The 243,793-nt window shown below is 46.0% G+C and overlaps 9 protein-coding genes and 1 long non-coding RNA gene across 12 annotated transcripts; 5 read left to right on the top strand and 5 right to left on the bottom strand.

Moving 5' to 3' along the window:
• The first annotated feature begins 1,742 nt into the window (after nucleotides 1–1,742).
• LOC142585460 (caveolin-3-like) lies at nucleotides 1,743–22,491 on the top strand. The gene is made up of 2 exons (XM_075696235.1): nucleotides 1,743–2,110; nucleotides 17,167–22,491. The coding sequence occupies exons 1-2, from the start codon at nucleotides 1,925–1,927 to the stop codon at nucleotides 17,530–17,532; spliced, it is 552 nt and encodes a 183-aa protein (XP_075552350.1). The 5' UTR covers nucleotides 1,743–1,924; the 3' UTR covers nucleotides 17,533–22,491.
• A 9,951-nt stretch (nucleotides 22,492–32,442) lies between these two features.
• Nucleotides 32,443–35,619, bottom strand: LOC142586320 (uncharacterized). The gene is made up of 5 exons (XM_075697566.1): nucleotides 35,559–35,619; nucleotides 34,893–34,978; nucleotides 33,927–33,971; nucleotides 33,568–33,621; nucleotides 32,443–32,759 (listed from the first exon to the last, which is right to left on the bottom strand). Exons 1-5 carry the CDS (start codon nucleotides 35,617–35,619, stop codon nucleotides 32,451–32,453), a joined length of 555 nt encoding a protein of 184 aa, XP_075553681.1. The 3' UTR covers nucleotides 32,443–32,450.
• A 7,764-nt stretch (nucleotides 35,620–43,383) lies between these two features.
• LOC142584399 (uncharacterized) lies at nucleotides 43,384–47,081 on the bottom strand. The gene is made up of 3 exons (XM_075694543.1): nucleotides 47,013–47,081; nucleotides 44,563–46,597; nucleotides 43,384–43,522 (listed from the first exon to the last, which is right to left on the bottom strand). Coding segments are annotated over exons 1-3 (2,046 nt in total). The 5' UTR covers nucleotides 47,022–47,081; the 3' UTR covers nucleotides 43,384–43,520.
• Nucleotides 47,082–65,020: 17,939 nt separating this feature from the next.
• LOC142584398 (uncharacterized) lies at nucleotides 65,021–75,297 on the top strand. The gene is made up of 3 exons (XM_075694542.1): nucleotides 65,021–65,388; nucleotides 67,964–68,122; nucleotides 74,265–75,297. The coding sequence occupies exons 1-3, from the start codon at nucleotides 65,107–65,109 to the stop codon at nucleotides 74,583–74,585; spliced, it is 762 nt and encodes a 253-aa protein (XP_075550657.1). The 5' UTR covers nucleotides 65,021–65,106; the 3' UTR covers nucleotides 74,586–75,297.
• A 2,427-nt stretch (nucleotides 75,298–77,724) lies between these two features.
• Nucleotides 77,725–132,766, top strand: LOC142585458 (uncharacterized). Of its 3 annotated transcripts, XM_075696232.1 has the most exons (18): nucleotides 77,725–77,906; nucleotides 78,944–79,073; nucleotides 81,047–81,196; nucleotides 82,858–83,161; nucleotides 84,297–84,336; nucleotides 84,413–84,532; nucleotides 85,107–85,223; nucleotides 86,160–86,243; nucleotides 87,125–87,229; nucleotides 90,284–90,461; nucleotides 106,688–106,752; nucleotides 107,656–107,719; nucleotides 107,805–107,960; nucleotides 112,675–112,955; nucleotides 117,829–117,906; nucleotides 119,215–119,356; nucleotides 126,626–126,727; nucleotides 130,625–132,766. In XM_075696232.1, exons 1-18 carry the CDS (start codon nucleotides 77,728–77,730, stop codon nucleotides 130,721–130,723), a joined length of 2,394 nt encoding a protein of 797 aa, XP_075552347.1. In that variant the 5' UTR covers nucleotides 77,725–77,727; the 3' UTR covers nucleotides 130,724–132,766. The 3 variants fall into 3 exon arrangements, with proteins under 3 accessions (XP_075552347.1, XP_075552349.1, XP_075552348.1); XM_075696234.1 differs by lacking the exon at nucleotides 85,107–85,223; XM_075696233.1 differs by lacking the exon at nucleotides 87,125–87,229.
• Nucleotides 132,767–139,767: 7,001 nt separating this feature from the next.
• LOC142585453 (FAST kinase domain-containing protein 5, mitochondrial-like) lies at nucleotides 139,768–142,100 on the bottom strand. Its single transcript, XM_075696227.1, has one exon. The coding sequence runs from the start codon at nucleotides 141,920–141,922 to the stop codon at nucleotides 140,033–140,035; it is 1,890 nt and encodes a 629-aa protein (XP_075552342.1). The 5' UTR covers nucleotides 141,923–142,100; the 3' UTR covers nucleotides 139,768–140,032.
• Nucleotides 142,101–163,111: 21,011 nt separating this feature from the next.
• On the top strand, nucleotides 163,112–165,446 carry SerRS-m (Seryl-tRNA synthetase, mitochondrial). Its single transcript, XM_075696228.1, has 2 exons — nucleotides 163,112–164,056; nucleotides 164,441–165,446. The coding sequence occupies exons 1-2, from the start codon at nucleotides 163,280–163,282 to the stop codon at nucleotides 164,960–164,962; spliced, it is 1,299 nt and encodes a 432-aa protein (XP_075552343.1). The 5' UTR covers nucleotides 163,112–163,279; the 3' UTR covers nucleotides 164,963–165,446.
• A 7,081-nt stretch (nucleotides 165,447–172,527) lies between these two features.
• LOC142585456 (pre-mRNA-splicing factor ISY1 homolog) lies at nucleotides 172,528–182,222 on the bottom strand. Its single transcript, XM_075696231.1, has 9 exons — nucleotides 182,053–182,222; nucleotides 181,912–181,934; nucleotides 181,653–181,819; nucleotides 177,382–177,494; nucleotides 176,584–176,645; nucleotides 175,614–175,669; nucleotides 175,136–175,383; nucleotides 173,577–173,669; nucleotides 172,528–172,713 (listed from the first exon to the last, which is right to left on the bottom strand). The coding sequence occupies exons 1-9, from the start codon at nucleotides 182,053–182,055 to the stop codon at nucleotides 172,603–172,605; spliced, it is 876 nt and encodes a 291-aa protein (XP_075552346.1). The 5' UTR covers nucleotides 182,056–182,222; the 3' UTR covers nucleotides 172,528–172,602.
• LOC142585457 (uncharacterized) lies at nucleotides 179,613–181,138 on the bottom strand. The gene is made up of 2 exons (XR_012829093.1): nucleotides 180,943–181,138; nucleotides 179,613–179,740 (listed from the first exon to the last, which is right to left on the bottom strand). It is a non-coding gene; the product is annotated as an uncharacterized LOC142585457 (long non-coding RNA).
• Nucleotides 182,223–182,433: 211 nt separating the features above from the next.
• Nucleotides 182,434–204,411, top strand: LOC142585455 (protein arginine N-methyltransferase 6-like). Its single transcript, XM_075696230.1, has 13 exons — nucleotides 182,434–182,733; nucleotides 182,819–182,866; nucleotides 182,941–183,074; nucleotides 183,142–183,183; nucleotides 183,262–183,362; nucleotides 184,813–184,860; nucleotides 186,200–186,268; nucleotides 191,404–191,477; nucleotides 194,421–194,503; nucleotides 194,625–194,734; nucleotides 197,669–197,778; nucleotides 201,044–201,151; nucleotides 204,164–204,411. The coding sequence occupies exons 1-13, from the start codon at nucleotides 182,663–182,665 to the stop codon at nucleotides 204,246–204,248; spliced, it is 1,083 nt and encodes a 360-aa protein (XP_075552345.1). The 5' UTR covers nucleotides 182,434–182,662; the 3' UTR covers nucleotides 204,249–204,411.
• The last annotated feature ends 39,382 nt before the right edge of the window (nucleotides 204,412–243,793 follow it).

Below are 243,793 nucleotides of genomic sequence, written 5' to 3'. Positions count from 1 at the left end.
ATGGCGATGCTAATATTTTTAGACGTATATCCCAGAAAAGGGTTCTAAATTTTCCACTTCGCAGTCAATGCAAAAATGACACGGAATGCAGAAAGCGCAATAGACCATGCATACAAAGAAGCGAAGCAACGACGAGAGCCATGATCTCCCTGTTTCCATGACAGCAGATTGTGACACGCCTCCCTAATTCACGGGGTAGGTCACCCAAAAACCTTTGCCTATAAAAGGTCCGTCACTTCGCTACGAGGAGTGGTATTTCCGAACGAAAATATAAATTTATAACACTGATGACAGCGGCGCTGATTGCTGATTTACGACAAGCGTACCTCAGTTTTGCCTTCTTCTAATTTCATGTCGCGCGAGAGAAGATGAATAACGAAAAATAAAGAAAGCGTTCACCGGCGCCCCACCACTCGTTCTCAGCGGCACCTTCCCCCACCACCTCCTCTGTTTGCGGAATGAATTTTGATGAGTCTCATCTTTCTCCCGTTTTCGGCCAATTATTGGCAAAGAGAAACGACAAAAAGCCCCGCTGTTCCTAACGTGCGAAGCAAAAGAGCGGAAGGCCTCGTTTCTTTTTTTGCAAGCGAACCGCCGTTATAGTTTTCTTTCCGAATGCGTTTCGGCGCCGAGCCCGCGAACCATCCATAAACCCGTGAGGGCAGGTAGTAAGTCGCCAAAAAAGCACGTATCTAACAAGCAACGAAAATAACCCTGTCGGGGCAGGGACAGTGAAACCTAAAGGCAAGAATAAAACATAAAAACAAGTGAAACAACCTATCAAACGAGCTGGACCCCGGGTGACCCCTTCCTCAATATATACTCTACCCGTGTGCGTATGAAAAATGATAAAGGGGGAAAAGGTTTAGCAAATGGCTGCTGTGGCGGCGGTGGCGGCTGCGTCGCCGTTGCGACCAGGTCACCGGCTTGTTTCAGTTTCAATCGAGGTTAGAACCCGGGCCCGGTGCGCGAGCCCGAACCCCGCGCTGTGGCGGCAGCTCAGTTGCTCTGCGCTCGGGTGCGGGGGCGGCTAGGCTAGGCAAGCCGGATGTGGCGAGCGGGAAGACGGGTGGGTCCGGCAGAAAGAAACCTGACAACCAGCGACGACGACGGCGGCTTGCGCGCCTAGCCGCCCGGTCACGATTGTAGCCGGCGACATTCGTCGGCGAGGAGGAATTGAGTGAGCAGAGGAGGGCCGGAGATAAGCGTCGCTTTCCCCCAGGAGACACCCGGTGTGCCAGCGAGACGACCGTCCGGTCAGCGAAAACGCCGGTCTAGGGGAAGCGGTGGGGAAGAAAGGAGGAGTCAACGCGAGCAGAAGCGAGAGAAAGGGAGTGTGTGTGTGTCTGTGAAACAGGAGGGAAGCGCCGGAAAGGGGCTTCCCCACGGTCGCCCTCAGCCGTCGCCCGCCGCTCTCCGTCGTCGCCGCCGTCGTCTTGCTCCCCCAGCTCCACCTGCGCCTTGCCCCACGTGGTCGTGCGTGCGTGTGTGCGTCGGCAGTCTTGGAGGTTGGAGCGCGTGCGTGATCCCTAATCGGCCGCGGTGGGGGACATGAATAAAGGAAGAAGAGGCGGCTGAAAGGAAGACGAAAAGCAAGGAGGGGGGAAGTAAGGGCGGGGTGACTGACGGCGAACGAGGGGCGTCGGCCCACGACGGGCCCGCGCTGGCGGCGGCGTCGCGTCGTCAGGACGCGCGGGCCACGGCGGCCGCGGCGGCGGCAGTGTTGGCCGTGGCACCGGCGGCCGAAGCCAGAGCGCGCCACTCGGTCTCCGGGCCTCCGACGGGAGTGGGAGCTCCGGCCGCGGCTCGCTCCAACAAGAAGCGGCTCTCGGCGGCGGTGCACGCGACCGCGCTCCCGCTCGACGCCGGCTTTGTCGGGGCTGCGGTGGGCAAGAAGCGCACGGCCTCGGTGCGTCCCGAGGTGATGCTGGGCAGCGCGGCCACCCTGGTGGGCACGGGACCAGCGCCGCCTTCTTCCAACGCCGGCGGAGGAGGCGTGATGGTGGTGGACGCTGCGGGCGCCAGGCGCGCCGGCGCAGGCGGGCCCTCGACGACGATGATGCGGGGAGGTAGCGAGAGGGACCCGAACGTACTCAGCGAGTACCTACAGGTGAGCGGTGGATGTTGGCGGGTGCGCCGTCCTCCCGCTATTGCAACGTCAGCGGTGCTAAGAACTGTCTCACTCTTAGCTATCTTATAAGGTAGGATGAACGGTTTCCACGCAAGCGTCGTCTGCGTTCTTTGTCAGCAGCCAAATTATCAGTAAGAAACTTTAGGTAAGTGTTCCGCTGGTAAGTGTTGCTGGGATTAATGCTCGACGTAACAAATTTAGCATTACAACAGGGAGTTGGTGACGTCCGTATCGAAGCTGGTTGCAAGCTGCGATACCACGTTCCTACCGAAGCGCGTGCATGTGAGCGTAGGTGTATGATGTACAAAGTCACACCGTTAGCCGTTGGCATAAAGAAGATGTTGGTAGAACGAGAGCGCGAAAAAAAAAACTTAAAACTTGCAGATATCTGTGACATACAGAATCAGTGCCCAGGTACCAGCAAAGCTGAGGGTAAGAGTGGGAGGTCAAAGCACCCAGCTCAGTACAAGCTTTTCCGCGGCAACGAGGCATTTCCAGTTATTGTGAGATAATTCCCCAACATTCCCGTGCCACTTCTAAGCATTTCAGCCAGTGTGCCCGACCAGAGTTGTTGAACCAGCCCCGGTGAAAAACTCTTTATCAAAAGATTGACTGCTATAGATTTCTTTTCAGCACACTGACTCAAGTTACTCATACTCGACCAGAGCTCGGCGTTTATTGAACGAGATTATGGCTTTACGCATTCTTGTGCTCGGGTACGTTTTAAGCTGTACACTTTTTAGCCACTTCATATATTGTGCTTTTACTCGTTTGCCAGTAGGTCTACCTTCTTTGATGAATAGCTTTAGTCATCCGTAGTGCTTAAAGGGACACTAAAGTGAAAAATGATTTCTTCTGCGTCAGCAAATTACCTTTCTACAACACCAAAAACACCACTCTTACAACGATAAGACGTTTGGTAAGCCAGAAAAAGCGCAATAACGACACACGGGTGGTGACGCCAACTTAAATTCCCGCACCTGGTGGCTGTGACGTCATGGATTTTGATGGCATCTTCTAGGGCTTACTAATTATATATAGTGGTACAGATTGATTACAATGTGTTCTAAAGGAACCAAATATTCAACTTGGCAAATTTCGGGAACCTTTACTCAGCCAACGTGGCCCAAATGCGAAAACATACTTTGGAATCCCTGACGTCACGCTGACGTATCGGCGCGAAATTCAAATACTGGTACTTGGGCCTTCATTTTCTCATATAATAATCAAACTATCTTTTTTAAATGACTGCCTGCAGGGTCCTGAAACAATTCTTCATTAGTGTAAACTGTTTTATTGTTTCGCTTTAGTGTCCCTTTAAGCGCTCACAGGCCGAAGGGGAAGCGTGTGTTGTCTCTGCGTGCACTAGACTTTCACGTCTTTTCACATGTGAAATCGAGTAGCGATGAGGAAGCTTGCCCGATTTCACAATCTCGCACCACCCCACATGGTGCACAGGGCAGGTAACCCGGGTTGCATAAGAGTTACGAAAGGGGTGGCCAAGAGAAGGGAAGCTTAGCTGGGGACGGCGGACAACTTTCTGTGGCTATGAAGGGAAAGCTACGGAAGCGTGGCTGCTGCACATGTGTTACCACGCCAAGTAGTCCGACAGCATTGACAGTGCTTTTGTTTGCTCCGAACAGACGTTTCATGATGTTTGCTCCCACGTTTCATGACGGTTTCGCGTTTGCCCAGACGCGGAAAGGAAAAGCCGCAAAATAAGTAAATTTTTACACTCGCTGGTGTGTTCTGTCTTATTTACCTGCTGCTAATAAGGCGCTTATGTTTTCTGTTCCTCAGTCTAAGCTGAAATGGATTAAAACGCGGGACTCTTTTTCAGAAGCCCTGTCACTTGTGCTCGCTTGGCCTCTGTAGCTTTCCCTTAGTAGCCAGAGAAAGTTGTCCGCGAGTATAAACTGTCCGATGAAACTACGGGACATCGGTAATTGACAAGAGTGGGGTAATTGGAGATCGCTGGAAAGGGCCTCTGTCCTGCAGTGGACATAAATATGATAATAATAATGATGATGATAATCTACATGCCTCTTTTACAGCCTTGTGCTTTCTTTTCGGATTTTCTGGCAAATGTACTAAAAGTTCTTGTTCTTCTCTCAGTTATAGCTGAGTAGACTGCAATTGACGAAGCGCACCATCTGATTTATTTTTCAATTATCGACGTTTACCTAACTCGATTCTGCTTCGTTCCAGCGCTAGTCAAACAATGCGTTATAAGTATCCTTGATGTACAAATCGTTCATGTCAAGCTTATTACTCCTGCCAGCACTTATTCCTAAGTAGCTTACACACATAAGGCGCCTTCGTCTTGGATGCATGTTCCCGCCCGCAAATTCAAAGTAAGAGCCTTAGCCTCAGTCAACCATACCTTGCACTTAATTTTATTGTTTTCTGTTTAGCACGTTCTTCTTTAAAAACATCCATAATTATGTCGACATTCTGTAAGACCAGTTATATACACAAACTAGATCACAGAATAGACTTTGGACCAGACTTTGGACTAGACTAGATAAGATATCTCAGCGGATTTTTCACTTCACAACAATTTGCAGCAAATGTGCAGCGAGACCACGTTCCTCTTGCTGATGTGCGCAGGTAGTATTTTAATTGACATACACATTTTTTACTGACTCACCAGCCAGGTTCGCTCACTCGCCGTAGCGTCGCTATAGCAGGACACGGTGGCCACATTACAAAACACGCGTGTACTTACATTTAGGTGCACATTCAAGAACCGCAAGTGGTCAAAATTAATCCGAAATCTACCCGCCGCGATTGCTCAGTGGCTATGGTGTTGGGCTGCTGAGCACGAGGTCGCGGAATCGAATCCCAGCCACGGCGGCCGCATTTCGACGGGGGCGAAATGCGAAAACACCCGTGTACTTAGATTTAGGTGCACGTTAAAGAATCCCAAGCGGTCGAAATTTCCGGTATCCTCCACTACGGCGTGCGTCATAATCAGGAAGTGGTTTTGGGCACGTAAAGCCCCATAATTTTTAATCCGAAATCTCTCTCTACGGCGTGCCTCATATCACAATCAGATCATGTTTTGGGGATGATAGGCCTTTTACAGAAGCAAAGGTTCTGGGAGCCTGGTGTCACAGCTCTCCAGCCCAGAGAAACAGTCGAGCTCTGCTTTAGCTGAAAGCGGCATACTTGAGATAGGCTGTACCTGGATTAGAACATCCGAAAGTCTGATCAAGACCCGTGTCTTCTCTCTCTCTCTTTCTTTCACTCCCCAATCCCTATCACCTGAAAGGTAGCAAAGTGGACAAAGTCTGTTAACCTCACTTCCTTATTTCCTTCCCTCTCTCTCCCTCTCTCTCTCTGGAACCTAAAAGCCCATATTTAATATGTTTTTTTTTATTTAGTTAACCTTCGCCGAGGGTCAAATTTAGAGTTCTTCGCGGAAGGGGCCCTACACAATTGTGCAACTTCACTTTATAAAAGTCAGAAGCGAGCGTGTCACTGCTACTACCGCGAGAAGCCAGCACAGACTAGTTATTTCCAAATCACAAATACTTGCAACAAATAATACGTTTGTCGATATCTGTCGTTTGGCCACGATCCCCCCTCCCATTACCATAGTTACCTTTCACGTGTGCATTCAGAAAAAAAAAAAAGAAAACGTCCGCCCTTGCTTCCACCTCGTCCGCCCATTGTTGTTTATACAGCCTCTGCATGAAGGTCATCGAAACAAACCGGGCGAACGCACTTTGATGCAACAATATGTTTTGTCTCTCACCAAACAACTCGGCCGCCTCCCGCAGCGAAGTGCACTAACCGCTCTGGGCTTCGCGAACCACACGTGGCGAAGGTCGCTACGCTCGCTCACGATAGAGCAAGAGGGGGGACGACTGCGGTGTAAGGCTTTCCCTGTAATGGGATTGGCCGGTCACGTGCCACGCGCCATTTTGTGGAACGCCCGCGTACACGCCGTGGAAGCGCACCGCGTGTCCCACGCCGCCAGCCACGTCTCGGCACACACAAACACGCGCATTGACAAATCGACCAGCGTCCACCTGGCGAGCCCGAATGCGCATGCGCCGTCTTCGCCTATTCTTGTTGCCGACCATGCTTTCTCCACACGATCAACCTACTTCTACCTTGTTTATTGTTTAGTGTTTGTTTTTTGTGCGTGTCTGTGGGAGAACTTCGTGCCAACAATGCGCAGGCCGAAGCACACAATAGGTGTCCTCTTCGTTCTATCTTTCTCTCGCCCTTTTGAATATACCGGTGTTTACGCTGTGTCATGTCATTTGGGTCTTTCCTAAAGTTTTCCCGATCATCCTCTTTTATTTTATTTTATTCGCGTGTCCCCTCCTCGGAGTACGCAGGTACGTGACAGGAAAAAAAAAGAAAGCAATAAAAAAAACGAATCGCCTTCGTGGCCTTCAGCAACAGGCTGGTTTCTTCGGATTGGCCCGCTCCTATAGCAGTCGATAACGGAAGAAGGTCCAATGCACTATAAGCCCACTATGGGTCATTTGCCGATCGTTCAGAGTTGTAGACGCCTGCCTGGTCACTCGTTTTCGATACCGGCGGACTGCTGCGCATATACGAGTAAATCCGTGGCCGGTTCGAACCGCTCGAAGGGTCATCGAGGTGAAATGCTAAACCCGTACAGCTCGCAGACATTCTACCCTTGCTGTTCCTTGACGATAATTCACAATATGAGTTGTAGCTAATAAATGCCAAGTATATTGCGCGCATAAAGTTTTCCTATTCATTGCAACAAACTCATTTATTGCAATGTACTAATGTCTGTTGCTAATCTTAGATCCGTCTGGCACATGTCAGACAAGAGCAGCAGTTTGTTATTTAATGGCTGTGGAAAAACACGACGAGGTGCTGTTGGCGTCCCTTAAACAAACACTCCCTTAATATACGTCTCAGAAGAAATACGGAAGGAAATAACCATTACATTAAAGGAAATTTGCAATAAGCACCAAAGAAATGAGTTTAGAATGTAGAGTTCTTGAGGTAAGGAATATTGATATGTGACGGTCTCTTTGCAAGCGGAATTAAATATTAGGTAGATCAGATTCGTTGAGAAAAATCAGGTCAAGAAACGGTCGTTTGCATATATGTTCAGTAGCGGATGATATGTCAGACAATACTTATAAGCGCTTCTAATTCTACGTTCCGCTTCCTGCCCAGCTATACAATGTTTTTTTTTTTTTTAGATCCAACAAATTTGGAAAAAAATGCCTGTGGCAGGTAACACAATCCTAACCCTGGATTTAAATTACTCAATGAGGCGATGGTGTTAATTATTAAATGAACCATTTTGATTTCTGGTCGAAGTGATCGCTGTCCCATCGAGTAATTTAGATCAAGCGTTAGAATTGTGCTATCTTCCACAGATATGTTTTTTTTTATTTAGTGCAGCTAAAGAAAACATCCGATATACACTCAAGCAGTTAATGACGGCTGGGCAAATGTCCGTTGCTACTGAGGAATATACCTCGACTTTAGTCCGCATGGGGTTTTTTAAATAGTTGGTTTTATGTGTAAGAAGAGAAAGAAATAAACGACGAATAAGGAAACACGCGACAGCATGCGAATGTTTTATATGTCTCGTTGAATTGAATTCTGGGATTTTACGTGCCAAAACCACGGTTTCATGATGAGGCACGCCGTAATCGGTGACTCCGAATTAATTTTGACCCCCACGAGATCTTCAACGTGTCCCCACTTCGCGGTACAGAAGCGTTCTTACATTTCACCCCCAACCGAAGTGCGGCCGCGGTGGCCGGGATTCGGTCCCCTGACCTCGTGCTTAGTAGCGCAACACCACAGCCGCTATTTGACAGCGGCGGGTTTATGTATCTCGTTGTCTGGTCACTTTGCTCGTTCTCGAACTTTTCCGCTGCATTTCAAGAAGTGACGAGACAGTGCGCAAGTATACAACTCCCATTTGTTTTCTACGTAGGCAACGCCGCAGCTGACGACCGCGCCGCAAGTTCTTCCCACAAACTCCACCCTATATGCACCTTCCATTAATAGCTGCCCCGGGGTTCGGGCGTCCGGCCGCTTAATTGAACGCTTGCGACGCGGGTCAGAAAAGAGCGAAGGGAGAAGACGCGGTGGGCTGGGCGGAAGCTAATTGGCTTCATTGCAATCCGCTAACGATCGTGCCGGGCTTTGAAAAGAACCGGTGCCTGGTGCCGCTTTTCACCTGCGCTTCGTCGCAGATCGGGTTCAACGCGCACTGCGGAGGGCATCGAACGCGTGCAATTGTGTGAGCGCGTTGCTGGTTGGACAGCTCTCGAAGTTAGACCGCGGCCAACTATATCCGCACTTGCCGCTATCTGCTGCAGAGCAAGTTCGGGCAACCTAATCTTGATCGAGCAACACTTGACGAGATTTCGTTTCCTAAAGGTCGCGTTTCAACTCGACGTGTGATTCACAGACTTGGGCTGGAATTCTTGACAACCACGGGACTGGATTCTCGTCTGTAAGGCTCGCATACTTGGCCCGAGATATGTTGTTGTGTGCCTCCCTCTTTTCTTGTTTTATCTCCTTCCTCTTTTTTCTACCCTTCATTTTGCTTTTCTCTTCAAGCGGTAGGGTGTAGGGATTTTCTACCTCTAGGTAGAAAATCGATAGCTCGTTTCTCTTCCTCTCTTTGTGGTGTTTATATACGTTTACATGGACAACAACAACAACAACAACAACAACAATAATAATAATAATAACGACGACGACGACAACGACAACAAATCTTTCTATAACTCACGCAGAATGCGATTCCTTAGCGTTATTCTTCCTTTAAATTATTACAGTTGCTCGCCATAAACATTGTGCCCAATGGTTTTCCTTTTTTCATTTTTGCCCCACTTTTTTCGCACTTTATATGTCTGGAATTATTATTTCACATTGGATCCACTACTAGCCTTCAACCATTCTGCGCGAATACCTAAGCTGTCACAACGAGTGAACGCAATGTGTTAAACACTATATGCGAAACCTTATTTAACAATTATTTTCAAATAGAGACGAACTATGGATCCTTCTGTTGTCTCCGCTTGACGAGCCAGTGGTATCCACCCTACCCTTCCTACTTCACATAACCCCAGTTACCTCTCAATTCGCTGCAGAGACTGGCTCGATTCCGTCCGTCGCGCCCAACAACCCCACCGCGAATTCAGCCATGATGAAGGGAATCCTTTTCGGCGGCTCTCTTTCACGGTTCCCGCCTGTACTGAAATTCGAAACGCCGCTGTTGCAATTAGGTCTGGAACAACGAGTCGTTCAGCAAATAACTGCCGATTCCACGCTTCTGTGGGCACAAAGACGGCGTGTGCACCGGACGCATAGGTAGATTATTTGTTTTTGTAGTTTGTTTTTTCTTTCATTTTATTTTTACAGCCGCGCTACGTTCTCCCGAATGAGACCTTTTAACGGGATTCTTTTCTCATCGGGCCACTGAACGCATGGAGCCCCGCCCCCTTAGGTGAGATTGAGTACTGAGCGCCCGCTATAGCGATTTCAAAACACGTGCGTCAACTTTGTTACACCCCAATGCTTTCATACGACCTGAAGGGAACGCTGACTGTTTTCCCCTAATTTTACTTTGTCTCCATTTTCCGGTTACTTGATCTTCTTCTTGTTATGTGAACATTGCCCTGTTACATTACCACGTTCCTAACACTAACTTCGCTCATACGTTCAAGACACTGCTTTTCCGCTACGCACGCGACTACAGTAAAGCACTGATGATGTAATTCGAGTGTTTAGGTTCTTTGGGACAACTACACTTGGAAGATAACACCAGTGTTACGCACAGCAGTGTGAAAATTACGAAAGGAGAAAGCTTCAGCTCACGTCCTGTACTCAGATTAACGTTGTTGTCTGAAGTGGCCGTCAGAGCCAACTCGATGCCGTGTAGAGGTTCATAAGGGCACAATGCGTATGGTGACGTGTATGTCGACGTATGTGATGTGTAGCAAAACGAGATAGGACACGTCTTTATTACGTATTTGCACGCTCGCTTAAATATGTATCCTGTAAGATTTCCGGCATACCATCACTGCAGTATAAAGTGAGTCTAGTGATAAGCATGCGCGCACTTTAGGTGGGACGCCAAGAAGTAATATGTGCACGCTTTGTAGACCCCTACAGGCTCAAGATACGGCGGGGGGTAGATGGGTACAACGCGCTGCGCTAAATCTTCCCGATAAGACATAAATTATGACACAGCTCTCTCGCTGCGCCCACGTAATTAAGGACGAACCTGACGCCTACCTACTGCCAGTGCCAGCGTTAGCCTGAGACGGCCAGCCGTATACTAAAAGGCAAAACAACGAGAAAGATATAAAAAATTGCGTAAATTAAACACCACTGTCACATGCCCCCAGGCTAAAGCAAAAAAAAAAACAAGAAAAAAAATACAGAAACTAACCTATGGCGTGATAAAGGCTGTACAGCAAAGGTAGCACAGGCTATTTCTTTTTTCTGCATATTTGTATGTACCTGCATATTGTATTTGTATATTTGTACGGTTCAAGATTTTCTCTGTTACTTTCTTCCGGTGATTCTACGCTATATTTCGTGCACGAGGCCACGCAACCACAATGCCGCGCGCCGTTTCCAAAAAGCGACAACTCTCCGAATAATGACGCTGTCGTTCTCGGAGCGCCCGTACCGTTCCATCGATCGCCGCGACGAGCGCTTTCCTGCGCTGTTCGTATAGCTGTTGGCACTCGCGGTTTCCGCTGTTTGAGTGGAACACCCGCGGCTTTCTGACCCGTAACCAACCGCCCGCGGGGAGCCTTGTACCTCGTTTGAGAGAGAGTAGCTAGAGGAGAGAAAGAGAACGGGTGTTTAGACGATTGGAGGTGGGACCGTGAGAAGGGGAGAGGCACTATTAGACCCCGCATACGTGAAAGGCCAGCAGCGTGTTTTTGCTCGCTTTACCCGAGTATAAAAAGTCCCAGCGAGCGCATGATTTCGCAGCTCGCGTGACCCACTTTATAGCAATGTTTGTGATATCTTTTTTTTTTTTTTTTTTTTGCGGTGTCACGCTCAGCGAATGGGCTATAGCCCGTCCTCGGCTCATAATCTTTGGTGGTGTTGCGGAGGTGTGTGTAGCCATCGCTGGGGCGGAAGCTCACGTAGTCGCCTGCGTAGCGCGTATCGGCGATAGTGTAGGACAGAATCCAAAAAAAAAAAAAAAACTCACCATTATTTGAGTGATTCTTCTGTTTCTTTAGATTTGTTGTTTCAATTCTGGTTTCATTTGTTTCGGTACAGTCTTGGGGTGATTCTTGGAGGCTTTGTTTTCGTCATGCGCGGTCGAATCAATAAGCCGTGTGGTAAGAGCACGTAGGAGGTGATATTTCACCCACGAACAGATTACGACTCGCAGGAAGAGGCGGAATACCGCAGTCTGCGTGTAAGTCAACAAAATAGAACAGTGCGTAAATAAAGCGCCAATATTAGATGCAACCGCCGAAGTGTGACCAAGCGTGTGCTCATGTGTTCGCCAGTGCGACCGCAGCCGCCATCGGCTACTATATCTCGTTCATGCGAAAAATGGAATACGCGCAGTCACGGAAGAACAGTGTGATCATAGGGCGTACAAGAAAGAGAGAGAGAGACCAACTACAGATAGCTTTCTGACTTTGCTGCAGCCCTTATAAAGGGGCACTACATAGGTGTTTCTTTGGAATATTTGCATGCCAGCCTCAAGGAAGTGTTTGTTGACGGAAGCGTGTCGGCGTTACTCACCACAAATTGGCCCAGCGTACTTTTGTTTTTGTTTTGTTTCTGTCTTCTGTGGGCGAGGTTGTGCAAGACTGTGCCGGAGCGGCGAGAACAACAAAGTTATGCGAGAAGTGCAGAAGGGAAAGAGAGAAATATTGAGCGAGGGAGACATCTGGAAAGCTTGACGTGAGGGAAAATAAAGGGAGAGAGAGCGTCAGATGATGATGATTGTGATGATTAACGACAGCGAGCTGTGTACATATGCTACAAAGGTCTGAAAACGCTTTAGATAGCCTGACTCACACCTGCTTGTTGCCGGCTACGATCGTTTCTTGCTTCCTGGCGAAATGGTTGTTAGCTGACCCAACAAAGGGGACATAGCTCGAGAATGACAGAGGAACAGATACACGGATACATCGCGAAAAAGCATGTCACTGTAAACATCGATAACGAATGGGCGGCGCACACTGTCGCTACCGCCACCGTTTCGCTAGCAGGAGCAAGATAAGACCTCCATTCAAAAAACTCTGACCATGAATACACAAATAAGGGCAATGATTACCGAGGTATCGATGAAATCACGGGCTACCTGGGATGTGAGTTTAATATTAATGTTGTCAGTTTTCTGCGAGCATATGCTGTCAGCCTTTAGGTAATGTATTCATATGTATTTCTGTTAATAAACATCATACACATATATAGGGGAATTGCAATGCCTACTTTAGGTATGCGTTAAGGTTGTTTAACCACGGCAAACTAGACCACAAAAGAAGCGAAGGAAATAATTGAAGTGATTATGCAAGATTTCATTTATTAAATCAGCGAGGCCGTGGAAAAGTAGTGTAGACGTATATAAAGCAACCACACGAGAACGGAGTATATGGAGCTAGAGTTAAAAGGAAGAAATTATTATTTCCCGTAATCTAACGAAAGTGTGTCGATTTTCCCCTTTTTTTTTTAGCAGCCTGTTAAATGTAACGAGTAATTCTCCCCTATGCCTCCCTCCGCTGTCTTCGTTGTCTGTTTGCTTCACATTGTCGCAACTAACGAGAATGCTGAGCCCTTCAAATCTCTTCGCTAATTAGCAAAATACAGGTCGTGCTACGTTGCACTCCATATTATTTCGTAATAAATAATTTAATAACTTAATGGACTCCATATAGCAGACAACCCGCCGTGGTTGCTCAGTGGCTATGGTGTTGGGCTGCTGAGCACGAGATCGCGGGATCGAATCTCGGCCATGGCGGCCGCATTTCGATGGGGGCGAAATGCGAAAACACCCGTGTGCTTAGATTTAGGTGCACGTTAAAGAACCCCAGGTGGTCAAAATTTCCGGAGTCCTCCACTACGGCGTGCCTCATAATCAGAAAGTGGTTTTGGCACGTAAAACCCCAAATATTATTATATTATATAGCAGACACGCCCATTTCGCTCCCTCGAGGCTTCGGCACTCTTGAGGATTCAGGTTGGTCGTATTCACTCTGCATGAAGCCTTGACGAAGGCGGTTTAGTAATTGTCTGGCTTCTGTCTCGGGGAAAAAGCAAAAAGCTGTCAGCCTTATGTTGTTTATTTTTGTATTAGTGTGCCCTATATTAGGAGGATCCCGAGATTGGACGAAGGGTGGATTCCGTAGCGTAGTGTCTTACTCAGCTCGTGCTCTTTTGTCTTTGCATGGGACTTAGCTTGAACAAAGTGCAAGCCAACTGTCACTGAGGTCTTAGAACACGAGTCCAAGTGAGCCGTTCGTTACCAAAATGAGATCTTTCCTCAGTCACCGAAAATTGATGCAACATTTCTGCTTTGTGCAGTACGTTGTTTCCGTCTGACGTGTTTTCCCTAAAGTTCTCCGTGTTCTGGGTTAAATATTCCCTCAAAAATTGAAAATAACAGGGTGTCTCTTGCTGATTGTCTTTAGTTCGCTCGCTGCCCCTATCGCTCGTCTGACGTAGCGTGATGCGCCCACGCTCCTATGTGATTCATGGTTAAATACGCTGATGGTTCGAACAGTCAGGTCAGAAATTAATTTGTGCTATTACACTAATTGCATCAAAAAAAGAACCGTTTGGGAAAGTAAGGGTCACTGCTAAGCGAAAGTGACTTTTGTTAAGTGCAGCCACTTAGGAACCGTCTAAGACGTTCGCGCGCATCGCTCCCTACTAAGCGAAAATCTGCTTTCCGATACCCACTATAGGCACCACGCAATATTTGTGCGCAATTAATAAGCAATCGTTCTTGATTTTATTATTTAACGAATCCTTATATCGTGGGAATGAGCCACCCATGGCCTTGTTGGAGAGTGCAAGATAAGCCAAGGAATTAAAGGAAGACTTCAAAATGCGTTTCATTGCTGCAGTCCAAGATGTATACCGACATATGCTTTCCTCGCCGCCAGTTTGAGTCTTACGTAGGGCTGTCCCACTGAGGTCTTCAGTTGCCAAAATTTTACGTAGGAACCACTGTATGAATTACGCAGCGTTGAGCCTACTGTCGGTCACCTCAGAGCCATTACGCCACTCATGGCGTCACATCCGGTCCTGTTAGACAGGCCTTTGACAAAAAGACACCACACGAAGCGATGACTTGCTCTTTCGGTGAATCTTCTGCGAGCTGATACTCTTGCACCAATAATGCCACATATATATTCGCATTTCGTACCGCGAAGAGGTTGCCTTAGGCACGACTATTCAGCCCAGATATTCCGGCTCTTTGATTCGTGAAGCAAGCCTATGCGGTTTCGTTACGACGTCAGTACTTCTTTTTTTTTTTTTTGTCATCACAGCCCTTCTTTTGTAATATATGCAAATTGAAAATTATTCTTTGATGTTGCGTGTCGATTTTGGTCAACATTCTGACGACTCATCCCTTCTGATCTGTAGGCAACTTTTTTTTCCATTGCTTTCGTGTCGCAAACCCTTGTACGCTGCTTCCGCTGATGCAAGGCGACAACGCCCTTTTCCGGATTGTGCTGTGTCTTGGCGTTCGCAATCACCGTGCATAGTCGGTCGTCTTTCACAAGTCTTCCCGCGATACGTGATTCCGCCAGCGCCATTTCGCAGGGTTATTACCGGAATAAGTAATAAGATTGAGAGTAAGTCACCGCGTATATAGTCGAGGCTATTCAAAGAATGTCAGCAGTGGAATGCACACAGCCCCCCCCACTTCGCACGTTTCCATAAATCTTTCAAGACCAGACCCAGCAGAAAGAACAAGCTGCAAAGTAAGGATGCTCCAAATGTTATTCACGGCAATGTTATACGTATGCACGGTGTCGCGAGAGCTTCGTGCCAAGACGGCATTTGAAATGGAATCGTCTCGTGAATCTTTTCTAACATTCGAGTCACGATTTCTTCGTCCTGCAGCTGCGCTCGTCGTCTACAGCCGTGCCGTCAATAAACGGTCGCAATAAAGCACTTCGTATCAGATTGTGCCGAGTATTTTCTTTAATGAATAATGTAGGCCAACCTTGTGAATATTTAATCTGGCGGGGGACTGGAGGCGCCAGTTGTTTCCGTGAAAGCGTATAGCATAATGCAGAACACACCCAGCGATATGCACTGTTGTTCTAGTTTCAATGTTCCAGGGCGTCTATAATGACAGATTTTTACGTCTTCATATCTTGTTATCACATCACCATCGGAAAGTATGAATACAAGATTCACTGGCAGGCATACTAGCCGCCTTAAACTTCTAACTTTGTTGTTTGCTACTTTTTTCGCAACGTCCTTCCAAAAGTCTCTGCTTGGTAATGATGACTGGATCTATTTTATCTTTTAGTTTTTCATTTGAAGTTCATGTGGAATACCGATAAAGTATGAAGAACACGCCTGTTCATTGCCAATCCGTTACAGATACACGGAAATATAAAGGATGCCATATTTAGCTGCCTTTTCTTTTCTGCGTGTGTGAGTTTGTGCGTGCGTGCGTGCGTGTTTGTGTGTGTGTGTGTGTGTGTGTGTGTGTGTGTGTGTGTGTGTGTGTGTGTGTGTGTGTGTGTGTGTGTGTGTGCGTGTGCGTGTGCGTGTGCGTGTGTGTGTGTGTGTGTGTGTGTGTTACACAGACTGTTTCACGGTTAGGGCTCTTGTAATTCAATTTAGTTTAAGTTGTAATGCAATAATTCGGATGCGCTCTTGAAACACGGACAACACTCGAGTTCAGAAATTTTCGCTGTGTATTTCCATTCTCAGAAACCTAACATTCAAAAACGCATTACATTCAAACCCGCATTTTGTCGCTATCTGGCAAGACCATTCATGTTAGTTTAAAGAAATGGATACTGGAATAAAACAATATACGAACGAACTATTCACTCAAAAGACTCTGTCAAGTAAAGTAGCAGGGTCCAAAGGGCATAGAATATGTCGTATATGAGTTAATTTGTCTGATTCATCACGGTGATATTATCATCGTCTTAGTAGCAATGACCCGTTCATAATTGTCTCCTGAATTATCTTTTAAACCTGTTGCACTATTACGTTTGTGTGTAAAGTTTCAATATCAGTGCGCAAACATCACCTGGTCTCGCGCCAATGTCTTGCAACATTAAGTAAAATCACTTACGTCATCGATAACACAGGCTTCATTCAGAGTAAGTTATTCAAGAAAATTGGCCTGCCAGGGGCTGTTTTCTAGTAGCGCTTCGACTGCTAACTGATGCCGCTGTGCGGCAGAGCAAAATGCTGTCAACCGTTCATTCACTCGCGCACTGAGGGTATTGGGGTATTGTTGTCGTTCCTCCACGCAAGTGGAGGGTGGGGGGTTTGCAGAAATTGATGCTAATACCTTTGCTACAGCTATATCTTCTTTCTTTACCTTCCGCTCGTTTCTCCTTCTTCTGCTATACATTAGATAGAATATGAGTGTTGTTGTTGTTGTTGTTGTTGTTGTTGTTGTTGTTGTTGTTGTTGTTGTTGTTGTTGTTGTTGTTGTTGTTGTTGTTGTTGTTGTTGTTGTTGTTGTTGTTGTTGTTGTTGTTGTTGTTGTTGTTGTTGTTGTTGTTGTTGTTGTTGTTTGTCTGAGTGGTCGTGGATTGGCCATGATTCGTGTGGTTAAATTAAGCGGATAAACACAATGGAAATAATAATACGGATGTTGGAACTAGAAAATTACACTTCTTTTAAATTAAATTCTTAACCTTTAGTGAACCATGATGTTGATCGTGATCATGAAGCGACCGCTACGCTTCGACAACGAATCATACCTGGTTGGTCAAATCTGTCAGCGTGCATTCTCAAGCCTTCCACGAGTGGAAGAGCGATGTGACGGGCGATTTCCTCACGCGTGTCTGCACGTGTGTGGCCGCCACGCGCAGGTGGAGTTCGACGACGTGTTCGCCGAGCCCGAGGGCACGTACTCGCTGAACGGCGTCTGGAAGGCGGCCACGCTCACCTTCACGCACACCAAGAACATCTGCTACCGGGCGCTGAGCCTCCTGTGCGCCGTGCCGCTGGCGCTGATCGTGGGCATCAGCTTCGCGTGCCTGTCCTTCCAGCACATCTGGTGCATCGGGCCGGCCATCCGCCACTGCCGCGTCAACTGCCACGTGGTTCGCCAGTACATGCGCATCATCCTCGAGTCGTGCTGCGCGCCGTGCTTCTACGAGATGGGCCTGGTGCTGAGCAGGATCCGTGTGCACCACGTCCAGAACGGGGACAGGCACCACATGGAGCCCATCTAGTCTGGCGCAGGGCGGACGCCGGTCGCGGCGCGCTGGGCAGGGCGACGATTATAGGGAGTTTTGGCGCAGCGTTTGTACGGTCTTACCGTTACCGGTACCGGCGGCGGCGACTTTGCATCCACATCGAGAGAGAGGGGAAAACAACTTTATTAAAGTGAAAACAGATATCACGGAGGGATGGGGGTCAGGCGGTACCTGGCCGCCGCCACCTCCTCGGCTCGCTGAGTGGCCCGGAGTGGCACATTGGCATGGGCTAGAGTCCCAGAGCATGCACATGCGCGCAGTTTACCGGGCATAGTCGTGGCAGTCGACGTCGGTGATGGTAACAATAATACGGTAATGCTATGGTTAATAAAACTGTTTGATGACACGCTAACGTACCGTCAGCATAATTTTAAACACGAATAGTAACGAACGCCTCTTACGCATAATTACATGGAAGTGCGACGCCTAATCACTCTGTAACCGGTTTCTATGCATGAAGAAGTCCAAACTGTACGTTTTCGAGTTTGAATTAAGCCACTGATACAAATGGTAGGTGAGATTTCAAACAGAATAATGCACTGGAGTAGTTTCGGAATTGTTCGCGTTTGTACTTATGCTTGTACTAAAGCCCCGGTTGAACGTGACAGGGACCAGCGAATTGGTTATCTGTCAAAGATTGCTTCTCGAGTACTATCCGGAGGTGTATCACGGGCACCGCATCCCGGGCATTGGGTGCACGCTAAAAAAAACCCAGGTGGTCTAAATTCATCTGGAGTCCGCCACTACGGCGCGCGCCTCATAATCAAATCGGGATTCGGGCACGTAAAACCTCACAATCAAATTTTAATTTTACGCGCACCACGTGACGTCATGAGCGTCGTGACTTATTTACAGCTTTCCTAACACAGTTGGAGACAAGTGGATCAGTATAAATGGCAGAATTTTCCCGTGCTGGCTGTACAAAATTGTAGCGGCCGCGATAACGTCAATACATACTCCTTCTAAACTCGGCTGTTACGTGTTAACGTCGAAACGACAAGTTTTTTTTTTTCATCTTTAATACGCGTCGCACACGAACGTAGCGAGGTAGACGGCGAGCAAAGCTCGCGCCGGTCCCATGTCCCCCACTCTCCACGAGACATTGTCAAACCGTTTCTCGTCCCATTACCATGCTACAGAAAACGAGGTTCGTTGTACTCCCTCCGCGTTCGATTAGAGGAAAAGTTTTTGGCTGCGCCTCTAACATTGCGGCACGTTCCCCAGCTTGACTTAACAACGCTGAAAGTCTACTCGATTGTAAGCCACTTGACTGCAGTTTCAGCTTTTCAATGCTAATTGACTGTACCTCGCCCTGTTAAATGACGCTACATTTATCATCAAAAAGAGCGTCGACTGTCCGGTGCTGCGCGCGACCAGCATGTCTCGTACCTACCATGTGTGTTCTGCTTCAGCGTAGGTGAAGCTAAGGGCATGGCGTTGCGATTACCGCCATAGTGTATTAGCCTTCGGACTCGAGTGTTCTCTTGCATTGCCTAAGCACATGCCCATGACATGCCTTTAGATTTGGATATAGTCAACCTGCTTGACTAGCAGAAAACAAAAGACGCCGGCTTTCTTTCTTTCTTTCTTTCTTTCTTTCTTTCTTTCTTTCTTTCTTTCTTTCTTTTTCTTTCTTTCTACAATGTTTTATGAATTGAGAGAAGGTCTTTATAATTGCTAAAGCAATGCTGTCATTCCTCACAAACAGATAAGTTAACTGAATTCAACGACAAGACCGTTCGCTGAGTGATTGGTTGTGGGCAAAACATTTGGAAATAACTTAGCGGTGAAGCCCGCTTACGTAAGTGCATCAGGTAAATGGATTGCCGCATTTTATAGTCTAGGAATGTCAGCGCTTCCCACGAATGTAGCAGGAAGATGCATCTGAAGTCGGCGCATATATGGAGTCTGAATAAGTTCCACTATAAGAAATGAACACCTTTGAACCGCCTTGGAAGCCAAACAACACATGTAATTCACACATTTAGTATCCGTTTTTAAAAGCCGTTGAAAATGAAATAAATTGCAGATAACCACGATTTTATGCAGCTAGGAAGACCGAGTGCAAATCAGTTAAAACTAAAGCTCTATCAACCGTGTTTTCAACTTTAAAATACGCATGGCGTCAGACCAGCATTCTTTATGTGCCCTAAAACAGTCCTCATTGAATACCTAGAGAAATATCTTAGCCGAAAAGTCCTGATGGTTAGATTGTAAGCTTAATATACCCAAGCCTTCAGTTTCACCTACGAAGAAGCAGAACCTAGCTATCGTATCGTCACCTTGTTGAATGTCGTCATTCAGCTCGACTTATCGTATTTACACATCTACTCAAGTAACCGGTGCATGTGTCACACTTGTTTTATACACAGGGACCAAGCACGTCAATCAACATTTCATATCTTCTTTTCAGCGCCTGAGAGCAGCGCCACCGATGTAATGTCCTTTCTTCGCTGCTGTGACTGTAACAAAAGGCGACGTCTATCCGAACTTTTCCTTGTGAAACTGTGGTTCGGATTCTCTCACAAAAGTTTTTTTCTGAGCGACGAAGTCACGCCTGTAGTCATTGCCCCAGTGATGTCATCGGAGTTTGCTTGAAGTTAGCAGTATTAGTATTTCCGTGGGTGACACGATGTTATCAATAAGTTGCAAAAGCAAGAATTCATCTTAAAGCCCACAATTACGCCTTTTCACTTCGATGGAGGATTCTTAAATGACATAGTGTTTTATATGTATTATACTTACACTGTAAGGCCTGTTATCTGAAAGAATAAATATATGCACTCTTGGTTAGCTAAACATATCGTGTTCTCCACAACTAATTACATGTTCGGCCGCATAATGCATCTTGAATACAATGTTTAATTTATTCTCTTTTTTTCTGTCATGCAAGCCATTTTGTGCATTTTAGATATACAAAGATATGTAATAAATGAAAGAGAACATGCACTATTACTGCCTACGCTCTCTTAAAGAGAATCATTTTTATTCTTGTGAAAGCAATCACGAGAAATGAGATGATGCGCAACCCTTTTTGGATAACGTGCACAGAATAGGCGCCATTGGCTATAATAGCCGTATGACGCTACAAAGTATATTGAACGGCGGTAAAATTCCATCCACGTGGTTTCCACACTTATCTCTCTCTGTCTCTCGCTCCTCTCCTATCTTTTTCTGCCCTTATCTTAATGTGAGAGATTACTCAATTCGATTGCGCGAAGGATAATTTACCGCACACTTTCGTCAGAAATCAGCTCCTATTTTGCTATCCGTCGCCTTTAAACTAAGCCAAATGGCTGTATTGTCTTCGCTTACAGATGTGTTTTATATTCAAGTGCTAGCATATTCCTTTGCTTCATTTCTTACCTCCTTCGTCTCTCGACGTACATGTGATGAGCAACTTGAACTTAGTGCCGCAACCGAACAGTTGCTGTTTAGACGAGTTTCAGAAGACAATCTTTTCAGAGTTCGTACATTCGAGGAAGCGCAGTCTGAAGTATTTAATTTTGTTAAGACAGCCGTTAGTTATCAAGGTTCTGTAAAAGAAAGATAAAGACATGCCAATATCCTTGCGCCTTAACGCTGTTTCTGCTTCACCTTTAATTATTCTCTCAAATGAGCTGTGCTTCACTATTTCGTGCCTTGAGACTGCATGCCTTCACTAACAAGGCGCTGAATGAAGTTAGTATTACGGAAAGTTGATCAAGGACGCAGCAGTCGTATGATACGATGCGGCGCGCGATCTGACTTTATCCCTGTAGCACCAACAACCGCATCCAGTGAGTTCCCGTCCCATTACGGCAGGTTCCTACAGGGTTGAACCTGCTCCAAAAAGTTATTACGGGTTTCAACGTTCGGGGCAGCCATTCTTAAAATTGCGTTGATAATGCGCCTCCTAAGACATTTCTTTTCTTCTAGCACTATTGAACGGCACTGCACACACAAAAATGTACGCAGTTAAGTAAAAGCCCAAAGCTAAATATTTACAGCAGAAGTGGGTATGCAACTTGCATTTCTTTTTCGGGTAGATGCAATGTTCTGACTGCGTACCACTATAGGGATTTTTTTATTTTTTGTTGTTGTTTTTCTGAAAGATTTGGCTTTACCCACAAAGGCGCCTTGTTTGGTGCATCTAGTCATTTTGAGTGTCTTCAATGGCGTGCGGAGTGTATCACTCTCAAGCATGTATGTGACACCGTGTCGTTTTACTCTTCAGAAATGTATAACCATTCCTTTGCAATGTGGCAACCTCCGGCTCCTCTAATTAATTACTCAGGATAGCGGGCAATTCCTGCTTGGAACGACAGCTTAGAGCCTCTTATATGCTTTGTGGAAATCGCCGTGCCCCTGCGATGCAGAACGTACGTACCGAAAACATTTTGAAAAGCATTTTGCGATGGCTACAAGTGTACATTTACGTGGATTTCGGTTCGTGTGAGTAAGTGCTTATAATGGTACTTAAGGCAGGCGTCAGATTTGCTGCCATAACATAATTTTGTCTTTCTTTTTTTATTTTGCCCAGTAAAACTGAAATCAATTTTTTTTTATTCGACTGATAAGTGTAATCTTACTTCAAAAACAGTTTTCAGTGTTTCTCACCATAATATTATCGCATACAGTGGTCACATTTGTTATAGTAGTGCAAAGAAAATGAATATTTGGTACAACCAACCAAAAAAACATTTACGTTTTTAACCTTTGTTATTAGTGTACACCGAAGCGTCAGCAATGTTTACTGCTATGGCCTTACAAACATGTGTCCTAGATGAGCCCTGTGAGCGGCACTGAAAATTTCGATGCATACACACATATTGAAAAGGATTTGTGTGGTACGTGAAAGCTGTACAGAGCTGTGACGCTGTTTTCTTCATATTTCATACTGCTGCAATGTCCCGTGTCGCCACGATTTGTACTGCAATAAAGATGAACGTTATATCTGAACAGAATGCCGCCTGCATGAGGCACGTTTCATATTGTTGTTATTATCACGAGAATCAAGCGTCTTCGACGTTTTCATCGATCGTTCAGCAAGTTGACAAAGCACTGATAACCAAAAAGTGGTAAGTGTACCGAGCGCTTTAACCATATTGCGAAGAAAAAAAAAATTAAACTGGGGGTTCTTTTTCTACTGCTTCATCGTCATCGTTGCCTTCTTTCTGTCCTTTTTTTTTTCTGTAGCATACAGATGAAACTCAGGTTGTCTTTCTGCGGCCAATTATCCCATCCATCCGTCTTACCATCAGTTATCCTTCGACATTAATTAACCAAACTTTTTTTTGTCACCCACCTATTTACAGTAGACTCTACAAAGGGGAACCTTCTCCTCGAGAAGCAGATTTCGCAGAACCAAAACAAGTTCAGCCAGGGCAGTGCATTTATCACAATTATTAGTTTATTTTCTTCTCGCCATTCGCAATTCATTCTCACGCCGCCACTAAAAGTGCGTTACTGTCAAATCTCGGCGACAGATAATAAGTATAGCAGAAGGAATAGAGTCGGGGGGGGGGGGGGGGGGGGTCAGTGGCACACGTGGCACATGCTGCAAACGGCACGCGAGGCGCGTTTGCTATTTCAGACCTTGACGAATCCCGCCATGTTGTCAAGTTCCGCTGTGGCTTAGCTTCGAGCCGACTAGGCGTGGCGTAACCGCTCTTCGCGCTAATCATAAATTACAAGATGGGCAAATAGTGTAAGTAGGGCAAACGGCAGCAGGAGGCAGCAGCGATCCACAACATCAGTTCAAGAAAAGCTGCCACAGTGGATTCAACGTGCAATTTCGCAGAAATTTGGATGTTGGATGAAGTTTCACGCTAGGATAACTTATCACCGCACAATGGTTGTAGTTTTGGTCTCCCCGCGGTGTTAAAAAAAAGACCTGTTTCAAGAACAATTTATTTGGTCTGCGACTTACTACTGTGTTACTATTAAATGTGCGAAGATACATTCCAACGCTCTTGTTTTCTCCTGCTGCATTGTTTTTTCTTCGTTTTTCTTTGTTTCTCTTCCTTCGTTTTTTCCCCTACTTTCCTGCCTATATTTTTCGCCATCTTCTGCTTCTAGAGGTGGCGTTCAAGACATGGCGGCGATGCCGCGTTTTCAGCACCTGCATTACTTAAAAGCCTGCCCACTAAAAAAAAGCTTTTTTACACCCTTTCAGTAGCACATTGTTCCCAGGCAACAATTGTCATTCTTGTTGCGTATGCACTTCTTTAACTCTGCACAGCCAACGCTGTTCTGTCAGGAAGACTATGCCACAGTGATGCGACCGCGCCGTTCGTCTCCCAGAAGTACCATGATCGCAGCACTAAGTGCGTACAATATAGATGTCGAGTATTGTATGGGGCAAGATACGCCCCAAAGGGGGCAAAATGGCTACACCAAGTGAATTTTTGTCGTCGGCGTCGCCGTGAGATTCCGTATATATTTAGGTATAGGTATGGTTTATACCAGGCCTTGCTATGTGACATGCGGTATATGCGGGTTACATTGGCGCACTATCTCTAACACTAAAGTTGCTCATGTACCAGGTCTTACATTCTTGACAAGATTATTCCTCAGAATTTTGAGCACGGCAGCCCACAAACGGCATGAAACAAAACTCCGACAGCGCATGCCTGTTGACTTAATTCTTCTGAGACTTAAATATTAAAAGTGCGAAACAATAACACAGCTCTAACCTGAAAGTGACGTAATTTTATCGGCGCGGCTGGCACTATCTCCGGCATCGCCTCAGGAAAGAGGTTTGAAACATACCCGACACTGAAAAAGTTGTGGTAAAGTCGCTGAGACAGACGTTGGTTTTAACTAATAAACGTAAATGAAATTGGCTGATGGTAGGATTCAAACAGAGGACCCCTTGCACAGCAGCTCGTTTTTTTCTCAGCCAGCTTATGTTTACTTCCATTCGTGCTGTCACTACAGCTGCGAGTCTTACATTTCGTGTAATATTCTAACATGTTGCTATCATCGCTTCGCCCTTATGAAGAAACTGTGATATTTTTTTAAAACATGGCCATTGAGATAAATTTTCAATGTTGTCACAAGAGAGAGCTGTCGCTGATGGCTGCGATGCGGACACCACTGGTTCTCTTCTATATGTTATGCACTTTTTTTTGCCATCAAGCCATTATGATAATGTTGACGGTTGCTGCGCAAACTCATGAAAACGGAGACATCAAGGGCTGAAGCAACCCTAAACAGTTATCTTTGCAAAACAGCGCGTAAGTCGAAAGTGTTCTTACGGAGGTTGTCCATAGGAACAGCCTGTACTTTTTTTCTCTGGGAAGGATCAAAAGTACGATTGAATGCAATTAGGCAACGTTTCAGTTTATTGATCAATGGCTCTGATGACGGTTACAAAGTTTTTGGAAGCATTTGAAAACGCAAGAATGAAGTATCTTTGAGGTGTTATCCCTTCACACAGTTTTTTTTTATTTCGTTATTCTTTCTATTTCATTCACACTGTACTACTCATAAGCCCTTGGACTGAACAGAATTACAGCACTAACGCGAGCCACGACTTACTTGCCTAAAAGCAAAGCAATACAAAGTTGGCTCGTCAAGAACTACTCTAACAGATATTTCTAAAATGCACTGCCATTTAAGGTGTTTTAACGAATTGATGAGATTGATCACGAAACTTTCGCAAGCTAGAATACAGAGTAGTAACAACAAAAGGTAACGTAAGTCAGGAGCTCGCAGGAAGAGGAATGCGCTTGAAGTGTTGAACAGTGGGAAAACAGACAGCCTCGGATCTGAAGCCATTGTCTTCGTCGAAGACAAGTTTCCTTGTCAAGACGCTGGCTGTGATCTGAGGCCGCCTTCGGTTCACCACTATTTCTTTAACGTGCATTAACACGATTAATACAAAACTTGTCGAGAGAGTCCGTAAACGTATGAACTCAGTATATAAGCTATGTGTCGCATAGCACCAATTACATGAGGCCTTCCGCCAAACCTAACACCTGTGATGCCAACGTTCCCAGTATTAGAAGAGACCCTAGTATTACACTACAGCACACCACTACACTTGTTCAGATGCTTTCAAAATACAGCGCATGCACATCTTTCGGTTCTCATTCACTATCCTGCAGAAGACGAACGGGCTAGCAATACCTGCAAACTTGCAGAGATGTGCAGCGCTTGCGCACGGGGGAAGTAGGAAATAGAAGTGGTGAAATAGTGGTGGCTTAAAGTAATGGGGTCACAGACTTTCCACCGGTCTAGTGGCCGGCCACGAGGGAGCCATGACACGCAGCGAACGAAGATGTATCTGTAATTATCATGCACTGACACACACAAAGGCAGCAAAGGCCAGGCGAAGCTCAGAAACCGCTCAACATTGGGTTTTCTTTTCTTTCCGAAAGTTCCCCAAGCGCTTCGGTTTATTGCCCCCCAGCATGGCCGAGCATTATCTCCGCAATTTCATTTACTGCAGGTACGCCCTATACGTGCTACGAGCTCGTTAGTTCCACCGCTTCGCCCGCTCGGCTACGGCTTCCCTCTGTTTCGCCCGTGGCTTTCAATCATAGGGCATGTGGGGCACCTGCAAACGGAGTGAGGACGTCATAAAAGCCCCTAGTTGGGAACCGTGCTGCGATGCTGACTTGCTTGAGCGTAGCCTGGTGGGGTTCACTGAAAGAGAGCTGCGCGTGTGTGTGCGGTGAGTCAGAGAGAGGTCTAATCAGATTCTGGAAAGGAAAGGCGAATGAGGGCTTAAAACGTCCTTCAAGATGAGCTGAATACCCTTCTTGAGATCTCTGTGAGATTGGTCGTCTGTTGAACATCCCAGGCCAATGACCACTGCACCCATCAAACAATAATTTCCCTTGGAACTTTCGCGACTACTTTTTGGTAATATGCTAGACGATCTTTCAGGTTGTTTTTAACCGTTTGTGCAAAATAACGACTACGTGTTTTGTTTTTCTCTTTTTTCAAGTACTAAGGCTATATGAACGAAGGTGATTGGCGAGTTCTGTCAACTTTTGTAAATAGCGTCTTGGCTAGGAAATTGTTAATTCTAGTCCGTGTTGCGGTAGCTGTAAATTACACGCCTGCGCCCCCTCTCTTCTCGCCTGCGATCCTGTCTTTTTTGTCTCATGTTTCTCACAATGTGGATTATGTTTCCTTCCGTCGAGTAACAGTGGCTATTGGCATTAGCTTGTTTGCCCGTCTAAAAATCTATTGAAAGTACATAAACTTCTAAGTCACAAAAAGAATTTAGCGAACACACTTGGCATCAAGGACGAGTGCACGTATTACCAATCCAATCCAAATGTGCACTCAGACATCAAGACGCTCTATCTTCGATGTTTGTCCACGACTAAAATCTTGCGGTCTGCCTCACCATTGAGAGGTACTCAAAAAGCATGCTACTCGGTCACTTATTGGCTACAAAAGAACGAGAAAAAAAAACTTAAAACACGATAAACATGAACGAGGTTCCTCTTTTTACAGCTTCACGGATCGTACGAGATGGGGTTCGTCGAGTATAAATTCAGACCTTGAACACTTATGTACATTAGCTCGTTTAAGAGCGAATGCACTGAACTACGAGCGAAAATTAATTCTTAATGATTATATCTGTCAGATGGCCTTGACTGGGCACGATGGTAAATCCAGTTCGGAAAAGGCGGCAATGACGCACATCCAGACATAGCAACACAGTGCGGCGGTTTATTCTGGGATGTCCACGCTCAAAGACAGACCAGCGAAACGAGAAATAGGATGGCATGTCGCTTGATTCATACGAATTATAAAAAGAAGAGGCTACAGCTGATGGCTTTTTGCAAGCTTCGCTTTGCTTGCGCGCTTCTACCACCGTGGCTTCTGCGCTCTATCGCAAAACATGAACCGTGCATTGTCGTAGAAGCTTTGCCGGGCGTCAGTGATCCAGGGTTCGTTGTCACAGAAATATTCATACAAGATGGAGGTTAGTCATCGCAAAAATAGTTCTGCCAGTCTTAAGATCTTGTCTAGGAATGTTATAGACGGCGTTCTTGTATCGATTATATTTATGCTCAGTCGACATGTATACCGTCTACATACAGCAGTTACACAAAGCCTAGGGCCACAGGCGCGCATATTGTTTTTAGACAGTCTATAAACGCGTAGTCTTACAGATCCTATTAAATTACGAGCTTTTCTACGAACATTCTACAAGTTAATAACATACGTAGAAATCATTTACGTCCACTCTATTAAGTTTCACAGATAACCATGTGTACTGTTTGTGCCGATTTGTATAAATTGTTGAAATATGGATGCTAGGCAACAACGTGATAGTTAAGTCACGTGTTGACTGGCACTAGCTGGTTAGGTGTCGGACAGATAGCAGCGCTTAAATTGTATTCTTACTCTTCCGTGTCTTTTGGGCGGTTTTTAGTATGGAACATTATGACACCTTGATCACATAGGTTTGATGTCTCTGTGAATGCGGCTTCTGATTGGTTGTCTCCAGCTGAAACATCATCAACGCTGCAAGACGCATTAGACTCAACACGGGAACAGCCAGAAAGGCTGTCACGTGGCCTTTATTCACTGATTAGGCGCGCTTTCTCTGGCTTCTACCAGTTCCTACGTCTCTCTGCCACAGCGGCCGGCAGAAAAAGCGATAAAACAAGCCGCTTCGGACAGAATATTCTCGCTAATCTCCTTTGCCGCCCCGAAGAAACAGTTGTTCGGATATTCGCGTCACGTCCCAGCTGAGATGCGGCACGTGCAGGAGTGCAGCTTCCAACGTTTTGTGGGCCGCCGGGCACGCACCTTCAGCGCGACGGAGGACAGGCAGCCGGCACTCCTTTGCATCACCGTTTTATCGACTAGCACCAAATGCGGCCACGTGTCGCACATCTTTGCTTCTTGGCATGCATGTCTTGTCGTTTCTTATTCTGTCACCGAGGCAACGTTGCGGCTTTTCGGCCCATTCTAAACGGCTGGAACCAAGACCTGTTTACTTGTGTAAGGTCTGAGCAAAGGCGTAGCTTTTCGAGTGAACACGTAAATTGACTGCGAAGGTGAAACACCAAGTAACTCGACGTATTGACGGTTTTTCGTTCATCGATCTCAGCCTTAGTGTCATGACTAAGATGGCGTGCTGAAAAAGAAGACAAATGTTGTTGGGCGCGAGAATAAACACAACTATAGAATGTGTGGTCCCGGACAAAGACCCACATTGATTTAGCCAACATAAAGGCTCCAGGTCGATTCATAGCTGCTGCAAAACTTAGATGCCGATTTTAATATCGCTTGGCCAGCATTTCTATGAGCACACCTTAACTGTGCAGAAATCTCTTCAACTTGCTTGGAACCAAAGAGACTCTACCATTTGACTCTATTTTTATAGCGTCCTTTTTTGTAACTCCTGTAGTTGACAAAAACGACGCTACAAAGCAATCACAAAGAGAAGCCTCTTTAAACAAGCCCAAAAGTGTACCTTCATCGTCAAACCTCCATAAAGGTGCTGTTCAATGTATATATCACGTCACACACACTGGTATAATTATTTAGCTGTTACAAAGTTATTAGTTCCCATTGGTTGCTCGAGTGAAATGGTATGTAGCTAAACAATTAATAAACCCTACATTTCTTGTGATTTATGATCTGGCTTTGTTGAAAGGTTCAAGATAATTGCAAAAAATTATCAATTTGGTCTGTACTTTGTGTCTCTCTCTACGTGTTGAAACATACCGCTGGAAAAGTGCGTCCTTTGAACTCAAACCAACTGGCCCAGCTTGTTAACCTACAATGAGTTTGCAAACATTAATGCGAGGTTGCACGAATCGCATAATAATAGAGAAAATTGCAGCTTCACCAACAATTTCGCCAACCGCAAGGCCAATGTCTATTTTTTTTTTCGCCTGGGTTGCAACGCGGCATAACTAACGAAGAGCTGCTTTGGTACTTCTGCCCCCTTCTCCTCACAACCCGTACTCTTGTGCAGATTAAATCGTTGTGCCCAAGCCTTGGTTTCCAACTTGGCACACGTACGTTATGTCCACTTTCGTAAGCTTTGGGCTTTGTGGTAAACAGATGTAACTGCCAAAACTTTCGTGCATTTCCAAGCCTATCCTCGCAACCTGCACACAGTTCGAATCGTTTTAATTATTAGTCCTTGAACAAAGAAGCGAAAGCTCAATCTCATTTCTGTTACCCTGTTGGCATGGCTGCCATTCGCAGAGTACTTCCGGTTATTGCGTTGAGTATTCATAGTTCCATTAGGTTAAAAAGCATGTTAAGAAGCGGCGTTAGACGGATATGGTACTAATTTCGCATATACGCGTAAATCTGCTCCTCCCAGCGAAACTAGAAGTCGTCCATATCTATCTTATCTCCTAGAGGTAAATGAAGAAAAAAAGAATTTCTTGTGTACGTGTACGTACGTTGAGGGAATGTCGCAAAAGAAGAAACATTCTTGCCACTGAAAAAAAATACAAACGAGCAGCACTGCCCCTCGCGAGCAGCCTTCAGTGATAATTGACCCTAATCACGAACACCCCGCTTGCACGTGTTCAGCATTGTTTGCATAGTGCGTACTACTGTCTCCCAGAGTCCTTTTATTAATGGCACACCTGTACACGCCAGGAAACAGGCGACGAAACCGACCCGAGGACGAGTCCGGCCTAACCCCCATTCTCGCCTGAGTAATGCGCCCAGCTTGGTAAGAGAACGAAACAATAAAGTAGGCTTAATGACATGCTCACTATGCACAGTGTACACCCACACTGCTCCAGTGTAGGTGGGACGGGACGAGGAGGAAGGAGAGGAAGGAGAGGAGGGGAAGGCGTACGCCTGCCCACGGACACCTTGCAGACTAATGCCTCGCCGCGTCATCCTCAATCACGCCGACTGTGGAGCCGGGGTTGCGCAGGAAAAACAAAAGAGAGAGAGAGAGAGAGAGAGAGAGAGAGAGAAGAAGAAGACGTATCTATCAGGCAGAATACTGCCGGACATCGTGAATCCAAGCTGGGCGGGGTGGTCGGTTCTGAGCGGACGCCGTCTCTCTGAACGATATTAATGCACCGCTGTCTGCATCCCGCGAGCAGGAAATTCGTTTCCGCCGTAGAAATGCCCCGCGGCCTAGTGCAGCTGGCTCGTCCTTGTGCGCCAGAAAAAAGTGACGTGAACAAAAGAATCCCGACCGAGAAAGAAGTTTTTGTCACTTTTTTTATAGAGTTTAGTGAGGTCGCGCGAATGTTCGTTTTGTCATACGACCCGCTTTCGGGCGCGTGCCGGTGCATACCTCTCGCTGCTGCGAAAGGAAAGAATGGCTACAGCCAATTTGGTGTCGAGTGTCGCGGCCCTGCCCTGCTTGTGGAACGTGTACGGAAAACGAGCGTTTTAGTGACATTCCAGAGAGATTCGCAACGATATGCCTCCCTGATGTAGCCTTTAGGTCCGTGTGACAAAAACATTTTTTTTTTTCAGTGAAGATTCCGCTTAACTTGAGAGAAATGTATATTTGCACATTTTACCATAAATCAGTACTTCCCTCGGGTAATCACTTAGTATGATGAGACTCCTGTGAATGCTTGCTTGAAGACGGAACTATTGGACTGTTCCATTTGCTTGCGACCCGCCGCGGTTGCTCAGTGGCTACCCATGGTGTTAGGCTGCTGAGCACGAGGTCGCGGGATCGAATCCCGGCCACGGCGGCCGCATTTCGATGGGGGCGAAATGCGAAAACACCCATGTACTTAGATTTAGGTGCACGTTAAAGAACCCCAGGTGGTCGAAATTTCCGGAGTCCTCCACTACGGCGTGGCTCATAACCAGAAAGTGGTTTTGGCACGTAAAACCCCATAATTTATATATACATTTCCTTGCGCACTTGGTTCGCAAGGTCAGGTTATTAGTTAGGGCAGCGCAACCAGGTGGTCCTTTTTTTGTTCATTAAAGATTGTGCTAAACGATTCGACAACAAAATGAAGAAACTACAGTGAAATGACGACAGAACAGCGTCATAACATCGTGCAAAAGCAGTAAAAATAAACTGTTCCCTTTGAACACTGAGCAATAATTTTGCATTCAAATAAACTAATTTCGAATGTATTAATTTTGACGACACCTTTAAATGTGCGCAATCCCATCTGAGTTAACGAAGTTGTTCTGTGTCTGAAGCTCAGCCAGAAGTCCCGGTGAGTGTCAGATGTTAAGCACATAATCCAAGCTGTTTTGTAAGTTCATTGCAGCACTGCATGTAAACAGTTGTTGGTGGAGCAGTTCCCCTACCACCCTAGTATCCGACGAAATTACATGCGCCCATATCGGGAACTCCCAGAAGGTAAAGCATTGAACCACCGCTTACGCGAGTCAAGGGTACTTTCATCGCGACTAATCAAGTAGCTACCAAACTGTTGCGTACGGCCTCCGCTACGCGTGCCTAGAGCGAGCGGACTGTGTGCAGCATGCAGGTGCCTTCGTGCAATCTGCTGGATGTCGCCGGGTCGAGACAACTTCCCTCTGAAAGGGCGGTCTCCTCTGCACTCTGTGCAGAGGAGACCGCACTTGCTGTGAGCGAGAGGTCCCCTCGAAGCCATATGGTCGATGCTTTTGCTTGGAAACATGAAGACTGCTGAGGCTCGCATCGCTTACAGCAGTTCGAAAAGAGATCCGCGATAGGCATCGGTAGTGTGTCAAGCACAAGCAGCAGCCACAAGCCCCTGTCTTAACGGAAGCTCAAAGGAAACTTTCTCGAACCAAGGGCACACTCAGCTGGACGACAAAAATATTGGTATCCAGCACACCTCTCCTGTTCTCCAGGAAATTCTGCTGGAGGGTGTACAGTACCAGTAAAACTAGCCGAAAAGTAAATGAAAATGCTATTATATTCACTTCGTACTTTTTACACAGTTCTCGGCAGTGCTGTGCCAAAAAAATCGACCCCTTTTTCCTAACTAGGCAACGGTAAATGTAGTCTTGCCGCGTAGCTTCTTTTCCTTCGTTTCCTCGACGGCCTTCGACTCAGGTGCGGCGTTTGCCTGCCCGTGCCGATCCGCCTTTTCGTCGCGTCCATCCGACGCCGCGCTGTTTTCCAACGCCGAGCGGGTCGATTCCAACAGGGTCGACTCGAGAGCCGGTGTTCTAGCCGTCTGAACCGGAAGCGCAACCAGCATCCTGGCCTCTTTCTGTGCGTCGTCCGGACGAACATAGACCAGAGGAAAGTCGGTTTCCGCGGCACGTCGTCTCTCCTTTTCCTTCACCCTCTGTGGAACAAACAGCAACAATATGCGAATTAAGTACTATTTGTCAGAAGCACCTGGTGTATACGTTGCGGCCAATCGCAGTATCGACAGCCATTACTCGACCGTGGCCACGTGATCGGCCAAATTGCAACAGGGGCTGCATTGGGGTCCGTTCGGTCTTTTCATTATCATAACGTAGGTTGACGATGATGATGATTAGGACCGCCATCCTCAAATACATTGATCATGACGATGACTGTGATGATGATAATACCCAAATACTCCCTAAGCAGCACCTGTTGCAAAGTGGCAGACCACGTGGCCGCGGTCCAGTCACAATCATATCATAACCATCACAGTCATCATCAGGGTCATCCTATTTGATGATTACCATGAGAAACAACTAAGTTAATTGTTAAAGATCAAAGCAGTTGAAAGTTTGACCCGGATACCACGAAGAAAGCAAGCACAACACAGCACCGACTGTCAAGTTGGCTTACCGTAGCCAGTGCGTGGATCGTACGCACATGGCCGTGCGATCAATGGAAGTGGGCGAACAAGCTCACTTGCAGCTGCTCCGAAAGTTCGCTCACGATAACGCGCGTGACAGGAACAGGTCCTCACAAGATCATCTTAGTGAAGTTCCGAATTCTCCTGTTCACCTATTCAAAAGCGCCACACTAAAGGCGTCCGAAACTATAGCTGTCTTGCAAGGTGACTGTTTGCTAAAGTAAAGGTTCCGGTAAGAATAAAAAGAAATGGAGGAGAAGCCTCAAGTCATACATAGCAAGAAAATGTGAACCGAGCAATGTACGGCCCTCTTGCTTACGATTTCTTCCGTCTTCGAATTAGCGTAGTACAGTACGTTGATTGCAAGGGGTGTCTGCAGCACAAGAAAAGAAAGCAAACAATTATTACGGAGTTTTTTTAGAGTTTTGACAGACCTCAAACATATTTTCTGCATAAACCGTTCCTCACGTCAGGAACATCTGCATTACATGTTTAGTAGGTAACAACATAGCTCCCACACTGGGCAATACCAGATTCATTTATTACTCTTCAGACTGTTGAGGGACTCTGGTAGTAATTAACTACACACGCAGTACTGGCTGCTCGCACACAGAAGCCTTGACTTGTAGCATTTTACTCTACCAGAAAGACCCTTCATTGCACCAAAAACTCACTCACAGAAATCAGAAGCTTCGCGAGCCATATTAGCCTGGGAATCTTTATCTGTAAAGAAAAGAAGGCCTTGTAAGTGGAGCAGAAGTGAAGTGCATTTATTCAGTCATAAACGTAATTGACGTATTTTTACTGCTTGTAGAAGGCGCAAAGTCAGGCATGAATATTTGCAATGTATACATCACGGCCTAGGTTGCATGTACATTAGCCTTTATAACTTTTCAACGATGTCACTCAATGACAAGAACATTCACCTTAAAGTATTGTTAGCCTTGTTAAAGTAAGCCCTCATTGGTGTCTCTTAAACTATTATGATTATTAATAATAATAATATTACTATCATGGGCACAATGCATCAGCGAATGCTATTTTCAAGCAAGATGGCCTTTTTATTCCTAAAATAACTGAAAACATAAGAAAGAAAGAGGGAAAGATGCGCAGAAAAAGAAGACGACCAGAGACTCCTTCGTGATAATCATTTTCCTTTTCTTTTTAGCTTACTCACTTCAAGGACGACAGTATAGACAAAATCCATTCAAAAGAACTTTCTTATGCCGTACAATTGTGCGTTATACTCCTTCAACAGATGAAAAAATTAGCGTTACTTGCCGATTTCGGTAAGAAGGGTGGTACGAACACAAACGCCAGCCCAAATATGGCTTCCATGGCGTTCGATGTGGCCAGGAGGACAGCACCGCTGCTCATGCTTCTCGGCACGTTCTGTGACGAGTAGTAGTGACCCATGACAGAGCAATTGTGTTAATACAAGCGCGGAGCTCGAACAAGAGCGGCTTGAACACAACCACTGTTTGAATGAGTAGCTATGTTGCTTGAACAACGTGTGTATGCTGCCATTCTGTTGCTTACAAGTGCTAGCTATGGCGATGCTAAGCTACATAACAAAGGATGCAGAAAAATATTGTCTGTACGTTGAGGCGTTGCAAAAGCCGCATAGTGATCAATGCAACTCACATGGTACACAGCGCGGAACACCTTGAGGGTGGCGGCAACATTGACTGCTTGAATGGAAAGGCCTATTACTGTTATGCCCCACAAGACTGCGAGAAGAGAAAAAGAGCAAATTTCGGGCACGTTTAAAACGAAGAATTTTTTTTTTCAGTGCGTCTAAAAACGGGTTGGCTACTTACAGCCATTGAAATGTTCTGCTCGGCGGAGGTTCCCTGAGTAGAAAGTGCTTAATTCAATGGCGGCCTAGAGTGAAACGTGTCCAGGTACCAGCTAATTGTAGCACATGACCGTGTTGTTGCCATTAAGGAAGCGCTAAAATGTGTCGAAAGATTTAAAATTCTCAAAGAGATATCGACTGAAGAAACTTAGTACGTGGTAGAAACGCTATCAGCCCCTGTATTCGATCTTTTGACTTACCCAAAATCAAAACGAAATAGTCTTCCTTTTCTGTAATATTTCAGACACATTATGTCAGTGTTTCAGCGCGAATGTTTCAGCGGCTCGTGCAAGAAATAAATAACGGGCTCCGTGGTGTAATGCTGAACAAGCGCTATGCCCTAATTTCCACATTTCTACATATTTTAGGGGTACTCATTTTCCTTCATTGGTAAAAAGATCATTAAAGAGTCAATCTAAAGTCTATTAGAGAACTCACTTTCAATAGCTCACCTATCTTTTCGGGCTCCAAAGCGAGGGTGAACACGAATCCCATGATGACGCCGATCACCATCCAGTGATAAAACTGCAAAATCGACACAATGCAAGGAACCGAGAAGAAAGCGGCGATCTTGCCAAAGATTAGACTAGTCATAAGACCGCGCAGCTATCACGACATTTATCCACAACATGCTCGAGTCTAGAACTGGAGTACCCTCCCGTAGCGCAAACAATGGAATGGCAATGCTTGAAATTTTTTACAGATAACCCGAGTTGTGACATGACATCAATAGAGATGATTACTATATCTGGCACGTGAGGCTAGAAGCTTAGCAGGTCAGTCCGTGTCCAGCACGTATCCAGCAGGAGGGTTTGCTTAGTTTCACACAGTGCGATTTACTATGCAGGTCTGGACGAGGAAAAACTGTCCTAAAGGCGCGCTGGCTACTTTTTATCTCCGTATTCCAGTAACTCTCTGCAACTAGCCAGCCTTGACGAAAACCAGATCTCTGTATTGCGTGGTGACTGCACCATAGCGGCACAGAATCACCTTGGCCCGAGTCCATCGGAGGTCTTACCAAGCACAGCGTGATGGTGGTTAGAACAGGATTACAGCCGTCGCTCTGCTCCATAGACGCATGCCCGTAGACGCATGCCCCGACGAACGGCTGAATTGTTGAGGTCGTTCTCGTTGCAGTTGTCGCGGCCTTAACAACAACACTTCGTGGACCTTTCAGCTGAAACTTCTTCCTCTTCTTCACCCACCATGCATCGTGCTGAGGCGTAGATGAAGCAGGAATATTGTCCGCGAAAGCACGTATGCTGCTCTTCTGAAACTAGGGTTGTTTACGTTTGGCAAACGTTTCACAGATGTTTAGAAAACATTGGATAAGAATAGCGATTTGGGCGAGCTGGTCTAAGTTCATCGCTTGTTTTGAGCTACGTGTTACCAGGAGCAAGTGAAGTCCGAAACGAAAAATCCAAATGAAAGTAACAACGTAGGTTAATGTGTTTGAAGTTGAAGAGAGGCTCGAGAGGTTGATTACAACTTCTGGCATGTGTTTCATCGTTCTTTGCTGCAGAAAATGAACTGCACACTTACATGAAATTCATGCATAAACTTCTTTCACTTCTTGCCCGTGTTTAGAATGTTACGTTACATTTCAATTTGTCCTCTATATTACATTAGCGCGTCATTATCGAGGCTTTTAGAGCTTTCCGCTTCTATTACGGCGTTCTGCTACATTGAGGCCAGTGAACACAGACTGTAGCTGCCGTCAAAATTTTGTTGTGAAGTGAACCAGGTCATCTCAACATGCAAGCTGTTTCAAAACAGTGTAGGCATAATGTCTATGAATACACACTTGATTCCATTCGAATAGGTTGCTAGAAGTAATTTTATGTGCAAAGCATGAACATTAGCCAACAAATATACGGTACTAATAAACTTAATCAATTCATTGTCTAGTCCTTAACTGTCACTAGTGTAGTGCTAATTCAACCTAATATTCGGGTAATAATAAGCTCAATCAATAAATTGTCTAGTCCTTAATTGTCACTAGTGCAACGCTCATTTTCGGAAGCCCACCAGTGCCTTACTTTCTTTCTCACTGCCAACATCAAGATAGATAAAAGATTCCTTTCTTTATATTTAATTTTCATTGCTACATCTGTGGCATATGGTGCTATTCTGCGGACAGTCTTTCCTTCGTCGCGTGCGGCTTGCATCAGCTATGAAGATGTACGTGCGATGAATGAATTACTGCGACGGCGTTTGAGCCAGAAGCTGCCGCCCCCACTTTCCAAGCCAGCCAATGCGTCGATTTCGAGATCTCACTCACAAAGCGCGTACCGGCCAGACCTTGGCAGGAAAGAGCGTGTCCGCCGCATTTCCATACAATTGAAGCTTTCCTATACGCTAAGTTTTTCCAGCCAAAAGCATATTCCCCACATTAGCAACGTTTTGTAGCCTGTCCACGGATGGCATTACAGTTGAGATAGCAGTAATAATGTGGATCACGTAAGTAGGGACAAAGAAAACGTCTGCTCAAGAAAACGTTGGTATGCACGTTGGAAAACTTGGGTGACATTGATTTTTGCGAAGTAGAAAAGAAAATAGACAATATAGGCTGGCGCATTCATAGAATAAAAGATTCCCATAGCAGGTTTTTGGTCACGGACATTACGACTCGGCTTCATTATTCATTTATTTTTTGTTTGTTTGCCTTGGAATCTGTTGATGCTGTATAAACACCACTAGATTCTCCAATGGCTACGAGCTGGTGGCCACCGTCTACAATTGATAATACCTACTCGGTTGCTGCGACACGTTCTTGGTGACTTCGAGAACCTTATGTACCACGTCCGTTCACGCACGAAATCCAAATGTTCTTGGACGGATGTGTTCATAATGGCTGTTTAAGCCAGACTCGTCGCAATTGTGCTAGACAAGCTATCACCATGTACATTACGTCTTCATTCCCGCAAGTATGCCAAAGAGCCAGCCCAATCACAATGAAACAGTTATTCAAGCAAGTCCAGTGGCAGAAATTCTGGGAAACCAAGTGGCGATTCCCGCAGCCCGCGAGATGGAAAGGAGATTGCAAACTCCGCCTTCTGTGGCTCAAAATAGGGGCAACAAATTGGTCTGCCTTTAAAGAAAAAAATAAAAACATTATGATAAGCGCCCTGCTCTACGTAACGAACACAGGCACTGACATCGCCCCTCCGAGTTTTCCTTTTTCGCCAAATCCATGCGAAATTTCAGCTATCGGATCCTATGGAAATCAACAAATTTCATACGGGAAACTTCAAGTTGCCAATGAAGTAAAACGTTCGATTTGTAATGAATTTATTTGAAATGTAGAAGCTGTACATAGTGCGACAACTGCTACATTCTACAACGCTGTTCAACTTCTACGACGTGGTTGTCCGCATAACAGTGTGGACAATAACGTTGGCAGAAGTAGAAAAAAAGCGTTAACGAACTTGTACACCACGAACTAACCTAAACACTGATTTACATAAGCATCTGTGAACTAATTTTACAAATACTGGTCAAAATTTACAAACGCGTCCACCCAAACGCCATAAGGACGCCAGTGAGCTTTAACCAGCATTGATGTCACGTCGCAGCATTTGCATACATGCTGCTAACACCTGACTTTCAGTTTTTATTCGTTTATTTTTGTCTGATATAGGTATAAGCTGCTTCAAACATACACTGGCATACTTTCTCTCCTAAATTGTATGTAAGCAGGAAATAAATTACTTCGTATGCACACTAACTTATATCTATAGACATCACGACAGGTCCTTTAACATAGGACGCTGCAGTATTCAACAAGTCTTCGCGGATCTCGTGAAGCGTCGACGCAAGTAACCACTCGCTTAACAAAGAGCCTCCACTAATTAACCTCCGACGATTTTGAAAGGTGTAACAGTCGACGTACCATGTCTACACTCTCAGACGATAGTCAATTAGCATATATGCATAGACAGCAATGCCGTCTTTCCTCCGGAACCTGTAAAATTGTAGCCGGGGCATCCGGACTTCTCTGGCCATGCGTATTCTAAAGCAACGGTTCATTATGCGCTAAGCGCCACCGTTGTTGCGTCACCGAGAGGTCTTCGGGACGACCTCTTCTGCCACAGCTCTGTTCCGCTTGCGAACGTGCTCGGCTTCCATTTTTTTTTCCAGGCTCCTATACTGCGCGCGTTTCCTGATTTGCCAAGAGGAATACCCGCGGGTTTGTCCGCGAACCGTCGCTGCATAGGCATGTCTACCGTGTCGTGCTCCTGATAATGATTTGCCTGGCGCTCTCGTTCGCCAGAGCGTTCGGAAGGTAGTTTGTCCTGAATACCATAAAGAAAGCGCCAGCTAAAATATCCACTGCTCCGTATCCGGCATTAGTGGATACTTATGAGATTCGCCGCCGCAAAATTTCAACTATTCGCCAAGGCGGCGTTAGTCACTAGACCGTGTCTATGGCGGAATCCGCAGTTTCCGGTAAGGTCCGGCTTCATCGCTGCAGTGTTGTTTCTGACTTAACTACGCTTGCACTGCACAGCCAGCGAAGGAAACGAAAATATGAATATTAACATAACTGTAAAAAGTAAGAAGACAGTATGAATTAAATAGCAGCCTCGAATAGATAATATTCCACTTGAGAATGAGACGTGCAAGTGAAGTTGGGCAGAACATATTAATGCGGACAGCAGCAGGAGACAGAAACAAGTCTGGCTTACGATGTTTAACGCTTTTTTTCTTTCTCAACTCTGCAAGTTCGATGTTAGCGAGCCTTTTATGAAAGCTTGATTATGCCCGTTCTGTGTGAAATGATATAACGGCAGCCTACCTATGCCGGTAAGTTCTAGCGTTCCACGAAAAGGCATAGCAGTAAAAAAAAAAACAGAAGGCATTGGTTTGATTCTGCGGTACTGGAGCTGTGCAAATTTAATATAGAATCCAAAAGTAGTCCATCGTGTTTTTCACTACAATAGTTAGCATAACCTGAAATAAAACGAAATAAATTGCTCCCAACCACCACCCAGCCGCTGACTGCTAATGAGCTTTACAGATTTAGCTTGACATAGTTGTTTCGCCAGGTACTTCACCTTTTCCACCAAAACTTCTTATCCTTTCTTTTCGAAACATGATTAGCTGGGCCTCCGCGACGTTCACATGAGTCGTATCTGCATCGTGTTCCACACCTCGACATTCGTGCCCCCCCCCCCCACCACCAGCTCGCGGCCTCTCTAACTTTCGCAACTCATACTAGACAGCAATCCTCTGCAGGTCATGTTAGTCAAAATAAACTATGGCCAAGTGTAAAGAAAATGGGGATGCGTCCTTCCCTTAGGCCTGTACGACCAGGTTATAGAACAAGCCTTTACATTCCCGACAGGCGGTTGGTGCCGCAGGATCAAGCGGTCAATTATTTATACAACGCAGAAACATAACGCACGCCTATTTTTTTCCCCTCCTAGCCTCTTTCCGCGGATTCTGTGAAAAGTGGGATCACTCAGGGACGTGACCGACGGGGTCAATTGTGGTAGTTACTGAGTTTGAGAAGCTGGATAATCTGTGCAAGTTATCGAATCCATGACCTCGTTACTTCGCGCCCTTGAATTTCATTCGCCTTTACATCATTAATTACGCGTACAGTATCAGAACCGGGTGCTTCAGTGAATTTAAACTGGCAAATTAGTATTTCTGCAATGTCGCCGAACAATCGCGTTATGATGCACAATGGTGCGCAAGAAAGGAGTATTTTGCAACCCTTCGTGATGCTTCAAAGGTCTCCTTTGCCCTTTCTGTGCCTGCGCTTGCTGACGTGATTTATTTCACGGTGTACATTACCCGTGGACGTTCGCTCTAATGATGCAGCCACCGAGTATGCTATTTTTATATGTTCTTTCTTGTGCTCTCTTGCAAGACCCCCCCCCCCCCCCTTTACTTCTTTCACATTTACTTCTGTGGTTTTTTTTTTACTTTGCTCTTCTCTGGGTTTGGAGTGCGTCATCGTTTCTTTCCTGGATCTATTTGTGAATATTTTCTTATACGGAAGACTTACTTCAATCACCAAGAGCAGGCCTATCATGATTGAAAAGACTATGGGGACGACGAGGTTCATACCTGGCGTGGCCTGTTCGTTCTGGACAGTTTTACATGCATATGCGCTTGTAAATTTACATGTATACAGGGTGCCCCAACTGTCATGCACCAAGATTTAAGAATGTGCTCGCGCCACATAGCTGGACACAACCAAGGTAACGCTGTTTGCCGTGCTTGGGAGTACTCAGATTATTATTTGCGTTCCGCCTAATTACAGAATTTCTCCTAATTAGCTAATCAACTTGACAAATATTATAATTAGATTAAAAGCGTCAGTGAGAAAATTGTCGAGCTTCATGAGAAACTCCTGATACAGCTATCTGTTTCTAAATGCGTGCTACATAAACGTGTTTTTCTGAGCATGCAAGAAGCACGCGAATGCCCTCAAAATTGCCGCGCGACTGGCCTCTCGAGCCACTTTGGCGAGGTTTATTGGACTCGTCAAACGGCAGCCAGAAACACAGTGGCAGCAACAGAGATAGCTCAGCTAGATAGGCAAACTGGCCGCGCGACAAGTGATGTAACTTTTTAGTGCCGTTCTACATTACAGAAACAAGCGTTCCTGCGAGCAAATGGCTCGCCACTTCTTCTTGGAACTTTGCACACTTATACGAGACACATCATACGCTTAACATCAATCATTAGATCGTTTTCTACTTCATAAGTATTAACCTGAGAGCGTTAATTGGAAGCGATCACGCGTTTAACTCCACCTGTACACCTGCGCGACACGACAAGGTCGACTCGCGGTCCGCGTAAGTGGTGAGGAAGACGCACGAGCGCCACTAGTAAGTTTCGCAGTGACGGGAAACTCCTCACTGCCGAAAAAAAAAATAGAATGTTCGCCTCTAACTCAGCTACTCATGAATTCGTCTTGCAATTCTGCAACGCCGCGCACGTCTGCTGTTTTTTTTTTCCTTCGTTTGTGTGAGCTACATTAACTACCATGTCATGCTCGTGTTACGTGTCTTGCGCTTATTTCTTTTTTCCTGCGCGGTGGACGTAAACGCCTTTGGAAGGTGAATATAATGCTCGCGAACACTTTCGTACGAGCTTCATGTTGACTGTACGGGCCCAGCAAAGTATGTCCTGTTTTTTTTTTTAAGTTTTGATTTTTGAGGACGTTATCTCTACAGCCATCGTACCATTGCTCGTAAACATGGTAAATTAAGAGCGCGAGATGCCTCAGTCCGGTATCAACATTTCGACAAGTGAGCTCGTCTTTACCGAAAGCGCCAACGGCATTGGATGAAAACGGGTCTTCAAGTGAAAACACTGGCACATGATTAGGGCGCTCTCTTCCAGTGTCCCATATTATACCGTGTTGTATTACTTTCAAAACTTCTCGCGTTGGGACTTGAATTCATACCGTTGCCATTAGGGCTAGTGAAAAGAGACCAAGTTCCCTCAATGCTACCAAGCTGGGCGAAAAAGCGTCCGGACATGTACAATCTGCCCCGCGACAAAAGAACCAGTTGCTCTCATCGCATGAGCGTACTAGCTGACAATGTATATGGGAAGGTACGATAGGCGATCGCCGTAGGCAGCTCAGCCAATTCAGGATTCTAGGTTCAGGAGCACGCCGCGAGCGCAGGGAGAACGCGCAAGTATTAGTTAGCACGCCTTGCTACGAGTACGGGGATTTAAAAGCTTTTCTTTTCCGTACACTACAGGCAGCAGTCGCTTGCTTAAAGGCCTCTCTTTTTTTATCTACGTTTTGTGTTTTAGATGTCCACTTATGAGTATGAGAGACTCCACGTCGCTGAATCATGATGTTTCGGAGCTTTTTGAAGAAGCCCAGGTGGTCCAAATTGCCATGTATTCATGACAATTTTGATTACTTGGGCTTCTTCAACAAGCTCTGAAATACCAGCACGAAGACGCTTCTGTATTACGTCGTGCGCCTGAACGATGCCCCCGTAACCCTGAATCGAACCCAGCGGAGAAATGCCGTAGCAACTTACTTATAGCGCCAACTGAAAGGCATCATTAGAAAACAAACATGAGTCGCAGCTCCGGATTGTTTATTTTTAGTGCCAGATTGAAGAGTGCTGAGAGAACCGTGTTTTCAGGACCTGAGCCGACCGAAATGACTTATCTTTGGGCAACAAGCAACAGGGGATAATGAAAGTGGCACCAATCTTGCAGGGTTCCGTAATAAACCACTCGGGGAAATAATTAACCATTGACACGTTAGTGAAAAGAGTTTATTGGCCGCCATCAGTAGCACGCGTCGATCTTTTCGGTAGATTTTGGTTCACAACCGGCAGTAGTTGAGCTTCTTCGGCGGATTTGTCTATTGGACGGTGAGATGCAGGGTGATGTGGATGACTTTGATGATAGATGTCATATTTGGTTCCTGGAAAAAAAAATAAAGGAGGAAAAGGGGTGGGAGGTCAGCAAGGTATTTTATGGTGTATAGATGAGAAACACGGAAATGCGCAGTAGCAGTCAATGTGCAATTCAACGTTAGTTTACATTATTTGTTTACGAGACTTAGTACGACAATAAAGCAAGCCGTAAGTTATTAAGATGCTTCTTGTAAGATACCTGAACCTTGGTTAGGGAGAGAAACCTTTTCTTCCTTTCAGGACGTGCATTTCTTAACTACGGTGGACTCGTCCCAGTCATAACAACAACAGAGACCACAGTATAGCAATAACATACAGACACATATACTCTTTAGCGATATCATTGCGATAGTAACGATACAAAATGTTAAGGCACGTTCGCGCCATCGGCGCCGCCGCCGTAGTGCTGTAACGGTACCAACGGCGCAAGCACGGCCTGTGCGTGGCGTTTAGGAGGTTTCCGGACGAGGAAGGCTTTACTTTTTTTCTTAACCTTCTTGTTCCAGACACGTGAAAGATCCGCAGTGCGTTTGGCTGCAAAGTAGACGAACCGTCACACTCTGCTCATTTGGCTCTTGAACACCGGGCAGGGCAGGGGAACGTGTTTTTCAAGGTCTCTTTCTCTCTCACTCACTAATTACCAATCGGCTCTGCAGTGGAATCAGGGCAGGCTTATACTTTCCGATTCTAGCATGAGCGCTGTGTGCACAAACACAAAAGCTTTTGCTGAACGGTTGTGCTCATAATACACAATGGTGCACACAGTGATCTGAGCGGGATGGACAGTAACTTCACGCTGCGAACCCCGACGGTGTTCGTTCGGTCGAGTGCTGCTACGAGCCGGCATTCGCCTCCGTGTTGGGGCTTCGATAACTGCAACGCTAAGCCTTGCTACCGCATTCAACGCTCCGCCATTTCGGCGAAACTACCAAATCTACAACGAAGTATACACCTATTTCTTCCTGAGCAACTTTCGAGCGATATTCATCGGTACCTTGACAGTCGAAAAACGACAAAGAAATCGGTGTATAGCCCTTTCATGACTTACATTTCTTCTTTCGGCGGAGGTAGAGTGCGTTGTAGTTTATGGGACCAAGGCCATAGGCGTAGTTGAGCCCATAGTGCGGGAACGCGTGGCTAAGTTCAGCACCGAAGGGTGCCACGCCGTAACCGAGGTCTTGCACGCCGTAACCGTAGGCAGGAACGAAGTCAAAGGCCGGCCCGAGGCCATACCCTGCTGCGAAGGGGTACCCCTGGACGCCCGTCACCGTCGGGTCCGCACCATACGTCGTGGCTGCCGCAGGAGCTGCATGGACAGCCGTGGGCACGGTGACTCCAGTGTCGGCGCCATGAACAGCGGTCAGGGCTGGAAGAACGTGATGGGTCCCGACACTTGTGACTCCAGCTGGCGAAGACGACGCGACTGGCGCGCCATGGACGCTTGTCAGAGCTGGACCAGCCTCGTGGACGGCGCTGTCTGTGGTCGCCACGGCTGGTGACGCCGCGTGCAGGCTAGGCCCTGCGGAGCCAGTCTCGTGAACGGTGGTCACGCCCGGAGTGGCCGAGTGAAAGGTGGCAAAAGAAGGTGTCGATTCGTGAACACCCACGGCTGGCCCCGCTGAGTGCAAAGTGACCGCTCCAGGGGCGGCTTCGTGAACAGATGTAACGCCTGGTGCGGACGAATGAACCGCGCCAACGGCTGGAGATGTCTGATACGAGTCTACTTTTGTCATTTGAGACGCCGCGGGAGCCGTAAAAGGCGAATGCTGGTAAAAGGCGAATGCTGGAAAGGGGTTCACAGCTGGTGTCTGGTGAACATTCGAGACAGCATGGTCGGCCGCCTGGTAAGTGGTGGCCGCAGCTGGACCCGTGTGAACGGAACCCACTTCAGGAGTGGCCTGGTACGTGGCTGAGGCAGTGCCCATGGTTGGAGTGGAGTGCACAGTCGCAATGCCCGGAGTGGAGTGAACTGTGGCAACGCCTGGACCTGTTTGGTAAGTTTGGTAAGTTGTTGATGGGGTGGCGACAGCAGGCATAGCGTGACCACCTGCGACACTTGCAGCGGCGTCGTGGAACACGGTTGAAGCAATGGGAGAACTCGGGTAGCTGCCGACCGTTGTGACATTGGTAACGGATGGCGTGTTCTGAACAGGCGTCATGGCGGAGCCAGCCTGGTAAGCGTTCGCACCCTGGGTTGCGGGGTAAGCAGGGAACACCGGGGCCGTTGGGTATGCAGAGGGCCTACCAAAGCCAGGCACATAGCCAAAGTAAGGTGAGGGCTGGTAGTAGCCCGAGTCAACCGGAGCAGGTTGGTACGCGCTCTGCCCATACGGCACCTGGTAGGTCATCTTCGAATCCGGTGCTGCACCACCATTGGCAAATGGGAAGGGTTGGTAGTACGGACCGTAAGCAAACTGTGGGTTGTAGTAGGCTGGGTAGGCGGAGCCATCTTGGTACGCAGTCACCGTCGGTGCAGGATAGGTCGAAGTAGTGTCGTCCTTAGAAACACCGGCTGGAGAGCTGTGCACCGTCGTCACCGCTGGCGCGCCGGGGACTGTGGTCGTGGATGTAGGCGAAGCGGGAACGGTGCCCACAGCCGACGCACCTTCAACTGGAGTGTGCAGTGTCCCGATGGCTGGCGTCGCTACAGCTGGAGCAGCGTGCACGTTAGTGACGGCTGCGGAGGGCTCGTGAACAGAGCTCACAGCACCCGGTACGCCGGAGATAGAAGTGTGCACGGCATTGACCACCGGAGCAGCGTAAATGGCGTGTGCCGCCGCTGAGTCGTGGATGGAAGTCACACCTGGATAACCGTGAACCGCTGTCGTGGTCGAGTCCCCGTGGAAAGCCCCGACTGCTGGCACCGCCGGGACAGAACCCACTGTAGCCGAACCCGTTGTAACGGCGTGCACGTCAGCGTGTACATCGCTGTGCTCGCTGGTCAGAGCAGCGTGGTCGGTGGCCCCAGCAGCCGTCGTGCCAGCGTGGGATACGCCGACCGGGGCAGCTGCTTCGGTGACGGTAGTGTGGTAATCCCCGCACAGGACGCTGGATGCCAGCGACAGCAGGAACAGGGCTGATATCTGCATATAAGTAGAAGACACACCCACGTGAAACAAAAAATTATGTTCTGCAGTCGTACTTTGCACGTCACGCAGCCTAAGATGTCCACATTTCATCCCCCTAGGATCTACTAAAAATTTCACTTTTTTTTCTCGTTTGTTACTGTTCCTTTTCTTCCGCAGCTAATATTTCTCAGGCCGTCTAGATTTGTCGGCGTTTCCCGTTTCTCCCTATTGAAATGTGAGCTATTCGTATCATGTTCCCAACCTGAAGTGCAAGCAATGCTCTTGTAACGTGGCAAACTACAGTCACGGCGACCAGCGGTGCGAAAATACACTCGGCGCTGTCTGTTTAATGTATTTTCTTGTAACCGTTTCGCCGTAACTCAACGTCAATTCCTCCCAAAGGCAACCTCGCGCGAGATTCCGTACTCACTCCAATCATTTTGAGCACCTCTGCGCCAGCCTACCGAGGGTACCAGACTGGCTACGTGGCCGACGCTGGTTAGACCCTTATATAGTCTTCGAGCGAGAGGGGTCCGATACCCTATAGGCGGTTTCCAGTGCCTATCATTCCTGATCGCTCAGTCGGACTCTTCTCTCTCACTCTTTTACATCGCGCAGATTCTTTCTTTCTTCCGCTCGTCGAAGCTTCTCTCACAAATGATCACAAAAAAAGAAAAAAGAAAAAAGAAAGGTCTGCACTTGCGCCTCCCTAACCTTGCCTCTGAAGGCCGAGGGCAGAGCTTGTTCGCTGAGGATACGGTTTCTTACGGCGAAAAAAAAAAAAAGAACAAAGCACATGGCGTCGCCATCTGGCTACAGTGCCCTGATATCAGAAATTCAGCGCCGTACACGAGTTTAAAGTGATTTCTTCACTCTGTTCTTTTCTATTCCATTCTTTTTCACTTTCTTCGCGGCGTCTTCCCGAGCTTTACATTACCGCGCTTCCTCTCTCTCTCTTTCTCTCTTTCGCGTTCTTCCCTGCCTGCTTGCTCTGCGGCCTGTTGCGTCTTCCTATTCACGTTCCTCACTCGTTGACGATGCACAGCACGTCCATCCCGTCTTATGCGATCGACGAGTTCGCCTGATAGGGGAGGAGGAAAAGCGGCCGCGATTGCGGTTCTATATGAGGAGACTCCTATCCCCTCTCTCTCTCTCTCTCGTCGCAGGACTTGACCGGCGCCGGCAAAAGTGCCGCGTCGCATTGGGCGCGTCTGTTTTGCGGTCCTTAACTGCCATATCTCACCTACCCCCTGCCTGCCCGCTTTAATCGCCTCGGCGTCATCGTCGAAATCCAAACACGAAACCGGTGACAATCTTGTACCCGGTGCCGCTTGACCTTCAAAATATTTTCGCTATATATATATATAAAAAAAAGAAGAAGGCGACCAGACCTTCAGTTCGGGCGCACTGCAAGCTGCATGACAGGACTATACAGCGAGTTGTTTTGAGCACATTCCTTCGAATAAGTGGCGTGTTGTACACACTGTCATTGCCACATGCTCATTTCGAAGGCGTGGCCTTTGCGGCGTTCCTGTCCACACTGTGCGATGAGGCGAATTGAAACTTGTTGATAACTGACTGCACGGCGTGCGTCATTTGTGGTAAACGTCGAGCTATGTTTTGTGCGCGGCACTATACGAGCAACCTTGAAGCGCACAGGAGCTTGTGTCCTCCGTGATCTACTTGCAAACATCGTTACGCATTCCAGCGGTGACGCGACTTTAGGCAGGAAGGCGAAAATATTCCAGCGGCAGGCAACGCGCAGTGCTCGTGGCATACGCAATCAGGATGGCTGAGACATCGAGTGCCCCTATTTATAGCGCGCCTGAACACTGCAGCTGTGCATATTAACCACATCACCCCAGATTTTGTCATTTCGACTCAGAGCTATAGAATCTGCGCAAGTTTCTAGTTATACGCAGCAACGTCGTTAACAAAGGTAGATGTTGAAGACGATAAATTATTTCTTTCAAGAAATTAGGAACTTTCTTCGGAACAGATGTAATTAGCAAAATTAGTTCGTTGTTGAGCAGTGTTATATGTCTGCTTGTCCAAAAGAACGAGACAGCTGGCTCAGCTTTGACTTACTTTGCAGCTTACAAACTGCACGTTCAGCGCTAATCAACTTTGTCAATGCGATCACATCGGTGGCATTCATGATGTGAATGCGTCCAATAGCTACCCGCCGCGGTCGATCATGGGCTGATCCTTTCCGCTGCTGAGCAGAAAAGAGGTCGTAGGTTCGATGCCCGGCAGTGACAGCCACATTCCGACGCAGCGGGATGCGAAAAGGCTCGCGTGCTCATATTTAGATGCGCATTGAAAAACCCCATGTGTTCTAAATAAATCAAGTAGCCCCTCCCAATCCCCTCCCTCCCCTGTGATGGCATCTCTTGTACCCGTGCGTTGCAGTGGTACGTCAAGCCACATAATTTGATTCGAATTTGTCCGATGTGCGTGAGCTGATTCACTCAGAAGTATGTTATATGCTGATCCTATAATGTTCTAGTTTTTCCGATATGCCCGAAACACTACACACGGATGCCCGTGTGTAGAGGCCCCTTGCCTCCCGTAGAACATATGAAGGCGACACGCCAAGATTAGCTTACATGTCGCGTCATGCGTAAACATATATGTCCCGTTGTAATGATGGTGAAGAATCAGAAACACTGCCGAGAGTTAGGTATCTAACTATCTAGTTGATGGATGAATTTGTGGCCAGAAGAGCAAGCAACGACGTCAGCACGACGTCAGCAGCGATCACGGCCGTTCGTCGTCGAGTGTAATCTCACGGGTCAAGGCCATCCGCTATTCACACATGTATCGCCACACAGTCCAGAGTAATCGCTGGTTGCTCGCGTACATCCGACAATTTACAAAACCAAACACGACGCGCGCCTCTGATTACACATATCTTCGTCGCTATAAAAGTGGCCACAACGTTGTTATTATTGTTCTTAATCGTGTAAACATATAAATGTAGTATATGCACACCACAAAAAAGAAAGGGAAGTGGCCTAGCTATCGCCTGCTTATAGAGACACTACGTCCACTCTCTTGAAGAGGAGAGAAAAAAGTTTAAGAAAGTGAAGAAAACAGGGACAAAGAAAGGAAAAGAAAGGAAGAGGCAGCCACACTGCGGCACAGCGCATCCCGTGAACGCAGAATACACGACCACTGCAGAAGAGAATCTAGTCACGTGGTTGACAAGAACTCCAGCAGAGACAGCTTTGTGATCTTAATGCTGAATTGAAGCACGACCGTCCTGAAACAAGCAGTCATTAAGTGCAGTTCGAGCAAGATTAAGTTGCAGGAACTTCCTAGCAGCACAAAGGAACAAATTACTACAGTTCATTCAACAATTTACAAGAGCAATCGCGGCGCGCGCCTCTTAATACACATGTCTGCTTCTGCCGACTTCGACCAGACCTCAACAACGTTGAGTAAATTTCGAATACAGCAGGAGCGTCTCACATCGAGCGTTAATTTGATAACAGTGATAATTCGATAAAAACGAGCCCCGGCAAAAAGTAAAACGATGACACGTGGCAATGTGTTCGCAATCGTCTCCTCTTGCTATACTGAACCAGGTGGCGCAAACCAACGTCAGGTGCCGAGTCTGCCAACCCCTTCGTTGTCTTGAAGACCTTCAAAATAATTTGTCTCGGGCACAACATAGGTTGACGCTGCGACCAGCTCTCTGGTCATGTCAGCAAGGGTATTCGCATGTGTTGTCTGGTACGTACTGTATAGAATCGTTGCATTTCTATGACTTTTCTTTTCTTTTTGCTCTTGATGCGGGCAAGGTGTTCTAAATTACAGTATATATATTTATGTGGCAAGTCTATGAAATTTTACCGCGTTAAACATATAAAAAAAATAGAAATCTTCTGCCTATACTCAGAAAAACTACAGATGTCGCGTCAGGACAGCCCAACCATGATCTCGTAACTTTATGCAAAAACGCCACATGTATTCATCTAATATAGTGTCATAGTACTGAAGAACTATACTAGTACTCATGAAACTTTTGAAATGCAAAGTCATCTTGCGGCTCAGTCGCAAAGCAGTTAGCACAAGAGCTAACTTCCAGTGCAAAGTGGGGCACGTGGAAAATTGCATTGGAATATGCAATGGATACATTTCACTGATTTGTCTAATCATTTGGTGAGGCGTAAATATAGCTCTTTCAGGCACAAATATCTGAATTTTTTTTGGATATCCGGCTTCTAATTTTATTATACAATGATTACCCACCCTGAGGCTTCCCGCATGACGTCAACTTCAAGTGAACCCATTCCCCTAACTTTATCACGCTCAGCCGTTTCTATCCACAACAGTACACATCCACCAGCGCCTTCGATAGCAACCTCACCACCCCCTACCACATCTCCTGAGCAGGTTCCAATCCTCCCACCAATTCTCCTAACCTCCTCACCCATTTATTTCTCCAGGGAAGCTGCGCTGTTCTACTCGCACCTCGAAACACAACGTTGATTAATCCTGCGAGCTCAAGACATCGCAGGGCTAAGTCCTGGTGCAAGGACTACTCTCACAGAGAACTTCCACGTGACCTCATTTTTATAAACGTTCCTCTCTCTCTCTCTCTTTCTTTCTTTCTTTCTCTCTACCGCTTTCTCATTAATAGCTATTACCCTATTCCCCAGTGCGGAATAGTTAACAGGACAGTTAGTTTGGTTAGCATTCCTGATTTCCATGTCTTATTTTCTCTCTTTCTCTCTCTTTCTTTCTCTCTCTCTCTTTCTACAACAAAAATTAAATGTGAAGTGTACATTCCTCCATAAACGCTCAGCCCGGCGTTGCGGAGACTCCGAGCATACGTGATTTGGGCAAGATCAAAATTTCGTAGACTGTTGCCACAGAATCAAAGTATATAAATGTGATCCGCATCACCGCGAACTCTAGTTTTAAAGTGCTTTCATAATGCACTCGCTGGATCCGTATTTACGTATCCGACGCTCAAGATATGATGTTTGCCAGCCTCTTTGCGACAACTTTGTCTCGAGCGTCGCCTAATGCCTTTGTGAATCCGGTCCCCACGCTAAAGCCAAGACGTGTCATCCGCACAGCTGTCGCCCCCTTGACCCATTTGCAGCCACCGCCTACACGCGTCGTCACTTTCCCTCCCGTTATTGGCCATTTCTATTCAAGAGCTTCCCCCGGCGCATCAGCCCTGATACCTCGTTCTCAGAAAATGGCATTCCTGGCTGGCCTCAAAAGGTCTTGCATTCGCTCTTTACGTTACGATACGGCGATGCGTTCCAGGATTCTCTGGCACCGTTGTGAAAAACGTCTCCAACTATTCTTTTGTCTCTCTCTCTCTCTCTCTCTACCACTTTCTCATTAATAGATCTTACCCTATTCACCAGTGCGGAATAGTTAACAGGACAGTTAGTTTGGTTAGCATTCCTGATTTCCATGTCTTATTTTCTCTCTTTCTCTCTCTTTCTTTCTCTCTCTTTCTACAACAAAAATTAAATGTGAAGGGTAGATTCCTCTATAAACGCTCAGCCCGGCGTTGCGGAGACTCCGAGCATACGTGATTTGGGCAAGATCAAAATTTCGTAGACTGTTGCCACAGATTCAAAGTATATAAATGTGATCCGCATCACCGCGAACTCTTGTTTTAAACTGCTTTCATAATGCACTCGCTGGATCCGTATTCACGTATCCGACGCTCAAGATATGACGTTTGGCAACCTCTTTGCGACATCTTTGTCTCGAGTGTCGCCTAATGCCTTTGTGAATCCGGTCCCCACACTAAAGCCAAGACGTGTCATCCGCACAGCTGTCGCCTCCTTGACCCATTTGCCGCCACCGCCAACACGCGTCGTCACTTTCCCTCCCGTTATGGGCCATTTCTATTCAAGAGATTCCCCCGGCGCATCAGCCCTGATACCTCGTTCTCAGAAAATGGCATTCCTGGCTGGCGTCAAAACGTACTGCATTCGCTCGTTACGTTACGATACGGCGATGCATCCCAGGATTCTCTGGCACCGTTGTGAAAAAAGTCTCCAACTATTATTTTCTCTCTCTCTCTCTCTCTCTCTCTCTCTCTCTCTCTCTTTCTTCTTCTTCTTCTTCTTCTTCTTCTTCTTCTTTCTTTTAGCTGCCTTGATTTCACGATCTTCGATGCCAAGCTATAATCGGGACAGAAATTCCTCAATCAATAATTCAGCCATTCAATCATTCACTGGGAGCTCAATGGAGCTTTATTTTGTGGTAACTTGCAGCGCTGTTTAAATGAAGTCGAACCTTGAAATGCTTTCATTGCTGCCGTCGCTTTTGAGTCACATCCACAGAGAATTTCATTCAGCCCTGTCTGCAGCGTGTGTGTCGTGCAGCATGCCAATAGACGCATTATACGCGCATTATTAACGCTTCGTGTGTGAGGCAAGCCTTGCTGGAAACAACACACAGGTACTTCTTGCAAGTGAGTGAAAATCGAGGCGGAGATGCCGCAGTACTGAAGTTCCACGCGATTCCGTTGTGTTGGTAAAATATACCCTTCAATTTTACAGCAGCCATCACTCTATATGGTGATATTCTGTCGAAAAATTTAAAAAAAAAGATGATGATGGCGCTTGCTTGGTTAAGACTTTTCTAATCAGTGAGCCTTTTTGCAGTGATTCATAATTATTGCGAGTGTCGGCACTATCGTGTATACGCCATCTGCTGCTACAGGCTGCATTTCTAATGTTGCCGATGTTTGTACAAACATATAGCTTTTTCTTCTTCTTTTTTCTTTCTCTCTCCATGTTTTGCACCTCAAATTTTCACGGCTTTCTTGGAGCATTAGGTAGGAAATACAGAAAGGAGTAATTTTTTTAGCGCCAGATAGGATTTAAAGTTTCCTTCGGCACACGATGATAAAGAGGGTAAATTTGCACAAAGCGTGTATGCAGATTTTCAAAGCAAACGCCACTTGTTTCCCCATGCCGCTGCTTATGTTAGAAAGATGAGAACATGAAACGATGTATAGGACATGCCAGAGCTAATAGCTAATAAATAAAAGCACGTGCAAAAGGCACGAAAACATACTGCGACAAACATGCACTTACCAAGATTCCAAACCGTAGTGCTGCAATAATGAAACGTAGAGAGCCACAGAAAACTAACAATGAGCACACATGGCACACCATTATGGCGTCCTAATGCATAACATAGGCGCCAACTGCGGAGGGGCTCGGGTGCCTGAGGAGGGCTCGGGTGCTCGGGTGCATGGGTTAGTTGATAATTCATGACTGTCTTTAGCAGCGAACTTGAAAAAAAGAAAATGCGCACAAAAGAATGAGGGCACACAAGAAATGCTGAACGTTTTCTGCGCTTTATTTACTTGTGTGTCCATGTTTTTTTTCAATTTTGCTGCTTATAACTAAGTTACCATTCGAGGAAATGTTAGCAGCTGTGCACAAGAACATATTAAACTGTCTTGGGTATTTAAAGGCTAAACGACAATTACTGAAAATCCGCTTTTCACCTGTGCATAAGTGTTATTTAACCGTTCATGACGTTTTCCCCCTACCCCGAAAAAAAAAATACCGAATGGGGTATCAGTTCTACATTTACACAAAAAGGGGATCTTGTATACACGACCCCCATTCTGTGCATACCGAAAGCTTCACAAGCGCATTTAACGGGTCACCCAGGAATTTTGCCGATTCCCCTGGGAGAACTCAGCGCGCCATAGACTTGGCAGTTGGCATTTTTAGGGAATAAGGGCCATATTACGCGTGATGCGTGGGCAAAGTTTCGAGAGCGTCAGTTAATTACAGCCTTTGCAAAAAAAAGCTCCTTAAGCAACTCCTTAGCCAACGTTCGTGAGTAGTGTAATGTGTGTTCATAAATTACTGCCGATGTAATTCATCGAGTGCTCGAATGGGTTAGATAGGTCATGCAGTTGTTAATCTTTGAGTTTTCCAATGTCTAGAGAAGACCCCATGTCACACCATATTCACACTTGCTGAAAATTGGGGGCATGTTACGCACAATGCGTGGATAAACGTTAACGCTTCTGGAATAATTAGGAGCTTTGCAAATAGGTACTTAACCATTGTTTAATCGCTTTTGTCAAGCGTTATGTGAAACGCCTGCAATGTCCTCGAGCAACAAAACTGGTCCCTTAAGCAGGATTTACCCAGAAATCGACCGACAGTGTCCGGATTGTGAGCAGGAGGTTAGCACTCTATCTCATATGCTCTGGCAGTGTCCTGCGTTACGGGATACGTCGTTCACCAGCGAACGGGACTGGGACGAGGCCACATCTAGTACGGAACTCAAGCTCTAGTCCATGACCGTCCAGAGGGCCCGTGAAAGAGCGGAGAGGCTTGGCCTCCCGATTCCGACATGGGAGCAGCCAGCGGCGAGCCGGGGGCCCCAACGGGTCTCTGCTGGCTAGTCCCTCAGGACCTCAATAAAAGTTCATTGTCTGTCTGTCTGTCGTCGATATAGTTGAAAAGCTGGGGGTGGTGTCTGGACAAAGTTCGAAGTGTGTCATTCAGTTACAGCATAGAATTTAGCCCTCATTCTCAGGGCCACCGAAATCAAATTCTGTTGGATGAGGGAACCATTATGGCTTTAAGGTTTTAAAGAAATGTGGCTGAAGTACAGCCTTCGTTAAAAATTATTTCAGTGAAAGTGAGGACTGCTGGCCGAGTTGATGCGGTAACATGATGAAACAGCTCTAAGAACGAACGCAAAGAGAAGAAACAAATTTATTCGAGTGCTCGAAAGCTTTATATGCGGGCTACAGTGCAAACATTCGAGTCATATGCAAGCAAATGTTTTAAAGTGTGCTTGATAATTACAATCCACCGAAATTCGTCATGCAACTGCTTTAAAGAATAAACATATTCGCTGGAAATCGGTCTGTTGTTCTGCAAGGTCACGGAAGTCTTCTGTCGGTTTTCGACTTTTGAAAGGACCCGCAGACATCAGTAATTCCTACGGTGGTGTCATATTCAACGACATGCGAAACAGGCGTAAATGATACGTGTCTGAACATTGTCGATATTTTTTTGAGCAGGCAACGCTTAAGGCTCATAAAGCAACCGTTTATTTATTTACATTTATCGGAGACGAAAACATCCTCGCTTACATACCGAGGTATATGTGCAGTTCTGCGAATGCTGCTCGACACTGCAGGCATTGCACTCGGCGCTATCAGCCATTCCAATCAGAAATGCATAATCATTGGTGAATGCGACGCCCAAACGTAAGCGGCACAGCACTGTTTCCTCATTTCGCGGAAGACCTGGTAAGAGCCGCAGTTGCATAGAGGGATCGAGGGAATACAAGCGATGTTGAGTGAATTCAGGTGTGTGCCACTTCTCCAATGTCAAAGAGTCCGCTAGCTTGCCTAAGTGTTGGGCTGCGTCGGTCCGCGATAAAGGTATAGAAGCAAGGGTTACTCCTTCGTGGGCTTTCCTAGCAGCTTCGTCAGCAAGGTCGTTGCCGGAGATACCGCAATGACCAGGCAGCCACTGAAACACGACGTCGTGTCCTTTCGCGATCATGTGATGGTGCGTTTCTCGTATCGCCGACACGAGTTGTTCACATGACCCGCGACGAAGAGATGCCAGAAGACATTGTAAGGCCGCCTTCGAATCGCAGAATATAGCCCACCGATTAGCCGGTTGGTTATTAATATAATCAACGGAACCTCGGAGGGCAACAAGCTCCGAACCGGTCGATGTTGTCAAGTGAGAAATCTTGTATTGGATGCTTAGTGATCGTGATGGTGTAACCACTGCGCTGGTGGAGCTGGTCTGAGTGGAAGAGCCATCCGTATATATGTGGACTCGATCAAAGTAGAAAGTGTGCAAACAATCCAGACCTACTTGCTTCAAGGCCAAGGTAGGCAGGTCGGTCTTCTTTCTTATCCCTGGAACCGTAAGACGCACTTGAGATTGTTTTAAACACCACAAAGCTGAGGTTGAGCGTGCTGAGGGCGTGAAACCCGATGGTAAGAAGGCACGATGGATGCTGACCTTGTTGGAGATGGACGCCTCTGGTCGTCGTTCTGGCAGGCACGCAAGAGAGCTTGACTGCATCCGTGAAACATGACGAACATGGGCTCTAAGCGTTTCGGTGCTAATGTAAGTCGTGATCGGAGGGTCTTGAGCCATTATAATGGTTCCAGCTGTTGAGGCGCTGCGCGGAAGGCCATAGAACACCTACTGTGCTACTGCCCATCTTTTCAAAATGAAAGGCAAGACCTCTGCACAGCTCTCAATCAGCTAGATGGAAAGCCGTTCACCTTGAACAAGATCTTGGGACCATGTCCTCGCATATCGCAGCTACAAAAGGCCACAAAAGCGCTGCTGCGGCATTTGAAAGCGACCGGATTGAGTCAGCGTCTGTGATCCGGACTGAGTGACCGACTGATATCTCCAGTGGAATTTCTCTTTTAATCTTTCCGTCCGCCTTTCCCTTTCCCCAGTGTAGGGTAGCCATCCGGGCTCAGTCCTGGTTAACCTCCCTACCTTTCATTTATCATTTTCGCTCTCTCTCTCTCTCTCTCTCTGCGAATGCTGCTTGTTTTATGGTGCTTGGACATTACCTGCGCGAAAAATTCCACTCATCAAGCACGTAATTGACTAAAGTTCCTTAATTAGGCTTGTAAGCAATGATTTCGGTGGCACGGGGTAAGGCAAAGTTCAATCCGCCCAGTACGCAAGGCATACCGAATGGTAAAAAATCTCGGGCCTTGCACCGCTTTCAGAAATACGCCCTGAAAGTATACAACATGTTGTATTAGGGTTCTATTTAACACTTATCGTGACTACACTTTTCAACAGTCCAGCTCAGTGTTAAGTATTAAAGCAGCTAGAAACACATCTACAGTTCTGACAGTAACAAGCAATAAACTAGTTGTCTTCAAACGACACCTGCTCCGCAATACAGACTTCACTACACAGCATATTTCAAACAATTATGTCATTTAAGATGTAGCGTTTTATCGTTTTATAAATTCATATGTCTTGCACTGCAATCGACACAACAGATTATAATCGCGATTAAGTATTTGACAAAGGGTCAGCATAAACAAAACATATATATTTATAGAATGCTTTTCTAGATAGTTACATAGAAGCGGACATACGTGCAAAAACGTCTGACAATATAGGGCTTTCTTATAGGACGTCAGAAAATAAAGATGTACGAATGTCCTCATATATATATATATATATATATATATATATATATATATATATATATATATATATATATATATATATATATATATAGAGAGAGAGAGAGAGAGAGAGAGAGAGAGAGAGAGAAAAGGGAAGCGCAATCACATCACAGTAATTATCACATCACGGTACTTCGCAAGGCTACAAATCTTCGTTCAGCTTGTTACTCTCCGCCATTTTATTTGTCGTTGCCCTACACGTCCTCAGCACACAACTGGCAGTATATGCACTGATTGATTGATTGATTGATTGATTGATTGATTGATTGATTGATTGATTGATTGATTGATTGATTGATTGATTGATTGATTGATTGATTGATTGATTGATTGATTGATTGAAGAAAGGCAGGCAGACTGAATAACTGACTGATTGTCTGAGTGAGTGATTTCAATGTCCCAATAATGCAGGGGCTGTGAGAGACGCCTAGTGGAGGGCTCCACATTAATTTGGCCACTTAAGGCTTTCAATTCACCGGAATGCGGATTCCGCCGCCGGGAACCGAACGCACCCTCTCTATGTGAGCAACAGAACGCCATAGCAATTTTGCCAGCCAGCGGGTACAGCTCAGACGCTATAAACGCGCTGTTTCAATTCATTATTAATCGCAATCTTCCAGCTCTTTGTATGGACCACATTTTCCCTCAATTGTCACAGTGTCTAACATCTGACTGACTGTATAGCTGTATTTGGGCATATACATACACGTGTGTGTATGTGCGTATGTCTTATTACGTTAATATTGCGGCCACCCTTCGGGAGTGCAACTGAGAAGTAAGCGAATCCGGTACACTCTGAAAACGTCCGATGATTTCTCGTTACCAATTCCTAAGCAATAAATCAGCCTCTGCGAGCAAGAGCGGCGCTGTCGTACCGATGCATTGAAGGGAATAAGAAAAAGAAGGAAAGCCCCGTTTCTGGTATCAGGAACTGCACGTTTCCTTGTTACACATACGCCACGAATTCGAATATGTTTCTTTCTCCCTGTTTAGTCCATGCGGCACGTCGTCCGCTTCTCGTTAACTCGGTAGGAAAGAAATTTATCGCTGAGGCAGTTTGGCAGTTTTATATGCCACTTGCACCGTGGTAGCGATTACACTGTACGATACCGGATCCGACTCCCAAGCGGTATTTTCTTTTTCCTGAAAAAAAAAAATACGTTCAAGGCGGGTCACCTCTGTTGGAAGCGTCTTCTCATTCTTTTCAAGCAGGTTGATCATTTTACTATTCTTTACGCTTGCCTCCTCTGCTCCTGTTCTTGACAAATTTTACCTTCCTGTGCTCAGAATTTCGAAACAATAACTCAATCTAGTGTGGGCAGCCCTTTGCGCCAAAGGTAAAAAAAATTATGACAGTATTCGCCTGCTGGAAATCGTATACGCCGGATGTTTTCTTTATGTGTTGCTGTTTTTTTTGTAGGCTTTGGAGAACGTTTAGAACTCGTCTGTGGCAGATAGCGCGACGCACGGCATATTACTTGTCCATCGCTTTTATACAGGAGAAATACGCCCAACATTAACACGCACAACGTTGATTGTGGCATGGCCTTTGGAAGCTGGAATCACCCGTAGCGCACATCACAATGCGGAATTAGTTTTAATAATCATAAGCTGCCAATTAGATTCATTTATAATTGCGAAATAAGAACTAATCAGCGTTCGAAGCACGTCCACTTAGTGAAATTCTGAGACTATAGCACAATTCGCTAATGTATTGGCTGGCACACCGCGCCGCATGACATACAGTGGCGTTCCACGTTGTCTCTACCCGCTTTCTGTCAGGAAGGCCTTTCCGCTATACCTAAAAAATAAAAATTCACGCAGATACTCCTCTGGGAGTTGTCTAAGTATGCGTACGCACTGCGTCACTTGGTCATCTCCACGCAGCCCGGTGTGACTGTACAATGTTATGAAACTTGAAACGACCAGTACAAGCCCTTATCAACCTTCATCGGTCGTTATCGACCTTATCGAACATGATCCGACGCTTATCAACTCTTATCGGTCCTTATCTACCTGAATATCCAGCGAAGCTGTTACAAAACCATCGCTACATTTTCTGAGGAAGGTATGCAATGCTTTATTGACGGTTCCGATGTTTGTTTTGAGCTTGTTCTTTATTGAACCGTATGCTGTTCTGCGTATTGTATGGGCGAGTTCAATGAATGTATGCACTGTTCGCTTCATTTTTGTGAGAGCTTGTACCATCTGCCTAACGAGTGTATGAGCTACTGCTTACGGAGATATGAGCTATTGTTTAGTGTAGTATGAGCCATTGCAATCGTCTTAAAGTGCCGCACGCGCAGGATTCTCCTTGGGTAGGCATGGAAATTCTTACGCATTAAAAAAAATAAAAAGAACGATATAACCATTAGCTGGGCGTTTTCGTAATCCATACTTGAAACTTCAACGCGAGAACTACGCCGGACGAAAAGAAGACAAGAGAGCAAAGCACTCATGTTGATAAGTCGACGCAATGTTGAGTTGATGGTTCAGTGCTTTGTCCCTCTTATCTTCTTGGCGTTCAGTGCAGCCCTCGCGCTGACGTTTAAAAAATAAAAGAAACAACAAAATACACGCAACTGGTTAATTTCGCATGCCTCAAAACGGAGTGATAGTTGGGGCTTATATGCACAAATTTTGCCAGAATTGTGCAGACCTCACCAGGGTAAAGTCTATGCCGTTCAAAGCTGTGCGAAAATGCTCCATAGCGCCTTCTTTATGTTGAATACTTTAATTATAGAAGGCTGCGCATGCATTCCATGTTATACAAGCACCTCCCCTTTCTAATTCGTCGCTCGCAGCTGTACGCCAATGCCACTATCCCGTTCTCTCCATCAGTACGTGCACGATTTAGTTGGTAGATGTGTAGTTTTTCTATTTTATTTTTGCTACCCTGTAGACCAACCGTGTCACAGAGGGAAGTGGGTAAGAAAATGATAAAGAAAAATAACAAACATATGAATGTGTAATTTGAAGCCTGGGGTAACGTCTACCATGGCCGTGCAAACCTGTGCGTAGTCTTCAATCGCAACAACACGTCCCGGGAATGTGATTTTATTCTTATGTATTCACGGAAATGAAACTCAGCGCAGAGACACTACAGAATTTTACCTTTGTGACGATGATCAATGGCAGTGCGAAATGTTTGTTGGGGTGGATCGTAGAATTTGGTCGACACGAAAAGGAATTGTCGTAGTATATATCGTGGAACAGAAAATGTCGAAGCACCTGTACGAGTGGCGCAAAGCGGCAGCAATTGTAGAACTGTTTTCGCCGACGTCTCACTGGCTGTACTGCAGCAATTATACGGAGTGAAAGAGTCATAGAGAGGAAAGGCAGTGAGGTTAGCAATATACAAGTTTCTGGTCTTCTACCCTGCACTGTGGTGGAGAGAATATGGGCTGGAAAGAAGGAACGGCATTTGTGAAACATTTCACCGAAAGAGATTGAAGAGCGCATTACAGCAGCAATGCACGCAACAACACGCATCATCCAAACATCAAATTCAAGAACATCAGTTTACGTTATATATGAAAAGCTGCGGGCCGTCCGACGTCGCGCCGAGAGGAAATACAGGCGAACTAAATTGATATCAGACTTGAGGACGTCACGCCGTGTGCAAAAGAAAATTCAAAGATACTTAGACAAGCTCGACAGACAACGTTGGAGGTCATTTTGCACCAGCCTGGACCCAAGAAAACCGTTGTCCACAATATGGCATGTTGTACGAGCACTACCATCTTCTCCACAACAGTTACGTCCCTTCCGAGCTTTGGCTATCATCCAGACGCGCAGTGAGAAGGAAATCGCGGAAGATTTCTGCATACAACTCTCCGGATCTACAACATCGGTAGCTTCAGTGCTCAGGTGTGCTCCCCCAACAATGTACGATCGTCTCGACCTCCCATTCACGCTGCAAGAGCTACGTGCAGCGATTTCCACTTCAAGACACTCAAATGCGCCTGGTCCTGATGGCATTACCTATTCTACCTTGTGCCATCTGGGCCCTCGAGCGACTGAAGAGCTTCTGGCTTTATACAATCTCTCTTGGTCCTCGGGAACTGTGCCTGCACACTGGAAGGCAAGCAAAATCGTGGCATTATTGAAACCAGGCAAGACACCCCACGCTATGCTTTCCTACAGACCTGTGGCGCTTGCCAGTTGCATAGGTAAAACCATGGAACGCATGGTTTTGACGCGCATGGAGTGGTTTTTGGAGAAGCGTAATATATATCCAGACGCAATGACAGGTTTCCGAAAGGGTAGGTCGTCAATCGACAGCGTCATTGACTTAGTAACAACTGTTGAACATCAGAAACGACGCCGTCGATTAACGGCTGCTGTCTTTCTAGATATCAAGGGTGCTTTTGACAACGTTCTACATGATGCAATTTTAAATGCCCTAGAAGAATGTGGCGTCGGGGGACGTATGCATCAGTGGATAGCCAGCTATCTTCAAGAGAGAACGATATTCATGACGACTCCAGACGGTGAAACAAAGAACCACCCCGTCAATCGTGGAGTGCCTCAAGGAGGTGTATTGAGCCCAACCTTATTTAATAATAATAATATTTGGGGTTTTACGTGCCAAAACCACTTTCTGATTATGAGGCACGCCGTAGTGGAGGACTCCGGAAATTTTGACCACCTGGGGTTCTTTAACGTGCACCTAAATCTAAGCACACGGGTGTTTTCGCATTTCGCCCCCATCGAAATGCGACCGCCGTGGCCGGGATTTGATCCCGCGACCTCGTGCTCAGCAGCCCAACACCATAGTCACTGAGCAACCACGGCAGGTCCCAACCTTATTTAATATCGTTCTCATTGGACTGGTCAAAGAACACGCAGGCACAGTCTCGGTCTGTGTGTACGCAGACGACATCTGTATATGGACCACGAGCTTAACGCGCTTGCAAGTGCAAACTAAGCTGCAGCGCGCGGTGTCAAAACGTCGACATACCTAAAGAGTCACGGACTGCAGCTCTCGCCAGAAAAAAGTGTAACCATGGCATTTACACGCAAGTCAGTGGCCTGCTACCCCGTTATGATTGATGGGAAGATTATACCTTCAGTAATCCACTACAAGTTTCTCGGAGTCATCATCGACCATGACTTATCTTGGTCGAAGCACCTCTCTGGATTAAGAAAAAGCTGGACAGCTTTACTCAGATCATTCGACGTATGTCTCGAAAATCATGGGGGCCATCCAAATCATCTCTTCTGCAGCTCTACCAGGCACTTTTTATTGGCTACTTCCGCTACGGCGCGCCTGTACTTTCTCGGTTTAGTACAACTGCTGTACGCACACTTGAAAGTGCTCAGGCTCGCGCAGTGAGGATTTGCCTAGGACTACCACGATGTGCGTCAACTTGGGGCATTATTGCAGAGGCACGCGCGTTCCTAGCTCGAGTTTATCTGCAACATGAGCCGTTGCGAGTGCATCTAAGGCTACTGACTAGACACAGGAATCATCCACTCACGAACGTCACAAGCGTGCGGCCTGTGTCCGCCTACTCAGAAGCCGTGTTGTCGCAGCAAGATTTATTGCCGTCGGACTTCGAATCATATGACATACCCGAAGTTCCACTCTGGACGATGCCAAAGCCAACGGTGAGACTCTCAATCCCTGGAATAACGAAGAAGTCGAAAATGCCGCTTGCTGGCCTCAAGCATTTCGCGCTATCATACATTGCTTACATGTATGGATATTGCGGACATGTTTTTACAGACGGTTCTGTGACACAGACCTCTTCCGCTGCGACCTACACGGTACCAGGAATGGGGATCGCACAACGGTTCAAGATAGGACACAGGAGGTCGTCTACAGCAGCTGAGTTGACCGGAGTTCGAGAAGCAGTTCGCTGCATACTGCAACAGAGTCTCGAGAAGTGGACAGTGTTCTCTGACTGAAAACCAGCACTGCAACTCATCAGCAATTATACGAATGACAGAACCACATACAGTCCTCCGGTTTATGACATCATGTCTCTGCTTGCTGAGCCGTCTCATTCCGGGCATACCATCATGCTGCAGTGGATTCCTGGCCATTGCGGAATAGCTGGAAACGAACAGGCAGACGCGGAAGCAAGAAAGGCGCACACTGACGGAACCATTATAAAAATTCATTTTCCCGGTATAACATTAACGCCTTGCTCCACACCTTCATTAAAACTTCTACGGCGCGACATTGGGACAACCCCGAACATCGACAAGAGCGCCTCCATAGACTTGACGCTGGATTATAATTCCGGCTTCCACTTCGGTTGCGGAGAAGCCAGGAAACACTCATTCATCGGTAGCGGCTGGGTGTGACATACACCCATCGATACCTTCACAAGATTGGACAAGCACGGGACCCTGAATGTAGCGTCTGTCACACTCTCGAGACAATAGCTCACGTATTTTGCGTGTGCCCTTAATATGCGGCCGAACGAAGAACACTCAAATCTACTGTTGACTGCTTGGACTCCCGCACCTTTTCAGAAGAAAAGCTTTTGGGCGCGTGGAGGAGTGTTGACTGTGCCCAACGTGCTATAAGATCACTTTTGAACTTTTTAAGTGAGACTGGTTTAGACGATCGCCTCTAGAAGCTGTGAGACGTGCAGTCAGTGCGAAATGTGTTTGCGCAATAACCTTTTGTGACAAGATTACTTTTTGTATGGACAAGATTACTCTTACGTGTATGCGTCTTCAGTGCGCACCCGCATATTGGACAAGGTGTATATAGTATCTCATTGTACCATAACATAATAACCCGCCACCCACCTTTCCCTGTATTTCCCGCTTCCCCTTTCCCCAGTGAGGAGTAGCAGGCTAGAGACACGCTCTCCAAGCCGACCTCTCCTCCTTTCTCCTCATTAAAATCTACTCCTCCTCTTGTGAAAAATTTACATTCTGCGTAAGGGTGCCGAAGTTGTTGTTGCTGCCTCAAAACATGGCTCGTACCCACGAGGGTGATTGGCCACATGGATCTGACTGAAAAGTACACCCAACGAAATACTATATGGGGATAGAGGCAAATATTCAAAACGAAGCATTATGCAACTAAATGACAAGGCAAATTTTGTGAGGGCCCATACGTAAGCTTAGGAAAAAGATAAATATAAAGTAAAGCGCCCCGCGGTCGGCACCCTGGCCGCGTAGTATCTGCAATGTTGGCGAAAGAAGACGAAGTCGCGAGAAGTCGCGAGAAGGCGCAGCGCGTGCCACCACGAGCCTTTCGAATCTTAAGGGCGTGAGACCAGCACCTTTCGAATCGTCGCCATCGCGCTAAGGAGCAGACAGCAGGAGACAGACCGCTGCGATGGGCCAAGTCATGGGCGTCGAGGCGGAGCAGAGCAGGATGGAGGCCGCCAGACTGGTGGGACGGGCGCAGCGTGGAGGTCTCGAGTCCGAGGAAGCGGCCACGCTGGCCGCCACCGACGACGGACAGACGGCCGAGACGTCCGCGCTGGCCGTCTGCTCGCCGGACAAGGGCTGTCCCGCCCAAGTGGACGGCAGGGGATGCGGCGACGACGACGAAGACTACGACGACGGAGACCGGAGCCCCTTCGATGACGTCGACCTGCGCGACAGCAGTCCCGAGGTATCGTGCAGGATGCGATGTTGGTTGCACAGAGTTTCGTACAAAAATTTACTAGAGGTAACTGTGGCGCTAGTGATCTACGGCAACTGCAAGTATAGGCTGGTTCGGCCAGCATGTAAATGAGTGATAGGTGATGTAGGAACGATGACTTGGCTGTACGTGGATTTGCCTCAACTTCGACCTTCTTGCTTCAAACAACATTAGCTGTTTGCAAATCGATCATTTTCAACAAAATATTTCGGCGTAAATGTAACAATTTGCAATTATGCAGATGTCTCTAGCCTATGCGTGTTTAGAAAAACTTATGCAAAATTTATAAATACAGAGAATAATAAATAACTCCACAAGAACATCTGAAGTTTCAAGTCAACGGTTAGACAAATTCAGGTACTACTCACCATGGTAGCTGAGCGATTCACTGTGTCAGGGTTCCCTCTAATTATTTTCCTCAGGGTTTCCTTTAATCTTTAAGAACACTCTAATAAACTATTCCTCTAGGAATATCTATGATTGACAGTTCCAGCGTAAGCAAACACACACACCACACTCTTTTCTGTGGAGCGCTTCATCAGTGCACTCTAACGCAAAGTATTATAAGTGGTTTATCACCGCAATAGCTTCTAGCGGTACATCGTCAGTTATCGACGTGTCTGACGCTGGTACCATCATCATTATCATCATCATATTCATAATCATGTGTTCTTGGCATAACTAACCAGAAAATTTCATTCGTCCCAACCTACGATTCAATTCCGACTCTGAAATGTGATTTGTCGTGCGGTCTTTGACGACGTGCCGTGGTTATTATCATTGTAACGTGCCGCCACCATTATTGTCGATGTCGTACAATTGTCGTCAATGCCATCGTTTCGTTAGGCCAACTATCGCAATTTTGCGTAGCACTGGATGATTTCTTTTGAGTGGGCATACGCAATTAGCCTGACTAGACTCAATGAATGAATGAATGAATGAATGAATGAATGAATGGCTGTTTTAGTTTTACCAATAGCTATACAAGATGATAAACCAAGGACAGCGGGAAAAAGCCAAATATACTACAGCTTGACCACCTCTCAGACTGGGAGGAAGTACTTATGAACAGCGGAAGCAAGGGACGTTGACGGAACGTAATACCCATCTGAATACCTTGCAACGCAGTACTACAGCACTCTGCACAACACTTCGTCACACCAAATCCGTGCTGTGCCGCCAAGGTTAGGACTCGCGTTGAGCAAAATCAATAACTAGACCCAGCTAGGCCTTCTAGATAAGAAAGGAGGTATCGCCCAAAGTGTGTCATTAATCCTTCCGTGACTACGCCCCATTCTCATTCCCAACTCGCTCTGGAAGACATCCTCTTTGAACGACTTCAACTAAAGGCTGACTCGTCTTCCAACCTTCTTGCCTTTTTTTTTTTTCGTTTTCCGACTCCTCTGTGCGTGACAACTGGGAATCCGACGCAGTTTGCGCTCTCATTGCGAATTCCAGCGGTCGAAATGAAGCAAGATTTTTTTTTTCGGCTCCATAGACGAGAAAATACATTTTTTATAGGACTGGCACAAAATCGCGTTTTTTGCTGGCCCATTACACCTTTCACTTCAAACTACGGGAGGAACATGGGATATTTACGCCTAATCGATCTAAACACACGCACCTTCTGACAACCGAAACAAAAAAAAAGGAAATAATAACTACCCTAAATCGACCGGCGGAATCGACAGAATCGACTATCCTTATTGTCATCGCCATCACACAGTTTGATGAATTGTGGGAAACTGTGCATTTTTCTCATGGCCGCCAGTGAGGTCATAGACCATTTGGGGTCAGAGTAAATCATTTGACCACTTTGTGCGTAACCAAACTGCGTATGAGCGAATTTGAAGACTACAAATTATTCACAGACCTCAAGTAGCTTACTTTTTCTTCATACATAGCAGTCCTTTTGACCATCCTGAAAGTGTGTGATCTGTCTTATTCCGTAAGCCTTCAGGCTGGTCGTTCACGAAACATGTATACAGAATAATAGACAAGACGTGCAAAGCCATGAATCTACAGCCAGTCTATTGGAATTCTACAGAATTTAGTAAAACATTTAAACTTTCTACGAATGGTGAAATGGCGGCGCGTTTTACCCGCCACGTTCGAGTTGTTGTTCGGAAGGCCCCAGTGAAATCACTGCTGAAATTCTGTGTGGAACGCTACTGCTGTGAACATTTCAACTGCGCTAATATAAATTGACCAGAGGGTCTGCGCGCACAAGTTCGCCAGAGAGCGATTCACGAAAACCGCATAAACTGTAAGCAGGTGAGTTCATCGTTATGCGAAGCGAGGTGAGCGAATGGGCGCGCGAAGTAAGCAGTGCTCAGGATCGGACACAAGCCAAGTGTCAGAGCTTTGTTTGTGCGAACATATGTCTTGTCCTACGTGCTGCAATTTCGTGTTTCCTGAGCACTTCGCCTTAAACCCAATTATCCGGCTGGCGTAGCAAGGATTCGACATCGACTACCTCGATAAGTTTCGCTAACTCTTCATTTGCCAAGCTCACACTGACGGTTCTCTCATCGGCGAGCCGCAGGATCTGGAGGCACACGTTCGAGCCCTGCGGTCCAGCTACGACAGTCCGCGGTTCTGTTCTAGCTGGGAAGCCAGCAGGAGCCCATTGGCCTCTCCCGTGCTGCCACGGAAGAAGCCTCGCATTGTCCTGGTGGCCACGCACTCGAACAGCAGTCTACAGGCAAGACAGCAGTTGTCCCTGCCTTTCTTAGCACCGCTCTATAGCGAGGCAGCGCCTCAGCCGCGTAGCTTCAATGACGTTCACACGTGGGCTATAAACACGCGTGAATGTCTCACAGTGGCCCAGATGCCACTGTCCCGTGATGACGACAGTCGTCCACGGGGCACTTCACCTCGACTTCGGATAATGCAGCGCCTCGATAGTACCCCCTCTCTCCGGAACTGCTATCGGTGCGCTCTATTCGGATATTTTATGGCAACGCCGCGCTTCGACAGAAATAGCAACTGCGCTTGCCTTGACAGCACTCCTAGGCGATTACTAACTGCCAGAACTTCGTTGTTACGTGCATTCCGTGCCTAAGTTTGTAAGATTCGTCGTAGTATTCACCGTGCAGCGTTAGGCGCGTCACCGAGGAGCAAAAGTAGTGTCTTTTTTCAGCCGAAGGGTGGTTCTGCATGTTCTCCACTAGGAGGTGGAAGCTTGCACGCAAGCTCGCATGAAGACCCTCTACTCGGAGGAACCGAGGGAGAGATTTGTATCGAAGTCTGCTTTTGAAATGGGACTTAGAAGTCAATCTGTTCCCGACACTCACACAATTCCCTTACACGGAGACCTTGGCCCCGCTTCAATGCTTAACACATTTCTTTGCAGCTAAGGCCTAAAATTCTCATTTACCTATAATTGCAAAGGCCTGTCGGTTTCAATATCAACCACTTGCTTTATTCAAAAAGTCATGTGATCTTGTGAATTTGTTGCGGTTGTTCACAGCCCCTGGAAGCAGTCCGTCGCTTTAGTAACGGCAACGAAATTAAAACAGCTCCATTCTCTCGAGCTTACCAGATCGCGCAATGGGGAAGAACGGCGGCGACAGCGAAAGGGGAAGGAAGCATGCCCTTTCGTCCAGATTTTCTCTTTACCAGGACGCCCCCTGCCCAGCATCCCCTCCCTCCCTTTCTCTGCTCTGTCCCCGGTCAAGTACATGCGCAATCCTCTCCCCCTTTCTCGAAAAAGATTTCCTGGCTACGCCACTCATGGAAGATAAAAAAAAACTTCTTAGGAACCTATAGTTCTACATTACCACATTCCGAAGATGTTCCGGTTTGTTGTAGAGATTTAATTTTACAGCGAAGCTGATAAGAGATGTTCCGGCCGCAACCATTTGCGTGTGGCAGTTCGAATAGAGAACATTTGTTGGCTTTCCTTTCTTTACTTTTTTTTATTTCTTATTAGTAAACCGTAATCGTTGTCTCTCGCGTCGCATTATACCGGCGCCGAACTCTGGCAAGTGACAGCAGGCGTTACAGTCGTCAGTGTACTCCGGCGCCAGAAATAAATGCGACACACATCGTGTCGATGGACTTTTCTCTCTCACTTGCTCTTCCTCTCCTTGAGTTTTCCAAGCAACTATGCGCCACAAGCAGGGAGAGTGTGCCGAACGGCTGCCGAATGGGTCTACACCGTGTCGCCACATGAGCTCCATGTCGGAAACCACAACCACGTATAGTTTATTTCCCACATACTTCTGTCGCAGCGTCGCCCTGCGTCGGCGGGTACAATTTTAAGCTATGCACTAAGCAAGTGTGATTATGTCAGGTGAATGCCCCACGATGACTGCGTTTTAGCGCATAGTCACTTAGCCTGTATAGTATCGGCTGGAATTGCGGAAAGTTGCGCAGGATTGCATAAGGTTACAGCGCAGTCAGTGTGCCGCTTAATGTGGACGCTTGGACGCCATGCAAGCGTCGTCGCGTCGAAAATACGTCGTAAATGCATTGTGTAAATCAGCCATTTAAGGCTGAAACAGAACATGAAAAAAAAATTCAGGTACGATTTCGGAGTGTTCCGGCCATGGTTTCTTTACTGTTTGCGCCCGCACATTGCACAAGATCTGGCTTCCTTAGTCAATCAGCAGCTCAACCCAGAAATCCGGCATTGACTGGTGTTTTTTGCGCACCCTTTTTGTAATGTGGCCTCATGGGACGAGTTATTGTGATTAGCCGGGACACGGGTGGCTGCAGTCAGTCGCCTGGTGTTCTTTAAGAGCGTTTCGGCTTTAACTCAACCTTCACACAGTGGGTACAACTTGGGCTTAATTATTACAGATGGCGCAAAAAATTTTGGAGGGCGCTTAAGCTTCGCCTTTAAGAGCGGAACGCGACAGCATTCAAAGATCCCTGACTGCTTCTCACGCTTCCTGGCAACCGCAGCTTAACGTTTTTCTCGAAACGCTGACGGCGAACGATATATGCACGAAAGCGAGCTTTGTGGCTGTAGTTTTCTTTTTTGTGGTATTGCTAGGAACTGAGTGGGTCGCGCAGCTCCTATAAGACAGACATCAAACGGCAGCTCGGAAACGCTGTCGCGTTAAAAGGGGTTTGTGTTTGAGTTTTCGTGTAACGAAATTGTTTCTTTTTTCGTATATTCAAACTACAATCTGACGCTACCACGTCTGTAGGTTGTGTGTAAGTCGTACTTTGCGAATTTTCTGACGCATTTTACTTTGAGAAATTCGCTTAGTTCAGTAACTCCTATGCGCCGCGCGGAAGGCCTGCGTGAATCCGAATGCGTGGTTCGAGATTATTTTCTCGGCTGGGCACGTCACCGCCAGCACCGGATTTAATGCGACACGGGACCCTTAATGATATCGCGTTAAAATGTTTTCCTTTGTGGCGCTCCAGAAGTGGGCGAGAAGTAAGGCTGTTCGTAAACATGGGAACTGTTTGTGACAAGGGTCTCCACCCTGATCAACACGTCACTACTGGAACAAGCTGGAATGAGGTCCGTGTAACTGCACGTTGCAAGAAAATATATTTTTCTTACACAGTGCCTGGAAGTAAGATGCACCCTAGTCATGGGTAATCTTCAAAAGGGTGCAGGTTGTCAAATTTCTGTGCTGTAACTTCCAAAAGAAGCTACTTAGTAGTCGGTTTGACCTTCTTTCCTCTTTAGTGTACTTTACAGGTTGCATTATCTTTCTAGTCTGTCAAAGTCTGAATGAGTCTACAGCTCTCCGAAGCTTTTAATAATATCATTGGAGCATCGAACGCCACGTTGGTCAGCGCCGTGTCAGGAAAGTAGCGAATTTAGCGCGTGCGCGCCTAGCATCCTCTTGCGCGAGCACCATCGCATACGTTCGCGAGATTTCGCGTGACTAGCCGCATTCGCACAGGAGTGACAGCATCCTTGGTACAGCGCCAGGCAGACTGCTTTAGCACGGCGCCAGGCAGAGGAGGAGAGAGAAAACAAGGGTAGGAAAGGCAGGGAGGTCAACCAGAACAGCATCCGGTTTGCTACCCTACACTGGGGGTGGGGGAAAGGGGAATATAAAGAGGAAGAAAGGGAGAGAGTAAGCACTGAGTACGTGTGGGAGGGACACCATACACAAGGACACTATAAACGGTCTCTTAAGCCCGTGCACTTCAAGTACTGCACTAGTGCACGAATCGCTTTTCGAGCCAGTGACGGGTGTGTGCACGGTCCGAGTATCTTCAACTCGGTGAACGGTCTCGAGTCCAGTCGGCGTAAAGTTGCCCGCAGAGAGAGGCGTTGGACATCGTAGCGAGGGCAGGTACACAATAGGTGCTCTAACGCCAGGCAGACTGCTTTAGCACGGCGCCAGGAACGCAGTCATCCGTAGGTAGCTACGCGTCCGGTAACCGTAACGTGAAATTTCGCGAAAGTATCTTCGAAGGTCATTGTCCACGAACGCCACCGCAGTGGCCGTTTTTTTTTTTTTTTTTGCAGTGAAACTACAGCGAATTCTCACTTTGGTTAAATTGGTAATAAATGACGAAAATCATCATCATCATAACCATCATCATCACATGTTTAAGTCCAGATCACGATGAAGCAACCTTCCAGCGATCTACAGTATTCGACAGTATCTGTATTGCACCTCTGTCAGAATGCGGCCGCCTGAACCTACAAAGCAAACTCCTGACCTGGTGTGGAGCATCATCGTGTTTTCTCAGCTAAAGAGAAGGCAAGAAGAAGCGATGAACGCTGATACGATGTCAATGTGACAGGCAGCGAAACTTGCAGGTGTGGATGTTACGTAGTGAAATTTTCCGTCGTAATTAGGATGTGTCTGTAGCCGTGGCTTCTTTCGGCCTTTCTTTTTTGGTGCTGCTTTCATAGCTCTCCGTGCCCTGGACAGTGATCCTATGCGAAGGGAGCGCGCGTTTCGTCGTCGCTTAGCCGTTGACGGCATCGTCGACCAGCACCTTAGACGGTATACCGGCTGCCGAAGGAGCTGATATTGAGCCTATGCGCGTCATTAGAACCGTAGCTGCAACCATGTGCAACGCGATCGCATAGCATACCGATAAACGACCGGGTGCTGGGCCCTTTGCGTTGAGACCGTACGAGCTATATATTATGAAGCTTTTCTTTTAATGCATTTCCGTACTTAATGTCGAAATAAATGCATTTTGTAGCTTTGTAATATGGTGGTGGAGGTGGTGCCGATGTCTACAGACGGGGTTAGCCTGGCAGACCTGGCGTGCGATTGCTCCGATTGAGCGTCTCTTTCTGCGCCAAATATGTCACCGTGTGACCATCAGTCGTGTCTCTCGCACAAATATGAGAAGAATGTGTAGTTGTACTTTCACTGCAGTTGTTCGGACGGCGGTGCGCTGAACGGGCGAACGCGGTTGTGCCAGTCGGCGTTGTAGCAGACGCCCGGAAAAGGAAGCTGTCGAATATAGGGGTGCGCAGTGATCTACCGTAAGAATGTAGCCTCAGCTATCGAATGATGTGCGTTAATGCTATCAGTTGACCGCACTTCTTTCATTTCCTGTTGTTTAATCCGAGCTTTGCTTCCTCCTTGCTCTCATACGACGCCATAAGTTAAATGCGCTGCCACTTTGGTTGCACCTTTATCTCAGCGTAAGGACTTTCTGGCAAAGAAATTGCGTACCAACAGCGCAGCTTAGTTAATTCCGCCCCTGATTGTTAGCAAACTAAGTACTAGCACGTTGCCTCCGAGATTTTTCAGTGCAATGCGAGCAGCCGCAGGTGACGCGTATCGCGGAGGCCGTACCGAGGAGTTGTAGTCATTCCTTCTTCGTCGTTACATTATCGTAGTGCCATCGGGGTCCTTACATAGCTGTAACTCAGTCGTAGCAATACTGGTGCCGTCACCTGATTGTCGGTATACCCTCGTCGTCACTACGACGTCGTAATTCCTTTGTCTTCAAGCATGGCATCCGCGTGCTCGAGTAGCCCACTGGATATGGCGCTGCACTGTGGAGCTCGAGGTCGCCGGGTCGAACCCGTCCGCGGCGGCCGCATTTCGATGGAGGTGACATGCAAGAACGCTCGTGTAGGTGCACGTTAAAGAAACCCCTGGTGGTCAAAACTGATCCGGAGTCCCCCACTACGGCGTATGTGAACCGTATGTGAAGTACCCGCCGTGGTGGCATAGTGCTATGGCGTTGCGCTGGTAAGCCCGAGTGCTCGGGATCCAATCCAGGCCGAGGCGGCCCCATTTCGAGGGGGTCGAAATACAAAAGATGCGCGTGTACCGCACATTGGGTGCACGTGAAAGAATCCAATGTGGTCAAAATTAATCTCGAACCCCCGCTACGGCTAGCCTCGTATTCATATCATGGTTTTCACAAGTAAAATCCAATAATTTAATTTTTACGTGAAGTAATAAACTTTTAATGCGAATAGCATTCTTGGCATTTGCAGCCTAACTTTCTTTCCGCCTATCTAGCCATCCAACCAGAAATGCGGGCTGATCCTGAATGTATTACGGTACAAAAATGTGGACCGATCTCTAAAGCATAGTGCACTCTAAAATGTGGGCCGTTGTTCACATGGGTGTGTGCCGCTGCGTATGTGCCGCTCTTCAAAGAACCTCTTTGGCGCCAGCTTGGGTCATTGTGGATGGTCACCTTGGTTTGTGCGAGCTTCATGGCAGCGCCGCCAGAAGGCGCAGCGTTTCTAGAAGGAAGCGCGAGAGACATATCCTGCTGCGGGTGCACACACCTTATGCATGACGCGTTCCTGCTATTCGCATACTAGGATAGTCATGGTAGGTTAATAGATTAATTCTACCCTTTCTTTGTCGAAAGCAGTCACTGTCAGCAAAGCTCAGGGCAGGGGTCGTCTAAAGAGCTTCGCTTGGAAAGCGCAGGACAGCGGCGGCTCCAGCGCTGTGCGCGGACTCCACCAAACGGCGTGGCGGCAGCAAGCGTTGTGGACGTCGCTGACCGTGACGGCCATCGTCACCATGGTGGTTGGCGCCGCCGTCGCGCTAGCCATAACCACGGCGAGGAGCAACCGACGCTCGCTGGCGCTGATGCGCGCGCTGCGCCACTGGTACGCCGCCGAGGACAACGGCACCCAGTCGCCTCTCGAGCACGGGCGCATCCCTCCGCCAGCGGCGACGGGCGTCCCGACGCTGTTCACCGACACCGGCAACGACACGCTCCATTTCAGGCTGTTGTTTCGGTAGAGAGTGCTGGCGTGCGCCTTCCTCGACCCACTCGCGCTAGAGGAAGGCATGCGGCGCATCGATGAACCCTGCGCTATCTTGTGTATAACGCGAATTACGGCCGCAAGGTCAGTGATAGTTTTGTTTGTCGAAAGAAAATTGGAAAGCCTTTGGCTATAGATGAATAATGCCTCCTGTCTGCTGTTTTGTCGAAGATATTTATATATAATATTGCAGCGGGGGGGGCATCATCCTAGCCGCCATATTGGAGGACCAGCTTGGTCCGTGGCGCCTAACGCGGTGGTTCTGACGTGGTTCTGGCACGGAAGCCAGCAGTCATCTATATTTGGCAAAAAAAGAAGCACGTGATGTATCAAACTATGGGCTATCTCATGTGCTACACGAAGTCCTCGCGCATGGCGCCGTGATAGCTGGCCTTATGAGAAGACGGCCTATAATTATAAATTAATACTTCTGTAGTATACCCTCTGTATGCAAACCGGAAACACTTGAACGACGTTTTACTTGCTTGCCTACAATATCCTCCACCAAGGCGGAGGTTTCTCGAAGTCCTTATAAGCACGCTTGGCATCAGCACGAATGTTCCCGTCTCGCTTTTCTTCGGAGCTTCCACGTTGGGTTACAGCCACCGGCACGCACAATGCTATATACGTGAAATATTTCGTTCTTGACTTGCGTAACCCGCATTCCCAACAAAGTAATTGTACTTTATTTTGCTATCTTTGATTCACTCCAATAAGATATCTAAATATTGTGTGACAGTTAACATGTATTTTACCAATACATGCATCAGTTTTTTTTACACTGTAAACCTCTTTCTACACGCATTTTGCGCAAACCACGATTTTTGAGCGCACCCTCGTGTTGGGTATGTGCCACTTGTGCAGACGACACAATTCGCCTTCTCAAGGGCTACTGTATTTGAACCGATATATATATCGAGGCAACGGCATCCTGGACTAGGGAAGCCGACCACGTCGGACGATTCAGTATATATATATATATATATATATATATATATATATATATACTGAATCGTCCGACGTGGTCGGCTTCCCTAGTCCAGCATGCCGTTGCCTCGAGTCGAGAGATATAAACATATAGGTTTCAGACGCCACCTGTCCGGGGCTCTCTGTCCCCCAACGGCATTCGTATTCAGATCATGGTTTCCCATAATCCCAGAATTTAATTCAATTAGAACGCATGAGCCTGATTGTCTAATAATACAGGCTTGCGGAGGGGAAGAGGGCTGTGGCGCGGCTTCAGAGCCCCAAACCCAAGGTGGGGACGAGCCAAGAATCGAACGTTAAGATGTACGCTAGAAAACAAATAGTGTCGGTACAGGACAGAATTGGCGTTAAAATAACAAATGCGTAAACTACAGTCGTCGTTCCTTTTTTTTTACTTTTTTACTTTGCCGTGATTTATTCCTGCTTCTTCGCATAACCTCTTATAATTTCCGTAACACGGATAGTATACGTACAGCTGCACGCGTACTTAGATTTAGGTACACTATAAATAAACATAGGTGATCGTAATAAATCCGGAGCCCCTATGATACGGCGTGTCTCATAGCCTTAGACTTGAGATGAGTTGATGTCGTACTGTGTGCGACGTGTGTGTGATGTGTGCTGTCACTTGGGGCATTTATTATTATTATTATTATTATTATTATTATTATTATTATTATTATTATTATTATTATTATTATTATTATTATTATTATTATTATTATTATTATTATTATTATTATTATTATTATTATTATTATTAGAGTTTATTGGCGCAAGGGGCAGAAGTGGTCTAAGAGCGCCAACGCTATGATAATGGACTGACATTGGTAAATTTAAAATGATGACCGAGACGTGGATGAAACGTGGCTGCATAGAGGCCTAAAATATTCTTTGGAAAGTGCCTAAATATATTCGTAATAAAACTAGACAATGATGCATGACGTACGCTATGCGGAAACGATGTAGTACGAAGAGGTGATCTACTAAAATATGTCGCTACAAGTATAACTACCGTCTCACTAAAAGACCCTTAAGCACAAGGGCCCGGAGGCATGTGCCATACAGTTCGCTAACTCGCAGCATCAGCCTCGAGTGAGAAGATGTGCTACGAATATCGTGGGCTTATAAAATCGACACCCTGTAAAAAATTTTTACGCTGATTTGTGATCAAAAATCGGTTCTGCTCTCAAGAAGCAATACGGAATGAAGGGGAACGCGACATCGGTATGCTAGAGGAAAGTGCTTCTTTCGTTTAGCTTCTGCTTGCCGACATTCCACCAAGACGTGGAGGATGATCAGCCTCTAACCACACCTACAAGAGAGAGGAGGTTGACTGCCATTAAGGAGGTAAGAATGGGTACCGCATGCGTGTCCTATTCTCGGTCGACAGAACATGACATCATTGTTTGATTCTAGGAAATGCAAAAGACGGGGATTTCTCAATTTTTTCGAAAAGCTTACACAGGCAGCTTGTAAGCGCTATCGGCCGGTAGGTTGTTACCAAGGATGGGTCTTTACCTTGTTTCAAGACTGCGACAATGATATCTTCTTTCCATGGTGCTGGAAGGTGTCCGGCTGCCCAAATGTTATTAAAAATTCGAGCAATGTAATTTGTGTGTCCGTGTGCACGTTCTTGTTGAGATGCATAGATAGTACCCAAACATGAGTAAAGGTCATTAACTACTAGATTATTATGTTTCCATAAAGACACTAAATCTCTTGCTACGCTTACATAGTCTGAGAATATAACAGCTTCTTGTAGTTTTAATGTCTTTATCTGTTTTACAGCAGAGAGTAATGCATAAGATTCTGCAGTAGAGATGCTCGTTTCCGCGCGCAAAATATTGCGTTCCGAGAATGATGAGGAGGAGGACGACGACGACGACGGCGACGACGACGAACGCTATCTAACTTTATGAATCAATTATTTATTTCAGTAAGAAACGGACACTGTAATGGACAAACAAAGTCATTTATCAAGCTTTATGAGCTCTGCACAAGGAATGCCCGAACTAGATTTCGAGTGGACTGATTTTCCTTTAAGCCTCTGCAGAACTGCTACGTCAGCAGACAAAGAAGAAGAAGAAGAAGAGTGGCCCGCCTCCCGTTCTTTGTTGTAGGCGCGTGCCATGCTTCGAGCGCTCATCATCATCGAGTCGCGTTCCATTCTGTCTCGAGCTGCGAGCAGGACAAGAATTCGGAGCCCTTTTACCGTCCAACCTGCTCAGCATTGCGGGCCAGTGTCGAAGCTCGCTTTGACTGCTTGTATTCGTGGACGCATCGAGTTTATCGACGTCGTCGTTGAACGGTGAGTTTGTGCGAGAACTGAAAGCGGTATAGACAAGAAGTAACAGGTATGCGACTTCTTGTACGTGTCAGGTATGTGCTGTAGGTATGTGTCACAGGTCTTGTCTCTGCTGAAAGCGGAGACAAGGGGCCGTGCAACAGCTTACTTGGGTCAAAGTAGGTTAGGCTAGGATAAGATAGTTAGGCTAGATAAGATAGAAACAGAATTCTAAACCAACCGTCGGACCAACTTGGGTCACTCCGTATGTGTCAATGGGTATGTGAACTTCTTCCACGCCACTTGCGTCACTGGTATAACTGCCTCTGGATAGGTTAGGCCAGCTTAAGGTTAGGTTAGGTTAGATCTGGTTAAGTTAGGTTAAGTGTTCTCCGTTGGTATTGATGCGATTAGCAGTCTTTGGGAATTTCACGCACCCTTCAGGGGACCGACCGTCTCTAGTAGTTTTACCGCCAACTTTTTTGCCTGGGTAGTCCATGTTCGAATGGGTACAGGAGTAAGGAAGGAAGCAGGAATAGACGGAAAGACAGGGGCGATAGCCAGTTCTCAGACCGGCTGGCTACCCTGTGCCGGGGAAAGCGGGTAAATGAATAAAAAAGAATAGAAAATAGATGTTACAAAATAAAGAAAATAAGAACGAAAAAGAAAAGAAAAAGGAGAATACGACACTGCTTAAAGTCTGTCTCTAAGGCCAGTTCTCAACAAGAAGCGCAACAACGCTTTCAAAGCCTTCTGTGCTACGGATGGTCTAGGCACAGAAGGCAGCGTCAGGATGCTGTGCTGAGGAAACAGAATTCTAAACCAACCGTCGGACCAACTTGGGTCACTCCGTATGTGTCAATGGGTATGTGAACTTCATCCACGCCACTTGCGTCACTGGTATACCTGCCTCTGGATATGTGCCGTTCTTCTTTCGCGGCTATAGTTTGCGTTTAAGTAAGCTTAAGCTGGTCTAGTTAGCCTACTTTCGCTGCAACACAAAAGCGCCAGTAGGGAACGGCGGGAGCCTACTGTAACCCGCACCCAACTTACCGCCACAGCGAGACAATGGGGGAGGCGCTGGATCCGTACTACGTCCGCTGGTTCAAGCGGTCCACCTACATTCTGCGGATGCTGGTGGGCTATTCGGCGCCCCTCTTTTGCGTGCCGCTCATCGAAGTCGACAACAAGGTGAGGAGGACTATGCAACTTGTTTCGTTCGGTGGTAGTCGCATCGCTGCACGAAGTGTTTCACGGCAGGGCGCTAAAGCAGTGAGAAGAGCGGAAGCCCGTTTATCTCCTTCAAGCGCCAATACTGTTAAGGTAGCATTTTGTTTCCGCACATTTTTATTTTTTCTTCTTTAGGATGATCAACAGCGTATGTAGCCGTAGAACAGATTAAGAATTTTCAATTCGTCATTAAGTTCTGTAAAGCTTACACGGTAAAACTCTTGACAGGAACGTCAAACGTGAGAATATCAACTGTTTCATGTCGATGGCATTCTTTAAAAGCACCTATCCAGCCACTTGAAACTATGTGCTCAACGTCGAAAATCCAAGGACACCTAAGCGCTTCCTATGAGTTGGGAATGCGAGAGCGTTAATGTCCAATTGAACCTCACTGAGCATTGAGACGCTTGGCGCATTTTGATTTGGCCTTACTGAGGCGCATTTAGAACGCGTGCGAGAGCTTGCACGTACAAGCAAGGCGCGGATAACGCAGGCTTCAGAGAGCTAGGGTGACGTGGCGTTGCGGTGATGCCCTCTCCCTTCACGCAACACCTGGCGCGCGCTATACGGCAGCAGCAGAGCAGCCTTTCGCCCGCTCTGCTCCGTCGAGTTCTCATTGGCTGCAACGCCACGTGACGTGGCGTTGCAGCCAATGAGAACTTAGGTGCCGCTTCTCTGCTCCAGACGACAGACGCCGGCTTTTTCGCACAATGGGCCGTTTGACGCTTTCGCATCAATATTGTTGCTAATAATGAAAGAAGAGAACCCGCTACACGACGGCATACTCGGCATACCAAGCGCGAACACCCAGCCGTGCCACTCATTTTGCTAAAACATTTTAAACATACTACTCGTACTTGCCGCTCGGGTCAAATTGTGGTTTAAAATGGGCGCGGCACGTTTTAAATGTCAGTCTTTCCGCCAGTGCTATTATTTCTGATGCACCATTTTGCCGTAACAAAATTGTGCGCGCAGCGCCAGAAGGGTTTATATACAGATCACGAGAGCCAAGATGAGCATGCCGTTCGTACATGTATGCAAGAACGATTCGTGAGAACGTGCACCGACCGATCTTTACAGAAGCGAAGGCGGTGGCCGGTGGCAGGCGATCGCGCGTGGCACGTACTGCTAGGGAATCCTCTCCCTGGATTGAGGCTGCCGCCAATGCTGCGCTCCACTCTGCTTCAATCGCGGTCGACAGATCGCAAACGATAACAGACGAGACGTCGATTGTCAAATTACTCTGCGGTCGCCGCTCGAGCTTTCGTTTTCTCCGCTGCACGTTTAGGGGGCTTTGTTTACTTTGTCATTTTAACGTATTGTACCGGCTAACTGTGGGCTCAGAGTTTGCAGTGTCTAGCGGCACGAGTTCTAGAACTCTTGCAAAAAAAAAAAAATGTGACATGTCAAACAGCTATCGTATTGTCTCCCTTGGTTTTTAATTTTTACATAAATGCCCTATTACAGGCAAAGACAAGAGCATTGCCCCTTCTAAATTATTTCACATTCACTTATGCAAAACGTGTTCTAAGAAATGTGAGGGAGTGGCAAGGGAAAAGAAATACGTCGAGGGGGGCGGGTTGACACGCCGAGCAGCGCAGCGGCTGCCGGGGGCGCCGAGTGACGTCACGGCCTGCGTATACGGGTTCGAAAATTGATCAACGCACAGCACTAATTCCTTAGTGCATGGATCACTCCTGAAGACTATAGACTGATCCTTATGGGAAAGCTTCGATGTGAGCCATGCAATATATGGCCTCCTGGAAATGGCTCCGCGCTTCGCCCTATCGGATGCCATGCGTGCAAGCAGGTGATTGCGGCTTGCAAGCGCTATTAAGTTATGTGTTTCAAGTTAACCGATATGGTCAGGCCGTTGCACTCTCCTCGTTCGCTTTCTTTTTCGATGTGGCGCTTTCCTTGGGTGTTCTCTGCAGAGTCTGCGCTGCCTGTACGTGCTGATAGTGACGTACGAGCAGCTGTTGTTCGGCACCGTGCACCCAGGCGTCGCCAGCTTCCTACCGTTCGTGTATCTACCGCTGCTCGAGATAGACACCATGTCTGAAGTCTGCAACAATTATTTCACGGTACGCTCTCAGCGACTTGAAGTGTCTCACTTACACTGGCTATTCGATCGTTAGCCGCACACAGTAAGATAACTTGCAACCCATAAAAGTGAAAAGTGGTGTAAATATCTCTATATAACTCGCACAAAAATTGTGTAAGGGTGGGAGTTACAGACAGGTTTACGTTTTTTACGCCGAATTGCAGCGAAGCCGTTAAGGGCTAGTTCCCCCAGGATCGTGTCCGTGCGTAGACACAAAACGGTCATCAGGATTTTTTAAAACTTATTTATGGGTTTTTCGTGCCAAAACCACTTTCTGGTTAAAAATTTAATTATGGGGTTTTACGTGCCAAAAGCACTTTCTGATTATGAGGCACGCCGTAGTGGAGGACTCCGGAAATTTCTACCACCTGGGGTTCTTTAACGTGCACCTAAATCTAAGTACACGGGTGTTTTCGCATTTCGCCACCATCGAAATGCGGCCGCCGTGGCCGGGATTCGATCCCGCGACCTCGTGCTCAGCAGCCCAACACCATGTAGCCACTGAGCAACCACGGCGGGTACCACTTTCTGGCTATGAGGCACGCCATAGTGGGGGACTCCGGAGATTTGGACCACCTGGGTTTCTTTAACGTGCACCTCATCTAAGTACACGGGTGTTTTCGCATTTCGTCATCATCTGGAATGGCTCCAACGCCGTCTCCTTCCACAGCTGGCTCGTTCGCGCCCCTCGGCGCTACCGCGCGAACGCGCTGCCACTGCTCCCGCGTTTGTCGTCGTAATTAATTAGTTAATTAACAAACACAAAGACGTAAGCAATTTCACAACGAATTACAGAGAATATGTTAAGGACCAGTTCCCCCTGTATCGTGTCCTTGTGTAGACATAAAACTCCCCATCTCCCCATACGTGGGCCGATCCCGAAGATAGTGCAATGCTAGGCCAACCCGTGGTGGAGGTGGAGCAGGCGTTAAGCACTGCCATAGGTGGGCCAATCCCGAAGATATTGCAATGCCGCGCCAACCCGCGCCGGAGGCGCAGTTCGCCATTAAGGGGCCCACATACACAGCTTCGCTGGTCATGCTCCTTCACAGAGTGGAAGGGCACTGAGTTTTTTGTTGTTTTCTTTTTGTTTTCACTTTTAAGGATGTAAATTACTGTACAGTGCACTTGCCTGAAGACACACAAAACTGGTGGCATGGTTGCTAACTTTAGTTTGGTGTCCCTTACGCTTAACGTGAACCCTTCCTTTTTCATTCCTTTCTTTTTTTGGCACTAACTCGCCGTGACGTCACCAATCATGAGCGCGTCTGCTCGGGCCCAGATATAAGTTTTTATCGCTAATTACAAGCTACATTACGCTCTAGAAGAGCCCAAGACCGAACTTCACAAGTTTCAAAAGAATTTACTTAGCCAGAACAGCCAAAATACTAACAAAAAAGGTATCAATTGAAATACGTGACGTCACATATTGACGTACAAGCACGAAAGTTACGGCGGAAACTTTCAAAATATGGAATTTTTACCTTCATTTTATGTTCCAGTACTCGACCTATGACGACGAAATTAACGAAATTATAGTTTTGTAAGTAATTTATTAATCGAAACTGATGAAGTGCTTTTCTCTTGTGTCCGTGTAACCCTGCGCTTTTTTTTTTTTTTTTTTGCCGTCCCCGTTTACAGGAGCTCTTCTTCACGTGCTTTGGTCAGCTGGCGTACACCGCTGCCATGACGACGAGCGGCCTCTGTCACCGGCTCGCGCTCTGGTCGCTGCGACACATGGCGTACGGCATCGAGCTCGGGATATTCACCCTGATGGCCGTCTCCATGGCCATCTCCTTCTGGGTGGACAACGCGATCGCCACGCTGACCACAGTGTCCGTGGTCAATGAGACGTTCGGCATCATACAGCGGAACACCTACATCCGCATGACGCAGGACGCTTCCTTCAGGGAGCTGAACATGAGCTCCAGCAATAGCGGAGAAGGTTATAGTTGTTTTCCATTTCGAAAGCTCGAGGCGAGCCTTTCCGAAGTGTGCCCGTTCCTCGGTGAATCCTAGTATTATGTAGGAAGTTGTGGGCGTGGTGTTGGCGACAAAATCTTGTTCTTTAAAACATCCCTTGGCTGTGGTCACGGAGTAAGACATTTAGGAGGTGAAACTCCCGTCAGCGCAAGCGAGCGCGGGCGACCAGATAAGGTCACAACTGTTGTATGCGCCGACGGGGCCGTATACAGTGGCGGCGCCATGCGGCGCGTCGTAGAAGCAGCAGCGAAAAAAAAATGCAGCGCCCGGGCAGACGGCTCCGGCGCGTTTTCAACGTCGGTAATTTATTTCCAGGCCGCCAGGCGCCGCCAGCACGATAACGGCTCCGCGGGCTTGTGACCTTTTTCTGGTCGCCGCAAACAGCGGAGTTTCCACTCCTAAATGTTTCTTGCTCCGTGGCTGTGGTCAAGTGAACGAAAGAGCAGTCGTACTGGATGACTCGTTAAATGCAAATTTCACAACAAGGAGTCTGCGCAATATGAAAGAGAACACTTCATTTGCATTCAAGACCGTAAGCTGGATTTGTTTTTCACACCGAAATAAAGAAAACACAAAGAGTTGGTGTTAGACTACTGCAGCAGCGCCAGATAAAAGGAGGGGTGTGTAATGAGGTACGAAGGCAGGGAGTCCATGGCCGGATCCGGGAAGGCTGCCACCGCAAATACCCGACGAGGCAGTTCAATGGCGAGGAAGGCTCCTCGCCCTCATCTACCACTTATTCTTACATGCCAAGAACTCGATGCCCCCTAACAGACTTCGCCCAACGTTACACATGGCCCTGACAGCAATATAGCAGAAGAATCTTGGAATAGGCTGGTTGGTTCATGGTAAAACGAAAATTTTCGCCACGAACGAGACAAGGATGAAATATGGACACATGAAAAACAGGACCAGCGCTCACTTTCAACTTGGAAGTCTGTGCTGGTCCTGTTTTTCATATGTCGCTGTTTCGTCCTTGTCTTGTTCTCGATGCAAAAATTTTTCGTTTAGCAATACAGTGCTATTCCCAAGTGGGACAGTATAGTGCTCGCTCATTAACACGAAAGAACTACATCTTTCGATCTCTTCCTTTGCAGACAACATCCCTATTACAGAAGAGTTGGCTGACGAATTCACGTAAGTGAGGAACGGATCAGATCGCTTTCTCTCCGTTTATTTTTATTTATGCTTTTCTGTACGGCTATTCACGCAGGAAGTTGGACCGTATGCGGCAAACCAGCTTGATTGGAGTCGGATTTTGCGCCACGCTAGGCGGCATGGGATTACTGTCGGGTCACGTGATCAACTATTACCTCCTCGGCTACATCAGAGAGTTGAGTAACGTGCACGCCGTGAACAATGGTCGCACGGCCATGCGGCGCGTCCTTCACAAATGTTTATTGAGGCAATATATGCAATACGTTTGCGTTAGACGTTTTTTAAATATACGTTTACAGATGTAGGCTAGTGAAACGTGCAGAGTTATGGCCTTACGTCTCCTTATGGTCTCCAGGCAACGACAAATAACATTACTTTGGTTCTGTCCGGCTACGTGGCATTTGCATATATTTAAAGGCTGGCTCAAATTACGTGGGACACGTCCCAGAGTACAAGAGTACAAGGAGGCAATAAGGTCTGCAAGAAGACTACGAGGCTATCCATACGCTATCTAAATTCATCTTTGCGAGGAGCTACTAAGGCTATTTTTTACTCATTTTCTGATTTGTGCAGCGCTCACCAAGATCCTGGAACAACAGAAACCGAAGTGCACAGGATATGTGCTGTCCTGTGCAACTTTTCAGTTGTACCGTATTTTTTGTGGGCTCTGCACAAATCACAATCACAAGGTGAATACGTACCAATTTGCATAGTTTATCCTAATGCTATTTCTTGCGCGGCGCTCACAGGGAATACGGCCCGTTGGTCATCACTCCGCTGTCTTGGTGTGTTTTCCACCTTCCACTGTGCTTCATGCTACTCGTAGCCACGTGGGCTGTGCTTCACTACCTCGCGCTGGGCAACTCGTGAGTCTGGAATTCGGCGTCGTCTCACAGACATCGCGCCTGTATATATCTGGTGTCTCGGAGAAGTGCTAAGCGATTGTTAAAAAGTCGCAGTTTCGCCCGAAAGGCGACGTATCGATTGTTATAGCAAGTTATTGGAGAGCTATACGAAGTAAGGATGGTAGCTTTATCGGCCGTATAAACTCGTAAACATCCGCCCACGAACTGAATTAACAAGCGTCACTTCACGCACGCGCAGGCAAACAAAAACGCGTCTCATTCGACGACCGCGGACGCTTGCTGTCAAAACACTGGCGTGAGGAAGAACGGCAGCAGCAGCGAGCGAATGTACCTTCGCGCTGCCTCTCGTTTCAACGCAAACTAAACGGCGAGAACACAGCGCACACAAAGCTATCAGCCCTCTGCGCACCTAGACTCTGTACTCATAGCAGATCGCTTTCAAGATAGGGCCCGCGCGACCGCGCTAAGCCTGCGCCGTACGCATCCGTCGCCTGAGCAGCTGCTGTGTGTGGCACGTCTTACGACTGTTGATGAGATAGCAATATATTAAGACAGAACTTGTATAGTCAGAAGCTTCTAGCAAATGTGTAAGAAAGTTACTCCGGTTTTATTTTTCCAATAGCCACTTCATCGTCAACATAATAATTATAACAATCATTGCTGTCGTCTTGACAGTATAGTACAGCAAACTCTGTGATATGTCACAAATATATTCGGCCATTTTCTACTGCACTATTGCAGTTCGAGGATAGAGAAGCTTTTTTGGGATTGTTTTTTTTTTCAAACAGTTCGCGAAAGATAAGAGTGTCTGAAGAACAGTGTATACCTACGCACGGAAGCCCACACTGCTGACAACTGTGCAGCAAGGCTTTCGTTGGCGTATCGATTTTCTTTTACGTATAGCCTTTGTTTCTCTCTCTCTCGTCTTAATGACAGGGTGGCATCGAGATACCGAGAGCATATCGACGAAGACTTACAGAAGGCCATCGACGAGCAAGTCGAAGCCCTAGGCCCGCTGAAGTGAGTGCAAGGACTGACACAAATGCAAAAGACAGAACCACCGATGCAGTGGCGTGACAAACATTTCCTGCAAGCGTGAAACGCTGGACGATGTAACTCCTTCTGTAAAGGTTAAGAATGGAAAAAAATTTTTTAGCGTAAGCGTGTGAATCGATGACGTAAATGGAAATCGAGTGCGTGAGTTCACTTGCCACGCGCGGCTGCAAAGGAAAGAAAGAAAGGAAGAAAGGAAGAACTTAGCGTTCCGTGGAGTTCTGTTTCACGCGAAACAATAATCATGCGCTCGTGTTTCTCCAGTGCACCACCACGTCAATTTGATCTTGGTTAGTGGTGACCCATTTGACCCTTTCTTTACATGTTCATGTGACAAAGAGAAAATGTGTACTCAAAGGTTGCACAATACGGAGTTAATGGATAATCTGTTGCGAAAATGCAGAGTCGCTTTAAGTATAGTGTACGGCACACATTGCTGGGTGTAACTATGTTGATTACAATTAACTGTAGTAATCACTACATACTGTTAAATTGTTGGTTAAAATTCCCGGCCGTGGCGACAGCAATCGGTCATGTCGCGCTGATACCGCGCCCCTACGAGATGCCTGCCTCGTGGACCGAAAGTTTAACCCCAACCCTTTGTTTATTCAGTGTGCATGGTTAAAGCCCTTGACTAAGCGTCTATATATGGCATGCCTCGAGGCGCGCTCTGGCACTAGACGCTTGTAGATTCTACAAGAGTGTCAGATTTCGGGAACCGAAGCTACGAAATGGCCCCGTTTAGTTACTACGCGAGGTCGCGCATAGATCTGCGTTCCTATTTTATTTTTCTACTGTGACTCTGTCCCTCTGATGCAAAGGCGGTCTGCTTCACTCTCTCGCGGCAGGCTTCACGAGAGCGGCGTGCTCTTGAACTACGTCCTGCTGAACGTCCTTCTCTTCCTGGGCAGCAGGTTCACGCACGAGCTCAGCAAGCGTTCCGGCATCTGGGTGTAAGTCCAGAAATTCTGAGAGCGTGTACCGACCTTAGATTCTGTCCTATTGCTGATGCGCAGAAACCAGATGCTACCTTCAAGGAGTTTACTGGCAAGACATTCTCAACTTGTCATTTCGTTGCGTTAACTGAAGGTCCAAACTCAGTAAATGTATACCTGCCGTGGTATACAGCTTAGTGGCTTCTGGCCTTGCGCTGTTGAGCTTGAACTGATGTGCCCGATCCCAGCCACGTGGTGGCCGCATGTCGTTTGGCACGTAGAACCACAGAATTTCAAGCCCTCTAGAAGAGCTCCGTAAATAATTACTTGAATGCATGTTTCTGTAAGATATTTCCGTTTCGCTACCCAATCGGGCTAGGTGCGTCATGACGTCATGACACGTTGGGTTCGCCCCGTTACTGCAGTCGTTGCGGCCTGTCACACCGAGAGCGAAGACAGAAGACGTGATGAGCAACTTTATCATGGCTAAAATTATTGTTGCATGACGTCAGCAAACATCGCGCTCTGTCATGACGCTCTGTTATCAAGTATACGACGCCAAGTCCGGTATCTTGAGACGAACTTGAATGCTTAACTATTTTAATTAAGAGTGTTTCCCAACATTTCATACTCACCGTGTCGTCCTTTTCACGTGCGTGAATTAAGCGTACGGTAGAGCTCTTGTAACTTAGAAAACTTGTGTCAGGAGCGCATTGATTCTAGATTGCAAGTCAATGTGGTTACGTACGCGTGGAGTGCAAGTCGGCCTGTTCAGGTGGATTACCTGCAAATGTGAGCGGTATCTTGCGCGAATTATTGCAGTATCCATCTTGATTATGAGAGTGATTTACCAATTGACTTTCTAAGTGTTCACTTTAGGACGCACGTTCCAATTGCCAAAGCTGAAGGAGAACATTAGTATTTGAATTAGTAAAGGCGAGGCGCAGAAGACCAGGACTCAAGGAGAAGAACACAAACGACAGGACCGGCGTTTGTGTTCTTGTTGAGTGGCGCCGGTCCTGTCGTTTGTATTCTTCTTCTTGAGTCCTGCATCTTCTACGCTTTGCCTTTACCAATTCAAGCATGAACCAACTAGCCCAAGCAAGAGTTTTACTTGAACATTAGTATAAAGTCACGTCTGCTCAGCAGTAATCTCAAGACAAGCGCCAAATGCGAGATGCGCGTCTCCGAAATCTGCAAAAATGTGCACTGGTGTTGCAGTTAAGACCATCCTGAGGACATGACGCACACTTTTGGGAAACTGTTAGCTGGACAGCCAATGTATTTCGCAGCGCACTTTAAGGACAAATGCATCGGAAGTAACGCTAGACTTACACTTTCTCCTTAACAAACGTGATATTATTACCGCCTGGCTTCAAATTCGCTGGTACAACATGTGACCCCGAAGCGAATAATAAAAAATAAATTTAAGCCTAATAGTGAACCAGTACTCACGTACGGGGCAGAAACCTGGAGGCTTACGAAAAGGGTTCTACTTAAATTGAGGACGACGCAACGAGCTATGGAAAGAAGAAAGATGGGTGTAACGTTAAGGGATAAGAAAAGAGCAGATTGGGTGAGGGAACAAACGCGAGTTAATGACATCTTAGTTGAAATCAAGAAAAATAAATGGGCATGGGCAGGACATGTAATGAGGAGGGAAGATAACCGATGGTCATTAAGAGTTATGGACTGGATTCCAAGGGAAGGGAAGCATAGCAGGGGGCGGCAGAAAGTTAGGTGGGTGGATGAGATTAAGAAGTTTGCAAGGACGACATGGCCACAATTTGTACATGACCGGAGTAGTTGGAGAAGTATGGGAGAGGCCTTTGCCCTGCAGTGGGCTTAACCAGGATGATGATGATGATGATGATGATGATGATGATGATGATGATGATGATGATGATTTCACATTCTCATTTGGCTACCTAAACGTCGCAATTCTTGGCACAAGTAGCGTCTGCCGCTATGCACGTGAACAGCATAACAGCCTTATTTGTCAAAAACTAGTTCTATGTTTTATCTATACAAGTTAAAAAAGATTATAAAAAGATAAAAAAGAAGCAAAAAATATGAAGCAGGTAGTAGAGCTAAAATATACCGTTTACCATTATCGGCGTACAATGGGATGATTTGTTGACCCACATGGTCTTGGAGGTGGTACCGTGGCGCTGCGCAGCTATTCAACGTTGTGGTGTCTGCGCCACATTTCGGGCGCACGATAATGGCAACGTATTTCTTTCCTGCTTCGGTAACAAAAAACGTGTATTTGTGCGAGCTCTTCGCGATGCCGCCTCTCGTATTTGGAACGAGAAATTCTGCACGGAAGCCTGCTCTATATGCTCACTATCTATAAGTTAACTGTTGCCAAACAAGAAATGTCACTGGAGCCTGGACGTTTCGACCAGGGGACTTGCCTTGGACTTGTTAGTCACATCAAGCGTCCATCTTCCTGTGAACTTCTTTCTTGCTTGAGCGTCTGAAACTATACATGCTTCTAGCACAGTGCAAAGTTTTGTTGCAGTTGTCTTTTAATGTTACAGAAGCGAGCTAGCAATGGCGTCGCCAGGAGGGGGAGGGGGGAGCACACTGGGCACGTACCTTTCCCTCCTCCCCCCAAAAAAAAATGTTTCTGTGTACGAGGCCTGCCCACTTCCCCCACCCCGAGTTCCCGGTCGGTCAAGAGGGTGCCCCCTCGAAAAAAAAAAAAATCCTGGCTACGCCACTTGTGCGTAATCAAGTACCAAATACAAAACGCTAAATGGCATCAGCTTATATGTTCCATTACCAGGACGGCGATAAGCAATGGCGGACGCCGGAAACAATGAGTGACGGAATGTGCAATTGGTTTAGGACGACAAGTGTGTTCATGCGTAACGCAGCCAATCGCCGCCCATCACACGCCCAGCGAAATCTGAAACGATTACCGATATTTGTCATCACCCGTATTTACCTGTGTAATAACCGCCCATCGTGCAATACGCCGTAATGGGGTCTTTAACGTAGTAACGTGACGGGAAGTGAATCGTTCGCTCTTTCGCTTACTCTCCTGGGCCGAACTCCCGCTCGCAGCTCGCACAGCGCCCTGTGGGTGGGCTTCACCATCGTGCTATTCGTGTTTCCGGCCGAGTCGATGACGCAATGCGACCGCGGTCGCCGGTTGCTCACGTGGACCGAGCTGAACAACAGCATGCCCTGGTATACCCTGCTGCTCGCCAACACTTGCGTGCTGCTCAGCACCTACTTCCGAGTGAGTCTGCCGTGCGCATGCGCGAGCGCATCACGAAATGAAAACAACACGTGCTTTGACGTTGTCAAATGTTTAACTTTCTATCGAAAATTGTTTCCCGTGAGCAATAGCTCAGGGGCCGTGGAACGAACCGCAACTGCAGCAAAAATTTTATGCCTCACAAAAAGCCCAGTTCAGAACCAGCTTTAGTCGAGTCCCGTTGATTCGATCCTTGAGCGACCGCGAGATTTGGTCGAATTATCCGAAAGGTCGAATTAAAGAATGACAGAAAAATAAACGAATTAAAATCTATTATTTTGTTGCTTGAAGCAGTCTGTAATGTATTATTGCTTCTTCTTGAAGCGCTACTCAACCAGCAAATCAGCACACGGCAAAGAGCGCCGACAAATTTAAACTATGCCTCAGCGTGTCGTTGTCGATGAGTGGCCCACAAACCTCAACACTGTTCTCGGCTGTGACAAAAATCTTTACTAAGACGAATGCATTGGCGTTATCTGCTGCATTTCACGTATTTTCAAGGTTTTGGTGGAAAAGTGGAGTGTCAGTATAAGTGTCGAATAAACCGAAGTGCCATGCGCTCGCATTCAAACTAAACGAGTTTTCCTTCCATAGCAATGTACGGGACTTTTCAGCCCATTCGAGTTAAGCGAAAAGTCGTATTAACTGAGATCGAACTAACGAAAGCCGACTATATAGTGTACAGTCATATTGTGTTTGCCTTAGTGTAATTTCTTACGTTTATAATGCTAGTGGATGCGTCACGAAAAGCTCGCAAAGAGGGAATTTTGACAGCGATAAAAAAAACCGATGGCATTACTACACGCTGAAGGTGACGTGCACACATCGTCTGCTTAGAAGCTACTTAAGTTATACTCATAACAAAGTTAGCCTTGCATCTCTGACAAAATTGCTACAATAACTCTAATTTATAATTTAATTTATAATTTAATTTAATTTATAGTATAATTTAAGTGACTTCTAAGCAGACAATGTGTGCTCGTCACCTTCAGCGTGGAGTAATGCCATTCGTTTATAACCAATTTAGCCCAAGTGAACTTTCTTGCTGTATGGTTTCGTTTTCGGGTTCTGTATATTTTTCGAATGCGGGGAGTAAAAAATCAGACATTATTATTGATGAGAAAGACCCGTGATGACTCAGGATTTGTGTTGACTAGTATGGCCCAAAGCCCAGTATTTTTCTGGTAACTTTCATAAACGATTAACAGAGAGATTAACAGGTCTCCTTTTGAAAACACTTTTTGTCTAAAGAAGCTAAATCCCTCATTAGAACATATACTGGCTGAAAGAGCTGCTCGCATATCATGTGACAAACTTATTTATGGAAATATTCGTTGGCAGGCATTTTTAGCACTTTCAAAAGAAACCACGTAAGCAAAAACAAACAAAGTCGCGCTTGGCGATCCCTTGTTTAATTCGTTCTCCGAACTTTTTTTTCTAACAAGGGGGAAAGAAGTATGATTGTTAGTGAACACGGGCATGCTTCACAAGAGGTGTAATGTTTGTAATTTATGAATCTTTCATATCGTCGTTTTCATTATAATTTCTGTGTCCATCCTAGATCTGACAGGACTTCGGATGTACCTAGTTAGTCGGGAAAATGTCCTCTCAACATCGCAACTACCTTTCTCGATACGATGCCAATGCTGCGTTCGCTAGGTTGGAGTATAGGGATGGTGGCGCCTTGCCAATATAAGCCAGCACATGGGTACTGTTCTCGAAACATGAAAACGAATGCTTGTCCGGTCCATTTCACATTTCGTGCCAGCGCTACAAATATTCCGATGCACTTGCGTACGCACAAATTCAACTACGACCATATATGTTCACTAATGAAATCAAGATCATATTTTGCCGAAGACTTGTTATTACCTTAGCTTTATTTCATCCATAGAAACATTACTTAGTATTTTTTCTTTAGGAAATGAACATGTTACTGTCATTCGTCGCCGACTCAGCGTGCATTTACAAAACCAAACAAATCAAACTGGAACGATGTTGCTTGTTTTGTTTAAACTTCTTGCTTTGTCTAAGCGACTTTTCTACATATGCCGAACTTGTTCAGCTATTATCTCAAGTTTTGTTTAACTTAGCAGCTTACCCGCGAATCCACTGCCTCCATGTTACACTCTGTTTGTACCTAATTCCAATTTTCTGCTGCCTAAATTTTGTTTCTCTAAAGAAAAAATAACGTCTTCATTTACTGCTGTAAAATTGTCCGACAATCTGCTTTATTTTCTCAGACCTTCCTTTCTGCATTTAAACTTGGGCCTACGCGTACCTGTACGACTATACTTCTATACACTACTTCGTCTCTTTATTATATGTAGTTAGGGCATTGACTCTTATTCTCTCGATAGTGTTCTCGTTTCGTTTCTTTTTTTACTTACAAAATTCTTTTAGCTTGCTCGCTTTATTCTCTTTCATGTGTTTGCCTATTCTGGTCATTAGCTGAGTGTCCCGTTGTAGTCTCGTCTGCATATATGATCGATATGCAATCCTCTCACTGTTTGAAAGGGTAGTAAACTAACGAAGTTTGTTGTGCTCGGATTGCTGCACGCAGACGACCGGCCTGCAGCAGCTGATGAGGGACGAAGTGTACGAGCGATCGCTGCCCCAGCCACTCTACGTGCAGATAATTATTTCCGTCGTCACGTCGGTCATGTAGTTCTTTTAGCTTGCTCGCTTTATTCTCTTTCATGTGTTTGCCTATTCTTGTCATTAGCTGAGTGTCCCGTTGTAGTCTCGTCTGCATATATGATCGATATGCAATCCTCTCACTGTTTGAAAGGGTAGTAAACTAACGAAGTTTGTTGTGCTCGGATTGCTGCACGCAGACGACCGGCCTGCAGCAGCTGATGAGGGACGAAGTGTACGAGCGATCGCTGCCCCAGCCACTCTACGTGCAGATAATTATTTCCGTCGTCACGTCGGTCATGTAGTTCTTTTAGCTTGCTCGCTTTATTCTCTTTCATGTGTTTGCCTATTCTTGTCATTAGCTGAGTGTCCCGTTGTAGTCTCGTCTGTATATATGATCGATATGCAATCCTCTCACTGTTTGAAAGGGTAGTAAACTAACGAAGTTTGTTGTGCTCGGGTTGCTGCACGCAGACGACCGGCCTGCAGCAGCTGATGAGGGACGAAGTGTACGAGCGATCGCTGCCCCAGCCGCTCTACGTGCAGATAATTATTTCCGTCGTCACGTCGGTCATGTGCGAGCTTTGCCAGAACACGGTGGTGGTCGCCATCTTCGCACCGTACGTTACTCACCTGGCAAGTACATCGATTGTAGCTCTCACACGTGACTGAGTGCGTCAGCAATGACGTCACAAACACACGCGCGCAGTTTTAAAGGGATTCAAAACACGCGCGGCTAGTCAATCCAGAACATTGTACGGATAGGGCGAACTTCGATTTAACGAAACCCGATTCTGTGAAAGTTTCGATTTAACGAAGTGCCTCTGATTTCACGCCACATACTCGTTCCATATTCCTCTCGCATTTAAATTACCTGCCTGACAATGTGCTGTCATTTTAAATCCGTATTTACGCCGATGACTCCGTTATCTATCACGCTATTACCAGTCATGAAGGTCACGATGTCGTTCTGAATAGAGCATTTTCCAACTTTTGTCCTTGGTGCAACAAGTGGCAGAGGGATATTTATTTTCGCAAAACTGCCTCTATGTCCTTCTCGACACGTACTACACGTGTGCATTTCTTGTTGTTTCGATGGCTTTCCTCTGGCAAATTATCTCGATATAAGTACCTTATCATTCTCTTCACAGACATTGTTATTTATTGTTCTTATTCTTTGCTTTACTCTGGAAAATGTATCTCAATATAAGTACCCTGGAATTCTCTTCACACACAGTTTAATATGGTCCAAACATATTGACAACCTACTCTAAAGATCTAACACGTCTAGGTTACCTAAAGCTTTCACTGCGCTCAGCCCCTAAAGAAACAAAATTGCTCACTTATAAAACTGTAGTGCAGTCCATCTTGGAATACGGCTGTGCCATTTGGAGCCTATGTTTGAAATCCGACACAAAAAACGATCTGTCCCCAAAAAAGCTATTCGATTTATTTACCAGCGTTAGAACAAGGACTTCTCTCCCTCTTCTAATCTTCCCTCTTATAACTCGTCTTGCCTAACAGAGCAGTGCCACGTAGAAAGCCTTCAACTGTTTGCACCACTGTTAACTCTGGACGTTTCTCATCATTGGAGTGCATTAAGCTTCCTAAAGCATCTACTACCAAGAATTTTCACCGTCTATATATTACACCTTTATATGTCAGGACTGACAAACTCAAATATAGTTTTTTTCCCCCGATTCATCGAAATGCGAAACCAGCTAGCCCCTAACATTCGAAATTTGCTATTTGACACGTTCGTTGTGGCAATCACTGGTTGCATGCCTTATGATTCTAAGGACTATGTATTGTATAATATGTGTGTGTGTGTGTGTGTGTGTGTGTGTGTGTGTGTGTGTGTGTGTGTGTGTGTGTGTGTGTGTGTGTGTGTGTGTGTGTGTGTGTGTGTGTGTGTGTGTGTGTGTGTGTGTGTGTGTGTGTGTGTGTGTGTGTGTGTGTGTGTGTGTGTGTGTGTGTGTGTGTGTGTGTGTGTGTGTGTGTGTGTGTGTGTGTGTGTGTGTGTGTGTGTGTGTGTGTGTGTGTGTGTGTGTGTGTGTGTGTGTGTGTGTGTGTGTATGTATGTATGTATGTATGTATGTATGTATGTATGTATGTATGTATGTATGTATGTATTAAGGCCATATGTTTTATATTAATTGCACTTGTGTTTTGCTTTGTGCTAGGTACCTCTGATTTTCTTGTACCTGACTCTTGCAATTACTACCCTTAGGGTTGTAGTATTTGTAAATAAATAAATAAATAAAAATTCATAAATAAGCAAAGTAAGTAATAAATAAATAACAGAGCACAATGCATCGAAAGCCTAAAAGCGACGCAGTGATTAACTCAACAACTCGCCCAATTTGGCAAAGTTCTAGGGGCAGTTACGGTTATTATGAGTCAGGCCACAAGTAAACTGGGTTTTTTTCTTTTTTTTTCGAAATGCCTTAGCGTTTATTCACGTATTGCTACAGTAAACACATTACTATACCGGTTTAGGCGAGCCGATTTTCTTTTACGAAGCTGTCCGTCGCGGGGCCTCTTAGTTGTAAGCTCAGCGTCTGCTCTAACTTGGGAAATTCGCTGGTCAGAACGAGAACACTGAAGCGTGACGTCTTCAATTATTTAAGAACTTAGCGGGCGCGCCACGATGAAATTTAAAGAAGCCTGCAAATTGAGGCAAAAGTAACTTTGCACAAGGAGCAATATGCAGCTCGAGTAACCGGAAAGAGAGAGAAAGGAAGAAGTAAGGCAGGTGTTCGGCGGAACGACCTCTTGTCTATTTGCTTGTCTTGTGAACGACCTCTTATATATATATATATATATATATATATATATATATATATATATATATAGAGAGAGAGAGAGAGAGAGAGAGAGAGAGAATTTTATCATGTCTCCCGAGCACACAAAGTGATCGAAGTAAATAACTAAATTAGCTTGGTAATCTTTTCCCATCAATTTCGGCAAAATCACAACATAATATAGCCAGTCCTATAATACAGAGCTGTCTTGTTATGAAGGATTATTTCCCTTTGTTTGACACCTTCCACCCCCACAACCTATCTTTTCTGTATCGAATGTGCAAGCTCAACCGTGAGCCTACCAGCGATTTTGTCATATTCGTCGCCAAACGAAATACAATGGCATTTTTCATAGTTCAGCATGAAGGATGCTTACAGAAAAGAGAGACAGAGTGTGAGAACACAAATGTGTATCCCTACAAATTTACCTAGAAGTATCTCAAAACAGTGGGTGCATGTCAGTTGAAAGGCAGTTATTGATTGATTTAGTAGACTACACAGTAAATATTAGTAACTTGTTGGTGCGCTTGGAATTTTGTTGCATATGTATATTTAGCGTGGTGGGGTCATCGCATATCCTTGAACAACGAAACACTCTGCGTGGCCTCCGATATTGATTGAGCCGAGCGGCCTCTACCCTCCTCTGCCACGCCGACTGATCTCGAAGTCTACGTTTCTCTACGACGACAGCGCCCCCGTCCGACAGCCTTCTATTTTACCATAGACTGCCTTACGTCAAAAATAAATCTTTTGCTTGCGTGAGATGCCGGAGGCCGTGAATTTGTTGGTATCCACGTTTGTTTTGAATTACTTCAGAAACGCAGAAAGGGGTGGGGAATTGGGAAATTTTCGAGGCGGGGGAGGGGGGCGGGGGGTGCTCGCGTACCTGCCAGTGTGTCCCATTAAAAAGCGTTCTTTTTTTTTATTTCTTGCTGCGAAAGGCTGACATTATGCAGGTGCATCCAATGTACTTCATCCTCGCTGTTTACCACGCCGGAACGTTGTCGATTATGTACCCACGTTCCTGCGTCTGCAACGAAATCGTCTTCGCAGAGAAGTTTATCAAGACAACCGACATGGTGCGTATTGCTTTCAGTGCCTTCACTGTTTTTCATTATATTCTACCTTATTTGCTACAGCTGTTATTTTTTGTTTTACTTGCAGGCCGTTCCCGGACTGATCATCAAACTAATGGGGATAGTCTTGAGCCTCATATCCATCAACACGTCAGGCTACTACCTATTCAACATGGCTGCACCACCATTGCGTTTGCCTCATGACCACTTAAACGCTACAAGCTCAAGAATGTTTTAACCATCGTGCATACATGAATGCATCCTTGCGAAGAGAATTTTAAGGCTTATTATTATTTGGAACTAATTTGACATTCTGTGGTGTGCTAGCAACGTTGTGTGACTACTTGCGCCACCTGCCAACTAGGATTTGATGCATTTATTTGGTGTTATTGCAAACTCTTGTTAATGAACGAATCGTCGGAGGACGCTACTGACATCTGACTTTGGGGCAAGGCGTAGTCTGCGTTGCAACTTTTTCGGCTTATTTTGTTTTGTGGGCCCGCAGACGCCTCATTTGTTTAACTGTTTTAACGATAAAAGCCTTTTTATGGCCTCAGCATTGTTCGCATGCACAAGATGCAACGCAAGGCACCCGTTCGAAGAACTTTCTCAAGGGCAACAGCTTTGTAAAGTAGGTGAACAGTGCTCAAGTTTCTTGTTCATTGCTTTATGCAGATTCGCTGCGTACAGTATGAGCAGTTATCGCTATTGATAGTAAGTTTTAATTGCGAAAGTAATCGCAGTACATAGCTCTTGGTTGACTGATATTTCAACATTAGGCTTAGTGCTGCTGCGTTTGATTGAAGCAACCGGAAGAAGCTTGTTTTATAATACCATGACTTAAGCAAATGTGCATTACCTTGCTGTATACGCTGTACCAGCGAACTTCGAGTTATGTCATCAAATCGAAAGCAATAGATTCCAGTCAATGCTTGATGTTTGGTCGCTGATTTGCGCAATAACCGTGCTATGTAGCTGATCACCGTTGTAGTGCTATGCTGTACGCTACATTTTGAATTTGTCGTGTGCGCAAGTATGGAAATAGCGTGATTCGCACGCACATCTGGCAAGTTTAAATGCGTAGTAAATAATCTTCAATGCTAATAGGTGACATAACGGACTCCAGAACAATGTTCAGAAGCTCGTTTGACGTCAGGGTGAGTCATAATGGCCGCTATCTCTCTACACTGCAATTTAGCAAGCCTCGAGATACATACGAGTGCAAATGACAAGAGCCAGCTTGTAGCTACTAATCGGAAAGTAGGTGGGATAGCAAGCACATGGAAATCCTCGGCTGGCATGGGGAGCGCCAGAAGTTGATCATGTCAGAAATCGCATAATATTCGGTTTGCTTTCCCGACACACCTGGTCTACGTGCGAAGGGATTTTAATTGCGTAGTAAGGATTGACGTTGTTATCGCGAGACAGTGGAGCAAGTGTTGGTTGAAATCAAATTTTAACTCGCAGCTGGAACTAAAAAATATCTTGTGCACTAAAAGGTCTATGTGGAAGTGATTGGTTTATGCAATGTTAAACGAGAATTATGCGAGAGTTTTGTGAAAATCGCACTGTTTTTACCTCTGACTGAATACATATGTTGAGCCTTGCCGTGGAAGTTTGATACTGAATCTTGGCGGTTTCACTTCAACTGTTTCAGGTGGGCCTTAATTCTTTAGTGCTCCATGTCACAGAAATTGTCTTCGTTGTTTGTTAGTCGCTGTTTGGCATATTGTGCCAATGAAAAATGCCACCACTGCTACATAAATCGGCTTGTGAAACTGCTTCACACTCTCCTCACACATTGAATCACCTCAGTCCTATACTATGTTCACACATGGCAGGGAACACTATAACAGAGACACTTTTGTCATTGCTCATATTTGAGGCCAAGTAGTGAGTCACATAAACATATAGGGTATGTAATACCCCTGCCACACGGGCACAGAAAATGACATTAACTGGCTAATGGCTTAAACTTTAATGTCATTCGCGGGGTGCCACAGGGACATGCTTAATGGCATTAAAGCTTAATGCCATTCGCGACGTAGTGTGTTCTCGTAACTCACTTTGCCGTCAAATGTGTACTCTCATTCCCAATGTCTGCACATTCTGACGTGACTAAACAAACTATTAGTGAAGAATAATTAATATATTCTTCACTTAATTTAAAAAATAGCTCTTTCTCGCGGCGTAGTGCGTTCTTACAATTATTACAACTCACTTGACCGTCGAATGCGTACTCACGTTTATAATTTCCCCACCATGGCCGTAGTGACCATATTCTCACGATATTAAACAAAGTTGTAGATAAAACAACTAATATATTCTTCACTTTTAAGGAGCTTTTTATTTTCGTGGTGATCAGCAGGCGATCTTGCCGCTACTCACTGCTAGAGCACTAATCGTGAGCGCATTAGCCTGGAGAAGCTGTTTGATTGCACGGCGGTGGCTCCTTGCCTTGTTGGCCTCATACTATAGCCTTCAAATTTCTCGACGATGCTTGACTCAAAGAAGCACATACGCCAGAACAAACTGGAGCACATGGTCATATTCTTTAGGATCGCTGCTTGAAAGCTTTGAAGCTGTGAGTGCTATTTTTCCCATTTAAATGCTTTGGCTACGCTATGGATTGGCCGTCGAGCTAGCTTTGGGTTCAAACAGTTTACGGCTGGGTGCAATAATGACATTCCTGAAGTAAACTACATACAAAATGCCAATTAATGTTTCTCATGCCATTTCTTAAACATCTGCTCCCTAGATAACTGTTTCTTATTGTATTACGATTGGCAAACAAACTTAACAGTTTTCACTGCAGCTATCGCCATTTCAACGCTTAAAGTCATTAAGTATGCACATGTAGCAGCGATCAAAATATAATGCCATTAACTTCGGCCTTGTGGCACGGGTAAAACATTAGGCCTTTTAACTTTATGTTGCAAAATATGACGTAATTATTACACGGAAAGCATTGCAGATTTTAAGCCGGTTGGGATCAAATGAGTGTAGTGACACATTCCTGCGACTAAGAGTCGCAGCACATGCCTTGGCTTGTACCCGAAACATTTTGCATTACACATAACAAACATGATTGGGTAATACATGGTTTGTTATGTCCTAAAGTTGTAGTTGTCATCTCTGAAGTAATTATTCCATGGAAAGCATTACAAACAAAGAACTCCACTGCAGAACATGCGCATTGAGACTTCTACGACAGCACTACTTGCATAGGTTCCACAGAGTTGCCTGCTAAGTGTGTGCAGCAGAGTGTGATAAAACTTTAAAAACGTGATAGGTCAGAAATGTGGCCTCACTTACTGACTATTGACACTACGTGCAACTCGTCTCCACTATGTCATTGCTATTTTACATTGTGTTAGGCTCTGGCAGTTGGAATGTGCTGCCCCTAAAGCCAGTGAAACATGAAAATGCTTGAAATCAAACGTACAGTGCTTTATAGAATCTCATGTTGCTACTGTCATGGGCTGCATGTTCGTTTTTGGTCACATGTTTCGTTTCTCAACTTTGGAAATTGAGGCCAAGTTGCAGGAACCCGCTGATCGGGGTTTTGTTCATGTGGTTTGTCATGCATTCTCATATTTATGGGACGTTCTAGTGGTGCCATTTTATAGTACAGCCTGTCAATGTAGCATTTAAATATCAAATGTGGTCACCATGGACTTTCTAACCATGTTACCTAGAGAGAAATATGGCACCACCTTTGGTCCAACTTTCCTAACATTGCTGTGCCAACATAGGGAAGTCAGTATGTTGGTTTGCAAGGCTTGTTTTGAACGTGACTTGACTTAAAACAGTCATTTGCACAGAAGTCTTTGCTTCTCCGTAATACATCTCTTGGTATTGTTTACTTGCATTTAATATAAGCTTATGGAAAAAGAGAGAGAGAGATGGTTGAAATTGACGCAGTCGAGTGCAGACTTGGTGTTTCATCTTCGAAATTTAGCAGCCAGTAGTATTGTTTGCGTTACCTCTAATTGCACAACTTAACGAACTCTCGCAGCATAATAAAAGAAAATGTTTTTAGAGTAACTAAAGAAAAAATCATTTTACATGCTGTTCGTAAAAATGTTTTCATTCTATCATGGCTCTCCAAGAAAGATGCCTATCTGAAGCCACCTCGTTTGGACGTTCCCACATGAACAGCAGTACCAGCTTTCCCACTAAGAAGTTGTAAAATCTCTGGGGGCCATGTTACAGCTCTTCTTCCTTTGCGGATGTCTTCTAAACACCTGTGCTTGGCATTATTCCATGCATTGAGGAGCCATAACTGGATGCATCTTCAGGAAAGTCAATATATTTGCAGAAACAATGAAAAGTCTGCCAGACTTTGCTTGCCCTGGCCTGCAATGCAAAGCCTCTTTTACACTGAGGACATAGTGGGCTAACTAAAATGTCATCAAGATTTATCTTAGTTTGAGTCCTGTTCTGTGATTGTCCTGAAATTCGTTGTATTGCCTCCCTTCCACCCTTTTTGCTTTTTCTTTTCTTTTTTTCCCCCCAAAGCTACTCATCTCGAGGTTGCTGGTCCAATCCGAGCCTCGGTGGCCACATTCTGATGGGAGTGGAAGGCAAAATTTCTTGTGTGCTATACAAAAGTGCACATTAATGAACCCCAGGTGGCCAAAATTAATCTGGAACTCCCCACTATGGTGTGCCTCATAATTGGAACCTGATTTTGGCATGTAAAACCAGACTTTTTTTTTTCTAAGTTACCTCTTCTCAGCTCTGTGTTGTTCAAATCTATGCAGCTATATATATGTTGTTAACTGACTTGGTAGCCACCTTGTCCAGTGGGTTCCACTTTCCAATACATGAAATGAAGGCTGACTATACCTAATTGCTTTTGTGTCACTGGTTTGCAGCATCATGATCGACCATATTATTCTCACTTTCACTTGCTGACATTGGTTTTACAATGCACCGCTTTGTAACTATATCTTGAATGCAGATTGGTAAAGGATAACAAGGTCTGTTCAGGATGCCTGAGCTGTTTGTAATCAACATTATGCTATTGTATGACATGCAACCTTTGTTTGTTTACTAATTTGTGCAACAGCTGTGATAAGTCCAATGCTATAAGGCATGACACTTCTCAAGATCAGGAGATAAGGGGCTGCGTCCTGAAGCAAGCATTTTTGGGATTATTATTTCATGTGTGCATCAATAGACAGGCCTTGTGGAAAATTTAGTACATGACGAATGCCACCAATCATATCCATAGGGATAGTTCTCTGTGTACTAATTGATGTGAACGGTTAGGAGCATAAAGCTTTATATTTCTTTCCTGTTATAAACTGGCTTAACCACAAAGGATAAGATTGAAGGTTTCGAGGTTGAGGAGTGCTGCAGAGGCAGGGTTTGAAAAAAAATTCCTGCAACAAATGAATGTTTTTAATTTGTTATGATCGAAGTGTCACATTGTGTCTCCGCAAGTGTTATGGCAAATATGTCATGTGATATTCTTGCTTGTGTTTCTACTAGTACATGTACTTACACTAAAACACTAATGGGTTACGAGTTATTCATTTCATGCTTTCAAGGTAGTGGGTATTGGGTCCTTTGTAACACATGAAGAGGACTGCCAAGGGAAATTGCCACTGCGATGTGGGCTTTTTAGAATACCATCTTGGAGTACCAGTGTAATTCAAACAAGACGAGAGACCAGCACAGGTCATAGGAACACACCAGCACGGCTCCTAACGTTCGATAATAATGTTGTTTCTGCCATTCTTGATTTGTGGGACAGCCTTTGTATAAATTTTTACCCTGATTGTGCACGGTTGACGTATAGCTCCGCTTGTTTTCTGCGCGGTTCACATGGAGCACTATTGCACAAGCCCATTGCTTTTCACTCAGCCGGCACAAAAATTGACCTAACGTGATCTTAACATGCTTGCCGTACACTTGCTAAAAATGCTCAATTGAGCTAGCAATGTTTGTGGAAGAGTTTGTCTGCATTTCATGTACACTATACACCTAGTTTGATTTTACCATCAGGATCGAGTGGAATTCTAATGTGAGGGGCACACTTAGGACAATGCTGTGAGTGAACTATAGTAAGCACATGTTACCTAATATCTTGTTAGTCAAAATAAAGTGGTGAGTACGTAAATTAAGTGTAAGCATTTACCCCCATATTCAGAAATGCAGCTTAAGTCGAAGCCCATGGTTGACTTGATTTAGACGACGCCTGACATTAGCCTCCCCAAAGACGCTCACTGCGTTTCCTTCGACATATTCACGATAGGCGTCACTTAGATCAAGTCAAGCATGGGCTTCAACTTAAGCTGCGTTTCTGAATACAGGGGTTAGTTTCTGAAACTTCACACTTCTTATTATTTTTGGGACAATACTTCTGTGTCACAAAGCCAGCATAATACTTTTCAGAAGTATAGATTTGCATTGGAACAGTTCCCATGGCAACTGTTGCCACAATATTTGGCTTTTTTTAGGGCAGGGCTACTGTTGGGTTACATGAACTTTTTTGTTTTCATGGTAAGGAGTGTTCTTGGTGTAAAAGAGCCATATACAGTCAAGGAGTGCCTTACAATGGCTAGATGATATGGTAGGTTTTAGTAAAATAAAATGTGTTAAAACATCTAGTAAGTCTTAATGGCTAGTGTTTATCTTCTGTGCTGTTTGTTACTTGTCTCATGATGATCAGGATTTGTCCAAAACCTTTTGCCAACCCTACCTAGACCAATTGCTATGTGGCATAGAATTTCTTCCTTGCAACTATGCAACTGTAACTTATGCCAAATAAATTAAGGCGCCATTTAAAAATTAGTGGGAGTGAAGCATAAATACTTCATGTGTTGTATGTGTGGGTTTCGAGAGAGTAATGGAACCTTAAATGGGTCACTGCAATCCTTTCAACATAGTAAAAAGACATTTGGGATTGAAGTCAATGTTGCCATGAACGTGCAAGCCAGATGGGCATAGCAGGGAGCCCACATTCTAGCATAAAATTACACTTTTAACAGTGTGTTTATGATCCACTCTGCTCGGACTGAGTGGAGTGTCAGAGATTCCCCACGGCCACTTGAGCATGTGAAGTGGGAGCGAAGCATAACTGCCCTGCTGAAATTGTAAACTTAGACCTGAATTTTGAGGGCCCTTCTGATATCCCCAGATTATCTTTTTGAGAAAATGGTGAAGCAGCAGTTGTTGAGGCTTTCAGCACTGTTAGTCACATGGCTATCTTGAATGGTGACCATTCGAGGGCTGTTTATAAGGTTTCTATTGTCAGTACCATAATTTGGAAACCTAAGTTATTTGCCATGAGTTGCAGTTGCATAGTTGCAAGGAAGCAATTTTATGCCACATAGTAATTGGTCTGGACGGGGTTGGCAAAAGGCTCATATGTGAAACACCATGTGAGGAACAAAGCAACTATGTCTCAAGTATTGGAAGATTTACCAGGTTTCTCTTGGCTACAGCTGTCTGAACCCTGGGAAAGCAAGTTCATATACATTAAAAGTTGACAGGACAGAGGATTTCCAAAAAAAACTTAATTTCCACAAACCTTGAAAACAAACTTGTACTCAGTTTTGTTTGGCAGTGTCCTATAAACTTTTGATGCTGACTGTAAATGTATCCCTGCGCACATATATTTGTATGCTCATTTTAGTAAATGCATTTGACCTGTGCTATGGTATGTCCTATTGTATGTGTTGTAGATGTAGTTGCATCTACCGTCCCTGTTACTTGTGTGTTGCCATATGTGCCTGTCTGTTTACTTATGTGCCATATGTAAGGCGACTATTACCTCAAATTGGTCAGAGAAAAAACATTTGTAGGTAGAGTTTCAATTTCTGCCAGCATTGTGGATGGTCTACCTTCACGGCTATGAAGACATCTTCGAGACTGAGTATTGTCTCTTGCAACTTTGTGCCACTTTGCGTCGACGAAAAGTTGTTTATGAAATGTATTACTGCACATTTTAACTGCTTGCATTTGTTAACCTAAGGAAAATACAGTGTGACCTACTATGACTGCAACAGAGCATGACTATGCTTTCTTGTGTGCAGACAGTTTCTGCCGTGCTTGCAGGCCAACGTCTTGTTTTGACAGGAAAATACCCTGCATTGTTTTTGACTTTAACATTATCTTGGCACAGCTGTCTTCTTTACCATCAATAGTGATTATTAGAACACATCCATGATTGTCGTGGTGCTCTCTGTTCCTGTCTCACAGCCTGTACAGCAGCCCACCATGAAAGAGTGCCTCCACACTAGAGAGCTCAGTGCCTCTCGGCAAAGGTAAGGCAATGCCCAAGTTCTGTCCATTGGCTTTTTGTCTTGAGGCCCAGTGGCCTGCGGCTGGATCGCATTGTGTGTTGTTTTGAGTCTCTCAAAGCGTTGCGGCTGCAAGTGGGTCTGACCCTGCGCAAGTGTTGCTTGGTCAACTATAATGGCAGTGAATAACCACTAACCGTGAAATCTTTCTTGTGGTTGTAAGCATGCAGTAAAAAGGAGGTAGTGGCACTTCCTCTTTTTTTTTTTTTTTCTGAGGTGTGCATCCTCATGAATTTTAAAATCCTCACCTTTTTTCCCCTCCATACAATTACAAGTAATCTTTGTTCACACTGATGCTGTTTAATGTTCACAATGTTTTTTTTTTTACTTCCAATGAACTTTTGCAATGTTTTCCAGGGCGAATGCTTATTTTGTAATTGTAGTAGTGAACATTGTGATAGCATTTCAACATAAGCAAACGTATCAGTTTCACCTTGCTGATTCTTCAATACAGCCATTTAATAAGCCAGACAAGGGGAATGGGGGCATCCTGCAGAGTAAAATAAATGTAGCAGCAGCAACTTTCGGAAAGAAAAGAAAATAGTTAAAAACAACACACAAAGCTGTCCAGTTTGCATTACTTTATAAGAATAAAAAGAAAAGGTTAACAAAATATGGGCACTGAATTTTCTGAGCTGAAGGTGTGTGGAGGCACTGCTCGTTGTGGGAACATCTCAGGTCTGTGTGTATCACAATTTGCTCTCCACGTCAGTTGCATCTGGACCAAGATGAATAAACGCAGCTGCTGCAATCGTCGTACATTTCACTGCCGAAACCTAACACTTGTTGCAATGCTGCAACAAATCTATCAGGATCGCACTCGATTTAGCAAGTACCTGAAAGCTGACTGTAAGACTGTACAGCGAATTTTGAGATTTGCAAAACATAAAATCCATCGTCCTAACTAAAAGTGTATGATGAGCCAGCCTTCCATCATTTGTTCAAAAGCACTGGTGGAGACCCATCCCCCTTTGCTGAAGCTGACGCACGCGAGAAGTGAAATACCTGGCGGTTGAGAGAGTGACATTTAGACTGCTGTCACTGGCATTCCATAAAAACAGGTTGGGTGCATCGACCTCTTCTCATCGGCTAGGTTGCTTCCTTTTGTTGCGAGGTTTCACTGTGGCCTGTGGTCAAAGTTGAAGGTGCAGACTTTCTTTTTTCCCCTCAGAGCGCACTTTTGCACTCTTGTTGTGTATCACAGTCCTCATTTCTGCTACTTTTTCCACTAAAAGATAATTGTACTTGTTCCTCACTCTGAGCTGTGCCTCCACATTATTCTAGCATCATTGTTACAGTCTTGCGTTGGCGCCAGCCAAGTCGTATGTTTCTGATGTCTACTTACCCTTTTTGTTTTCACTTGTCTTTTTTAACAGGATTGCCGAGGTGCTTTTCCCATCGTCAAGTGCACCTACTGCCGAACAGAATTCCAACAAGAAAGGTCGGTATTTCTATACGTTCTTCCGCAACATTATCCTCTTCATTTTCAAACACTGTAATCAGCCATAAAATGTTAACATGCGTAGCATTTTAATAGCAGCTGCAGGGGCTTCCACCTGTGTTCCAAGATTCTACTTATTAAGTAGATGTGTGACCTGGTTTTATTGCTATATTTAAGACAAACTGCAACAAAATTTCACTTTAGCTAAATTTGTTGTACAGTGCAACCTCGTTAAACTGTAGTTGACTGGAGCTCGGAAAAAGTACATACTAAACGGTAGAACTGCTTAACTGAAATAGCATGAGATCGCCCACTTACCTGTCAAAAACGGAACTTGGAGAGAGTGCGATTAAAGGGGAAATAAACATTCAGTATTTATTCACTTCACACGAAGAAAGTGTTATTTTCATTTGATGCCGCGGCGATCTAGCAGCAATGACAGTGGCCTCAAACTTACTGAAGCTGCGAGCCAGCTTTTCAGCCAGCCCCCTCTTGGCAAACACTTGCATGGCAGATTCCTCATTGGTGTTACCTATTCTCCGTGCACATGCTCGTCTGTACTTACCTTATCTTAAACTAGGCTTTTTACGTGGTCCAACATTTTGATGCAGTTGGCCTTCAAAGGAAACACCTGTCTAGTACTATTTTGGCATTGATTACAGCTGAGATAGGGCACAAAGGCCTAAAAAAATTTTTTTTTTTTTTGTGCAGCCTTAATAGCGCATAATGTCAGCCACTTTTTGCTCGTAAAGCTTTTAAAATATGCGGCAGCCATGTTGCCTTAATTACCAGTCATGTTTTACATGACATTGTTTTACACAACACTGTACAGTGGGCTGTTCTTGAGTCACTGGCAAGGTTTCCTAAACCTATTCATTATTTTTTTTTTTTCCCATTTTGAAGTGGGAAACTCGGAACAGTGGTCATCTGCAAGAAGTGTGAGCAGAATGTGAAAGCCTATGGAAAGGTAAGGGTATCTGCCACCTGAGGGTGACGGTGCATGTGTCCGTTGTGCTGAATCAGTGTTTCTCTTTCTCTCTATTCAAAATCAGCCGACGGCATGCGAATACTGCAACATCATAGCTGCTTTCATCGGTAGCAAATGCCAGCGATGTACCAACTCAGAGAAAAGATACGGACCTCCTGTGAGCTGCGAGCAATGCAAGCAACGCTGCGCTTTCGACCGTAAGGATGATAGTCGCCGAAAGGTGCGTATTATATTGAGTTTGCACGACACAGGAGGTGCTCAGAGCAAGGGAGAATGCAACTTGTCGCCTGCAAACAAGATATCACTGGAGTGCAGCTTGCAATGTACCTTAAAAGGTCTCTGAAACGGTTTGGACAAATTTCGTAGATGGGTACGGTACAGTTACGATAAAACATTCGCACCACACTTTAAGTGAAGTGTCTCTTATTAAGAAAGCTACGCACAACAAGTTACTTGCCTCCCTAGTCATGCATTTTCTCAACTCGTTCACCAAGTGGTCTGGGCTAAGCTCCGCCTTCACTGCCTCTGCGTCATGATATGACGACGTGTCTACTTCAGCCTCTCTGCTAGCAGCCTGGCTGTCGGTTGCCAGCAAAAGCTGTCCAAGTAGCATGTGCTACAGGTGTTCTGTCGCTATGCCACGGGTGCCTAGTATTCACATGCCCACAGGGCTAGCTGGGCATTTTAAAATGACAGATGGGCAGATTCGAACTCAATCCCCTCAATACTACCGGATTTATTTTAATCTAAGCCGATAGTTTTTTTTTTTTTCAAATAATCATACACCAAACTGTAGGATCAGCTTTGATTCGAGAATTAAAAAAGAAAAGCTCCCCACTCCCCACTTTTTAATTGAAATTGATAAATATTGTGCATAGCTAATGCCATCTAGAAGTCAGCATCACAGCCGCTACTAGCCATGCCATTAGCCAACTGAAGTACACGAGTGATGTCGCCATTTTGACCCGTGTCAGTATGAGCGTACAGCAAGGCGTTATTGTGATGGCACCAAACAGTCACTATGCCACTATGCTACCGTTTTCAAATGAAAAGTTGTGTTAGCCGCATAGGCATTATCAAACGTTCAAGCCAGGCAGGACTTCGGCATCGATGAGAAAAATGTCTGTCCTTGGAGGGGCCTATGGGAGACGCTTTATGCGTGCGCCAGCCGCAACAAGGAAACGACAGCGACAAGGAAGGTAGCAAACGTGGAATAAACTCAGCATGTTCATATTCAATAAAGGCTGTTTTCGTTTTGTGAACGTCATCCTCGCTTAACTGTGTAGCCTACATTCAAGGGTTTTTTATTTATTTATTTATTTATTTATTTTCTTAGTTTCGGGGGTCGGCTTAGAATCCAGGCCGGCCTAGATTCAAGTAAATACAGTACTACCGCTGTATTGAAGGAGCTTTAGCGTAGACGTACTTGAGCCTTTGAGCATCCTGATAGGCTCGCACGGTCCAGCCACCTGGTGGCGCAGATCTTACTAAACCAAACACGGCTGATTTTCCTGGCACCAGATGTAAAACGTTTTAAACATTTAAAAAGAGAATGTGTTCAAGGTTATGCTACTGCTGAAAATTTACACCAGCAGCAAATTAGAATACACTTCGTTACTGCTAACTGTGATTGGTTGAGCTCTCTGCTACCAGGTGGCTGCACCATGCAGGACATTCATGTTGGCACCTCCGCTCATCCCGTAAAATGCTCAGTCCACTTGTGCTTGCGTTTACCTGAATATTGGACATGTTAAACTCTATTGTGGTAGTACAGTGAAAACCTCGTTAAACTGTAGTTGGCCGGAGCTCGAAAAAAGTATATATTAAACAGTAGTACTGTTTAACCGAAATAGCATGAGCTCGCCAACTTACCTGTCAAAAACGGAACTCGGAGAGAGTGCGATGAAAGAGGAAAAAACATGCAGTATTTATTAACTTCGCGCAACAAAAGTGTTATTTTCGTTTGATGCTGCGGTGGCCTAGCACGACGACAGCGGCCTCAAGTTTACTGAAGCTGGGTGCCAGTTTTTCAGCCAGCCCCCTCTTGACAAACACTCGCATGGCAAATTCCTCATTGGCATTACGTTTTCTCCGTGCATGCACGCAGTAGTGCTGCAGAAGTCCCGGGGCACCTTTTTCATTGCCAGGTGCTGGAGTTTGGAATAGAGTTACGTTATCGCGCCACTGTTCTTGTCGCGACGATTGCATTCATGAGGCTGATGTAACATGCAGCTTCTGCCACTATCGGGCCTGAATCGCCTGTGCTGTCACTTTCCGTGTCGTCCTCATCACTGTCGCTAGTCGACACTTCCGCAACAGCAGAGCCAACGACAGCAAAAAGTCGAACCTCATAGCCGACATCTCTTCGCGGTCGCAACAGCGCTGCTGAGCAACTTCTTCGCATTCCAAATGCCACACACCGTAGTCAACATCAGATCCCTGTCGCGTGCCAGCGCCGACTTCTTCGTGTCACGTTCAATAGCACGGACAATGTCTAACTTTTCTTCTATGCTGAGCACCTGGCCTCTTTTTTTTCCGAGCTTCAGCATGGCGCGAGTCCTCGCTTGCACGACGCAAGCTACGTTTTAGCCGATATTTACGCAATAAGCTGGTACGGTTTAACGAGGTTTTACTGTAATCCTCCGGCTTGAAGTGACGGCTGCAAATGCGTCAATGTTAGTGCCGATCGGATATCGACGCTACGTTTGCAGCCCACAACGCAATGAAAGATGAACCGTAGTGCTCACAAAAAAAAAAAAAGAAGAGAGAGAGAAGGTTCGAGTCCACTGATCATACAGCTCGTGTCAACATGGAGGATGTTGTAACACAAGCAGGCGACACTTGCTGTGTGCCGGAAGTGCCTCAGTATTGTGATAAATTGGCAGTTTGTTTTCTGTTTCTGTTACCTTTTTTATAGAAACAAATTAACCATTAATACAACTATTATGAAGAACATTTGTTCACCATAAAGTTGGAAAAGTTATCAATGATGTGCCCTCGGTAGCCAGTTCGATAGCTCGCCCTACTGACGTCTGATGGACAACACGCATCAGTAGGGGTGGCATAGCTGAAAACTCGGGGGAGCGGCACTGCTGCAGTCAGTAGCGATGTACATTTTTAAAACCTTATAATAAATTTCACGCTCAGGGTGTCTGCCAACCGGGAAAACTGAGAATTCTCAGGGAATTTGAATAGTCTGGAAATACTCAGGGAAAACTCTGAGGATTTATGCTTCTGTCAGGAAAAATTGGCTGTAATATTATTGAAAGGGAACGAAAGTCACGTCAATGCTGGCTCCAATAACAGAGGAATCGCAGCGAATCGTCATTGACGCCGTGTCATCAGCTTGAGCAGTTGCCAGAGTGCAGTTAACAAGCGGTTTTCCAGATGCGTGATTTTTCGGACATGCCCGATAATTCACACGGCTTTGCAGCACCACCATGTACCCCGTAGGGCCAATGTATAAGAATGTCTGAAATTTAGGATGCAAGAACACTTCTCCATCCGATATTTCGGACTTTTTTTCCCTGACTGCAGGTCTGAAATGGCATTAGTCAAAGCCACTGCCACGGCCATTTTGATTATCTCGCCACCTCAAACTGGTGCTTTTGCATGCAGATCCGCTGTCAGCCGTAGCCACCACCATGGCAACGCTAGGCCTAGCTGCTTCTATGTTTGCTACTAAGCTTCTTGCCATTCTCGAATAGAATACAAGTTCAATAGCGATGACATTTCGAACATTCACACACCCCAAGCGCCAAATAGCCTAGCCTTTCCACCTAACAGTCAATTCCCCTTGTCAAAAAAATAGCTTCAGTCTCTTGAGAAGTCTATTGTTGAACCGCTGTTAGATCACTTCAAATCTTAATGTTCCCGTGAACCTGTGTCTTGCTTGGCGTGCTCTTTGTATCACTACAACCCAGAGTCGAGGGCAGCAAACAATGGAAAAGCAATGTATAGACATTTCTTACGTATAAACAATTTTGCATGTGCCTTCGCACTAGTGGGGGTGTGGCCTTCAGGAAACCTAGTCTCATGCCCGTTTAATCGGTTATGCTGAGTAAGAGCATGTTTTCAAGTTAGCTCATCATTGGAGACACCCCGTTTTTAAATAAAAGAAACTATTTATCATGCCTCAAGCACAGATACTTCCAGTTTTCCGTGTGTTTTAGGGCAAATTTGATTTTTATATTTGTGATTACCAGCAGAGCAAAACTGTAAATCTGCAGGATTCAGTTCTTCCACACAACTGCGGCTTGCCATTGTCTTTCTTGTCCGCTTTATTTCTGTTTTTGGACAACTGGAAGCTTGCCGAGGTCCCCATTTACAAACTTCGAAATGATCTGTATTTGAGGTCAGATTTGGTTGGCACGAGGCAAACATAATGCGAGATTTTTGGGGAGCATATTTATTTCACACTGATTATTTGTGGTGAACAATGAGAATCGTAAGGAAGCAACTAACAAGATGTTCTAGACCATTGTCCATAAAGGAGTATTATATAGATTGCAAATGACTTGTGCAAAGGTAGAATGCTATAATTCCATTTAGCATTGGGTCGCTGCGTTTTTGCTTCTGTGCATTTAGTTTTCACCTGCTCAATGTGCACCTGCCAATGCAAAAATGCTTGTGTACTGCGTATTGGGCCACATGCTAAGAAACCCCAGTTAATCGAACTTAATCCAGAGTTCCCAGCTACGGCGTACCTCGTAATGTGATCATGGTTTTAGCACCAAAAACCCCACAACTTATTTGTTTTTTCTCACTTGGTAAGCAAGTGTTCTTTCTCATGTGATGAAAGTAACCAGCTGGAAGTAGGTGCAGTCCTCGTTTCTAGTGTTTGTCCTCATTCATGCTATAAATTTATGGTGATTGACTGACTGGCCCAAATGTATACCCTTAGCAGAGTTGATTGTGAATGGGCCTGTGTGCAGGTTGAAGGCAAGCTGCTCTGTTGGCTGTGCACGTTGTCATACAAGAGGGCCGTGGCCAAGACCAAACACAATGACCCCATGCGGCATACGGCACTGGGCAAGGCCACCTTGACATCGCACCACAGCCACCACCACCATGGCCATCACCACCACGGCCACCATCACCACCGGTCGTCGTCAGGCTCTGCTGCTGGAGGTACGAACACGGCTTCCTCCGCAGGACAGAACCATCACCACCACCGGAAGCACTCCCATTCTTCATCATCACTCTCGAACCACAAGTGAGTGGGAACAGCATTTTGTGGTACTAGAAGCTAGTTACCGTCAAAGGACTATACCATATATACGTGCGTAATGAACATGCTTTTTTTTTTCCCCAGTATACCGAAGCAAAGTTAGGGGGTGTGTTCGTTATGTGGGGTATATTTCATGGAGACATTTTCAAAACTGCACAAACTGAAAAGGAAGATGCTAATGATTTAGAACATGCATAAGATAACTTATCCTTGCAGTAAAAATATTGTATTTACTCGAATCTAACCCGCAGTTTTTTTTCCAATAACAGGGGTCCAAAAATTGTGTGCTTGTTAAAATCTAGTACGACCATAAATCTGCGTTACCATATCGCCATCGGCACTTCAAAATGGCCACCTTCACATGACTGACACAAAGCATCATAATCTGGCATTTGCTGCAATGTTGGAAATATAGGGTTGAGCATGGAGAGAAACGAATTCTGGTGTCGCCGCAGCATCTGGACTGACATTAAGAACAAAACGATCCAAAGCTGTTTCCCTCCTGCCGGTTTCCGCAGTCAGTGCAATGAGTGCAATGCACATTCAGTGCAGGAATGCAATGAAGCCATCGCTGGTTTCCCTGTAGTTTGGAGCAAGTTGTCAGCATTTCCAGAAGCCACTGATGGGTCAATGTTCAACGAGCTTGTGTCTGCGGAAGAAGGTGCTGTGAACACGCAAGGGCTTGAGAATGAGAACTTCATCATTGGCGTCATGAATCAGCACACGAGTGAAAGGAACAGTGAGAACAACTCTTTAATCTTATGCGCGCCTGCTCAAGGTGATGTGTGAGCTTGCTCTGTGCCGGCGCTTCTGTGCAAACATGGATAGCTGGGGCCTCAGCTGCTTCGAGTCATTGGACAACACGGAAAATACAGGATGCGCGCCCACGCTCAGTCACTGCAGCTGGAATAGAAGGGGAGATTTGCATTAACCTGCCCCCTCCTAGTGCGTGCACATCACCCTGCTCCCCCACGTGCCCACGTGAGGGGACTGCATGCACCCTTCCCACCTTCCTTCCTTGCGATCGCAGGAAGACAGCGCCGCATCAAGCCACTATCCTCCTTGGGCTACCCTCTCAAGCTTTCACTCACACCTACTGCATACACGTACTGCATACAGCAGTTCAGGGATATAAGTGCTGTGCCAATTGCGCCATATTGCGCCAAAACCATTGAGCTGTGCCAACCTGTGTCAAAAAACTAATTTTGAATGAAGTTGCCAAATTTAGCAGGATGTGCCTGTTCAGTGGCAACCACACAGCTCATAGACATGCATTGGATAGCGCTTAGCCCTGTAATCCAGGCCTAAACAATCCGTTTCGTCGTTGGTATCTTTGGAGTGGGCATGTTTGGTGGCACGACTGTAACTAGGCCATGAGAAAATGAATACCGTTTTGTGCTAAACAATGCATTACGAATGTTTTGCAAAAGTATTACGATCTTGGGTGTATGCGGACCAGCTATAGATGATTTGAACCGGCGCTCATTTCATAGTGCAATCGGCAAGGAAAGCCTTGCTGAATGAATAGGGTCATACAGTCTGCTTAGCGTGTAGCTCATCAGGTTCGTTTTACAATTTAGTACTTGATTTCCGCTTTATTGGTACATCTGCGTTGATTAATGGACGAACGCCATGCATGTGACGTGCTAAATCTATTTCTCACATGCACCACATTTGTTTACCGGAATGATAGTGCGGCACACCAACAAATGACCTGCTCGCTTTCATGAAACTATTTGGTCACAAATATCCAATGGCATCCGCAATCATCACTCAAATTTATATTCAGGCTACGCTATTTTCTGCTCGGCCACACCAGACAAAATCAGGCTCTTGCCACCGCAGAACGCAAGCCAAGGATTTAAGGTTTCATATTTAGTCAACCTTAGCGGCCAGATTGATGTTGTAATTGGACATTCAGAGAAACCACAAGCCCCTGAAATTGTGTTTGCGGCAACAATGTTTACGACTCGACTTGCGCAGATTGAGTCCAAAAATTTTAATGAACCATCTTTCAGCGTACGAAATATTTCAGCGTAAGATTAAGCCCGAATAATCAAGCTTAATCAAAATATTAGTCCACGACGCAGACTGGAAAGCAGTGAACATTTTTGGCACTTTGTTGTTTTCAAAAGTATTTGGAGCTTTTTCTCAGCAAGCGATGTGAAATACTGGCAAACGTGCAATGACCAATACATCACTTTACACTTGTTTTCCAGTATTCTGCAATCTTGATTGAATGTCGGTGAGAAGGGGCCATGAACCACTTTCTATCGAATTGGAGAAAGGGTCGCAAAAAGTACTTCAATGCATTCAGCAAAAGCGGAGTTATTGGCAATCAAACACGACCTCTACTGTTCTCCCGTTCCTCCTTCAATGTCTTGCACTGCGAAGGCCATGGCGCAGTGGGACGAGCCCACGCTTCCTAAATGTCAACGTGCCATGCAGTTCAAGTTTCATTTTGGATGTTAGACGCCACAACTTCGTCCTGAGCGAGCCACGCTGCGCTTAGCCAGTGGACTCGTGGCAGCGGCCACAGTATCTACGCCACTTAGCTGACCGCAGCTTGATATTGCCTATCGGCCAATAGCAGCTATATTTCATTCGTATTGTCTTTAACGAAGCTGCTCCAAAACGCATGTCCAGTGCACCAAAACTGACAATTTGGACTCCAGACCTTCTCCAAAGTGCAAGATTTGCTGCTGCTAGAGTTGTTCCAAAGCTTCCTTGGCCGCTTACAGCCCTGCACTTGGTCTTCATGCGGAAAATCATGGCAGCGAAGGTGCAGGAAATTTGCCTGGGGTGTCCATATAATTGCTGTCATAATACAACGCTTGTGTGCTGTGCACTGGGTGCACGATGAAGAACCCCAGGTGGTCAAAATTACCATAATTATTAGAGTCTAGGCCGATAGTTCTTTTTTTTTTTCATGTAATCATATGCCAAACTCTAGGGTTGTCTTAGATTCAAGGATTTTAAAAAACGTACCAGGTTGTAATTTAATATGGTAAATATGGTGCATAGCTAGCGTCATCAAGAAAAGTAGGTATTGCAGTCACTATTAGCCACGCCAGTAGCCAACTGAAGTACACGAGCGACATTGCTATTTTGACCTGCATTGTATCGGCATGCGCCGGGGCGTTATCGTAATGACACGAAGCAGGCGATGCCACTATAGTGCCACTTTCAGATGAAAAGTTGTGCTAGCCGCAGAGGCATCGTCAAACGTTCAAGCCAGGCAGGACTTCAGCATCGATGAGAAAAACATCCATCTTTGGAACATACAATGGGAGACGCTTTTTGCGTGTGCCGCAACGAGGAGATGACAGTGATAAGAAAAATAAGCGCACGATAACAGAGAGAAGCCGTTCACCGAGATCACGCCATGTTTCGATGCGTACGAGTTGTGCCGCACTTACTGTGCATGCATGGGCGTGTGGATGCGAGCTTGCGCGCGTCCGCAAGCGTGCGTGCGGTCTGGGCTATAGCGACGAGGCTAGCGCCGATAACGTAGAGTGAGCTCAGCATATTCATATTAAATGAATGCCATTTTCATTTTGTGAACGCTGTCCTCACTTTTTTGTTTGGCCTGCATACGAGGTGAGTTTTTAAAATTTTTTCTGCCTTCAGACATTCGGGGGTCAGCTTAGAATTGGCGCCGGTCTAGATTCGAGTAAATATGGTAATCCAAAGTCCCACAGTGCGCCGTGCCTCACAATCAAATTGTGGTTTTCGCACGGAAAGCCACAGAACCTAATCTTCAATTGTCAATGACTTAAAGGGGCCCAGAGCCACCCCTCAGGCTTGGCGAAATAACCGTCTGCGTGTAGCATACACTGCTGTGAACATCTCAGCCAAGTTTTGCTGTCGTACTTGGTGTGTGGAGCCCACAAGCGGAGTGCAAGGTCGTCTTTCTCTCAAACACTCGCAGCAGAAACCTGCTCCCTATTCTCTTTTGGACGCTTTATTTTGTAGTAAATTCCCTTACACGGCTGCTATTGGTAGCAGTGGTCTACTACGTAGCATAGATACCACAGCCGCCGCGGGGTGCCGCCACGATTCCACTTGCTAAGTGCACTGCTGCTCGCTGAGGACCACATTTGGCTTGGGTTAGCGCCTCGTAGGCACCAAAATCTGAAGTCGTATCGTTGATTGATGTTTAATGGCGCAAGGGCCAGGTATGGCCACAGAGCGCCATGTCCTTGGTGGTGAGTTCACAGTGTAATTATGAGTTCTATGAAATTGGTGTGACGTGGCTGTAAAGGGGCCTTAAAAATAGTAGCTCTAATGTGCGTAAAATCTGTATAGTAAGATTATGGCGATGACGTATGACGTGTGCTATGAACATTAAGATGCATTTAAGAAAAATAATACGATGTGTAAAAATATATCAGGTTATAAAATATGCTAGAGCACTACTGCCTCCTTAGAGCCCTTGAAAGTAGTATCGTCTACATTAGCATCCAAAATTACATTTGAACCGCGCGGCACGGCACGGTGACATATACAAGGTGCAGCGTTGTGAGCATGCCCCACTCCGCCGTAGCCTTTGCAGTGCAAGGCATTGAAGAATGAACGGGAGCACAGCGGCGACCGTGTTTGATTGCCAATGACTCCACTTCTGCGAACGCATTGAAGTGCTTGTGGCTAAGTATTTCTGAAATAGCCTATTTTCACTTCAAATGCCTTTCTCCACTTCGATAGAAAGTCGTTCGGGCCCCTTTAAGGGTTTTGTGACTGGTCTTTTATTGTCTTTACACATGGTTGGGATTTCTGTGCACGAAATACTGTGAAATATTGATGTAGACATACAGACTTGCGCTGTTCTTCATTTCGTCTTTTCTGTTTGATGTTGCAGAGTTGGCAGTGACCACGGTAGTGTCAAAAGGCCACGGCTGGACCCAGCTAAGTTGGCCAATGGAAGTACCCCTCTAAGGTGAGTTATGAGATAATACAGCACTTCACCCCTATCCTTTTGTGGCGGACATTTATAATACGAGGAAGTGTCATGTATCCGCTGCACTAAGTGTAACCTGCTGTATGAACCAAAATATAGTTCCGAGATTTTTAATTACGATGAGAGCTTTGAACGGCGCAATCTAAGTCTGCGTATGTTGAGTGCATCGACAAGTGCGCATAGAAAAAAAAAGAAGAAAAGGCAGAAAATTGCCAATGCAAAGTTGCATGGGAAGTATGGGACAAGACAGTGTTGACATGTGTCAGCTTGTGAAGATGTGTGCTGAAAAATGGGCATAAATGAAAAGATGTGCATGACAAAATCTGCTTTGAAATTTGCTCATGGCGCACCCTTAAAAATTTTGGTGTACCTTTAAGGTATAATTTTGCTGCCAAACAGTAGCTGTCATCAACCTTGTGCATGTTTTTTTTTTTTTTTGCAATGTCACTTATCTATTCGAACACCATGCCCGTCCTGGCGTCCTGTAGCGCTCTTGACAAGAAAGGACCATGTGCACAGTGTTGTTAAAAAAAAATAGAGTGATATGGATTGTTAAAACATATGGTCCCATGTCTATTTAAAGTAAGCTTACTTGCCCTGGCAGCACATTTTGATGTACTGTATTTGCTCGAATCTAATGCACATTTTTTTTTTTCCTACGGGTCCTAAAGTTGCGTGCACGTTAGAATCGAGTACGACGGTAAATCTGCGTGACCATATCGCCATTGGCATCTCAATATGGCCTACTCACACGTGCTTCGAGTCTAGCTGCCGTAGCTTCTTCCACGTGCTTAGGTTAATGCACCATTCTTCTTCCTAGCCTTCCCGTTTTGTGCATTTACTCTGTCAGCATGGAAGTGCCAGCTGCAAAGACATGCCGAGTTCATCGCAATGCCGCAATTAAAAAAAAGTGATCACGTGTTGGATGGAAATCTAGTCGCATCACGGGCATTCCGAGTTCCCAAAACTTGCATGCGGGACTGGTGCAAACAGAAGCTTTCTACTCTGGCAGCTGCTACGTACAGTGCGGCCGCGCGGCCCCTATCTTGAAAGCCATGTGTGATGGAGACGGGCTACGCATCTAGGTGCACTGCACCGTGATCTCATCGCGGTACTGTAAAGTACTTTCTTTTCTTTCTTTTAGGTCACGGCAAGCAGGTATGTGTTAGAATCGAGTAAATATGGTATCTTGTGTCCAGAGTGGTTTTTTAAAATGGGATGTACTTGTTTGATGCACCATTTTCAGATTGTTTGATGCACCATTTTCTCGTTGCATGTCAACAACAGGAGCACGCCAGAGACTAGTGGTTTGTTGGACCCGAACAGCAGCGATCACGTAGTGGTGTTGACACAATTGCGTGAGCAGGTCTCCTCCCTGCAGAAGCAGCTGAGCCTCAAGGACCAGCAGCTGCTTGCCAAGGACAAGCAGGTCAGACACCGTTTCCTTCTGTTTCCATCATCATTACCGCACTCCTCCCCCACCCCACCCCTCTTGTTGGTATCGGTGAGCTTAAGCGTAGCGAATAAAAGTTCTTTCACACAGAAATGCTTCTAAAAAATCCAGAACATAAATTTTCAGTGCAAAGGACCTGGGTGTTGGGCTGCTGAGCACGAGGTCGCGGGATCGAATCCCGGCCACGGCGGCCGCATTTCGATGGGGGCGAAATGCGAAAACACCCGTGTGCTTAGATTTAGGTGCACGTTAAAGAACCACAGGTGGTCAAAATTTCCGGAGTCCTCCACTACGGCGTGCCTCATAATCAGAAAGTGGATTTGGCACGTAAAACCCCAAATATTATTATTATTAAAGGACCTGCGCAATATTTCAGCAAACATCAAGTTTCTTGATATACAGTAGAACCTAGTTCATATCTTTTGAAAAAAAAAAGTGAGAAAAAACATAACATCCGAAGTAAAAAGAAAATTAAACAGACTCGACTCTTGTTGGCATCTAGGTAATGCGAAACGTCGCACGAATCATTGCAGCATGAAACGCCGACGCGCATAGACTTGGTGGTGCTCCAGCGGCCCGAGAGGTGTTTTGTTGTTTTCGTATTGCGTCGTGTTGTAAGAGAGCGATGGGAAACCAGAACGAAATCGAGCTGGTTGGTGATGCCGGATGCTGCCAAAGCGAAACACCAGGTATGGCTACATCGCGCCGCCTACAGCAGGGAATGGTGGCATGTTTGGATTGTCGCCTACTGAAAGCGTGCAGTACACTACCAATGGCACTGCACACCACCATGTGCTGCCAAACAGATCGGTGAAGTTGCAGTACAGTTGAACGCTTTTCTAACGATACCAGTTTTAACAATATATCAGTTATAACAAGCTGCTGCACTGTCAACTTTGGTGTGTTTTCCATGATGAAATAACCCGCTTACTACAATGCCCCGATGCCGCATTATCGGTTACAGCGATGAAGTCTGGCTGCTCGGTGACCAAAACGAAAGGTAGTGAAATGTGAAATTCTTCAAGAGAAAAAATGAAAACGAGAAACGAGCCGTTCAACGATGGCCCCAATAGCCGCTGTGCACTCACTTTCCAGCCTTCTCCGCGTGCCTCTTTCTCATCGCCCTTCCATCCCTTTGAATACAAATGGGCTTTGCCCATAGCTCTATGCCACGCCACCCTCTGAAGCACGAATGAACTGCGCCAACTGCGCTGCCCCCAGATTGCTCTCTGGCTCTTCATTCAGCACAGTTCCATAGAATAAAGAATCTGCTTTGGCAGTTCTGCAAACAGCGTAGCTCGCGTTCGTCTTTGTTGGTTGTGCGGAAATCGTTCCTGGTTACGTGTTTTCTCAGCCTCGTTTGGCTCGCCACCGAAACGGAAGATGGCCGAACCAGCCCCTGATCATCGGCAGTGCACAACGTTGCCGGTGAAAAGAAAGGACACGGCTATAAATTTTGAAACTAAGTGCTTCTAACTGATGAGGCAATCGTCGCGAATGTGCTTGCATCGGATAGCGGCAGCGATGACACGGTAGGGCAGGCTGCCTCAATGTTGTCCTCACTGGAGGCCCTGCAGATGATTCAGTTCCTCCGGTGCTTCGTTTTCGTGAGGCACCTACCGCCACGCTATGTGGAGCACCTGGATGCCTTGGAGAAGAATGTCTGCAAGTTTCGCGTAAAGCATACAATGCTGACGGAGATAGGGTTTTCTTGTGCAAGCCACTGAGAAGTACGTGGCGAGATGCTGGTGGTGATCTCGCCTCTGTGTTTGTTCTGGACTTCTCAAGCTGTCAGGTTGCCGCGGCAACTATCTCGCATTTTTTTAAAAGGGCTCATTTGGGGCCACCCTAGCGATGCCTCTGCGGAGTTCGCATATCACTTGCAACCCGTGAACCCTCTTTGCAGTTCCTTTAGCAGTGCCATTCTTTAACACCAACAGCCGCGGCTTGTTGCATGTGATTGGAGGAGCACCCAGGAAGCAGTTAAACGAGTGAACACAATCGGCAGCCGGATGGAGGAAGGTGGTGGAGAGGGGCACTGGCCACCCTGCCATTATAGTTTTCTGACAACAGCTTTACCATCCCCCTATTTTGATTTTTTCATGCAACCCAGTTATAACTGTTCTCGATTATAAAAATGGAATTTTCGCAGCACTTTAATACTGTTTTAAGTGGGTTCGACTGTGTTAGTTTTCCGTGCTCTCTGATTAGATACTGTCACCAGATATTGCTACCAGCGTTGTTCATGCTGTACACTTCACCAGTAACACAGCAAACCACAAACGACAAGAAGATTGCGGACATACTAAAACATCGCTAAAATACTCTATTGCTGGGATCATACTATGAGTGGACGACTGCACAACGAAGTGCAGTTGAACATCGCGATAGCGAAATCGGCGAGGAACGTGAAAAAAATTTGCTTTTGCGAGAACTTCGTTGTTGCGAAATGAGACTGCACACATAGCTAATGCGTTGCGGAACGAAGCTTTACTATCAGAATTCCATTAGCCTACCTTGGCAAGCTTTGCCGCATTGCCAACGACCGCATTGCCAACAGTACATAGTGCGGTGCATGCGTCGATCATCAGTGGCAGCACTGCTGTGGGGCGGTATTCTCAGTCAATTTCTTTTGGAGATACAATCACTATTGCGAGATTTTGCGTAACTCGGCACGGGACGCAGTGCAATAGTGCTCCACGCAAGCAGTAGCATTTCTCCAGCGCACGCTCTCGCCCATAGACGCTGATGCGTCCGGTGCCGAACACGAAAGTGATAGTGTTTCGTATACCCGAAGGCAATCTAGATTAATCTAGATCTAGAGATTAACGCCCCCTTAGTGCAAATCTACGTCCGGTGCCGAATCCACACAGGGTGCCTGTCTGATGGCTCTGAAACGGCGCTCTTGAAGCAAGGGATGTATATTTCCGGATCGCTTAATCACGGCCACATTCCACATCGATGGGACGGGGGTTTCCTTGTCTTTCATGCATTCTGCTCACCGAGGCGCACACTAAGCACTGCGCTAGATGTGCAAAAGCTGTTGTCACATGTCGGTAGCAACATGCGGGCGACTTCGAAAGGGCGATCATCAAACAAGATGGCCACACTGACGTGTTTCCGGTGCAAGCGATCGCTCCCGGCACTTGGTTGTTTTTATAAGCAGGAGTGGCGGTACCCACGGAACTGTAATGTGGGTGTCATTTACGAAATTGTAGTGCAAAGCAATCGCATTTGAGCATATCTTGGAGCGTGCTAGCCTTGCGCAGGTAGGTAATATGCTGGGTTACATTCTGGCAAATTTAATTGATGCAGGATTGTAGTACAGTGACATTTCGTTGTCGAGAGGTACGGAATGCATTGAATCCTATAGGCGTTCACCGAGGATATGAAAATATTTCATTGTCGCGAGAATTTCATTGTCACGAGGTTTTGTTATTGCAGGCTTCGACTGTATTACAGTGGTGTAGCAATGCACAGGTTTCCCATCAAACTAGCTCACAAAACAGGAGAGCTCAGATGGCATAGTAGATGGCGCGCTAGCATGCGTCACAGGTCTGAGCACTCATGAGATCGTCACCGTTTACGAGCATGCATCCGGCGTCGCTGAGCACAAAGTACTCCTCGAAATCACAATCGTGACTGGTCATGAGATGTGAGCTTATAACTGAACAATCATTGTGTGCTGGAGCAAACGAGTTTCTTTATCATGATTACCAGATCAATAGTAACTAATTAAGCGGAAGAAATAGAGCACATAGAATTTTGTGTCAGTATTGTTTTAAAACCCATACAAGGAGCTTCAGTGCAATGCTTTACAGTGAAATCTTTGTAATTGTGATTTCACGGGACCAGAAAAAATGGCTGAATTAACCAAATGTCAAATTATAGAGGGTATCAAGAAAAAAGTTAATAAATACTTGATATGCCAATCTGCCTTTACTTACTGAAGAAATTCGTACCTCTCGCTTTTATTTCACACAACATCAGCGCAGAAGCAGCAATTCCTTTCATCTCGTGACTGATTAGCACTTGCGGAGGTGAGAACCTTGCGAATTCCTTCACAGTGCAGCCAGTTTCACCGTGGCAAAAGACCAAGGTCTGCATCTGAGCGGACTTGCTTTCTGCTGCGTGGACAACCCGGTTATTCTTTCGGCCAGTAGGCTGGTCAGCAACTGATTGTCTGTCAATCACGCTGTAGCCGTGGCTTTAAATGCCAGCACGTGGGCCACGGTAGAATCATCCTTGAGAGCTTCAGCCGCGTTTATGGTGTTGCACGATGTGTTGGAATGATGCAAAATGGAACCACTGCGGTCGTTATCAGTACAGTCATGGGTTTTGCATGGTTGCCATCATGAATGGCAACCATGCAGTTTTGAAGGCACGCAGCCAACCGTGCACTGAGCCAGACAAAACAGCTGTTTGCCGCAATCGTGCTGTTGTCAACACGATCGATCGATGATGGCGGCTATGCAGTTCTGAAGGCATGTGTGGCCATCGTGGTGCTATGTGGGGCGTGAGTGCAAAAACACACAAATAGACAAGACGCGTTAGGCGTTTCTGCAGTTTCTGTACAATTTCCCACTGATGACTCTCGGGATGCGGACTCTGCCGCTTTGTTTAAATTGGCTACTAGTGCCACTTTTGCTCTTTTGCGCCACAAATTGGCGATGCTTTGTGTTGTTCATATTGACGGGTGGGCAGCCAAATACGTCTTGACAAGAGTTTGATCAACATTTAATAATGCTTATGCTTGCCTAGACAAAAGGAAAAGTCTGTATTCTCCGAATTAACAAGGGTTGAATTAACTCTTTCAGGGTCAATGACTTAAAATATACGGTGCCGCGAACGAGTCCAAAATGTTTGATGCCATATATTTGCGGCATCGTCTGTACGTTTAGAAAGCTCGCCAAATTCCTAACTTTTTCTTTCCTGGCATGTGCTGCTACCGCGTGGGAATTTTTCTCACACCTCCCTCTTTTGCTTTTCGTTGCGTGGTTTGTTTTAGATCTAGTTCGTTTGATCCGGCGCATATATACAGTCGCCGACCGATTTTCCGGACTCCGAAAATTCGGACATGCCCGATTATTCGGTCAGCTTCGCGGCACCGCCATTCTCCCCGTAGACTATAATGTATAACAACTGCCGAAAGTTCGGACACCTTGCAACCTCTCGTCTGATTTTTCGGACACTCCTTGAGCCAACTCGATCGAGGGCATCATGCACCGGCCCTGACCGGCGCATAGTTAGACTTACTGAACGCCATTTTTGTTTTGAACGGAGCCTCCTTGCTGCCCCACGAAGTGGCACTACTGGAAATCCCCGCTCATCATCATTGTTTCTGCCTGGTTTGATAGAGTGGCCGTACAGCAGTTCTGGTTTCAGCTTGGCAAGCCATGTCAAGACAATCCAGCAGCTGATTTGTTTGTTTCGCGCACGACGCTGCGAGCAGGCCACGTTTTTCGTTTGTGCGACTGGTGTCGGCACGGTGGTGTTTGCTTTGTGGGCTGTGTCGAGGTTTCAGTGAACCAACGCGGCGTACGGAAACATCGCATCAAGTGTCTAATGGCGCCGACAGTGCCCGCGCAGACTGCGCTGGGAAATTCCGGCAAGTGGGTGCCGGGAGGCCTAGGATTTGTCGCCTTCCGATGTGCTCCCTACTGACGCGGAAAATGTTCTGCCGAGACCTGCGCAGTGGTTGCATTGCGATTCGGGACACCGTCTCATTTGACAGTTTCACAGGTGCTGACATTGCTGTACTGACATGCACAGAACTCGACGACGGCGAGATCATTCGTCAGGTTTCTGCTGCACCGCCGGACGATGACTCCGAGTCGGAAGATGACGCACCGTGTGCTACGCTGCCGTCGCATGCGGAGCGTGCACAAGCAGTGACTGTACTTTCAGCCGCCTATAGTGACCGTACGACCCTCTCCGAGATTCAGGCTTATCTGATTGCGCGTAAACGGAACAACGTGCAACTGCGCACTCACGATTTCTTCAAGCCTACTGCCGAGCCCGAATAAGTGCGTGGAAATAAAGGATTTAATTTTTTTTCTTAATCTGCTTTTTCGGACACCTGTTTATTCGGACATTTCCGCAGTCCCCGTCAGGTCCGAATAAACGGTCGGCGACTGTATAGGTACTATAGCTCGCGCATTGGCACATGGGCGAGCGGGCGGCGGTTAGTTTTTGTTTTGTTCCACAGGCGATTTCGGCTTCTTGCGCTCGCAAAACTCATGGCTATCTCGTTACTAATCACTCATAGGGCGACCACTTGTTACTCACTCATTTATTGCTCACGGGAGTGCGCATACGAAGGATGCCGCCGTGCATGCATTTCCTTTTCTTCTTTTGGAGACTCACAAAATCTAATTGCCTCTGGTTGGCGGTAAGATGAAGATTACTGGAAGTTTGTCACACATTTCACTTTTCTGATGTGCACACAACCATAGTTTTCTTGAGTGCGCTCACCTACGCAGTTCGATTACATTATTTATTTATTTATTTACAAATACTGCAGCCCGGAAGGGCTTTTGCAGGACTGGGTGAATACAAGATGTGAGAAAGAAAATCACCATACAAAAGAAGCATATGTGAGTAACATGACTAAGGGGAGCACTCAATGGCACCCCCAAATTCTCTATGTGGTAAACAACGGATGGAACCAGGGGGGTCATTCCAGAGTTCAATTTTCCGAGGAAAAAAACTATTTAAAAGTGTTGGTACGAGCAAAAAAGACTGATAAGTTTAAGTCATTGCTGTTTCTCGTGATTAGGGGCTTTGCACGGGTCAGATGTGTGTTAGGGGAAGCATAATGTGGAGAGTAAAATAGAGTGTAGAAGTTTCAGACGAAAATATTAGTGTAGGAACAGGAACATTTGACACTTGCAAAATATTCTCGTGTGCGCATTTTCTAAGCCTTCAACGATGTGTATAAGGACGCATCAAATTTTTCATTCTTATAAGTTTATTCTGTTTTTTATTGTTGTTATTCATGAATAAACTACATATATACTAACGCAAAATATCTTTTTCTCACTTTACGATCGCCCTAGAAAAGTTATGGTAAATTTTTTTCAAACAGGTCCCTTTGACGAATTTAAATCTGCAATTTAAAAAAATCCACCCTGAAAGGGTTAATGAAGTCATACTGTTCCTTGCTTATACTTTCAATGCTTCAGTGCTTGGATGAAGCTGCCTAATCTTCTTTTGGGCCAAACACTTCCCTTTTCTTGGTTTCAGATTGCAGAGCTCAAGGCTCACATGTCTTCGGATGAACGCAATCATCGATCAAAGCTGCAGGCAGAGCAGAAGAAGCACTCGGAAGTGGTCCAAGACCTCACGGTGGGAACTCTTTGTTGGCGTGTTTTGCTTTTTACGACTTTCCTAGTCGAGCAGCTTGCAACTGTAAATAAAGTGCCATTACCAATCTCGATCTAAGCATGACATGTGGTCTATTCATTGGCACAAAAAAGAAAAATAAGCTGTTATGCACCTTATTTGTCTTCCTGGGAGCATTTGCACCTTTTGATGATAAAAAAATCTGTTCTCTGGAATGCATTTTCTGGTGCTTCAAGGTTTAGATTGATGAAGGCTTACCATAAGGCATTCTAGAGTTGAGTGCTTTCGGTTTTTATTTTTTCAAACTTTGTCCTTGCCGTTTTCAGTTTGTTCCCACCTAAAAATTCTTCCCCCCACCTCTCAGTGAATATACATATTTTTTTTTAGTTTCACAGGTTCCTTTCTATAAATAATTTCTCACATTGAGCTTACCGGTGTTTGTTTCCTTGGTGAACATTTGATAACTAACTGCTGTTGCTAAAACGTGTTGTATGATTGCACATCCTGCTGTTCAACATCATAGTTGCATGCAGTATGCAGAATCAAAAAACATTTTACAAGGACTCCCCAGATAAGTACCTGCTTCCTGCTTTTCATTTTCGTCGTAGTGACAGGCAAAACAGATGTGAATAAGAAAAGAATAGAGATTGCTTGGGCGGCAGGTGATTTTGAGCTCTCCAGGCTCCCTGCATAGGAGCACTGGTAGATTTGCAGCTGTTATCTGAATTCGGATTTTTTTTTAATCCTTTCTTTTTCTCTTTTTTTTACCAGTTTAAATGGAACATGCTGAACCCGTGGCATAATTTTTTATATGTTACATTAAGGCGTGTGTTGTGAATTGAAGGTTGTACTCTTCCTTTATAACCTTGTACACCTTGACTTTTTTGCAAGGGTGAAAGGTACTTCAAGGGGCCATAAGGGACACCAAAGAGAAAAATAATTTCAGTTTATTAATAAGCTTTTGTTCTACAATACCTAGAAAGCCAATCTTGCCTTAAGAAGAGGCTTTGTAAGCTGAAAACTACACTAAAATGCAAGACTTCATAATGCTTCCTTCTTATACAATACCAAGAAAGCCACTCTTCAGGGTGTCTACCAAAGGGGAACACCTGGAAAACCGGGAATTCTCAGGGAAAACTCAGGGACTTTGTGCTTCTATCAGAGAAAATTAGCTGTAACTTTATTGAAAGGGAACGAAAGTTGTGTTAATGCTAGCTTCAGTAACAGAGGAATCGCAACTAATCGTCATTGGCGCCGTGTCATCAGCACGATGTATTGCCAGAGAAGTTAACGACCAATTTTCCAGACGCCCGATTTTTCGGACATGCCCGATAATTCGCGCGGCATCGCGGCACCACCACGTACTCCATATATTCAATGTATATTGCCCTGACTGCAGGTCTCAAATGGCATTAATCAAAGCTGGTGCCACCGCTGCCATTTTGATTATCTCGCCGCTTCGAACCGGCACTCTCGCACGCAGATCCGCTGACAGTCGTAGCCACCACCGCGGCAACGTTAGGCCTAGCTGCTTCTACGTTCGCTATTAAGCTTCTTGCCGTGCGGTGCCGTGTTTTTCATTGAAAGAATTCGCCGCTGTCAGCAATGGCACCGACTTCGGCTTTAGAATCCTCGCGACTGGCTTCGAAGCTCGCAGAGCACAGCGCGTTGCGTAATGCCAGTCTCCGAAAGTTAGCTTCGCCTCAGTAAAAAGTGTTAGGCGGCGAAGCATAACAAGCGTGGAAGGGGCAATTGTCACGGGACACAGTATATATTCCTTAATTATATAACTATACACGCGTGCACCCCCGTCTCCTGTCACAGCACGAGCACTGATATGCCTAATAAGTGTACTGGCAGGCCTTCAGAGCTTTTTTGGACGTGCCTGTGGCAATTTTTTCCCTTAAAGGCAGTTAAAGACATGCATTCCTTTTTTCGGACTGCCCGATTTTTCGGACGTTATTGCAGCCCATAGGGAGTCCGAAAATGGGACGTTGACTGTACAACAGCCCAAGAGGATGCTTCACATCATCCGTGGGGTGAAAGCGTGGCAGAAGCAGGATGAAAACAGAAAGGACCGACACACTGAGGAATTAACGGGAAAGAAAGCGTGCCGCCGCCTCTTTGAAGGAGCTTGAGCTCAAAAAACAAGGTGTTGGCGGACACTGAGATGCAGGTGTCCCTCATCCAAACCAAAGTAAACTCTTTAAAGCAGTGAAATCCAACATTGAGATGTTGTATACGGGCTGAGAGTATGTCAGGACAGTTGAGGTTGACTTCCCAGCTGCTGAGAGAAAATCTTAGTTGTGACAAAGTTCAGGCTTCATACCGATGAGCTTGCCATCAGTTGATAGAAATAGCTCATATTCAAAAATATTTACTTATGTATGCATCTCCTTTTCATTCGTATTTGAAAATGTTCGACTTAATTTGGAATGGGTTTTACCATTTTTTAGCTGTGCATTTTACTAACACCTTCCTTCTGTTTTCTTTTTTAAGTAAAATAGATATTACCCCTTGCTATTCAAACTGAATTAAGTCATTTTTTGTTTAAACATGCTTACTAGAAAGTGACAGCATCGGGCAACATGCTGTCAGCCTGTCTTGACATAAAACATAGTTCTGGCTCATTCAGGGAATTTTGCAAAGGTGCTCAGGGAAAACCTGGCAAACTCAGGGAATTTGGAAATGTCAACTTGGTAGACACCCTGCTCTTACCTTAAGAAGAGGCTTTATAAGCTGAAAACTGAACTTAAATGCGAGACTGTTCATGACGCTGCCTTCTAGCTCCTGCCCCGGCTAGCCCTGATGTCAGAGATTTTATCAGTGCTCGGGCCTAGTTAAAATTTTACTGGTAAATATGGATTGAATTCTGTTCTAAAAGCACCAAAACTAAAATTAGTGAGCTTAAAGAGCCTATTTCAAGCTGCAATCATGCAAAAACAAGAAAGTGAATTCGTGACGTCACAATAACGTACTCCTGTGGCACCGACGTGAAATTTTGACCTTCACTTTCTATTCTAGTAATGAACTGTAATAATGTAATGTAATACTGGGAGCTGGTTTCACAAGTTTCAGTTTAACAGTTGCACTCTCCCATGCTTTAATGGAAGCAGGGCCTTTTAGGGCAAAGTGGTTTTGAACTGAACTCTGTTTGCAGTTATTTCCACGCACTGCAGAGTTAAAGTGGCGGCAAGTGACAGTCAGATTTTGTATTGCATGCTTGCAAGTAAAACTTGCCTGTGTGTTTGAGTGAGAACTAACATGTTTTTATAGCCGGCAAGTCTATAGCCAATCGTCTGCCATTGTGGGTTAATTAGTGCATACCTGATCCACGTTCCCTGCCAACTACATAATAACAAGGTTTTACTGTACTTAGTTTCCTACGAAAAATTACTAGAGGGCTAGTGTCTATGGAAGTTGCAAGTATGATGGTTCAACCAGCAGTGGAATGATGATGTACATGGATCTGCGTAAACATTGTCCTCCTGGCATTGAATGGCCATGTGACTTCATAAATTGGTTATTCTTTACAAATTATCCTGTTATAAATGCAACAATTCACAGTGACTATGCATGCGCACTTATTGCCTTCATGTGTTGAAAAATGATGTCTTTGGAAATGTAGAAAGATAAAATGCAATGAGTGGTGCCAAAAACATCTGAAGCCACAAGCGCTAAGAGCGCTAAACTCTAAGATTAAACAAACCCATGTACTAACAATCATTCCCATGGTAGCTGCACAATTGCAGCGCCAGAGTCGTCCCCTCTAGTAATTTTGATAGGAAACTCTAACGTACAGAGTGCTTGCACATCTAGCAGTAGTGGAGTAGTTCAAACACATTTCAACCCCTTTTTGCTGGCGATGCTCAAGTGTCAGTTTGTGTACACTTATTTCAGAACAAGCTGCTGACACTGCAGAAACAGATTGCAGCCAAGGCCAAGAGCAATCGAAAGAACACAATGGCGACAGACAGCCCGTCTTCCCTGATCACATGACGGAAGTCTCCCACATTTTGTCTCCCACTTTCTTTTCCCAGCTTAACTGGAAAAAGTGGGTCATTATTCAATTTCTTCACCATCGCTCATCTTTGCCATTTTATTTTCCTTCCCCCCTCCCCTCCCCCCAGCCCTTTAAAAGCAGGCAATATCATCTCATCTCTGTTTCTTCCTTTGTTTTTTTTTTTAATTTTTAAGATTTGTAGCAGTTGTGCGGGATTTTGTTATGAATGATGTGCAACCCACATTTAGTTAGGTGCTGGTTCTCGAGTCATGTCCCAAGGTGATTGAAATGGCAGTGGAGTACTTTGATGTTTCACAGCCCAGCTCATGGAGCAAAAGTCTTCAGCTGCAGAATCTCGGCACTAGCTTTTACAATCGTGGGCCAGTTGCTTCCAGTCTTGTCCGGTGCGAGAACAGGTGGTCTTTTCTTTATTACCCCTCCCCCCCCCCCCCCCATGTGTACATCTGCTTATTTCCTGTAGACATGGTAAATGCATGCAGACTAGGCAAGTAGTCACATGTACACGTCCAAGGTCGCCACCGGCCATGCATGACACATTTGGCATGTGCTACATCACTTTGTGAATGCGTTTGCCACCAAAGGCACAAATTAACTATCAAAAAGTATTCTATTGCCTCGCAATAACGTGCATGCCTGCACGTTTAGTGCGGACCGAAGGGCAACCTAATGAAATTCACATGGTGGCTCCACAGATCTAGCGTACGTACTGTTGCATTCTTATCTGCGGCCGAGACTTATAAGTGACACTGATGATCCATGACAGATGGACACTCTTAAATTTTGCGTAGATGGTGAACAGTAAAAAGATACACTAATAATGGTTGCTGCTGCATTTTTCTATGTAGTTGGGAATAGTTGTGCCTGGTTTATTAGTGTGGTGAGTGACAACTGCACTGGATGATGGTGACTTGTAGGGTTGCTGTTGTTTCAGTCTTGGATCGTCTTGCATTTCTTGCCTAAGTAGTGAATGGGAGATGCCCTGTACTGGTCTTGTGGTAGAATGTTTTCAGTGGTTCTGGTCTGTAATTACATTTTCCGCTGAGGTTTTCGGTGGCAGTTAGGCCTGGACACTTGATTTCGGGCCACCACTAAATTAAGAACGTGCAAGTTATGTACTGCTTTTTATCCATTTATTCTGGAAGGGAGGGGGCCAAGAAAGTTTGTGTGTGTTAAGGAGAGTATAGTACGTACTCCATTGCCATATTGAGATGCTATCGTTTGGGTTTTCATGGTGGCAAGTCAACGTGTGGTGATTTCTTTAGCGCAATTCAGCGCCATACTGCCACAATACTGGCAAGCTGTAGGTTTTTAGTCGCTCGTGTGGAGCCCTCAGGCCCACTTCATCTTGCTGTTGTTTTAGTGGAAAGTCCACGTTTACACACACAGACAAGAATCAGTTTGCATGAAATGATAATTTCGTAATGTGTTTTTCTCTCAGAAGCATTGAGATCTCTATTGAGAGAACCCAGAGTTCGCCTGGTGATTTTAGTTTTTTTTACAAAGTCTCTTTTTTTAAGTGTGTACTGTCAGCCTACAGGCTTACTTGTAGAAGACGTGTCAAAATCATTTCCATTCTTGTATCGTATATCTTGTGGAACCTCTTTGTTAAAATGTGTTTTGCTTGAAGCAGGCTGGTGGGAGTGGAATTGAGTGATTTGGAAATGTCGTGGTATTAGTACTTTTCAGTAGGCACAGTGGAGTACCCAAGTGTTTCTCTCAAAGAGCACTGTTGCGACGCCTTGGTGATGCCACAAATATTGACAAGAGCTTTTGTGACAGTGCTGGTTGAAGCAATTCTGAGTAATCCTGTATGCCTGCTGAAGAAAAAAATGCCACTGGAAAGGCATAAGAATTGGTTTGTGCAAGCATTACGTGTGTCAGCATGTGCCATGGATTGTGCTACTTGGTTGTGTCGTGCAACTGTGAGTGGAAGTCTGCTTCAGCAGTCATTTTGCAAAGTTTGTTTGCAACATTGTACATTCTAAAAATGGTAAAAACAATAAATTTATTCAGCAAGACTGGCTTGTGTGCTCTTTCGTGGAAGCATGTTCATTGCATTTCCTTTGCAAACTGGTATACATTAGTAGCTAAAATGGAAATTGCCTTTAGCAGTTCAAGGCAACCCTAAAAATATGGTATACAAACAGCTTCCAGTATCCAGTATTCCCAGATAAGCTATTTGTAAACAAAAGGAGTGCTGCAAAATTGGGTAAAAAAGTGTTAGTGGAGTCTTCCTTGAGACCTGGTACTGTGAACCATGGGTCGGAAAATAATTTTTAAGGGTTGACACTTTCGACTCATTTTATTGCAAAGAAAAACTGAAGTGTGAGCTCTAGGGTAATGTCCATAGTGCCCACTTAAGAATTTAAAGTTTTCATGGGGTGATTTGCTTGGAGCGCAGTAATCTTTCCTTGCGCAAGAAGCGGCACTGATAATGATAATGAAGTTTCTGCATGCACAACACTTGGTAAAGTTAGGGTTACACCGAAAATTTTGCTGGTAGCTCCACCACTTCTTCGTGAGTGCAAATTCTATAGTGTCTCTCATTTCAGAAGCTTTGCCATTACAGGCTGTTAATAGCTGCAACTTCACTGTGATATCAATTGTACAGATGCTCCAGTCATGCCGTTGGTGCATCCATACTGTTTGGGGGTTCACAGCACATGTGCGGCCTTGTAGTATGTGTCAGAAGTCGCATGATCTGCTTAAAGTATGAGGGCAACAATAAGGGTGAGCCGAGAAGGCAGGTGCCTTAGGGGCGCAGCGCCTTCCCGTTCACCCAGTGTTGGTAGTCTCGTGATCTGCCGAGTTTCGGAAACGTGGCACAATGAAATGGTGAAAGGAGTGGCAGCATGGAACGCTCTCTTTGAGTCAAGCAGAAGATGTACTCCCTACTGCCGGCACTTGTCACATCAGAATCGTGGCGACTAGTGAACTTAGTTTGCGTCTTTCCTTGGCCACGTGACACCAGGCATGTTTAGTGTGTAAGAGAAGCTTACTGCAATTTGTACTGCCCATGAAACTGCAAGGCTTACTTCATATTCTAATACCTTGCTAATGCTGTCGATTCATCGCTATTGGCAAAAGAATTCGACCCACCTCGTGACTATAGGGTGGTGCTTCTAAAGGGCACAAGGTTGCAACTTAAAAATCATCGCCAACATAGCTTTATTCCGATTGGGGCAGATTGAAAAAAAATCGCTCTTGCACCAAGCCTTAAGTGCACATAGGGAAACTCCGGTCATCAAAATAAATCTGAAGTTGCCCATTATGGTATACTTGATAGACTCCGAGTTCCTTTAAAACAATAAGCACCATACAATTGATGTGTAAGCAATTTTGTGGCCGGTTTAATAGCATCGGCGATGCAGACAGTAGAAGTTTTCACGGTTCTATTTCTGAACCAGTTCACAGAAGGGCAGTGACACTTCTGTACTCCTGCATAATGCGAGCCCAGAAGTGCAAGAAAAACTGCGAACTGAACCTGCACAGAGAATGCATCATGGGAAATGGATGGCAACGTACAAGTGCCATCACGCATCACATGTGTAATGAAGATGGAAGTGCTAACCAAGTTCGGTAAGTGCAGGGATAAGCCTGCCACCAAAGGTGTCCAAAACTAATGAAGTAGGCTAAGGAAAAGGCTGCTGTAACACAGCTTACACAGCCCTCGGCCCACTGTTGCAAAGGCAACATGGTACACTGACAAGAGCAAGCTTGTGTAATCTAATACAGAAGGCAGAGCTGTTTACCTTTTCAGGAGCCAATTCTGTTAATTGAAAACTTGGTTGCACTGCATTCCTTGCATGTACAGGATCTTAAAAAGCATGCAGCTGTAAAATGAATGAGTTTTACATTCTTTAGTGAGTTTTGTCAAGTTTACACAATGTGAACTCCATGTGAAAACACCACTGGAACATCAAGCAAGTGAACATCAACTATTTCATGTCCAGCAGGCTTGAAAAGCACTGATCCAGCCACATGAAAATTATGCCTGGTGCAAAACAATGAAGTTAAACCGCTACATGCAAGGCCCCACTGACACCTGGCAAGAACAACCGTCTACCTTCCTACTCGTTTTACTATAATGTTTTGCTCATGTTATTCAACCTTGCAGAACAGTGCCAATCAGAAGTGTTTCAAGATGCATGCGACACATTTTAAATATCATTACTTTCATCAATGCTTTTGTTGTTGATGCTCTATCTTGGTGTACACATTAACGTACACAGCACCTGAAAGGGTTCAAGAATAACCCACAGACATATGGGTAATGCCAGATACGATACTGAATTAGGGATTTAATAAGCAATGAGCTCTGGAGGTTTCATGGTCTACATGTCATTACTGGATTGAAGCTACCAGTTCAGTAACCTAGATGTGGTGTTTCTAAACATCTGGTGCCCGTAACGAGTTCTAAAAGAGCTATGTGCCAATGCTCAGATATGTGTGTGTTGCATATCAGTTATGTTTTGTAGCAGTTTGCCATTTCAACTGCTACATTATCTTTTCTTGTTAGCGGTAATGTGGGACGTAATTGGAGGTAGTGGTTCGAAACGTGTGTTCAGTTTGCGATTAGTTTTGCCTTGCACGAGTAGCCTTGGCCATGCCAACATCAAAAAATGGGGAAGTGCCGCAGGTGGGGAACGATTCCACAACCATGCAAAGGTTGTGGGATCGTTCCCCACCTGCAGCAAGTTGTTTCTTCATCCAGTTTGATTTCCATTAATTTATCGTTTCTTTCCTTCATTTACTAAGAACAAGTAATTTCCCCTATGTTGTCCTTGGTGTCAGTGTTTGTTCGCTTCTTATGGTATGACTATAGCAGGCTTGGAACTCCAAAGCTCAGGGAATGTCCCACTCAATCCCTGAAGCCTCAGAGCTACAAGAATTCTGTGGAAGCCATACTTTGCAACTAAACACGGACTGCCCATAAGCATAGTGGCCCTGAAAGCTCCTTACAAACATAAAACTTTAAACTTGAAGGCCCCTGGACAATAAGTGAAGATGATTTAGTAACCAGCTTCTTGATGATAAGTTGACCCACTTTTGTTATAAAGCCGGGAAATTGCATCTCTAGACTTGCATGGCTGGCCTGAAGTGATTACATGTTGCAATCCGTGTTCCACAGAGATGCTCTTTTGCAGTGTGTGCTGATATTGTGAATGACACTTGTGTGCTGTACCCTCAGAGTAGGGATTAGTAGGAAACGGCTGCATGCCATAAATCCGCTAGAAAGTGAGCTTGGGGCTGGTGCTACCAGCAGCAACTGGGGAATGTTGGAACAGGGAAAACAAGTTGTGTTCCCGCTGTCTTGTTCCAACGTAACCTGAGCAACGTGGGCCACCATCTGGCAGTTCTATTTTTAGCAGCTGGGATTGTGTTCACAGGACGTTGTAATGCTAACGGAGGACCACTTATGTTAAATGGACCAACTGCTAGACTGTTAACATTTCTGCTTGATATAGTTGGATCGAAACCGGAAAAGTGAATACAGTTCAACTGGTTGCATTCTTGGAGCCAGAACATCTGAGCTTTCTGTATCTTTCCAAAAAGATTAAGCATGCATGTTGGTTTGCTTTTATATCCATACAAGTATGTTATGCACTTGTCCAAGCTAAGATTTGCTTGTGTTCCATTCAGAATCTGCACGTACAGCTGATGATAATTAAAATTTGTGACTGGCAAATTCGCAACTCCCCAATAAAATGTTAAAGCTGCACATTTTCACGCTCCTAAGCCTAGTAGAAAGGTTGTTTCACAAGCTTCTCTAGGTACCAAAAAAGCGTGTTGCAACTTGCATAACAGATAAAACTGCTTGCTGTGTAGCCTTTGAAGAGCATAGGGAGACAGACTTGTAAATGCCATTTTACCAAAATTGTGGACTGTATGGAAAAAAGAAAACACTTCAATGTAGTGCTGCGCCTGCATTGTCTGAAAATATAACATGGCTGAATAGGTGCAGAAATGATAAAGCTATATAGCTTATGCTTTCAGGTGGCCTACAAAATGCTCTGTACATATTTGCCAATTGTTTGGCATTACTTTTCTTGAGGCTTATCTTGTTACACATGCTGCTGTTAAATGTCCGAGCGTGACTTGTTCCTTCCAAAATTGAATAGACAGTCTGAACATCAAGGACAGAATACCAGTAATGATCGTTACCAATACTTTGACACATCTGCTTTTGATGGAAGATGAAGACTCGGTAGTGGCGAAGGATGGCAGCAACATGGGACAACTAATTATTTTGTTACATTTCATAGCACTGTATCGGCTCGCCTAATCCTATCTCAACTTTCTGCATCAAATTAAACTTGATTCTTTATTTAAAGGACAAAACTTTGCTTGTTTCTACCATTTTGCAATACAATATATTCGTGCAACAATTTCGGGACATGCTCCGGATGGTAGACAGTCCCTTTAAACCAATTCACACACTATTAAAATATTCCACAAATATACGTTTAGCTCAGTCATTTAGAAGAAGTGTTATCAGCTTATACTATATTTAAAGCCCAGAATTTTCTACTGGAGGGTGAATGACTTGCCTTAATGTTCCAATATGACAAGGCATTGAGCAAGTTTGCGGCCACCGTAATGAAAAATGTTGAAGGGATACTATAGGAACACGAAATATGTTTAGGTTATTAAATTATGCTTTGCACATTTCATTATTGTTTATATCGTGTAATAGGCTAATATTAGGAGAGAAAATAAAGGTCGAAATTAAATTTTTAGAAAGTTTGTACCGAAACCGCCAGTGCTTGTGCTTCACTGCAGTGTCAAGGGTTTTAAAAGTATTTTCTCGTATTTCAGCCATTATGGCGCAGTAGGGGTTCTTCTTTCTTCAGCCAAGTTCTATCTTTGGCTCCATTAGAATAAAGCATAGTCCATTTTTACCAATAAAAGAATTATCTAGGCCCAAGCAGACGCAGTTAAAATCTGCAACATCATGGCAAGTTGGTGTAGAAGAAGAAGAAGAAGTTTATTTACCACATAAGTACACTGATATATACAATGCGGTAGGGATGGCAGGATAAAAGCTGCATAACGGCAGCTTGACTAGTCCCACCTCCCCATGAACAACAGGCAGCAACATGACAAGATATTCGTAGTACATTCTTGTGGCAAGGTCAATATATCCATATTCACAGACACATATATATACACACATTTATACATTATATATATATACATACACATATGCACATACGCATACATGTATGCATGAAAACCAGAAATGACAACTTAGAAATAGCAAAGAAATACTTTTCAACCGACAAACCAAAAAGTTAATTATTCACAGAAATTTTTGCAGTAATGTGCTCTTGGATATATGGCGTATGTTTACATCATTTAGACTATATTTGTTAAGTGTAGAGGGAAGACAGTAGGAGAGTGCTTGAAGGCCATAGTTAGTCCGAGGGCACGGGACTTCCCAGTGTTCCGTATATCGATTTAGGCGAAAAGAAGGATTCCGCTGCAAGTTCGCGATGTTTATGATATGATTAGTACCCTTAACCATGTCACGTTTAAAAGAACACATAAGTTGATACTCATAAAGGCGGTCTACACGTAAAATCTTGAACTTCCGGAATATGTCACGCGTATGTCCATTGTAAGGTAAGTCTGAAATAGCACGTAAGGCATTCTTTTGAACTGAAACTAAATTACCTAATGATTTCTTAGTACTATTTGACCAGACCAGGTTACAATAGCGCAGGTGAGAAGCAAATAGTGCGTTATAAACCATAAGTTTCTGTGGTATTGGTAGTAGCCTATGGCATCTGCGCAACATACCTAACGCTTTACTAAGTTTATTTCGTAAGTAATCGGTGTGGTGGTCCCATAGCATCAATTCATGGAAGATAACACCCAATGTTTTTGCTGTAGCAGAAAGTTCTATTTTTGTGTCATTGAGTGTGAGGCATTGGGTTAGATCATAAGGCGTGGACTTCGCTCTAAAGAGGACCGCTTTTGTCTTGGAGCAGTTTAACTGGAGAGAATTTTTTACAGACCAGTTATATATCTTGTGAAGTATTTCATTTGCAAAATTGATGAGTTGATCCTCCTTAGTTCCTGAGAAGAATAAACTAGTATCATCTGCGTAAATAATATAGGTAATCGAAACATCAATATTAACAATGTCATTTATGTAAATGATAAATAGAAGTGGTCCCAATATGCTACCTTGAGGCACGCCTTGCTTAATAAGTTTAAACGAAGATAATTTTCTATTTATTGATACGCATTGCTTTCTATTGGTTATGTAACTTCTAATTAAATCTAAAACTATTCCGCGTGTACCATAACAATTCAATTTTTCTAATAGTGTTCCATGGTTAATTCTGTCAAAGGCCTTTGAGAAATCTAGGAATACTCCCAATGTTAGTTTCCTCGCCTCTATATTTTTCAAAATTAGTTCCTTTTGTTTAAGAAGAGCCGTTTCAGTCGAGCAGCCTGACCTGAAGCCATATTGACATGGTGTTAAAACAGAATACTTGTTAAAAAATGCAGTCATCCTAAGGAGAATAATTTTTTCTAAACCTTTTGAAAACAGTGGTAGAATTGAGATTGGTCTATAGTTGCTTAAGTTTTCCCTTTCTCCGCCTTTGTAAACCACAGCTACCCTTGCGATTTTCATCTGTTGAGGAAAAATGCCAGAGGTTAGGGAGATGTTGTAAATGTGAGTGAGGCAAGGGGTGAGCAGGTCAATAACAAAAAGAATTGGTTGTATTTTTAATCCATGCACATCCTCACTTTTAGATCGCCTAAAATTTTTGAACACATTTAAAACCTCAGTGTCATCAGTCTCATCAATATACAAAGAATGTGTAAGGGGACTGGGCAAATACATCAAGGCATCTTGATCATAAGTGCTTTCAACTAGAGAGGCAAAGTAATCATTAAATTTATTAGGGACTTGAATGCAGCTTTCCCACAAATCTTTTGTTCTTGCACCTCATTTTAGCCCAACATGCTTGTCCTTACACTAAGAGATTCAGAGGCGGCATGGTATTTTTATTTTAGAAGTGCAATTTAACAGTTCAATCTATCTTTTTCTTCGTAGTTTAAGCATGGATGAAATACCGACGGTGGTTAACAAAGGAGCATTACACATGCTTTTGTGAAACTGGCTTTATGCGTGACACAGCAATAACTAGCCTCATATACAGCCTCATAACCACCACACTGGAGTTGTAACGGTACGACATTTTACTTGCTCGAAAAATACAGGATCAATAAGCCATTATATTTACTAAACACTTTACTTGCATGGTCTACAAAACTCCTTTTATTGTGCTAGATTTTGAAATTTCTACAGTTGCGCGTTGAACCTGTAATTGCTGCTCAATCCAGGAGTCAAATGCAATCCTTGACATTTGCGACAGGAGAAAATGGGGCACTTCTATTACCTTATATCCCACATGCCGCAACTGACGCAACTTCATGATCTCGATGCCCAAAAGCTTGTTAGTATTAGTGCAGTACGACCCTGGCCCGTGCACCACCACAGCACAAGCAACTTTTGTGCCACTTTTGCATGGTCTCCATACACCACTGGCAAGCTGCAACTCGCATTTTGACGGTTTCAACTTTCCTTCCTGTTCAACACAAAGCAAAATGTCAGGGTAGTGATGGTGCGGAAGAGTACGCTTGATAGTGCACACGTCACCGAACTGGGTCTGCAGGCGATTTACAACTTCCAGAGTAACTTGCTCTGTGTAGACCAATCCTTTTGTTCCTTCATCAATGTCACGCCCCACGATATGGCGCTCCGTCTGTAAGCTCTTGAGTACGTGCAGGCTCAGAAATGGTCCGGTGTACTGGGGGAGTTCAATCTGCACAGAGCTCTGAAGTGCCTCCGCATGGAAGCTAACGTCCTTGTGTTTGCAACTCCCATGCATACGATCGTCATTCATTGCCACAAGCAGCAAGTCCGCAGAGTATATGCCAAGAACTGCCAGATACCACAGTGCTGACACAAATGTGTGATGGTGAAGTTCAATTTCTGCCTTCCTATGTAGGCTCGACAGCTCATGTAATACAGATTTGTAATCAAACCCTGCAGGGTTATGGTTGAACAGCGCTACAGCTTTCAGTGTCCTTGTGATTTCCTTCAACCGAACAGTTGTTATCTCTGCCATTAAGTGCTGCAAGGCAGTGTCCAGGAGAACAGGGTGGTAGTTCTTGAGTGCAGTTGCCAGTGCCATTACATGCGCCACTGTGGCTGGCGCCCACTTGGCTACAGCAGGCTCGCAGGCTATCAGAGCCTTATCCCAAACAGATGTGTCATGAGCAGCCCGGCTGTAACGAAGTGACTTTGCTACTGCTCCAATCAAGATACTGTCCGCTTCCACTACATTTTCTTCAAACGATTTCACGATCCGTGCCATAAGCCGTTTGTCTTCGATTACTTCCTGAGACTTGAAGAAGCTTTGACACACCAATCCAATTTCAGCAACACTGAGCACGTCAAAAGATGACAGAAGCCTTCCCTCAATGGCGGGCTTGATTTTTCGAACCATCCGCCGCTGCAGGTTCGTGAAGTATAAGTACTGAATCAATTCTCGGGGCGTTAGTTTGGTGATCGAGCGCCCAACAATATTAAGCATGGTTCTGTTGTACTTTGAGATCCTGCTGAGCCGCAGATGATAGAAACAGTCAGCCAGCAGAAGCTGGCGATGTTTGTCCCATAGAGAACACCGTGCGCTACACTCATTGTCAAGCGCGTTCCACAGCTGCTTAAAATGTGGAGTTGTGGTCGACTCCGTCTGTGGCCACAAGCAAAGACCTGCAAGAGCACACTTTAAGCCATCGTTGGATACGGCAGGCAAGCTGGCAACGACAGTCTCTATAATCGGTTTGTGCTCTTTATTTTCGATACACGAGCTACGCTCGTCCGTGTGCACGGAAAGCTCGACGAAACGACGTACGGAGTCGTCTACCGTAGGGAGAGAAGCTCTAAGTAATTTGTGCACGCTGTCGCTGTTTGGCGGCGTCATCACACTGTGCTTCAGGTCGGGCTGCCTCTCCAGAACTTCGTGAAAATACTCGTTCTCGAGCTCGCGATGAATTTTCCCGTGGAGCGCTCGCCGAAAGATCCAAAACTGGCACATCCGGTGCATCGCGGTCGCGAGCTGCGGAGTGTTAAACTTTGTGACATGCATCAGGCATCTCAGAACATGACCACGGTGCTTGAAAGTTCTATCACGTTCGCACACATTTGGTCATCGCATAAGTTTTAAAGGCTGCGATCCCAGCCGACGTTTGGAGCCAATCCGCCAATCTGGCGGATGGTCTGAGCTGCGTGATTGCGCCCATGCGGATTCGGATATGGATTGAGGCTTACACAAAAATACAATCCAGCGAAAGGCCCATTCCAGCAACTTAGTCATCGCTAGGGTGTATATTATCTAGTACACTTTAGTGATTGCTTTTGATAATGGAGAAAAGAAACAAAATAGCAAGGGGTTCAAATAAAGCTTTCAAAATAGAAGAGGCACTGACGTCACGTTTTTTGAAGCCGGAAGTGCAGCCACATGGTGTGCAGCCATGTTGGTGTGCCATCTCCCTTTACACCTCCAATCAGCTCGGCGGAGCTTACAGGAGCGAGCCCGGGGCGCGAGCTTTGAATTTGCGCTGCTACGAGCCGCCAGAAGTGAGTGCTGCTGACGCGTGTCAAAACAAAGCCTACGAAACTTCTGTAACAGTTTTAGTGAAGCCGACACGCTCCTGTGTTTTTCCGTGGCACGAAGACGACGAAGGCCCGCACTGTGATGACTTGAGTGTGTCTGCTGCTGGCTGACACTCACACAGCCAAAACACAACGTTCAAGCTTACACACCACACTCCGAAGTCGGCTTGTCTCGCGAACAGAACGTGCTGCGAGAAAGACACGGGCCGAAAAATCTCATCTCACTTTTTTGAGGCCGAGAGCAGCAGCAAGAACTTCATGAGCGCGTGTCACGATCCACCCGGGTTCGTGAACAAGGGAGGGCTCGAGGCACCCTCCGATGGACGGACGCTCCGCAGCGTGGTGGTGCTGAACGATGACTGACCCATACCATGCCCATACTGACCGCCGAGCAGCCGTGCTCGTCGGTGTTTTTTGCGGTGCGGTGACCAAAGTTGCCTGCCGAGCTTAGCAGGCCACCTAGCCTGGCGGCGAACAAACATTATGCCTGAGGAGGCGTCACATATGCTTGCTACAGCGCGGTTGCTATGGCAACGTTGATGTTTGGAGTACCAGTCCCAGTGCCCCTTTGCGATAAACAGCACGTGAGTTCCGTCACACTTCCTCCAACGTTTTCGTTCCTCCATGCGTCCGATCCTAACCACACATGGAGCAAGTAGGGAAACTTTATGAAACTCATGGAGGGAAAAAAAAAACACGTAGGACCCGGCAAGCCCGGATCAGTTGAGGAGAGTGGCGGTCAAAATAGAGATTAAAACCGTAAAGGTTTGGGGAGGAGGGTTAGGCTAATTTTTGCACGCGAGGGCACGTGACGTTACACAGATCTGCTTATGTACACACAGGGCTTAAAGTAAGGGGTGGTTATCGAGGGCCCGAGTCACCCACCAAACTTATAATGGGGTCCTGGCCGCCTAAGCCCGGTATGATCACCAGTAAATAGCCGCACGCACGCACCCGCATACATACATACATACATACATACATACATACATACATACATACATACATACATACATACATACATACATACATACATACATACATACATACATACATACATACATACATACATACATACATACATACATACATACATTATGGTTGACGTTTCTTCGTTCTCTAATTCAGTTGTTTCCAACCAGGCAGATATCTGTCAAATGTTTACCTTTGATAGTCCATGTATATATATACCCATGTATATATGCAAAGCGTATGTAAGAAGCCGAGCCGTGCTCGGTCGACTTGGCTTGTTGTCAAGAAAGGTGGCCACGTTCCCGGATCACACGGGCCGCGTACGTTTTGTTGATTCCCCGAGTGTAATCGATATACTGAAAAACGTTTTGCTAGATGAACGATTGCGTAGTATTCAATTAACCGGCCGCTTCCCGAAACCTTCACTTCAAATGGTTCCTGTGCCTCATAATCATATCATGGTTATGGCACGTACAACCCCAGAATAATTTTTTTTAACTTTTATTCCGAAATTTGTATTGCATATGCATACTTTTTTATTGCTCATTTTTCCCCGCATACATCTGGGGTAGCGCGCACCGGGGATCAGGCATCTGTCATTGCTGTAGTTCACGCGCACAGGCCTCAGCTCAGCGAAGATGAAGAAGAAAAAAGTACAGCGTGCTTCACATTCGCTTGGTTATCGGCTGGGTCGCCTTCGTTAGCGAATTATTTGGTCCGCTGGCCTACTTAGTGCACTCATCAGCTGAAAGACATATCTACTGCTGCCAAGATAAACGTCGACAAAGCGGTGAAGGGAACGGAAGCGTTCGAAAGCCGTCCTTTACCGATGTCTGATGATTTCGAGTTGACCGGCGGCACCTACAGCGAGGAAGAAGGCGGATCCGCAGGTGCTTCTCCGAGGTATGAGTCACATGTTGACGACAGCCATCATGCCAACCAATCACTTGCTTCCGGCTCGGAAGGAGCGACTCCGGCATCGGTGCAGTCACCGGAACAACAGTCGCTGCGCGACGTGGCGTCGAAGCCCGATACCGGTCCGGACGACTTCGCTGTGACAGTGCAACAGGATGGCTGCGACGCTCTCGCCCACAGCTTCGCCGGACTTGTCAGGTCCTTGACCGACGCTTTGAACGCCTGGTGCGGCACGGCTCCGCCGCCCGCGCCATCTGACAAAGAGGCTGGTCGCCCCGCCAACGATCCAGGAGAGAAAAAGAACGCGGTGCGATCCAGTAGTCCAACCGACCCTCGCAAACAAGGCACCGAAGAGTCGGCTGCTGGGGAAACGGCCAACGAGAGGACCGCGAAATCTCGCGATTTCCTGGATGACCTCGTCGTGGACCACATGTCGCCCTCGGAGCTCCTGGATGCTGAAGTGCGTGAAAAGGCCGAGGATGAGCTGGCCGAGAAGTACCGCGAATTCGAGATCTTGCGGCAGGCCGGCGTGCCATCCGACCCCGTTGAATTAAGTAACTTGGAGAAGGAAAGACAGGAGCTGCTGTCCTCTCCGCCCACCGCCAGTTTTTCGTCGCCATCGAATGAGGAGGAGGACGCCGCCGACGACGAGAGATTTGCCGTACACTTGGTCCCCGTCGCTCCCGACGATGAAGCGACGCAAACGTTGTTGGCCGAGTCGTTTACGCCGTCACCCGATGCTCCAGCGTCAACGTCACTCGCGAGTTCAGCTGCAGACCGGGACGGTGCCGGTGTAGAAGAACTGGACCACGGCGACGGTGGAGGCGAAGCTTTGGAAGACGGCGGCGGAGAAGACAAGCACGAATCTCACAGTGAAGAGCACCTACCGGACCACGGGACCGAGCTGGCAGCCGGAGGAACAGAGGCAGCAACCGACACTCACGCAAGCGAGTTCGGACCTACGTACCTGCCTCCGGATGTCGTGCAGAAGATCGCCGAGCTTCCGAAAGGCCCCGCCAGTGCTGTGGTTTCTCCGGAGAGCCAGCCGGTGTCGCCGCAGCAGGCTCCCGCGCCTGGAACACAGGACACCGAGCTGGTCTTTCGTTACAAGACGCCGGTCGGGTTAACCGCAACGCTCCTCTTCTTGACGTTGGTGGTGGCGTTCACTGTTGCGATCGGCCAGTTCACGGTCAGGGGTGGTCAGCAGGAGGGTCGCGAGGAGGGCACCACGCTGCTGACCTTTCCGGAGTGGAACAAGAGCGAGAACGGCCGTGCTCAGCTTATGATACCGGAGGAAGAAACCGAAATGGACATCCTCACGCTAGACATCAATTAGGGGGAGGCGCTGTCTTTGACATCGCTTTACGTTTAATATTGTTTTCTTAAGGATGCCGCTTGTGAGTCGGGTTACGCTGAAACACATATAGGCACCGTCCCATGCCCCCCTTTTTTTGCGTTATAGTTTAGCGATTGTGAATGACCTTTTATTGACGTGTAAGCGAATTGAATATAGCGCAATTTGCCCTGCTCGCTCCTTGGAGAATAAAAAAAAAAGAACGAAATGCATGTAAGGTGTAGTTGATGTCGTCATAGAACTGCGTAGATACATACAGCTTGGTGTGTTCGAAGGGCATGCGCGCCGTGCTTTATTTTCGCGTGGCGCTGGGCAGGACATCTGTGAGCACAGTTAGACGAAGGCTGCTGGCTGTCGCCCGTAAACAACCTCCACTCCATACCTTATGGGCTTCGTCTAGGCGGGGGCTGTGCGAGCCGTTCTTACCATACCTGTATGAACGAGGAAAACGTTACGCGTGCAAGTGCAATAACCGCCACAATGTTGCGGCCGAATAGCATGGTAGTTCATACGTGTCGGGCGCGCACAATCTTCAGAGCCACAGGCGTTATCAGTCGCCGAAATCGTTTTCAAGTTCTCTCAACAATGTTTTGATGTGGTCGATAGTTCAACGTTGTTTAAGACCACCCTGAGCAGGATGACTTTTTTTCTCCACACAGACCTGAAACCAAAGATCTCCGTGCGTCATGCCTGACCTGGGGCTGGATTCTCAAATCTTTTCGTTCGTAAGGGTTATTTCCTGGCCGCATTCTCTAATGTCGTCAGAATCAGGCAACAGCTTTTTTTTCTTCCTTTTTCTGTGAATAAGAGTGCCCGGTCTTTTGGTTCTCTGCAAATAATGCTAAATATATTTTCCCCGCTAGTGGCTCGCATAAAACTGCTGTGGACATGGCTATAGTTCGAACGACCATATATATGAGACACAACAGAAGAAAGAGGTGAATGGCCACTTACTGGACTGTCTTTATGGAGGAGAAACTCCCTAAAGAAATTGACTTTGCAAATTTCACTGCGATAGGCTGACCTCCCCCCCATTGGACTCTCCTGTGCCGCTCTTCCTTTCCCCATTGTGGGTCCGCGCATAATGCTTTGAGGTAGCATCATCATCAACATCATCAGCAGCAGCATCAATTTAGTCCGCGAGAGTCATAAATTTCGTTTTCTGTGGCATTACATCACTGATCTCCACTAGAGGTAGTGGACATGTCAGTGCATTGCATACATCCCTTTGTGCGCGCGGCCCGGAATTCCCCTTGAGTGGGCAGGCGCCCCTGCATTTAAGATTATGATCATCATCAAGAAGAGCACGAAGGAGAATGGGCCAGTACTTTTGCCTCCCAGAAGCAACTCCGGTCCACGACGATGACGCGGAGGCGCAGCTTGTGGACTCGGGAGGCGACTCCAGCGCGATCGCGGTTCACGGTGGCAAGGATGCCACCGTCAGGCGTCAGACATCGGCCTCCTCACCGTCGGGCGTCGGGGCAACGGATGCCGGAGTAGGCGACTCTGCTGGGCAGGCGACCGGAACGGTTGCAGCAGCGAGCGACGCGCTGCAGTCCGAGGAAGCAGCGGCCCACGCCGCCAATGGAACAGCGACATCCGCGGCGTCGAGAAAGCGGAAGAAAAGCATGCGCGCAACAGGAATCTCCGCGGAACGCCAGTGAGTAGGCGCTGCGAGCCTCTTGCAGCGTTATTAAATTGTATGGGTTTAGCATTCCGAAACTGCACAGTGGATATATATATATATATATATACGCCGACTCTGGATTAATTTTGACCACGTGGTGTTCTCTGACGTGTACCCCAAAGCATGGTACGCGGGCGTTTTTTTGCATTCCGCCCCGCGCACCGCGGCCGGGAGTCGAACCCGCTTCCTCGTGCGCAACACCATAGCCACTGAACAAACTTGGGGGGTCGTTTGCAGCATGATGGCTATATATATATATATATATATATATATATATATATATATATACGTCTAGGGAAACTGACAAGTTCTGTATTTTTTTAATTATGATTTTTTTTCTGTGTAATTCGTCTGGCATGCATGCAATAGTGACGCTGGGATGTCGCATACATATATTGAATCGTATTCCAGAAAAAAGCCAAACAGCTGGATACTAAACATAATAGCATGCAGTCTTAGTAAATTCAGGTGACAGAGGTTAACTTAATTCTGGTGCCAAAAAACAAGTACTCGCCAAAGATAAAACAAAAGAAAAGTTGGCTCTCCCGCAATCGAAAGTAGATGTAAGCATGAAATGGGCAACCGGCAAAGCAGATTGGTTGGAGGCGCACATGCACAATGGTGTAGTGCATGTTCGCTACGGCACACGCCACTCCACCACACCACACCACACCGCACCACGCCATACTGTGCACTGGTCCATACGGACGCTGCCCAGCTAGAAGAAGAAAACCGGTTGATGGCGGCTCTTCGGGCAGGGAGACTGCCAGGGAGACTGAGCCCATTGAACTGAGAAGAAAAGCGCCTGAAGGATTCGCGACCAAACGTCTCAGCAAATGTCAATTCTTACTCCGTGATCTCGACGCAAGAGATCACGTGTTGGGCCGCCACAGAGCACAGGGCTGGCTTCACGGAGCGTTCGCTTGCCAAGGCTGACTGCGCGGCGTAGTGCTCTCTCCCAACTTTTAAAGCGAAGGCTTTACTGGCCGCGAACTTGCTGTTTCGCCGTGGCGGTGCTCCGAGGAGGCACATGACGTCACACCGCGTTCCTCGTCGTTGCGCTCTCCTCCGCTCGCTTCGCCAGCTGCGTCGCATGCCTGATAACATGTCGGAGGATTGAAAAGGAAAGCTCGCGTGCGCCGCAACCACAGTTGAGGCGGCGGTATGGATGGCGACAATTCTGATAAGCAGGAGGAGGCCTGGAATCGACATCGGAACGAGATGAAGAGGAAACGAATCGCCCAGGAAAAAGACGAACAGCGCGCCGAACGACTGGCTAAACGCCGCAACATAGCTACAAAACCAGACTACCCTGGACTTGTAATCAAGATTAACCAAGGCTAACCATGCTATGCCTTAGCTTTCGCTGCTTATATACTGGCATAGCCGAGCTAAGCCACTGCAACTTTTTTTTCGTACTGAGCACGTCATAAACGAGTAATACGCGTAAAAAATAATTACTCAGGACGCAGTGCGCTAAAAGGACCTGAAGTAGATGGTTTAGGACGCACGCAATAACATAAAAAAGTAAGAAAACGTAATTGATGTAGTAATTTAGCGCGATAAAAACTACAGACACAAGAAAGCTGGACAAAGACAAGCGCTTGTCTTTGTCCACCTTTCTTGTCTCTGCTGTTTTTATCGCGCTAAGTTACTACTTTAATTATGGAAAAACCAACTAGCCCAACAATCAACTCTTCTATAGTAAGAAAACAGTTTTCCCGTCGGAATTCGCGCCCTTCATTTGTAAATTGACACATTGATTATTCAATTTTCTCTATTTAACCAGATTATTATGACGAAAAAATGTACTGGTAGCGGAAAAGAACTATATGTACTGTACAAATACTATAGTGTACATTTCTTTAAACAGCTCGGCTGACGTTAACTGGAACATCCTGCATGTATATCTAGTTTGCCCAATGAATTGTTTACAGTTTACGCCATCTCGGCATGCCGGCCCGTGTGCCATCACAGGCACGTGAAAGCGCACTGTTCTAGATATTGAATCACGCTATGGATTAACTTTTGTGCGGATTGGGCGCTTGCTTGCACAAAGCCGGCGTCGTCAAAGCGTTGTCGTTTTACGCTGCGACGCTGCGCTTTTAGCCCGAAATCTCTCCACCGCTTTGACCGAAGGGCGACGGCCTCGAAGCACAAGGAAGCCGTCGGGGCGGATCGCGTCTCGGGAGAGCCCCTGGCCGAATTCGCGACCCCCACAAGGACGGCCGGCGACAGTGGGCCTACCAAGAAGGTTGCGAGCGCCGCGGACGTGCACAAAGCCACGGCCTTGAGGAGGAATCGCAAGGGCGGTGCTCCAAGGAGCGGGGCCGCCGGGAAGCAGGAGCTGCGCGGAGGCAAACCTGACAAACATGACGTCACGAAAGTCGCGAGCGGCACCGCTGTGAGTTGCGTCTCGCGTGTATGCTGTGGTGTGATCGCGAACGCGAGTTTAGTTGTGTAGCTTTCTTTGATTCAAGAGGGGGGGGGGGGGGGACTTTGGGCCAGTTGGTCCGACACGTTTAAAGAGGAAAAGAACCGGGACTTCAGACGGGACGTGACGAAGAAGTGGACAGGACGAGCGGTAACTATAGCAACTGTGACGAAGGAGTGGACAGGACGAGCGGTAACTATAGCAACTGTGACGAAGGAGTGGACAGGACGAGCGGTAACTATAGCAACTGTTCTCGTCCTGTCCACTCCTTCGTCACGTCCCGTCTGAAGTCGCGGTTCTTTTCCTCTTTAAGCTTTCTTTGAGGACGGGTTGAAAATAAACGGTAATTAGAAGGATTTGTACGACAGTGTCAAATTATTATTGAACATTATTTTGAATAATATAACTATGTGTTCCTTTGCTTTTCCTTTTTTTTCTCTGAGTTTCGTGCATACGTGACGCTTTAGCAGTTATTTTTTTCGATGTCGCGGACCATGACAGGTTAGGTGCAAGGAGAATGCCAAGGTATTCCTAAGAGGTAGGGCGTGTAACGGGGATATTATCTAGTGAGTAATCAAAAGCGGAAAATGTCTTTTTGTGGGTGAATGTTATCGGTTCGCGTTTATCAGTGTTCGGGGTCATTTGACAAGAAAAGCACCATTTAGTAATACGGCCAAGATTTCGTTCAAGAGCGACCTGATCGGAGAGAACCCGCCGTGGTTGCTCAGTGGCTATGGTGTTGGGCTGCTGAGCACGAGGTCGCGGGATCGAATCCCGGCCACGGCGGCCGCATTTCGATGGGGGCGAAATGCGAAAACACCCGTGTGCTTAGATTTAGGTGCACGTTAAAGAACCCCAGGTGGTCAAAATTTCCGGAGTCCTCCACTACGGCGTGCCTCATAATCAGAAAGTGGTTTTGGCACGTAAAACCCCAAATATTATTATTATTATTGATCGGAGAGAGCAGATTTGGCGATAAATTACGCAGTCGTCTGCGAACAAGCGTATGGGCGATGTTATTTGAGGTGGCAGATAATTAATATATGTAAATCAGAAAAAGTAATTGTCCAAAGAGGCTTCCCTGTGGCCCGCCAGACGTTACATCGCTAATGCTGGACGTGAAGTTATCGACGACGGTTATGAATTGCTTACGGAATGACAAGAATTTCTTATCCGGGATATTGTTAGGGAATCGAATGTTTCGATATTGAATAAGCATGAGTGTTTCAGCTATGAGACGGCAGTCAGCGACACGATTGAAGGCCTTGGCGAAATCAATGAATATGAAACTTGTCTGAGCGGCGCGCGTCCATGTATAGAAAAATATCTGTAATGAATTCGATTACCCGTGTATCACACGACAGTCCTTTACACACACACACACGCACACGCACACACACACACACACACACACACACACACACACACACACACACACACACACACACACACACACATATATGTATGTATATATATATATATATATATATATATATATATATATATATATATATATATATATATATATATATATATATATATATATAGCCATATGTTGATGTTTAAAGAAGAAGTATAACTTTACCAATCTTCCAGTCAAACGGAGCTTCCCCCTTTGAGAGTGACTGTTGAAAAGAATGGCTCTTTCGTCAGCAAAAATTCTACTTTATGAAATGAAAATATGGTTGAATTCATAACAGAATAACGTTTATGGGCTCAGCACCGTGGCTTCTGAGCCAGACGGCCAGCTCAGGCTCTCAGAGACTGATACCACGCGGACAGGAACAGGGAGTCGCCAAATTTACTCGGTCGCATCTGGGCACCAACTGCCATGACTGCCAGTGCAGCTGCCCGAGCCGGCCCGACCACTCGCAACGGGCACCTGCCCTGGAGCACCACGACAGCAGCTCGCACAGTTCGCCCGCAGTTTATATGTATAACAATGTGCAACGAGCCCCTTCCGTCTTCCGTTGCATAGAAATTCTAACATTCGAAAACAAACATGACACCTCCCCAATCTACACTCCCCCCCCCCCCCTTCCTTAAATATATGAAGCAAGATATTGCGAAGAAATAGCGGTAATAAGAAACGGACTGAGAAATCAAACGACACACATGGATTGTTTATTTCTGTTACATCGTGCGAGCGAGGCCGATGTTTCTCCTACTCTCTTAAAAAAAAAAAAAGAAAGAGTGCCTGATTTCCGCAGGTGAAAGGTACGGACGTCGTGGGCCGGCCATCATCGGCTAGCGATAGCTCGGCCAGCCGGGTATCCCGCACTGAAGTCCGCGCACCTCCGACTAGCGACTCGGCCGCATCTCTGGCTTCGACGCAACTGCCGGGTTTGCGAGCCGGCACACATGTCACTGCTGCATCGGCCACCTCACCATCGACGTCACCGCCGCCTGGCGACGAGGAAGAAGAAGAGGTGCTACGCGAATAGCTTTCTTTGGTTATTTCGGCCGCGTTTGCGTGCATGGTGGTAGGGAAGAAGTTTGGGCGTGTTGGTAGTTCAATCGTAAACTGGCATACATAGCGCAAGAGCGACACAAGGACGAAGCACGAACACGGGACGTGTTCGTCCTTGTTTCGTTCTTGTGCTATGTATCCCAGTTTACCACGGCGGTAGATGGTGGTCACACTTTCACTGCTGACACATGCGCGCGCCGATGCGTAAGGCCACGGGCGCTCGCACAACCGAGTTGCAGGGTGGGTTCGTCGCCGAATGCTTACTGTTATTTATATCTCTTTGAGAGGCGGAGCGCTGTAGCCCGAGAGCTTTGAGGTATCCGAAGGTTTAAATGCTGTGGGGGAGCGTTCGGGGGAAGGACGACCGGCCGCCTCTTTTCCCGCCGCTTTCTCAGCCTGTGGCGAGCTACGGGAGAAGGCTCCCAGTCGCTTTCCACCGCATGCGTTCGCGTCACTGAAGACACCACCACCTATGACGAATTGGCTTATGTGTATCGCCACCTATACTATAGCCACAGGTGTGCTGGTTAAAGACTCTGTTCTCTGCGGAAATTACGCAATGAAACAACAAACACTACCTAAATATCTTCACTGCAACAAGTATGCGCAGCAAGCATACAGTGAATAGCTTTTCTAGAAGTCTTTGGCTGTTTGTTTGTTTGTATGTATGTATGTATGTATGTATGTATGTATGTATGTATGTATGTACGTACGTATGTATTTATGTATGTATGTATGTATGTATGTATGTATGTATGTATGTATGTATGTATGTATGTATGTATGTATGTATGTATGTATGTATGTGCATACGTGTGTGCGTGCGTGCATTCACATGCGTTTGTTTATGCGTTCTTGTACCTACAGCCAGGTACAAAAGCAATGCAGCGTTAACGAAGAAAGTACTCCCTCTTTTTACTACTGCATCTATGCGCCAGTCGACGGCGCTGCTCTTCTATGTTTTTTTTTTTTTTTTTGCTTCCTATCATATAGTCGGTATGCATGCTGCGAAAGAAATAATCACTGTGACATTTCCAGTCCAAGTAAAAAAAGAAAGCGCTATCAATCAATCACGGCGCGAAGTCAGGGCCAAGGTGGTGCGCGAATCGATCAATCAATCATAACACGTGCAGGCTCAACGACGCGAGCGGCATGAAGCTCGGTTCAGGGCTGCTGTGCGTCGCATGTGGCGTCACACGGCGGCAATTTTCTGCGTGCTGCTGGTTCTCGCCGTAGCCGTCGCCTCGGCAGCCTTCAAGACCTCCGAGCAGCGATCGCACCTCTTCATGGTGCTGGACCTGGACCGATACACGTCTGCACCTGCAGCCGGCAACAGGTCGGAGCCACTTCCGCTGTGGCCCAGGAACGAGACGATCATCAACGAACCCAAGCCTGATCAGCTTCGGCTCGATGGAATTCGCGGTCCACGCCGATTTCGCGACCACCGTGACTGAAGGTCGTTCGCGGCTCGTATCGCTCAGCCACTGTGCATGGGAGACGGCGCAGGGGATGTGTCCTATGACGTCGACGCACCACGGACGCCTTATCGAATGACGTCACAAAGCGTAGAGATTTATATTTACGCGCTCTCTATTTTTTTCCACTCCTCGTGCTTGTTTATCTTGTAATTTGCGTTCTTACACCGTCATTACGCTGTTGTCTCGAAATATGAAATTGAGATAACGTATTTTTACTAACGCTTTAGTAGCGCGCGATCCTGATAGAGATGCTGACAATAATTGTGATAGAAGCGTCCGCGGGCCTTCTTGTATATCGGACAATTTTCTGCGAGGAATCTAGCACGACGTATGCAAGTGCATGCACTATATATACGTCGTCAAACCGCTGGCGAAATGCTGCGAACGCGGGGTAACGCGGAAGTAGAAAAACCAGCGTGGGCATGTCCAACGAAAATTTGCCAGCGAGCTGCGGCATGGGACTCTTCGCGATACTGGGTCCGTCTTTCACATTGCAGCTTGGAAAAAACAAAATATAATATTTCACGGCAGTGTGAGACAAGTAGCAACAAACGCATTAAAAAGCGTTGTACGCTCGCGTGAAAACAGACCATCGATGATGTTATGCCTCGTGTGAAAATCGCGCAGACGATGGACAACGGCCTTTCGAAAGTAAGTTGGTCGTGCTACCGTAGCTTTATATAATAAATTTAATCTGAAAACGATGAAAATTCGCAACGTGTTTCTCCTTTCAATTACTCTTATTGTGGAGAAGCTAGCTCTACAGGGGCCTGATGCTTATGTGCATGTACGGGAATAAAGAAATTATATATTCTTCTTCTCGTTGTTGTTACTATTTTTATTATTCCGCTTCTGCTTCTTTTTCTCCTGAGACACGCGGCCGATTTGTCATACGTGCCTGCAGTTTCCGGATTGTTTAAGATATTTTGTGACATAACTATTTTTCAACCTATTTTTTATCCATCTTGACGGTGTGCTTGACATGTCAAGTAGAGTGTCCGACAGCAAACGATAAGGGAACACGGATCTTTTGTATATTGGTAGTGACGTGAGCGACAACTAACATTTATGGTACCGCGTTTTTTTTCTTTTCTTTTTTAACAGTACAACGGAAGGCTTAGAGTGTGCAATCCTGCAGTGGTAACACGGAAAACGTCATGGAATATTTTTTGTCGGCGTCTTTCAGCCTGCAGTCGCGATCGTGTTTACGAACTCCGTACGCTGGAAACATGCTAGCAACAGCGAGAGGCGAGTGCGAAAGTGATTTTGTACCGGAATTGGTGGGAAGCGGACAAGTGTGACGCTGGTTGCAAGAAATTAATATCTGGTTTACCAAGGCGACGTTTATGCGATGGCTTTTTGTATCTCACAAGAAGACCACACAATTCTAGGTATTCACTCGCTAACTCGTACGCGTACAAAGGCATTCATGTGCGTAGCCATGCAATGAGGTGCGCCACAGCTCGACATGGTTCTGGAAATTTCCACTCGTTGCCGCGAAGGCAGTGCCGCTCGTTAGCGGGAACTTCTTGTTTTGTTTTGTTTTGTTTTAGATCGTAATACGCAGAATAAAACGCTGGCGCCTATATGAGATAAAGACTGCCATCTTAAACGGTACATACGGCGCACTTAACAGCCTACTTAGGTACAGTAAAGGCAAGGCGCAGAAGACCAGGACTCGAGAAGAAGAACACAAACGTAATGTGTGGTTACGTAATGTTCGGTTACACAAAAGTAATGTGCGGTTACGTATTACCAAGGTTTCCCCGCAAAGTGGCGCGGCACAACATTCTCGCGACTCTCTGTACCAATTTAAAATTGCAATCACCACTTAAACAGCAAACAGCACGCTCAATTCTATCACAATAGGCCATGATCGTTTGATTTCCATCAAAATCGCGTGACAGGTTCTGGGTGGTTGTCGGTCTCTTTAAATAATTGTTTAACATACGCCAAATATATAACGAAAGCAAAGCACCTAGCATACACCGACAGTATGCCAGTAACTGCACTGTGGTAACACGTTCCCCATTTTTGCATTTAAAAAAAAACGACCAAAATTTGCGCTTGCGAAGGTAGACCACACCAAGACTTCTTGTTTTGCAAACAAGAACAAGTCACGCAGTTGGTAGCTGCAGGTGTAGATGAGATTGGAATTAATGCACAATATCTAGGTTCCTGGGAGCAGTTTCTTTAATACTTAAGTAACAGTAACAGTTATATCCTGTAGACAAATTCGACTTCACAGGCAAGCAAGATAATATAAGCGCTATCGGAAGGAGCAGATTTGTAGGTATTAACTGCGGGAAGGTTGTGTGAAACTGATTGACCGTAATGCTAATGTACTCTACATGAAAGAAACTGTCGTCCGAGCGGGCCCCTAGACTGAACTTACGTAGCACTGCGGGAATTCAATTTGATAGCGGATGAACAGTCACGTGAACGCAAGTCGACGGCATTATCTTGTCTAAAACTATATTTGAAGAAAAACGAACACACTTTTTGTAGCATCTTTAAAAAGTGACCTGCGCGCAAAACTGTCGAGGCTGCGCACAAATTCGGAATCCATCGATTGAGAAGGTTCAAAATCTAGTTCTGTGATATGCCTCAGATATAACTTGCTCATATAAAAAGTGACATGCGCATAAAACTGTCGAGGCTATGTACCGGCAAGAATCAGAGGCCAACAGGTTCAAACCCTATGTTCTGATGAGACACTCGGTCCCGAAAAGCAGGTTCATGTCTCGTCGTTCACGTCCAAAATGGCAATGTCCTCACCTTTGGCCTCTTCTTCGGACAAGAAGACGAAAATGCGTCTAGTTCGGTTTTCGCTTGCTAGCCGGGCCGTTGGATGGACCATCTCGGCCGGCGTCTTTGTAGACTGCGTCCTGGGCGATGTCGCGTCGATGGACTCTCTATTGGAGAGATAGTAATCGGCCGCCACCGATACCACGACAAGAATCAGCATGATCGCGAGCCCCAGCGTAACAAGCCCGGCAGCCTTGTACCGCACCACGACCTCCGTCTGCTGGGGAGGATCTCGAGGCGCCGGCGCGGCGGCGGCCTGCTCTGCGCGTGACTTGTGCGGATCCCGAATCTTCTGAAAAACGTCTCCCGGTGGAAATGACGGTTGGGCCGGCCCGTTCTTGTTACGCTCATTTCCTTTTTCCTCCGCTTGCTTCCGAGACGCCTCGCTCTTGTGCGCCCCCGCGCTGTCATCCTGCTTTCGCGCCGCGGGTTTGACCCCTTCGCTGTCTGAGTGGGAGGTCGTGTCCTTGGCTCGAGCTGCCCGGTCTTCTGAATATTCAAAATACGCTTCCCGGTCGGTCCTCTGTTCGACTTGCTGCTCCTCTTCGGAGTATAGGGGTGACTCTAGCACTAGGTCGAAGACTAGACCGCGTTCACCTCCGTCAAACCAGTCACCTTGAGGCGTTCTCTCGACGACAGCGTCGTCCAAGTAGACCGGGCTTCCGCCATCCAGAGGCGGTTCGTCAACGACCAACTCCTCCAAGCCGACGTAGTCGTCTTGAGGCACTCCTTCGGCGACCGCCTCGTCCGAGTCCCCGAGTGTAATAACGACCTTTGGGTCCCGAGGACGCTTAGGATGGCAACGGCCAAACTGGACGTCACTTAATTCGGAGAAAGGAAAGCCGCGCCGAAGGCAAGGGACATCTTCTAGGGAAACGCATTCGGACTCGCTCCTTCTGAGAAAAGGCAATGCATCGGCGCTACGCTGGCTCTCCGTGGCAGGAGGGCTCGCAGATCGAATTCCCTGTCCTCCATCGTTCAGTGCATCGGCTATTGTTGCCAAGCCTTCGGCCAGGTACCTCAAACCCCGCGAAGTTTCCGCCTTGAGTTTGGCTTGTGATCCAGTATTGGTACCTTCTCGAAGATCTCTGGTGTCTTGCGCGGATTTTTCTGCACCTCTTCTCGCTTCCACTGATGTTATTCCGTCCGATGTAGCGGGCTTGTCTCTGTCGGTACTGGAGGAGCTCCCCGCAGACCCGGCATATTTCCTGGGTGGTTTCGACATTTCGGATTCCCTTGGCTTTTCCGTGGATTTGATTTTGGCCGTAGATTGCTCTTCTGCAGCGACGTCAGTGACTTCTGTCCGCGGCTGCTGTTCCATGACGGGGCTGTGGTCAAATCCGTAAGTGCAAGCGCTTCGCACGTCGGTCGTGACCGTTCTGCCTGGCAAAGTTTAGCGCGTCGACGGATATGCTGGTTTCAACTCGGTTACAATTGACGCCGTAGTGCTTACCAGGGTCACGTTTCCGAAATGCTGCACAAAGAACAGCCTCAGCAAACTTCCCCTTCTTCCTCTTCTTCGTTGTCTTATGCAGGGCGAAAATCTTTGAGGCGCTGAAATTGGTTTTATAACAAATAAAATCAAAATTAATCTATCCCACAAATCGCGCGTGCTGTAGTAAATTAGAGCAGAAACGAGAGGTTCACACAGAAAGTGGAATTATTGTAAGGACATCACAAAAGTTTGCAGACATACATTACGGTAACCGTTAGTACACCTTGAGATAAGGGATGCTTTAGGAGAAATATATCATCCCCGAGTCGAATCGATGTCGTTGGTGGTCGCCGCCGAGGCGCCAAATATTTGAAAAACATCTGTCATCTGCACTGACAGGATAGACGCACAGGTGCAGTGGTGTTGCAAGGCCCAGGCAGATTGATCGCAAGGTCATGCCACAGTTTTAGTACGATATGCGTAAGTTCCTTCCTATTATATCCCGCAGCGGTCGCTGCCACATCCGTGCGGCTTGACAGAGCACTGTGATGCTTATAACTATCATCCTAACAGTCTAAAAATGAACGCTTCGGTGAATTTTGGGGTTGCCACTGGGCCGGCTTTCCACCGGGACAGTCAATGTTCTCCTCACGGCGTCGGCTGCCGGTTCTACCCCCACACCGGCACATCTTTTGCTGGTTCTGAGGCTCTACCTAAATTGGCGCATAACGTGTGTCGCAGGCGCTCTGCCGGGCACTCATAAATAACAAACAGGCAAAACGTTGCAAGCGGATTCATTTCTAGATAATTATTTAAACTGTCCACTGTCGTGAAAAAGCCGTGTTATCTGAAGTTGTAACACTAAGGGGTCCATTCTTCGAAGGATATTTTTCTCTTCTTTTCATTTTCTTCTTCAGCGTAGTCGTTAATGCGAACACAGAAGCGCTCGCAAACGTCAAACGCCAGTTTTCATAGTTTTCTGGGGAAGAAAAAATGTGCGGTTCGCGAAGTTTATATTTTACTGGAATGTGGGGAATGTTGGGGGCAATAAGCAGGCAATGTTTGAAGCGTGTGTTTCAATGAGTCATTAAATGAAAATGACTAAATCCTCGTTTTTCGCCCGTTTAGAGGTGTTATAAGAAATGCCTAAACAGTTATACCCCATATTACTGGAAGGACCACAAATGGCAGAAATTTCGTACTTGCAGGAAATGGAGACCAATCTATTAGTGACGTGTACCGACAGCATGAAGTGTGTAACTTAATTATGTATTTTCAAAATAATTACTGAATAGTGGTCTTCATTCAGTTTGTTTCTTTATACAAGTCATGTAGTCGCTTTTCCTCTGGCTCCCCGGGAAAATGTGCGGGGCACAGTGCTTGTACTTCGTTGAAGAAGGAAGAACGTTATGAGTGAAGAACGTTAAATGTTTAAACTGCGCAAGTTAATTACAGCCTTTGTGGAAAGTTACTTGTTCAAGCATTCCACAGTGTCATGTCGCCGGTGATCCGCAATGTTTCACAGAGTCCTAAACGAACTATGCAAGACAGCAACTTCAAATTCAAAGTAAATAACTGAAATGTTAATTTTAATGTGTGGTCAAGCTCTCACGTTACATGCTAAATTAGAAGCGTTGCAAACAATCACAGAACCCCTGTTCCCTCCCCCCCCCCCTATTTTCATATGTAAGTGGTTCGTAGTTGGTTTCTCCAATGTCCACGGCGAATTTAACTCGGCACCTTGTTTGTATCTAGAGAAAGTGAGGGGCACCTTGTGGGTAATGTGCAGGACAAATATAAAAATTGTTGGTTCTTTGTCGCCTTTGAAAAATTTGCGTATGCAAGCGTTCCGGAGCGCTGTCCATCTATTTTACTAGCAGCGCAAAATTGAGCCCGCTGCCCTGGCGTAACTACAAACGTCCATGGATGTAGTACGTTCTGAATTCTTTTCGTGTCTCATAATGATTCTCTTTCTTTTTTTTTTTTGCCGTTTTGAAAATGTTAAAGCATCACAGCATATTTCACGTCTTTACAATCTGAATCTTTATTCCTCTCCCTTTCAAATCGAAAAATCACACGTCGCAAATTAATATCTCAGCGTGACTTATTTGTTTTTTCATGCATTTCACTTATGCTGCATATCGAAGATGTTTAAGTGCACAGCGCTGTAAGCCGATTGCAGCGCAACTTAAAGGACAGCGAATATAATTAATTAAAAGTACCATCTTTCACACTCTGTACTTTCACATCAGTATAGAAACTTGTAAACATAATGAAATGAGCGCCAAATAAATGGTTCGAATGGATATTTTCCGGAATGATACAGGAAAAGCATTGTAGTCGGGCTACCACAAAGCGAATTCTCCCAGTTTCTTTTTCTTATACCATGATTTTGCCCTCACCTATAATATATAACATGACAATCATACAAGGAACGCTTCCTCGATCAAGCTATTTTGGGTGCGGCCTTCTGGAAACTAACTGGTATTATTTTCGAGAATAAAGTGGGAGTGATAAAACCCACTGTATGGCGCGTTTTCCATAGAATGAACCTTCCTAGACAAACTATACTGCCAAGTCTCAGAGCACCGTAAAAATTGCTATACTTAGTTGTATGTAAACCGGATTATGTTTTCTTTCCCAGGAGGTGTACGTTTCGTAACGTCATATATGGTCACATGGGAGCAGGACATCGCGACGTTTTGACTCTCGCTCCAGTTCGCTCGGTAGTCTGCTGCTGCTACTCATGGAGCGGCCCGATGTAGCAGCACAATACCAGTATCACATTGCTACTTTTAATCTCGATCCAAACCTATTTGGTTGGAAATTCTGGACTATGATTGGCTCCCTTCTTCAGATTGAGCAAAGAAGACAATCGCAACCGAGAAATTCGATCCATATATCGGGTTCGATCGTCATAAAAGTGCGCCTTGTGATATCCGTAAAACAGACCACCGGGCGAGTGCCGAAAGATGGGAGGATACCTAAGCATTTCTTATGAGTTGTGAATGCAAAAGCATTAACGTCCATTTGAACGCCGCTGCAGCGGTCCTTCGAGATATGAACGCCTCGTGGGCAAGCGAGCGCGTTTTGATTTAGCCTTGCCGAAACACAGTTAGAACCCAGACGAGAGCTTGCGCGGGCAAGGAACGACTGGATTAACTTCAGAGAGCGAGGATGATTTGGAGTAAAACCCCTTAAACTTCGTTAAGTAGTGCCACGCTTTGATGAATGCCGCCTCCTCCTCGCGCGCTCTGGCCGACGCCGCGTCGCTATTGGCTTAATAGCGTCACGTGGGCCCTCGAGCCATGCAGCGCCATTTTTGCTCGAGAAGTGTCTACAGAGTGGTCGACACTTCGCCGTGCTCCCTCACGGGTTGTAGAATCAAGCGTCTTTCCTTTCTTTAGATCACTATCATCACAGAGTGACGAGGAGCGCATGTTGGCGCCATTGCTACGCTAGAGCAGTGTAGCCGGCGCCACGGTCGAGGAGGGAACGCGAACGAGAGGAGAAACGAGGCGAAGTGCAGGTGGAGGAGGAGAGTGCCGCAACTTTACGAAGTTTAAGAGGAAGCTTTAGCTCGGGCCCAACTCCGACGCGGCCTATTCAAATGCATGTAAAACGCAAAAACGTTTTTATGAGGTAACCCCTGGACCGATTTTGATGAAATTTGTTGCATTTGATAGAGAAAGTTAAATTCTAGTGACTGTTGGAAGCGGAATTTCGATTTAGGGCTTCAAGTTTCTTAAAACGTTTTTCAAATATTTGACCGTTTGAAAAAAATAGAAGCACGAAGTTTACAAATTCATAGCTCTGCATCAAGAACTGATATCGCGCTTCTGTAAACGGCATCCATTAAAACATTCAAAGCGGACAAATTCAATATGTCCTTTTACATCTTACGTGAATGTGTTACGTTGATTACAATGGTTTTGCAAAAGTTGTATTTCCCTATGATTAAATTTTTTTTATATTTATGTGTAGCATATCAATTTTGTCCGCTTTAGATGTACTATTAGATACAATTCACAGAATTGTATTATCATTTTTAGTGGTTGAGTTACGGAGTTGTAAACTTGATAGTTTCGTTTTTTGAGAATTTTCGATTTTTGTCAATTTTTAATAAAAAATTGACGACCTAACTCAAAAATTCGAAACCAATAGTCACTAGATTTTAAGTTCGTCTTTTAAATGCAACAAACCTCGTCAAATTTGATGCAGTGGTTGCCGAGAAAAATGAATTCTCCTTTTACATGTATTTAGATAGGAGCACTTGAGCTAAAGCTTCCTCTTAAGGGGCTTCAATTTGACGTCGCGGCGATGCCCTCTCCCCTTCCCACGTGCCCCTCACTCAACACCTGGTGCGCTATTGAGCAGCAAGTGAATCCTTTCACCTGCTCTGCTCCGTCGAGGCCTTTGTCGAGGCGCGCTTGTGACGTGGCGTCGCAGCCAATGGGAATTTATGTGCCACTTCGCTGCTACAGACGCCGGCTTTTTCGCTCAATGAGCCATTTGACGATGTCGCATGAAAACGTCGCGATTAATCGCGATGGCGCTGCTCTCACGTGACCACATCTTGCGTCGTGACGTCACGACACATGCAGCTCCCGGTTCCGTCGTGGGAGACGCCCACTCCATGAGAGCCCAAAGCTCTCGTGGCGTGCAGGACCTTGAATAAAGTTGATTTCCTTCCTTCCTTGTGGGAAACGAGACCGAAATCGAGTGGTATGAAAACTATAGATAGTATTATAGTAAATTCTTTAGAGTGGTCTGAGGCTTATCACCATCATTCTTTTTTTCTAGGATTTCGAGGTCGAAGACCTTCACTATAAAAAAGATGACTTTCACCTACCGAAAAAAAAGTGTCAAATATAAATAAAGAGACCCCGACGAGTCCGACATTGTGATCTTGAAATAGAACCTATGTCATGCGGCGTATATGGCAGAATGCTACAGGGTTCGGACCCCGACAGCACATAACATTTCGACATTGCACACGATTGTACACAACGACTGTACATGCTTTTTTGGCAACAGCCGGCAACAGCGTATATCTGCCAGCCTTCGCGGAGGCTGTTTCGGTTGGTTTAGGTGATTTTGCCCTTGGCAGTCTGCAAACCATGACGACAACATGTCTGCTTCCACAGAAAAGTGCACATGCACCGATCCGCATATCCGCGCAGTAGTTTAATGCGAAACTTGGTAATTACACCGGGGAAGCGATAGAATGCAAGTTGCTTTATAAGCTTTTCTTCTGTGTAAATTATAAACACTACCATGCTATTTATAAGACAGTTACTACCTTTCGCAAGGCTTGGAAAACAAGTTTTCGCTCCCGCTCGACACTTCAGGGAAGGTACGCATCGCCTTTTCGACCTCGACGTCGAATTCTACGCGGACTTCGCAAACCACGACCTTATCACGAAGAATCTTACAAGGAGGGGATGCGTCGCAGACTTAGACGAAATTAGGACGCTGTGGGAAGAGCTCAAAGTGAGACACAAAAACGAACAAATGCGGATCGACCTGCTGCGTGCCATCGCCAGGCTGCCTAACATGACACACCCGGACGTGCTGGGAAGGGAAAGTGACGAACCAGTCGTCGTGGACGTTATTGGCGAAAAACGGCAAATGGACTTTGTCCCCAGGCGGTTCGAATATCTCATGACAAGGATGGGCTTGCTTCAGGCAGATCCGAATTACAACGTAATGTGCGGCGAGCGGACGTACTTCTTCCGCGGCGACCTAGCCCGTATGGAACAAGCTCTCATTGATTTCACTGTCGACAAGCTCTTGCAGAAAGGCTTCACTCCAGTGTACGTCCCGGACTTACTGCATCCCGAGCACTTGGAAGCGTGTGGCATGCTCACGACTGGACTGAGGAACCAGGTGTATCGCCTCAGGACTAACTGGGGAACCGAGGTGTGCCTCTCTGGCACAGCGGAGATGGGCTTGGCGAACATGTACCGCGACCATTGCTTAGAGATGTCTGACCTGCCCCAACGACTGATGGCGGTCAGCCGCTGTTATCGGGCTGAGATATCGTCGACGAAGGTGAGAGGTGGTTGATCAGGGGCAAGGACTGTAAACCACCCCAACTATCCCACTAAGTATTGTCAGTTTCAGGTTACGTAGTGGCTATCGCCATGTTTTAATTTGTAGTGTCAAGCACAAAGAACGAGCCTGATCTGTTTGCTTCTCGTATTCTCTCCGGAGCACGGCATTTCTTTTCTTTTTAAAAAAAATTGCTAACTATACACAGCAGTGGTTTGCGTGTCACAGATGATAAGCGCGGCGATTCAATTTGACCGCTTCTTGCGTTAGTATAGTAGCCTTGTACTCAGTTTCCCGATTTACAGCGAGAGTTTATTTTATGTGGTTCTATAAAAAATTTAAAAGGTATTTTGTTTGTTTCTTATCGGTTCTTATTTCTTCCAGCAAGAGAAAGGCCTCTACCGGGTCCACCAGTTCAACAAGGTGGAAATGTTTGGTTTTGCTCCACCCGGCCAGAGTGCTGAACTGCGTAAGGAGTTTGTCGAGATCCAGAAGGAGATATGCCGAGACCTCAACCTCCACGTGCAACTTTCAGACATGCCCCCCATTGACCTTGGGCTGCCAGCCTACCGTAAGCTAGATATGGAAGCTTGGATGCCAGGTAGCCGACGGTATGGTGAGATCAGCAGCGCTTCAGACTGCACCGATTACCAGAGCCGCAGGCTCGGCATCACTTGTCGACAAACACTGGGGGAGGCGCCATCCTATGTGTTTACAACTAACGGCACGGCCTGTGCAGTTCCGAGGATGCTTACAGCTATTGTGGAGAACTACCAGCAGAAGGACCATTCCGTGGTCATCCCTGATGCATTGAGAAGGTATATGGATGATAAAGCACTTATGGAACCATACGGCACGGAACGAATACCACGACCAGTGCCATTTTATTTTATGGAAAACAGGTAGCACTGAGGTCCCTATCTTTGCAGCAGTCATGTTGTTGACTTTTGTTTACTGCTTCAGATAGGTTGTAAGTGCAGTGTGTGTGCTTCTGAAAAAAAAAAAAAAGACTGGTAGACAAAAGTCTATGGACAGTGCGTAAGCTTGTGGCACAATCATTCAGAACGGGTGTCATCTTTTGTCAAGCTGTACTCGACACTGTGCGTTCACACAAATAGTGGCAGACTTTTTTCAGCTACATTGCGTTGCTGAATGCTCCTTTATGAAACCAGTGTGGAAAGATCTAGCCACTTGACACTTGAATGCATGCGAGTCCTTGAGTGAAACAGCACATTCAACTCATGCTTTAACCAAATGTGGTATTCAGGGACCATTTGGAGGTTATCTCTGTATAGTTTCCAGTGGAGGTTGTTTTAAGTTCATGCAAGCACCTTGTGGGCAGTGTTATGATGTTGTGATTAAAAATTACTCAAATTGTTTGTTTGGTCAACCTTCTTGTGTGCTTGATAGTGTCTGTAGCCACACAGTGTGCATCATAAAAAGTGTTGCCACTGAAATGGTAAAAAAAGGCACATAGACTCATATTCAAAACCTTTTGCCTATCTTATATGATGCTCATGATTCATCATAAGATGTAGACAAATTCGGCATCCAGCATTTAAGCAGGAAATGTACATGAACTGAGCATGAAGGCATGCCAAATACAATGAGTAATAAACATGTGGCTACTGCACTTCTCCCATCCAGTCATTAGATCTCATTGGTACGCACGATCTCGTATGTGTGGTTTCATATGGAAAGTGGACAGCTGTGGTCGGCCACTGTACAGTGACCATAATAAGCACAATTATAGGATACTTCATCAGGTCCTGTCAGAAATTTTGGGCACATACTAGATGCAGCAGAGTGTTGGCCATGGAGCGTCTTACTGCAAAAATATTCAAAAGGGTTTACTAATAGTGGAGGTAATAAGCAAATTAAAATTTTACCCACCATGGTCGCTCAGTGGCTATGGTGTTGGGCTGCTGAGCACGAGGTCGCGGAATCAAAACCCAGCCTCGGTGGCCACATTTCGATAGAGGCATAATGCGAGAGCACCTGTGTGCTTAGATTTAGGTACACGTTAAAGAACCCCAGGTGTTCGAAATTTCCGAAGTCTTCTACTGCTGCATGCCTCATAATCAGAAAGTCGTTTTGGGACGTAAAACCCCATAATTTAATTAAAATTTGCACAGTGATGATGCAAGGAGTTTACCTACACAGCAGCAGCAGAGGCTGTCTCCCATTTCCTTGAACAGCATCCTCAAGCAATATTCCTCGTCTTGTCTTCTTTATTGATGCGTTTGCATGACATTTACGTAGTACTTCACACCTGCCAACTCTTGAGATTATTTCATAAAGTTTATGAATTTGGGCTCGTAGAAGTTTACTAATGTTTTCTCAATTAAAAGAAATCTGCTCACAAAAAAGTTTCTCTCATAAGTCTCTTACCCTTAGAAGTCTTGTTTCAAGCTCATGAAGGTGTTGTGTATATGACTGACAAACTTTAATGTTCTCAAGTTGGCAGGCATTCTACTTTAACAGGAAAAGACACGGGACAAGAAAGCAGATGACACCAGATGTTAAAAAAGTAGATGGTGTTAAAATACTATGTGAATATGGGCCAACTAGCCCAAATCTATATATTGGTGATGTTTACATCACACATTCTGCCTCCGTCTTTTTCTTTCTCTCTTCTGTTCTTGCTGCGCGAAGCACACTTATGGTGGCGGTTTTATGTGCTTTGCATTTCATGCAAATACCTGTGTTTACATTGTTGCTGGCTATTTGTGCATTGTAACCGAGACCTGTGATGTGATAGGCAAAACCAGCAAGATTATCTCTGTGCTGGCGAGGTGACTGGCTACTCTGAGGTTAAGGATTCACAGGCTTTCCTTTGGGTTTCTTGTTCTTTCCGTGGAATACAATGTTGCAACATTTTGTAGACACTGTCGTCACTGCATGATCTATACATCAGGCTTGCTTACTTGCAGCGCCCAGACTTGGTGAGGGGTCCTCTAAAGGGCGCCTCACCAGGCCACATAGCAAATTTTGGTTATATGCTGGACGTTGTTACGCACCTTCTAAAGAGTGTTCTACTGCAAGAATTATTCAAATTAGTTCATTAATGGCAGAGATAGAAATATTTGAAGTGCCGCAAACCCGATTTCAGGAGGCAAGAATCACCGCTTACATAGACACTTTCTCCATTTTCCCCGTCTAGCCTGTGCAAGCAAAATTCCTTCCCCGCATTCTCCCATACAGGAGCTGCAGCATCGTGTCACAAATACGTCATGGGCCCGTCTTCCTTTTTTTTTTGTTTTTTGTCGGGTTTTTGCGAGTGGTGCACGTTTGGTGACAGCTTCGTGCGCGAGCTGCAGTGTTTGTCTTGTTCCTCGCCGCAGACAATTTTGCGCGCTCTGCACAAGAAAATCTGATTATCAGTGCCACTGTCACAAGCACTGAGGCTGGCGTGAGAGGATGAAAGAGCGTGATCGCAGCACTGGAACACGGTAGAAAATGACAAAGTTTCATTCTCTGCACACAAGCGGGAGAACATCCAGGTGAAACGGAAGTACGCCTGTCTTGCTACGGTACGAAGTAAAACAAAAACATGCAGACATTCAGTTTGTATGTTTTATTATTTCTCTAATTGGTCTCAATATTGAAGTAACAGGTTAAACAAATAACTGAAGTTGCCTTGAATAATTCTCAGTCACTCTGAGCGATGTCTCAGCACTGCCATGTACGTAGGCGTACTTATGCAATTGACGTAGACTCTTCTGCTGGGGACGTGGTGCCCTCAAGGAGAAGGGCCAATGGCGTTTGGTTTAAAATTTAAGCTCTTTCCGCAGCATGTAGGGATGTAATGCTTAGTAGGCACGATTGTTAGTGCACATTGTATGCACTGTGCTTGTCGGCTTGAAATGGCCAGACCTGGTGAAGGGCCCCTCAAATCTGGTGCATTACAGAGGTCTGCAGGGTTTACCAAGGGGAGGGTGTTCTGTCAGTACACGTTTGTAGAGTTGACGTTCTGCAAAAATGTGGAGGAGTACTCGAGATATTAATAAGTTTTGTGTGAAATTGAGTTTTAACTGGGCTATTGGAATGGGTGTACTACATGTATCACATGGTAGCCACTAAGCTATGTATGCTAAACTGTCCATGCACTGCCAAAGAGCGCAGCTTGTAAGCAATGTCATGCTCGGTGCTAGCATGGCCACTCGATGGAAAAGTGCACCGTTCCATCAAGTAGCCATGGAACTGGTACCATCGTGCTTGCATTCCTTTATCTACTTCCTTGTGCAAGAAAGACCAAGGAAGCCTTGAAATGTAGCCGCAGCATTTGCCAATGCACAATACTAAAGGCACTGCTGCTCAAGTTAAAGATCGCTGTGTGGCCTGCTCTAAACTGTAAAAAGCGAGTGCATGTTAGTAAATGCATTGCACAACCGTTAGCAATTAGTAAATGTGGTGCCTTTTGTTTACTTCTGCGCTCCTTAGAATGGCTAAGGCATTCACTGCAAGAGTCCATTTCCGTGACGCAGGGCAAATGAGCTAACAAGGTTTGATTTCACCGCATTGTCAAATCGGATTTAATGACGTTGCTTAACCTTGTCCCTTGTGGTTAAGGTGCTATCAGAAGACGTTACCTCGACTGTTTCCAGCAACCATACCTCAACCTTCTTGTTGACATTGAAGTCTAGTCTCCTCCCTCATTTCACAACTTTTGACATACATGTGTCACATATTTGAATGTTGCCTGTACAAAATTTTTGGCTGCACCCATTTTCAAATCAATGTTATTTGTCATGATAAATGGATAAACAATGGAACAAGGTTTTAAAATGAGCCAATATGAGAGTTGTACATCTTAGTTTTGACGTATCTGTTGACCAGGTGTCATCATGGTATCAGTGGCAATACTGACAATGTTAATTTTTGCATTAGTATATGATATGTCACCAGAAGATGACAACAATGACGTCCGCATTCGAAGGCACTGGTGGTTTTAGACACGAGTGTGCGTCACGGAACGAAAGCCTCACCAGTGCTGGCTCCTGCGCCTAAACTACTGTCTGCTAATATGAACCTGTTTCCTTGAGTTAATGAATCGTCAGCAGCCAACCACAGCTGTAGAGACGTAACACTTGGCGACGAGGAAAACTCTGGACTCGCTGGCACTTCACCGACGTCAAGGCTTAACATTGTGACGTCTGACTTTGGTCGGCTACCCGAATTCAGTGGCAGCTCTGGCTCCTGGAGATCCTGGAATGGGAGTGAGTGAGTGAGAAAACTTTATTTCGAATCAGAATGATTCGCGTCCATTGAGTTAGTGGGCTGGGGCACCCGCTGAGGTTACGGCCAAGAGTTCTTGCCTCTCGGCAGCTTCCTTGGCCCGCTGCACAGCCCAGAGTTGGTCTTTCAGGTTCAAGCTAAGCAGTGCAGCCCGCCATCATGCGCGGAGGCTGTCAATGGAGACTTTGCTCTCATTGTCCTGTATTAGTCCCTGGCATTCCCATAACATGTGTTCTAGCATGGCTCTGGTGTCACACACTTTGCATCTATCTGTTGTATATATGTCTGGATAGATAGCATGCATTAGTATCGGACTCTCGTGGCAAATCCTTGGATTTTGAGGTCGGCTCAGGTACAGCCTGCACTCTCATCGGTGAGGCCACATTCAAAGCCACATGGACACATTACCCACTACGGCTTCAGACGAACGTCATCATCCTGCGCAGCGTTCGGATTGGGCAACGCCTCTCGGTACTCATTCAAAAGAAGAACGGCTCATTACGAATATGCAGCGACTACCATTGTACAGTGAATCGAGTATCGAAGAAGGCAGATTACCCACTTCCCACAACAGATGAGGTCCTCAGGCACTTGAGGGGCAGCAAGGTCTTCAGCACTATGGATTTAGTACAGTCTTACCAGCAACTTCATGTGGCACCACAGACATCAGAGATATTGACCCACAAAATGCTGAAAGGGCTCTACAATGTCAAACGGTTGCCTTTTGGAATCTCTGCAGCACCAGCCATTTTTCAACAGTCCACGAAGACTATGCTTTCTGGCATCGCAGGCATTTGTGCATACTTAGATGACGTGATCATCAGTGGAAAGGACACCGCGGTATGCGCCATCAGATTGAAAGAAGTCCTCAAGAGGCTGCACATGTACAATCTGTGCCTCGGAAAAGACAAGTGCCATTTTTTTAGTGAGACATGTTTCTTTTCTAGGATGCCGAATTGACGAAACAGGAGTTTACACCTGCGAAGAGAAAGTTCAAGCTATTTCTGAGGCTCCCACACCAGACTGCAAGCAAGTTCTGCAGTCATTTCTAGGAATGCTGGCTTTCTATGACAGATTCTTGAAGAACAGGGCATCTATTGCCAGCTGTCTCTACCAGCTCCTTCAGCGGGATGCCATGTAGAGATGGGAAACTCAGCATCAAGAAGGGTTTGACAAACTTAAGACATTGCTTCCCAGTCAGACCGTACTGGCACACTATGCGAATGGAAGGAGCCTCTTGTCTCACGCGACGCTTCACCATAGGAGCTGTTTTGTCTCAACATGATGACCAGAATAGAGAAGCACCGATCGCATTTGCATCTAGGACTTTTGGGCCGGCAGAACGAAACTATGCACAGTTGCATAGAGGCCTTGCTGTAGTGTTCGCAGCTCATAAGTTCGACAAATATGTTGCAGGAATAAAGGTAACTTTTGTCACTGACCACCAACCACTGCTTCGTATACTGGGCCCGGAGAAACCAAAGGCTCAAGACCTCTCACAATGAATGACCAGATGGTATATCAAATTACCTGAGCGTGACTACAACATTGTCTACAGGCATGGCAAGAACCATCAAAACGTAGACGCACTGAGCTGATTGCCATTACCTGAACGCACTGACGAGCCATGGCTACCTGGCGACGTGCTATTGTTTGAAGCGTTGTCGAGACCACCGTTTACAGCCACAGAGATAGCACGTCTGACAAGACAATATCCTGCAAAGGCTGTACAAGCCAGTGCATGATGGCACAGTGGAGAAATTCACTGGAGATGACTTCACTGCTTACCGACAAAGAGCGACTGCACTGGCAGTTCATCGTGACTGCCTCACAATTGGGTCAGGGGTGATTATACCAAGCTCGGCGCTCCCTCACGTTCTGGAACTTCTACATGCTGGTCACTGAGGAATGGTAGCCATAAAGAAGTGCGCAAGAAGCTACGTATGGTGGCCCAGAATCGACAAGGTTATCGAAGAAACGCTACGACATTGCTGTAAATGCCAGTCAATGCAGAAGAGTCCACCCAAAGTTACTATTCCCGCCTGGGACTGTCCCCAGGCATTGTGGAACACAGTGCACATTGATTTCGCGGGGCCACTACACGAACGCACCTACTTAGTTGTGGACGCATACACAAGGTGGGTGGAAGTCCGTCACGTGACACAACCAACATCCGCAGTTGTCATCGATGTACTAAGTCTCTTAGCTACTTTCGGCATTCTCCGAAAACTCATCTCCGACAATGGAAGAGCCTTTATTTCTAGCAAGATAAAGCAGTTCTGTGGCATTAAATGGCATACATGCCATCACATCGTCAGTGTATCACCCTGCAACAAATGGCGAGGCGGAATGCTGCGTGGCAGAACTGAAGAGAGTGCTCCTGACGGACACAAAGTGGTCCATACAGTGTCGACTTGTGAGGTTCCTGTATCAGCAACACAGGACGGTTCACACAGTTATAGGAATGACACCAGCAAAAACGATGTTTTGCGACGACACCTGCGAGAGCGACAAGAATATTTGTGTCCCCTTGACCTACTTGGGCCGGAGACAGGAACAGATCCACGAGTGCTAGGAGACACTGAAGCAATCACGTCACTTCTCAGTAGGGGAAAAAGTGCTTATCCGTCAGTTTTTTAAAAAGCCAGACTGGATTGAAGGTGAAATACTGCATCCTGGCTTATAAAAAGTTTTCTCGGAAAAGTTCGGCGTCACCTCATCCACATAAAAAGAACTAGTCAGACTAGGCAAGCAACCGAATCGTCGATGGACTGGGGCATAGCAAACGAATTATTGGATGCAATGCCAAAAGAAACAACTTCTGCTGTTCCTCTGGTACCGGACTCACTCAATACACAAGACACCACTTCCTCTCGACCTCAACGTCACGAGCAGGAACCACCCGGCAACTGCAGCCACCAGAGGTCAGGCAACCTCCAGACTGCAATGGAGATTTTGTCTAAGGGAGCAACAACTGATATGTCGCTAGAAGATGACCACGATGAAGTGTGCGTGCGAAGGCACTGGTGGTTTTGGGCATGAGTGCGTTTTGCGGAACGAATGCCTCGCCAGTGCTGGCTCCTATGCCTGAGCTACTGCCTGCTGCTATGTACTTGTACCCGTTTCCTTGAGTTAATAAATCGTCGACAGCCAACCACTGCTGTAGGGACGTAACAGTATACTTTGATATGAAAGGTTTGAGTGGATGTCTACATGACACAGGCTAGTAATGATGCAGGTGCACACAATTATGTGTGGCTTTATTATAAAACGAATTTAACACTGTACAGAGTTCTTGTCGCAGTACGCTACTGCAACCCCAACATCTCCTTCACTTCCTCAGCTTCCTGCTGAAGAACATCACTGGCATACTTCTCGAGGAGCTCCATCTTTTTTCTTCGTACCAGTGCCTCTTCAACCTGCATGAAACCGGGCCTTTTGTAGACATGAACGTATAGAATGGATAACAAAAGAACAAACAACCATGCTGACAGACCCTGAATCTTGACTGTTCCATGCATTACTTGTGCAAATGACCCCATTGCGGCAAAATTTTTACCAGAACGGCCACGTACTAAATTCAAAGTTACTTAGAAAAGACACTGCATGGTAAAGTGGCTGCAAGTCACTTCAGAATCTAAGCATCTGCCTGGGTGACTCGTTGCCAATGTATGACAATTGTCTGTTCAAGCAGTGAATCGTAACGGACACTTGGTCAGGCACGCTCACGTGTGATTCACAGTAAAGGTGTGTTGATGGTGGCACGGCGCCTATCCATACTGGCTGGTTGATTTCCACGCTGTGTTCGTTTCTATGTTATCCTGAATTATCCTTGTTGTGTCAAAGTGCGCAACAAGCACTTTGATCCGCGTGAAGTGCATGGCGATCTCTTAGCCAAGTGACGCCAGCTTTTCAGTTTATCAAAGACCATACCATGGCACGAGCTACCTGCAACATTCGTCTCCAAAAATAAACTAACATAAGTACACGTTTATGCATGCAATGCAGCCTTGGAGAAACAAATCGGTACATTCCCGCTATTCACAATCTCGGGAGACTCAGATGTGTGGAGTCTTCAGATAAGCTTCAGATAGGTAAATTCTATATTTCAAGTTATTGATGTATCGAACTACTGTATTGCGAGATCCGCTTTGATATATCCGGGATCTACTGCAACACCAAAGGGATACACTCGTGTCAATGACAAAAAGAAGTGTGAAAGGAACAGAATCGTTATGATACTTCGATCCATGTGTTACATCTGCAATTAATGATAGCTCACCTCTTTCTGTGAAGGCACTGGGACATGAGCAATAAACCTGGCTTGTTCTTCGGCACTCTCTGTGGCAGGCTCGTCATCCATTTCCTCGTCACTCTAAATAGATATGCAAAAAACAAGTAACAAAAGCTTAAGCCCTTCACGACTACTATGACATGCTGTTCCTAGGGGTGCGCAATTTTTCGAATATGAATCAAATAGTCTTTGCTATTCAATTCGTATTTGACTTGAGAATTCACTATTCCAAATTTTTAATATACATTTCGTTTGACTATTATGTATAAGGAAAAAAACAGTGCTTGCAGTCTATCGGGAAAACGACTGATGCAAGTGGGGTTTGTGTGAATGATTCTGCATAGATCAGGACAGGCACAGTTGTTGCGCAGACGATCCAGTTCCTCAACAAACGCATGGAGGTCACTTATACAAAATAGTTGCCAGCTATTGAGTAAGCATGTCTTGCCTTGGGTAGCCTATGAAATTGCTCTCTATTTGGACAAAGCAATTTTTCATTTGGCCAATGTCACCATGTTTGGATTCCTTGAAAATTATGCACTGTGCTGTAGTACTGCCCTTTGCTCAATCAGGGACCACCACACTCTACTACATGCACCTGGTGATATGCTGTTTCTTTTTTCTGTATTACTGGCATTATCAATGCGCACCAGGTACGTTCATACTTTCCTTTGTTCTCCACTGACCAGACATGCAGTTGTTAATAGCATTACATGTACCAAAATATGTAAACAAGCATTTTGCTGCCGAACAAACTCCACAAAACTTCTCATCTTAATTTTTCAGGAATTGGGAGTATTCAATATTTGAAGGTTCCTTTACTCGAATAATATTCATATTCAATCTGCTTAAAATATTTTTCGCCATTCGAACACCATTAGCTGTTCCTGTAACAATGCCTTGGAGGTAATCGCACTGTGTGAAGCAGCTCAAAACTGATACAAGTGTTACAAATGAAGGAAACAATTTGCCGTGTGAACTGCAACACACACATTGAATGTCTGTTCTGCTGGCTTTGCATGTTTCAACCCCCTTAGTTGTCATGGGATAGTATTCATTCTCAAGTAGCCAGCTATCCTTGGCATGCCAGCTCACTCAGAATGTAATATATAATGGAAGAAAGCACCACTTTCAAATGTCAACTTCTCCTTATGTCAGTACCTGGATATAACAATTGCTTGGTATGGTATGTAACGTGAAGTTTTGTTTGTACTTTCTTTTCTATGTACATGTAATGCAGTTGCAAATACTGATCAGTGTTAACACATAGTTTTTGTCAAAAGTATACAGGCTACATTGCCTGTGACTGCGAGGCTGACAACAGGCTGTTTAATGGAGTTCCCATGGTATGGCACAAGTTCCAATGCCCTGGGGAATTCAGAAAACTTATGTACTCGCCATCCAGAGTTTGAAATGGAAGCACCACGAGGATAGCACCACACAGTTGAAAGACGAATGTGAAAGTGCGGAGTAGCCTGTATACTTCGACAAAGTCTTGTAGGGCATGTTGAAAGAACCAAATTAATAAAAAGCAGTTTCAGATATACCTCGGGCTCTACAGCATAGATGTCCTCTTCATCTTTCGCACTACTAGCAGTGGCTTCGTCACCTTCAGTGGCAGACTTCACTCCTTTCTTTTGTGCTTTCCACTGGCGGGCGGCCTTGGCTATGGCTACCTTCTCTTGTTCCTGCTCCAGGGGCACCAAGACACCATCATCGTCATCTCGGTAACCGTAGTAGTCTGCATCTATGTCCCGCATGATTTCTGCCCTTGTACGTCTTGGGGGAGGTGGCGCTGCAACATATCAATTATATATTTAGAATTGTGTATGTAAGAGGATGGACGTTCTGAATGCCATTCCAGATTGTAATGATAATTAAGTTGCTAGCAATGGTATTATTCAGTTTTATGAACAGTACTATCAATGGACAGCACTGTATGATATGAAGCATACAACATTATAACTAATAGAGCTGCTGAATTGTACTTTTTTCTAACTAAGTTTTGGTTCAACTGCTACTTACGTTCTTGTTCGAACAGCTCCCGAACTCCTGGAAGGTCTTTTGCAGCACCAAAGTATCTGAATCACGGAAAATAACCACAAAAGTATTCAGTATAATGCCAATATCCATACTCACCTTCTGTTACCTAGCAACACTTTTGCAAACAATGCAGCACCACTAAGCTCCCTATTTCACCGACATGTAATTGGCCCTAGACACAATGACTGTGTGTGTCTTCACTTCAGCATATCCTACTAGCAAATTTTTTGTCTGTTTGCAATCACATTTCTACTTGAGAGGGCAGTTAGAGAGGGGGGAGAACAAGTCGAGTGCTGACTCAGAATTATTGTGAATTAGCATTGTCTTGGAAATTAAATGTAAACCACTGGAACTCTTGTGCCTCGGCTGTTCTGCAAATAGGTCAACTGATTTGTTTTACCCGAAGATTTGCAGGTACTTTCTGTCCGTAATTTAAAGCAGCTGATGATCCACTGTTTACAGTCTAATCTTGTTAACAAGAAAGTTGCATCAGACACAAGAATGCCTTTGTTATATTAAATGTTTGTTGTAAGATTATGTTGATAACATGCTAGTATTATCAGTGAGAAACAGTTTACATTTCATGACACAGTGTCAGTACACTAAGGCTCGAGTGTACCGACACATTAACATTTGTCAAGCACAATCGAGAGAAAGATGCTGTTTTGCGATGCAAGAGGTGCAGCTCTGTTCTCACTGTTAAGGCATTTTTCTTTTCACTATTTTCTTCCACAAAGGCTGGTGGCAAACTAGCGCCACAACTGCAGTGCATGGAATGGTGACAATGTTTGTGTGTATATTTCTCCTGGTGGCAAAACATCAAGTGCTGATAGCACCATAATAAATCCACCTCTACTTTACATTCCACATACTTTTTTTAACACAGCCAATGACATGCACAGCGAAAGCCAGTGGTAAAAGTGCCTTAGGCCAAAACACAGGCGACACTCACTTATAGCCTCGATTTCCAGGCACCTCTCTACCTTCTTGATCTAGCATCTTCGGACCAACTTTCTGGAATGAGCATGAGAGCAAAAACACACTGTGAGCATTCCTGGCAGCTTCCTAGTTCATCACTCACAATTCAATCACTGCACATTGAATCCAATACATATTAGGCTGGTGCCAATGTTATAGACTGATCTAGAGTTTAATGGCACCCAGTATTTGATTGTTGCGGGAAAGAGTATTGCTTCCAAATGCATATCTGTGAATGTTAATGTCACTCTCTGCGTATTGCAATTAGGGAAAAAAAGACGCTGCCGGACACTACTGCTGGACGCAAAATTGTACAAAAGTACTGTGTTAATTGGTGACTTATGCTGCCTGTCTCACTGGTTATTGTTCAATCTTTGATATCGGACATTATTGATATGCTTGTATACATAAAAACAATAACAGAGAGGAGAAAGAAAGAAGAGCAAGCTGGCAACTGCCTGCCTACTCAAGAAGAAAAAGGTACATTGAGAGAGAGTAGTGAGTGAACAATAGGAGACAATTAAAAAAGAAAGATGAAGATGGACACACTGAATGAGGCATGCATCAGCATCACACAATGCGGCACTCAATGCTTGGCAGATGCTCCACAAGTTCACACAAAACTAGGCTGCATCATTGGCCAGAATGCTTCGAATGTAATTGGAAGCACTACAAATGCGTCACCTTCAAAAACAGAAGAAAGGCTCTGTGAGCTTTCTGACGTCTAGACTCATAACGCAAGTGACCCGTGACCAAGTGTTCGCACACTTACGGCATAATCAGGACCTCCTAGCTCTTTGATCCGGTCCTCCCAGTGCCCTTTTTCTCGAAGCAACTTGTTAATCTCATCATTGAGATCTCGAATACGAAACTCTCCCAGGCCAGCTGTCAAACAAAATGAACAGGCAGGTTAATGTATGTGACAGTGAGTCAAAACCAATTTAATGAGAAATTTTATAGCTGTAGAGAACACACACACCATGCTCCATTGTCAAAGATGAAATGTATCAATTATAAAGAAATAGATATATGTTTACTTCCACTGTAAATAGCAAGGGGCCTCAAAAGGAGCTCTACAGAGTTTTGCAATATTTGCACCAGTGAAAATAACACTACATAAGTGTATCAGAATGCAACATGTACATTAATATGAGTTCTAAGGAAATAATCAGATATCGTCGTCATTCAATACAAAATACTGTGATAGGCATGTAAAATACAAATATGTGCAAGAAAGCATGAAAGAGGTCATTATAATGATAATGATAATTTTCAAAATTTGCTTGGGTGAAGCTCTACAGTTTGCAAGAAAATAATAAACAGTACAACTTATTATGCTATGACAATTATAGCAATTATATACTTGCCTCAAGACAAGTGTTTATGCCCTGCTGCCTACAAAAGCTTACACATGAATGTCCCCATAAACTGCACATGAAGACTCCCAAAAGTAAAAGTTATATCATTGATGTGAACACAAGAAAAGAAAGCACCTGCCAATCTGACTCTACATAGTCAATGATAAAGTTCACTTTTCTTTTCGGTTCCTGTATCATAGGCTGGGACACTTCGTAACAATGATACGCTGCTGTCTGCACCATCTGAACAGAAATGTCAAGGAACCCTACAGCATAAAGGGAACTGTGCTGTGTACTGAACATGACATACGCATTACAAACTGCAGTTTTGTAGTGGCACTACAACTCTCGATGTGGAGGCCACAAATGAGTCAAAAGCATGCTTTGATATGCCGTATCTGGCATGGCATGTACATGATTTAACTAACACTTGCATAGTTACTTAGTAACATATGAGGCTGTATTTGCTCTTTGTGTGAAATCGTCATCCCCTACAGTTCGAAAGCTTCCGATACTGTAGCCCTCGCAATTGGAATGTTTTGGGGAGTCGATAGAAAATTTGTCCATGATAGCACTACTATTGTACTAAATAAAGTCCTAACTGGTTTGAACCATTATCGCTTACGTATGTCACCTTCTTCGCCACTTCAAGGAAAAAAATAAAAAATCGCCGCCCAAGCACTCCGTACAGATGGTTAACCAGCGAACCTGAAACATGTGGCCCCGGTGTTTATCACTGGGTTAATCCCGACAGTTCATTAAACAATGGCTGGGTAGGCTGCCGGATCCTGAGTATGCAGTTGCTGCTTGAGCTCGGCTGCATGAGCCTGTTATTGTGCCCGAGCTGCAGCATCAGCATGGCGTTGGCAAGCTCGTTCCCATTTCTGCTTGCGACATTGCTGAACGAAAGCTGCCTGCTTCTAAGGAGTACGTATGACACATGGCCTACCCATTCTGGAGCCAGAAACTGCTGTGCGTGCGCTCGGCTGAAAGGGAGAGCAAAAAAATTATGGGGTTTTACGTGCCAAAACCACTTTTTGATTATGAGGCACGCCGTAGTGGAGGACTCCAGAAATTTCGACTACCTGGTGTTCTTTAACGTGCACCTAAATTAAAGCACACGGGTGTGAAAGGGAGAGCAACGACGTCACTACTGGCACAGCTAATCCCAGCACTACCTACATAGCACAAGGCCTTTTGACTCTGATCCATGACGGCATGTTACCTGGCCCGACTGCCATAGAATCAATGGGGATGCTCCCGAGTAGACAACAGTGATTTTGACGTCACCGCTTTCATCACGCCAGCCTTGTCAACGTAAATTCATAGAGAAAGAAATTTCAACAAGAGCGGACACTCCCATAGAGCCCAGCGGCCGAATTGACTGTAGCACACCAAGCGGATGTTGTTGACTCCTTCCGGTTTCGGTTTTGGGCGCGCGCGTTTTGAACACCACTTGGTACACGCCGCGCCGGCTCCGCTGCTCGGCGCGGCATTCATTTTTTCTTTCTTTTCGCTTCTGCTGAGCCTCGCGTGGCCTTGGCGTGGAATCGTTTCATTATTAAGTAGAAATGATTGCGATTGACCTTTACAAGACTGCACCGAATCTGTCAGGTGCAATTTCATAAAGAAAACGAAAGACGCCTTCTGAAATGATGAAATGTTTATTTTGCTCTATATAAATGCTCGTTCCGGGCTTCTGCATTCATCCAAAGTTGTGGCACCAGGTAAGCAGCAGTCGTTGCCGTACGATGCTCCACCGGATGCCATCAGCTGAAAGAAAGTAAATTACAAGCATGTATCATTTTGGTATATTGACCTAACAGGAGTATTTCGTGTAGAGGCGAAACGTGCGTAAGTGGTGAATGAGCGGCATTACAGATAAATTCACTTTTACGTATATTTCGCAGCAAAGACTCCTCCCAAACAATGCTACAAAATTTTCAAGCAGCCCTCCTTTCCCGGGCATTATTTCCTGCACTTCAAGTGCACAAATACACGGGTGACTGCGCGTTTCCAAAGCAACTTGGCCTCAGTCGACACGATGGTACGCCAAGTACACAAAGGTGGCTACAACACAGGCTCAGCCAGACCATGTTACACGCTCGCAGAATGCCTTCTAATCGCACTGAAGTCAGACTCGTGGGTGCAAAGCCTGTTTTCAGTCGCTCAGAATACATAAATGTCATGTTCTTGAGCTCCTCCTTGTTATCTTTTACGCGTCCTGCCGGCGCATGCAACACTCCCGTGTTATCACTCTCGGCAATCGCTCGTCGCGTTTTCGAGAAGTGTGAGTACCGAAATAAGGTATATGTTGTTGCAGGGCTATAAAATGCGTCACAAACTTGTCCCACTAAAATTCAGTACACGCAAAACCAACTCACTATGGCCGGCTTGCTTTTTTGCTAACACCTTCACAACCCCAGGCGCGGCGAGCAAGCCTCAAGATATCCTAAAGAGTTACCAAATAAATTACAATACTTTTTCGGGTCAGAGAATGCGTAACGAACTTCTACCAGTAAGATTCAGTACACGCGAAACTGCGGCACACAGCCGAGCTGCTTTTCGCTAACTGCGTCAATAAGCCGGGCGCGGCAACCGTGCTTCTAAATTACCCCAAATATAACGACGTTAATTACAATAATGTTGGGGGCCACATAATGCGCGAAAACTTGTCTGTCTTAGGCGCTACGACGTAGTACACGCATGTACACGCGCAAATGCGTCACACGGCCGAGCCGGTTTTCGCTTACTGCGTCAATAAGCCCGGTGCGGCAAGCGTGCTCCAAAACTACCGAAATAAGTTACAGTAATGTTGGCGCTCATAGAAAGCGCCGCAAACATCTCCCAGGACGAGGCATTAACTCAAATTAACTGCGCCAGGACGGCGGAGCTGTTTTTCGCTAACTGCGCCACTCGTACTAAGCCTAAATGTGCTTAAAATGCGCCGCACACTGTCAAACACAATTTCTCACCTTGCCGTAGTCCAGTAGTGCAGTGGTGCCGTGTCGAAATGCAGACGGTACGCAAGAAAAGCATAGAGAAGGCCGGGAGCCCAAAAACATGGGCTATATCCAAAACAGACGGGTCGGCGAGCACGCGAGCTTCGTACGTACGACCGGCCTCGCTCACTCCTGCCGCTTGTCTGGCGCATGACGTATGCACGCGCGTCTGGCGTGCCGCTAGCTTGTTGCTAGGCAACGAAACAAAAAGTTGCAAAGTATAAGTTCGTTTACACGCAAAACTTTTTCACTTTTAGTGGGAAGGAATAAAAAAAATAAAACGTTGTCTGGAAGTTTATTTCACATTCTTTTTTTTCTGATGCTCGCGTCAACTGACGGTTGTTGTTGAAACTAGGGGTGACGTGTTTCCTGTTGCCAGTTTTTGAAGAGTGTCCCCTCTTGTTGAATTTCTTTCTCTATGGTAAATTTTGGGCTAGGTAGCGTGACATCATGACAACAGGCCTTGTGCTATCTAGGTGGTGTTCACTAATCGTGCACCTTTATTTCTTTCTTTCTTTCTTTTTTGTACGCATAGGTATGAGGTTGCGCCGGAGGAGTTTTCGGCGCACAGGGAACCGACAGACGGACAGACAAATCGGCTAGGCATATACAGCTTCGCGGTAAAAAATCCGCCTGCAAACGTACAAGCAAAGCCTGACGGACTATGTCAAGAGTTCACTTGCCGTTCTGTATCTGGGCGACTTTCTTCGCGATCTCGCGAATAACCTGCATCCTCCATTTCTCGCATTTCCTCAGGTTGTGACAATTGGATGCGAGGAAAGGTCGTCTTTCCTGGACACCCTTGCCTTGTTCGGCCAACTGAGCGGCTCTCCAGCGAGCCAGCGTCGTCCTAGAAAAAGGAGAAATAAGACGCTCATTTGAAGTCGCATGCGAAAAAGAAGTACGTTGTGAGAGCAAAGATACAATCTAGCCACTACTTACATGGCCTTTTCAGCATTTCTCGCCTAGAACAGTGCGTAAGAGAAAACATCGTGCATTAACAACAAGGCGACGTATGAACGAGGTAAACGGTCCATACACGAGACTTCAAGAAATGTTTAATCGGGAACAAATGTCGCTTACCATTGTGGCAAAGTATGACGGAAGCTCAAGAATGCAGATGAGGATTACGATGTAATTACACTTCTCCAGGTGTAACAGCGAGAGACGGCGGAGTAAGCACGACGTAAACTACACGATTCGCCTGCTTGACCGATGCGCCTTCGCGACTTCGGCTGCTTTGGCTGGATGCTTGACCTGGCCGTGACTTGTTTCTAGCTCTGTTGTAAAGATGGTAAACTTGTTGTAAACTACACGTTATCAAAAAAGTTATAATATAATCAAATAACTTAATTTTAGTGCTGTTTTGTAATTGATAGTGTTTTTCGAGTGCACTTTGTAGTTACTGTAAGAATGCGAAGTACATTCTTTGTTTTTAATAGTTGTATCGGTTGTCTACGAAACCGTCAAACTGGAAGCGGGTATGCACTGCTTGACAAGTGCGCGTCTCGAGGAGTACCCGCATGGTATCATTTATCCGCCGCAACTTTTGTATGGAACCTTGCCAAAGTGGTTTTGCGTCCGTCATTAGAACTTATTATGTCAATGTAAACGTACAAGTGCTTCCTGAACGTGTTAACTATTGGATCTTACCACTGTAATCGCTAGTCGCTTCCCAAGGTCTCGTAAGAAAATGGACGCTGTCAGCAACGGATCCCTGCAGCCAGAGTTGAAGCGAAAACGTTCCGACGCTGAAGAGCAAAGGTGCCCCTCATTGAAAGCATCGTCGCGTTTTACTCGAAGGGTCTTTGGTGCACGCTCTGACGAGATTTTTGATAATAAATTTCAGTGAAGAATCGCTCAAGTTGAGGACAAAACATGACAATGAATACTTCAAGTGAGTCGTGCATAGTGTTACGCTGAATGAATGTGTTGTATCTAACGAAATTATTTGTCTTATCCCCATCGAAGGTGCTACGCCGGACTGGACATTCACAGAGAGATGATCGGTGATTTTGCGAGGACGTTTACATATAGGAAGGCGATATTGAACAACTACAACTGCATCTACCAGCGGTCCGTCTTGGACCTAGGAGCCGGCACAGGTTTGCAAGAAGTTGTAAGCATACTTGGGCATCTGCCTAAATACGTGCCCACTTCATTTCATTGCAGGCATCCTTAGTATGTTCTGCGCTCAAGCGGGAGCCAGAAAAGGCAAGCTTATTCTCTGTCTTATTGAAGGTCAATTTCGCCGGCGCTGCCTTGTGCTGTAACGATGCCCCTTGCCTGCAGTCTATGCCGTTGAGGCCAGTGGTGTGGCCGAGGTAGCGAGAAAGGTTGTGTCGTCAAACAAAGTTGAAGACCAAGTCGTGGTGGTTCAGAGCAAAGTAGAGGTAAGAGGCAGCGAAGCGAATCGTTTTCCTTCCTGTATGGCTGTAATACAGTGGCGCAGCGAGGATATCATCTCGGAGAGCGTGCTGTTTTTCTTCGCTGTCGTCAACTGTACGCGGATGTCTTGTTTCGAATGAATTAGTACGGCGCTGGCCCAATTGTTGAAGTTGTTATGAGTGTTAGTGTTAATACCGTTACCTCTTCGCTATTGCCGTGCGTGCCGGGTGCTATCTGGGCATGGCTTGCGCGGTAGAGCAGCAGTTAAAGTGATCAGGGTTGTCTTAAGGAATTACCTTATAACAGAGCACAGAACTTAAATGTACTTTCACCGCTGTGGATTCAAAAGTGAAAGCACATCGTGAATAAAAAAAAAGAATCACAAAATTATTTTTGAAATGTTCAAGCAAGAATAGTTTCTAAATTGCCTTCTCTAAACGTCATGTTAACAAAGGTTATGCTTTGCCACTTGCTTGGTGCAACCTTGTGGAAGGGTTCATCATCTGCAATCAGCGGTTCAGTCTTATGTGATCGTTAGTTTTGGACCGTTACATGATCGCATCCCTGGTTACCATGAGTTTTCAGTAGGAGAACTGGAGTACGGATCCTAGTTATTTGAAGGGGACGTTCTTCATGGTTCTGAGAGTAGCAAGGGAAGGGTTGTGACAGTGCAGCTTTTTATTTGTTGGGTATTAGTATAAGAGGAGGTCCTAGAGTTATAAAACTGTCAGTGGGACTTTTCATTAGGCACAGCATTATTGGCAACTAAATAGTGACAGCAGAGTAGAAGAGGATAACATAGCAATTAGATAGGAAGATTGAACATGTACGACACGTTCAGTGTTGTTCAATATGTAAAAGTAAAGTACACAGATACATACAGCACAAAATCTATGGAGTTTCTAAAAAGAGAAAGTAATAAGACTGACATAAAAACGTCACCAAGACATTCTGTTGCTAGTAATCATCCCAATCAACCATTGTCATAACGTGGTAATAAATACTGTCCGCTTTTCATAGTTCTTGCGGGCATAAAAATAATGTGTAAAGGACATCACAAGAGTCCTGTAACTTTGCCAATATTCACTCGTAAGAATGCACCTACATGACCATGGTGTTTCTTCTCCTGTTCGACCACTGAAAACTTGTGTTATGTTTGGCAGCAGTTTTTTAAGCGATCTGGGCTCACTGAATCACATTCTTTCTTGAGTCTTGCCTTTAGTTCTTAAGGTAAAATGGGAGGTAGTTTGACGTCATCAAGACAGTAAAGCGGCAAGTATTCAAAAGAAAGGTTCCATTGCAGAGAGGTTGGGATTTGGCCCTGAGTTTCCGGATGCTTTTTTTGTCCCAAGAATAGCTTCCTGGCTATATGGCACTGTGGCTTGATTTTGGCCGTTGTAACAGTGCCAGCTTGTGCGTGCACTCATACATATATTTCTTTGTTCCTTTTTGCAGGAAGCAACGCTGCCCGAGAAAGTTGATGTTATTGTCAGTGAATGGATGGTAATTGTATTCCCACTACTGCATGCAAACTTTTTGAATTGTAGGGCTCAAGCAGGTGCCTTAATTTAGAGCTTCCACATAACTTAAATGATTGATTTTATGCAGAGAACAGTCTTGCAGTCGTCCACCCTTATATCTGGAGCACTTAACTGATGTGTGCTTTGTTACAAAGAAATTGACATCTGAGCATTTCTGGCCAGTTTGAGAGACTATGCTTGTGACCAGCAAAAGCGACTAGGATATCCAGGCAACTAGTCCTCCCTATTTTTCTCTCATTTCCATCTCTCTCTCTCTCTCTCTCTCTCTTTAGTATACAGGCTGGTACCTGAAAGGGACACTAAAGGCAAACATTAAGTCGACATGGACTGTTGAAATACCATTCCAGAAACCTCACAGCACTTGTTTAGTGCCAAAAATAGACTTGGTTTACGAGAAAATCGCATCTGAAGGGTCCTCATACCTTCAGCGCCATTCAAATCACCCACCCCCGAACGGAGTAGGGTGACACTGCAGGCACCATCACTGCCCTTTACTGTCATCGGTTACTAAAACAGTACCTGACAGATAGTGCTACAGTTTTTTACGCAAAATGCAAACGTGCAGCTATGATGAAATCGAGCCCAAACATAGCGTTGGATTTGCCACTGCAGCTGCTCTTGGTCAAGTGCTGTGGACAGTTCGGGAATCTCACAACATCAGATGAACATGGCATTCTCTGCTACTTGCAATTTGTACGAGATTCACGAGCCAGCAAAACTAGCGCAGCACTACGCAATAACGAAACTACTGAAACGAGAAAGTGTGGGTGGCACAAAGCAGAGAAAACAAAACCGTTCGTCAGCCTGCGTTGTTGTAAAGGGTGAAGGGAATCAGTTTCTTTATAATCAAATGGAACTGTACAAACAGTATTTTTTTAAATATTATAGTGCAATACAGTGGTCTTTTTATTACACGTGGTTGAGTACTAGTGACAGAATTGTAATGAGGAGTGCCTTTGTCAACGGGCAAGCACTTGAATGTCCTGGGGGAGTCTCTAATTGTGTCCTGCATTTACCTCCATTTCTTGGTTACTGAAGCTGTTCGCGATAATATTGATGCCTTGGACGTTCTCGAGCACTAATCTATCACTTTAGCATGGCTTAATAGTTGCCTTTAGTGTTTCTTTATACCTAGCTGCTGCTGTGTTATTGCTCATTGCTATGCAGGGAAGCACTCAAGTGCTCTAGACATTTGCTTGTATTTAGTGACATAAGAAACTTCCATTCCTTAGTCGAGATGTTTGAGGGGATAGTCTTGTTTACCTCTGGACTAAGATGGCATTTTCTTCTTCCTAATACAGGGTTACATGCTCCTCTATGAGTCCATGCTTCAGTCGGTGATATTTGCCAGAGACAAGTGGCTGAACAAGGTAGACTGTTTTCCTTTCTATTAGACATGTGAAGCTTTCACGGTGCCGTTTGTACCACTGAAACTTAATGCGAAAGCATCAAATGGCTCATTGAGGGAAACAACTGGCATCTGTAGCAGCCTAAATTCCAATTGGCTGCAACCCCAAGGCGCGAGTGCACGAACAGAGAAGCCATTGTCGCGATGCTATGTCACTCTTGCTCTTCGAAGCCTGTGTTATTGGCACGTTCCTTGTCCATGCAAGCTCTTGCTTGTATTCTAACTGTGCCTCAGGAGGGCGAAATCAAAATGCACCAAGCGTCTCAACGTGCTCGCCTGCCTGCGAGGAGTTCATAACTCGAAGAGCCGCTCTGCGGCGTTCGATTGGACATTAATTCTTTCGCATTCACAACTCATAAAAAGTGCTTAGGCGTCCTTGAGTTGTTCTTTTTTTTTTTTTTTTTTTTTTTTGCTAAGCTAATGTTGCTTCAGTACTGATGCGTGACAGCTCGGATATATAGTAGGCTCACCTGTTGCTGAGCTCATATGACTATGACATCCATGTGTCATGTTTGCTAAGTGTATTGCATTAAGAGAGTGCAGTGCTGCTCATGCTTGGTACATTGAAGAGGATCAAACAGCACAAAAGATGGAGTGAAGTGTAGATGACCAACACCTTGTCCTGCCTTATGCATTGTTCGATCTAAAGCCCCTCCATTCATGCGCCCCCGCCCACCAGGTTAAGTACCGCCAACCTACCCTCCTCCTCCACGCTTCTCTCCCACTCACCCTCTTAGCTTCCGGCGTCAAGCGGAACTTGCGTAACTTCAGCTTCCTGTTCCGAGTGGAAGTGTCGCTATGTTTTTTAGCATTGTTTACTTTTGCGTCGATGGAGAGGCTTTAATTGCACTAGCTGCGGTTTAAACTGTTAATACGATTCTATCCAAGAACCACCGCCTATTGTAATCGGCGATCTGGTCGTGTTCGCTGCTTCGTGTCAACGTGCGATGGATTGTGCCGCGAGAGACAACGTACAGTGGAATGTAGCACCTGGGTGCTCGGAGACGACTGCCATTTTTCGTGCATTTGAAAAACAGCGACCGCGAACTTGTCCCCTTTGCATTCTTCTTAGGGCTCATTCACACCGGCGACTGACAGTGGTCGCGCGACCAAGTTGGTCGCAAAGCGACCAGTCGCAAATGGTCGCAAACGGTCGCCTTTCTTGAAAAGCGACCATTTTGGGCCAGTCGCTTTCTGTGCGATTTTTCAGTCGCGCGACCGTGGTCGCAAAACTGATAAACCAATCAGCGGCGCACCGGAAGTGATCTTTCGTGTGTCTACATCCGGCCTCCTCCGGCGTCGCGTTCAAATTCCGCGTAGATTCCGAGAGTTCTCGCTGAGAACGATAATCTCCGGGATTGCGACTTGCGGGTCGCGCTCAGCCGGGCTTGCCGGTGTGAACATCAGTCGCCTTCGGTCGCTTTTTGATTGCGAGTCGCAAATGGTCGCGCGACCTCCTCAAGTCGCCGGTGTGAATGTGCCCTTATGGTGACCGCCAAAGCTCTAGAAACTGCAAGCACAGTGAAAGGGGACGACATGCAAAGCATGTGGGCGCACCAGGCGCACGAGTGCGCAGGTTCACACGGATGACGCTCGGTGGAGTGGCTGGACCATGGTGCAAGACCATGGGCTAGAGCTCGAGCTACTCAGATTTAGCGCCGGCTGCTAAGCATGCGCGGGTGCCTCACCATCGGCAGTCAAAGCGGAAATTCCCGCAGGGCAACTCCAGGAAGTGTAAACGTTAAAGGCAGCGCACATCAAAGGTTGGCGCCACTTAAAAGAGCGGCGGTGGCGCGTGGGTGGAGGGGCTTTAGTTCGATCCTCCTTAACGTGCATCAACCAGCCCAGTTCAGCACACTCCTGCACGCATGGCCCACCAAATCTTTTGCAAAAGTGGTGGTACCATGTATCATGAGTTGCCACTACAGACATGATTGTTTCACTCTAAAAAGCAGTGTGGGTAGGAGCAGCAGAGAGCACACAATAGCAAGTGCACAATTTCTCATTCGCGCCTCATTTGTTGCGCCAGCCGTTTGCATGAATGTGTGGTAACCAACCTCCCCCTTTTGATGAACCTTCATTTGGCATGTCGCTATGAAATCCTGGCCTGGCTGCATTATCTCCTTCATATGCATTCATTACACTGCGGTATGTTGTATGGGTGCACCTTAGCTTTTCATTGGCGTGAACTTGCTACAGGATTAGTCTTGTAGTGCGTTATAGGAATGCTGACATGAGATTTCTTACTTTTAATTTTTTTGCTTTACATGAAGGTACGTGTCATGATGTCATGACTCGGAATGTGCTCACGTGGGAGCAAAAGCTTCCAACGTTTTGATGCTTGCTGCGGCCCACTCAGTCATCTGCTGATTGCATGGTCTAATGTAGCATCATAACAGATGAGTGAATGAGCTGGAGCGATTGCCGAAATGCCGCAATGGTCTGCTCACACGTGACCACCTTCTGCGTTGTTTGTGACTCATGTACCTTCTGAGAAGTGAAACCCAAATTGGTCTGTACAAGCGTTATTGTAGGGAATTATTTAAGTTGCACTGAGGCTTGACAATATTTTATATTCATGTTTTGAGGCCTGGGTCTTCATTTACCACAAATAATGTAAAGTTTAAAATTTGATATCAGTGCTTCTTTAACGCAGAACTTACTTAATGTGCGATGAGTGCTAATCATCCAGCTGACATTGTGATAATGGCTGTTTAACAGAACACTTAGCTGGGCCGGCTGGTTCGTGTGTAGAGAAGACATTAGACTGCAAATTGAGACGACCCTTTTCTAATGTGATTATCTCGGTTTGTGCTGTTATGTCTTCTCTAGGCTTATGTTGCTATAGCATTTGTTATCTGTTTATGTTAAGATTATGAGAAAAGAACAGGAGGAGGAGGAAATAACTTTATTGAGTCCTGAGGAACCCCTCCCCACCCACTCATGGTTTAGTGGTCGGCAGGGGTCACGGGCCGCACCCACGTTGGGACGGGAAGCCCGTGAGCCTCCGCCCTTTCGTGAGCCCTCTGGACGGCCCGGAGCTGGGTCTGGTGGTCGTCGCTTCGCAAGGCGTCCACCCAGTCTTCTTCTTTAGTGAACACGGTGCCGCTTAACGCAGAGCATTGCCAGAGCATGTGCGCTAGCGAGCAGTACGATTTGCCACAATCCGGACATTGCGGCTCTACTTCTGGTGAATAACGGCTCAGTCTGCCGCTCGAGGGGAACGACCCTGTCTGAAGCTTCCTGAATATTGATGACTATGGTCTAGTGAGTTTAGCGTGGGGGAGCGGGAAGGTCCTCCTCGACAGCTGATAGTGCGTTGTTATTTCGTTGAAGGTGAGCAGCGGGTCTTGGTGCTCTCCTCCCTCCCCGCCACTTCGCTCGCCACGATCGCCGCGGTGCGCGAGTCCTCGCGCGCGTCCTTGCGCCAGCTCGTTGGCGTTGGGAAATTCGGAGTGCACGTTGGCCCCCATGTGGGCTGGAAACCATTTGACAATGTGATGAACCGCGGCTCCCTCGCTGCCGAGGGCGGCCGCCGCTTCCCGCAATATCGAGCCCGAGGCGAATGCTCTGGCCGCCGATCGCAAATCTGTGTAGACGTAAGGACGTTCGGGGTCCCTCATTGCCATGGCTATTGCCACCTGTTCGGCCACTTCGGACGTTACCCCCTTGACCGATGCTGCATTAATTATCATACTATCCCAGCGTATCGATACGGCCACGTCTACAAATGCCGCCAGTCCTGGGCAGTTGGCAGTCGATTTCAGCAGCGCTCGGGCCCTCGCCTTTCGGCGCCCCTCGTTGAATTGCGGGTGGACGTTTCTCGGAAGCGGTTCTACCTTGAAAGTGCCCCTGACCGCCGCGCTGAGCGCAACCTTGCGTGCGTTGCACTCTGCCTCTGCACTTATCCCTGCTTCTTCTAGGATGCGTCTGCCGGCCCTGGTGGTCGACAGCCGCACGACCTGTGCCTTGGTCTGCGCTCCGATGATTTCTGATAGTGAATTGTGGACCCCTAACTGATCGAGCTGCTCCGTTCTTGTAGTGATCGGAAGACCTAGCACCCTTTCGATGCTCTTGCGCATCAGTGTCTCTATCTTGGCCGCGTCTCTCTTGGTCCATTTTAGCGCTGTGGCTACGTAATTTACGTGACTCATGAGGAAGGTGTGGTAAATTCTGATGAGATCGCTCTCGCTGAGCCCTCCCCTGCAGTTCGTCACCCTGAGGATCAGCCGGAGCATGTTCTCTGTTTTGGATGTGAGTTTCATGACAGTTTGCGTGTTACCGCCTTTAGCCTCAATTAGCAGCCCCAGGATTCTTATAGTGTCCACTCTGGGAATCGGCTGGCCGGCACTCGTGTGTAATTTGATCGGTATTTGATCGATCGGCGTCAAATTCCTCATGCCTTGTTTTGAGGGCCTGTACAGTAACAGTTCCGATTTTCTGGGTGACAGACAGAGTTCCGTTTCCTTCAGGTACTCTTTCGTTGTGTCCAGCGCCTCTTGAAGAGCCCACTCGACTTCTGCGTCGGACCCTCTTGGGCACCACACCGTAATGTCGTCTGCGTACAGGGCGTGATTGACGTTAGTCACTCTCGTCAGCCGGTGTGAGAGCCCTTTCATTGCCAGGTTGAATAATAGTGGGAAGAGCACCACCCCTTGTGGGGTGCCCCTCGCGCCCAGTGTGTACCAATCGAACGTGGCCTGTCCTATTTTGATCGTGGCTTTCCTGTCTTTGAGGAAGGAGCCTATGTAAGAGTGGAATTTCCGGCTGAGCCCCATCACCGAGATCGTTTCCATTAGAAATCTGTGTTTGACCGTGTCGAACGCTTTCGTAAGGTCCAGGGCCAGTATGCCCCCGGTGTCTCTGGTCATGCCATCAATTATATGCTTCTTGAGCAGTAACATTATGTCCTGTGTGGAGAGGCCCGGTCTGAAGCCCACCATGTTATGTGGGAAGAGGCCCTCTCTCTCTCTGTGCCGCGATACTCGGTTATGTATGGCATGTTCGGCCGTCTTGCCTACGCACGAGGTTAGCGAAATTGGCCGCATGTTCTCCGCCATGATCATGAATTTTTTTTCTTTGCTTTGTTTCTTGCAGGATGGTGTTCTCCTTCCAGAAAAAGCTCGTATGTTTATTGCTCCTCTGACTGACCCGGACGAAGGCTTTGAGAGGCAAGTGCGAAATGTTCAGTCAGTTTTGTATTACTATCAGTGAGTGCTTTGTCTCCACTTGGCAGCTATCACTTCTTGTTCTATATCATGCAGTGGCAACCTCACATTACAAAAAAACACAGTTGTACATGCAATAATTTTTTTTTTATTATGTAGGCGAGATTGTCTTATTCATTGAAAAATCATGGTACAATGTCCCCAAGCCACCAAGTTTTGTACATCTGCGTTTTTTTTTTTTATTGGACATGTGAAGCTCTTTGATTAGAAGTGCCAGTCTTTATACCTCTGAATGCTTGTTTTTCAAATGTTGCAGCTAGGAAGGTGTTTATCAAAGGATCCACGACACACTGGTATTGCACGTAAGGAAAAACATGAGGCTTTAACACGTGTGGTTTTTGCATACTCTGCCAACATTGCTGTAGCTGCAAATGCAATAGTTGACAACAATTACTTTCAGCTTCTGCTGGCGGAATTGTTGATGTGGGAAGCACTGTTGCAGATTGTGCTGTTCTGTTGTTACAGTTATAACGTTTTAATCTCAGTTGTGCAGTTGGCTACGAAGTGCTGAGTGACATTTCTCCAGTTGGATCACTTGCATTGAGTCTTTATTAGAGAGTTTTTTAGAATGGTGGCTCCAAAAAGTTTTGCGTGAGCCGGTTTTAGGGTATGCAGCCGGGAAGAATTTTAGAATAGTGTTTTGCGCTTACGGATTACGTCTTGCACTTGGGGCGTCACTGTACCGTCAGAGCAATGTTGCAATAAATAATAAAATGAAATATGACGAAGTATGCAGTTCTGGCTTGCTTAATTTGGGGCTTAATTAGAATTTCGGTGTTCATCTTTTACCAGGGAGCAATTTGTTGCACTTAGTTTTTGTGACTATATTATTTTTCATCACCAGCCAAGTTAATCCAAGAGGTCATTTGCGCACGCACTCATAGTGACATTCATGGCTTTTGCCTTTGTTGCAACGTAAAGTTACAGCTTCGCGTTATCCTCCATGCCGAATATGAGCCGATCAACCATATTTTATCTTTACTTTATCTAGACATCAGTTGGAGTGACCTGAAAGAGATTTTCCTTTTATATTGAGAGCGCATGCCCTGGCAGGGTTAGTCATTGAAGGGCCTGTTCAACATTGAAGAAGTACACGAAGAGGCTTCTCGGTCTATGTTTAGATTTGGATGGGGAATGAGAAGCCACAGTGGTGAACCTTGGAGCGAAAACAATACTTTTACTCAGTATTAAAATATGTAGAATCGAAAAACATGATGTGCTTGACCACAGCCACACTGGAACACTAGCACAGTGCTCTAGCCTTCCAGTGTGGCTGTCACTTCGTAGAAATGTGCCACAATAGCATGAAAAACACGGATTGAGTTTTGGGGACATACACATCTCGTGCAACTTCTTTGTTCATTGTCGGCTAGAAGCCTGGGCTCACATTTTATAAGAAATTTTTTGCTATGCCTTGTGCTGCGCATTTCCAGTGCCAAAGAAACAAAGAAAACTGTTTGCTTTAGAACATGTAGACACCTTACAACACGGTGTCATCGTCGTGGCAAAGTTGCATTCATTGAGTTGCTGCCCTCCCTGGTCCTAGCACTTCGAAAATAATCATCAAGCTTTGGCTACAACATGATTTGGCTGCGTTTGGCCACAAGCTTGGCTTCACTACAAGATTCGACTGTCTGTATTCACCTAGCCCAATCATTTCCCATTTAGGCCTACTACTTCTCAAATCGAAAACCAAACTTGGAAATAGCATTATTTCATCGATCAATCTTAGTCTGTTACGTGAGATGAGACAAAGCGATAGCCTAAATCACCACCTGCTTCTTAGAACCTTACAAGTTACCAGGAATCAAGTCGAAGTTGGAATAAGGTGGGAGCCATCACTTCGATGGTTGCTGCCATGTTGGTTGACGTAAAGCTTTTAGGACAAGTTTGGGGCGGCGTACTATATCTGAGAAATAGCATACCCGACGCAATCTTGATGCCCTTTCCGTCTGATGCATGTACAATGGTGACAATGCTATTCCTTTGGGGCCCCAAAATATTTGGGGCCCCTATTCTAAAACTCTGTTAAGACAGTGGAACCCTTATATGGCAGTGGCATCAGGGCATCTTTTGCTCCAACATTTATCTTTTGCCAGCGCAGTGATGACCAGCTTTGTTGGCTTTATCACTGAAGCATCATGCATGCCCAGTAGAGTACTGTATTACAGATTTGCTTTTCCTCAGCAGCTGTGTTTCAGTTGGGCAAACTGAAGCACCTCATGTTCTGACATTTCACTGAAGTGTGGAAGAACATTTGGTGGTTTAATTAGTGCCATCTTCCTTGTGCTCATAGCACGAATAGCATAGCAGTAATGATACACAAAACAAGTAGTAAAGGCAAGGCGCAGAAGACCAGGACTCAAGAAGAAGAACACAAACGACAGGACCGGCACCATGTGTTCTTCTTGAGTCCTGGTCTTCTGCGGTTTGCCTTTACTACTTCAAGCATGAACCAACTATCCCAAGCAAGAGTTTTACTTGAACATAAAACAACTTTAGAAAAAATATTTCTTGCTTTGTCATTTTTTGTCTTCATTCAGGTGGTTATGCCTTTTATTATGGCCTTCACTGGGTCCTTGTCTTTAATACAATTTTTTCTTTTATTTTTCTTTCAAGTTACTTCTCGCATCTGCACCTTTTGGAACCAAGGTGTTCCAGAGCTGTGTCCATTTATTGTAGATTTGAATTTCAATGGCATATTAATCTCTGACGGGGCTTGTTACCTTAGTTTTCGAACCACTGTCATACTCGTTTACGATTTTGCATTCAAGACAAACAAGTGCTGATGTTATAGCAATTCTGGAAGTTCTTACTGATTTTGTCTTGTAGCGCTACTAAAAACTCTGCTTGTTTTGAGTTCTATGGTCTTGCCCTTTGCTGCAGGATCGATTTCTGGAAAATGGTGAAGGACAACTTTCACGTGGACATGTCCTGTGTCACTGAGTTCGCAAAGGCCGAGATGTACAGTAAGCGTCTCGATTTTATCTTTGAAGATGTGAACTTATGTTCTTTTCTCAAGTAAAATTGTGCGGTTGTAAAAGAAACTTTTCCTTTCCCTTCATTTTTTTTCTTTTTCAATCTCTCCAGAACACATTACGGTGAAAACTGTAGATGCAGAGAATGTGATCTCAAGAGGCACTTGCTTTCTCGAGCTGGATCTCTACACTGTCAAGTCTGAAGACCTCCAGTGCATTAAAGTGAGTTGCTTGCTCATGACATCTCTTGAGCGCTCTCTCGTACACTTAAAATTCAGTAGCTCATATTGTTACACTGAAATAAAGTACTGGAGTCTAGCTACAGGCTGAATTTACAAAGCCAGATGCAGCAGTGGTCAAGATGGATGCCAGCCACACGTCAAGGCAAAAGTTATCATCCTCAATTCAGCAGTCTTTACTATATTAAACTGTCATGTACCTGTTTTGCGGGTATAGTAGAACCTCTTTGATACATTTCTTAGGGGGCCATGGGAAATGAGTGCATGATCAGGAAAGCAAAACATCAAATAATGAGGCGGGAATGTTGCTGCACAGCTGTGAAAGTTTAAGTAACCACGCAAGGTATCAAGGTCAGCCACAGTGGCTTTCACCGTATTTACTCGCATAATGATCCCACCTTTCGTCAAAAAAATTGGCGCAAATTCAGGGGTGCGATCATTACGTGGCTTAAATTTCCTGCGAAAAGAAAAAAAAATTATTTTTTTTTCATCCTGCATTTGCTGCGGGACGACAACATGTCAACAAACAGCCGGCTGCCGCTATAACAGTGCAGGACACCAAAACAAAAATAGCGGCCGGCGGAGCAAGCCAAATGCGCCAAACACAACTTCGTTTCTTCTCGTGAGTACATTACGCTCATTGAAACAGTTTCTTCCATATCAGCAATGAATAATATTGTTAATATCGGCAAGTTTGCGGCAATAACGTAGCCATGTCCACTTTGAGGGGACAAAAACAGAGATGGGCGCGCTTAGCTGCCAGTGACATAGAAACACATGGCGAGCATGCTACAAGAACTGTGGCATTTGTCTTCACTACTAGCCTAATATGGCACGTTTCTGCTGAGGGTGTGTGAATATCTTAGCTTTGTTACAAGCGTTGGCGTATGAATAGGGTACACTTCCAACGTATCAGTGTAAATGTGGCTGCTATTGTTGCCGTTCGCGATTTGTTGTGTGCCCACGAGTGCAGACAAGAGGAATCGAAAGGCACCTTTTTTGTTGTTGTTGTTGACCACAACCATTATAAAGCCTAAAATAATAAAGCCAAGGCAAGTTTGGTTGTGGTCGCACACCACACACAGGCCTATTCTCTTCCTCCCGCCCTATTTATGGAGCAGGGTGTAGGGTGAGCTACGCGCACATAAATATGCTGCTAAGGAAAGCAGTTGCTGCCCTTACGAAGACAAGTCCCCTTGTAGAAATGTTGATTTCAGTGACATTTCTTGTTCAGCTGCTGCTCATCACTCCAAGTTTATTGAGTGCCACTCGCAGCAAATGTTACTTTGTACAGCCCCGTCACAGCCGACTAGAGCGCTGCGCACTTCTGAGACCCCTCGCACCCCTATAGGAGCAAGGTCGAACAACATAGTTGCCTCTGAGCAGGTGCTGTCAGGTGGACAGAACTTCACCACTCACTGTCATAACCACGACCCCTTGTGCAGCTCCCTTTTTTGGTTTTATCTTGTACATGATACTATCAATCCGTTACAGGGTCAAGATAGGAGGGGGATATAGATCATGGGATTGATGGATCTGCCCTATGACAAGATACACGAGTGTGCATTAAAATTCTTCTTTTTCACGTAATGAGTAGTTTCATTGTCATGCCGGAATGCACGCCGATAAGGACCCACTCCTGCCGCCTGGCATTGCTGGTGTGTATCCGGGCTCCCCATGTTATCATGCAGAACCACCTTAAAGGGCTAACTGCACGAAGGACATGGATATGACAGTGAGTGGCCAAGACCTGTCCACTTGGCAGCGCATGTTCAGAAGCAACTATGTCACTCCAGCTTCCGCCGGTACATGGCACTAAGGGTCTTAGAAGTCCGCCGCTTCCTTGCTCCAGACAGTTGTGATGGGGGCTGTACATTACGTTGCCCTCTTGAAATAAAGTGCGAAGAAACACTTCGTGACATAATAAGCAACAAGAGTTATCAAATTCTACAGACAGTGGTGGAAAAGCTGTGCCAATGGCGCCAAGAGCAGTCCTCCGCGCCATCTGCACTAAAACGGCATTTTAGCAGAAAATTGCGCCACATCTCCGCCAAAGAATGCATAAGAAGAAAGGCCTCATTTCGTTGATGCTGCCTGGTTGGTAGGGCTGCAACCAAAACCTAAAGTGCACTATCGTCATCATCTTCATTCTGGAAGTTAATGGAGCGCCATAGCCGACGTCGTCGTTCCTCCATTCACTGTTAAAGCCAGTTTTCACATTTCTCTTCAGCGTAGGTTGCAATGTACTGCCACCTGTTATCTGTGCCATTTGTGCTGCAGTTGTGTACTTTTTGTACTAATGTGGCACGGAGCTCGCTCAAGGACGCTGCCAGACCAAAAGGAGCCTTGTATAATATCCAGTCTAACATTGTTTAGCATAGTTGTTGGCGACCTTATATATATGTGCCTTGTAATATGGGGGCTCAACCACTGACACATATTTGCATCTTAGGGGGACTTCTCCTTCAACCAACCCTGCACAATCGGAAGAGCAGCTTTTACGTGATCCAAGGCACAGTTATGCACGAGAGATTTTGCATGTTAGCTACAACGAATGCCAAATTCAATTTAGTAGTGCACATCTAAGGGCGTTGTATTTCTTACATGTCCTTATTTCACAATCTCTTTCTTGCTTCTATTTTTCTTGCTCGCTTGAAGTGCTCTGAACACAAATATGCTTGTCGCAAGTCAAAATGGTAGAAGCAGCTTTATACCGTGATATGTGCTCCGGGAGTCAAATTACATATTATAGAAACTACAGTAGTATGGTAAATTTTATTCCAAATGCCCCATTGATGCACATAAAGCTGACTTCATTATATTTATTGAATATGTGCCGCTACTGCGCAGTCTCTTGAATTATATTTACTGTTTTTGAATGAATCCTTTAATTTAATTTTCCCCCTTTTTAACGCAGGAAAACTTCATGTGTTGTTGCTATGGCCATGGCAGGGTTCACGCCTTTGTCATTTGGTTTTCGGTGGAATTTCCTCGGGATGTGATTCTTTCCACATCACCTTATGACTCGTGAGTTACTTGGCTTATTTTATAGTCAGTAGTGAATGTCTGGATCTTTTGTTGTGTGCTTCACTAGTGAATAGTAAATATTTAAGAGATCTCAGTGGATCTTGTATTCTATGTGCCACTGCGACTTTTCTTAACCAAAGCTTTAAAATAGGCTCAAGTGACTAGCTGGGATCAAAACTAGCACTTTTAGTTTGTTATATGTCATTTCTGTAGGCCTAACTGATTTTTAGTTGTTTTGCGTTCATCGGATTGTGTGGTGAGTGAAAATGTTTCTTTCTAAAATGCTAAATTTGGTTTACACAATTCTCTTTCTTGTAGTCATCATTCACTTTAATACTAGCACTGATTTGTTTGTTGAGAAATTTGAGAGCACGGCTGTTCAGATTTTGTTGATCAAGTGCGCCATCAAGAATATGGAGCCTTTAGTTGAAAAACTAAACACAAGGACTTGGTATAACCAGAAAAGGAGAAATTTAGGGTATTTGGTGCAATCCACAGACAAACTGAATATGGATCAGTTCAGAGGTACACTTGCAGTTGGCGTTAAAAGTTTGCAGTCCTTGGAATCAGTGGAGAAGCTGAATATTTCTGCAGCTCGGGCACACAGCTTGGCATTCAGATTTCTAGTCTGTATTAGTGCCATATTTTGTTAACTATTGCCTGCACCCGATTCCACAGGGGCCAATTTGGGATTAAAATAAATTTTTTTTCTAGCTTACCTGGAACCCGTGCATAGTCAACTTATATTAATTCAACCCTGATGGGACTGTCGAAATTGGTTGACATGTCCAGCAGGTTGAACTAAAGATGCAGAAAAAACATCAAAACACATTGCTTATTTATTTGACAATACTTGGCCGACACGTCCCCCCCTGAAATGCGCACTCGCTTTCTATATGTACAAAGTAGAAAACTAATGTAGAGATAACATTAAATCTCCTAAATAAAGTGGAAATAGAACGCGCACCAGATTTTCTACCAAGAAAAATGGGCAAGGGTCTAATATGTGCTTTGCAGTTGCGGCCGGTTTTCTTAACTCAGCTGCACTTTTAGTCAGCTTTGCTGCAATACAACTGTGTTATGCGGCAATGCATACGAAAGTCCTTTTGAGTGAGTGAGTGAAATAGCTCACTTTTCTTGGGAAAAGAAAGCACACACTAAAATTGGGTAAACACCATAATCAGACATTGTGAGCTACCCTGATAGGCATGAAAATTTGCCTAGGAAAGGCAGATGGATGGATGATCTGTTTGTGACCAGATTACTGGCGAAAAAATAATCAGGACATACGCACGCTAGTAAAAAGCATATCTCAGATGAATACATTGGTCTTGTGCCACGAAGTCGCAAGGCCTTCTCCGCTGTGAGTGCCAATCAGTCACAAGGTTGTGAGACTGGCAGCTTCCATACTGCCTTTTGCAAAGTAGAAACAGAATTAGCTGAAATGCAGTAAGCATTTGTTTTTTGTTCTCTGGATACCCTCAATAATTCGACAGTCAATTCGGAAATTTATTTTGGTCCTGTGAAATTTGAATTAATGAGGTTTTACTGTACTATTCGAACATAGTGTGGTATGGTTTTACTGCCTGCTGGCGCAAACTGCGAGGAAACTCCACATTACTTAATGAGATTCATGTGCCATAAACATTTGACGCCAACTGTACATGTGCTGGAGTTTCAGTTAAACTTCCAGTCCCATGCGTTGGAATTCGTGTAAATGTGAGCTTCTCAGTATATCTGGTTGCCGTGTGTTGTTTCATCATCTACATACGTAGTGTAGCAGAGTGTACGAGGAGTTGATGCCATCGCTTGCAATATTGCAGTTTGTCAAAACTACATAGACAGCAAGCGGCCATGTATCTAACACGGAAACCTTGAGAAGCTGCTGTTATTACTTGTTACAAGGGGTTGAATAGAGCCTCAAATTAGTCTGACCAGTCTTGTCCTCTCCAGCAGTCTTTGTGCATTAGTGGCATTAAATGTGTGAAAAGAACTTAACTTATTTCCGTGCATTCGTCTGACATACTTTTGAAAAGGGCTGTAAAGTGACCCAGCACAGTTGTTGGCATGAAGCAAAGCGCAAGAAACAATGTTGTTTTCTCATATGTTCGGTCACCAGTCACAGTGTTCCTTCATGGCAGCACAGAGTGCATTGCTATGAAGTCATACAGGAAGGCAAAGTTGTCATTATAACCTCCTGTTTACACTTAAGATGTTTAGGAATTTTAGTGTGGATTATATCGTCACCAAAATGTGATGTATATATAAATGCAGTGAGAATCAAAGTGAGAAATTACTGAGCTTCCAAATTCATTTAATGAAACTAATTGCGCTCAACGATTGGGAAGGACAATGTGCATTTTACTTTTCCACAGTTTTGGTGGCTTATTTCGCTCATGCAAGAATCATGCCTGCGTGTGCAGCAGATATTGCGACTCAAATTTCGATATGATGCCAGTTCTGAGAATAAAAGCGCATTGTCATACCTTGCAACCCTTCTGAATGTTACAGATGTGAGCTCATTCTATGATTTTTATGGATGTTGTGTCTGGATTTACGAAAAATAAGTTCTGTTCAGAAAAAAGTTTCTTCCACCAAGGTCCAACCACACCCTTGGAAGTCTTTTTACTGTGAAAAGACACTAGAGGGGTACTTGCTTTGAGCGAGCTTCTTTTAGACGAGTTACAGAAGCAGGTGAAATTAGCAGCAGTAGAGTCAGTATGATTTAAAAAAAAAACTCTAGTACCTAACTTAGAGGCAATGGCTTTGCGCAGTTGAGCTTGAGGTTGTGGGTTTGGTCCCGGCCATAGCAGCTGCATTTTGATGGGGACGAAATGCAAGAACACTCACGTTCTTAGTTTTAGATGTGCGTTAAAGAGCCCAGGTGGCCAAAATAATTCGGAGTGCCCCACTGCGCCGTGCCTCATAATCATATCGTTGTTCTATCATACAAAACCCCATTTCTTTCTTTTGGGGGGAAGGGGGGGGGGTCTAAAAACTGTGTGTTGCTTGTCAGTTTGTCCTGTTTCAAGTTTGCTGCTGCTTGTGTGCTACATGTAGAGGTAAATCATCGTTAACAAAGTGCGTATGTATATCCCACAAAAAGTGTGCGCTCAGGGCAAACTCAAGAAATGCTTGCGATTCCACTGCCCTATCCATTTCATCCACTCTGGTGTTGTGCCCGCGAGACTTTTGCCAGTTTTGAAGTTCAAAGGTTGGCAGGTATGCATTGTGCTTAAAAATGCTTCTCCTGTCTCACTTTCAGCGAGACGCATTGGCAGCAGACAGTCCTCTACATAAACCCTGTTGATGTCAAGCAGGACTCAGAGATTCGGGGAACCGTCACAATCAATCCAAGTGCTGACCACCATCGGTAAGTAAAAACTTGGCAGTTATCCTGGCTTACCTGCTTTTATTCACTTCATTGTCCGTTTTCTCTATTAAGAGTGGCACAAAGGCAAAATTCGCACTGCCCTGAAGTCACACCTTAAGGCAAAATTTGCATATAACCTTCGCTGATTATTCTGATTATCCCAGAAGCTTCTGGTTATTTGGTATTTTGGGCACTCTTCGCTTAGTCTGAATAATTTATCAGCTACTCTATATCGCTTTATATTAGTGTGTGTACTTAAGCTTTTTTCTTGGGTCCCCTAACTGCACCCTCACCTCATAATCGTGACCACCTTATAGTTGAATAAATATGGTATTAGCACCGTGTTCATCTGGAAAATGAACACCAAAGCTCTTTCCTGTTAGCTGCTGAGATCGTATGTCGCACACTTGAATTAGAAGAAAAGGGGTTAACCGAGGGACCCAATTTTTGTTAATCATATCATGAGAAACCAACAAAGACACCAAGAACAACATAGAGGAAATTATTTGTACTTACTAATTGAATAAGGAAATAATAAATTAATGGCAACGAAAGCGGATGAAAAAAACTACTTGCCACAGGTGGCGTACGATCCCTCATCCTCGCATTACGTGTGCAGTGCTCTAACCAATTTAGTTAGAGCATTGCACGCATATTTTTTTGTTGGCTTCTCGTGACACCCTTAAATTGTAATACTAACAGACCCTAAATAAAAGATAATAGTCACTAAAATGCTAATTTTGCCATCAGAAAGCTATATGGCCTTGTATAAAGTTTGACTATATAAAGTATATATTTAAGAATTTGACTATATGACTATATATTTTAAGAATTTCCAAACTATAGCATACCTTTGAGGACCTGCATCATGTTTTTCTCCCATAAGGAAGGCCAGCATACATTATAAAGTACACTATTGTGCCATTTGTACTAATAAAGGGCAATTCATAAAACTTTTGCAATGCAGTTATAGTGTGAAAAGATTGTTGCATACCAAAAGTCGATGAAATCTGGCAGGTAGTCTTTCTTGGGCCTTCATGAGTTAACTAACTGAAATCTTGTATATAAAGGTGAGACTAATTTTCTTGGATAATGTGGTTGTACCTTACCTGTGCCTTTCCGACATACCGTATTTACTCGAATCTTATGCACACTTTTTTTTCCGATAGAACAGGTCCAAAAATTGCATGCGCGTTAGCATCGGTACAACCCTAAATCTGCATTACCATCTCACCATTGGCATTTCAAGATGGCTGCCTTGTATGCGCTTCGAACCTAGCTGCTGTAGCTTCCTCTGTGTGCTGCAGTACGTGCGCTTAATGCTTCCTTTGGCTTAGGTTAGTGCTCCGTCCATCTTCCCGTTTTCTATGTTTGCTGTATCAGCATGGAAGTGCCGACTGCAAAGACATGCTGAGTTCGTCACGATGCCGCAATTAAAAGGAAAGCGATCACATGTGCGGAGACGGACGAAAATCCGGCCACATCATGTGCGTTCGGAATTCCTGAAACTTGCGTACGGGACTGGCGCAAATAGGAGAGGCATTCTACACCAGCAGCTGCTACATACGGCGCAGCCGCATGGCCCCTATCTTGAAAGCGATCTGCGAGGGAGACAAGAGTCTACGCATTTAGGCACACCGCGCTGTGTTCTCGTCGCTTAGTTCAAATTGAAGCGAGAGGCCGCACAAAGGTCAATTCCCTCGCTCCTGCTACTGCACTTCCTCGCTCCAGCGTTTTGAGAAAGAGTTTCTGCGGTCATTGAGTGAGACGTGTTCATGTTTGCTTGTGCACGCGTGACACCATGCTTGTTAATTTAGCTAGTAAGCGAATGTTTAAAGTTTATATGGTTGATAAAACTACTATCCCTACTTTTTGTATAGATGTCTACTAATTTGATATCGTAATCGATGCTTCGCCTTTCGGGCGAAACTGCGACTTTACTTATTGCAACTTACGTGCATTGAGTGTAAGTAATTGTTTTTTCCAAATGAGAGAAAGTTGTATTTCTGTATGAAAGACAGAGGTGCGCGGTACTGTAAAGGACTTCCCTTTTTTTAGATCACGGCACACAGGTGCGCGTTACAATCAAGAGCAATTTTTTCCCTCTTTTTTTGGTCGCGGAAAACAGGTGCGCGTTGCAATCGAGTTCGCGTTAGAATCGACTAAATAAAGTAACATGTGTTACCTAGGGCAGAAATGCATGCCGACGTGTTTTCAAACTTCAGAAATAAATTTCCTACAAACTTCCAGACAAAGTATGTAACAGAACTAGTGTTAGTGTCACTGTCAGCGTGCACTTGAATCGCGGTCTCTAAACTTGGTACTCTTCAGAGCGGTCAGATAATCTCAACAAACAAGTGGTGGGTAGCTTTCTCGGAAAAAGATAGGATAGGTGAAGTGCCTTGTCCAGAAATACATCGAGACCAGCATAATATTTCATCTGATATATGTGTTCAAAAGTCCCACTTAATTGATTGGAAAAAAAAAGTGATTTCTACTTCATGTTATAACACATGATTTGGGGTGTTGCTAATTTTCTTACATACATTAAAAAATCATTGTTAAAAAATCATTTATTTTTTATCACAATGTTGCTTTCTGCTCAAACAATTATCCTAGCGAATGTTTAGTTCTTCCTCTCACTTTGAATGAGCTGCAGTTCAACTTAAATGCTCGAGTGCAAGCCGGCTAGAATATGACCAAGCGAAGTGACTCGGGAATGAAAGGGTACGAGTCAGATTAATTAAAAGGCCGCGCAGTTGCAATAAAGCCCAGGAAAGTAACAAAAGATGTGATTGGAGAAGTTGACAACTTGCCCAGTGAAGGCAGCAAGCCTGCTTGTATTAAACGGAACTGGCCATTTGACTTTCTAATGTCCCAACCGACTCTGGTGGTGCTGATGTTCATTATTTGTGTGGCTGGGCATTGTCTCTGGCGTCAAATAACCCTGTATGTTTCTTACAGTTCTTGCAGTGCAAATCATGCAATGATATTTACTTATACTATGCACAGAATGTTGGACGTGGAGCTGGCCTTCACCGTGGATGGCAGGCAGGCACGAAAACAACTGTACCGAATGAGCGAGTGCGGTCCTTGAATGCTGCAATTTTAAACTCTCCTGGCCTTCTTTTCTTTTGCCAGCGCTGTTTCAGCATGTGTATTTATTTTACATGGCATGTACAGTGGAAGGCGGCAACCCTTCAATGTCACAGAAATAAACCCGCATATGTGTAACTTTCATTTCACCAAAAATCCAGAGATTGCATTGTGTCTGTGTTTGAATGCCATTGCACTGAAGTAAGAAAAAGATCTGTCCCACTGAAAGCTTGCCGTGCTTATCTCTGCCTAATTTATTGATATGAGGAGTGCACTATCATTTCAGTGTTGTGCTGCAGAGACAAATGGGAAGGAAAATTAGATGGCAACTGAAGGGGGTATATACAGTCAAACTTCAATACGTAACGAAGCCTCATATAATGGATTATCGAATACTATATGAAATTAAATCAGAAATTGCTTTATTGCTTTATTCAGAAATGCTATTGCAAATGCTATTAATCAGAAATGCTTTATTGCAATCAAGTGCTTTATTATAACAAAACCAAGAATGTGTGATCTGATGTGCTATTGATTACAATGAAGCGAATTGTTTTAAAGTGGCACGAAATATAATTCTGTTAGCAAAAATTGTTAAGTACAGTCGCCAACCAAATTTACAGATGCCAGATTTTTCAGACTTCCCTACAACACTTCTACCTGCCCCTAGTGCTCGTGTAATCGCAACCAAAGTTTCAGCTGCTGCTAATTTTTTTTATGTGACCTGCGTACGCAATGCAGGAAACATGGTTGTGAACAGAGTTGCTGTCACGTCAACTCAGCACCAAGCTGCAACTTTGTTTGCTGGCTGATTGCCGACTGTAGCTGAATTTTTGTCTGCTGACTGAAGCAGCACAGGTTACGCCTAGCACCTTGGGCAGTATGGCAGGGATGAAAATTCGTTGACAGCCACAGAGTGGCTGGTGACATGTCGTTGTTGGAAGCTTGCTGTCAATATGTCATACCACTAGTCATCAGTGATCAAGCATGAGATTGCAACACGCACAGGCTCGACTGATGAATACGCTGATGGCCGTAATAGTGGAGGTCGGGTTCAGGTGTTGCACCCTCCATGTCTCAAAAAGTTGGTCGGCAAATGTGCTCAGCTAGACCAACTTCAAACGGCACATTCTGGATACCCTATTTTCCTGTCTATGTATCCTTCCTGACTGAAGGGGCCAATTTGGGTCTAAAATAATAAGTTCTTTAGATAGTGTGCCTCCATTGCAGGGATAAACCAGTATGTACTTGAGAAGCAAAGATGTATTCTCAACCATTAAAAGTCTGGGCGCTTTATTGCGCTTCATGTAGTAGCCATTCCCTAAGCCCGTCAAACACTCGTCGGCGCTGTAAGAGCGAAACAAGTCAAGCACGTCAGATTCGACAAACGCCTTCTCAATGTATTCATCGCCTTCAGAATCTGACATCTCTGTTAAGGCAGTTTTAAGTCTGGCTTTCTTAAAACTGTTGACAATAACCTGAGATGGTATTGCTCGTGCTCAGTGACGATCATTGTGCAGCTGATTTCGCTGCATTGTAGTGCGGGAAAAATTTGCAGGCAGTGTGTGAACGTGGTTTCTTCAAGCATGCTTCCAACCTTAAAAAATAGTCATGTATTGTCGGCACCTCTAGATAGTTTGCATCTCACAAATTTTCATCTTTTAAACTTGTATAGCCCATGCATATAGTCCGGAAAGTAAGGTACTTGTGCGTTGCAGCCCACAGCTTGGCTTGGTTGAACTGCAGCCTGCAGTCAAACGGTGCTGATCTCATGTGAACACGCTGATTGTATATTAGTGGCATTACAAAACACGCACACATAATTTATTGTTGTTCCCATTTCACGTGTTAGCACAGCAAGCGGCCAACGGGCCATCAAAATTTGCAGGAAACTTTTTGCTGACCCATCAGGGGCGTTACACTTGCACAGATTTCATCATTATATTTTTTTTTTGCCTATGTCTGTAAGTTTATAATAAATATTGGATATAACGAAGTATTTTCATGTCAGATGCGAGTTTGTTGTAATGATGTCGAATTGTGGTGAGCTACCTCACGTACATAAACCACTATTGGGCAGATAGAGAGTGAAGGTTTACCATTATTTGATCTATTCTCAGCTTCCTCACTGCAGCCAGAGGCAAGCAGATAGCGATAGCATGCTGGTTTTCAGAGCTGTCTGTACAGAAGCATGGCACATTGGTGCGTACGCTTTGTATTAAAGTAGTCATGTCTGAGCAAAATGTTTACTATAGGGTTTCAATATAAAGGCAGAATCATTTCAAACTGCTATATCAGCTAACAAGATAGTCCACATTTGATCTACACTGCATTCGGAGTGGCTGCATTGGAGCAGACCTTTCATTTTGGCATGCAATGCCAGTTGGGCAAGTGGTTCAACGGAAGACTGCTGCGTTTGTCGGGGGCGCGTGGTACCTAAAGCAATAGAGCGAATTGTAAACTTGGCTAGTGGCAACAGTTAAATGTAAAGTTCACAAGTCTGCCGCACATTTTAGTTGCATGGGCAGCTGGAGCGAAAACTGTGCAGTTTTGAGCCCTCTATTTGAGCTGTGAGCACGTGTCTCTGGTTAGGAGTAAGTATGCTAGTGTCTATTGCAACGGGAGGGACCATAGCGCCTGGCTCTTCACTACATCAAGGTTTTCTGTTATAGAGATCAAAAGACTTCAGTAGGAGCCTTGCCTTATTTTAGTATAAGCCAAGTATCATTAAAACTGTAATCCCGGCCACGGCAGCTGCATTTCGATAGGGGCGAAATGCGAAAACACCTGTGTACTTAGATTTAGGTGCCTGTTAAAGAACCCCAGGTGGTTGAAATTTCCGGAGTCCTCCACTACGGCGTGCCTCATAATCAGAAACTGATTTTGGCACGTAAAACCCTATAATTTAATTTTATTTTATTAAAACTAGTTCTTATGATGGGCAGGTTCTACTGTATTAGTGTTTTAGAAGATGCATGCATTGTGCCACCTTGTAGTCTATAGAGTAAAATGTGTTTCCCTGTTGCATACACGTGTTGGAAGAGATGGCTCTGTAGGGACTTGATAGATGAAGTTCGTATGAAACTCGAGCAGAATCGAGATGTCAGCTTCGCACATTCTTGCTGCTGCCTTCATAGACATGGATGGCCGAATTCAAATGCATTTGTACCCCCCTAGGAGGTGATGTTCAGAAGATGTGATCATCCCCCATTTCTGTTTTTTTTTTTTTCATGGGCATGTGTTTTCATCTTGTTTCAGCTTTACTGTGTTGAATTTGCATTTGCTTTCAAATCTCGATATAGCATCGTTATAATAAATCATTATGAAATGTGTCTTTGCCATATCAGCACATAATTAACATTGGATATAAGAAGGGTATACTTGTGTCAGGTGGGACTTCGTTTTATTGAGGTTTGACTTTATTGGACTGCATTTGAGTGGGACACCGTGTAAATAATGGAAAGATTGATGCATGACTGTAGTTTATTATTGCAGAAGATTAAGTTGAACTAGGGCATCTTTGACAGCCTGCCTGGTTAGCGCCCTGCTTTAGTTCTGTGCTTGCATTGGACAACTTTTAAATATTTTGATACAGCTGTAGCTTGAGTGTAGAATGTCACTGTTACCCTCTTAACAATTGTATGTTGGAGTTGTATAAAGTTAAAACTATTCTCATCATGTGAGTGAAGCAGCATTGAGAGATACAAATTATGGTGTGTTTTGATAGCATTGTGCCATATAATGGGTAAGAACATGAGCTTTTGCTGCTGCTGCTGTTGCCGTTTACTGATGGCATTGCTACCTCCCGTATGTGACATGTCATAAGGACAGTGATCTTTTAAACCTTTTTCGTACCTTACTTGATTATGCAGGGTTCAGCCTGCAAACTTGCATGGCCAGAGTTTTTTTTTTCTTTTTGTTTTTTTTTTTACTTCATAGAGCATATAGCGGCTTTTATCATTCATGTACACTAATGCTTTGTTGTAATAAAACAAAACAGCTATTCAAATGACCAGCCTTTTTTTGTTTTTAATAACTCTGTGACCACTTGCAGTTTTGTGCGCTGTAGTTGGCATCCCAATAATGCCAAGAAAAGAAGAGACATGGCCGAGGTCAAGATTTGAGCATAACCAGCCAGAAAGTGTCTGAGAAGTTTCTTGCAGATGCTCTCACCCCTAACACTTTAATATGCACGCCTTTTGCTTAGCCTAGCTCTTTAGCACATTGTTAAAGACAGGTTGATGGATATTTTCTTTAGTGCAGGAATTGTGTAGCTTATTATTATATATTTATCTTCTATTTGAAATATTGGCATGAGGCTGCTCAATGCCAGGCATCTGCTCAAACTTGTGAACCTGCCATGGTGGCGTGGTGACTTTGGCGTTACTCTGCTAAGCTCGAGGACGCGGAATAGAATCTTGGCCACGGCACCGGCATTTCAATGGGGGTTGAAAGGCGAAAACGGCTACGTACCGCTTTGGGCGCATGTTGAAGAATCCCAAGTGGTCAAAATTAGTCTGGAGTTCCCTACTACAGCATGCTTCATAATCATATTACGGTTCTAGCGCATAAAATACCAGAATTCTTCTTTATTTGTGAAGTTGCAAAATGTACAATCTTGGAAAAGGTTGGAGTAAATTGGTCAGCAATGTGCAGTTTAATTGGGTAAGTTAAGGCTAACATATTTGTATTGTGGAATATGAACAGATGCTGAATAAACACGATTTTGTCGGCTGCAGAGTTGCTCTGTTAATCACTAGAGCCACTTCGACGGCTCTCCTACCTGTATTCTTATGTTTCTTTAATAGCCTGCCTAGAGGGGCCATATGACACAGCCGTCCAGCCATTCTTAGTTTATTACTCTAATTAAGAGTAAATGAGGCAATATGGCCAGCCGCGCGTCCAAAATCTCGGCTCTTGGCGCACATTTTCAATTTCAGATGTATTCTTATGTTTCTTTAATAGCCTGCCTAGAGGGGCCATATGACACAGCCGTCCAGCCATTCTTAGTTTATTACTCTAATTAAGAGTAAATGAGGCAATATGGCCAGCCGCGCGTCCAAAATCTCGGCTCTTGGCGCACATTTTCAATTTCAGATCGCTGCCTCTGAACTCATCCAATTGACAGCGACCGCCATTGTGGCATGACTTGTGTGACGCCAAGAAGTGCGGGTTCGCTGTGTCGTCTGCTCCGAAACGTTGCGAAACCATGACCGCGGGATACCCGGAGTCCTGGCTTCGCATGACAGCAATGGCGTCACCGTTGCATTGTACGCGCATTTCATTCACTAGCGTGAGAGAAACGTCAGAAACTATCACGCGGTGAGGGCCGAGACTCGCACATGTGAAAACGAAACCACTCGCGCACGTTGACTAAGCAGAACGCCCTTCGTTTCGCCACCCGTCATTGTTGCCAATCGTTCAGTGTGATATAAATAATCGTATAACAATTTTCTACTCAATCGAAAGCGCTGAAATTTCATCAGCTTGCTGCGGGACGCGTGCGGTTTAACTTGCACTCGCGCTCGCTGGGGTGTCGATTCGGCTACCAGAGATGCATCACGCGAAGCGCTTGCTGGGGTGTCGCGTGTTCTGTTACTTCGAGTTCTGTGGCCACCGAGAAGGTGGGCGCTCTGTCGGATATGGTTGAGTGGAGAAGCCTACGAGCCCATGTTACTGTACCCATGTGAAGTCTTCGTGAAAGCCTGTTGGATTGCGGCAGCAGATGGTCGATCGGCGTGAACTACTACGCCCACACCGTAAGCCACATTGCACTTTCCCGTATCAATCTGTCCCTCCCCCGTATTCGCACGGCAGAAGAATCCAGAAAAAAAAAAACGATTCCAAGAGCCCCTTGTGGTTTATTAACGTGCAGGTTCAAAGTCAATCTGAAAACTCATTTAACAAATATGCATTGTTACTGCAGTGCTATGGGGTGTATCGCGCGGCTTAAGTGTTCTCGCTAGAGTACTAGGCCACAGCAATCGGGTCGGCTTGTGTAGACGTGCAAGTAGCGCTACACGCCTTATCATCCTTGGCTCAAAGACACGTGACTCCTCTCGCCTACACGACTTTAGTCACGTGTCATGACTAGCCATGTGTGCGCTTCACACATTCCTTTCAGCTGCACTTGACTGTTAAAGGAGCACTGACACAAAAATTTGAAGTCGAGGTAACTTGGCAGATCGATTTAGTTGGTCACACACACATCGTCTATAAAATATCAGCGGCGAATATCGCTTAGAACATATTTAAAATCAATTTTAAAGTACGTGTGCCCAGCCAACCGCAAAACAGAGCACCTCGCGACATTGACATCAACCGGGATTGTAAATAGCCAAGAAAACGCTACGTCATGTGGCTACGTCACGAATTTTCGTTGGCTTCCATACGGCTTACATGTGCCCTTCTTCTCTGTTGTTGCTTGTTCTAGCTGAAGCAGAACAAGCAGAAAAAAACACTTGGATTTTTTTTTTTTTGTCAGTGCTCCTTTAAAGTTGGCGTGAAATACGGACGAACGGTCGTCACGTCATGTATCGCAACTCGCTCAAGAGTCGCTAGGAGGCTCTGTAAAATAATATGGCAACGTGAATTACGTACAGGAATGCATGTGTTATGAATTTCGAATACAAATCACTATTTCAATCCGAGCATTTGATATTTCTGCGTGGCACTTGGGCAGGAACGCGATGACTGCGGCGATGCAGTATGCCTTCAAACGCGGATACACGAGCTTCTAAGTCGTAATGGTTTTACTTCACCCTGTGTTCAAATTGCGATACCTTCGGTTGAAAAAAAAAATTTATACGTCCGCCACCATGGTCTTGTAAGTTTCGCTGGTTAACATTCTCGAGGCGCGCAGTGGGTGCACGAGATTCGCAAAAAAAAAAAAAAATGTTTGCGGCGCACCAAAAATACTCGGGAACCATCTATGCAATGTAGGAGCACCAACCAAAAATTACGCAAACTTTTTTTATGCGTGATGAAGACGATAACGTTTTCGAAAGAGACAACGGGCTGCGGTACAGGTGGGCCAATACTATCGCGTTAACTTCGCAAAAAAGAAAGTGCAGTCCAGGCGGGCTCCAAGCCACCGTGGTTCAGACTCAAGCAGATACACCAATAGAGCAGCAGATCTAGTAGCAGCGTGTGAGAGCTTCAAATTGAACGTAGAAAACTTGAACTGGAAAATACAAGCATCAGAAAAGAAGCCCACGACCGCAGGACCAGATGAAAAAAGAAAAAATCTTAGATGTCGAAGGCACCATAGTAGGCGGCATGGACGTGCGGGCTAGCGCAGAACGCGCGCAAGTTTGCTAGCCGCGCAGGCTCTGCTGCTGGTCTCGAATTTGCTGCGGTGCGCTGACATACACACAGCGTGTTCGCTGCATAAAATGACCTCGCAATCGCCAGCTTTGTTGACAATGCAGAAGCGGTGACGTGAAGAGGCCTGCGGGAGATAGAACTTTTGTCGAGTTTTACATCGTTCATCAATTGAAATTACACGCGCACGCACGCCGCGCACACACAAAAAGAAGAAGAAAGCGTGACATATACACTGGTGTGGCAAACCAGTGCCGTCATCTATATCTATATAGCGCGGCTTAATTAATTAAGGGGTCTCGCTAGAGTACTAGGCCACAGCAACCGGTTCAGCTTGTGTAGACGTGTAAGCGCCGCTACACGCCTTGGCTCAAATACACGTGACTCCTCTCGCCTACACGCCTTTAGTCACGTGTCATGACTAGCCATGTGGGCGCTTTACACATTCCTTTCAGCTGCACTCGACTGTTACAGTTAGCGTGAAATGCGGATGAACGGTCGTCGCGGCATGTAGCACAACTCGCGTGGCCCACCAACTCGCTACGCACGCCGGACTGCTCTTGCCCGCACACCTACCCTTCACGGTGGTGAAGGAAAACCAAAGTGCGCACGGGTGGTCGGCATTATGCAAGAGGTCTGTATGTGCCATAGAGCTGGTTCTGAAAGCAAAGAAAAATTTCGATTGGGTGGCGTGGAAACAGGATAACCCTTATCTATATAAATACAAAGGTGAAACAGGATAACTCGGAACTCGTACTGACCTGTTACAGTAACGTCGCGCTGTAACAAGCCTCAACCGCGCTAGCTTTGTGCTCGCCCGACGGTGTAAGCAGTCGGCTCACTCATGGATGGTTGTCTATTAAGGACGTGACAGTTGCGCTGTTCGGCTGTTTGGTGTTGCTTTTGAAATCAACCGGAGTTGATTACGCTGTAAAAATTAGCAGCGTCAATTTTCTTTTTTTTTTATTTCTGGAAACTGTATATACGAGATCCTCAGATGACATGCTTCAAGTCTTCGATGGGGACCAATCGCATGTCTATTTTGTTTAGAAAGTTAACTAATCTAATTTGCACTATTGTCTAACTACACCGAATCATATTCAAATGTGTGCTTATGTGGTAAAAGTAATCCAGGGGAAATCATTTAATTATCTCAGCTTCCGTAATTTCAAGCAACTTCGAACGCATTTCGTGGAAAACCCGCTGCATCGCGACAAATGAATGGTAATTAGTCTGGTTACTGTTCTCCTTATGCCAAATAAAGTGTCACGAGTCATCAGAAGTCAAAGACAAGCGTTTTCGAAGCAACGCAGAAACAAAATGGATAATGTAGGCTTTGGTTTTGGTATCGTGGCGGAAGCCGCGTATGCATGACAACCTGTGATTTTGCTTGTAACCTCGGTTTGCGTTTCTGCCTGTCTAATAATGTAGCAGTTTTATATTTTACGCTACAATCTGTGAGGTTTTCCTTGCAACGGATCCTTCTACATTTGTATGTATACGAAACAAGTCTTTCAGCAGCTTTTTTAGAGTGCAGCTCGACGCCCGTTTCTGCGGCGAGCGTCGGCGTCACTAGTAACCGAGCGAACGAGCACAGCGAACGATGAGAGCGAACGAGGCGCCAGCGGGGCGTGAAAAAAAATAGCGAGAGTGAAGAGGCGCAAGGAGGAACGCGGAGAGGTGGACGCAGCGGCACCATGCAACACCACCTAGACAAGTTATCTAGAGGGTGTTGCGCCATGAGGCGGAAAGCGGAGGAGGATATGGTGAAAGGGTGAGAAGGAAAGCGGAGTGCCGGCGGCGACCAGGCATGCGGCGAGGGCGGAAATAGCGCTGGATAGCGCTGGCGTGGGCTTCAGACCCACTGCGCTACATCGCCTGCGGCTTTCGCGTTCCCGTGCTTACGCTTTCTTTCTGAACAATGAGCGACGCAACCGGTGGAAATGCTTCGTCTACCGCTGCTGCTAAACGAGCTGACCAAGCAGAGGCTCGGCGCAGCCGCCGAGAGCACCCTGTCGTTCAGAATCAAATTCTTCGCCATAATTAATATACCACGAATTCAAAAGATCCAAACAGCTGCGCTCAAAAGTCGCATTAGGGAGTATCGTAATCTTCGGTGAATTTTTTTTCCTTTTCCGACCTTCTCCCAGCTTCTAATCATTTTCGGCAACGATTTAGCGGTTTTGGAAAGCTTGTTTGCAACCAGGCTCTAAAGTTTGGCTATTCGTGCAAATGATAAATAGTAAGGATCTCGCTTGTCCGTGATTGATCACTTGTCCATGATAGCTGTCTTTCTTGTTCTACTCAGTACAACCGTGGTACCTGACAGTACAGAATAAATATTCATGTTATAAATGCATATATGCGCCTGCGTTTGACTGTTCGATATTCGATATTTGTTACTTGTATTAAAAAAAAAAATCGGCGGAACCCTTCTCACGATGACTGTCGACGGTAACGCGTTTCGTATTGAATCAGTATAGCGGCACAATGTATTTCCACCGTCGAGACAAGTTATGTATGAGGTGCATACTGCAGCGGGATTCCTCTTTCGCGCTTCCCTGATAGTCATTAAATAGATAGTCACTATATATATATATATATAGTGACTCTATCAGGGGAGCGCGAAAGAGGAATCCCGCTGCAGTATGCACCTCATACATAACTTGTCTCGACGGTGGAAATACCTTGTGTAACATATATATATATATATATATATATATATATATATATATATATTCAAAGTATCGCATGTGTTTTCCGCGCGCCGCCGTCGCGGTGATTGGGTCGCTTGTGTCACGTGACCTCGCCGCCATATCCCTTCCAAGCGTCTTCGGTGTATACGCATGTTGAAAACGCAGCGTGCACGGACTTTTAGTAGCAATTTCTCGCATTATTCAACGCGTACAAACCAAGGAGGTTATGTACTTAAACTCGGTGCGAACGCAGGCGCCGGAATTCACCTCATCATCATGTCCGGTTGCTGCGCCTTCAACCGAACGGAGTCTGGAAAGACATTTTATTGCATTCCATGCAGGAAGGACGAACAGGAACGACGTTTTTAGTGGTGCCTGTTTTCGTGGTTGTCGGCGGTAGGACTTGCGTTTTGAAGGTGGCGAGGGATAGGGCGCATGCTCTGGCGCAGTCGAATTGCGGAGAAGGGACGAGGGGGGCGAGGGGGGGGGGGAGTTCTGTCGCGCTTGAGCTCGCACAATCGAATTAGAGGTGAGGGGAGGGCAAGGGTAGAGGGGTGGCGAATGTCACTCACTAGTTCCTTCGTTAGCTAGTTCGCTCGCTCGATCATTCGGGCTATTCGCCTATATTCAAATAACATTCGAGGACTTCTGTACAATTTCTTGTTCAGTAATTACTTGCGCACCGTTACCTGATCGGTTGCTCTCACGTGATCGGAATTTTCGCATACGACCGATAATCCTTACCTGTTCAGTTTGCGTGGCTCATTATGCTTAGCGCCATTGAAAACAACGTAAATGCATTTCAAGTAAGCTGTTCGATTCACGCGGCTCGCGCTCTTTCGCTCTTTTTTGAAAACAGCGTACACCCTGCTCAAACATAACATCGAATGGTTGAAGATTGCCAGTAGGCATTGCATCTCTAAATAGCCCCGTATACGTCGCTTTGTTGCAACACTGCCAAGAAAGCGAAGTACCCTTCCAAAAATATTAAAGCCCCATGTGCATAGCATGTTATGATTGCGCTTTTAACATCTGGTTTTTCTGTCACGTTACAGACCTCTTCCTGAAATACCATTATGGTAGTCTACAACAGGAACGACCGCGATCGAATAAAAAAAAGGGGAATAAAACCTCACTCCTGTTTACGTACTGGAAACGTCAACAACAAAACAATCTTCAAGAACATAGCAGCAGCTCTGCAAGTGCATTGCAAGTTTGATGACATCAAAGGGGGAGTTCCGTTTTACTTTGCTGGCGGCTGCGTACGGCTCGGCTGAGCGCGGGCCCTACCCATCTTGAAAGCGATCCGCGATGGGTACATAGTCTAGGCGGACTGAGGAGCTGATAGGTTCGTGCGCTCTGTGTGCTCGCCGCTTAGTTCGCGTTGAAGCGAAAGGCAGCGCGAATGTCAGTTCGCTCGCCGTGCAGCGAAAGCTGCAGGGTGCTTGAACAAATCAGAGGAGCCAATGTGCAGATTATGAGATGTATGCAATCTACGCCTGTGCCTCTTTCTCTGAGGACAACGGACCGTTATTTTCCCCTTTTTTCCGTAGGGCTCATCTCATGGGCCATCGAGATGCAATGTCTGCGCCACTACAGGCTGCTTAAATTTCTTCATCCCAACAGCGTTGTGAGGCCTTTTGTGCTGCCAGGTCGCTGTTCCTTTTATCCAGCAACACCGTGCCTTGCGTGCTGGGTCGCGCCAAGATGTCGCACCGTGTCATAGGAGTCCAAGCGCAACGCGTATGCCAACAGCGGAAGGCAGAACGTTGGCTTCGTAGCATGTCATACGCTCCCTGGCTTGGTTCTTCCACCGACGTGACTGAACGTAGCATTTACGGTGCGCCCCTTTTGCTACGCCGTTTTTTTTTGTAGCCAAGCGCATGCACTCAACAGCCTTGAAGACCTTTTAACCCTCCTCGCGCGCGAACCGCGCATATTCCGTCGAATGGGATGGCACTCCACTGACGGTGGCGCCACAAACTGTTCAACGTTTAGCACATAGCGTTTCCTTGGGCTCGATTTACGCGTTTACCAGCCTCGTCAACGTATTGCTATAAGGATGCCAATATTTCGAGCCAGATGGGTGTGGTTTGATACTGCATGTCCACTTAAAAGTTCGCGAAGCTGCAGACCTGAGGCGACCTCGAGTGATTAATGAACAGAGTTGGCGCCGGGGCACACCAGATGAAGATGCCAGCAATAATTCTACGTAATCCAGATAAAGCAAACTGTTGTCACGGTCGTCGGACTACGCACTCTTATATCTGTCTTGCTTGCTCATCCTTTACTCGGCTTGAAACAAGAGTTTTGAGCTCGTTTTGGACTTCGTGCGTAATTCGTCGCCTTTCCGCGTATATGTTTTTCATTCTCATAAAACTGATCCTATGCCAATTCATGTGCTTCAGACGCGTCTTCGTGCGTTTACAATACAAACGGTACCTCTGTCTTTGTTCTTATAGTTTGAAGCAGAGAACACTTAATTTTATTCATGTGAAGTATGTAGTTTCGAGCGTATATGCTTTCACTGTAACTGGTCAAGGAATATGCTACCATGCATGATTCTTGATTCTGCCGCCTTCGGTAGATTTATTTCTTTCCAAGTGACAGCCTTAAAATAAATTAAAATAAATTGTTAAGCATGACATTGAGCAGACAGTCTAACAGACAGTCGAACAGAGATAGAAACAAAAGAATCACACGCATCCGTGTAGGGTCATTTACTTTATTGACAACATTCTCACCATTGCTAGTAGTTGGCATCACGAGGCAAGAAACGCGAGATCACTGTAAAGAGGATAATGATATAGATCCTTACAGCTGTAGCCACGGACCAGCTTCGAGTCTAAGCTCTTCCTCGATTCCGCCGAGCAGGGAGACTTCATAAGGTGGATCCTGTGCGATTCCAGCGTTATGATATTAATTGAATCATGGAGTGATGGTTTATAGCGCACTACAGTAAACACCTTCACTATATGGGAGGATGCTGTGGTGATGCGCTCCGGAATAATTTTGACCAACTATGACATATCTCACCACGCTAGTTTATCTGCATTCTGCTCTAGTGGAATGCGACCACCGTGGGCTCGAGTCGAGCCCGCGACCACGTGCTCAGCGGTAGAACGCCGTATATAGTCACTGAGCCACAGAAATGATCTCTATAATTTTTCAATTCTGCATTTCCGACAATAGAATGAGGGGGGGGGGGGGGGCGTGCTCAAGGTAAGGTGAGAATAACTGCACTAAACACAAAGCCCCAGTCCCCGTCTCTGAAGAGGAGAGGCCTAGTTGCCAGTCAGACCTTGAAGTCTAAGCTAGGTGTATGACTAGTGCCCTCATGATATCTGGGAAGAAGTCCGCTAGCCACTTCAGTTCTTCACTTCTTCTCGATCTGTTTCTAAACCGCGGGTATCGCCGGCAAACGTATCGCGTGACCTCCGAGATTGAGAACCGCGGACGATCTCGGAGGCTGTGGTTCTCGCAGTGCAGTGACTGAAGTCTCCGGGAGGCACAACTCCTCACTGAGCGGAGTCGAAGAAAAGCTTCGATACGAGGATGCTTTGATAATGTAGAGATTGGTAACCATTACAACAACGAAAGCGAACGGGCTCTTCACATTTGGAGTCAGGACCTCCGGTAGCAAGGTTTGTTGATTTCATATGACTAGCTATGAACGATGAAAATGACACTCTGTGTTTCTGACCAGATGCTGATGACTTCAACGACAAACAACATGCCCATGCGCGCACTCTCGTCATGCACAGAATAAGTCATAGCACTCTATGTGGACACCGAAGGTCGGGAACTAACGTTTTCTTTGTTCTGGTGCTTACAGTAAACAATTTTCACGCGCGAACAAGTGACCAGCTCCAACTCTTCGAAGGGGTTCGCAGATTCCACGACATTGTTCTATAGCGGTAACAAAATAACACCGATTTGATCGCCTTTATTCTGCTGTTATAAAGAGCCCGTCTATAGTCGTCTACAGCCTAGATATGCTATTGACAAGGTGCCGGAATTAGAAAGATACCGTGCTCAATTATTTACCGCACGTTCTTACCGTACCGGTTGTAGAACAGCCGCGAGTAACGCAGTGATCACCCTGCCTACATGTAGTTGTGTTGGTTATCGACTAGCTTATTTTTAACCTTTTTACGTGGTTGAAGGCGGTCTTGCAGTGACATATCGCGTTGGCGAGGTGCGGCTATTTGCTGTTCGGGATGCAAGAAATCGGGAGATAATTTTACTCCAACGCAAACGGCCTTGAATCCAATATCTAGGGGCCGCCGGATCAGTTTTCAGCATTTAGGCTGAACATTCGGTACATGTTGCATTTGCGATTCTGCCTTCGTCAAAATATGGCCTATAGCTCTGCGGCTTGGTACAGATACTGAAACACGTTCCTTTTTTGAGCAGCAGAGTACATATATGCCACTGATCCACCCCCGTAGCGACATGCGAATTCCATTACTGAGACGCGGGCTGAGCCTCGAGTGAAGTCAGATTAGACGTTGTGGGTTATTCAGAAAGTAAGAAATCGATTTCAGGAGGAGGAACCGTGCGCACACATATCGCGCCTCATCGCTGTGTTTACTTAGCCGTACTTTTCGTTCTTTAAAAGCCTACACTCAGCGCAATGGTAGCGTTACGCTGTCTGACCCCCTTATGAAACATTTGCAACAGTTGCACGAATATCCGAACGTCATTTTCATTAATCACTCCGATAACGTACCACATTTGTTGCGGCCCGTAGTAGGGGGAGTCGGCATGCTCTGGTTGTCTTATTTTCCCAACGGTGGTTTATTCGTACTTGCAGGAGCCCCGATGCTTCCCTGACTAGTGACTTGTCAGATATGCTCTGCAAGCTGCTTCAAGCATTGCTCAGTTACTCGTTTTGCTCGCAGTTCCCGTTCTATTAAGGTTATGTCAGCTTATATAACGCCTCTAGTTAACGGATCGTGAACTCTTTTTTTTTTTTCATTTATCTTTGGCGAAGCGGGGTCGTGTCTTTCGAGCAGAATAAAAGGCGTGATCAATTTCCGTTTACTCGAGATGGAAGGTACTTTTATGCCGAGTTAATATAGTGAGTGCGCAGTACCAATAGGTTAGGAGCATTCTGGCGATGCCATTAAACGGAAGTCCACGCCACATGCATGCCTAATGTCGTAGATTTTTTTTTAGCCCGAAGTCCTTCATCTCAAGGCACCTGCCGCATCAACAATAGTTTAATACCATCCTGTTGAACGAAAAAAAATCTTTTTTTTTACTCAAGCACAGCCTGCGTGTTTGTGTGTGTGCTGTTTTCTTGTCGCTGTCGACTCACAAAATTTGTTTTTTCTTCCTATAACTTCCATTTCCGCGTGGAAAAAGCAAAACTGCCCGCCTAGAGTGCGACTCTTATTAAAGAGTTTTAGATTAGGGCACGCAAGCGGCTTGCGTACCTCAGAAGTAGGGGCCACGGTACTGCGCATGCGCAGACACCTACGTCTGTCTGTGCACGCGCAGTACTGTCGCCCCTAGGTCTTGCGTGCGCAAGCCGCTTGCGTCCCCTAATCTAAAGCTCTCTATTCTATTGAACGCTCAACAACTGTTAGTACAAACGAACAAAAAACGCACGCTTCTCGCCGACGCGTCACGGAGTCAGTGCCAGCGAACTCGGCTTTGAATGCATCGTGTTAGTCGGTGCTTCCGCCGCGGGCGACGGCGAAGTTGCCGAATCAGCAACGACGTTGCTGTCCACCACGATCGCCGGCTCGATGGACGACGACGATGGCTGTGGCGGCTGGGCGTGCGGGTAGATGGCGGCCATTTGCGAGAAGTAGGAGCACGGGAACGGTGCCATCATGGGTGCGAACCTCGTGAACGGGAATGACGCGAATCCTACGCTGCCTGGGCTGGATGCTGCGGCTCCAGCCCACAGAGCCAGAGCTGCGGCTTGGGGCTGGAAAGCCGCTACGGCTGCGGCGGCAGCCGCCGCTGCTGCCGCAGCGGTCGTCTGTTCGGTTAGCTGCTGCTGGGACGTGGCAGGTGGCAGCCCGTTGCACTCGGCGTCGGCCGACGATGACGTCACTTCCGCCTCCAGACTCGACTCCTGTTCCGACTTCGAGTGACCTGTAAGAAGGGCGACGTGTGAAGAGCAGGCGTAAGTGAATGCCAGCAATTTCAATTTCTGCAGGTGTAATATGGCGCGGCAGAACAGTGAATGAACAACGTGCTAATAAGGCCTCTACTCAGGTTCAGTCTAGCTATAGGTCATACAGCACCGATACGCGTAGTGCTTCGCCTATAGAGGCGCCATTGATGGCCACCTAGCAGGTGTTTTCTAAGTACGCTCGGGATGCAGTAGCAGACAATTTATGGCTGAATAAAGTTCGCGGCTGCAATTTCCCGTTTGTTCAGGCGCCCATATATATATATATATATATATATATATATATATATATATATATATATATATATATATATATATATATATATATATGTGTGTGTGTGTGTGTGTGTGTATGTGTATGTGTGTATGTATTCGCGGGCTTTTTAAGCCTTGGTTAAAGTTAGCCTTGGCGAATACACGCAAGATTGCCGCGTGACTGGCCACTCGAGGCATTTGGCGTGTATTTGCGGGATTCTTTCACGCTCGGAAAAAGCTTTTATTAGCACGTATTGAGCAAAAGAATGCTTCATCGGGAGTTTTTCATCTTGCTCTATACAATTTTCTCATTGACTCTTTTACTCTAAATATAATATTTGTGAAGTTAATTAATTAGAATGCAGAAAATGATCTGAGTATCTCCGAGCTACGGCAAGCAACCTTACTTTGGTTCTGTCCAGCGACGTGCCATTTGCATATCTTTAATGTTTGGCTGAAGTTACGTGGGACACCCTGTACACTACAAGTGGGATGACTGCACCATCGGCCATTCGTCTGCAGGTTTGAGGTAGAGAAAAGGATTGAAGTGTTACTTGGGAAGCGGAAAACTGCTACTCATGGCTTTGCTCTTATTTTTCGGTAACACATAGCATACTCGAGTATATATGGTCATAAGCGGGCGTGCCAAAGCAAGTAGCCAACTCCTCCGCAGCTTTATTTGAAGAGAAGCTGTTCGCGAGGTGCTGTTAACAACAAGTAAGAGAGAGAGAGAGCAAAATATCATATCACAAACGCGCGAGCAGCTCAAAATGGCTGCTGTGCGCCTCCTGCATCTTGCGCCAGGTCACATCATTTTCTGGGACATTGTATAGAGCCCCCGGCGGTCGCTATCAATGGACACAAATCTAAATTCGTTTTCTCTCTGTTCAAGAACCTCTCAACACGTCCCCTATTTGCGACTAGAAGTCCCTAGAGCCGCGATTGATCTCCCCAGCGCGCCAACAGCGTCCGATTCCTATCTGGTCCTCCCCTCCTTTTTTTCACCGCTACGGGAGCAAGTAAAGCACTGCATCACATTCGCCAACCCAGAGTCAGAGCACCGACCGCTGAACTGGCGGTGTCGAAAAGCGAACGCAGACGGGAACAAAGTGCCCTTTGGGAATTCTCCCCCTGTCTCCCTCGAGCACTTACTCTAAACGGAAACAAAATAAATAAAAGGTAGACTTCTGGGGAAGGGGCCACTAGTTTCCATTCAGCTTCGAGGTGAGGGAGGAATAACAGCTTGGGTGTGGTGGGTGATCGGTGGCCACAAAGCTGGCAGGGGAGAGATTAACCGCGTTTTTTGTCGTCTGCTTCCGATCGCCATGAAATGAGTCGTCTGCGAGGCCGCGGAGCGTGACACCTATCACTCCCGCCACAAGGTGGCGGCAGCCGTAATCACAGTACGCGTGTGTCGTGCGCGTGTGCGCGCCGCGCAGTTAGTGGCGCGTGGCGCTTCTCGTGGGCGAGGGGTGAACTAATTGAATTCTCGTTTGCCACTGTCGCCAGATGGAGGGTCGCAGATCTCTCGGAAACTTCACGAGCGTTTATACAGTGAACTGTTGCGGTTTCGTAGAAGTACGTCCACGTCGGGATGCCATAAACCGCTTATAACGGCACATCTTTGCGTTCTGTGTGCCAGAAACGACGGAAGAAGGCAACCTCCCGTGTGGAACATTTGAGGCGCATTCTGTGGATGAAGTTTCGCTGCTCCGTCTAAAGGGCCAGGGAAACTGACCACAGGTGATTATGGGCCGGCTCGCTTCGTTAAACACCGGAGGATGGGCAGAGCTTGTTTTACGAGCTGCTTGCGAGCACAGTGCCCATTCTGCAGTTGATAACGGTTATGACTAGCCGCTGGCAGCTGGGATGTTAACGTTGCGGCTAATGCTCTACGCGAGCCTGTCGGCTGGTGGTCACTACTCGGCGAATGCGAAGAACGTTGTAGGCGCAGGGAGATGGTTTGCGCAAATAATTTCTATAACTCATCCTTTATATGCGGTGTTAGCCTTCGTTGCGTGCGCTACTGTTTGTAAGTGCGCCTGTATCCTGCCTAATCTCGCTGTTGCTGCCTACAGATGATGTCCTGAGTTCTGGGCCATATCCTTAATTATGTCGTCATACATAGCATATAAAGGTTAGTTGTCCTCCGGTGTAAATAATTGTAGAAACGTCATAGCTTCGCATTTTCTTTAGTCTATACCACTCTTGTTTTCTCTAGTATTTACACAGGGGAATGTGGTTAAGGGAAGAAAGGAAAGGGGAGGGACGGAAGAAGGTCCTATCGGTGTCAATACGTGCGGATGTCCATAACTTCACGCCTATAATCGGTCACTGAGGCCACTCGCCTTCATGAAACGTAGCAGTGCCCGCGTCGCGACGTGCGTCTGGTTGACCTCCATACCTTTCCTTCCTTCATTTTCCTCCTCCTCCTCCTCCTCCTCCTCCTCCTCCTCCTCCTCCTCCTCCTCCTCGCCCTCCTCGTCCTCCTCCTCCTCTAGTATTCACGACAATGCCGAAATGCCTTATATTTTACTCTTTCTGTTTTTCACAATCTGCAATAGCCCTTGCGGGGTCGTTGCTATCAATAAATAGAATGAAGATGACGAACAACTCACAGTAGTTATAAAAAAAGAAAAGAACTATCATTCAAATGTTTGTTGCTTTCGAAAGATTTTCTCTATTTTTGCGTTAAGGAAGCAAAAAGGGCTAAATCGGTGGAAAACACGGCCTATAATATGTTTCATATATGCAACTAAATGAAACATATCTGCGTTTTACATAAACTCGACTAATAATGCCTCATTTTGGGCAACTTTGTACATTGTGTGCTGTGACTATTATATATGAATACCTGTTCCAACGGTTTCTGTTACAACACTGTCGTATTGGCGAGGCACTTACTCGGTCCTTCGCACAAACGGAACCACAGCCACAACTGTTCTACTGCACCAACAGGTTGAAATGACATCTTTGTATAACGGATAAACATAAAGACAAGGACCGCCAATTCAAATGTGGTACAAATAATTCGTTGCCATTAATGTTTCTTATACACTAAAACTATTTACGGGCGTAAAACCTACTTGGTACCCAAGGAGTGTAACGACAACACGGCGTTTACAATAACGCCGCCAGAGACCGATAAGCAGACCATAGCTGGAAAGCTTCGGAAGCTTTAGACGATGGCTTCGGAAGCTTTAGCATTAGACGATGTGCCGATGCGAAAAAAAAACGTGTAGTCCACATTCAAACAATGGTTTTCACAAAAGCCTTATTAGGACGTTGTACTCGCTTTATGTATACGCCAAGTTCGAGAAGATGCGACTTAATACTCTAGTTTAATTGCTTTTGTTTCCAAAACACGAAGGCATTTAACCGTCAAGAAACGAGACCAGGTTCTCCGTTTCATAGTGATCTGCAATGCAAGAAATCCCAAGAAATCAAATGAAATTATGGAGTTTAGCTTACCGAAGCGCATGGTGCTCTGATGGGTGGCTCAGCTGAGGCTTTGTATTAATTGTAACCGCCCGGAGCTATTTTACATGCACTTTAATTAAGTACACGAGTGTTTTTTTTTACATTCCTCTCCCATCGGAATGCAGCCTCCACAGTCGGTAATCGTACCCGTTCTGACTGCGGCACTCAGTCAGAACGACAATGAGTCGTTGCGGCGAGCAGATTGCAAGAAATGACGGCGACTTTCACGCACTTTTAGGATGTTGCGGTGACGTGCCGTTCGCACTTCCGTCATCGGAGCTCCAAGCCGCCGTTCTCCTGTGGGAGGCCCTGGACCGCCCAGCGGGAGAGTCGCCTGGTTTCTTGAGGATGTCCTCGATGGAGTACGACGTGACGCCCCTGCTGCCTCCGCCGGTGCGCCGTCTCGACGGCAACTGCTCGTCCGCCGAGTCTTGCTCGTCGAGGTCGTCCTCCGAGTCAGGCTCGTTCGAGTCGCTGCGCGCACACGAAAGCGAGGACAAAACGTGACGCTAAGCGTTGTGTCGTCTCTCGCGATGGATGAAATGATCTTCGTGTGAGTGAGGCTAAACGTTGCGTCGTCTCTCGCGATGAATGAAATGCTCTTCATATGCGTCGCTTATGATCACAATAGAAGAAATAATAACTGCTGAATGCTTAACATCGTGAAACTACACTTGGGCTGTTAGTACATTTGGTTGATTGATGACTGAATGCTTGATATACCTGTATACGAGTGGGAAGATCCCGATGGAGCCAGTGGATGAAGCTCGTTGTTGTAAAATTCCTTGTCGGCCTTGCTTAACTTCAAGCTTCATTAAGTTCTCTATTGAACTTTTCGCATGTGCACATAGCAGGCAAAATTACACTATATGAAACACTTTTGTTTTTAAAATTTCTCCACGCGAGAATGCGCCGTGGGAGGGCGGGAGTTGTCCTGTAAAGAGTACTCTACCGCAAACATACCGTGCGTTTCGCAGAACCCACCTACCGTTCGGCGATGCCAGTGAGGTCAGCCAGTTTCGGCTTGCAACAAAATGTCCTCGCTTGTTGTTTTCAGAATGAGCTTGGTATATGAAGATTTAAAAAAAAAATATTACGCCTCGTGCCTCGTTCAACTTTGTGAGATGAGTGCGCTGTATAATATTCTGCTTCGTTTTGGCGGCAGCTGGAGCTGTCGTACTTTTGCCTCGGCTTCACAATTTATGAAGGTGCGACAAAGTCGTGATCGTGAAAGGAATGCATGCTGCCCAAGTAGCTCATATTGTCCAAACCAGAAAAAAAGACCCTGCTGATTTTCCTTATTCTGCAACTACATCCACCATGCTGTTTTTCGTACAACAATTTTGGTTAAGTAATATTCGAGATTTCAGCTCTTCGAACTCATTATCTCGCTTTGCCGACTGCTACTTTTATATTTAGCTCATTTTGTAGAGCGGCTGACCTCGTCATACAGGGGTCCGTCGTTCAATTCTTTATCCAATCGCATCAAGTGACTGGCAGTTTTCTTCATTTGGATGAGCTGCTTTTCTCACATTATGCTGTAAGTAGGTCGACGTGAACTCTTCCTTATACGATTTCTACCCCTATCTTGTTGTATTCTATGGAACTCATTCCATATAAAGTTTGAAAATTTATCAAATAGATAAGAAATGCTTGTAATTGCTGCTTCTATGTTTAGAACATAATATGCTAGCTCTCTATTATGATACCTAATAGAAACGAGAAATGAATTTTTATGGAAGACTTCCGGAAACGTTATTTTAGGATACCGGACAAAAATTCGTTAGAGTGAGAAGGAATTCAAGTGCTCCGAAATCTTTTAGTACTTGGATAGCAAACTATCTTAAAACACCACCCGGACATACAAAGGACTGGATGAACCCTGCACCCTCAACAAATGTTGGCTGAAGCCTGGCTAACACATAGGTATAGACACGTTATATACACGTACTACGTACAGTTCCCAGCTTTGGTTACGGCCAGGAAAAAGCACGGCCAGAAAGATGCTTTCTCGTGTACGACATACAAACATAAGACGTACAAAGACGCGACTTGACTAACTAGCTGAGATTTTCGTTTATAAGAACCAAAGGACCTGATTACATTTCCGAAAATCGTCGCAGTAACGCTACCGACGCCCCAATTCTTACATGGATCTCCCGATGAGGCCTTGTAGCGAACTAAGCTAAGCAGATTGGACTTTGATTTCAATAAGCTCCTTGTTCTGTTTGTCTTCTAGTAGTATTATAGTAGTCGCACACGCACACGTACACGCACGCACAGAGAGACAGATTTATATCCGGTAACTAAAGCTCGAATCCAGTGTTATGTACTTACGGCCTGCTCCGCTGCTTCTTTTGGAAGAGCATTCCTCCAGAGTTATGCGTTGTCGAAGGCCGCGTCATGGTCGCACACGAAGAGGCGGCAAACATGGCGGACGAGGTGGAAGGCCGCGCCATCTGGCCAATGCCGTTCTGTAGCGGGTGTTGCTGTTGATGCTGTTGTGCCTGCCGGGCGTGCGGATGCTGCTGCTGCTGCTGTTGCTGGGGCAGTGTGGGCAGGCAGGTGGTGACGTGCTGCAGGGCCAAGTAAGGATTGGGATAGTAGGGCCCCATGGCCAGAGGCAGTGGTTCAGCCAGGCCTCCTGTCACGTCCACTGTTCGGTGAACACACAAGGAGAAATACGCAAACGAGATATTCAGATCCGACTAGATACGCGTCGCTTTCAAATGATCAATGTAGTCGAGAGTTCAAGGGAACGTTGTCTGATCAGACCGGAATGAAAATAGTAAGGCAATCCACTGACCAACTTAATACGGACGGACGGACGGACGGACGGACGGACGGACGGACGAACGGACGGACGGACGAATTCAAGGGGACGTTGTCTGATCAGACCGGAATGAAAATAGTAAGGCAATCCACTGACCAACTTAATACGGACGGACGGACGGACGGACGAACGGACGGACGGACGGACGAATTCAAGGGAACGTTGTCTGATCAGACCGGAATGAAAATAGTAAGGCAATCCACTGACCAACTTAATACGGACGGACGGACGGACGGACGGACGGACGGACGGACGGACGGACGGACGGACGGACGGACGGACGGACGGACGGACGGACGGACGGACGGACGGACGAACGAACGAACGAACGAACGAACGAACGAACGAACGAACGAACGAACGAACGAACGAACGAACGAACGAACGAACGAACGAACGAACGAACGAACGAACGAACGAACGAACGAACGAACGAACGAACGAACGAACGAACGAACGAACGAACGAACGAACGAACGAACGAACGAACGAACGAACGAACGAACGAACGAACGAACGAACGAACGAACGAACGAACGAACGAACGAACGAACGAACGAACGAACGAACGAACGAACGAACGAACGAACGAACGAACGAACGAACGAACGAACGAACGAACGAACGAACGAACGAACGAACGAACGAACGAACGAACGAACGAACGAACGAACGAACGAACGAACGAACGAACGAACGAACGAACGAACGAACGAACGAACGAACGAACGAACGAACGAACGAACGAACGAACGAACGAACGAACGAACGAACGAACGAACGAACGAACGAACGAACGAACGAACGAACGAACGAACGAACGAACGAACGAACGAACGAACGAACGAACGAACGAACGAACGAACGAACGAACGAACGAACGAACGAACGAACGAACGAACGAACGAACGAACGAACGAACGAACGAACGAACGAACGAACGAACGAACGAACGAACGAACGAACGAACGAACGAACGAACGAACGAACGAACGAACGAACGAACGAACGAACGAACGAACGAACGAACGAACGAACGAACGAACGAACGAACGAACGAACGAACGAACGAACGAACGAACGAACGAACGAACGAACGAACGAACGAACGAACGAACGAACGAACGAACGAACGAACGAACGAACGAACGAACGAACGAACGAACGAACGAACGAACGAACGAACGAACGAACGAACGAACGAACGAACGAACGAACGAACGAACGAACGAACGAACGAACGAACGAACGAACGAACGAACGAACGAACGAACGAACGAACGAACGAACGAACGAACGAACGAACGAACGAACGAACGAACGAACGAACGAACGAACGAACGAACGAACGAACGAACGAACGAACGAACGAACGAACGAACGAACGAACGAACGAACGAACGAACGAACGAACGAACGAACGAACGAACGAACGAACGAACGAACGAACGAACGAACGAACGAACGAACGAACGAACGAACGAACGAACGAACGAACGAACGAACGAACGAACGAACGAACGAACGAACGAACGAACGAACGAACGAACGAACGAACGAACGAACGAACGAACGAACGAACGAACGAACGAACGAACGAACGAACGAACGAACGAACGAACGAACGAACGAACGAACGAACGAACGAACGAACGAACGAACGAACGAACGAACGAACGAACGAACGAACGAACGAACGAACGAACGAACGAACGAACGAACGAACGAACGAACGAACGAACGAACGAACGAACGAACGAACGAACGAACGAACGAACGAACGAACGAACGAACGAACGAACGAACGAACGAACGAACGAACGAACGAACGAACGAACGAACGAACGAACGAACGAACGAACGAACGAACGAACGAACGAACGAACGAACGAACGAACGAACGAACGAACGAACGAACGAACGAACGAACGAACGAACGAACGAACGAACGAACGAACGAACGAACGAACGAACGAACGAACGAACGAACGAACGAACGAACGAACGAACGAACGAACGAACGAACGAACGAACGAACGAACGAACGAACGAACGAACGAACGAACGAACGAACGAACGAACGAACGAACGAACGAACGAACGAACGAACGAACGAACGAACGAACGAACGAACGAACGAACGAACGAACGAACGAACGAACGAACGAACGAACGAACGAACGAACGAACGAACGAACGAACGAACGAACGAACGAACGAACGAACGAACGAACGAACGAACGAACGAACGAACGAACGAACGAACGAACGAACGAACGAACGAACGAACGAACGAACGAACGAACGAACGAACGAACGAACGAACGAACGAACGAACGAACGAACGAACGAACGAACGAACGAACGAACGAACGAACGAACGAACGAACGAACGAACGAACGAACGAACGAACGAACGAACGAACGAACGAACGAACGAACGAACGAACGAACGAACGAACGAACGAACGAACGAACGAACGAACGAACGAACGAACGAACGAACGAACGAACGAACGAACGAACGAACGAACGAACGAACGAACGAACGAACGAACGAACGAACGAACGAGCGAGCGAGCGAGCGAGCGAACGAACGAACGAACGAACGAACGAACGAACGAATTAATAGCCAAACGCGCGGCATCTTGGAATATTGTACGAATTGTTAGTTTACGTTTTCACCAACTTTTGATCAGCTTTAATAATGACGATTGATAATGATTGTGATGATACTTTATGTTTGTTGGTGCGGGAGCAAATATCAATGTCTGATCTTTCAGTTGACGTACTTTCTCACCAACGATAGATTTTGGCTTGGAAATCGGGTGAGGAGGCTGGAAGCGCTAATTCTGTTTTACTTACATATTGCCTAAGGTGCTATAAATAATAAAACATTACTAAAAATTGAGATTTAGGTGAAAACAAAAACAAGGAGGGGACAATAAGTGGTATCTTGCTGCACTGGTCTTGGTGCCCCAGTCTCATGAGTTCAAAATTTCATTAGTAAAACAACGCACGCCAAAGTTCTTACTGAATGAATAGTAACAAAATTGGTCGCTTGTTTGGGCTTGTTTGATTATTGCATTAATTGATTTGATATTTTCATGTTAAACAGTGATAGAAAGCGGGAAAATGATATCAAAATTTTTTGTTTGTTTCGTGCCCTATTAAAGGAGGAGGAGGAGGAGGAATAAACTTTATTTGTGCACAGCAGATTTGAGACCTAGGCCTCTACCTAAATGACGGCCTCGAGCCCTTGGGCCCTGGCGGCATCTTCGGCCTGCTGGATTGCCTTGAGTTGGTCGTCCGGTGCACAGCTGAGCAACGCGGTCTCCCACTTGTTTGGGATCGGACCGCTGGTACGATCTGTTGGGAACTCGGCGCTGACGCCCGTGGTTGTACCTGGGTCGCAAGCCCCAAGGGTAGCGTTGGCCTGGCGGCCTGGGGTACAACTGGAAGCATCCGAAGGTCCCGGCAAAGCATGAGTCGACTGGTAACAACGAAACAACTTGTTTATTTTAACATCGCAAAGAGTTGGCGGTCAGGTTGACCGAAGTAGAGAGACGGGAGAGCACTTCACTCAACAGAAGAAATCGGAGCCCTCCTTTTGGCGTCCGGGGGCAGCTGTTTTTATACTCTCGCAGTTGAGGGCAAGAAGGAACCCCTCAAAAGACGAGCACGTGTATGTACAATGGGCTAATGGTGACGCACACTGTCGTAGCGATGCCGTAGCACCGTGTCGAGCACGATCTCGTAGCACCCTGTCGTGGCGCTGCCGGTCGGACACAATGACTGTAATGAGAGGATGGTCCCTGCTTTGGCATCGCCTGTTTCGGGCACAATGACTGGAACGAGATCCCTGCTTTGGCATCGCCTGTTTCGGGCACAATGACTGGAATGAGATCCCTGCTTTGGCATCGCCTGTTTCGGGCACAATGACTGGAATGCGAGGATGATCCCTAGGCGGTCGCATCGCCGCAGTCGCGCCTGGAAACACCTGGCGATGAGTGTTGCGGCGACGACGATCGGGCCAAAATGTCTGCCGCCCCGCCGCAGTCGCGCCGGCAAAACCACGTGTCGCAGGCGAAACGCAACAGACCGCCCCGCCGGGGGAAGGAGATCCCGATGGACAGGGGACTGCATCCGCTGTCCGGAGGGATGTCGCTCGATGATGCTCATAACCGAAGTCGGGCGTCCCTCGACGTTTCTTGAGCGCAGCGCACAGAGAAGGCCTCGTTCTCTTGTTCAGGTTCGCACGGGACACTGCAAAGTGACTTCGGGAGAGTTCACATTTTTGTTCTCGTTCCCGGCAAGCGTTAGAACTACGCTGAAACTCAACCGCTCAGTCAGCAAGCACGGCACAACCCTCACTAAGCCCTGCCAGGCTCTTTCCCCTTTTTATACCACTGCCTAGTTCCTTACAGTAGTCTAGCATCACTCAGAACGCGTCCACAAATTGAAAAATTGCACTAGAAAGCATATCATCACTTTGAAACACTAAACAAAAGCAATATGTTAAAAAAAAATCCTGCCTCAGGAAGAAAAACATCAGTAACAAACAATTTTGAGGCTGATTCCTACGTTAGGGGCTTCGACTTAAGCCATCGGCGTTACCGTTGAGACTCCCCTTTTTGTAACGCACCTCAAAGGAATATTGTTGTAAAGCGAGGCTCCAGCGCAGGAGGCGGCCATTTTTGGGAGAGATGGTCTGCAGCCATTGGAGAGGGCAGTGATCCGTCTCAATGATAAACCTCGAGCCGGCTAGATAGCATGACAATTTCTGAACGGCCCACACGAGACACGCACACTCTTTCTCGGTGGCGCTATACGCCTGCTCACGACTGGTCAGCTTACGACTAGCATACAGGACGGGGTGTTCTACTTCTCCATTTTCCCGTTGGCACAGTACAACGCCCATGCCTCGCTCACTAGCATCGCACTGAACAATGAACCCTTTTGTATAGTCTGGCGATCGTAGCACAGGCTGGCTTGTTAGGGCACTCTTTAGGGCGCTAAAAGCTCTTTCCTTGGTCTCGTCCCAGACGACTGTTTGAGGCTCTGTCTTTCTTAGAGCATCCGTCAGGGGAGCCGCGATATCAGAGTACCTAGGGATGTACCTCTGATAGTAGCCGGCGACACCTAAGAACGACCGAATATCGGTCTTCGTGCGCGGTTGCGGAAAGTCTCGCACAGCGGCCACTTTTATTTCAGAGGGGCGGCGACGACCCTGACCAATCACGTGACCGAGGTAGACAACCTCGGCCTGTGCTAACTGGCACTTAGGAGCCTTGACTGTCAAGCCCGCTTCGCGCAGGCGGGTTAGCACTGCCCGCAAGTGTGTCATATGCTCAGACCAGGATGCGGAGAATATCGCTACGTCGTCTAGATACGGTAAAGCGAATTCTTGCTGTCCCCGCAACACTTTATCCATGAGGCTTGAAAAACAGTATGGCGCGTTCTTCAAACCAAAACTCAACACTTTAGGACGGAATGTTCCCATTGGTGAAATGAACGCCGCATACCTACTAGCCTCTTCTGTAAGTGGAACCTGCCAATAACCCCTGACAAGATCTAGGGTGGAAATAAACTGAGCGCTACTAACTTTCTCAAGGCGCTCCTCGATGTTAGGGATCGGATAAATTTGATCCTTAGTGATGGAATTAAGCCTGCGGTAGTCGACGCAAGGACGAGGTTCCTTGCCCGGTACCTCAACTAATATCAAAGGGGAGGTATAATCACTCTCACCTGCCTCAATAACACCGAGCTGTAGCATTTTCTTTACCTCAGCCTCCATAATATCGCTCTGGCGGGGTGACACCCGATACGCCTTGGATCGTACTGGCTCTGTGGAGGTAAGTTCTATATCATGAGTAAGTACAGAAGTCCTACCAGGCCTCTCAGAGAACAGACCTTGAAACTCTTGTAATAGCTGGTGTAGTTCGGTTTTCTGCTCGGGCGACAGCGGTGCTTTACTGATAAGGTCACTAATGACTTGACCGGTGTCTTCCCTGTTCGTCACTGAGCCTAGTCCTGGAAGCTCGACCGGAAGCTCTTCAGGAACGTTTACCATCATGCACACCACTGCTTCCCTTGGTCTATAAGGTTTGAGCAGATTACAGTGGTAATCTTGCTGTGCTTTCCGCTTTCCTGGCAGACTTACCACGTAGTTAACGTCCGACAGTTTCTGAACAATTCGTGCTGGGCCCTCCCACTGCACGTCTAGTTTGTTGTTTAGCGATGTGCGCAATATCATGACCTCATCGCCCACCTCAAAACGACGGGCCCTGGCTGTCCGATCATAATAAACCTTGGCCCTCTGCTGGGCCTTTGTCATTGCTTCACCTGACAACTCCTGTGCCCTTCTTAAGCGTTCGAGGAGCTTAAGTACGTACTCCACCACGACTGGGTCGTCGCCCCTACCTTCCCATGATTCTCGAAGCATGCGAAGCGGAGATCGAAGCGAGCGACCGTACACCAGTTCAGCTGGCGAAAACCCCGTAGCCGCATGCGGCGCGGTCCTTAAAGCAAACATCACCCCAGGCAGACACAGCTCCCAGTCAGTTTGATGTTCAAAACACAAGGCTCTCAACACGCGCTTCATGACGGAGTGGAGCTTCTCAACGGAATTCGACTGTGGGTGGTACACTGAGCTGTGTAACAGCTTTACCCCACACCTTTCGAGAAAAGTTGTCGTCAAAGCGCTAGTAAACACTGTGCCCTGATCTGATTGAATTTCTGCAGGAAAACCAACTCGCGCAAATATGGACAGTAGTGCATTGACTATCTCAACTGAGCTGAGTTCTTTAAGCGGCACTGCTTCAGGGAACTTTGTCGCTGGGCAGATCACAGTCAAAATGTGTCTGTACCCCGTGGCTGTTACCGGCAGAGGTCCCACTGTATCAATAACGAGCCGTCTAAAAGGCTCCGTTATGATAGGTACCAATTTCAACGGCGCCCTTGATTTGTCCCCTGGTTTGCCCACCCGCTGACAAGTGTCACATGTCCTCACGAAATGGTCTGCGTCCCGAAAACACCCTGGCCAATAGTACTCTTGCAAGAGACGGTCCTTAGTTTTCTTAACTCCTAGGTGTCCGGACCACGAACCCCCATGTGACAAGCGCAACAGATCCTGACGATAGCATTGAGGCACGACCAGCTGATCGAACTCCACTCCTCGGCGGTCTAGATACTTCCGGTACAGGACTCCCCCTCTTTCCACAAAACGCGCAGTTTTCCTGGCGATACCTTCTTTGACATTGCAGCGCACGTTTTCCAGGCTGCCATCCTTTTTTTGCTCGGCTATCAAAGCCGACCGGCTGACTTTTAGCAACCTATCAAGTCCGTCTGACGTAGGCGCGATGAGCAAATCAGTAGATAGCTCTTCTAACTTTCCCGCGTCGGGCGTTTCCTCTCCAGTATCTGGCGCCTTTAACGTTACAGACTCTAGTTTATTCAGTTCGGGCGTGCTCGGCATATCAGCTTGCTGCGCCTCTGACCCTTTTTCGTTGTTTGATAACGTCGGCCCCGCAACTACCGCCTTTGCAGCGAGCTCCCGAACCTTCGATCTGGTTAAGGCCTGAACACTAGCTTCACCAAACAAAAGCCCCTTCTCGCGCAGGAGGTGATCGGACCTGTTTGAAAATAGGTACGGGTACTGGGGTGGCAGCATAGATGACACTGCCGCCTCTGTCTCAAGCGCTCCGAAAGGTCCTTCAATAAGCACTTTTGCTACCGGCAGACACACGCTATGAGCTTCCACGGCTTGCTTGATCCATGCGCACTCGCCCGTGAACATATGGGGTTCTACGTAAGACGGGTGAACTACATCCATCGTAGCTGCGGAATCGCGAAGCACTCGGCACTCTTTCCCGTTCACGAGGAGGTCTCGCATGTAAGGCTCGAGAAGCTTCATGTTCTCGTCAGTGCTGCCTATTGAAAAAAACACAACTTTTGGTGTTGTTTCCGGACACTGCGCCGAAAAGTGACCCGGCTTCTGGCACGTATAACACAAGCGCGCTCGCCTCATCTCGAACCGCTTTCTGCGTTTGGCTGCCGCCGTCTCTTTACGTTTGGTCGGACTGCTTTCGCTCGCATCCGCACTACGCGTGTCTCCCTTTGCTCTCATGGGTGTGAACTTCGGCCTCTCAAACTTCGAGCCCAATTCACCCTTTTGACCGTCCTTAGCTCCGCGAGCCCGACGCGTCACAAACTCCTCGGCTAGCTCAGCGGCTTTAGCCACCGTACAAACGTCTGGCCTATCCAAGACCCAGTATCGCACGTTCTCCGGTAACCGACTATAAAACTGTTCTAGCCCGAAACACTGCAGAACTTTATCGTGGTCACCAAACGCTTTCTCTTCTTTGAGCCACTCCTGCATGTTCGACATAAGCCTATACGCAAACTCTGTATATGACTCACTTCTGCCTTTCTCATTTTCCCGAAACTTCCGACGGAACGCCTCCGCAGACAGCCGGTACTTTTTTAGCAGACTCGATTTTACTGTGTCGAAATCCTCTGCCTCCTCTCTATCCAAGCGAGCGACTACGTCGGCCGCCTCGCCGGGTAACAAAGTGAGCAAGCGCTGTGGCCACGTTTCCCGAGAGAACCCCTGCTTCTCGCACGTTCGCTCAAAGTTAACCAGGAACAAACCAATGTCCTCTCCAAGCTTAAACGGCCGCATCAGGTCAGTCATTTTGAACAATACGCGTTCTCCTGCACCGTGTGCCTGACTTCCATTACGAGCGCGTTCCATCTCTACCTCAAGACGCTTCATTTCCAAAGCGTGTTGACGGTCACGCTCTTGTTGCTCTCGCTCTTTCTGTTCTTTACGTTCACGCTCTTCTTTTTCTTTTTGCTCTTTAAGTTCGCGCTCCTGTCTTTTTGCAGTCTCTCTCTCTTCAATGGTCTCAAGGCATTCCGACAGCTCGTCATCCTCAGCCTCTAACTCAAGAATAGCCTTTATCAGTTCCGGTTTTCTTAGTTTGTCTGAGGCATCCAGACCCAACTCTCTTGCAAGCTCCAACAATTTCGGTTTGCGCAACGACTTCAAATCCATGGCTGCTCTGAATGCTGCTTTCTCTACTGCTTACTATTGTCTTGCCGCAAACTAACCCGGCAGCAACGACAACCACAATTACCAGCTCTGTTTCTGACACTAACAAAAAGCCTGGCAGAGCTCAGAAGAAGAAAGTCCCGCACTCACCAAACCTCGCAGGCAGGAATTCCGCGCAGTCGTTCCGCTGCAGGCAACCAGTCGTCACACAGGGCTCGTTGCACTGCTCCCGGATCGTCGTTGAGCTGCACAGCATACAGTCAACTGCATCTCTTCGCTGCTGGCCTCCGTTGTCGCGATCTCACCGCTGGCAGACAGTTGTTTGAAGTCGTAGGCGATCTCACCGCTGCCAACCAGATGTTTGGGATCGGACCGCTGGTACGATCTGTTGGGAACTCGGCGCTGACGCCCGTGGTTGTACCTGGGTCGCAAGCCCCAAGGGTAGCGTTGGCCTGGCGGCCTGGGGTACAACTGGAAGCATCCGAAGGTCCCGGCAAAGCATGAGTCGACTGGTAACAACGAAACAACTTGTTTATTTTAACATCGCAAAGAGTTGGCGGTCAGGTTGACCGAAGTAGAGAGACGGGAGAGCACTTCACTCAACAGAAGAAATCGGAGCCCTCCTTTTGGCGTCCGGGGGCAGCTGTTTTTATACTCTCGCAGTTGAGGGCAAGAAGGAACCCCTCAAAAGACGAGCACGTGTATGTACAATGGGCTAATGGTGACGCACACTGTCGTAGCGATGCCGTAGCACCGTGTCGAGCACGATCTCGTAGCACCCTGTCGTGGCGCTGCCGGTCGGACACAATGACTGTAATGAGAGGATGGTCCCTGCTTTGGCATCGCCTGTTTCGGGCACAATGACTGGAACGAGATCCCTGCTTTGGCATCGCCTGTTTCGGGCACAATGACTGGAATGAGATCCCTGCTTTGGCATCGCCTGTTTCGGGCACAATGACTGGAATGCGAGGATGATCCCTAGGCGGTCGCATCGCCGCAGTCGCGCCTGGAAACACCTGGCGATGAGTGTTGCGGCGACGACGATCGGGCCAAAATGTCTGCCGCCCCGCCGCAGTCGCGCCGGCAAAACCACGTGTCGCAGGCGAAACGCAACACACTGCTCTCTGATCTTAATTATTTTATTCTGTATGAGTGTACGAGGACAAGCCCAAACCATATGTTGTAGGTCCGCCCTTTCTTCACAGAATCTACTTCTATCCGTGTAAAGGTCCGGGTAGTAGCGGTGGTAGGCCACCGGGTTCGGATATGTATCTGTTTGTAAGAGGCGCCATGCCGTCGCTTGCCGTCTATTTAACGAGGAGTGTGCCGGGGGGAAATGGGCCCTTCCCAATTTATAGTGTTTGGTGATTAAAGGAAGCGAAATTATGTGAGCCCTACCGGTAGGCGAGGCTAGCGTCGAGCACTCGGCGGCGCATCGGAGCACCCTGGAAGCCGAGGGCGGTGAAGAAGCGAGGCCGTGCTCCGCGCCCAGCGGGTGATCGGGCTGCGGCTGGTGTTGCGGCGGGTGCTGCTGCGGCTGGTGGGGCAGCAGCTGCCGCACGTCCCAGCCGCTGGGGCCGGTATCGTTCTTGTAGCGCAGCATACGACGCATCACCTGCGGATTGGACACCTGCGACAAGGGCGGACAGAAGAGCGCGAACACACGCGTGTAAGCGAACGGGTGCTGCCCGATTTAGAGAACCAGCGGAAAAAAAAAAAAAAACCTTCTGGCAACCTATATTTTGGACTGATCGCGATTGGTCTTGTAGCAGGATAAAGAACGCGCCCGTAATATAATCGGTGTGGTTGTCGGGTGTTCACTTATTCACCCGTCTCCCATCTCCTTTCCCTCAGCGTAGGGTAGTAAACCGGTCTCTTGACGGGTTAGCATCCCTGCCTTCCTTTTATCTCTCTCTATCTATTTACTTCCTCTCTCTCTCTTTCTTTATCCTTCGGATTAAGAAATAGTCTAACCAAAAACAGAGCTCGTATTTCTTGCAAGCACTTAAAAAATTTAATTATGGGGTTTTACGTGCCAAAACCACTTTCTGATTATGAGGCACGCCGTAGTGGGGGACTCCGGAAATTTCGACCACCTGGGGTTCTTTAACGTGCACCTAAATCTAAGCATACGGGTGTTTTCGCATTTCGCCCCCACCGAAATGCGGCCGCCGTGGCCGGGATTCGATCCCGCGACCTCGTGCTCAGCAGCCCAACGCCATAGCCACTGAGCAACCACGGCGGGTTTGCAAGCACTTGCGTCGTTCTTACTCCAGTGGGTCTGGAATCGAAATGTAAATTGTAGGCCTATTGAAATTTCTACCTGGTTGACGCGAGCATGTGCTCGGTGCCCAAATAGTCGGCAACACTGAAGGTCATGAAGCCGAAATTCAATCGCCGCAAATAACGAGAGAAAGAGAAATAATATCACAGTAATGTAATCTTGCACATATATCGACCCCTTAAGTTGATTTAATAAAGTCGCCCAGTAGACATGAAATCGTATTGATATATGATGACGATTATTATTATTATTTTGTGGTGGTGACAATGGTGGCGGTGCTGATGGTCGTCGTCGAAATCTGCGTCTTCTATTACGTCATGTCCAGAACATGGCTGCTATGCTTTCTGCGCCTATAAAACCGCGAGACCATAGCCTTCGAGGTCTGCTTTCTTCACTCCGAGGAGGAGGTCGCTGGGCCCCGGGTCTGGATCCCCACCTATACCACTTCTGCAGAACTCTTAAGATTAAGCGAATGTCGATGGACGTTCCTTTGCAAGTGTAGAAGGACGCAAGTGTTGAGTGTAGTTTGCAAGTGTAGAATGACACGAGGAGCTCCTCACCTTGGGCTTGCTCCCTCCTATGGAGCCCGGCTTGATGGAGCCGGTCTCGTAGAAGCGCGTCAGTATCTTCGACACGCAGCCGTGCGACACGAGCAGCTGCCGCGAGATGTCGCATGGCCTGACGCCCATCAGCGCCAACTCGACGATGCGGCGCCGGATGTAGTCCGGCAACGGCCGCCCGTTCACAAAGACGCCGCCCAGCTGGTTGATGCCTGCCTGGCCTGCAGCAGAACGTAACCACGCAAGACAATTGATTGAGCGGGTTTTCTCTTTTGACGTGTTTCAGTCGTCGGCGCAGACTGTTACTTTAATGTTTGCGCCGGAAAGACACAATATATTAAGTCGTGTTCTGATTATCGCGTGCACGGCGAAGAAAACAGCTTAGAAAAGACGGCACTGAAGTCTGTAATTATGCAGGCTATACGTCGCTGTCTTGTGAGCAGACGAAACAAACGAGTGATGCAACAGGAAGCTTCGTGTTTGGAAGAAGTAAATATACAGACTTACAATCGTGTCGAATGCTCGTTGACTGATCTGTAAATGAAACATTAAGTAAGAGGCGCCTATATAAGGGCAAACCCAGGTTTAGGAAAGCGTTGAACGCGAGTCGTGAAGTCGCAGTGGTCCGCAACCAGATTTCTTTAGCGACTTATGACAAAGATTAAGCAGCAGGACAGCCTAAAACACAACGCGGTAGAACTAAGTGATTTCTTTTATTTCTACGGGATTACAAACAATACTGGAAGTGACATTCTGGTTCTGCTTTGGGTCGGAACTTCGACGTCAACTGCCACGTTTCGATATGCAAAGCAGCTTTCCCAGACGTAAAGCAAGCAGCTTTGTTTGCTTAAATGAATTGTCACACACACTGAGCAGCTATCAAACGCACTTTGCGCAAAAGTCTGTGGCAGCTCGTGGCCACGTCTGAAAGCTTATAGAACGCAACTTGTTAAACAATTCAACAAGCTAGCTGAGCCATGTTCGACTGCGCCTTAGAACATCGTGAACCTGGCGGAATGACTTTGGCTTTGAATTCAATATCCCCTTTTCTTTTTTCCTCTCCACAGTACAAGACAGGCTTCGCCGAGCGCCGTCGGATCCGTAAATGTAGAGTCAGAGTCAGTACGCTTTGTGACGACTTGTGTCTCTGCAAACCTTGGCGCATGTCAACACTATGAGCGTCCAAAACCTTCTCACAAAGCGGGCAGTTATTATCGCATATAGCAGGATAGCATACAGCCTTTGATGTTACAATTGTCCTTAAATTCAAAAGCTGCACCTATATGCTGAGTGGGAGGCCGTAATGAGACGGTTTAGGTAACCTACGGGTTAGGTTTTACCACTTCCGTTTCTTTGACGGGTTCTCAAACGTGATTGCACATGGCTTTTTTTTTTTGCATTCTATCTCCACCGGAACGCAGCCGCCAAAGTCGCGAATCGAACCCGCGACCTTTGGCTATCTTAACTGCCGGAAGCGGAACACAGCCTTTGAGACACCGCGGAACGGCAGATGATTAGTGCAGCCAGGCTTCTTTCATATGTGTTCCTTTTTTAACGACTGTGTTCTTTTGAAACGCGTTCTACCACGTTTCATTTCAAATGAACAACCAAGATCGTGCGCTGTGAGTTATAGCGTTTTCGGATGGCAACTTTTTTCGTGGCCTTTCGAACCCCGGGCTGCAAACTATTCAGGCGGGTTCGGCGCTGCGGGGTTACAAGCAAATATTGCTCAAAGATCGCACACGCTCAGCAATGACCCGGAGAAAAAAAAAAGAAAGAAAGGCACCTTACTCGCTTACTGTTTCTTTGCGTTATGTTTAAATCAAAACCCTAACCTTTGACAGCACAACTGCAAAAGCTGTGCAGAATTTTGAGAGAAAGAAAAGTATCGCGCAGTGGAGTCAAATAAAAGGAAAAGAAACCAGTAATAAACAGACCTGGTCGTATAGGACGCAACGATTTCCAAACCGTGTTCGCTCGGTCGGCAATCGTGGTAAGTGATTGCGGACGGCGTATACGCGTAATATCAACGTACGAGACGGCAGCTTCGCGGGGGCCGGCGCTGACCTCGGCTGCGTGGGTTTTAGTGCTTATGTCGGTAAGTGACGAGGAGGCTGCGTCTGTTTGTTTATACTTGTTCTTATTTGTTGTTTACGACATCCCATCTGCGGTCTGTACCCCGCGGGCTATAAAACACGGCGCGGCGCGCACTCCTCGGTCGAATCGCGGCAGCCGCACGCGACGCTTGTGAGAGACGGCGACCTCGCACCGAGTGGACCTTCTTTTTCGCTTCTTCATTTTGTTTTGCTTGCCGTTAAGCGTCGTGATCAGCTAAACTAACAGAAAAGATAAGTAAATAAAAAACACCACAGAGGAGGTTACGAGAAAGCGAGTTTGTCCTTTAGCATCTGTGGTTTGCCTAAAGCAGAAAGAAAGTAGTGGGTGACAGAGAAATAAACAATTAGATTCATTTCAAGAACTTTGAGCAGGAGACTTGCGCGTGCGTACGTACGACAAGGGAGCAAGTAATTTCCCTCGGGCAAGCGCTGCTGCCTAGTTAGTTAACGTTTAGCCCAGCGCAGTAACTCATGCTGTTATTGTATACGAAAACCGAAACGCGAAGTATGACTTTAGCCACTAGTGCAAGATGTTTTTTTTTCTTTCTTATTTTTCGTTTTTCTTTGCGTCGTTCCTGAGCAAGACCATACACAGAACAAAAGAGAAAAAAGAGAGAGAAAGGAAGGATGAAAGTCCGAGAGCGCAGTTTCTGCGTGAGCTTTCAGATAAACGAGAATTGACGATTACTACTCGTAATAAAAGGACAAAAGAGAAGCGTCCGTTCTTAGCTCTTTGTTTGCAACGTACTCACACACAAGGGAAAGCAACATCGTAAGGAAGAAAGTTCCCGTTTCAAGTGAAGTGAGACCTAAATCGGAGAGCCTGCACCTGATCCCCCTGTTGTGTCGTAAACACGTCAAAATATTACTGGGTTCTCAAAACACAAAATAATAAGAACAGGAAAGCAGTGGACCGGCCGCCGGGTGGGGAGCGTGATAGAAAACAATGGCGCGGAACGAGCGACCGGCTGTCATCGCGGCTTCTGTCGTCACCGAACCGCTGGAGCTAGTGACAGTGGCTGCCGTCAGGGGGAGCGCACATAGCCGCCAGGGGGAGCACGCTTCGCCGCGCACCCCTCGTGGCCAACCACACGGCGGCTAATAAACGTGTGAACTGAAAAGACGAAGAGCAAGCCTGCCGGCGAGTGTTATATCGCTCGAGGGCACGACGACCCTTTGCTCTAGAGAATTTGGCGTTATGTGCCGGGCCATGCACCAGTGTAACTGTGAAGTCATCGCTGTATTTGCGTTGTTCCGCACGCTGGCTGTCTGATCTGTATGGTACTAACGATGCGCATGCTGTGCCGCTAAAGGATGTACGTGTTTGCAACAACACATGGGGACCACGTGCACCTCATTGCAGTGCACCATGGACGTCATAGATCGCAACGTGTTAAAGCGAGCTTCAGCGTAGCATCGGCGCAGTGCATGTGCGCTTTCAGTTTGTTGGGAGCACTCAGCTAAGAATGAAGGGCAAACTGTGCTAAGACCAGTACCTTAAAGGTTAACTCTATTTTGGATAATATCCCCATGTCGCGGCCTAAAACGCTCAATTTTTAATGCAAAAGTCGCTAAGTGATGAAGATTATAACTTGGTAGTATCTTTTAAAGAACTTTACATTGCTTACAGCTCTGGCGAGCCAACATCCCGTTGGTTTGTGAAACGTCAGACGATTTTATAAAGTGGTAACATATCTCAAGGTACTGTTTCGCCTACAAATGTAGCTCTGACGCACCGAAGTGGCTTTAAGCACTTTGGTATGTCTTTAGAACTGGACAAATGGAGGCTCATTATCCCTCTTGGGATAAATTTGGAGCAAGGCATTCAACCTATAGCCAAAGTCACCTGAAGAATTTTGCCAAGGCAACTTGTAACGCTGGCTAAAACGTATTGGGGAAACATGTACTGGCGAACGTTAAAATAAATTACGGCAGAAACCACCTCACAATGACTGTCGACGGTAACGCAGTTAGCATTCGAGCAATGTATTTGCTGTGTGGCAGAAAGCTATGTAGGTGAGCTGCCGCGTCATTCTTCTGTGAGTCAGGAGGAAGAGCTCCGGTAGTGCACATGGCCACTGTTCACTGAACAATGCTGAACTGGCTTCCAAGAGGAGTAAGTGATGAAAACCTATGAAGACGACACAGTGATGACGACGGAATGACGAAAAAGAAACGACGTCGCTGGAACGACGAATGCGGTGTTATACGACGGCGAGATGACAATTCTGAAATTATGACGATGATATAACGACGATAGGGGCGTGACCACGGCGGAATGGGGACAATGTGATAACGGCGACTGTAAGACGACGATGGCGTTGACGAGGACGGTTTGGCGGAGCTAGAATGATGACAATCGCACGACAGTGACGGCACGACGACGGCAGTACGACGACGGAAACATAACAGTGACTGTGACGGCGACGCAATTGCGAAGATGGCATGTCAACGGCGTCATAAGTGCAGTTGAATGACGACAGCATAACAGTGGTATAATGACGTGATAGAACGACGAAGGGGTTCTAACGACGTCGGCATGATGACTATGGGAGGGCGTTCTGAAGTGATGACGCTGGTTGAACGACAGCATGACAACGACAGTATGATAACAAAAGTATGACGATGACTGTGTGGCGACGACCACAACATGTCAACGGTAGGAGGACGATGGGATGACGATGAGCCTATGACGACGATGGCGTGACAAGGACGGCATGACGTGAGTCGAATGACGAAGCTAGAGTGACAAATAACGATGTAACTACCACGGCAGCCTCACGAGGACGGTA

This window comes from Dermacentor variabilis, chromosome 6 (assembly GCF_050947875.1).
Source record: "Dermacentor variabilis isolate Ectoservices chromosome 6, ASM5094787v1, whole genome shotgun sequence".
NCBI lineage: Eukaryota > Metazoa > Arthropoda > Arachnida > Ixodida > Ixodidae > Dermacentor > Dermacentor variabilis.
Note: the sequence above shows the minus strand (reverse complement) of the source record. Positions and strands in the feature narration are given on the sequence as shown.

What these genes read in the sequence shown, in the direction of transcription:
- SerRS-m (XM_075696228.1), top strand. Translation starts at nt 163,280, where the DNA reads ATGCTATTTATAAGACAGTTACTACCTTTCGCAAGGCTTGGAAAACAA. An exon ending in CTGAGATATCGTCGACGAAG is followed by an intron (nt 164,057 to 164,440) that starts GTGAGAGGTGGT and finishes TATTTCTTCCAG; the next exon opens with CAAGAGAAAGGCCTCTACCG.
- LOC142585453 (XM_075696227.1), bottom strand. Translation starts at nt 141,922, where the DNA reads ATGCATGTCACAAAGTTTAACACTCCGCAGCTCGCGACCGCGATGCAC.
- LOC142585455 (XM_075696230.1), top strand. Translation starts at nt 182,663, where the DNA reads ATGGACGCTGTCAGCAACGGATCCCTGCAGCCAGAGTTGAAGCGAAAA. An exon ending in TCAAGCGGGAGCCAGAAAAG is followed by an intron (nt 183,184 to 183,261) that starts GCAAGCTTATTC and finishes CCTTGCCTGCAG; the next exon opens with TCTATGCCGTTGAGGCCAGT. An exon ending in CCAAGTGCTGACCACCATCG is followed by an intron (nt 201,152 to 204,163) that starts GTAAGTAAAAAC and finishes TACTATGCACAG; the next exon opens with AATGTTGGACGTGGAGCTGG.
- LOC142586320 (XM_075697566.1), bottom strand. Translation starts at nt 35,619, where the DNA reads ATGGTGATCGGCGTCATCATGGGATTCGTGTTCACCCTCGCTTTGGAG. An exon ending in TCGCGAAGCTTCTGATTTCT is followed by an intron (nt 33,622 to 33,926) that starts GTGAGTGAGTTT and finishes CTTGTGCTGCAG; the next exon opens with ACACCCCTTGCAATCAACGT. An exon ending in ATTCGAAGACGGAAGAAATC is followed by an intron (nt 32,760 to 33,567) that starts GTAAGCAAGAGG and finishes TTTGTTCCACAG; the next exon opens with AGGGTGAAGGAAAAGGAGAG.
- LOC142585456 (XM_075696231.1), bottom strand. An exon ending in TAGGAGGTCCTGATTATGCC is followed by an intron (nt 176,646 to 177,381) that starts GTAAGTGTGCGA and finishes TGCTCATTCCAG; the next exon opens with AAAGTTGGTCCGAAGATGCT. An exon ending in GGAGCTGTTCGAACAAGAAC is followed by an intron (nt 175,384 to 175,613) that starts GTAAGTAGCAGT and finishes GATATGTTGCAG; the next exon opens with CGCCACCTCCCCCAAGACGT.
- LOC142585458 (XM_075696232.1), top strand. Translation starts at nt 77,728, where the DNA reads ATGCTTCGAGCGCTCATCATCATCGAGTCGCGTTCCATTCTGTCTCGA. An exon ending in TCTGCAACAATTATTTCACG is followed by an intron (nt 81,197 to 82,857) that starts GTACGCTCTCAG and finishes CCCCGTTTACAG; the next exon opens with GAGCTCTTCTTCACGTGCTT. An exon ending in ATGTGAAAGCCTATGGAAAG is followed by an intron (nt 107,720 to 107,804) that starts GTAAGGGTATCT and finishes ATTCAAAATCAG; the next exon opens with CCGACGGCATGCGAATACTG.
- LOC142584398 (XM_075694542.1), top strand. Translation starts at nt 65,107, where the DNA reads ATGGGCCAAGTCATGGGCGTCGAGGCGGAGCAGAGCAGGATGGAGGCC. An exon ending in TGCGCGACAGCAGTCCCGAG is followed by an intron (nt 65,389 to 67,963) that starts GTATCGTGCAGG and finishes GGCGAGCCGCAG; the next exon opens with GATCTGGAGGCACACGTTCG. An exon ending in ACTCGAACAGCAGTCTACAG is followed by an intron (nt 68,123 to 74,264) that starts GCAAGACAGCAG and finishes TGGAAAGCGCAG; the next exon opens with GACAGCGGCGGCTCCAGCGC.
- LOC142585460 (XM_075696235.1), top strand. Translation starts at nt 1,925, where the DNA reads ATGCTGGGCAGCGCGGCCACCCTGGTGGGCACGGGACCAGCGCCGCCT. An exon ending in TACTCAGCGAGTACCTACAG is followed by an intron (nt 2,111 to 17,166) that starts GTGAGCGGTGGA and finishes CGCCACGCGCAG; the next exon opens with GTGGAGTTCGACGACGTGTT.